We start from the raw sequence: 267500 nt of genomic DNA, 5'->3' as shown, positions 1-267500 counted from the left end.
AGCTGATGGGTACATCTAATGTGCCAACAATTGCACCCCGATATACACACACACACATATATACTGTACATACACATATACACAACCAGTTCCACATATACAAATAAGGGCCTATTGATTACTCTGTGTAAAATGAAATTCCCCATAAAACAATGTAAAGAGCAATGTATTATTTTACTCCATGTGATGGCAGATTTGCCACCAGATTATTTTAAGACAATATTTCAAAAGAGAGATGTGAGTACCTCCAACAATAATAAGTCAATCAGTTAAAAAAATTTAAAAATTTATTAGGACATCAGAGACAAGACCTAACGCATTTTGTGCCTGCTGGGGCACTTACTGATTGGCTGATACCAGATTATTTTACACTGATTCAGACCTTTGCAAGTAAGTAAATTCCGGTGGAAGTTGCTCAATAAAATGCACATAAAGAGATTTATGTAATTTAATGCCTGGCAATATGTGGCAAATTATTCCGCCATTTTTTTACACCACATAATAAATCTGCCCCATAGCAGCACAAACACACAAATACATATACACAAGTGCACACACTCCTCCAACATGAATCAAGTGCATCAGTTACAGTGTTTATGTCCTTTTCAAAGTATTTATAATGTGTCCAGGGACACGGGGTGTTTTACTCATTACTTATCTGCTGAAAGATCCCAGAGTGAACCCCAGATTTGTGGAAAGTCACAAAGGCCCAGGCCTGGGGCGGCAGAGTTTTAGGGGTGACATACCGACGAGATAAGTCTTGTGAATATGGGCGCACACATATAAATGGGGAAAGCTGAAGGGGAAATGGGGCAACAAGAGGTCCCGGCCTAGAGGTTCCCTATGTATAAATTCAGCTATGGTTACCCCTGCCCAGCTGTACCCAGTATCGGACTGGGATGCCAGGGGACCACCAGAAAACCTTAGACCATGGGCCCACTTTCCAAACTACTATACCTCCTCTCCTCACTCAACCTCTTTATTCTCCTGGTATCTCTACATACTATACTCTATTCTTCCATTATTAATCCTCTTTTTCCCATAAATAGGGAATGACCATGAAATAGACAAAATTGTTAGAGGCAAGAGGCCCACTGACACCTGGGCCCACCGGGAGTTTTCCTGGTATCCCGGTGGGCCAGTCCGACATTGGCTGTACCCCTGAAAACCCAGTAAATGTACTGCTGGTTCTGCCAGTGAGATTCCACAGAATCTTGTCTCATTTACTGTCAGTTGGATGCAGATGGATTTAGGAAATAAGGCTAATTAATGTCACTCTAGGCTCATTTATAAACACTGGGCAAATTTGCCCCGGGCAGTAACCCTTAGCCACCAATCAGTGATTAGCTTTTTTCAGCCGGCTGCAGGTTGAACACTGAAATCCATCATCTGATGGAGCGAATTTCTCCCATTTCGCTTCACCGTAAAATTCACAAATTTCCTGTGAAATTCGTAAACGGAAAAAAATTGCGAAAAAAATCATGAAACTCGAAAATTTTGACACAAGTGACTTTTCCGACACGTGTCCAAAATTTTTTGATGCCGGCAAGATTCGAGAATTTATTTGCCATTGCCGAAAATTCGCGCAAGGCGATTTAATTCGCCCATCAATAGTTGCCAAGGGTTATTGCACAGGTGCAAATTTGCCCGATGTTTATAAATAACCCCCTGTGTGTGCATGTGAGTGGAGCAGGTAACAATGGGATACCCAGGTCATTGGACTTTGGGCATTTTCAAATGTGGAACCTTTTGGCCCCACCGCCCCGGTCCCTATGAGCTGCAGGCAGGAAAGTAACAGGTGTACTAGTGGGATCCATTACATGGGACAGGTAGATATAGGCCCCGCCTCCCTTCTGATCTCCGTTACACTCACTGACACAGGGATTTTACATTCAAATCACCTTGAAAAATTAGCGTAGAGCCCATTGGCCAAACAATTCACACTGGGCTATGGGGGTAAGAAGAGTAAGATTTCAGGATTTCACTTTAGGAAGATAATTCCCACCCTGGATTTATTGGCTTGTGGGGGGAGTAGGAATCTGATCTCACTCGGATCAACTCAATGGAAAACATTTACTGGGCCACTGACAAGTTCCAATAACAGGACTGGCATCAGGATTCCCCCTCTGGGAACAACTACTACATGGTCATATTTGGGCTCCCCTCTGCCAATCTGAACTGAACCACATAAAATATAGAATCAGTATCAATGACAAGGTCCCTACCAATATTATAGGGCCCCTATATCTTTATTTTTTCTATGAATATTAAAAATATATTTATTTTTCATTTGCCTTGTTTCTCCCAGACTTCCCTGATTCCCATAACAGGAGACTTCTGTGTTTTTAGCTTTGCCCAAGCAGCCATTGTCTCAGGGACAGACCACAATGGGGTCCCTTTAGTATTTCCAGGTGGGTGTGAGGTTACTGGGGGAGTGGCCAGTCATTCTGGGGAAATAAAATGACTCTTTTTATTTATTCATAACAGACTCAACGTCCTGGATTATCTCGTGAGCAATAATGTGATACAGCAGTGACGTAACCAAATATTATCTAGATATTACTGGGCCCCACAGCAAATTATTTTTCAGGCCCCCAAAATATTTAGTGGATGACTTGTTTTTCCAACATTTATTAAAACTGTATATAAATTAGGGCCTCATGGGGCTCCTACACCTCCTGGTACCCCTGCAGCCACAGGGTCTGCTTCCTCTGTAGTTACTAGGGATGCACCAAATCCTCTATTTTGGATAGGCCGAACCCCCGAATCCTTTGCGAAAGATTCGGCCAAATACTGAACCAAATCCTAATTTGCATATGTAAATTAGGGGTGGGAAAGGGAAAACATTTTTTACTTCCTTGTTTTGTGACAAAAGGTCACGAGCTTTCCCTCCCACCCCCTAATTTGCATATGCAAATGAGGATTCGTATTCGGTTTGGCGAGGCAGAAAGATTTGGCTGAATACAAATCCTGCTGAAAAAGGCTGAATCCTGTTCGAATCCCGATCTGAATCCTGGATTCGGTGCATCCCTAATAGTTACACCCCTGTGATACAGAATATATATTGTAGTTGCAGAGGATTCCCCCCGTACAGTGTTTACTGGCCCACCAGGATACCTGGAAAACTCTCAGTGGGCCCTCCTGCTTCTAATTATTTGGCACATTTCATGGTCAGCTCCTGTTTCTACATGGGGAAAAAAAAAGAGGCGAAATTGATGGAAGAATAGCTGGTAGAATGGAAGTAAAAATTGGAGAAACACATCGGAGTCATTGGGCGTCAAAATTCCATGACACTTGTTATACATGCGACTATTTTGGCCAAGTGTATTAAAATCAATGGCATCCGGATAATTTTGATGCGCGATGTAAATGCACTAGACTATTATGACGTGTGCTGAAAATTTTCCAACACGTCGGATTTTTTTCGCTGCAGTTTAACTCATTTATTCGGAGCCAGCGAATCATGGAAATTCGCTGTGAAATCGTGCCTGCCTAATTTATTTGCCCATCCCTAATAAAGAGGTTATAGGGCATGTAAAGTCTAAAATAGAATAAGGCTAGAAATGCTGTATTTTGTAAACTAAACATAAACATGAACTTACTGCACCACAAGCCTAATCAAACAAATGATTTATGCTTTCAAAGTTGGCCACAGGGGGTCACCATCTTGTAACTTTGTTATACATCTTTGCAAGACCAAGACTGTGCACATGCTCAGTGTGGTCTGGGCTGCTTAGGGATCGTCATAAATTATCAAAACAGGGAAACAAACAAAGCTGCTTGAGTTCTGCATGGCTGGGAAGTAAGGCGGGGGCTCCCCCTGCTGTTCATAAGTATGATTGTTTCCCTGCAGAGCAGTTAGGGACCGTCTGACAATTCCTATCCACAGCAGTAAATAAAGGGAGAATTTCACTGCATACAGTCAGGTTTCTTATAAAAATCTTACACATTTTTTTAATTAAAGTATATTGGAGATAGGTTTCTTTTTCATTAAAGAAAGTAAAAATGTGGTTTTGTTATTTATTTTTTTTTTGCCATTACATGCCCTTTAAGTGAGGAGAGAAATTAAAACCCTGGCCTGGGTCACACTGATTCCTCTGGGATTTAGAGGAACCGGGTCACAAACATCAGCCCCATTTTATTCTTGATACAGTCAGCAGCATCAAGGGCAAATAAGGTCTTGAGCTGTATTAAAAGGGGCATAGAGTCACGGGAGGAGGGGGTCATTCTTCCACTGTATAGAGCACTGGTAAGGCCCCATCTAGAATATGCCGTACAGTTTTGGTCTCCATCACTCAAACAGGACATTATTGTATTAGAGAGGGTACAGAGAAGGGCAACTAAGCTGGTAAAGGGAAAATCTTAGCTATGAGGAAAGACTGGCCAAATTGGGGATGTTCACGCTGGAGAAGAGGCGCTTAAGGGGTGATATGATAACTATGTATAAATATATAAGGGGATCATATAATAATCTCTCTAATGCTTTATTTACCAGTAGGTCTTTCCAGCTGACACAAGGTCACCCATTCCGATTAGAAGAAAAGAGGTTCCGCCTAAATATTCGGAAGGGGTTTTTTACAGTGAGAGCTGTGAAGATGTGGAATTGTCTCCCTGAATCAGTGGTACAGGCTGATACATTAGATAGGTATAAGAAGGGGTTGGATGGTGTTTAGCAAGTGAGGGAATACAGGGATATGGGAGATAGCTCATAGTACAAGTTGATCCAGGGACTGGTCCCATTGCTGATGATGAATGAGGGGGGACATGTGGGGAGTTCTCATTCACTATTACAGGGCACAAAACTGCACTCGTCTGCTCCGGGGCAAGAGGTGAATAATAAAGTGTGAGTTATAATTGTGCCTGGGCCCCATGATACATGTGCAGCGCTTCTTCTCACTGTATTTCCATCAGACAAGGAAAAGACAGGAGGGTTACTTTCCCCTAAATAATAATAAAGGAAATTGCTATGAGACTATAAGGCTTCTCTTCTCTCAGATCCAATACCTCCCTCCCGACCCCCTTGTGCGACCCCAACCCACAGTGTCGGACTGGCCCAGCGCCGGGATACCAGGAAAACTCCCAGTGGGCCCAGGTGTCAGTGAGCCCTCCAGCTTCTAAACATTTGGCCTATTTCATGGCTATTCCCTATTTCCATGAGAATAAAGAGGCTAAATAGATGGAATAATAGGTTATAGTATGTAAAGAAAAGAGACTTTTTTTTTTTGGGTGGGTCCCTGTTGTCCCAGTCCGACACTGCCGACCCAGAGCCCCCCTGACTGTCAGACATTCAGCCTGAGATGTAGGGCCTGTGATTCACATCAGATACTCCCCCCCACACACAGACATCACTCAATCAGCGCTGCCACCTTGTACCTGATTCTCCGACCCCAGTCAGTGAGACTCCCCGACCCCGACACCTTGAGCTCACGGACACCCCCTGACTTCACATTGTATTTTATACACAGGGACAACAATTGCATATTGGAATAAGGTCAGTGGTAAAGGATTCAGTGAGTGTCATTTAGTGATTAATATCTATTTCTTTATTTCTATTTATTTCTATTGATTTGTACTGTGTGTGATTCTGAGAACATTAGTGAATATAAATATAAGTATTTATTATATAAATGGGGAATGTGTGTGATTAATAATTAAATTAATAAATCTCATATATAAGTGAGAACAAGAGTGAGTGGGATTTGTTCTTCTTCCATCTCTCCCCCCCCCCCACTGGAATTAACCCACGCGTGTCCGAGGTGCCCTTAGTTGGCTGCTGCCTCCTCTCCCCGACACGTGACTCAGTCCACTCCCATTGGCTGCGGTGCGGGGAGTCGAGGCTTCTCTCTGGGTCGTGCCTGGGAGTGGGGAGAAGCCTCGGAGCGCTGGGAGGGGTCGCACGGGAGATTCGTCCCACAGACTGAATGGCTGAGCTGTGGGGAGGGAGGTGTCGGCTCTTATCTCTGGCCTTTTACTGGGGCTCCTCTCAGCTCTGATCCGATACTCCCCGACCCCCTTGTGCAACCCCGGCCTGAGGCCACTCCTGACTGTCACATATTCAGCCCGACATTTAGGGGCCCCGGTTCAGGTACTTTCCCCCCACACGTCACGGAATCGGCTCTTCCACCTTCTACCTGAAGCTCCGGCGTGAGGATGCGCCGACCCTCTGAGAGCGGAGATTTGATCTGATAGAGAATCCAGTTGTCATGGGAGAAGGGTCCCGCGGGGAGTTTGTCAGGGAATGTTTATAAAGCGCGACCCCCAGTCCTGATGATGATGATGAAGATGATGGTGGGACGCAGCGTGTGAGAGAGAAGGAGGAGTAGGGGGTTATTATTATTACTATAATTATTATTATTATGCCCGTTCCACTGCCGAACTCCCCCGATCACCGACATGAAGGAGAAATCCAAGAACGCAGCGAAAACGCGCAGAGAGAAGGAGAATGGGGAGTTCTATGAACTGGCGAAACTCTTGCCTCTCCCCTCGGCCATCACCTCCCAACTGGACAAAGCCTCCATCATCCGCCTCACCAGCAGTTACCTGAAGATGAGAGCCGTCTTCCCCAACGGTCAGTCTCTTGTCCCCGACCCGCAACTCCCTGCTCCCCACCTGCGCCAACTCCCTGTCCCTTCAATCACCCTCTAACCCATTGCCTAGATATATATATATATATACTGTGTGTCTATGGACATTCTCACTATCCAGGGCAACATATTCAGGATCTAGTAGAACTAAGGCAAAGGCAGCTGGACAATTTCTTAAAAAATTATATTGCCTACTACATACCTCACTACTGCAACCTTGTTTCCTACATTATATCACTAGTGAAACCTTGTTTCCTACATTATATCACTAGTAAAACCTTATTTCCTACATTATATCACTAGTGAAACCTTGTTTCCTACATTATATCACTAGTGAAACCTTGTTTCCTACATTATATCACTAGTGAAACCTTGTTTCCTACATTATATCACTAGTGAAACCTTGTTTCCTACATTATATCACTAGTAAAACCTTGTTTCCTACATTATATCACTAGTGAAACCTTGTTTCCTACATTATATCACTAGTGAAACCTTGTTTCCTACATTATATCACTAGTGAAACCTTGTTTCCTACATTATATCACTAGTGAAACCTTGTTTCCTACATTATATCACTAGTGAAACCTTGTTTCCTACATTATATCACTAGTAAAACCTTGTTTCCTACATTATATCACTAGTGAAACCTTGTTTCCTACATTATATCACTAGTGAAACCTTGTTTCCTACATTATATCACTAGTGAAACCTTGTTTCCTACATTATATAACTAGTAACACCTTATTTCCTACATTAAGTCAATACTGAAACCTTATTTCCTAGATTGTCACTAGTGAAACCTTATTTCCTACATTTTGTCCCTAGTGAAACCTTATTTCTTAGATAATCAAAAGTGAAATCTTATTTCCTACATTTTGTCACTAGTGAAACCTTATTTCTTAGATAATCAATAGTGAAACCTTATTTCCTACATTTTGTCAATATTGAAACCTTATTTCCTAGATTATCAATAGTGAAAACTTATTTCCTATATTTTGTCTCTAGTGAAACCTTATTTCTTAGATTATAAATAGTGAAACCTTATTTCCTACATTTTGTCAATAATGAAACCATATTTCCTCAATTGTCACTAGTGAAACCTCATTTCCTACATTTTGTCCCTAGTGAAACCTTACTTCGTAAATGATCAATAGTAAAACCTTATTTCCTACATTTTGTCAGTAATAAAACCTTATTACCTAAATTTTGTCACTAGTGAAACCTTATTTCCTACATTTTGTAACTTTATTTGCTTTATTTCCAACCTTAATCGAATAGATACTGTTTAGGCGCAAATTTAGCGCCTAGATAGTGAAACCTCACTGCATACCTAGAGTCTTTTAATGCAATTTGAATACTGTTTCTGCTTAGATAATTCCATTATTCCCTAGAAAATGCTCTAGTCTAGTGCAATCTTGGACTTCGTGATTCTAGTGTGGCCTTGCTACTAAGGACAGGGTTAATGTTACAGTGAAATATATATATATATATATACATATATATATATATATATATACATATATATATATATATAATGAGAAATTATTCCTACCTCCCTGTAACCTACTGTCCTAGTGTTATTTTCTTCATTAAATATAATTTATCTTTATGTACAAACTGCCCTCTGACACTAACTTCTTACCTATATTTAATCCTTGTTATTTATTTATTTATTTTTTGTTTGTTTAATGTGTATTGTATCAGGAAAAATTAGTTCGTGTTATCTTGTGTCATTAACAAATATAATAGCAAAAATAACATAAAATAATTTTCGTATGTTCTTTAAGAAATGTCATTTAAATTATATATATATATTTATATTTATGGGTCTGCGGATAGAGATATAGATTTACACGCGCATAAACAGGCAATGTTCTTACCGAAATGCTGTTTAATACGAATAATGCAAATTACATTTTTATTATGAGGATTATTTTTTTTATTATTATTTCTATTAATCCAATAAATGAATTGTTAATAATAAATGTAATATGAGAACAGCTGATATAAGAGAAATGTTGTAATGTGCCCCGAGTAGCAAAAACTGTTTCAAATCACAAATCACACGCAACAAAAAAAAAACTATTTCTTTAGCGCGAAATCAGATGATTATTCGGTTTATTACAATGTGACTCGCGGGTTATTATTATCCAGAGGACAAATCGGGCGATATAATTGGACGGTAATTTAAAGGCTAATGATTTAAAGTGATCTATGGTTTCGGCGGCACAAGGCCTAATGGCTAAAGTGACTGATGAGTCGGTGCCTTTAATGGCCCATTTCATTCGCAAATGATTTTCTTCCTTCCTATAAACACCCTGCAGTAATAACTCTCCCTCCCAGAGACAAGTTCTGTAGAGAAAAACACTGGAGAAAAACAATTTGCTGAAACTCCCTGGTTATGCCACAAACTGCCGCAGGATTTAACGTTCTCCTATAATAATTGCAAGCTCTGCGGATCACTGTTTCGTTTGTTTTCCTTTGTTGGAAGCGCTTAGTGATTCTAGTATAAAAAATAATTTGTACCTACATTAGATATATTTTTGTACTACAAACAATTGCATATATTACTAACGAATATATATAATTATATAAATCAGACAATTGTATATATATCTATATATATCTATATCTATATATATATATTATTTTAGTTAAAAATATATATATATATATATATTATGTATATTATATACTATGAATATACATTATGTATATAAATGATAATTTTATATATATATATATATATATATATATATATATATATATATATATATATATATAAATCATACATCTATATATATGTATTTTAAATATATATATAGATATAGATATATATATATATATATATATAGATAGATATAGATATAGATATATATAGTATTTACATATACATATATTTATATTTATCTTTATATCTAGATGTATTAATTGTTAGTTGAACCTTTAATCGAATCTAACGTGTGTGGTCGCTTTGTATTTTTAGATTAGACATAATTGCAGTGAGTTTAATACAGAGCTAAATAATCATTAAACACTCGGTACAGTCGGTAATTAAGGCCAAAAAGTGAAATTCTTCCAACGATGTCGCATCATCTGTGGAATGATTTAGGGATTTATCGATCAGGAGATTTCAGGCAGAAGATAATGGGACAAGATTAGAGAAACACCAGCGATTTGTACCCAGAGGGGGAAGAAAGTGTTTGGGACCCACGGAATTAAAGTCTGGTTAATGTTCCGCTACTGTTTAAATAAACCCAAATCCTTTCCTTTGTCCGATCTGCTTTCAAGAGATTTTACTGGGATTAGAATATAAATTATTTCTCCCTCCATTCCAGGAAAAACATGGATTTCTTCACAGGCCACTAATGGGTTACATGAAACAATATTAATATTAATAGTGCCAAGTGTCTCTTGGGAAACTGTTACAATCAAATGGCATTCCTATAGATATATATATGTATTTATTTAATCATTCTGGATTATTTTGTGGAAAGCTGAGAGAGAGAAAAGAAAACAAATCATACCACTGATTCATAGAAATTGACAGTATTTCTATTTTGCAGCATTTATGGTTATAAAAAAAACAACAACAACCTAAATTCATGGTATAAAATGAGATTATTATTGGTGACATTTCAGTAGGTTGTTGGCAACATTAATCGCCCGATGAGCGAAAACTCTTCTTTTTGTCAGTGCCAGACAGACAGACCGTAGAAAGACAAACTGATGAAGAAAAGCGATAAATACACAGATAACTGTACAAATAGATGATAGACAGATAGATTAGATAGATAGATAGATAGATAGATGATAGATAGATAGATAGATAGATAGATAGATAGATAGATAGATAGATAGATAGATAGATAGATAGATAGATAGATAGATAGATTAATATATAGATGATAGGTTAATTGATAGATAAATGAATAAACAGATAGCTATAGACATACAAATAGATAGATAAATAGATGATAGATTAATAGCTAGATAGATTAATAGATAGATAAATAGATAGATGATAGATAGATAGATAGATTGATAGATAGATAGATAGATAGATAGATAGATAGATAGATGATAGATAGATAGATAGATAGATAGATGATAGATAGATAGATAGATAGATAGATGATAGATAGATAGATAGATAGATAGATGATAGATAGATAGATAGATAGATAGATAGATAGATAGATAGATAGATAGATGATAGATAGATAGATAGATAGATAGATAGATAGATAGATAGATAGATGATAGATAGATAGATAGATAGATAGATAGATGATAGATAGATAGATAGATAGATAGATAGATAGATAGATAGATAGATAGATGATAGATAGATAGATAGATAGATAGATAGATAGATAGATTAATATATAGATGATAGGTTAATTGATAGATAAATGAATAAACAGATAGCTATAGACATACAAATAGATAGATAAATAGATGATAGATTAATAGCTAGATAGATTAATAGATAGATAAATAGATAGATGATAGATAGATAGATAGATAGATAGATAGATAGATGATAGATAGATAGATGATAGATAGATAGATAGATAGATAGATAGATAGATAGATAGATAGATAGATAGATGATAGATAGATAGATTGATAGATGATAGATAGATAGATGATAGATAGATAGATAGATAGATAGATAGATAGATAGATAGATAGATAGATAGATGATAGATAGATAGATAGATAGATGATAGATAGATAGATAGATAGATAGATAGATAGATAGATAGATGATAGATAGATAGATAGATAGATTAATATATAGATGATAGGTTAATTGATAGATAAATGAATAAACAGATAGCTATAGACATACAAATAGATAGATAAATAGATGATAGATTAATAGCTAGATAGATTAATAGATAGATAAATAGATAGATGATAGATAGATAGATAGATAGATAGATAGATAGATAGATTAATATATAGATGATATATTAATAGACAGATAGATATAGACATACAGATAAATAGACAGACGGACAGACAGACAGATAGATTAATATATAGATGATAGGTTAATTGATAGATAAATTAATAGACAGATAGCTATAGACATACAAATAGATAGATAAAGAGATAATAGATTAATAGATAGATAGATAGATAGATAGATAGATAGATAGATAGATAGATAGATTAATGTATAGATGATAGATTAATATACAGATAGCTATAGACATACAAATAGATAGATGATAGATAGATAGATAATCATACAAATAGATATAGACAGACAGTGTGAATATTTATCAGTGTAGGGGAAGTGAAACGTTGGCAGGAGGGAATACACAGTATATATATATATATATTGGGAGCAGAGGGGAGAGGGGGATATATTTTTATTTATAGGGTCGGAAAGAATGTGTGAGGGAGATGCAAGTGACAAATATTCAGAATTTCTGATACTTGAGTATAATAATTCTCATCCTGCTCTTATTTAACCCTGTGTGTGCCAGGAGTCTGCTTGGAATCTGTACAGGGCAGCAGAACACAGAGACCCCACCATGGCTTGTTTATACAGATCTATAATTGGGCTACAAGCCCTGGTATCATTTATGAGCTGAATGCACAACTCTGCTCTTACACACTCACACTTACACGTGGTGGCTCCGCGGGTTACAATGTTCCAGTGAGGATCGCTCAGTACGAGTCTTATAATAAGTGTCAATGACACTGTCACTGCATTTTCTATCACCACATCCACTTGTCTCTTGTTTCCCATATCTCGGGAATGTGGATTTAGCGGCGGGTCCTGACAGAACTCTCTGAAAGGCAGTGCAGGCTGCAGTTCGACTGACACAGACACAAATATAAGCGGAGGATTCTGAGGTTCCCGGGTGTAGAGGGAAAGGCAATAAATTCATGTGTTTGATGTTATTTGCCCCTTTATCCGCACTGACATTAAATTGGGGCAGAGTCAGACACTGACAGTGGGAACCATTTAATTTCTCACTAATTATTTGATTATAATGAGGGTTTCCCATTCCCATCTCACACACACACCCAATGTCCAACCACTGGGGAGGGGACAAGTATCGCGAAAAGACGCAAAAGACGCAAAAGGCTCGGGCAGTTGTGTCGCACAGTGTGAGGCTCCTCCGTGAGGTTTCTCCGTATTTATAAACACTGGCAAACAGCAAACAAGTATAGATATTGGCAAACACACACAATCAACTGTTTTATTTCTTATTTCATCATGAGATTCGTTTTGTGTCCTTTATACCTTTATACGGAGCGCTCTGTTCTACACAAGTCTCTGCACGTGCTGCCCATGACCATATATATATATAATACACAAAAGCCATGAGTATCTTGTAAATTATATCCTTATAAATGGTGAGTTCTGATGTCATCAGTTATAAACGGTGAGTTCTGATGTCATTTCTGTCACATGACTCACTGAAACTTGTGTATTATAATAAATAAAATACCCCCCAGTTGCAAAATAAGAGGATATTAGAAGTTACCTCGGAGTTCCATGACCTGTATAAGCCTTCGTCGGCCTTGTGTTTTTATACAGTCATGAAACTCCTCGGTAACTTCTAATATCCTTATATTTTACAAGAGGGGGTACTTTATTCACTAGCATGTATTATATATATATATAATAAACACAACTATCAGCACAGTATAGGGTATAATAAGAACATCTATACATAAGGTTATATATATATATATATATATATATATATATATAGAGTGAATAAAGTATATATATATATATATATCTTCATAAAGGTCTACATGTGTGACTGAAACGTTGATTTTGCACGATAAAAAGGATTTTTTTCATTTTTTAAAGGACCAGTAACATCATTTTTTTTTATATTTGAAAAAATTGGTTTCTTTTTACCGAAAAAATAACACCAAGACAGTTTTCACTTTTAATTCGCAAAGCTTTTATTAAGAAATTACTTACCGATTCTCCGCTTGCGCTCCTCTTCAAAAACGGCGACAATCCATCGTGCGGCTCTCGAATTCTCCTCCCTGGCTATCTCCTATAGAAGGCAGGGAGGAGAAATCGAGCGCCACACCCTGTCGCGTTTTTGAAGAGGAGCGCAAGCGGAGAATTGCTAGATCATTTCTTAATAAAAGCTTTGTGAATTAAAAGTGAAAACTGTCTTGGTGGGGTTTTTTTTGTTAAAAAGAAATGATACATTTATGTTACCAGTCTTTTAAGCAAGTCCTGTGAGTGGTGAGTCATTTATGTGGATATAGTGAATAAAGTACCCCCTATTGTAAAATATAAGGATATTATAAGTTACCGAGGAGTTTCATGACCATATAAAAACATGAGGCCGAAGGCTGAGTGTTTTTATACAGGTCATGGAACTCCAAGGTAACTTCTAATATCCTCATATTTTGCAACTGGGGGTACTTTATTTATTATAATACACATGTTTCAGTGAGTCATGTGACAGAAATGACATCAGAACTCACCGTTTATAACTGATGACATCAGAACTCACCGTTTATATGGAAATAAATTACAAGATATTCATGGCTTTTATATATATATATATATATATATATATATATATATAATATATTTAGGATGTGTAAGTTATGAGACACAGGGTTAGTGCAACTGTACAACAGCTACTGGATCAACAAACATCTATACATAATGTACAGCAAATCTATACAGAAGATACAGGGTATATAGGAAGCATGTATTATATATATATATAATAAACACAACTATCAGCACAGTATAGGGTATAATAAGAACATCTATACATAAGGTTATAGTAAGTACATCTATACTAAAAACATAACATCTAAGGAGACCTGTTATGCAGAATACGCAGGACATGGGGTTTTCTGGATAAGGGATCTTTTTGTCATTTGGAAAATCATTTAAATATTAAAGGGGTAGTTCACCTTTAAGTTAACTTTTATACAATGGGAATGTTGTAAAATGGCCAATTTTAAGCAACTTTTCAATTGGTTTTCATTATTATTATTTTGTATAGTTTTTGAATTATTCTTTCCAGCTTTCAAATGGGGTCACTGACCTCATCTAAAAAACAAATGCTCTGTAAGGCTACAATTATATGTTTATTGCTACTTTTTATTACTCATCTTTCTATTCAGGCCTCTTCATATTCCAGTGTCTTTTCAGCCAATGCATGGTTGCTAGGGGAATTTGGATCCTAGCAACCAGGTGGCTGAAACTGAAAACTGGAGAGCTGCTGAATAAAAAGCTCAAACACCACAAACAATAAAGAAAAAAAACCCATTATATCTTAGTTATGATCAATTACAAGCTACTGTTTTATTATTACACAGAAAAAGGAAATCGTTTTACATATTTGAATTATTTAATTAAAATGGAGTCTATGGGAGACGGCCTTCCCGTAATTTGGCGCCTTCTGGATAATGGGTTTCCGGATAACGGATCTTATGCCTGTAATAAATACATTGATGCACAATGGCCTGGATATTATACATTTTTATACAATGTACAGATAAAATACCTTTGTGCACAATGAACAGCAACAAAACATGGGATGCAAAAGTGAGTATCTTTATGGTCAGCAAACAGTATGTAGCAAGTACCTCTATATACAATATACAGGCTATAGCAACTGTACAATGGTGAGTATACAAGTAGCTTTATATAAGCACAAATAATACATAAATCCATCACCTTTATACAAAGAATGTACTGTACGAGAATATAACAGGCACCTCTATAAATAACATCTCTATGCACATCTGATAATATCTCTATGCACAGTGTATATAACAGACAGTAGGATATAATAGGTACATCTACAGTTGTATATACAGTGTATATTGCAAATGATATACAGTAACAGGTGCACCTATACAACGTGTATATTACATACCATATATTGTTTTAAATAGAAACTTACTTATACAGTACTTTGGACAATTTATATATTATTTTTCTAGAGCACCCAGGTCATATAACTAACTTTAAGGTGTGCAACCTGTGTCTAGCTTTTGTTGTATATATATATATGACATCTCTAACCGTACCTCCCAACATTTTGGAAGTAAAAAGAAGAACTACAAATTTTTTTCTGCACGTAGCGCAGCAATTTTTTTGACCACACCTCTTTCTGTGGCCACACCCCCTAATTACCATGTTCGTTTTACAGAATTTGGCAGTTTGAAAATATTTCTCCTTATCTAAACTGTGTTTTTGTGTCTCAAAATTGTTACAAAGTATCTTATTTGCACCTGTTAGCTGTTCTGGGCTCTCTGCTAAAAGCCAATTAAGTTAGAAACTTTGTTTCTTTTTCTGGCTGTTCAGTGCAGAGAAAAAAGGGACTTTCCAGTACAAATGAGGGACTGCGGGTTGAGCTGTCAAAAGAGGGACTGTCCCTCCGAAAAAGGGACAGTTGGGAGGTATGCTCTAACATCTCTGTTTGGTGTTATTCTATATTCTATTCTATACACAATACTGTAGGTGTTGAGTTGGTATTTCCATTCTCTGTGCAGAGTGGGGTCAGTAATTGGGATTTTATTCCCCTGGGGGAATTCACAGCCTATCCAATGACTTCCCCATATCGGCCGCCTGCTGTGCCGCAATTTAATCCCAATTTTGTATTTTGTGAACTAGAATTCATCCCACGCACATCGGACATTTTCTTTCATCGATCCCAATGAAGTTGCCAGTGGTAATGTCTTAAAGGACCAGTAACATCAATTTAAAAAAAAAAAACAGAAACTCCACTTGCGCTCCTCTTCAAAAAAGGCGACATGGCGACGATCCATCATGCGGCACTCGATTTGTCCTCCCTTGCTATCTCCTATAAGGAAGGCAGGGAGGAGAAATCGAGCGCCGCGCGATGGATCGCCGGATCGCCTTTTTCATTTTGCCCGGCACTAGTGATATTCCCAGGGACACAGTGACCAGCTTATGTATCACATTAGTCATTTTTATGTGGCACTATGGCCAGTGTTTGTTGTGCATTTCAGAAGACACACAGTATGTGCCACTCCATTGTGACTACCCTTGTTGTAGACTAGTGATCTCATGTGATGAGCAGAGATATTTATTTCATTGTGCACTGAAACCACTAGCACTGGTAATACCATAGGGGTTGTTTACTTACTCCTGCAAGTCATTCTGTTAGGCCAATCCACATAGGGGCTACCAACTAGCCAATCACAGCACTTATTTGTCACCCCCAGGAACATGTTTCATTCTTGTGTTGTTCCCCAACTCTGTTGGTACCCCAGTGCTAAAGGTTTGTACATTCATCCTCAGTCCAGACCACAAACAAGAAATGTGTCCTCCAAACAACTCTCTGAATCCTTGATTAGTCAATATGTGGAAGACTATTCCATTTAATTAGTTTACTATTCTAGGGAGCACCAACCAACCAAGCTTCTAGCAAGATGCCATAGACAGTCACTAGTTATTGGGCCTATGGGCAGTAGAGTAACTGGGCCCCACAGCAAATTAATTTTAGGGCCCCCAATATAACCAGAGGTTGTCCTTTTATTACCAATATATGTTGAAATTGCTCATTATTTAGGCCTCATGGGCCTCCTTTATTTCCTTGGCCCCCAGCAGCCGCAGGGTCTTCTTCCTCTGTAGTCGCCTACAATTTGACTTACAGTCATCCCCTATGGCCTGTTACAGCACAATATAGCGAAATTACAGTCTCCTGGCAATTGAAAGGGGCAATTGCTCTGGGATAAGCACTGCAGATGTCTATGGTCCTTAATCTCTTATTGAGATCAGTGAGATAACTGGGCCCAATTGCAAATTGTTTTTAAAGCCCCCAAAATGTCTAGGGATTGACTTGTTTTACCAATATTAATTGAAATTGTTTATGAATAAGGGCCTCATGGGCCCCCCTGCAGCCACGGGGTCTGCTTCCTCTGTAGTTACGCCCCTGATTGAGATTGTTCAGCTGTCAGTGGGTGCTGGGAATTCTATTTCAATAGGAAATAAAGGAGGGGAGGGGAGGGTAAAAATCTTGTCAGACAATCTGCATTGCGTCTACCTGTCACCATCTTGCCCTGCTGTTTCCATTTTGCCCCATAATACCTGCTGCCCTCAACAACTGCTGCTCATAATGGCCAGACCATTAGCAAGGCCACAGGCAATGGATCTCACCTTAGGAAATATCTACATTCCTCATGCTACAGACATAGCACATTAAAACCAAAAAGAAGAGACTTTAACAACAGCCCTAGTGCCAGTTTCACTCTTAATCTCGTCTCCCTCACAGCTCTAGTCACCAGATATCTTATTTATAAACCAATATTACCTGTTATTAAGATGTTCAAACTCATTTTCATTGATAGAAATCTCCCATCTCATTGAAAGTGCACGAGATGAAAAATATAATAGAAACACACTGATATTAGACACGTGTCCATTTAAGAATCCAAACAATTCCACTCTTTTATAGAAACTGACCTTTAGATACACGATAAGTAACCAAAAAAATGGCCATTATCACAAGACACTTGTATTTACATTAGCCTCGTCTTTAGCCACTAGTGAGACATAATCATCCATTCAGTTGGTCATTATTTTGTGCCTTTAGAATTATTTTGTGGGTCTTGTCTGCTTTTTTTCCAATTTGGAAGCCTTGAACTTGCATTTACGGGCTTTTTGTAATTTGATATAACAAAGGACAGATCAACAGCCCTATTTGACCTAAGTTTAATCAGGGAGTCTTCTGTTAAAATAGTCCATAAATGAAAAAAAAAAAAATATATATATATATATATATATTTATTTATACAACTTTGGAGATGGCACAGTGGTAGGCAAGTTGTGCAGAAGAGGTCCTTCAAGTCCCAGAAGCCTTTACTTTGTAATGGTGAAGTAGAAGATGGTGGGCATGGGACAATAACTGGGGACTAAGCAGATCAGAGAAGTAGTGGGTAGAGAGGGGTAAAACAAATAGTCAGAGTTCATCATCAGTTAGTGCCAACAAGTCTATCGATGAGTATCACTACACTGAGCAAACCTTTCAGACGTGGATTCATGATTCTCGACAGTTCATATGAGCTGCACCTCTAGTGTTCTGGGACAGACCCCCATGATTTGTGGCTGATGGAAGAGTTGAGTCCAAGATCTAGGACAGGCCCCCTTGACTTACACCTGATGGAGAATTTGAGTCCAAGATCAAGGACCAGACCCCAATGACTTGCAGCTGATGGAAGAGTCGAGTCCAAGATCTAGGACAGACCCCCATGATTTGCAGTTAATGTAAGAGTCAAGTCCAAGTTCTGGGACAGACTCTGATGACTTGTAGTTGATGGAAGAGTCGAGTCCAAGATCTAGAACAGACCCCAATGACTTGCAGCTGATGGAAGAATCGAGTCCAAGCTCTAGAACAGACCCCCATGATTTGTAGCTGATGGAAGAGTCGAGTCCAAGATCTAGGACAGATCCCCTTGACTTACAGCTGATGGAGGATTTGAGTCCAAGTTCAGGGACAGACCCCCATGACTTGCAGCCTATGGGCCATATCATATCATTTAGGTGATCTTTATGCACTGTTTCCAGTCTCTGTCTTTGACCATATAAGTTACTTAATGGCATCACTTTGTGTAGCCTGCAGAGCAAAACACAGCTCATTTCTAGAGACCCCATGGAGTGTGTCCATCCCCTTCAATCTTTTGTTCACCATATTGTAGCTTGTATCATGGACCAAGCAATATGATAGACTCACCTAGGGTTGCAGACAGGAGCAAAAATGACCAATATAAATTTTTCTATTTCAATGCCATATTCTGGTGCATTAGAGTTTTGAAAGAAATAGCTGCTGCCACTGCCATGTATGTTGCGAAATGTGTCCGCTTGAGCCTCCCCTGAATTACAAGTGAGCCGACCCTCACAGTGTGGGAAGCAGAGGTCTGGTCTGTGCAGCAGTCACTTGTAGGGGGGAAACAGAGGTATATTAAAGATATATATGAGCAAATCTAAGCCATTAAATCTGCTTTGCATTAAGTATTTTTCAATGGAACATCTGTGGCAGAGGCAGCAGATAAACACGTGCGTCTCTGTAACACGGCGTCGGCAGATTGGAATTGATTTTTATATTTATTTCTCCTTCCCACCGGATCAGTCATCTCCTTGGTGCTTTTTAGGCAGAAATCATTTTATGGAGAAGGATAATGTGAGGTTAAAGGGAAACGATCCTCAAAATGAAAAGGGGGTTTGAGTTTTCCCCTGAAAACAGTGTGATGTATATACATTCATTATACAGGTTTTATAGTTATTTGCTATTGAGATCTGTTAGAATTGGGTGACTCCTAATAAAATGTAGCAGAAGCCAGAACTGATTGAAGGGGTGGGCCTCCTTTAAATTAACTTTTACAATGGTGTAGACTAAGGGGCATATTCACTAAGCTCGGGTGAATGAATAGAGGGGAAAAAACTCGAATTTCGAGTTGTTTTTTTGTGCTCCTCGACTATCGAATTGGCGTAAATTCGCCTGAGTAGAATGATTCGAATAGATCGAGCGAAAAAACGCTGCGACTATTCGCCCATTCGATAGTCGAAGTACTGTCTCTTTTAAAAATCATTCGACTGCCTACTTCGCCAGATTAAACCTACTGAATTGCTTTAAAAGCCTATGGGAAAGTCCCATAGGCTTCTTTTCTAAGTTTTTGATCGAATAAAAAGGCATTCGATCAAATGAAAATCCTTTGATCGAATATTCGATCGTGCGTCTATTTGCCGGGCGAATATTCGACTATTCGCCAGCCCGTAAATTCGCCTCAATTCCCTATTCAATTCTATTCCCCAGTTGAATTTCGAGGGATTTAACCCCTCGATATTCGATCCTTGATACATCTGCCCCTAAGACTATTTGCAACTGGTTTTCATTTTTAATTTTTTTTATGGATTTTTCACATTTATTTAGATAGTTTGGAATTTCAGCAGCAGTCCGGTTGCTAGGGGTCAGTTTTCCCTAGCAACCAGGCAGTGGTTTGAATGAGAAACTGGAAGAGAAATAGGAGAGGGACTGAATAGAAAGGGAAGTAACCATAACAAGAAAATGATAGCCTTACAGAGTAATAGTCTTTTGGCTTCAATCTGAAACCTGCAATGACGCAAAATAAAAAGATCAAAACCTAGTTCAAAACTATAACAAATAAAAATCGAAGACCAATTGCAATGTTGCTAAAAATAGGCCATTCTATAACATACCAAAATTTAACTTAAAGGTGAACAACCCCAAAAATACTGAGTCCCGTGGTGACCTTGCCTGTGAGCGACATCACTTCCGGCAACTTGTTCCTTTCCCACCCCCACTTCTGATGTCACTTCTGGTTTACAGACTATTTAATTAGGGAACGGCTACGGGAAGCACCTCGTTCAGATGGGTTAGGGTGGGAATAACCTATAGGTGCAATGCGGGTGCTCAGGTCCTGGTTGACTGACGGATGCGCATGTCTGGGTCTGCTAAAACAGACTTGCCCAGGACTCTAACACATGGGCTGTTTTGTCATCCACATTAAAACACAGAGATACAATGCCCTTGGCAGCAGTTTAATTTTGAAAAAGCCAAGGTGGGTGTCATTGCCTTTGCCATTGAAGATCATATGTAAAAGAGAAACCTTTCAGATACATCATTTTCATGAAAACAATCAGTTGTATATAAAGCATTCAGTAGCAATTTATTAAACACGGAGCTGTGGAATCCAGGTGAATATTTCACCCACTTTTCCTGAAATGTTCTTCCCAGTCAATCAACGAATCGACCCATTTATCAAAACATCAGCTTCTCAGAAAGTGTTGGAATTCCATTCTGTACCGAAGGAATTTAGCACTGAGCTCTAACACCCCACAGAATCATTAAGCCCTGGAACTGCATTCAAGGGTTTTAAATTAACTTTTAGTATGATTTGGAGAGTGTGATATTCTGAAACAATTGGCAATTGGTTTTCATTTTTTTTTTGGAGTTATTTCACTTATTATTCAGCAACTCTCTATTTTGCAATTTCAGGTCTAAATCACCCCAGCAACATGTGTTGGTTTGAATAAGAGACTGGAATATGAATAGGAGATGCCATGAATGTTAGTGATAAAAATTTGCAATAAAAATACATTTACAGCATTACAGAGCATTTGTTTTCTAGATGGGTGATTTGAAAAGCTGGAAAGAGCCAGGAAAGAAAAGGCAAACAATTAAAAATCTATAAGAGACACCCGTGGAGATTCAGGGAGATTTAGTCGCCCGCCACCTCTTCTTCTCCCCAAACTGCGTTCTGCAGGCTACAATCTAAATCACCGGCTGCTCGGAGCGCTTCGTTTTTTGAAGTCATCCAAAGTTGCGGGCGAATTTGGAAACGTAAGGCTCCGAGTGCCATCCCGCCGGTGATTTTCATTCTAGCCAGAAGGAAGATTAGCCATCCGGTGATTTCAATTCTAGCCGGAGGGAAGGCAGTTCGGGGAGAGATGATTTGTTGCCGGGTGACTAAATCTCCCTGAATCTCCACGTGTGTCTCTGCCTTAAAGGTGAACCACCCCAACGGAGGCTGAACAATTTAATAAAATCACCTTCCACCTTAATATAAAATGTTGGTAATGTATAAAAGGATGACTCCAGCCTGCTTGTTATCTATAGTTACTGTTTTGCCGCTCATAGAAAGAAATAATGTGCAAAGTAAGTCTGACCCTAAGGGTAGGGACACACTGGGCGATTTGGGGAGTTTTAGTCGCCTGGCGACTAATCGCCGCGACTTTTCTCCCCGAATGCCTCCCCTCGCTCTGCGCCTGGCTAAAATGAAAAATCGCCTGCGCTAATCACACGCGGCGATTCGTTTTCCGAAGTCGCCCGAAGTTTCCTCGTGAGGCAACTTCGGGCGATTTCGGAAAACGAACAGACAGACTCCCATCCCCATAGAATGAAATATATTCCATATATAGTCATTATGTTGATGCAATAATCTCCCTAATGAATATATAAAGATTGTACGAATGTTACGTGGATTGCTCCCTTTTTAGTCCCATCGTGCTTATTTATCTGATCTGATTTTAACGTGGCATTAGATACAGGAATTTACCAATGTACCTAATGATATTTGTATTAGTCTTGTATGATACCACTAATGCCACATGGATACACCTAGTTAACTATTAAACTGCTGCACGCTTCTCTTATACTAATGTGCGGTTTATTGGTGATTTGTGTCCTGGGAAAAGGGGTAATAGCCCACTAATTCTGGCCCATTTTTGACAACCAGATTCCCCTAAGGGCAGAGACACAAGCTCAGATTCGGGGAGATTTAGTCCGGCGATTAATAGCCTCTTCTTCGGTCGACTAATCTTCCAGAACTGCCTTCTCGCCGGCTAGAATGTAAATCACCGACGGGATGGCACACATATCGCCCGGAGAAGAGGAGATTTATCGCTGGGCGTCTAATCTCCCCGAATCTGAGCGTGTGTCTCTGCCCTTAGAGACAATATAGGTTTACAATACAAATAAGCCAGCATTGGGCTAATTCTGCAGGAACAGCCTGTTATATTTGTTAGTAGTCTTAGAGAGAGAGACTGTAAGAGTGAGAGAGCAAGCTTACCTATTCCTCTGCACAAGTCTGCGATATTTTGGGATTTAGAACAGCTCAACGCAGAATAATCCAACAGATAAATGGTATGGGGGAAGCAGCCTACGGGAGACCCAAATAATGTGCAAGGGGTTGTTTACCTTTAAATTAACTGTTAGTATGATGTAGAGAGTGATATTATGAGACAATTTGCAATTGGTTTCATTTTTTTTTTCTGGTTTTTGAGTTATTTAATTTTTTTTATTCGGCAGCTCTTCAGTTTGAAATTTCAGGAGTCTGGTTGCTAGGGTCCAAATTCCCCTAGCAACCATGCATTGATTTGAATAAGAGACTGGAAAATGAATAGGAGAGGTCTGAATAGAAAGATGAGTTATAAAATGTAGCATTAATAATTAGTGTTTAGCCTTACAGACCATTTGTTTATTTTAATGAACTCCATTTGAAAGTTGGAAAGAGTCAGAAGAAAAAGGCAAATAATGCAAAAACTATAAAAAAAAAAGAAAAATTGAAGACCGATTGAAAGGTTACTTAGAATTAGCAATTCTGTGACATACTAAGGGGACGATTTATTTAGCGATGAGCCAATCTGACCCGCTTCATTGCGCCGAAAATTCGCGAGACATCGAAAAATTTGCCAAAATGCATTGAAGTCTATGGGCGACAAAATGCTTTGACTCGCAACAATTTTCATTTGAAGTTGGAGTCTACGGCATCATTTTCACAAAATTTTTGCTCATCACTATTTATTAAACCTCAGCTTTTTCAGGTTGGGAATTTTAATGCAAAAATGTAAAAAATATGTCACGGGAAAAAAGTGCAACTTTTCTGGGATTTATTTTGCGACAAAAACTGCAACAATTATAAATCCAAGACATTAATGGCAGATGTCCCTTTTACAAATGGAAGATATTTCTTGAATTCGTTGTTTTAGAGGTTTTTGGTTATTGGTTTTTGGGTACACAAATATGAGATCCGTGATCCGAAATCCTGTTATCCAGAAAGCTTCGAATTATGGAAAGACAGTCTCCCATAGACTCCATTTTATCCAAATAATCCGAATTTTTAAAAATGATTTCCTTTTTCTGTGTAATAATAAAACAGTCGCTTGTACTTGATCCCAACTAAATTATAATTAATCCTTATTGGAGGCAAAACCAGCCTATTGGGTTTAGGTCGTTATTTATCAAAGTCTGATTTTATCTCAACATTTCTGCTACAAATTCTGATCAAATCTGCTCGGGGTTTTTATGTTTATTTATAATTACATTTTCCCGAAAATTCTGTTTGCGGGGAAAAAATCTGATTTTCACGATTTTTTGGATTTTTCACCCGAAAACTCAGTTTTCTTGTGCTTTTTTGCTCGAAAACTCAGAAAACTTCGGGGTATTGCACAGAACACAAAAGATTTTCTAATTTGGACTTTTCCATCGTCGGGGTTTAATAAATTCCAAAAAAATTGTGATTTTTAAAGAGTCCGATTTTATAAAATCACAAATTTTTGGCGATTTTTGCATTCGGAGTTTATTAAATAACCCCCTTAATGTTTAGATGATTTTCTAGTAGACTTAAGGTATAAAGATCCAAATTGCATAAAGATCCCTTATCCGGAAAACCCCAGGTCCCGAGCATTCTGTATGATAGGTCCCATACCTGTATCCCAATAGGAAGAAGCTGCAGTTTTCACAACTTTTCTGCGACTTTTCTGCAACTTTTCCTGGCTGGAGCATTTTAAAAAAATTTTAAATAAATTTCATGACGTCTGGGGTTTTAGGGAAAATGAGTTTTAAACCACTAAGAGACTGTTGACAAATAGGCCTCCAGAAGTTAATATAAAGGTGAATAACCCTTTTAAGGGACTTCTCTGGTGTCACAAAGGGCAAATGCGCCAAGTGTTTCATGTATTTCATTATTAATAATAATAATAATAATAATAATAATAATTTCATGTATTTCTGGTCAGTGCTGATACACAGCAGCATCAATGGAGAAATGTCTTGATTTACTCGTCGCAATACAGAAGCTCAACCTCAGATGCATCAGTGTAATTACTGGGAAACAAATAAAGGGTAACGGAATCACTCAGCAGTCGCATCATTTCATCCCCTCCTTCCATTAACCCTTTACTCGCACGCAGCAACAAAGTGTATCCCGTGTTTGTACAAATCAGGGCCGTGAATCCACTGCTCACTATTATATATATATATATATATATATATATATATATATATATATATATATATATATATATATATTAATTAAAACAAAAAGTCTAACTTTCTACTATCAAATGCTTTACACGTTCATATAACTTTGTTATGGAATTAACTACATTCATTATATATACAGAATTTATATAAATACAATCTTAACACATAGCACGTCCATAACAAATAAAACATGTCCAAATTGTAATGTAAATATATATATACAGAAATAGTTTTTATAATATCAAAATAACTGTATATATTTTTATTATTGCAATCAAGAATAATGCCATAATATACTGTATGTATTACTTATCATATATGAAATAAATATCATAATGATGATGATGATGATCATAATAATAATGGGACCTGGGGTTTTCTGGATGTAATTTAAGTCTATTAAAAAAATAAATAATTTATACATGAATTACATCTTAGTTGGGATCAAGTTAATTAATACAGAATCATTAATACAGAGAAAAATCAAATCATTTTTAAAATGTTGAATTATTTGATTGTAATGTAGTCTATGGGAGACAGCCTTCCTGTAATTTGGAGATTTCTGGATAATGGGTTTCCGGATAACAAATACCTATACCTGTAATAATAATAATAATAATTTGAATTAGTTACGTTTTATGTTTAGAAATATGATTATTGGTTATGCTTCAAATTTATATTCATACATACATATATATATATATATATATATATATATATATATATATATATATATATATATATATATATATAAATACATAAAAAACACAAACAGCTATAAATAATAGATATTATAATAAATGTGATATATATATACAACTTGCAAAAACAAATAATACAATCATATTTCTAAATATAATAGAGTCAGAAACATTTTATGTTAAAAAGGCAAAAATATATTATCACATTCTATTATTATTATTATTACTTTGTGAATTAGTAATAATATTTGGAAAGCTGTACTGTAAATTGTACACTATTTGTACCTTAATATTATTATAATGAAGTTCTGAAAACACTATTACACATTTGTAGATATAATTAATCCTTATTGGAAGCAAAACCAGCCTTTGGGGTTTACATGATTTTCTAGTAGACAAGGTATGAAGATCCAAATTACAGAAAGATCTTTTATCAGTAAAACCCCAGGTCCCTATTATTCTGTATAACAGGTCCCATACCTGTATGTATATGTGTATATATATATATATATATATATATATATATATATATATATATATATGTATATATACATATAAAATGTAAACAATAGACAATATACACGTCATTTATACAGACTAACCAACTTTTTTCATTTTAGATCATAGGGAATAATCACAATGATTATAAACAAAACATAATTCCAGCCATTCTGATGGTAAATATAAATTGCCAGTATGAGACAGAGCAAGGTATGACAGTTGCCCAGTATAAATTTTATCTACGGGTTCTACTTATCCCCTTGCCCTTTGGAGCAGCAGAAGTGGATATGTGCTGCTGAGACTTATTATCTGTCTGCAATTGCACTTACAGGAGCGCGTTCCCCTGCTGAGCTCAAGCCTCGGCTCCCCCACTCCATGTTTATATTGTATAGTGACAATTTATAAGGCTGGTTTTAAAGGATTGACTTCCCTGATCTGCACTGACAACCCAGAGCTTTCTAACAATCCGAAATGAAGTCACGTTTCCTCGCTTATACTTAACACATCGCCTTGATTTATTCATGTCATGGTAAATACTGCAAGACATTAATTACACTTTGCATTTACTACTGTACAACTCTGAGTTCAGCCACGTTTTTTGTTAGCAGTTGAAAAAAAAGCTCCTCTTTTTACATTTCTTTTTAGATTTCTTCAAATCTAAACAGAGGTGTAAATTATTAGAAAAAAAATTGTAGAAAAATGGAAAAAATTTTTTTTTAAACAGGCACGATAACCTACATGTAGAAAATAGTACAGGTAAACCCGTTGTCCAGAAATCTCTGAATTATGGAAAGGCCGTATCCCATAGACTCCATTTTATCTAAATAATCAAAATGTTTAAAAATTATTTCCTTTTTCTCTGTAATAATAAAACAGTAGCTTGTACTTTCTGGATAACGGGTCTCTAGATAATGGATCCCATAGCAATATATATATATATATATATATATATATATATATATATATATATGTAGACAGATACAAGAGTCCTCTGCACTCAACCCATTATCAATATATTTAAGACAGATATATATATATTGATAATGGGTTGAGTGCAGAGGAATCTTGTAGTTGACTATATGTATTTTATGGTCACACCCTCATTGCACCCCCGCCTAATGGTTTTAAAAAATAGTGGTGAGCACAACTTTCCCTTGTTTGTTATAAATATATATATATGTGTGAAATAGTGTTTTCAGAACTTCATTATTATAATATAATGGTACAATTACTTTCTGTAATTTGGAGTTTTATTTCTGGATAACGGATCCCATTCTGTAATTAGAATTTATAAAATTAATTTCCTTTTTCTCTGTAATAATAAAACAGTAGCTTGTACTTGATCCCAACTAAGATATAATTAATCCTTCTTGGCAAAACTACCCTATTGGGTTTATTTAGGGGGTTATTCATCAAGCTCCAACTATCCGAAATTAGAATAATTTGTAGTTTTAGGACTAAAAAAAAATGTCTCATGGTCTTAAAAGTCCGACTCCGAACATCCGGCATCTCAAAGCTCTTAAGGTCCTGTATTAGTCAATGGGGAAGGTCCCAGTGTCTGCGCAGCTGTCCGTACCGATATCCGATGATTTTGGACTGAAAATTTCGTAGTATTTGCGGAAAAGTCCAAAAAACTCCAAAAGCTCCGAAAATATTCGATTTTTGCCCGAATCTCTTTTTCCCGCTCTTGTAATGATAATAAGGTCCATTCGGAATTGCTCGGATTTCTAACATAGAAATACTTCTAAAAATTCGGACCTTGATAAATAACCCCCTTAATGTTTAAATTATTTTTTAGTAGACTTAAGGTATGAAGATCCAAATGACAGAAAGATCCCTTATCCAGAAAACCCCAGGTCCCGAGTCCCATACCTGTATATGAATACATTAAAAATGACTTAGAGGTGCAGGGAATACAATTTAAAAATATTTGATGCTTAATTGGACTCAGATGTCTGGATTTAAGAGAATATTATCTTTGTTTTAGGTTTTCTGTTGTACATAAGGCCACAGTCTAAGGATTAATTCAGGTGGGATTTATTAAGCTTGGTATGATCTCAGGGGAGCACCTACGTAGACGCTAGGGTTGCCATGTAAAAATGATGGTTGATCCCAATGTTATTAATAGGGGAAAAAAGATAAATATATAGGAAGGCCGGTATTTTTTCCCAGAAAAGGTGAGAACCCTAGTAGAAGCTGATATAGAAATGTAAGAGGCAAGTCAGCAGCCCCATTATGTGCACAGTAAGCCCAGCCGCTGACACTCTGTTATTGTTATTCACACAAATATCTGCCCATGAAATCGCTGGAAAAGGTGGAGATCACAATCTGCTCACCCCCCCCCAGGAGCGGATCGCGTTTTTCCCCCCCCCCCCTATTCCTCTTGCGACGGTTTCTTTTTTTCCTTTCATTGTTCTGGATTTTATTACACCGAGGTGTTTTTTTTTTAAGGAATAGAAATTCGCTGACATGAAAAGAAGTATTAAAACGGCTTAATCTGAGATGGCGAGCGCAAAACACGCACTGGATCTTTAGAAGCAGCAGGGGCGAGGAAATGTAGAACGCCGAGACCCCGGACAATTAACCTCATGAGAACTGGATGGGAAGGCTGGAAGATTAACTCTATCTGTGCCGGGGAGAAAGGGAAATATAAAATTCAGCCTAGAGATGATTAAACCAGAAATTCTACTGTTTTAACAATAAAACGTCCCTTTTTCTCATGAGCTCAGGTTGGGAACGGATATTACAAATGCTGGAGATGTTTCTATATTATCAGTTTGCAGGAAAGTAAATAGAACATTTCCATTGAGTTCTGAGATCTTGAGTTCCTGGAACACAAAAAAGAACAAAAAGAACGAGCGTTTCTTATAGGGGGGATTCACCTGGGCGGATCATCAGACAATTCGTGGTCCCATATTCTGACCCAGCGTGAATGGAAGGTACCGACTAATTGTCATTTGCCCTTTAACAGAGTTAATTATCTGGACATTGCTGCAGAGCGGTGTACATGGAGGCCCATTTATTATTCATTAACTATCTTGACCCGAGCAACGATTCAGAAAGCCCCCACTACAGCTATTTTTAGTATTTGAGGTTTGACACCAGTGCATTTTGTAAGTCATTACTGAAGTGCAAGGTAAGTATTTCCTATAACTGCCTGGACTGACCTCTGCCTGAACACTTACCTCCAGCAAACCCTGCGGCTACAGGGGGGCCATGAGATATAGGGGCTCCATGAGGCCTTAAAGGGCATGTAAAGGCAAAAAAATAAAATCCAATTTTTACTTTCTTTAAAGAAAAAGAAACCGATCTCCAATATACTTTAACTAAAAAATGTGTACCGTTTTTATAAGAAACCTGACTGTATGCAGTGAAATTGTCCCTTCATTTACTGCTGTGGATAGGAATTGTCAGATGGTCCCTAACTGCTCTGCAGGAAAACAATCATACTTATGTACAGCAGGGGGAGCCCCCGCCTTACTTCCCAGCCATGCAGAACTCAAGCAGCTTTGTTTGGTTCCCTGTAGAGCAGTCGACGACTGTGTAGAGATTTGTATTGGATTCTATTTTGGCTTTACATCCCCTTTACTGTTTCCAACTCCAGCTGCAGGGACAAAGATCATGGAGCCAGATTTATACAGATAAACTGGGATTCTATTTGAAGGATTATTTTGCTGCAGCCACTGGTTCTGCAGAGTTGGAGAAAGTTTGTATTAAACAATACAAAAACTATAAAATCCACATTAGATTACATGACAACACAGGACCCAGTGCAGTCTGTATATTCTGATTATTAATCAGTCTTGCTGTATTGGCTTCTGGCAGATATTATTTGACTTGTGCTGTTTTGATAATTTATGAAGATCCCTAAGCAGCCCAGACCACACTGAGCATGAGCACAGTCTTGGTCTTGCAACAAAGTTACAAGATGGTGACCCCCCTGTGGCCAACTTTGAAAGCAGAAATCATTTGTTTAGACTTAACTTCCCCTTCATATACAATTTCAATAAATATTGGTAAAATAGGCCAAGCTCAATAATAAATAGACCAGAAAAAAGACCAGAGGTCCCCAAATGTTTTTACTCATTAGCCACATTTCAGTGTAAAAAATGTTGGGGAGCAACACCAGCATGAAAAATATTCCTGGCTGTGATTGGCTGTTTGGTAGCCCCTATATGGACCCGTAGCTTACAGGAGGCTCTGTTAGGTAGTACATCTGGTTTTTATACAACCAAAACTTGCCTCCAAGTCTGGAATTCAAAAATAATCACCTGCTTTGCGGCCACTGGGAGCAACATCCAAGAATCTGGTGGGCAACATGTTACTTATGAGCTGTTGGTTGGGGATCACTGCCCCAGACATTTTGGAGGCCTAAAAAATAATTTAAAAATAGTTGGGTCCAGTAATATCTAATTACACCTCTTCTTATATCTAATGCCTTCCAAGCCCAACCAAAAGCTGGACCAATGACCCAACCCACTACTGCTATTCATTCTCTCCTTAGAGCAGAAAAGACCAAGATCCCCCAAAGCAGCTCTGGGACGGCACCGCAGATCTAAATCCAGCCCAGAGACCCCTGTCTGGTTCCAGTATGAGTATTGATGACATAAATAATCCTGCAAAGAGACCATTGTGTATTGTTCTCATTTGTGATGAGGTAACAAGAAATGAGCAAAAATGAAAAATTGGGTGTACTAAAGCCGCGAGCGCTACAAAATCGAGTTCATGTAAAATGCAGCTGAGACTCCTGAGCATTAACCACATGCATCCTCGCACGGAGAGGAAATGTAAGATACAAAAAAGAATGGTACACTCTGTGTTGTTGGCTGGATATCAAAGCTTCTCCATGACCACCTGCAGCAACTACAACTTGATATAGAGGAAAGTGTCAGCGGATCTCGAAAACACCCCACAGCTTCAGCGTTGGGAAAGAGAGATGAGCTTTAATGGTGATGGGGCCAATGCAAAATGGAATTTATGGGGCCCCACAGGACTGTACGATCCATGGGCCTTCAGGGATTGAGGAACGACAGCCTGAATTTGCTTTGGGAATAATGTAGTCTTAGAGGTAGGGTTGGAAACCAGACTCTGAGATACAGGGGGTACACCATGGACAGGGTCAGACTGGTGCATCTGGAGAAGTTCTAATGTCAGGGCCCTCCATGCAAACTGAAGGGCCTTCATCCCAGCACCCAACCTTGCACCACTCCCAGTCCCCCATCTGCAGCGGCACATACTTTCCTCCTCCCCTGTGATTGGGTCGGGGGAGAGGAGAGGGAGTGGTTCTGAGAGGGGAACGGGTTCCCGGTCGGCATGGCCCATTGGGTTGTTTCCTGGAGTTCCACCGACCCAGTCTGACCCTGCCAATGTCCTACTCTACCTTGTAAGGATTTTCTATGTGGGCACCTTCACTGCCATTCTCTGCCCGTGCCTTTGTTCTCAAAGAATATAGAGCCAGGGAAGGTCACCTTTAAATTAATAACTCCAGCTAACAGACACATTTATGTTCCACAGGGGGTCGAGAAGACCCTTCCCAGTGCTCCCCTAGTCATCATTTCCAATATATCTACACCCCATAGGAAAAGAGCAGTATATCTCTTACAAGAGAACAAGTTCTTGTACCAAACTGCGTTCTTTTGCTTATTGCTTCCAGGCTTGAAGGAAACCCAAGTTCTTTGGCAGCTCAGGGGAGACATTGCTAGCAGCCGGGGGGGGGGATGTAGAGTCAGGGTTAGACTTTGTAGCTGTTAGCAGATAAACATGACACATATCAGATGCTACTCTATAAACCGTAATCCCTACTTGTGTCCATAGCAAACATCTACTGTACAGTTCCTCCCCAGCAGATATAATTTATGTTCACTTTGGGGCTTCCCTAGAAAGTCTGCCATCTGCTACAGAGCTCTGTGTAATCGCTGGTTTTTCTCTCTCTAATCTTCTTCTTGTTAAGGAATTGTTATTCCCAGAATTATCTTTATTATTGTTATTTATCTCAGTTTGAAAATCCCTACTCAGCGACTGGGATAGGTGCTATATATTCCAACCCACAGAGTTCCAGTACAAGACTAACCATTAGGAAAGATTTTAAATCAGACTATGGGGCCGATTCACTAACTTCGAGTGAAGGATTCGAAGGTAAAAAACATCTAAAAGCTACCAAAGTCAATGTTAGCGTATGGGGAAGGTCCCCGTAGGCTTGGCTAACTTTTTTCGTTCGATTCGGATTTTATCGTTCGATCGAAGGAATTATCCTTCGATCGAACTATCTGCGCTAAATCCTTCGACTTCGATATTCGAAGTCGAAGGATTTTAATTCCTAGTCGAATATCGAGGGTTAATTAACCCTCGATATTCGACCCTTAGTGAATCGGCCCCTAAGTGTTTACCCCTTAAAGGAGACATTTCATCCCCTATGCTATGGTCCCCAAAGGTTTTTACAGATGGGCAACATTCAAATGTAAAAAGAGTTGGGGAGCAATACAAGCATGTTCCTGGATGGTGCCAAATAAGGGCTGTGATTGGCTATTTGGTAGCCCCTATATGTACGGACAGCCTATAAGAGACTCCATTTGGCAGTACATCTGGTTTTTATACAACCAAAACTTGCCTCCAAGCCTGGGATTGAAAAATAAGCACCTGCTTTGAGATCACCGGGAACGACACCCAAGGGGTTGGAGAGTAACATGTTGTTTGGGGATCACTGTCTTACCAGAAGTGTCCTGGGGAATCCCTAAATATCAAGGGGTTGTTATCAACAGGTCTGGAATATTTCTTGAGTCCAGGTGTTGGTGGATCTAGTCATAGCCAGAGGGTGATCTTTTATATTTAGGGAGGCTGGGCATTTTTTATACATGTTCCTTCATCGTATCAGTTCCATGTATACATAGCAGGATACACACAGTGCCAACTACACTTATAATAACCCAGAATACAAGTCTGTATAAATGCAGTGCCAGTTCAATGCATAAAACTTCCATCGTGTGTGTTGTTGGAAGGTCAATGGTGTTGGTTTGGGGAGGCTTAGCCTTTATTAAAACCCATGGATCTCTTACAAGTTCACTCATGATTGCTTGGTTGGATAGAGAGGCATTTGGGTTGTCTTGTTCTTTGTTTAAATCTTTAAAAGAACAGCTCTTGATGGCAATGTGGTGCAGCAAATAGTAGCGCTAGGGCCATAGATACAATTCTAGCCAGGACACTATAGACAAAGAGTTTGTATGTTCTCCCTGTATCTACATGAGTTTCTTCTCACACTCCAAACACATACAGGCAGGTTCCTCGGTCCCTGTTAAAGTTGGTCCTAGTGTGTGTGACTGTGATAAGGACTTAGAATGTCAGCTCCATGGGGTACCAGGGACTGGCATATAACCTACATTGTACATTAGGATGGCACTACTTAAAGTATAATAATTAGGGATGCAGCGAATCCACTATCTTGGATTCGGCCGAACCCCCGAATCCTTCACTAAAGATTTGTCCAAATACCGAATCCAATCCGAATTGTAATTTGCATATGCAAATAAGGGGTGGGAAGGGGAAACATTTTTAACTTCCTTGTTTTGTGATAAAAAGTCACGCGATTTCCCTCCCCATCCCTAATTTGCATATGCAAATTAGGAATCGGATTCAGTTCGTCCAAATATGAATCCTGCTGGAAAAGGCCAAATCTTGGCTGAATTCCGAACCAAAACCTGGATTCGGTGCATCCCTAATACTAATATGCCATTGATTCTGAGTAATATGTAAAAATGTAACATTATTAGAAAGTGGTGGCATTGCATGTGCCCCAAACAGTGGGAGTCAATAGATATAGGCTACCCCCACATTTAGTTGTCTTTTTCCGTCGTTTCCCTTCCTGGAAGTCTAGGGAAGTGTTATTGTTACCTGAAATGCAGAAAACCCATTTCCCAGTGAGTAATTGATGGAGTATGATGGGTGCAACTGGTGCTAAGGGAAGAGAATGGGACCTGTTATCCAGAATGCTTGGGACCTGGGGGTTTTCGGATAACAGATCTTTCCGTAATTTGGATCTTCATACCTTAAGGGGCAGATTCACTAAGGGTCGAATTTCGAAGTAAAAAATACTTTGAAATTCGACCCTCGAATTGAAATCCTTCGACTTCGAATATCGAAGTCGAAGGATTTAGCGCTAAACGTTCGTTCGATCGATCGATTTTTCATTCGATCGAACGATTAAATCCTTCGAATCGAACGATTCGAAGGATTTTAATCCAACGATCGAAGGAAAATCCTTCGATCAAAAAAAGGTTAGCAAACCTATGGGGACCTTCCCCATAGGCTAACATTGACTTCGGTAGGTTTTACCTGCCGAAGTAGGGGGTCGAAGTTTTTTTTAAAGGGAAAGTACTTCAACTATCGAATGGTCGAATAGTCGAACGATTTTTCGTTCGATTCGTTCGATTTCGTTCGTATTCGAACGAATTTAACCAATTCGATGGTCGAAGTACCAAAAAAATACTTCGAAATTCGAATTTTTTTCATTCGAATCCTTCACTCGAGCTTAGTGAATCGGCCCCTAAGTCTACTAGAAAATCACATAAACATTAAATAAACCCAATAGGCTGGCTTTGCTTCCAATAAGGATGAATTATATCTTAGTTGGGATCAAGTACAAGGTCCTGTTTTATTATTACAGAGAAAAAGGAAATCATGTATAAAAAACTTGGATTATTTCATTATAATGGAGTCTATGGGAGATGACCATTCCGTAATTTGGAGCTTTATAGATTATGGGTTTCCGGATAACAGATCCCATTCCTGTACTATGTATTAATGTCTGGCTCGGGCCGTCGCACTTCTGCAGCTGTGAGATCTGAAACGCAGATGAATTTCCCTTTTTGCAGTGGTAAATGTTATTGTTCGGCAGCGGGTGTTGGGGGTTAAATCTGAGTTGGGCCTTAGATGAACATCTGTGCGACGGCCAATAAACTACGCAAAACAAACTGGTTGCGCTGCCCCGCTGGCTTTTTAGTGCAAATACTTACAACTCCGGTTTTATAGAGAAACACTGAGGATAAGGGATTATTTTACAACCCACATCCTTTGTGTGATGCCTGGAGGAGACGTGAACAAGCTGCACTACAAATCCCAGAATTCCCCGAAAGACTGGAGCTAAAAGGCTTGACATCGCTGCTCTAGGGAAAAGCCGTTTTCTTATCATTTTTATGATTCCCACATATGGGGGATATGATCCTGACTAGGGGCAACTTTAATTCCCTATAATTTCATGGCCTCCTTATGTGCCATATTCTTCTCCAATTGGTGACGTCACAATTGCACTTGTGTGTTCCCACTGGGCCTCATTATGACTGAAGAAGAGCCACTTGGGTGCCTAGGGGTCAACTGGAAATGGGGTGTTGCTCATGGACCTGGGAGCCCTGTGCAATAACTTGTTGTTTCTCTCCGTGTGATCCTTGTTGCCGCCATCATTAGTGATTTCCATATAAATCCTTCTCCTGGAGCTACTGCTGGCCCAAATCCACATTCCATATACTTTAGCAGCTCGCTGGTCCCTATGGCAACGCACCAGCTGGAGTTTGAGCATCTTTTTAATTTGAATTTAATAAAAATCCATGTTTGCGGGGAATTCATTGGCCAACAGTTGGAACTCTTTTTCTAAAAAAGCTGTGTTTTTTTAAATATATTTTAAGACCTTCCGTAATATTTCTAGATTTCTGTGACACAAGGCAATATTTTTATTGGATTTAAAGAAAAAAGTCCCAATGTCAAGCCAAAGAGTTTATTATCTCATCAGTAGTATGTGGGGTGCTCATGCCCCAGACCCACAGCTCGAGGTGCAACTAAAGGAAAAAATGGCAGCCACTCACCGATCCCACAAACAGGCTTGTAATAAACTAAAAACTTTATTTTAGGGCAAAAATACATAACTTTACGCATTTTGTGCCATCCGGCACTTAATCATTTATTTATTTACTAATGTCCATGGGGTAAATTTATCAAAGAGTGAAGTTCCGCCACTAGAGTGAAATCCCGCAGCTCTCAATTCATTTCTATGGGATTTTGAAAGGCGGTATTTATCAATGGGTGAAAGTGAAAGTTCACCCTTTGATAAATACGCCTATAAAAAAATTCCATAGAAATGAATGGGGAGTGGCGGAATTTCACTCTAGTGGCGGAACTTCACTATTAACTTCACTCTTTGATAAATACACCCCATGTGCGGCCCATAGTCAACAAATCTGTCACATGGGAGAGTGGAAAGGGCCCTTTCTGGGGGAACTCTGGGTTTGGTGACAATAGAATCAGGGCCGGATTCGGATCGGTCCTATTGCCCATGCGAGCGCAGCAACGGGGAGATGTGATGGGCGAATTTGTCCTGTTTCTCCTCGTCATAAAATTTGTGAAACGGGCGAAAAATTCGCAAAATGTGACTTTTGATGCCGGCGACAATTTCAACGCCATCGACATTTGACGCACAAAGTCAATGGCCGTCCATTTAATTGTCGCCGGCACCAGAACTGTCACCGGTGCCAAAAAAAAATGTAACAGTGGCAAATTTTTGCTGAAAAATGCGGAAATTGACCACAAATTTGTGCCTACGGAATAAATTCACTACTGGGGGGTTGCACATCCCCAGTCCTCCTCAGCAAGTGGCCGGGCAGCATTGCGCCCCAAATAATTTGCCACCCTAGGCCCGGACCTTTGTGGCCTCACCACAAATCCGGGCCTGAATAGAAGGGAAAACAAGGCAGGAGAGATAAGGGAAAGTACAAGTTTTTTGTATGCAAGAGCTTTTTTTGGAATATAAATATTTGCGAGCGTGACTGAGCAACGTTCAACCCTCCACCTGACCCGGATACATATTTGTTATGCCCGCTGCATGTGTACAGACCAGTGTCCATTAAAGCAAGTCCATAATAATACCTATAGCTCACACTTGGGATCCATGTTCCAGTGTCATAACTAGATGCTACTGGGCCCCAAAGAAAATCAATTTTAGGGCACAAAATTGGGTTGCCAACTTTTCTGGAAAAAAAATACCTGGGGTTTTCTGGATAAGGGATTTTTCTGTAATCTGGATCTTCATACCTTAAGTTTACTAGAAAATCATGTAAATATTAAATAAACCCATTTGATTTTCTGGCGAATCTTTGGGGAGATTAGTCGCTTGGAAGAAGACGAGATTTGTCTCCGGGCGACTAATCTCCCCGAATCTGCCTGTGTACCCTGACCCTAAAGGGGAAATTAATAATGTAAAAATACCAATGAATCCTACTCAAGAGACGACATCCCCTCGATTATTTGCGTCTGTTAGAAAGAAACGCAGATTGTTTTATGTAATTCAGTCCTGCCATAGAAAGGCAAAATACTATACATATAGGTTTAGCTACTACCGGCACAAATTGCATATTTACAGGATTTGTTTTTCACCCTAATCCCTCTTATCTGAGAGAGTAAATAAGGGGCTACAAAAGGCGCGGCCCCCGCCCTGAGCAAAGGTTCCATTGCAAGAAGTGAAAAGAGGGGATTTAGGAGCTTAATCCCGTCATTAGGGTGAGACGGAGGTAGAAAAGGTGTTTGTTCGGGGCCTCAAATCCCTTTATTGCACCTGTCCTCACTTTTATCTGGAATGTGTCGTTCACCCCAGAGGAATGTTCCATAAAGATGGAGAAATCTGCGCCTGGGATCAAGGGCCGGCGACTGGATACATAGGGTCAATAGTAGAGTCAATGGAGGGGCCACCTGTTTCTCCTATAGAGATAATGGGATTAAAGGGATTGCCGCTCCCAGAGAGAATCTTTTCCAGTGCAACACTGCTGCTCATTTACTAACAAAGGAGCTAAATTGCACCAGGATAGTCCTATAGGCAATTGCACTGGTACAACTGGTGTTGACTAACTTGGTTTTGCAGTCCTTACACCAGGGTCCATGGAGGTCTTCACGCACAACATTTGGCCAGACTCCGCCTCTTAGATAAATAATAATAACAATTAATAAATAATAATAATAGATAAATAATAATAATAATAGATAAATAATAATAATTAAATAATAATAATAATAATTAAATAATAATAATAATGAATACATAATAATAATAATAGATAAATAATAATAATAAATAATAATAGATAAATGCTTGTAGTAGTGGACACTCTCCTGTAGCTCAAGGAGTATACAAGACAGTATATATGTGTCCACCCTCAGATTGTATCCTAATTGGCCTTTACGTTGTGCCCCCACTTCCAATGGTTTGGGGTCACCCTCTCAGGTTGGAAACAATTGACTTAAAGGCGCGGTTCACCTTTAAGTTAACATTTAGTATGTTATAGAATGGACATTTCTAAGCAACTTTTCAATTGGTCTTTATTATTTATGTCTTGTAGTTTTTTTTTTCTGCTGTCTCTTTCCAGCTTTCAAATGGGGGTCACTGACCCCATCTAAAAACAAATATTCTGTAAGGCTACACATTTATTGTTATTTCCGGTGGTGTAACTAGACATTACTGGGCCCCACAACAACTAATTTTTATCTGGCCCCCAAATTGTCTAGAAGTTGACCTGTTTTACTAATATTTATTGTAATTGTAGATAAGGGCCTCATGGGGTCCTTATACCTCCTGGGCCCAACTGCAGCTGCAGGGTCTGCTTCCTCTGTAGTTACGCCCCTGGTTATTGCTACTTTTTATTACTCCTTTTTCTATTCAGGCCTTTACTATTCATATTCCAGTCTCTTATTAAAATCAGTGCATGGTTGCTAGGGTAATTTGGACCCTAGCAACCAGATTGCTGAAACTGCAAACTGCAGAGCTGCTGAATAAAAATCTAAATAACTTAAAAACCACAAGTAATAAAAAATGAAAACCAATTGCAAATTGTCTCGGAATATCGTTCTCTACAGGTGGAAAATGGGTGGAAAAAAGTAAGGGTGGAGAAAGTGGCCAAGCCAAGGGGAAAGTGTTAGAAGGAATCTTTAAGTTGGTGGGTAAAACTCGTGATATGAAGAATAACAAAAGTGATACTTAGTGATGGGCGAATTTGTCCCAAAAATATTAGAGAAATAAATTATTTAGAAATTATTTTGATGCGAGTCAATTTAGGCCTGCGACAATTGTTATATGCGCGCCTATTTTGGCCAAATGTATTAAAGTCAATGGGCGTCCAGATAATTTTGACGTGCAACAATATTTATGCGCGAGACTATTCTAAAATTTGCCCAAATTTTTTAAATACTGCGGATTTTTTACCAGTGAATTTTCCCTGCAGTTTCGCGAATGTGGCGAAACGCGGAAACTCGATGTGAATTCGCGCCTGGCGAATTTATTCACCCATCACTAGTGATACCTCTCTAACTTGGTGGCCGTTCCTCCGCCTGGTGATTCCAAGCCTTTGTGTACAGAGTCATAGCAATCACCGATCTCAAGTCAGGGTGGGCAGAACGTGAACTTAATGACACTGTATAAATATTTTACAGGCTTTTCTGATTATGTTTAATGGCAGAACAGTTGCTGATGTATTACCGTGGCCTGTACGTAGTCTAGCCTGGCATTATTTTGGCCGCCCAGAAAAATTGTGCCATATGTCCTGGATAAGACCCAACAAAAGACGTCGTCGTTACCTTGGCTTTAGACTTCAGGCGGCGCTGGTATTACAGTAATCTGCCTTCACGCACACGGCCGCTTAGAAACATGAAAAATGGTCGTTCAGGCGAAAGGTGACGGAACATGTTTCAGATGTGCCCACATTTATCATGGGGAATTCTCTTTGATATACTGGCTCCCCAGCTCTGCACAAAGCCCCTCTAATGTGCAGTGTATGGTTACAGGGAGACAGGGTTACTAATGGGATCAGAAGCAGGGATCAAGGAAACGCTCAGAGCCTGGAACAGGGGTGTTATTATAGAGGGAGCAGACCCTGCGGCTGCTGCGGGGCCTAGTAGGTATAGGAGAACCCAATTGATTTTTTAAAAATGTCTTGTGCCCTACAGTTTAAATAATTTTACTCTGAGGCCCTCTAACCTATGTGATTGGCCTGGACTACTTAATATTGCCATTGGAAAACAGCAGATACACTTTTTTTGGAAGTGCAATTATCCCCCAGACCATTATTTAGGGTTGCCATCTGGCCAGTATTTTCCCGGCCTGACCGGCAAAAACGATGCTTGACCCCAATGTTATTGATAATGAAAAAATCTCAATATTTATATTTTTTCCTAAAAAGGTGGCAACCCTATCTAGGGATGGGCGAATTTGACCCGTTTCGTCAAAAAATTTGCCGCCGGCGAAATGTCGCTAACGCCCATTATAGTCTATGGGCGTCAACTTTTTTTTTTTGACGCACAACGCCATACAAGTCTATGGGCATCACTTCCACGGCGAAACAAGGCGAAAAAATTCGCCCATCCCCACAGCTCACCTGACAGCACAGCGGCATCTGATAGGGACATGATGTGTGGCTCAAGTGCAAAGACTTTTTTGGTTCAAACCCTACTTTGATCCCGGGGGCAGGCCCAATCCCTGCACTAAGCTTCCTGCCGTGACCTCCATTTTTAGGGCAGGTTGCGGCAAATTCAAAGCGAATACATGCGCACACGCAGAGTATATTAGTATATAGTATATATGAGCATCTGCCATTTCCATCCATTGACTCTATTAATTGTGTGTAATGAGCCAGTGGATATTTTGTAACCTCTTCTCTTTCCATTTTTGCAATCCAGGATTAGGCGATGCCTGGGGTCATCCAAGCCGAATTGGACCATTGGACAACGTGGCCAAGGAACTGGGATCTCATCTTCTACAGGTATCTAATAAATCTGCAATTATTTTGGCTATATTATTTCATATTCTATTAATGAGCTACAAGTACCAGCAGCCTGTTCTGTTTCCCTATTTAAAGGCACACAGTGTATCACTCATGTATTATAAGGGATAATGTGCCCCTACTGTAAATGATAAGGATATTAGACGTCACTGAGGAGTTGTTCTGTGACCATATAAAGGCACAAGGCTGCAGGCTGAGTTATACAGGGAACTCTGAGTATCACTCATGTATTATAAGGGATAATGTACCCCCTACTGTAAATGATAAGGATATTAGAAGTCACTGAGGGGTTCTGTGACCATATAAAGGCACAAGGCTGCAGGCTGAGTTATACAGGGAACTCTGAGTATCACTCATGTATTATAAGGGATAATGTGCCCCCTACTGTAAATGATAAGGATATTAGAAGTCACTGAGGGGTTCTGTGACCATATAAAGACACAAGGCTGCAGACTGAGTTATACAGGGAACTCTGAGTATCACTCATGTATTATAAGGGATAATGTACCCCCTACTGTAAATGATAAGAATATTAGAAGTCACTGAGGGGTTATTCTGTGACCATATAAAGGCACAAGGCTGCAGGCTGAGTTATACAGGGAACTCTGAGTATCACTCATGTATTATAAGGGATAATGTGCCCCCTACTGTAAATGATAAGGATATTAGAAGTCACTGAGGGGTTCTGTGACCATATAAAGACACAAGGCTGCAGACTGAGTTATACAGGGAACTCTGAGTATCACTCATGTATTATAAGGGATAATGTGCCCCCTACTGTAAATGATAAGGATATTAGAAGTCACTGAGGGGTTATTCTGTGACCATATAAAGGCACAAGGCTGCAGGCTGAGTTATACAGGGAACTCTGAGTATCACTCATGTATTATAAGGGATTAAATATTAAAGCTACTAATACTCAGGCTGAATGAACACATTTATATTTCCTCCTGGATAGCACATTGAGATTAACATGTTATTCAGTAGGGGAATCCTTAGAAGTCATAATGAATGGGCTGAGGGGGATTAAAAAGCCATACATTATGCTGGAAGTGTTAAGTTGTCAGTGAGTTATTAAACTGATTGATGGCTTATGTGCAGGGCCTGGGACAGAAGTAAATATATTATCAACTGAACCACCTGGATGTTCCCTAATGAGGATTTTCTAGGGGGAAAAAGCTGCATTTTCTTTCAGATCAGACACAATCTTATATTTTCATTAGAAATTGTATAATTTGTTTAGATTCAGAAGTCTGATTGAGCCGAGCAGTTCATGGCAGCACAGTGGGGCTTTTATCTCGGTGGCACTGGGGCGTTTGATTCGAGCCCTGGATAAATATTTATGGGTCCCCCCTTTTTAATAGAATTTATCCACGCGGGGCGTCTGCTTGTAGATGGATTTAATCCAGCGCAATTTATCACTGAGGGCCCAAAGACCTGTACGTTTGCACTGAATGTGCCCATTATTGGAGGAAAAGACACAGCAGGGCTGCAATAATCTCCCCCTCCGACCTGTAAAGTCTCACTGCACCCAATGTGTTTCCATAAAGAGCCCCCCAGACGCCATGTTGCCTTGGGCTGAACTATATTTACAGCTTCACAAAGGCAAAAAGCTTTGCATGAAATAAAAACAGTAAAATGCAAAAAGGGGATGAAAGAAAATGTCATTGTAATCAACTCCAATCCAATCCAATATATATGTGCATTCATTACACAGTTGTAAAGTGTTTAACCTTATCTGTAAATCTAAATGAGATTAAAAGCAGCGTCTCTTTGTTTCTATTTAGCGCACTGCTGGTTCTGTCTCCTGAAACGATGTAGCAGAAGTCAGTTTATTGAGTTACCAAGAGGAGAACTGAATTCTGCTAAATGGTTTGAAGAGCCAGAACCAAAGAACAGAGAAAAGGCCCCCAGGCCGATAAAAGCTGCAGACAGACCGATTGGCAGCTTATTGGCCTGTGTGTGGGGCCATCCGACGGGCTTCCCCGATTGATATCTGTCTGAATGTCGGCCAAATTTGGATCGGGCAGGTTGAAAAATCCTTTCGGACCGCGGTTCCATCCGTGTGTGTATCCGACTGCCCATATCAGATGCATCATGATCCGATCGTTGGGCTCTAGGGCCCAGGAACGGATCAGCCCGATATGGGCATGTCAGGGAAACCAAACGAGTGGATCTCTACGTCTATGGCCACCTAAAGAGAGAGAGCCAAACACTGGTTCCAATAGCAAGTACGTTGCCACCTGTTCGGATTTCACTCAGATAGCCCGGTTTTTGGAAGGGCTGTCTGGGTGAAAAGTTCCTTTATGGATTTCCAAATTAGGAAAGTCGATGATCGCCACGTCCTCAGTCCCACCCCTGACATCACTGGCCTGGCCCCCATCTAGGGTTGCCAAATTTCCGTACGGCTGATACCGGGCAGGGGGGGCGGGCCGTGACAACAGTGGACGGGACCATGATGTAGATGAAAATGGTTTGATTTCATTGGCCGATCGCCGTGTCAATCAAGGGAATCCTGTCTGGTTTTCCTTATTTGGAAAACCTGCCAGGGAGAGTCAGAAAAAGAAGACAAAAAAAGAAAAAATTAAGACCAATTGAAAAGTTGCTAAGAACTGGCCATTCTATAAAATGCTAAAAGTTAACTTAAAGGTGAACCAAGGTTTGGGGTGTTTAGTCCTCCTTTAAATATTTACTTGAACACAGCCCTATGGGTGGAGCCAGTACCTTTCCAAAAACAACCAGATAGTGTTTTCAGTTGCAGGTTGGATATAGACAGAATAGGAAGGTTAATTAATAAAAATCATTAATAAAAAGCAATGAAAACCAATTAAAATAGGATCCAGAATAGGTCCATCTTTAACCTGCTAATACGTAATATAAAAATGAATTTCCCCTTTAGAATTCCATCAGCAAACAATGAAGTAATCTTTCAGTTCAATTTCTGACTAATGGTGATCTAATAAATTCTGCCTCAACCTAACTACGTTGCCTTGGCACAACCAACTGCTCCTGCTGCCTGTCTGAGACTCACCATAGGAGTGAATAGTTTGCAGCAGGAAAAAAAATGGTTGGTTAATATTTTGCATGAATTATTTTAAAAGGGAAATTAACAACATTAATGTTTTCTGTGTTATAGACGTCCCTTTCCTGTTCTTTTTATGTCCCTTTTCAGCTGCTCCTCAATGTTTATAGGGATTCATCCTTTTTAAAAATGCCCTTTTTCCCCTCCCCTACAGACTCTCGATGGATTTGTTTTCGTCGTAGCGTCTGACGGCAAAATCATGTACATTTCAGAAACTGCCTCCGTCCATCTGGGACTGTCCCAGGTAAGCTGGTGGGACTGATGGGGATGAAGCTTGGAGCATCCCACTATGTTAAAATGATAAAAGTTTATGATAATATAATATTACAGGGGGAAAACTGGAAATTTCGCTAAAATTTCATTTCAATCCAATAATTAAATACAGGTATGCGATCTGTTATCCGGAAACCCATTATCCAGAAAGATCCAAATTACAGAAAAGTCTCCGTTATAATCAAATAATCCAAATGATTAAAAATGATTACCTTTTTCTGTGTAATAATAAAACAGTCGCTTGTACTTGATCCCAACTAAGATATAATTAATCCTTATTGGAAGCAAAACCAGCCTTTTGGGTTTATTTCATGTTTACATAATTTTGTAATAGACTTAGGGGCACATTTACTAAGCTCGAGTCAAGGATTAGAATAAAAAATACTTCGAATTTCGAAGTTTTTTTTGGCTACTTCGACCATCGAATTGGCTACTTCGACTACGACTTTGATTCGAACTAAAAATCGTTTGACTAAGCGACCATTCGATAGTCGAAGAACTGTCTCTTTAAAAAATACTTCGACTTCATACTTCGGCACTTTAAACCTACCGAGGTACAATGTTAGCCTATGGGGACCTTCCCCAGCACTTTTCTAAGGTTTTTTTTTTATCGAAGAAAAATCCTTCGATCCATCGCTTAAAATGGTTCAAATTGTTCGATTCGGAGGATTTAATCGTTCGATCGAACGATTTTTCCTTCAATCGTTCGGTCGAACGAATTGCGGTAAATCCTTCGACTTCGATATTCGAAGTCAAAGGATTTAACTTCGATGGTCGAATATCGAGGGTTAATTAACCCTCGATATTCGACCCATAGTAAATGTGCCCCCACAGGTATGAAGATCCAAATTATGAAAAGATCCATTATCCGGCAAACCCGAGGTCCCGAGCATTCTGGATAACAGGTCCGATAACTGTATATAATTTTATATTCACCGATGTCTAATAAATTCAACATTTTTGTTTGATGGTGAACTTGCCCTTGAATAATTCTGTCCCTTAATAATAAATGTGACTTCTGTTGGCAGGTGGAACTGACAGGCAATAGTATATATGAATACATTCATCCGTCGGACCATGATGAGATGACTGCAGTACTCACTGCGCATCAGCCGCTGCACCCGCATTTACTGCAAGGTACATTTATTACATGGGGAAGGCCATTTAGTTGCTGTTATGTAAAAATGTGTGTGTGCGAAAAGGGATTTGCAGCTTGGAGACCTGTCCAATAGCTGGAGGATTGGTGTAAAAAACCACAATACAATAAAGGGGGTGTGGCTTGCCAGAAAGCAGGCTGAACTATGGGTGGGTCTTTTAGCAGTCGTTACAGTATGGCTAATTCTAAGTCGCTTTTCAATTGCCCTTCATTTTTTATAGTTTTTGAATTATTTGCCTTTTTCTTCTGACTCTTTCCAGCTTTCAAATGGGGGTCACTGACCCCGTCTAAACAACAAATGCTCTGTAAATCTACAGATATATTGTTATATTATTTTATTACTCCTCTTTCTATTCAGGCCTCTCCTATTTATATTCCAGTCTCTTATTTAAATCAATGCATGGTTGCTAGGGGAATTTGGATCCTAGCAATCAGATTGCTGAAATTGCTAAGTGGAGAGCTGCTGAATGAAAAACGAAATAACTAAAAAAAAACACAATTAATAAAAAATGAAAAACAATTGCAAATTGTCTCAGAATATCAATCTCTACATTTCACATTTAAGTACATTTTTAGTATGTAATAGAATGACCAATTCTAAGCAACATTTCAATTGGTCTTCGTTATGTAGTTTTTATAGTTTTTTCATTATTCACTCTCTCATCATATCGCGTCTAGACTACTGTAACTCTCTTTAAATTGGCCTCCCCCTCCAGAGACTGTCACCTATCCAGTCCATAATGAACACTGCTGCGAGGCTCATACACCTCAGCAACCGCTCCTCCTCTGCCTCGCCATTCTGTCAATTCCTGCACTGGCTTCCACTACCTCTCAGAATCAAATTCAAATTAATGACCCTGACATTCAAAGCACTTCCTAACTCTGCCCCACCCTACATCTCTGAACTCATCTCTATATACTCATCCACTCGCTTACTACGCTCCTCTACTGACCTGCTACTCAACTCTTCTCTCATTACCTCCTCACATGCTCGCATTCAAGACTTTGCAAGGGCTGCACCCCTCCTCTGGAACGCTCTCCCACGGTCTGTCCGACTTTCTCCCAACCTTTCTGCTTTCAAGAAATCTCTTAAAACGCACTTCTTTCAAGAAGCCTACCCTCACTCTGCTTAACTACCAAACGCAACACCCCATACAGTACCACATTTCTCACCCACTCAATTCGATCTTATCCTCTCCCACACCTTGTGTATTATTCCCTTTCCTTTAGATTGTAAGCTCCTTTGCACAGGGCCTTCCTCACTTTTTGTACCGGTATTGATTGTGATGTATGTAACTCCATATGTTCTATGTATGTAATTAATGGGATTTAGTTGTATAATCACATTTACTTTTCAGTGCAACGAAATATGTTGGCGCTATATAAATACATGTTAATAATAATAATAATAATTATTTGCCAGCTTTCAAGTGGGGGTCACTGACTCCATCTAAAAATAAATGTTCTGTAAAGCTACAATTTTTTTGTAATTGCTACATCTTATTACTCATCTTTCTATTCCAGTCTCTTATTCAAATCAGTGCATGGTTGCTAGGGGAATTTGGACCCTAGCAACCAGATTGCTGAAACTGCAAACTGGAGAGCTGCTGAATAAAAAGCTAAATAACTCAAAAACCACAAATAATAAAAAATTAGGGTTCAGCAAAATCCCAAAAATAAGGATTTATTAATTTATTAATTAAAATTAATTTATTGGGCTTTGATTCCCAGCAATACAGATTGAACTTTACTGGGTTCCTAGGATAAAGAAATAGTAATAATTATGTTACAGTTTGTTGATCGTGTCCAGTGTTATAGCAGTGTATGTACTGTAAAAGGATTGTATAAAATATAACCAGAGTATAAACACAGTATAGGTACAATATTAGTACAATTTAACCACAGTATAAGTACAAAATAAATCAATTACAGTGGAACCTCAATTTTACATCCCCTGATTTGAAGTTTCCCCTCATTTTACAATTTAGTTTTGTGGTCCCACCTATATATTATACATAAATACATTTCCCTGATTTTACATTTTCCTGGATTTTACACCATTTTTTTCTGGTCCCCTGAAAAACGGTTCTACTGTATATGCCCAGTTTAAGGGGCAAATGTATCAAGGGTCGAATAACGAGGGTTAATTAACCCTCGTTATTCGACTGGGGAATTAAAATCCTTCGACTTCGAATATCGAAGTCGAGAGATTTTGCGCAATTCGTTCGATCGAACGATTAAATCCTTCGGATCGAACGATTCGAAGGAGTTTAATCCATCGATCGAAGGATTATCCTTCAACCAAAAAAAGTTAGCCAAGCCTATGGGGACCTTCCCCTTAGGCTAACATTGAGTTCGGTAGCTTTTAGGTGGCGAACGAGGGGGTCGAAGTTTTTTCTTAAAGAGACAGTACTTCGACTATCGAATGGTCTAATAGTCGAACGATTTTTAGTTCGAATCGTTCGATTCAAAGTTGTAGTCGAAGGTCGAAGTAGCCCATTCGATGGTCGAAGTAGCCAAAAAAACACTTCGAAATTCAAAGTATTTTTTCTTCTAATCCTTCACTCGAACTTAGTGAATGGGCCCCTAAGTTTAAGTACAGCATGAACACATATAAGTACAGTATCAGTACAGTTTATGTGCATTTTAAGTAAAGTTTAAGCACAGAATATCAAATATAAGGACAGTAAGAACAACTATAAGTACAGTATAAGTACAATATGCTTACAGTATAGGTATAAAGACACTATATGTACAGTATGAGTATATTATCAAGGTTATTATCAGGTTATTTATCAATGTCTGAATTGATCTCAATATTTTTTGAAAAATAAAAAAAATTTTAGGGAAAAAACGGGAAAAATACGAATTTTACGCATTTTTCTTTGTCTTATTTATAAATACACTTTCCCAAAAATGTTGTTTTTTTAGGAATAAAATCGTGAAAAATACGAATTTTACACATTTTTCAGAAATTTCCACCCAAAAAACTCCAGATTATTGCACGAAACCCAGCTCAGATCAAAAAATCTTTGGGATTTCTCCCATTCACTTATATGTAACCTCGACAGGTCTGAGATGCCGGATTTTCAGATTCAGACTTTTTCCATCCACGGGGTATAATAAATTCCAAAAAATTTGTGATTTCTTTTCCCACAAAATATTCCGATTTTATACTAAAAAATTTTTTTGGGGTTTTTGGCATTCGAAGTTTAGTAAATAAGCCCCTATAAGTACAGTATGAGTGTGATATATTTCCAGTATAAGCGCAGTATAATCAGAATACAAGCAGATTTGGCCTTTGCTTCAGAGAGTCTGCCCTGAGCTTAATAAAGGTGCCGGCAGACAGAGAGCAGTTGCCAGTCAGTAACAGTTACATCATCCCTAAGGCGACACCATGTGTCCAGGGAAGGAGCGAGCGCATGGTGTTCCCCGTACGTGTGTCAGGGGTCGTAGTCTCTAAAGCTGCCTGGGTGGCCCTCAGTGGCACTTCTGTCTAATTAACCCCTTACATGCACAACAGTCATCACACTCTAGTGATACCCCTGAAGCCAGAAGAGGGGAAACATGTAAAGTGCACTGTTTCATTTTCTGGGCAAAGTCTTATTGAATAAAGAAAGTTGTAAGTAAAGACACATGTATGACACATATACCATCTTGCCTTACTTTACAAAAAACTCTTTTCCTGACAACATCTTCTATAACTATAGTCACTATACCACAGGTGACACCAAGTTGCCTTACTATACACACTATCCAACTGACTATACACACTATCCAACTGACTATACACACTATCCAACTTACTATACACACTATCCAACTTATTATACACACTATCCAACTTACTATACACACTATCCAACTGACTATACACACTATCCAACTTACTATACACACAATCCAACTGACTATACACACTATCCAACTGACTATACACACTATCCAACTGACTATACACACTATCCAACTGACTATACACACTATCCAACTTACTATACACACTATCCAACTTACTATACACACTATCCAACTGACTATACACTCTATCCAACTGACTATACACACAATCCAACTGACTATACACACTATCCAACTTACTATACACACTATCCAACTTACTATACACACTATCCAACTGACTATACACACTATCCAACTTACTATACACACTATCCAACTTACTATACACACTATCCAACTTACTATACACACAATCCAACTGACTATACACACAATCCAACTGACTATACACACTATCCAACTGACTATACACACAATCCAACTGACTATACACACTATCCAACTGACTATACACACTATCCAACTGACTATACACACTATCCAACTTACTATACACACTATCCAACTTACTATACACACTATCCAACTTACTATACACACTATCCAACTGACTATACACACTATCCAACTGACTATACACACTATCCAACTTACTATACACACTTCCCAACAAATGCGCTCCCTTCTCAGAGAATTGATGGTTTCATGGTTGGCCACTGCTCTCCCACTTGCACCTCCCTTAAGTTCTGCATGTTGTTCTCAGACACAATATATTAAACGGCTGGCTTCAATTGTTCAATATCCCCCATCCCTTAGAGGGCAGAGCCTTGGGAAGCTGAGCTAAGCGGCGGAATGCAGATTCCATACGTCTCCGGAACAGCTGTGCACTACAGTGCGGCCAAAAGGAATGATGTGTTTAAATGGTTATCTAAATGGTTATCTCACTATCTCTGAGCACATGATTCAACAGGAGGGACACAGCCAATACCTGCCCTCACCCATTAATTCTCACAACACAAATACATCCCTTTGCCAGTAACTGACACTTTTATTAAAGTCCAAAAGCCAAAAACTCAAAAAAATTTAGTTTTCTTTAGAATTTTTAGAGGAAAATAAAAACTCACATTTTTCTAGATTTATTATACCCCGAGGATGGAAAAGTCTGAATCCATAAATCCAACATCTCAGACCTCACCTGCCCCCTGCACAGAGTTGGACAAACAAAAGGTGGCAACCATTTACCCTATCCTTTTATACTGCTAGGGAAAGACCTTGACATACTTGGGCCAATTAGAATCTTAGCTACAAGGCATGCCTACACTTAAATAGCAAACTCCTCCCCCACCCATACCTCTCTTTCATTATTTAACTTGGTTATATCAGTTTGTTCTCTTACTTTCCAATCTCTGTCCCTTCCCATTCATTTTGTGTTTCCCATTTTTTGTATTTTCATATCCTGTGGCTTTTTCCATCTCACTTCCTGTTTCTACTTCTGGTTTAGCCCATCCCCCTTTTTACTTCCTTATCCTGTCTTGTGTATCTGTAGGGAGGAGCTATACTGGGTAAAAATGTAAATATTTAAAGGGGCCCTAAACTTTTTCAAAACAATAAGGCTAACACCTAATATGCACTGATTTTTGCAATTTCTAATAAAATACAACATATTATTTATTGTCCCTTTAATTTTCAATCAGTATAAAAAATACAGCGCACCCTTTAATGGAAACTAGAGTTTTATGTTGTGTTTTCTGATCTATTCAGCAGATCATACGTTAATAGGTTATTATTCTTCACAAGTTAATTTAAGATCACCCCTAGATTCCAGTGGAAGAATCTTTAGCTTTACAGGATTTAATAATGAATTCTAATTCTAATGTTCTTTTAATTGGGAAACCTCTGCTCCAGACTGACAGAAGGAATAAAAATCTGCCTATTTGCACAAGTCACAGTCTCTCGGCCCCTCATTCTATGTTCCCTCTCATGTTATCCACACTTGGCAGGGCTACATCATTTAAGGCCATGATATTCCACACCACGCTCATCTTAAGCTCCAGCCGGCAGCTCCAATCAGCTCTTACTGGGAATATTAATGATGACAATTTTGAACTTCTTAACACTGACCGGCGGCGTCACAGATCCAGGCTGGAGGGAAGCAAGGATTAATCCCCCAGCACTGGGAAACAGCAGCCCAGTTGGAAATTGATAGATATCAAGGCATTACAGATGAGCAAGACTTTAATCCCGTAATCCTATTAGAGTCTGATTCATTAAACAGTAGCCAGTAATTTGCTGCACAGTAACCTAATAGCTAACCTACACGGGATGGGGTTATTAGCACAGGCTTTCCTATATGCTTCTAGAGCAGGACAGTGAACTACAACTCCCAGCATGCCACACCCTGAGAATTTCACTTCCACTGATTGCAGGTGTAGGGAATCAGGAATGGACATAATTACAATGTGACACAAATTGCTCATAATGCGCGAGCGAGTGACACAACATGGCTGCTTGCTCCAGGAGCTCCCTCCCGGGGCGGGTAGCATAGCGCTGCCGCTGGTGGGGTCATTTTTTTTAAAAAAAAGACTACTGATATCCCCAAACGGAATGCGGGCTCTATTAGCCCACATTTTAACCCAACAGGTGCCCTTTAAGTACATCACATTGTATTATTTTGTCTTACAGCTTCGGTTAAAGGATCCCTTTAAAGGGGTTGTTTACCTTTAAATTAACTTTTAGTATAATGTAGAGAGTGATATTCTGATATTGACAAGTTTTACCCACCAACTTAAAGATTCCTTCTAACACTTTCCCCATTGCTTGGACACTTGCTCCACCCTTACTTTTTCCCACCCATTTTCCACCCTCTCCCTATAAACTATTGTGAATAAAGTAGCACCTTAAAGGGATTCTTCACCTTGGAGTTAACTTTTAGTATGACTTTGAGAGTGATATTCTGAGACAATTTGCAATTGGTTTTCCTTTTTTATTATTTGACTTATTTAGCTTTTTATTCAGCAGCTCCACAGTTTACAATTTCCGCAATCTGGTTGCTAGGGTCAAAGTTACCCTAGCAACCATGCGCTGCTATGAATAAGAGACTGGAATATGAATAGGAGAGGCTTGAATTTAAAGATGAGTAATAAAAAGTAGCAATAACTATAAATGTGTAGCCTTACAGAGCATTTGAGTTTAGATGGGGTCAGTGACCCCCATTTGAAAGATGGAAAGTGTCAGAAGAAGAAGGTAAATAATTAAAAAACTATTAAAAAAAGAAAAAATGAAGGCCAATTGAAAGGTTGCTTAGAATTGGCTGTTCTTAAAGTTAGAACACCGCTTTAATATCCCGCAATAAGAGATGTGGTTGTATATGGTCAGACGCTGGTCGTTACTGCAAAAATTAAAGTGCTTTTATTCTGAACACGACATGTTTCGAGCAGAGCTCTTTCTCAAGTGTTACACCTGCGTCTCACCATTTATTACCACATCTCTTATTGCTGATTACTGGCTTCAATGGACGGAAGCAGTCGTTAATAGGTCGAATTTACTGAATCCACTTCCTCATTTTGACCCTTTAATATTCCATAAGAATCTTGTATCCCTGAAGCCCAGCCCTCTGACTGAGTCTGTGACACAGTCTCTAATATGTCTGCCATCTTGTCCTTCCAGAGTATGAAATAGAGCGGTCGTTCTTCCTACGGATGAAGTGTGTCCTTGCCAAAAGGAATGCGGGACTGACATGTAGTGGATACAAGGTGAGGGATCGTTTCTTGCTTTACAACGTGATTTTATTTTAATAAATCCAGTTTATAAGCACTATTAATCTTACATTATTTTCTTTACATTGGACCCAATAGCAGGATCGCATGACTTATTATCAGCACACTGATTCCTCACAATCCAATGATCTGCCATATTGCTTGTCATGAATTTATTTTATTAATATTTCAGTGAACTGGGATTCTTTTTTAAACTGCTGCTTGTCTAAATGGCAGATATATGAATGGTGAGAGGGTTGAATTCAGGGATGCCTGAAACTTTTGCAGCAATGCCATTGTCCATGGCTATTAGAAGAAGATTTTTCTATGCTATAAGTTTTCACTGCAGGCTCCACCTAGTGGATTAAAGAGACATTTACTTAATACTTACTAATAAATACAAATGATGTGAATAATATGTAATAGCATAGAGATGAAAATAATATACCATACCTCCCAACTGTCCCTTTTTCGCAGGGACAGTCCCTCTTTTGACAGCTCAACCCGCAGTCCCTCATTTGTACTGGAAAGTCCCTCTTTTCTATGCACTGAACAGCCAGAAAAAGAAACAAAGTTTCTCACTTAATTGGCTTTTAGCAGAGAGCCCGGAACAGCTAACAGGTGCAAATAAGATACTTTGTAACAATTTTGAGACACAAAAACACAGTTTAGATATGGAGAAATATTTTCAAACTTTCATAACCTGCCAAATTTTGTAAAACAAACATGGTAATTAGGGGGTGTGGCCACAGAAAGGGGTGTGGCCAAAAAAATTGCTGCGCTACGTGCGGGATAAAAATTTTTGGCCCTCTTTTTACTTCCAAAATGTTGGGAGGTATGATATACAACAAAAAGTAAATAATAATTGAATTATATTACAAATAAACTATAACCTGGAGAATTCCATGTGACGTTATATAACACAGGACTGCCCAGCTTGAGTCTATGGGCCTTATGTGGCCCTTCAAGGTATTTTCATTTATAGCATCATCGTTTTAATTTATTTTGGACCCTCAAACATGTAGTTTGTCAGCTAACTGGCTCAATCTATGGGAGAAGCTGGACAGTGCTGGGTGAGCATAGGGCTCAGAGATCCAAGCACCCCCTTATTTTTAGGGAGTTTTTTGGATTTATACACTGGGTGTAGATGCAGTAGGGGTAGTGGTCGAGGTGTGACAGCCATCCATTGTCTCTGGATAATAATCCCCAAGGGTAGATAGGTTGTGTGTAGAGTTTGCTTGTAGTGATATGTGGGTAGACAAAAGTTTGATCCACACTCAACCCTAACCTGCCTACTTCCAACCCACACCCGACCCTAACCTGCCCATTTCCAACCACACCCAACCCTAACCTGCCCACTTCCAACCCTCACCTGACCCTAACCTGCCCACTTCCAACCCTCACCTGACCCTAACCTGCCCACTTCCAACCTGCACCCGACCCTAACCTGCCCACTTCCAACCCTCACCCGGCACCTCCATTTATAGACCCACGCCCAACCCAGCCTTCTGTTTAATGTATTTTCTATTTTTGTGACAGGTGATTCACTGCAGCGGCTATCTGAAAATAAGGCAGTACATGCTGGACATTTCTCTGTACGACTCCTGCTACCAGATTGTGGGCCTTGTGGCCGTGGGTCAGTCGTTGCCCCCCAGTGCCATCACAGAGATCAAGCTACACAGTAACATGTTCATGTTCAGAGCAAGCCTGGACCTCAAACTCATTTTCTTGGATTCCAGGTAAATAGAGTAATAAAGTCACTAGGTTCCAAGTATCAGAGTATTTAGCTGTTTTCTGTTTGTGGTACCCTGTTAAATAACATATAATACTCACTGCTCGGCTTTTTCATTGCAGAGTGGCTGAATTAACTGGATATGAACCTCAAGACCTTATTGAGAAAACTCTCTACCATCATGTACATGGCTGTGATGCATTCCACCTCCGATTATCTCACCATCTCTGTAAGTGATTCAGTTAAATATTATATCTTTATTCAACATACAGTATACAGGAACCATAACCTTCAAGTTTTCTACCATGGGTTGTCCACTGCAAGTTAGGTTCAATTGTCCCCCCAATTGTCCCGTTTTGGGATGGCCGGGCTCCAGGCTTATGGGAAAATGGGTTGCCTTTTGGGTGGATTGAGGGTATTCTCTGGGTGAAATTAAACATGGTTAGGCCAAACGATGGCAAGGCATAAACTTACCAGATATAGTATAGTCAACTGTTGGGTAGTATGCATATTCCTTTTCATTAAATAAACCTGGGAACACAGATAGAGGATTGGCAGACACCCTACAGCTAGGATCCTAGTGCTTACAGCAATGGATCTAGGGCAAATCCCATAGAGAGCAGCAGAAATGGTCCAATGGTAGTTATATAAATGTTGGGTATGATACCAATATTCTTCATTCATTTGGCTTTCTGTGTTCTTCTTTGGCAGTGCTGGTGAAAGGCCAGGTCACTACCAAATATTACAGGCTGCTCTCCAAGAACGGAGGTTGGGTCTGGGTTCAGAGCTATGCAACCATTGTCCATAACAGCCGTTCCTCAAGACCCCACTGTATAGTGAGTGTGAACTACGTCCTCACGTAAGTACTGAGATCCTTGCAGTGGTTTTATTCAATTTTGTGAAACTCTCTGCCAGGGATTCCCAAACTGTGGCTCTGTAGTCGTATACCTGCATGAGCTAAGGGATCTACAGAGGCTTGTTTTGAACATTCTAATTATCCAGGGGGTCGGCAAAGAAACCATTCAAGCAGTGAGCTAAAGCAGAGAACTAGCATCCTCCTTCGGGATGAACTGGGAGTCTTTTATTTAGGTGGTGGAATAAAATAGAACTCTCATGGCAGCTTACTGAGGGGTAGGGAAGGTAAAATCAAGAAGTGAATCAATGGAAATGGTCCTTTAAGGCTGGGCAGCAACTTTTAACTGACATTCAAACTCCATTGAAAGCCACTGGACGCCCTGTAGAGTTCTTCTAGGATGAGAGTGTGTGACTTGAGACATTCCTCAAATTAGACTTGTGTCTAGGGTAGCACTGAGTTCCCAGTCTCTATTGTTGGCTGAAGGACATCTGTAGAGATTGGTCAAACTCTTGAGAAGTGTTGTCAGATGGATTATTGCAGTTAACCCAGACAGGCAGTCAACTATTATTTCTTGAGGTTTTACTGCTCAATACCCTGACATTTTATAAGCCTCTGCATCCAAAGCTGTACAGAAGCATCCAAGGACTACAAAGCTCAACATTTATTTTAATTTGGCCAAAATGCATCATCATTTTGCAACTTTTAGTGGATTTATATGTTTGTCTTTGGATTCCCTGACAGTGATGTGGAGTACAAAGAGCTACAGCTTTCTTTGGAGCAAGTTACAATATCAAAGGTTCCGTTTTCATGTCGGACCCCAATGACTACCTCCCAGGAAGCCCGCAAGCCCATAAAGGTGAAAAGTGGCAAGGTGAAGTCCAAACCAAGGGCAAATCCATATCCACAGGTAATTGTGCTTATTTAGTGGCATATAGTTTTGCACAGAGGTTAACATTACTGCCTTAGGAACTGGGGTCCCCACCTGGATTCCAACCAGGCTAATGTCTGTGTGGAGTTTGTTCTCCCTGTGTTATTCTGGGTTTTCTCTATATGCTCCAGTTTTCCTGCCCACTGATTTCTATGACAGCATTACTAATTGAATTTATAATTTAAGACTATGCTGCTATAGTCTCTCAGGCTGGCTGCCCAGATTTGCCACCCAGGTTTGCTTGGTAAACCACATCTTCAATTTAGAGAAAAGGATGAAATGACTAACCAATCAGCATTTTTATTATGAATTTATCCTATAATTTGGGAATTTCAGAATCATTTCAGTAGTAGTTACACAAGAGACGCCAATAAGAGTTATCATGTACTGAAAAAAAAGCTCATGAAAAATCGAGGTGAAACTATTCTGATAGTTTATATTCTATGTTGCTTGTTTGTCCTGTTGTCTGGAAGGTTTCCATGCTCTACATTAAAGGAAAAGTAGACCACAAACTGTTTTACACAGCAAATACTATTACAAATGGAATGAATTTAGGCATTTATGTATAAATATACGTTTGGTTAGGTCTCCATTCCAAAATGGTTTAGTTGATACCCATTTCTCCCCTTTTTTCCAGCCATATACATCATTCATTGGTGACAAACTGGATTGTTCCCAATATGGAAGTTGGAAAGGAAGCCCCCCAATACACACTGCCACTAACCAAGAACAGAGCAACCATTCGGAAAACAGTGAACTGTTATACACCCCAACGTACAGTTTGCCATTCCCTTACCACTATGGACACTTCCCTATGGACTCCCATGTACGTAGCAGCGGCAAAAAACAGGTGATGCCCTCTCGATACGGACAGCCGCAGAGCTCCTCCCCTTGTGAAATGGCAAGATTTTTCTTCAGCACCCTACAGACCGGCGGGGAGTGCCACTGGCATTATGCCAATTCAGTTGTTCCAAGCTCTCCTCCCAAAAATATTCATGAACAATCAGTAACTCAAGTCCGGCACAACTTGGCACATAATTATGAAGGTAGGTTGTGTTTATCAGTATTTCCTTGAAGAAATTATAGTCTTTTACTATCACACTAGGTGACTTCCAATGGAAATAAATCACCAAACAAGGGACCGGCTTTGGATAAGGGAGAAAAATGACTGGTTATCTTAGTAGCCTCACCAGTCATTTTGAAAGGGACTGAGACAGCCATTGGCGTCTCAGTCCCTTTCAAAATGACTGGTGAGGCTATTAAGATAACCAGCACACAAAGACTTTCCTTGGTATTGATCCTCCAATGGAAAAAGACTTCAAGTAAGATGTTACTTGGCAGAAACAAAAGCTCTTGTTGACTCCAAGTTCTGTTTGATTCATATTCCTGTGCAACCCCTCAGTGTGGACTAAAAAGGGAGCTTTTGACCCCAAGGGCCACTTTCTTTATCCTGGGGGGAAAGAGGGAATGTTTCCTTCCAATTAATGCAGAAGTACATTAGGTCAGTCTGATTATTGCCTGAGATGTGATCCATGGCATTTTCTGAGCTTCATCACTGTGATGTCCATGACAGACCATAGAGATTCCCTTTGTAATTAAATACTGAAGCAAACCTACATGCAGTAGGAATATCAGGGCTGGGAGACCTAGTAAGTAAGGCTGACTAGGGCACCATAGATTGAGGAGGTCACAGGGGTACAGCAATTATCAAATATCTGCCCTATTTAGATCTTTCCGTGTCCTGCAGTCTAATATTTCCAAGGGTTGTCAAAAATTTTAAGAATTCTGATTGGGCCACGTGACTAGAAGTCATGTGGTCTGCTGAACACTAACAAATAACAGTTCTATGAAAACATTATATAGACATGCAGCCCCAAGACATATAACAAAATAATGTTCCCATTTGGCATACCTCTCAACTCTCCTGTTTTTCGTGGGGCAGTCCTGATTTTGACAGCTCAGTCCACAGTCCCGGGTTTCTCACTGAAAATGTCCAGATTTTTTCTTTGATCTCCTGTACTGAAAAAATTATATGCTAATGTGTTTTCTGTTTAAAGCAGGTCTCCCAACTTTCTCTAATAAAATTTTTGTTTCTATTTCATGGCTTGGATGTTAACAGCAACCAAAAAATTCAGTGCATTAGACAGTCCGCCTGATGGATTTACAGACTGTTCCATGCCAAGATACAGTGCCAGGTATAAAGATGAACTCTACCACTCGTCTCCAATGAAAACAAATAAATCTGAGAACCGGGCAGCACCACCATACCATGGCGTGAAAGAAGAAAATAAGCTGTCTTTCAGCAGGTACCAGCAGGAGAAAACATTTGCCAACGAAAAGCACTTTTCCAACTCTCTCAGTAACTCAGTCCTGCAGAAATCCGAATGTCTCCATGCAAAGACTATTGGGCAGTTCAGCCATATCCTTCCAAGGCCTGTGGTATATGAGCAGACGAGACGGCTTTGCATGAAAGAACCTAGGCATGGCTATCCTAATTTTCATCACTCAGGTTATAACGAACTAGAAAACGATAGAACAAACTCAAGATTTGCCCATCACAATTCAGAACATGAGCACTTCAAGCCTGGTGGGCAAGTTCCATATGTCCCTCTTAATTATCATCATGTCTTATCCAAACATGGAACTTACCCAACATCACCATGTACAGGAACTGAACATGGCACAGAACATTATGGGTATGGTTCTGAAGAGGTAAATGCTTTTGTTTACAAAAACCAGAGTCCGTCATCGATCTCTTCTCCAGAAACCCACCGGGAAACATCAGTTCCACATTATATTGGGACTTCAGTAATTATAACCAACGGAAGGTGATATTAGGACTTTGTATAATCTTATTTGTTAATAAAATGAAGTCTGCAATCATTTACGCCAAAGGATGAGGAAAAATGGTGACCAGTTCTTACAGAGTCTAGCAGAAAGGTCTTGATAGGAGAGACATGCACTAGTTCTTGGCAAACCATGTGTAACAGACAACTATAAGGTCTAGCTAGCTTGCCAATAAGTCATCGATGTAGACCATGTAAGAAGTCATATCCCACATTAATTATACAGAGGAAACCTATTTAGAGCCACCTACTTTCTGAAATCCTCTATAATGTTGATCAAATTATGGAACAAGACTTCTGATGGTATTAGCAAGCTCTTGATAACCATGCTGCAAGTCCCGTTCACATTTCTACAGCAGCATCATCATCAAACAGAGAGGCCATAATGAAATGTATTCTGGCATCTAGATAAGAATGGTTCCAAATAGGTGTTAGAGTGAGAAATAAATCTAAAGTAATGGAAGTTTCAATGTTTATCATTTGGTGAGGAGGGCGGACAATTAGGGCCATCATTTAAGAGAAGGCATGCCACCTTAACTGAGAAATAAATCCAGAAAGCTCTCTTGCTATTGCTGAACTCTCTGAAAGGCTTTAGGGTACCTAAAGTTAAGGTGAACCAACAATGGAAATATTTCATAAATATCAATGGTTCAAGCCCATCACTAATATAATTACCCCAGAATCATAAGAGAACTTTAATTAAGTCTTGAGACCCCCCAAAACCAACTCCTATGAATTCTTCTACGAGAAACTGTACAGAAGTGTTATACATGGAATGTGCATGGGCCAAATCCAATTCTTGGTTTATCACGTGAAAACTCATGGATGAGATTTAATTCCAGGAGAAAACAAACTGTTCTAATTCATTTCCAATTTTTCCCCCTCAACCTCAATAGAGTTTTCACGTGATAAAAAATATGTTTTTCTGGATTGAATTGTATCTCAAATTGAATCTTGTCCATTACTTTTCACATTATAAACCCTTTGCTCAATGAATAGAATCTGGCCCTATGTGTTCTAGGGTTATTATATATTAAATTGGCGCTTCATTTATCTTGCCAAGTCTTTTGGGCTTTGGAGCTGTATTTATACTACCATGTGTTGTGTAGTATAGATGACATTATGCTACAAGTACTGAGGATATTATTCATTATATTGACCTCCTTTATCCTGCCGTGAGTTCTGGGGCATTACACATGTAATTTGCCCTCGAAAACTATAAAAAAAAAATGTATAACTAGAAAGTATGTATAGTTTCATCCCCAAACATAAAAATGACCCGCCACCTATGCATAGAATTATATTTCCATATTAGAATTGGCAATCGTAGCAGTGATCACGGGTCTCATTTATTAAAAGGATTATTGGGATGGTGGCATAATAAAATGGCATTTACTTGTACCTGAAAACAATCTGTAATATGTAAAGTAGAGCTGGTTTGGAACAACAGTTGACTTCTAAAAAATCTTGCTGTTGCTGTTTGTATTTGAATAGGCAAATGTATTTCCTTCCTTTCTGTCCAAAACGGAGCTTGACCACAAGCTCAAGCCCTGGTTTTCTTCTCAGGTCAGCAAGTCTGGGAATTGTAAAATCAGGATTTCAGTTGGCAACTTTGAGTTAAACTATGCACAGTTAGTGGGTGATCAACACAACAATGACCTAATGCTTACAGAGACGTACGAAAAATAGACTTCGATCCCACAAACGTTGGCATTATGCAGCTGCTACGGTGGTCAAGTCCTCAATAAAACATGACTTTTTGCATATATGAATAAATCCAACTGAGGGCACCAGCCTGGATCTCTTATATACATGTGTCCTCTGTGTTTTCTTATACAATGCTCATACATATTCTCTCTCTCCAATCACTGAATATACTTGCAATTTCTCAAATAAATACACGTCCCTCCTACTGCTAATGAAGAAAGGAGGTTCAGGCTAAGTATTGGGAAGGGGGTTGTTACAGTGAGAGCTGTGAAGATGTGGAATTGTCTCCCTGAATCAGTGGTACAGGCTGATACATTAGATAGGTATAAGAAGGGGTTGGATGGTGTTTAGCAAGTGAGGGAATACAGGGATATGGGAGATAGCTCATAGTCCAAGTTGATCCAGGGACTGGTCCGATTGCCATTTTGGAGTCAGGAAGGAATTTTTCCCCCTCTGAGGCAAATTGGAGAAGCTTCAAATGGGTTTTTTTTGCCTTCCTCTGGATCAACTGGCACTTAGGTTATAGACATAAAAGCTTGAACTTTATGGGCGTGAGTCTTTTTTAACCTTACTTACTATGGTACTATGTTTCTATGAACCATACAGTAATTAACATTGGAAATTACTAGTTATAATCACACACATAGATGTATATATTCTATATATATATATATATATATATATATATATATATATATATATATATATATCTATATATATACCCTTAGTTAGTAAATGATAAAATCTCTTTACAGGAAATACAAAACGAAAACAGCCAACTGAAGTAAAATATAGTCCAGATCGAACTATTTCTAACTTGTAATACTAAGGTACTGACCGAGGGCAGCCCTCAAGAGAAAATAACTACAACGGACTATCCACAGTCAGATCCACTCATTTGTTTATCATAAGAGAGGATTTTTGCTTAAATTGGGCATCCAAGTAAAGGGCCAATAAAGGATGATCATGTGTTTTGGCCACCAACCCAAGCAAACCAAGTGTGGTTCTTGCTCGACGGGTTTTCCAGTCTTTCTGATCAATATTTCTACATAAGCCATGACCATGTACTCTTTAGGGTTGTTAGCACTTTGGCCTCATACACTGGCAATAAAAATGACACCATACATTAAACGCCTCCCCCCAGTAAATAAGCTGTTCAATATCTGAGAAATTGATTCTTTAAGTCAAATATAGACAAGCCAATTTGTGTCAAAATGATTGTATCCACTAAAGCAGAATTCAGCCCTACAAAGTAGCAAGGTGGTGTTATATCCCACTGGTTACATGGACTTTAGTCCACGCGGGCCAAATGGAATCATATAGGGATTCAGATTAGGGAATCTTCATTAAAGAAACAAAAACATTCCTTTAGCCCTTGGGGAAAGGAGTGTCTGGACCGGGTTACTCTTAATAAAGTGAAACAATGCATTCAGTAAATACATTTTTATCATGAAAGACAGGACCTTGGATCCAGCCCAGGAGTAAGCGTGCAGAAGAATGACGGCGCATTCTGTGGTCAGGAAAGAATTACGGACACATCCCATGATTACTGACAGGTTTCTGGAGCTAAAATCATAATTCCAGCTGGAGCTTTACATTTCCTTTGCTTTGAACGTGTTCAGGTAGCAAATATTCGTCATAAACTAAACAGTAATGCCAAATTTACCTTTAAGAAAAAATAATATTGTATTTTCTAGATGCCTCTGTAATTGGGAAATGTAGGGCTGATGCTCTTTGGAGGACTATGGCAAAGTCACCTGCTTATATATAGTTAAATAGAGGCACAACGCTCAGGAAGAGGCTCCAACAAATCCCAAATTTAGATAATGAGAACAACATTTTTTTTACAACACTTTGAGAAGGTTCTCGTAAGATTCCCAGCTTTGTGGAAACTGATCCAACAATTATTTGGTAAGTCAGTTTAATCAATCCAATAAATATTGGTTAATATTGATATTTATTATGGTCCGAGTCTTCAGAATTGTTATATTCAGATTCATATAAAAGGACTAAACTGGCCTTTCAAATACCACAGCAAATGGCCAATGTTAATTTTTTTTTGGATAAGTTTCTTCCAGTTAATGAAATACCATAAATATGACAATATTTGATATTTGTTAAATGAACGGCTTCTGGTCACTATTAGACTGATTTGAACCAATTCATTCTGAATTGGTTACAATCAATTCTAAATCTAGCGCAACTGGATTCGGTGTTTAGGGTGATAAATCTCAAAATTGTTATGGATCAATTGATTTAAGTGGATTCAGTTTTAATAGATGATAGCTAAGTGACAGAACAAGCACATTTTAAGGTGAGAGCTGCAAGAAAATAAACCTGCTACCATATTTACCCGATTCTTACTGAAACAAAAGGGGGCTATTTGTGGCATTTTGAAGTAAGCAGAGATTTTTTGTAAATCACTACTTGAGCCATGGTTAAAAGATATCTGGTTTTCATATATTTCTATTTTGTGTTGGTATCAGACAATATTTGTTTGATCTCCAAGTTAAAATCAAGTCAGTTGTGTTTTTGGGCTGCTTAAAAAATATGGTGCTTAAAGGGCCAAAAATCTTCTGTTTTGCCCTTGAAGTGTTACAAAAAGCAGCTGTCACAAACATTTTAGCAAAAAATTTTTTAAAAAAATCAGGACGAGCCCAAAAGTGCATTTGGAAATTTGACGGCAAACAATTAGTTGCACTGCAGTAAATGTGAAGAATTCAGACACATCTTAGGATCTAAAAGTCGCCTGACATGTCCGCGCTTCGTTTATTTTGATTTAGGAAAGGGAAATTCATTGATGATGTTTCTTCCTTTTTAGTTCCAAAACAGCAACATTTAAAGGGCTGGTTCTCTCTCTCTCTCTATATATATATATATATAGTTCAAGAGGACCCGCACTCCTTGGTTAGTGAACCAAAAATATTTTTATTTTTCAAACTTGTGCATCCAACGTTTCAACCCACATTAGGGCCTTTATCAAGGATAAAGGCCCTAATGTGGGTCGAAACGTTATCAAGGATAAAGGCCCTAATGAGATCAAGCAAAGGGAAGTTTTATTTGTCAACGTTTCGGTCCAGTCTGGACCTTTCTCAAGAGTCTTGAGAAAGGTCCAGACTGGACCGAAACGTTGACAAATAAAACTTCCCTTTGCTTGTTCTCATTAGGAAGTCCTGGAGTGCGTCATTCCTTGGAATACGACTATATATATATATATGTATATATATATATATATATATGTATATATATATATGTATATATATATATATATATGTATATATATATATATATATGTATATATATATATGTATATATATATATATATATATATATATATATATATATATATATATATATATATATAAGGTAACTCTGCCATACAGCTTGACATTGTAAAATCAGAACAATCTGTTTTCGATCTATAGAAAAGCAAATATAACATTGACTGGAAAGCAACACGGCAGCTCCAACTCATTTATATGAATCTAAACATTCCGAGAAGGACTATTCTGCGTGCATAGTAAACCTAGACCTTTATATTTTATTTCCTTCAATTATAAACTCCAGATTTATATTACGCAATATCAAGGAAATGTATTACAGTCGTATCTTTAAAGGCAGACGTTATAGCTTTTGGCTTTTAAAGGGTATATTAGCATCCTGCAGTCATTCCTCGTATAAGCAAGGAACAAATGATTTTGATTGTCTGGGAGGACTGGTTTACTGCACACGGCCAGCATCACGGCTACACCAGTCATTGTTTTCCCTGCTTGCATACGGTATTTACTGTGCATCGGCGCGCCTATAAAATCTGTGCATCCATAAAACATCTCTGATTTATACATTCCAAAATCTGAAACAAATGAAGTTTTTTTTTTTATCTTTCATATACAATGAAATTAGTAAATATCTAAGCAGATTGAAATGTGCATGGTTTACATAACTTTCCCCCGGGGCTTATGAAGCCTATTGCTATTCATAACCGATCCTGCAGGGACATTTTAATGGGAGATGTGGAGCAATCATTTTAAGGATCTTGCACAATAGGATATTATATATATATATTTTTTTTTTTTCTTGTGTTTTCTTTTTTATTCTGCTCAGGTTATTTGTGTTAAATAAATAAGGCAAAATGGCCAGTTCTAGCGTAATGAATGTTTCGGCTGAGGCCAAGAAACACAGCTGCTCAGAAGCAGGGAAATAATATGTCTGCCACGACTACAGATACTCTCCCAACAATTTTTCTCTTTTATTCACATTCTCTCATCTATACTTCTCTTTATTCTCCTTTTTGTTCTTATAAAGAAATGGCCATGGTATAAGCATGCAAGGCCAAATGTTTGGTTGAGAAGGCGAGCCCACCGGGTCTTATTCTGGTAGACCGGTAAGCCAGTCCAACTCTTTTTTTAATTTTTTGCATGTTTATGACTTAAAGGGGTTGTTTGCCTTTCAATGAACTTTCAGTATGATGTAGAAAGTGATATTCTGTGAGTATTTGCAATTGGTTTTCATTTTGAAAAGCTGAAAAAAGTCAGAAGAGCAAAGCAAATAATGAAAAAAAAAACCCTATTTAAAATAAATAATGAAAACCAATTGAAATTTTGCTTAGAATTGGCCATTCTTTAACAACATACTTAGGTGGTTATTCATCAAAGGTCACATTTTAGAGTTTTTTTTAGACCTCGGATGAACTCAAATGGTCTCAAATTTAAAGGAACCGTAACATCAAAAAATTAAAGTGTTTTAAAGTAATGCAAATATAACGGAGGGTTGCCCTGCACTGGTAAAACTTTGGTGTTTGCTTAGAAATTATACTATAGTTTATATAAATAAGCTGCTGTGTAGCAATGGGGGCAGCCATTCAAAGATAAGCTCTGTTGATAAACATAATGGTTTTATCTGTTATCCACTATTTAACCTGTGCCATATAGTCTATTTTCTATATTGCACCCATATGTATGGCATTAGCCTTAGGGTATCCATAACTGCCTTGGATTCTTCACTGTCCATGGACACTCAAGGAGATTATTTATCAAAATCCGATTTTTACAGACTTTTTAAAATAAAAAAGGTCAGACCAAACTAGAATCCACAATGTGACCTTATTTATTATTAAAAAAAAAATATCAATTCAATTGGATCGCGTAAGAACTTACTAAAATCGAGCGAAATCCTGAATTATCCGAGTTTTTTCCCAAATCATACAATTAGTTCAAGCTTTTACCAAAAAGCCTGAATTTTTTGGATTTTTGTTGGAGACCACAGAATCTTCCAAATAGGATAGGGACCTCTCCCATTGACTTATATACAACTTCGGCAGGTCTGAGATGCTGGATTTTCGGATTCTGACTTTTTGTTGCAGGATCTTTTATAAATCCCGAAAAAAATGTAGTTTTTTTTATTCCACTAAAAATTTGTATTTTTTTAGTAAAAAAAACTTTTTCGAGTGTTCTCCATTCAGACTTTAACCCCCTCAGCATTGACATATCATTGTAAATATTATATCTCCTCTCACAATAAAACCAGAAGTAAAAGACCAAACACAAAAAGGATACAGAATATTAGCAAATGTTTTACTTTTTGTTTCACTTGTAGATCTTTGTGGCATTAGAATCATAAACACTGATAGGTAGATGCAGTAAATCTTTTCAGGTCTCAAAGTGAAAAACACACCGGTTCAATGAAGGGGTCCAGGTGCACTGCCCTAAACCTTCAGCTGAGGGAGCGGATAACCATTTACAGAAATCGAGCAGGCACTTCTAGGAACCAATCTTCCAAGTAGACTTTTCAGTTAAAAAAGTGTTTATTTATTGAGGAGCACTAGGACACAGCCTAACGCGTTTCATATCAACAGGATACTTAATCATATGATTAAGTATCCTGTTGATACGAAACGCGTTAGGCTGTGTCCTAGTGCTCCTCAATAAATAAATACTTTTTAACTGAAAAGTCTGCTTGGAAGATTGGTTCCTAGAAGTGCCTGCTCAATTTCTATATACGGATTTTGTAGCATAGCAACAGTATTTTGAATGTAGAGATCTGCTATAAATCTGCTGAGTAATCTCTGCCTCTTCCAAAGTGACTAATTTCTCCATACACAAAGGGCAAAGTAATTGTAAAGGTGCCAATACTCTAGAACCATGGTTCTGAATCTACGTCCTACCCCCCCAAAGGTGAGAGGGAAAGGGATAGAGACAAAAACAACAGAAAATAAAAGAACAGAACAGAAAACAGCCTAAAGGAAGAGCAGAAGGAAGGAGAGAGGGGGGGAAAAATATATAATCAAAGTCAAAGAAAGGACATCATGTTAAAAGTGGGAGAGAACTGGAAGGTCCAATTCAATAATAGAGACACAAAATCAAGGTGATTGTTTATTAACATTGTTCATCATTTGCTAGTGATAGTTCAAGGCAAACTAAATTTTTGGAGATTGAATTAGCTGCCTAGATCCCCAACACCCAGTCATCTGTTTGAATGAGAATTTCGAAAATGCCTGAATGGATATGCTATTTCATCTATTATTTTGCTTTCTGGTATGGACAGAATCAGAAAAAAGGCAAATAATTCAATCACCAAAAAAAAAGTGAACACCAGTTTCAGAGTCACTGAAATGACTTCCCCTTTAAAGAAGCAGTAGCACTAAAAATTAAAGTGAATTTAAGGTGTAAGCCGTGGTTATATTGATTTGTGGTTGTCTCTTGCATAAACTTCCTGTCCATTCAGCCTCAGGTCCCATTTTAGTGTTTTCTATACAAAAACAAGTGCAAGTATATGTGTATTTAACTAAAAAATATCATGCTTTCTACAAAAAGATACACAATTGTTAAATTAAAAAAACATAGGCTTTTTTTTTTTTGATTACAACTAAGTCAGTCACTATTGACAACAATGGCAGCTTACTGGCACCAATATGGGCCCATAATGACAGCCATCACGGCCAGTATCTGTCCTTAGACAGATATTGATCAGGAAGGATGAAAAATCCTGATGGACGAGGACTGCAATAAGCTTTTGATGGGATCCTCACCTGATGAGTCCACAACGGGGTCCTTATGTGTTCTGATTGTTGGCCCAAGGGGTCAAAAATTAAATGGACAATTTGGCCCATTACTTAGGTAGGCAGATTTTGCAAAGATCCATGTTCTACAACCTCCCAAAATCAGTGTTTAAGAATATAAGATGTACACATCCATTTGGGGCATTTTCTGGTGTTACTGGTTCTTTAAATATAAAAAGATTTTGGTTAATTTTCAGGAAATTAAGTGAATAGTGGAAATTAAACACAAGACTGTCTCCAAGATGAAGAAATTAGGGATGTCCAACCTGTGCCTATCAAATGTTGTTGAAGTGCAAAACCCAGCATCCCCTTAGCACAGTTTATAGCTGCATGGAGAGTCAATAACCTGCGCATTGCCTTCTGTATTGCTTGATTCAGATCTAGATTATGCATAAGGTAGTCTAAGCTCCTGCCTAGGACCCCACTGGTTCAAGGAACACAGAAGTGGCCAGAAGACCCAGTCACAGAAGCATAAGGTCAGTGCTGTCTATAGTGGTGGCATAACTCAGATGAGAGACTCAGGTTGGGCAACACTGATGTAAAGTATTATTATTATTATTACTACCATATTACTCAATCTATATACTATAACTCCATCTTTACTAAAACACCATATTAATACTCAATCTTGCCCTACTGTTGCCGTTTTGTCCTAACAATCTTATCTTACCTCACTGTAGGTCATTGTACTACTGTAGGCCATCTAACCCTACTGTAAACAATCTTTCTGCCTCTCACTCTCATGAACCATATTTGCTACTCTGTAGGCTCCTCTGTGTGTAGGATCCAGAAAGGGAGAGGTGACAAGTTGCAGAATTTTTCTTCAAAGTTCATACACAGTCATCAGGCTTTCAGACACTTCCTTCAATGATGTATATATGCAGTCAAATTTCAGAAAACACATTCGTCTAGAACTGATATGCTGGAACACATCTTGTGGATTCCGATCCCTTTGTTGATTCTTCAAGGCAAAATGTTTGCGATAGAAACATGCAGAAGGCTCATCTCTGCAGCAGAGAGTTAGACTTCAAATAATGAAGGCATCTCTTCTAGCATTACTACTAACTCAATATCTTCTTATAATAACAGTGCTGGAAGCTGTATCAAACTACACAGCAGGATCAGTGCTTCGGAAAGCTTCTTCTGTGACTTGACCACCCATGGTCATCCTGAAAAATTGTTCTCCAATTGATGTGTCTGTGCCAAAATATATTTCAAATTCAGATATATTCTTTACTTTTATTTATAAAAAAAAAAAAAAGAAGTTATAGTTATGAATGTCTTTTAAAAATAAAATGTTCTATCTGAAATGCTATGGGTACTTCTCTAGTATTATAGGCACCATTTAGGGTCCATCATTTCTTTGGTATAATGAGGTTTCTGAGCATGTCAAAAGAGTTGCCATCAGGATGCACTGAGACAATTTCCTTCCCTTCTTGTAGAACCTGAAGGAACCCGGAGTCATCTACTCCAATTATCCAAGATAACGGACCGTCGTCCCCACCCAGTCGGACCTTAGCACCACTGCAAGACAAAAGAAATTCATAAGTCACTATTATACTTTAATTCAGGATATACATGGTTGTACAGGTAATGTTATCATAAAGATAAAGCTAACACATTTGCTTTTTTAGCATTGTCCTAGAAATGATGGTTTATTTTTAGGGGAACCCTGAGGTCCCATCGCCCATCACGGGGTTACAGCTAGTGTTGGATATTGACAAGATGGATTCACAAGACGGATGCTACAAGAACTAAACTTGGGATTGTTGAATTCTTCCAAACTGGAGAGCTGCTGAAAATGATGAGAAACCTCAGCCCATCTGTCATAATTTTATGATGTAGTTTTTTATTTCTAAATTTCACTGTTTACACTGCAAACAATTCACTCTACAATATAAAATGTAATTCCTGAACCAGCAAGTGTATTTAGTTGTAACATTGGCGTGTAGGTGCATCTCAGGTCATTTTGCCTGGTCATGTGCTTTCAGAAAGAGCCAGCACTTAAGGATGGAGCTGCTTTCTGGCAGGCTGTTTTTTCTCCTACTCAATGTAACTGAATGTGTCTCAGTGGGACTTGGATTTTACTATTGAGTGTTGTTCTTAGATCTACCAGGCAGCTGTTATCTTGTGTTAGGGAGCTGCTATCTGTTTGTTTACCTTCCCATCGCTCTGTTGCTAGGCTGCTGGGGGGGGTGGCAGGGGGTGATAACACTCCAACTTGCAGTAAAGCATTAAAGAGGGACTGAAGTTTATCAGAGCACAAGTCACATGACTGGGGGCAGCTGGGAAACTGACAATACGTCTAGCCCCATGTCAGGTTTCAAAATTAAATATAACAAAATTTGTTTGCTCTTTTGAGAAATGGATTTCAGTGCAGAATTCTGCTGGAGCAGCACTATTAAATGATGTGTTTTGAAAAAAAAAACTTTTTCCCATGACAGTATCCCTTTAAACGCCACGCTGCAGTAGCGTGTTAAAGAAAATGCCTTTATATGCCTATCAGCAGCTCACAATATTCTTATCTAGGTGATAAGCATTGGCAACAGATATAGGCGGCAGTATAAGTCTAACATAGCTGTTCTGAAGGGGGCCATCAGGTGTACAATACCTTATCTCTGTGTTACTCTCAGGTATGTGAACCAGTTGAACTCCTGCCCTCAGTTCTGAGTAAATGAAAGATGAACAAACACTGAGCCACTCACCTGTGCAGCCAATATTTATAATAAGCAGGTAGGACTCCATCTGGTCCTTTGCTCTGAAATGTCTTTATGAGCCCTTCTAATGCCGTCACAGATCTGGCAATCAACGTGTCCACCCTCAGTGGTTCAATATTTGTTCTATAGCTCTTGTTATGCTGCGCAATGAGATCGTTGATACAAACAGTTGGGTTACTGTTGCTGACGTTGAACCCGCAGCCTATAAAAAAGGAAAACACTATTATAGTCCCATTTTAGTCAAGCAAGCCAACTGATGGTTGCCATTGGGAACAAGTGCAGAAAATAAAGAAACCTGTGCTATATTGAATGAATAAATCTCATTGGGTAAATTAAAATGGCTAAGCCAATCAACTGCCTGAAGAGAAGCAAGCAGTCCTAATGCCCAGTGGCATAACCCAGTCTTGTTCCTGTTGAAGTTTGGGACAGTCCACAAGATGGGTTGGGAGGCAGATGCTCCTTATTTCCATCAGGAAATGTGTTAGTGTTAAAGGAACCCAAATTAGAACCCAAAGGACGATTGTGGCATTTTTATTTCCCTTTGCACACTGCATGGTGCCTGGTAAACTAACCCTAGTGTGTTTCTGCTGCTTTGTTGATGTTTTCATGTATAGAAGCCCTATTCCCCAGTGACATTAGACTTCAACGTCTTGGTAAGAAGGCCACAGCCGTTGCTGGGTTCTAGTTAGGGAAGGCCCTTATAAGACTTGGGCAATGCTGAAAGTAGCACCTAAAAGCAGAAGTCAGGGGAACCAATTCAGCAGAACTATAATAATAACTTAATCTCTTTTAGAAACGGATACAAAAAACTCAATGAAACATAGTTTAATGACCACTGGCAACTGACAATTTTGCCATTCTAGAGCCTTGTTACTCCATGGAAGACTGAGGAAAAAGAAGATGAGGTAAATGAAACTGCCTACCAATTAGAATGTGGAAAGTATTTCCCATGAGCGTAGAATTCACCAGAACCCCACCAATCTTCATCATATCACCATAGTAAATGTCATTAGGCCATTTTACTCTCAGGTCAATATCCTGCAATGGGAATAACACATAAAAAAACCATTAGCATTATGTTTAAGATAAATCCTGTTGAGAACGCCAAAGTGTCTTAAAGGGAAATTATACATTATATATATATATATATATATATATATATATATATATATATATATATATATATATATATATATATATATATATATATATATGAATGCTGTGTTTTGAGTGTTACTCAATGAATGTAATTAAAGGTGGCCGTAGATGCATAGATAATATTATACGAAACAAATTTTCGTACGATATTCGGTGTATGTATAGTGTGAAACTAGCTGGCCGATATCGGCAGAAGATTTGGATACAGTCGGCTCGTCGATCGTTCTGGACTGAAAATTTTGATAGGGAGCCTCTGAAGGCACCCAAACAGGCACCCAAACATCACCCATTATTAGTGCTGAATCATCAGATACAGGTAGAATTCTATTGTTTCTACCTGTATATCTGACGATTCATCTCTACACGTGTGTATTGAAACAATGATCTTTCTTGGAAAGATCTTTTCCAAGAAAGATCATAATTGTTACGTCTATGGCCACCTTAAGACCTGATAAAAGGCTTACATAGCTTGGCTGTAGGTAATTTTTATGGCCAAGAGTCAGGAAAGATTTTCCTAAGCAATACTCACTAGCAGTTCAAGAAAAGTCTATGAACAATGTAAACCCATGGCCATGTTGGTGTTGGCCTCAAATTAAAGTGTATGAATCAGTATCACATCTTGATAAGCAGTGGGTGACATTATTGTATTTGTTTCCCTGCAAATTCCAAATTCTACCCTGAAATATTGTATTTGTAGGCAATCATATAAATGAACTACAGTAATAACAAATCTGTTGGCTAAATAATTATCTATTTGTTTCCCATCAGACAAATGGCTTAAGTGACTGTAACTGCAAAGGCAGCATTAAAATCAGAGCATATGTGTAAAAGCTTCCAAACTTCTCCCCATCAGCACTGAGAAGGTATTAAATAAAAGGCAAAACACTGTATTTTCTTTGCCGGTGAAATAACTGTATAAATTGTGGCATTTTTCAAAGCCCATACATCTGCTCGCATTTAGTGCCTGTGCTGCTAGCGTTTCATTGAGAGCTCCCCACGGGCAGTACTTAAGTTTGTGCCCCATATGGCTGAGAGAGATTTAAGGGGAAAATGCTTGAGGTTTGGGAACACCAGCAGGAGGTAGCACTTGACGTGAAAGATTACAGGGCTGCACGTTAAGGTAATGGATTGAGAACTGACTGATGTTGGAGAAATCGCCCATGACTTGCTGGCCACGCCAGCTTTCTAAGCTAAGGAACCCTTAAGGGGCTGATGGATGGAAGCTAGGCATGGTCATTCGAGGTAGAAACATAGGAGCTCCCAGTCCAGCCTGCAGTATATAAAGTCATAGTGTAAATGTGCGGAAGTCATTGGCTTTATGGAATATTGGAAACATATGGCTTGGTTAAGCACTCCTGTAGAATAGCAAAGGTTTATGGTTAGCAAATATCTGAACATGGTAACTGTTCTATAAAGAAGTATGAGGTGCCGGGGAAGACTGGATTTCATCAGGACAGACAGGTTCTTATTCTTCCAGATGACCTCTTGCACATAATATACACAAAAGACGTGTAAACCAGACAGGGCAAACTGGATGGAACGAGGAATCCCATCTGCTAAAACATTTTACAGATCCTGGGGTGTATATTAATATGCTGATCAAAGTTAAAGCATGTAAGTAATTAACACAATGGATCTTATATAAAATATATTCTCAGATCCCGACATAGGTCTAAAGAAAGAGCCATAGATAAGGGGAGGCAGAGCAGTCTTTAGGTGATCCAGTAATACTTGGTATATGTTGATCCCAACCAGGGTGCCATCATGGGGGCACAGGGGGTACAACTGTACCGGGCCTGGGCCTCAAGGGGGGCCCGGCTGTGCTGCACTTTTCAAATTAGCCGGACACCCCTTACCAGCAGAGAAGTGATGCACCTCCAAACAAATGTCCCGAATTGCCGAAGTCCCTAACGTAGCCAAAGCTGCAAAAACAACCGAAGCCAAGAAAAGACCCTGAAAAAAGACCCGGAGTTGAAGCCTTGAAGCTGAAAAAAGACCCAAAGCCATGAAAGTAGCAGAACCTGAAGACCCAAAGCTGCGAAAAAACCCGAAGCCACAAAAGGAGCCAAAGAAGCCGAAGAAGAACATAAAGGTAAGTTTCACTGAACACCAATGTGTTTTTTTTTTAATTTTATTAAACCCCTGGCCATCAATATTTTTTTTTTTTACTTGTAGGGGGGCCCTGACCACCAATGTTTTTTTATAAAAACTTTTATGGGGGCCCTGGCTGCCAAAAAAGGGGCCCTGATCACCAATGGTTTACTTCTGAGTGGGGAGGTTACGATTTTTAGAGCTGATGTCTGTGTGGACTTTTTACTGTGGTGTCGTCTAGGGGCGGGATCTGAGGTGGGACTTGGGGGCCGGGCAGGGGGCCCAGAAAATGTTGCTGTACAGGGCCCAGTCATTTCTGATGGCGACCCTGATCCCTACACCCAGGGAGCTGTATAGTCAAGGACCAGAGATTGGACAATACTATTCCATATTAATAATGGTCTCCATAGTTTGCATGGGGACCTTTCACTAATAAAACCTAGGGGTACAAATACTGGTTACAACAACGGGCACCACATGTTTCTGGATCAGAAATTAAAACAATAAATGTACTTGGAACTTAAAGTTAAAAGCTCACTGCCCCATGGAAGTTACCTCATATCCAGGTATGGACCTCACAGATTCCACCACTGCCAGGGACATCAGGTGTTGTACAAAAGCGATCCTCTGGCCCAGCACCGATAACAATGGGATTGAGACGTGTAACGTCATTAAGGCACATCCTTTAGGGCTGAGCCAAGCATTACCTCCTCGCCCTTTGGAAAGAGCAAAACAACATACAATTACTATACAGTCAGAACTTTCATGTCAGACCAAATCTTTAGTTGCAAAGCTGACTCCTAAGGTAGATCCAAGTTATTGCTGGAGTTAATTGGGATAGATGATAACAAATGGCAATGAACTAAAGTCTGATTGTTTCATTGTTTAGTCAAGTGACCCCTTATATAGCCTTGTACTGGTGTAACAATTGGAAATTCTGGGTCATAAAGAACGGTATAAGCTTTTGGCTTTAGGCTTTTGTGACTAATGCATTATCCTGAAGAATTTGTTGATATTGGGTTGAATTCATCTGACCCTCGACTTTAACCTGGGCCCCAGTCCCTGAATTAGCCACACAGCCCCGCAGCATGACAGGACCTCCACCAAATTTGACAGTAGATAGCAGGTGTTTTTCTTGGAATGCCGTGTTCTTCTTCTGCCATGCAAAGCGCTTTTTGTTATGACCAAATAACTAGATTTTTGTCTCATCAGTTCAAAGCACTTTGTTCCAAAATGACTGTGTCTTGTCTAAATGAGCTTTTACATACAACAAGCGACTCTGTTTGTGTTTGCGTGAGTGCAGAAAGGTCTTCTTTCTCATCCCCCTGCCATACACATGTTCTTTGTGCAAATTGTGCTGAATTGTAGAACGATGTACAGATACACCATCTGCAGCAAAATGTTCTTGCAGGTCTTTAGGTGATCTTTGGGTTGTCTGTAACCATATTCACAATCCTCCGCATATGCTGCTCCTGTATTTTTCTTGGCCTGCCAGACCTGAGTTTTACAGCAACTGTGCCTGTGGCCTTCCATTTCCAGATTATATTTCTTCCAGTTGAAACGGACAGTTAAAAGCTTTTTGTAGCCTTCCCCTAAACCATGATATGAACAATCTTTGTTTTCAGATCTTTTGAGAGTTGCTTTGAGGATCCCATGCTGTCACTCTTCAGAGGAAAGTCAAACAGAAGCACAACTTGCAATTGGTCACCTTAAATACCTTTTCTCATGATTGGACACACCTGCCTATAAAGTTCAAGTCTTAACGAGCTAATCCAACCAATTTGGTGTTGCCAGTAATCAGTATTGGGCAGTTACATGCATTCAAATAAGCAAAATTACAAGGGAACTCACATTTTTGCACAGCCAGTTTTTCACATTTGATTAAATCTCATACAACTGAATACTGCTTCACTAAAAATCTTTGATTGGTAGGTTCTTTTGACATGGCTGCACAATGGCACATAAAGCCAACAGGCACTTACAGCCTCATCAGTGTCAACTGTACTAAAGTAGAATCCTGTAATCACATGCATTTATTCCGCACATTAAATTACCCAACGATAACTTTCTAGGAAGACCCAACGGCAGAGAAACTTCATAGTGTGACCATAAAAAACAAACAAAACATCCCCATAAAAACCTACATTGGCTATGAAATTCAAAGCTTACACAAATACAGCACAGGAAAGCAGCCCTGACTCTCGATTCCCAAACAAACAGCACATTAAAGGATAACTTACAGGGCAGTTTTATTTTTTAATTGAAAGAACTCGACTGACCTTTGCCTTGAGTCTGATGAGCTGTGATGGCGATTAACCCCATTTCCTTGGGTTCGTGAAACATCAGCCTGCGAAGGATGGGAACACGGCCGGTCGGTTAGTACAGGAAGCCACAACAAATAAAAAGCTAATTAAGTGTGAAATGGGCAATCAGCATTACTTTGCAAGGATAATATTGTACGGGGAGGAGAGTCCTGCAGAGGCAGCCAACAGTGCATACAGAAAGATGTCGTATTAAAGTTCTCTTTATAATTGGGTCCAAGCAGTGACTCTCCAGGATTTGTTGAACTACAAAGTTATGTCATAGCAACAAAAAGTGATCCAATCCATCATTATTTAGGGAAGCACTACATCCGAGGCATATGTCTGTGGTCATTCTCAACCTGTACCTGCCCATTACTTTGTTGTATAATGAGTCGGATATACCTGACTTTAGAATGTATGCTTGTAAAAGTAATCGGCCCATGCCAACTTTGCAAACCTTAAAGGTTAAAACGCATCAGTTAATATTGCTGCTCCAGCAGAATTTTGCACTGAAATCTATTTCTCAAGAGAGCAAACTATTTTTTTATATTTAATTTTAAAATCTGACATGGGGCTAGAAATATTGTCAGTTTCCCAGCTGCCCCCAGTCATGTGATTGTGCTCTGATAAACTACAGTCACTCTTTACTGCTGTACTGCAAGTTGGAGCGATATCACACCCCCAGCAGCCTAACAACAGAACAATGGGAAGGTAACCAGATAACAGCTCCCTAACACAAGATAACAGCTGCCTGGTAGATCTAAGAACAACACTCAATAGTAAAATCCAGGTCCCACTGAGACACATTCAGTTACATTGAGTAGGAGAAACAACAGCCTGCCAGAAAGCAGTTCCATCCTAAAGTGCTGGCTCTTTCTGAAATCACATGACCAGGCAAAATGACCTGAGATGCACCTGCACACCAATATTATAACTAAAAAATACACTTGCTGGTTCAGGAATGACATTTTATATTGTAGAGTGAATTATTTGCAGTGTAATTTAGAAATAAAAACGACATCACAAAAATAATGTCACAATCCCTATAATGCTGTCAGGTGGTGATGGATTGGGAATAGCCTCTTGCAGGAGAAACCTCAACCTGAAGTCCCAGCAACTGCCTGAGGCATCCAACGCAACTTGGGGAAAGTGGCGTTTTTAAAAATGCGTGGTTGGGCATAAATACACCAATGAAACCCAACACACGCATGATAATATGCTTTTTTCAGCCTGTAGTTTTCTTTTCCTAACATGCATTTCTGTTTTCTATTTTTCGTCCTCCACAATTCCACTCGGAAGAAGTTTAGTAAACTTCTGTGAAAAAAAGCCAAGTGGAAAAACCAATTTACATGCAAAATGTAGCCAAACTGATTTTGTGAATGTGAAAACGAATTACAGCACCAGCATATAACGCTGCAAATATGTATACGCGCAATCCATCTCAAATCCATCGCAAATTGTATTTCCAAACCTGAGGATACCATAGAGCTGAATAATATGGCGTCTCCTTGGCGTATTGCGTTTCTGCTGAAAAACACAAATACTGGTGTTGTGTGGCGGATGTTGGCTCGTAAGCGGCCCGTGAGAATTGCTATAGTGCGTATTCCATTATTTTCAATAGGGTTTCATTTTGTGTGTATTTACGCTCAGCTGCACGCTTTTAAAAAAGTAACGTAAAAACTCCATGTGTTTTTTGGCTCCTGATGAGCCAATACTGATGCAAATTAGCAAATTTTGGAGCAGGGATTGTGTCACTGCCGGAATGATGTCAAAAATGGTGCTAGAGCCCAATTCACTCACTGCTCCATAAACAAGTGGAAGTATGGAATTAGGAGGCCCAGTCAGCCTAAAAAAGTATTTTAATCTAAATGCAAAACCCAATTTTTATTCAAAATTCTGTAACTACAGATTGAGGTGGTAATAGTAATACAGGTATAGAATTCGTTATTCAGAAATCCATTACCCGGAAAGCTGGGAATTAGGGAAAGGGCATCTCCCATAGACTGTATTTTAATAATATAATGCAAATTTTTAAAAATGATTTCCCTTTTCTCTGTAGTAATAAAACAATACTGGCATGGGACTTGTTATGCAGAATGCTCTGGACCTTAGGTTGTCCAGATAACGGATATTTGGATCTCCATATCTAATGTCTACTAAAAAATCACATAAACAGTACATGAACCCAATAGCATAGCTCCCAACTGTCCCCGTTTTGAGCAGGACAGTCCCGCTTTTGACAACTCAACCCGCAGTACCGCGTTAGTACTTGAAAGTCCCGATTTCTCTGCACTGAAGGGGAAAGTCCCTACTGACTGACAATGTTTCTAACTTAATTGGCTCTTGGCAGAGAGCCCAGAATAGATACTTTTGTAACAGTTTTGTCCCTTGGTAGAAGTTAGAGAATTAAAGCTTAAAGGGCAATTCACCTTAATTTCTAAAACTGTAATAAAACATAAAAACTACAGAAATGTGTTCAAACTTTCAAAACCTGGAAAATTTTATAAAATCGGCATGGTAATTAGGGAGTGTGGCCACAAAAAAGGGACGTGGACAAAATTTTTGTTTCCAAAATGTTGGGAGGTATGCAATAGGCCGGTTTTGCTTCCAATAAGGATTAATTATATCTTAGTTGGGATCAAGTACAAGCGACTGTTTTATTATTACAGAAAAAAAGGAAATCATTTTTAAAAACTTTGGATTATTTGGATAAAATGGAATCAACGAGATACGGCCTTTCCATAATTCGGAACTTTCTGGATAACTCACATTGTATGTGATCCCAAGTAAGATTTAATTAATTCTTAATGGAGGCAAAATAATTCTATTGGGTTCATTTTTAAATAATTTTTTTAGTAGACATGGTATGGAAATCCAAATTAGGTCCCAAGCATTCTGGATAACAGGTCCCATACCTGTAATGGTATATTTTTAGTAATTAGAGAATTAATCAATTGTAATTTGACGAAAGGTATAAGGTACTTGTTATGTCTCTCTGCCCTGTCCGACTCCGTCCCTCGAGAGGAAGGCCAGAAGTTGGGCACACAGGGAGCAGGGCAGTCTACCAATGAAACAAATAAGGGCCTACTATGCAATTCACCAAAATAAAAAAAAATTAAAGTTTTAACTAGCAGCCAGAACCTGGTTTCAAAGTCAGTGTTTCCCCTGGAGATCTAATTAGAGTTTTACAACATTAACATTAGATTACCTAATGAATAGACTACACACTGCCAGCCGGGTGGTGGGGGAATTTTACACGACAAAGGGCCACAGGGGTATAACGAGAAACATTTACTGGGGAAATCAAGGGCGTGGAATCCGTCATAAATCTCGGCAACGTTTGCGACAGACCATGGAAAGGAGGTAGAAGAAATGCTGGAATAATATTACATGAAAATGAATGTTGAAGGACTTTATAACAAGACACTGACCCCCATATTGTTATGCAATGGAAATAACTATTACAGGATATAAATAGGTATCCTTGGTGTTTCGGAAGAGCAAGAATGGAATCATCATCAATCCACCGCCTTTCTGTTCTTATAGTAATTTGGCTCTATGATAGGAACATACAACAGCTGAAGATGGGCCTACATTGGTTGACCTGTACTATACTCTGATCATCCTGGAGGCCAACTGACAGTTACCCTACAAGAAGCCATACTTGTGGCATATGGCCATCTTTATATTGTCCAATGTATTTGGGCCAACCAGTAAGAAGAGTTACAGCTTCTCCTCATTTCCTTTAGCAGAGAAGCCAACCTGGATCCCCTCCTATCTAGGTTTGCTTTGGTTACACTCATGCCACCCATGTTATGCTTCCCTCCCTTTTGGTCCATGCCCATGTTCTTCCCAGGCCACACACTTGTAATAGTGCATCCCGCTCTGACTGCTTCTGCAAATTCGAGTGACTTTGTTAGCATTTTTAAAGCAAGAGTAAGTGGGTGCAAATTATGGTTATGGCCAGAGTCAGACTGGAGCATTGGGGGCCCACCGGGGCTGCAACACCAAGGACCCTCCTAGCAGTTCTTAGGGGCCCCCTTCCAACTTCCAAGCTTCTGCGCCCCCTTTAGGGAGTGCAGAATCCCGCAGGTTTTTTCACGGTATCCCGCCGGCCCAGTTGACCCTGGTTATGGCAGGTGACTGGGTGAAGGGGTTAAAGGAGACATAGGTGGCCCATTTACTTAGTTCGAGTGAAGGAATAGAGGAAAAAAAGTCGAATATGGCTACTTCGACCTTCGACTACGACCTTCGAATCAAACGATTCAAACTAAAAAACGCTCGACTATTCGACCATTCAATAGTCAAAGTACTGTCTCTTTAAAAAATTCTTCGACCCCCTAGTTCGCCACCTAAAACCTACCAAGGCCAATGTTAGCCTATGGGGAAGGTCCCCATAGGCTTCCTAACTATTCCCTCGATATTCGACCCTAGGTAAATGTGCCCCATATTGTATGAAAACAAGAATGTCAGTGCATTAAACTCTTTTAAACATAAAAGCACTGAAAATGAGTGTTTCAGATTGATTTATTGAAAAAGTCAGTTAAAACCCTACCAGTCCAGCCAATCAGTTCCACTTCCTGCTGCCTCCTTTACCAGGCTGTGCAGGGAAGATGGTGCCACTCAGAACACTGCACTGTAAGATAGGAACCAATCAGAAGCTAGGCTGACCTGATAGAGAACTGAAGCCTCCCTTGCTCGTGTGTCTGCAGGGCTGTGATTGGCTGTCCCCCTTCTACTGTGCTTCTGGACACGCCCAACCCTCGTTTGAAACACGAACAAGGGACCGTAGCAGATCTATAGGAAGCTCCAATAAAGGGGCCATTTTTGAAGATAAAATACATTTTAGCTCACAATAAAACCACTTCCATATATTATTCATTACTGAGGCTAAGTGTGTGCAACACGAAACGTGTAAGGCTATGCTGATCTGACATAATAAATACTTTACCTATTTTACTGCCTGGTGGAAGATTGTCTTTTTTGAATGCCTGCTCTATAAATTTCTGGTCTGGACTGCTCCCCTTGCTGAAGGCTCAGGGCGGTGAACCTGGGACTCTTCCATAACTTGAGGTGAGTTATCATAACTTGGTTGGACTACTATTCTTGGTCTATTTTATTATTCATTATTGTCTACAATATTAGGGGTCTTTCACTTATTCTATATGTCTCCTTTAAATCAGAGTGACTCCCGAAAAACTGCTGTAGGCAAAGTGCTAAAAAGTTGGAAGGGAATCCAGTACTTTACACATATTGCTGATCAGATAGGGTTCCCCTTGCAGTTTTGTTTTCTTCCAAAAGGGTTAAAACAGTGTAAAAGTCCTAGCATTTATAAATACGCCGCTCGGCATAAAAGAGTCTTTCTAGGGACTTCTTTGATGCATCAGACATTTGGCAAGAGTCACAGAACCATATTAATGAGCTGAGTAGATATTCCTTTAGGCCAAGAGGAAACCCGGTAAGGAACACAGGGGAAGGAGGCTAATGCCGCAACTGGGAGAAATGGAGTCAGACAGATTTATTCCTGCTATCTGAGATAACTCTGGGGCTTTACAGCATTGGTTCAAGGCTACAATAAAGTTCTTGTTTATTTCAGGACTTTTTAAACACAAGATACAAGACACGGTAACTCAGTGAAGAGAACACTTGTATGTAATGAGGAGAAAGGTGCAAATTCTCTATGGCAGAAGTTGGTGGTGGCAGACGGAGGGGCCCACAGAAGAATGCCATGAGTGTATCAAGGAGTCATAAGCAGATTTTTTTCCTACTCTTATTAATGGGAAGAGGTGATGAGGGGCAAACATTTTCAGTGCTTTCAAAGTCATATTAAAAATCCTCATGTGCCGTAGCATTTAAATATGATAGATTATATAGATATATACTGTAGGATATCATAGGCTCATTTACTCCATATTGCATCCCAAAATCAGCATGACAGTCCCAAATACAGAACATCCCTCACATTAGGAGAGCAGAAGATTTCTCGAATGTCAAGGTTCCTTCTTTTCACCCACCTGATTGACCCAGTAAATATCAAGTAACTTAGCCAACTGGCTTTGAAACGGCAAAACTGTGAAGAAGAGAGGTCATGCATGTTGACTCTTTGGCTTTCCAACTCCAAGCACGCTTAAAGGGATACTGTCATGGGGAAAAAAAAAATTTCCAAAATGAATCAGTCAATAGTGCTGCTCCAGCAGATTTCTGTACTGAAATCCATTTCTCAAAAGAGCAAACAGATTTTTTTATATTCAATTTTGAAATCTGACATGGGGCTAGACATATTGTCAATTTCCCAGCTGCCCCAAGTCATGTGACTTGTGCTTCAATCACTCTTTACTGCTGTACTGCAAGTTGAAGTTATATCACCCCCTCCCTTTCCCCCCCAGCAGCCAAACAAAAGAACAATGGGAAGGTAACCAGATAACCGCTCCCTAAAACAAGATAACAGCTGCCTGGTAGATCTAAGAACAACACTCAATAGTAAAAACCCATGTCTCACTGAGACACATTCAGTTACATTGAGAAGGAAAAACAGCAGCCTGCCAGAAAGCATTTCTCTCCTAAAGTGCAGGCACAAGTCACATGACCAGGGGCAGCTGGGAAATTGACAAAATGTCTAGCCCCATGTCAGATTTCAAAATTGAATATAAAAAAATCTGTTTGCTCTTTTGAGAAATGGATTTCAGTGCAGAATTCTGCTGGAGCAGCACTATTAACTGATGTGTTTTGAAAAAAAAAACATTTTTTCGGATGACAGGATCCCTTTAAAAAGAGAACGGCTGCTGGTGGGATGATGCACAATGATGAACAAATCAACAAGGTCACATGTTGCCCCTCATTAGGGTTTAGAAGAAGCAAAAAGTCTCTAAAAAGTCTCTCCAAAAACTTCTGCACTCCCTGTAGAAATCATTCCCCTGCAAGCACATTTACTCCAGTAGGAAAGGGATACAGTCGATATTTGGGATTTTTCTTAAATAACTGAACATTGGCTCTTTACAGTCAGAAAAAAAAGAACATATCATGTATCAGGTTCCTGGATGAGTTACAGTGCGGTTTATATATTTGGTTTTTTAAGTTTGTGAATTTAATGCCCGCTGAAGGCGCTAACAGACATGGAATGTGAAGTTCAGCAAAAGAACGCAAGCCCGGCCAACATTTCTACCACATCAGGCTCTCCATAGCCATCATTCATGAGCGTGTTCAGGAAAGGGCGATTCAGCAGACTATATTCATAGGGAAGAAAAGGTCTGAGCAGATCGTGAAAAGAAGCTATTTATTATATGAAGACATTGTGTATTAGATGTGTATCTATACACAAGTATCCAGACACATGCACATAGCCACATAACACACATAAGATCTTTGATGACAGTGTAATGACAGCTTCAGCTCTCTTCATTAATGTAGCATCTTCCTCAATTATTTATGTACAGATGCCCCCTACTGCCTCTGTGGTTACCGTCTTGACAGGGAACATCTCTACTTATTTATTCTATATTGGGCATCATACATCTGTTTTTACTATATGTATCTTATCATAGCTGGTCTTCAGCATTGAGGCAGAAAGTCATCCTACTTGACCTTTAGACTGGGCACACGTTGTTTTAACTTCATTTGACGCTACATTTGTTTCAATGGAAAAGCGTATGATGATCTACTTAAATGAGATGTCATAGTGAGACTATCGGAGCTGAATGTCTACATAATGTTTGCTTTATCTGGACATTTGGGCCATCTGGTTTTGGTTATTGCAAAAGGGATTAAAGGACTTGATACATATAATATTTGCTAAGAAATGACAAATCCACTGAGAAGTAGAAGAACAGGGGCCTCATTACAATTCTGCATGTGTTAAAACACAATACATAAAGTGCATCAGCAAAGGTTGTCTTGCATCCCATTGAAGTTATTAATGTGAACTAGTAATGATCAAGTCACAAAAGTTTCAACAAGAACGAACCCTACTTTCCAACCTGCACCCAACTCTGCCGGAAGTCTTTATCTACTTTATGATTCAAATCAAACCCAGGTACTCTCTGATGACTAATTTACAGAATAGGTGGTATAAGCCACCATAGGGAAGAGGGTAATTTCACTGGCACACAAGAGTTGCTATTGCAGTGCAAAATTTTGAGGACATGGCCCTTTTGTAATGCTTGACAAAGGGGCGTGTCCCCGAAACATTGCACTACTGCATTAATAAAATTGTAAGGGATCGCCCTGCTATCGCAACTCTTGTGTGCCAGTGAAATTCTTCTTACCCTTGACATGAGGTGGTCGATTCCTCTATCGCTGGGCACCAGGATACGTATTTTTGGGTTTGTGTGGAGTGCGGCTTCTCCAAATTTTGCTTGGAACCATAGGGAAGAGGTCAGAACTTTTACATCACCCTGCTTAAGGTTTGGCCCAACTCATCTCCCACCTGGAACCGGCACCCAGGGCTTATCATCATGACCAAAACCCATCCAACTTGAGGGTTTTGGGTCAACTCCCTAATCAATAATGTGAACAATCCACTAGGTGAAGTGTGCAAAGGTTGCCCTGTACTTTACTCCTGACATTGAAAAAGTGTAACACACAAGACTTGCATGCAATTTTATTGCACCCCCTAAGTTGTGTGCTATTGACGATGCAGACATATACACTTATTGGCCGACCAATCAATTCCCAGAATGTCAATAGTGCAACTTGAGCGCCCTTTACAAACAGGTACATGTGTAAAACTTCGCCCTGCGGGGAAACAAATAAGCAATGCAGAAATGCTCTCTGTACCCTACTTTGCCCCATTAGCTAATGAGGCCCAAGATGACCAGTCCCTCTTCTTTTCAGAAAAACATGTGCCAACCATTAATATAAAATATTATCATCAGAGGCAGCCAATATTCCTGGCCATTCAAAGGTTACAGCCCTAGCCATTTGCACCTTCACATTCAGAAGACAGACTGATTACCTTCCAAGTCTCTGAACATTTTCCTCTATTGAATTTCATTGTGAAAACAAGAGAAACTCACCGTTGGACCAGCACTGCCACTCTTTAAATCTTCCAATTTCGAACCCGAGCTATAAAGAAAATCACTTTCGGATGTATTACTTTATTGCCTCCTTGATTAATGATGCTGGTATTTTCCTTTTTAAAAACCAAGGCTTCCTGTGGTAAGAGATTTCACTTCTCTGTTAAAACAACACTATAAAAAGTTACAGCTCAAGTCCAAAAATATGCTTAAAATGTATCCAGTATTATAAATCTTGTATCTGTCCAGCCCGCAGACTGTTGACGCAGGCACGACAATATTTACTAGTCAAATGCCAGTTTCCGAATGGCGAAAATAACCATTGGGGGTCTTAATCAAGAGTGTCACTATTGCTTTTCTGACAATTATGAATGCGACTATTTGTAGTAGGTCCAAACATACAGAGCAGGCAATGCTGATTTGAGGCTGTCTGGAACCAGAACTCGTAGCACATATTTGGAATGGATTCCTTAGCTGTTGACCCAAGGTAAGTGTTTATCATGGCAAGGCTTCCGTGTCTACATCTTGAAATATTATAAGCTGAACTCTATTCAGAAGGAATCATGGCATCCGTGGGCCAAGCAAATGCACAAACGAACTTGGATTTGACTTGCCGGCATCTTGTCAACAACAATATGAAGCCTTGTTTTCGAACTAAAGGAACGTCTTAAAAAACATTAATTGAATTTACTTTTAAATTAACATTATGGCAAATATTAGGCTTAGCGTGGAAAAGCTAAACTGGGCCATTAGGCTGGTATTCAAACTAATTTTAGCGCAGTGAAGGTGTTACTCTAACTATTTAAGGGATGAAGACTCACACATGAACTACGGCTATTAGGCTAGGCACACATAAGGGCTCATGTACCAATGGCATGTTCAACTGTTAAGTCCTGTACTTAAAGGAGAAGGAAAGGTTAAAATAAAGTAAGCTTTATCAGAAAAGTCTATATAAACACACCAGTCAACCCTAAAAGTAATACTGCTAGAGTCCTCTGTCAAAAGAAACACAACATTTCTTTCCTTCTATTGAGTACACATGGGCTTCTGTATATTAACCTGTTTTCAGCTTAAACCTCCAGGGCTAGGGCTTGAGCATGCCCAGTTTGCTTCTCTCCCCTCCCTCCTCTTTTCCCTGCTGTAATCTGAGCCCAGAGCTATGAGTGAGCAGGGAGAGACTCAGGCAGGAAGTGATGTCACACCAAGCTAATATGGCAGCTGCTAGCCTAAACAAACAGAGAGAGCTTCTAGAGCTGTTTACTCAGGTATGGTAAAGCATTCTGCAGAATAAATATAGTGTTATAGCTTGCAATATTGTAACTTATATATTGGCAATAAAATGCTTCGGTCGCTTTCCTTCTCCTTTGAGTTCTTCCAAAGCGAAGTCTTCAAAGTCTTCTTCAAGGGCTTCAAAGCAACTTGTGTTCCCTGGTGCAAATTATGAATAACGCACTGAGAAAAAGGGGTGCAAGGGAAGTCCCACATCCCTTCTCCATTCCTGTATGTATTGCTGCCAGTCATAAGCAGTACGTGTACCGAGATAGGTGTTTGTCAACAGGAACTGCAACTTTTTGGGGGTGGGATGTAAGAGCATGATGCTATGGTATTCTCCTCTTTGCATCTTGGCATCCCCGTGATAAACTAATAAGCAGTGAAATTTAGCAAATTTCTGCCAAATTTCAAGACCATCACAGTGCATATCGGATGAACTTGAAGAGAACTAAAGCCTAACTAAAGAAGTAGTCTATAGTACATTATGTGTTGGGCTTATATACTAGCCCAAGGCAACCACAGCCCTTTAGCAGGTAAGATCAGTGCCACCAAAGATGCCCCAGTATTTCCCCATATTATTTTCTCCGGATTCACTGCACATGCTCTGTGCTGCTGTCACTTACTGAGCTTAGGGACCCACTCTATAATATACAGTACACATAGAATAGAAATGTCACAATATAAGGCTGATTAGTAATTAATACAGATAATTACTACATGGCAGCACAGAAACCAGTGCAATTAGCATCAGAATTTAATAATCAGAAAACCTGTAGCACCCTGGACAGCACCCCCACACTCTGGAGACAAGTTAACATCATGGAAACACCTGCCTACTGACATTCTTCACTTGCTCCTCCACCATCTGCACCCAAAACACATGCCTCTTCTGCATCTCACTAGTTCTGGCCCTGCAGCTAAGCACATAGGCCTCCAAGTCCTGCAGAATATACTAAAATTTGTGAGGAATCGAAGTCGTGGGACTCTGCAAATTAGAGATGTGCTACAAAGTAGTTAAATGACTTTGCTGCTTTATAAATAGAGCCCCAAATGTCATCAATCACATAGGAACACAACACATACTTAGAGTTTTCTTAGCCGTTTAATAAGTGTTCTGCTGAAGGGAGGACAGGATTTTCCACGGCCCATGAGTATATTCCCAAAGGAGGGTGAATAAGAAAATAATCATGACAGCACTTGAACCAGAAGGGTTGTGCACTGTTAAACTAGGCTGAGATTTGCTATGTTTTGCTAACAGCTTAGCAGAAATTCTTTAATAAACACGTTTTAGTGCTTTGGTGTTTCGGAAAAAAAACAAAAAAACTCCAGGTAAGTGAGCAGGCAGCCTCGTCAAGCAGGGGCGATAATTACTAAATATCTTCACACCTATGTTGTGTTTATTTTAGGCAATGCAAAGCTAAGCCCCTCTTAATGAGTTCTTTTAAATGCACTGACACAGAAGTTCTCTGCAGCCGGGCCTGAACACACTCCATGCTTAATGTCACCAACACAGAGGTCTGGGGTTAGTGGAGCCGACAGATGAACACGGGGTGGGAAGGAAAAGAGTCTGTACAATTGGTGGGAGTTAATAAAACACCTTGCTGCTATTGTAAACCCAACTCATTTGCCCGGCACGTGGTGACAGAGCTGGTACACATCTGCTCCTTGCGGCACCATGTGGAATCTGGGTGGGGCATGGACTGAGATATATTAAAACTATAGTGCTTAACCAAAAAGCTGCAGTGATCCGGTCTCAAGAGTTAGATCTTTCCATGAGCAGAAAGCTGCATGAGACAATAATGTTGGGGGGGGGACTTAAAGGGACCACACAAAAGATCAACACATGGGGTAGTTTGAAACTTGATTAGTCAGCTTCTCAAAACTTGATTCTCACACCTTGTATTGAGCAGCTCCTACCATATCATTTGTGCAGGAAAACATAGAAAGCCCAATCAGAAATAAAGGAGACCACAACTGGAGTTCACTTTTTATATAAATACAGCAGAGAAGTAGTATTGAACACGTCAACGTTTGTAATGGGGCTAGTGACATGAAATTTACACCAGATGTCGGTAACAACCCAAGTAATCCACACATACAAAGAAACCAAAACAAATAAGTCCATTAATTAAGTTATGTGCAATAAAGTGGAATGACACAGGGGATAAGTATTGAACACATGAAGAAAAGGAGGTGCAAAAAGGCATGGAAAGCCAAGAAACCCTCTGAAATGTGTCAGTATTTAGAAAACAATCCTGCCTCCTATACAGTAAGTGCAAATTAACATCAACTGGTTTAGTCCTAATTGATGGTCTATAAAAAGGTTCCACGTTATCAAGGTATCACCCAAGAAGCATCTCATGATGGGTAAAAACAAAGAGCTCTCTCAAGATTTCACAACCTTATTGTTGCAAAAGCTACTGATGGGTTTGGTTACAGTTGTATTTCTAAGCTTCTGAATGTTACAGTGACCACCATTGGGGCCATAATCCGGAAGTAGAAAGAACATCATTTCACCCTAAAAATTCCACTACCAGGTGCTCCTCACAAGATTCCTGGCAGATGAGTCAAAAGATTAATCAGAAGAGTTGTCCAAGAGCCAAGGATCCCTCATGGAGAGCTTCAGAAAGACCTTGAATTTAGCAGGTAGTGTTGTTTCAAAGAAAACAATAAGTTTTGCACTCAAATGACATGGCCTCTATGCACGCTCACTGCACAAGACTCCACTCTGAAGAAAAAGCACGTTGAAGATCGTCTAAAGTTTGCTGCAGAATATTTGGACAATTGAAATATTGGGAGAATACAGTCTGGTCAGATAAGACCAAAATGTAACTCTTTGGATGTCATTGCACACACTATATTTGCAGGAGAAATGGCACTGTGCATCACCCCAAAAAAACCATACCAACGGTGAAGTTTGGAGGTGGGAACATCAAGGTGTGGGGTTGTTTTTCAGCATATGGTACTGTATAATTGAAGGAAGGATGAATGGAGAAATGTACCGGGACATTCTTGATAAGAATCTGTTGCCATCTACCAGGATGCTAAAGATGAAACGAAGGTGGACATTTCAGCAAGACAATGATCCCAAACAGACAGCCAAGGAAACTCACAATTGGCTTCAGGGAAACAAGATAAAGCTACTTGAACGGTCCAGTCAATCACCCGACTTAATCCAATGGAAAATCTATGGAAATAACTGAAGATCCAAGTTCATAGAAGAGGCCTCAGGAACCTTCAAGATTTGAAGAATGGGCCAATATCCCACCTGTGTCATTCCACTTTATTACACATAACTGATGTTATGGATTTATTTGTTTTGAATTCTTTGTATGTGTGGATTACTCGGGATGTTACGGACATGGATTTCATGTCAATAGCCCCATTAGAAATATATTTACTGAGAAAACCGTTGACGTGTGTCATAAGTACATGGGATTGCTTCTAACAATCTTTGGTCCACATACTGTAAACACTATGGCAAAGAAGGCATTTTGATGATGGCTGTTAAAATGTTATAGGCGCAAAAAAAAAAGCCCATATTAACCTTTGATATGAAAGTGTCATTCTGTCTACCTGCTATCTGATCTGGGATCTTACTGGCTATGCACCTTACAGGCTATGCATCAGTACCATGTTTTTTCTTTTGACTGGCACCTTTATTAAACACAAACAGATACTTATACTTCATGTATAAGGGACTATATAGTCGTGATATCAGGGACTATATAGTCAAAGGTCCCCTTTAATATATTGTAATTCCTTTGCATTTTATTGAAAACCCTTAAATGTACAGTTCAGTGTAAAAATAAAAACTGGGTAAATAGATAGTCTGTACAAAATAAAAAAAATTTCTGATATAGTTAGTTAGCCAAAAATGTAATGTATAAAGGCTGGAGTGACTGGATGTCTAACATAATAGCCAGAACACTACTTCCTGCTTTGCAGCTCCACTGATTGGTTACCAGGCAGTAACTAATCAGAGACTTAACAGGGGGCCACATGGGTCATAACTGTTTGCTATTGAATCTCAACCCTAGAAACCAGATTGATGAATTGCAAGCTGGAGAACTGCTGAATAAAAAGCTAAATAACTCAAAAACTACAAATAATAAAACATTGAAATGAATTTTATATCACCCTCTACATCATACTATAAGTTCATTTAAAGGTGAACAACCCCTTTAAAACATATATTTTATAGGTGTTTTTTTTTTTTTCATTTTATGAGCCAGAAGAAATGCCATTATAAAGACATCTTACAGTCTCTCTCCTTTTGCAAGTTCTAACTGAAATCTGTCAGCACAACAAAAAGACACACCAGGCAAACACACAAGTGCCCGGCTTATCTCAGTGGAATCCTAGACTTCACATAGGGAAGGGAAAAGACAAACATTCTTTTTCAAAACCCTTTGATAAACAGATACGCTGAGGTCCCTGTCATCTGCCCCCAAACAATGTGGAGAATGGGATGAGCCTGTATGTACCAAGGGATTACGGCACAAACAGGCCACTTACATCTCATTTCACAAAGAATTCCAGTGAATCTTGGAAATGGCTGCAGTGTCCGGAGATTAGGCAAGAAAAGTGTTTTTACTGGACAGATCAGCGCTGCCCATAGGTATTGATCAGAAATATACAGAAAAGGTATGATTTCTGGCTGCATCTCTTTGTTTATATGCCTAAATTATATGGGAGGACAACTCAAAAAGCATGAGGCAAGAGCGAAACAATTTATTACCTGTATTGCATCTCTTCTAAAATTCTGTAATGCTGAAATTTGTTTTTGGTCTTTACAGTGTCTGTTAAACCCCATTACTAGAACTTTTCCTTGACAGTGTTGTATTCATTAGGGGTAGGAGGGGAGTGGCAGAACATAGGAGTACCCCTTTTCCCAGCATTGGACTGGAGGGTACAAGGTCCCCTATCCCAGCTGTAACCCCCCTTCTGGGCCCCCCTGCCCCAGTCTCAACCCTCCTCCAACACCTTCTCCACGAGCACTTACTTGTTCTCTTGCTGCGGCTGGTGATAGGGCCAGTTTAGTGTCTCAGGTGGAAGTGGGCCTGGATCGATGGGGCCCATGAGGGCCGTGGCCTGTCAGGTTTTTTCCTGGTGTCCCACCAGCCCAATCTGACCCTGCCCTTCCCCCTAAGTCGCAAGTCATTTAAATGCACCAGTTTAGAAGTGGTGGACACAGGCCTATGCTGCACCCTGCACTTACAGACAAGGACAGAGATGGGTTGCTAATGCCGACCCTGTGATAGGCACCTTGTGCCGGATTTTTTATCTAGTGAGAGGTACAGAGGTACATTCCCCCCAGACAGAAATTAACATGCTCTTGCACCCTTCTCTGCCGAGGGGCATAGTTATGCCACCAAATGTATCGTAGTTCTGGGCTTCTTTGTTAAGCTATGGTCTATTTTAAAACATGGCACTCAAATCACCTGAAAACCTCTTTATCCTTCAGGGTGGGCAGCAGACCACAGTCTGGGAACCTATGCCTTAAAGAAAAACTACATCCCCCAAGCAATGTAGGTCTCTATAAAAAGATATTATAGTATATAGTATTATAGTATATATATATATATATATATATATATATATATATATATATATATATATATATATATATATATATATATATATATATATATATATATACACTTTTTTAGTAGTATGTGCCATGGGGTAATCATAAATAGAAAACTGCCATTTTAAAATATAAGGGCCGCCCCCTAGGATCATATGATTCACGGTGAACACAAACATACCAACAAACCATACATGTTAACCAATTAACAGACAGAGTTCTGTCTTTTGCTCCATCACTTCTTCCTGTTACAGTTAGAGCTGCAGTATTTCTGGTCAGGTGATCTCTGAGGCAGCACACAGACTATCATAAAATGGTGGTTCAAGACAAGAGATGTAAAAGGGTAGTTTTTACTTTAATGTATATTCCAGTTTCAGTAAGATTCTTTCATATGCCACTTAATTTGATATAAACTATCTGTTGCTTAAGTATTCATATTGGGGGTATAGTTTTCCTTTAAAGGAGAATTCAACCCACCCACTAATAAAAACCCCTATCCCCTACCCTACACAGTCCCCCCTCCCTGCTCAGGTGATAACACCTGTAAATGCATCAAAACCTTTAAATACCTCTTGTTGCAGAGTCGGCGCAGCAGAGCTCACGGACACCATTTTCAGGCAGGGAGGGGGGACTATGTAGGGTAGGGGTTTTTATTAGTGGGGGTTGAATTCTCCTTTAAGCCCATACAGGGGGTGAAATCCGCTGACTGATTCCAGCCCTGTGGTCAGTAGCCTCCTCTCTTTTCTTTTTCAAAATGCAGAGACTCACAGTTCACCAAAATCCAGCGAGTCTATTCGCGCCAAAGCCAATTCAAATCTACTAAATGCGGAGGAGGCTACTGCCTGTGAATTTCGAACCTCGTGTGGCCCTAGTCTTATTGTGTTCATTAGCATAATTTTTATGAAAAAGGGTAAACAGCACAGGAAACAACAATCATCCCGGTTTCCTTCCCAGCAGTACTTACAAGTGCAATATATTTTGGAATGACAGTATGGCCTTTACAGCCCGACAAAGTATGACCAGTTCCCTTTACATGGCTTTAAAATATTTATTTCCGTTTAAGAATACAGTAATGTAAACTAATATAATATTATGTTCCAAATAGAACAAATGGAATCTGAGTTTACAACATGAAGACTCTGTACTCTATATTTCTGCTGCTGGACTTTGGAAGCAGTGCTCATTTTGGCTGGCGGGGGGGGGGGGTTTCGAGTTCATGGTTAGAAAATTCCATTTGCTGCAGAATTGGGGTGAACTGCTCGGTGCGGCAGCAAGTTAACCGCCCTGATTGAACATTGGCGCTAATTAAGGGCTCTTGTTTATCAGCAGGTGCAGCAGATTGACTTGTGCACTTGTTCATGATCGCAGCACTGCTTGAAGGAATTACTTCCTGATCGACTCAGACAGGGGGACCCAGATGGTCTCTCCGCTCGTCCTCCTCTGGAATAAATGAGAATTAATGGAGACGCAGGCAGATACCAGGTAAGGCAGGGCTAGCCGTGACCTCTCTGTTACAGGCCCAGTATAGTGTTCTATTGACTTAATTCCTTTTCTCTCTTGCAGAGGTGCCGAGAGCTGCACGCTGGCTGCCAAGAGAGCCTGAAACAAAGGAGAAGCTTTTTGCCTTTGCCTTATTAGCAACAGAACCTTAACGACTGCTTTAATTAACACGCAACGCCGGAGAGCTCATCAGCACCTTATCCCTCTGGTAATGGACCAGAGCCTACACACAAAAGCACAGTATAAACGGAATGGTATAAATTATATACCATTTATTCGGAAGAGGATTGACCTATAAAAGCAGAATTCATGGGCGCGGCTTATTTAAGGGAAAGGGAGTCGTAGATGTTTATTTATCAAACACTATTAAAAACAGTGTAAAATAAAATAAACGGCATTTATAAAACGGTGTATTTTTTGTTATGCTTCCTGATCGCTGTATTTAACACACTGCTGCCCCATCACTTTGTGCCCCTTCCTTTGGAATGGGCATAGCTCAAAGCATGCAGGCTCATTAAAGGAAAACTATACCCCCAAAATGAATACTTAAAGGGGAACTCCGGCTTTAGGGATGCCATCTGTCCGGTTTTGACCCGAACAGCCCAGTATTTTGAGGGGCTGCGCGGGTCTATACTTCCTGCCTGGTTTTCCAAATAAGGAAAACCGGGCAGGATTCCCTTGATTGACACAGCGATCGGCCAATCGCTGATCACCGTGTCATAGCCCCGCCCACTGATACCACGGGTCCGTCCACTGACGTCATCACCCCGCCCATTGACATCACGGGTCCGCCCACTGATGTCGCAGACACGCCCACTGAGATCACAGACACGCCCCCGTCCGGTCTCAGCCAGACATAAAGGTGGCAATCCTATCCGGCTTCCAAACCAAATTTTGACAAAGAGTCCCACATAACACAGAAACCCCTAATATACCCATCACAGTTACCTGTTTCTTCAAAAAGTATGAATAAATACCAATTTTTATGCTGAAATCCAGCTGTTTAATAGTTCTTCTCTTTCTGCATCATTTAAAATCCTGGCAGGGAAGGAGGGACTAAACACTGATGTTACAAATTGTAACAACTGCTCCACAGCTTACAGACAGGAACTACATAACCCAAAATGTATTGTACTGTGATGTTTCGTTCCTTATTGAAATCACATGTGCAGGGAATTGTGGGGTTTGGAGGATGCAGGCTGAGGACAGATGGCTGTTGATACAAAGTTACAGTAGTCAGTCAGCTCAGCAAAGTAGTCCGACGGATCAGCAGAAGAACAGGGGGCTAGGCTTAGGGAACTGTTCCAAACCTTTAAAAATCATGAAAAGTTTGTATATTTTTTAATTGATGTATATTGCAAAGTTGCTTAAAATTATGTTTACTTTTCAAAAAGCTTACGTTATGTTTTTCTGGAGTTCCCCTTTGAGCAACAGATCGTTTATATCAAATTAAGTGGCGTATGAAAGAATATTACTAGACTGGAATATATATATTAAAGTAAATCTTGCCCTTTTACATCTCTTACCTTGAACCACCATTATGTGATGGTCTGTGTGCTGTCTCAGAGATCACCTGACCAGAAATACTACAGCTCTAACTGTAACAGGAAGAAGTGTTGAAGCAAAAGACAGAACTCTGTCTGTTAATTGGCTCATGTGACCTAACATGTATGGTTTGTTGCTATGTTTGTGTGCACCGTGAATCCTAGGATCCCAGGGGGCGGCCCTTATGTTTTAAAATGGCAATTTTCTATTTCTGATTACCCAATGACACATAATACAAAAAAGCATATTATTATGAAAATGGTTTATTTACATGAAACAGGGTTTTACACATGAGCTGTTGTATGCAATATCTTTTTATAGAGACCTACATTGTTTGGGGGGTATAGTTTTCCTTTAAACAGGTTGTTCACTGTTAAATTAACTTTTAGTATGATGTAGAGAGTGATATTCTGAGACAATTTGCTATTAGGTTTAATTTTTTATTATTTGTGGTTTATGAGTTATTTAGCTTTTTATTCAGCAGTTCTCCAGTTTGCAATTTCAGCAGTCTGGTTGCTTAGGGTACAAATGACCCCTTTATTTGAATAAGAACCTGGCACGTAGTAAATAGCAGAGGGGCTGAATAGAAAGATGAGTAATAAAAAGTAGCAGTAACAATACATTTGTAGCCTTACAGAGCATTTGTTTTCAGATGGGGTCAGCGATCCCCTTGTGAAAGCTGGAAAGACTCAGAAGAAAAAAAACTCTAAAAAATAATGAAGACCAACTGAAAAGTTGCTTAGAATTGTCTATTCTATAAATAGGAGTGGCACCTATTTCAATTTGAAGTTTTTGTGGTCTGTGCTGGGTTTAGCCAGAAAATCCAACTTTTTCGGGGGGTTTCGGGCAAAAACTCTAAAAGTACGAGCAATTTTGGAAAAAAGCCAAAAAAATTAGGGATGAACTGAATCCACTATTTGGGATTCAGCCGAATCCTTTGTGAAAGATTTGGTCAACTACCAAACCGAATCCTAATTTACATATGATTTCCCTTCCCACACCTAATTTACACATGCAAATTAGGATTTGGATTCGGTACCTTGAAACGGAATCCTGGATTTGGTGCATCCCTAAAAAAAAAATCAGATCAATTCGCAAAAAAGTCTGAAAAATCTGCTCGATTTTATCGAGTTTTTCTGCAATCCAATTAAATCTAATTTTTTCATTAATAAATAAGATAAAAATAGGCATGGGAGTTTGGTTGTGGTTTTTTTAAAATAAAATATGAGATAAATTCGGATTTTAGTAAATAACCCCACAAATAAACCCAATAGGATTGTTTTGCCCCCAATAAGGATTCATGCAGCATAATTAACACCAAGTAACTTTAATACAGAGAAACGGAAAATTCGTTTTTCAAAATTAGAATTATTTGCTTAAAATTGAGTTTATAGGAGATGGCCTTCCCATTGTTTGGTGCTTTCTGGATAACGGGTTTCAGGATAATGGATTTATAGCACTCCCATATGTCATAGAGAGTGTTCTGGCTGGAAATATAATGCTTGAGTTCTGTACTTATGTTCTGTTTAAGAATATATAAACCGTACTTTAGGACAATTTTTGGGGATATGGCACTGGAGATTCTACAAAATTTAAAACTTCCATTGATGAAACAAGTAGCATTTTATTTAATTTCCCTATTCAAATGAAAAAATTATAGCAATAAAAAAAAAATATATTTACTCTATGATGTTTTAGGGCATCTTTGTGGCATCTTGTTTTCCCTGCATAATAATATGAAGATATTCCCGTATTTTCTTGCTGATTTGTATTTTATCATTCAAATCACATACAAAATAATTGATTTTCAGCCTACAGTTAAATGAAGCACTAAAGATTTTATAAGAAGCATAACCATAAGCATTTTTTTAAAAAAAAAATACATTAACCTCTTAATTTCTAAATAAATTCTACATTTCTAATTTTTTAAAAATTCAAATAAAGTGCTTTTATTTTATTTTTTTATTATTGATGAAGGTTTATTTATTTTGTTTCAACCAGCCTCAGGTTCATGCAGATGTTATAAAGGGCATAATAAATATGGCCTGAAAAGCTTTGATGTCATTTTTCTAGAAACAAATAATTCTAAATGACTATGAATATTTTTTACATAAAAGTGGTACACAAAAAAACAGAAAAAAAGCCTGAGAGACTGTCATATATTTTTTTCTACAAATAAATTGATCGGCAATAGAAACATTGAAATTACTATAATTCGTTTCCAAAAAGTGGAACTGACATTTTGAAAAATTTAGTTTTTATCTATTCCTAAGGCATTATGATTTTGTTTGAAATAGGAGTAAAAATTCATGTAATTTCCTACTGTATTTGGTGTTAATAAAAGAAGGTGGCATCTAATTTATCATTTGAATGGGACTAATCTCTGAGCGTGCATCCCTTTCATTTGAAGACTGTTATTGGGCAGTTGAACAAATTGAGCTGAGCTTCAATACCAACAACAATGTCCCTGTTTGATGTGTCTTTAGGACGGCCGAGCCTCTTACAGGGGGGGATAAGTGTCACAATGAAAAGACACCCACCATGCAAGTGTCTGGGAACTGAAATGAGCTGGTTAAGTGGCTTTTTATCCATTTTCTGAGCATGCCATTGCTTTGACCTCCCCCAAAAAAATCAATTGTGGCTGGATTACCATGTAAAGCAGTATGGGATTTATTTCAAAAGGTAACAGCTTTGGATCGTCCTAAACCCCCCCCCCCCAAAAAAAACCAAGGTTCTATAAAACGTATTAAGAAAGGAAAATGGAAGAAATCTTGGGTGCCGCTCTGCTTAGAAGTAAGGGCAGAGACACGCGTGGAGATTCCTTTTCTTCTGGCGACTAATCTCCCCGAACTGCCTTCCCGTCGGCTACAGTCTAAATTGCCGGCGGGATGGCACTCGGATCCTTTTCAGAAGTTGCCCCACGTGTGTCTTTGCCCTTACACAGGTAGTTGGGTTGCCACCCAGCCGGTAAAACACCTGCCAAGGCCGGGGTCGGTATTACAAATTTACCGGCAATGTAGTTGCTGGTAATTTGTAATATTCTTAAGAAAAGCCATTGGCCTCCGGTGGAACTTAACTTTTCTTCGTCTTCTTGGCATTGTGCAGCGTGGGCCCACCCCTTTTGCAGCACGCTCCTCCCATTTCCCCATCACAGTCCGCCCCTTTTTGCATCAAGGCCCGACCCTTTAGTTCCTGCCCCCACCACTGGCTGGTTAAAATTTTTTGAAAAGGTGGCAACCCTAGCAGGTAGTGTCCATGCAACCTCACCATTACAGGCATGGGATATGTTATTCAGAATGCTTGGGACCTGGTGTATTCTGGATAAGGGATGTTTCTGTAATTTGAATCTCCAGTTAAGAGGCCTATTTATCAACTGTCTCATTTTCATGATTTTAGTAGTTTTTAAAACCACAACTCTAAGGGGGTTATCAGTGTCAGACTGGGATACCAGGGGCCCACCAAGTTTTCAAGGGTATTTTTTAGTCAAAACTATATTTTCTAGTAAAAAAACTAAAATTTTAATTAAAATCAATGAATTATACCTGGAAGCTGGAAATAGTTTGAATCCCCATAATACACTAGCTAAAACATGTCGAGGTCACATAGAAGTCAATGGCAGAGGTCCCTTGAACCATTTGAAGATGTTTGTAGCCTTCATGATGTTCAAGTCTTTTGGTGGGTTTTGCTCGAAAACTTGAGTGATTTGAGTTATTTTCTGCCAAAAACTCTTATCAATTTGAGTTTTTTCATAAATTAGAAACCATTCCAGTTGTGTGTTCATTCGAGGTTTAAAAAAAGCTCACAAAACTCTGAAACTCGACCTTTGATAAATAACCCCCAATAGCTACAAATCAGTGGCGGAATTACCGGGGGAGCAGGGGGTGCGAGGGCCCGCACCCCCTCAGGGTCCCCCGGCAGTCCGCGCGCCGCACATTCCCGGACAGTTTCCAGGTGTACCGAGGGGGGCGGGGGCCCGGCTGCGCGTCCTGCGCCAGGGCCCGCCCCCCTCTAGTTACGCTTCTGCTACAAATGTCATGAGTTTTGTATTAGAGGTTTTCGTGGTTTTTACACTTCACAAATCTCAAATTTTTAGAGCTTTTTTAAAAAAAATTAGAAGGCCACAAATTTTTAGAGATTTGTGGAAAAAAATTAAAATTCGATTGTTAGTCTACTAAAAAATCATTTACGGTAAGTGGGATGGCACTCGGAGCAATTCGTTTTCTGAAGTCGCCCGAAGTTGCCTCACGCGGAAACTTCGGGTGACTTCGGAAAACGAAGTGCTCCGAGTGCCATCCCACCGACGATTTACTGCAGATTCTAGCTGGCAGGAAGGCATTGCAGGGAGATTAGTCGCCCGAAGAGGCGATTTGTCGCCGGAAAACTAATCTCCCCGAATCTCCACATGTGTCTCTGCCCTTAAGGTATGGAGATAAAAATTACGGAAAGATTCCATATCCAGAAAACCCCAGGTCCTCAGCATTCTGGATATTGATTTAGGGTGGTGGGTTTTTGTCTTAAAAAAGTGTTGACAAGTAAATTATAATTGCAAAATGCCATTTTTTAGTTCTAAATGATGCAAAAATATATTTTTTTGCTATATAATAATAATAAGTATGGTATCCAAGTAAAAATTTGCTGGTATCCATCCGGAGAATACACAGCTGTCCTTATTTACCAAATACACTTTGGGGTATTCAGATATCTCAGAAAAAAATGTCTTATGTGTCCTGTCAGCACTTTTCTGAGATTTGTCCTTAATCAAACCTACGGGACAATTCACACAAACTTAAACTTTTACAGAGTCAATAATTATTGGATTAAGACGATAATGTGCTTAAATCACGGTATAAATTCCACTCAGAGAAAGGGTCACTTCACCCGAGGGTCAAAGGGGAAATCCTGTTACTGAAGCTAAATGCTGTTATGTGGACAGAGGTTTCGGGACAGTGGCCAGACATTAGAAAGTTTATTGAAGACACTTTTTCATCTGAAATTGCTCCTTGTTTTATAATTTCATTACTGCACATCTGGAAAGGGCCTCATTAGAATTTAAATGTGGCTGGATAGATACAAACGTATAAACCTATATGGTACAGTGATATACTATACCAATCGTACGCAGCCTTTGTTATTTAAGCTGTTAGAGAACTACAACTCTTAGGGGGGTTATTTATCAAAGGTCGAATTTTAGAGTTTTTCTTAGACCTTGAATGAACTCAAATGAACTCACAAATTTTCAGGCGAAAAAAAACCTCAAACATCATGAAGGCTATTTACATCTTCAAATGGTTTAAGGGACCTCTGCCATTGACTCCCACATGACCTTGACAGGTTTTAGATGGTGTTTTTTTTGGATTCAAGCTATTTCTAGGGTTGGGGCATAATAAATCTCGAACATTTTGAGTTTTTTTTAACCAGAAAAATACATTTTTGACTCAAAATTTTTTTTGTGGAAAACACAACTCGGACCTTAATAAATCTGCCCCCTAGTATCTCTAATTAGAGAAATAGATCTCTGTCTCTAATTGGATCTAGTTTCATACCCTCAGAAAATAATAATTATTCTTTAATTTTTTTAATTTCATCTGAGAAATCATTTTTTTTCTAATTAAACTCCCAGAATCTCCCACAAGCTTTGCTAGAGGCAACAAAGCTGCTTATCACCGGTTTAGAATTGAAAAGTAAAAGCAGGAAAGTTGTGTGTTGATAGCAGCGCTATCATTTATCACCAGTAAAGATGATGACAGTAAGAAGGGGACTTATTAATGATGACATAGTGAGGAGGGCAGCTACTGAAGATGACAGTGAGGAGGGCACCTACTGAAGATGACGTTGAAAAAGGGCCCTTGCTGAAGATAATGTTGAGAAGGGCCCTTACTGAAGATGATGTTGAGAAGGGCCTTTACTGAAGATGACAGTGAGAAGGGAAAGTACTGAGGATGACAGTGAGAATGGCACATACTAAGGATGACAGCGAGAAGGGCATGTACCATAATGAGAATGGAGCTTACTGATGATGACAGTAAGCAGGGCATCTAAAGAAGATGACAGTGAGAAGGGTACATACTCTGGATGACAATTCCAAGGGCGCTTATTGATGATGATAGTAAGAAGGACACTTACTGATGATGACAGTGAGTGAAAAGGGCACTTACTGATGACATAGTAATAACGGTGCTTACTGATGATGACATAGCGAGAAGGGCACTTACAGAAGATGACAGTGAGAAGGGTACATACTGTGGATGACAATTAGAAGGGTGCTTTCTGATGATGACATAGTAATAAGGGTGCTAACTGATGATGACATAGCGAGAGAGGCACTTACTGATGACATAGTAATAAAGGTGCTAACTGATGATGACATAGGGAGAAGGGCACTTACAGAAGATGACAGTGAGAAGGGTACTTACTGTGGGTGACAATGAGAAGGGCACTTGCTGATAACATAGTAAAAAAGGACGTTTACTGATAATGACAGCAAGAAGGGCACTTACAGAAGATGACAGTGAGAAGGGTACTTACTGATGAGGAGTGTGAAGCGTGCTTACTAATGATGCAACAAGGGGTCTGCCAAATCCCTCCCCTTTTCACTTCCTTTCCCATTGCATGAATATCCACCATATGCAAGAAGGGGACTGGCAAAAGTTACTAAGCACATACTCGCCCAAACCAAATGGAAGATGCCAGAAAAATTGGAAAAAGATGGCGGGTCAGAAGGTAATCTATTAGAATCAGCAAGGGTGAAAACTTGCCACAGTGATTTTACCTTTACTTTTGTTTGAAGTCATGGCTCTCAACATTACAGGCATGGAAAACATCGGGTCCCAAGAATTCTGTATAACAGGTCCCTTACCTGTATATTTATTCTGCAGATGTAAAGAGATCCCTGGCCATAGACATAGAGATCCACTCGTTCCCCGATATGCCCACATTGAAGTGGGAGATATCGGGCTGATCCGATCGTGGGCCCTTAGGCCTCAACAATCGGATAGTAATGGATCCAATATGGGCGAGCAGATCACAGGACAGCATAAACGAACAAATGCGGCCACGATCCGACAGGATTTTTTAACCTGCCCAATCGAGATCTGGCAGACTTACAGGCAAATATCGATCGTGGAAGCACATCGGATGGCCCCACACACAGGCCAATAAACTGCCGAGTCGGCAGCATTTATTGGCCCATGTATGGGGGCCTTAAAGGTTGACATGGGGAGATCCGCACACCCAAACAAATCTTTGCCTGATATGACCATCCAGATAGCCCCCTAAACTGGGCTCATCCTATCATAGGGCCTACAATCAGATCACATGGTGGGCCGGTGCAGACCCATCCCAATAGGATTTGGCAGGCTTCACATTCAACATCTGACTCCTGATCTGAGCATTGTGTTGTATCCATAAAAGGTTCCTGACTGGGTCAAGAGTTGGTATCAATATCAGTCCATTTAAGGTAGCACTTATTCACTACTTGCCCTTAAATGGCCTTTATAATATAATGTCTAGTGTATATTTAGGGCATATGGGTAATGCATCTGCTTTGGGTGCCAAAGCTCCCTAGCAGAGCTCTGCCATTCAGGACTGCACTGGCTTTAATACTCTCTTAGGGCACGCAGTAGTCACAGAGTCAGTGCCCCCTCTATTTTGACTTGGCGCCAGGAGGTGAACCCTAACTTGATTGAATTGCAAAACTCTTCAATCACTTCCATTCCTTTGACGCCATGTCAGCCATTTTCGAGAGCCGTAAAGCTTTGGCTGCCATTGCCGACAGTCCAAGCTGCAGTTAAGGGCATGGCGCTGGCACTGAACGCTATTAATACGTGGAAAGGGATTAACAATTAAAGAGTGGGAAGTACATTATCATTGATCTACTGCTGGAAGTGCGCTGATCAATAAACAAAGCAATCTGTAAATGTGCCTCATTCTGTAAATCCTGTTAGGCAAAAAAACTGCTAAAGTGTTATTAGCGGATATCACTGGCTGCAGATTATGGATCTGATTTGTGCCTCGGCTGCACAGAAAATCATTGGGAAACAGATTAGCAAGGATCTGAAAATTGGCACAGCTCAATACTGTTTTAATGATGCATTCAGCTGAAGAACTCACATACACATGGCCTATGCTGCAGCTATCTGTATCTGTATAACAGAGCATTCTGTCCCAGTGGCTGCACAGATCCTATCTGATACCCATTGTAAGCAGCAGTCCTGTCGTGCTTTATGGCTGAGAGTCTAGCTATCTGTATAACAGAACATTCTGTCCCAGTGGTCAAGGATGCCAGCCAAAACATCTTTTAACAGTGCATGATTTAGACCTCTAAACAGGATTTATTAGCAGTAGTCAGAGAGATTAAGATAAAAAAGCTTAGGTCAGGTATAGGGAAACTACTCCATAGTTGTGTGTGTATGTATATATATTAGGGATGCACCGAATCCAGGATTCGGTTCGGGATTCGGCCAGGATTCAGCTTTTTTCAGCAGGATTCGGATTCGGCCGAATCCTTCTGCCTGGCTGAACCGAATCCGAATCCTAATTTGCATATGCAAATTAGGAACGGGAGGGAAATCACATGACTTTTTGTCAGAAAACAAGGAAGTAAAAAATGTTTTCCCTTCCCAACCCTAATTTGCATATGCAAATTAGGGTTCGGATTCTGTTCGGTATTCGGCCGAATCTTTCACAAAGGATTCGGGGATTCGGCCGAATCCAAAAAAGTGGATTCGGTGCATCCCTAATATATATATATATATATATATATTCTTAATGAATCAGATAAAATTGAGCATAGGACTGGCCAGATATGGGATGACTTTGACGTAGTTGGCCAGCTTAAATATATTGCAATATATGGACAAACAATCCCTGTGTTGTTTAAAGGGTAAGGCATTTTTTTTAGTAGCAGTATGCACAAAATGTCTCTGTCTTAAATCTATTGATAATGGGTTGAGTGCAGAGGACCTCTTGTATTTATATATATATATATATATATATATATATATATATATATATATATATATATATATATATATATATATATAATTTCATATATATGTAATATAATGCATACTAGACATTATTAAGTGACAGAACTGGCCAGCACTAAGAAGTCATGCATAAAAAACAAAATTAATGTGATTAAAAAGGGGAAATTATGAGCTGATCGTGTCCCTTTAATAACGCACACAAAGGAATACTATAAAGGTCAGTGCATATTGCTCCAGATGCGAGTGGTGGAAATTCAGAAACACCATTAGGGCTTATTTCCATGGGACGCACAATTCCAGTGCAAGTCGGCACGTCAGCTGCAATGATGGGGATTCTGCTGAGTGAAATAATGAGTGTTGGTGCGACCTGCAAAACTCATGAGAGCGAATGCTGAAGCCGTGAAACTTAATATACCCAATCAGGCTCTTAATACAGCAAACTCAAGGCTCCCAGCTAATCCCCTGCTCAGCATTTTTTGGTAGCAAACAAATATAAAACAGGAACAAAATGCTCGCCTGTTTCCTGAAATTAGCTATGGGGGGCCATAACAATGTCGCTACAATAGCTGTTTACACCCATTGTGGACATGACATAAAGCAGAATATATATTAGTCACCATCTGTCGGGAAGCCGTAACCCCTTCAGGAGAAAGGGAAGAAGCCGAGAGAAATGGAGAATTCACCTGTGTCACAGAGGGGGGTCTACCCCACACCCAGGAACACCCCATATGGGCGGGCGGGTACCATGTTGTAGGCCTCCTCTGTCAGGGCCATCAGTTTGAAAAATGAACTGTACAGAGTATATTGGCTGGATACTGATTTACAAGGTGTATGGAGAAGCTCCATTGCTCCCAGCAGTCTTGCACACTTCATAGCACTACAGTTGGTGGTTCGTCGGAAGGTCATAAGAGAATTATTTCTTCTTTACAGATGATATGTTCTTCCCAGAGGAATTTTGTGAGGGTATGGATGGAGAGCAAAGGTTTGGCGGCTGATTGTAACACTCACAGTAGCTTAAACAAGATGGATGGACCCCTGGGTTCCAACAGTGATTAGAGAACTTCCTATGGTGGGATGATCCAGTCAAGCTTCCAGTAATTGGAAGCACTCTAGTGTTCCAAAAAGTCTCTTTCTATATTACACAATATTGCTCCAAAAATTCTCTATGAGAGCAACGGCAACTTGGCATTGTTATTGAAGAAACAATCAAAACGCCGATAGTCAACCCAAATCACTTTTGGTTGGAAAGGAAGAATGGAAGATCAACAATGCTCCATGCCCCGTAAAGGGATATTAAAATGTGCTGGGAAAGCAAGGACAATATTGGTTAAAATGGGGTGGGGTTTCGATTTCCTACAAGTCAGGTGGGATGATCAGTGACCTCCAAGTTTCTCACTGAGCAATGTCTGAAAGACAGCAGGTGCTGCACATTGTGGAGGGCATATTTAAAGGATTAGGAAAGGCTAGAATTAAGTAAACTTTATCAGAAAGATCTGTATAAATGAACCAGTAAAACCTCAAAGTAATGCTGCTCTGAGTCCTCTGTCAAAAGAGACACAGCATTTCTTCCCTTCAATTGTGTACTCATGGGCTTCTGTATCAGACTTCCTGTTTTCAGCATACACCTCCAGGGCTAGGGCTTGAGCATGCTCAGTTTGCTTCTCTCTCCCTCCCTGCTGTAAGCTGAGCCCAGAGCTATGAGTGGGCAGCAAGAGACTCAGGCAGGAAGTGAAGTGATTTCACACCAAGCTAATATGGCAGCTTCTATCCTAAACAAACAGAGAGCTTCTAGAGTTGTTTATGGTAAAGCATTCTACAGAATAAACATAGTCTCATAACTAGCACTATTGTGGCTAATTTATTAATAATAAACTGCTTTGGTAGCTTTCCATCTCCTTTAAAACTGCATCCAACTAACTAATATTTAGCAACACAGCACTGACTGCAGCATGGCAGTATCTGGATGCCTAGAGATACCAACCAGATCTAAAGGGATCCATCTGCATCTTGGCCTCTGAACTTGCTTTTCCACCCTCCACCCTAGCCCTGCCATTATTCCACGCAGCCCCACCCCACCATGCTCCCTGTTCCTCTGCTTCAGATGAATATCTGAGGACTGTGGGTGATATTCCTATGCATTTAAATGGAGTGGTTAAATTATACTTCTTGTGGACTGGGCGAGGGATGCTTGAATCAGGTGGACTCCCAAAAAATGTGGGTGAGTTGACATGTCTGTGTATCTCTCTCTTGCCGTAACAGCTGGAAGTATTTCCAAGGCTCTTTGCAACCAGTAGCCAGCCAAGAAACCTCTCTGCATGTACCCCCTATGGTCTACCACCTTATTCACAAAAAATGTGACATATTTTGACAAACCGCTGAATAGGCTGATATAAAACTTGGTTCTGGGAATTGGATAGATGAAAAAAAAAAACCGACCTGCCCACAGTTCGTTAATAATCCGCACAAAATGAGCAGTCCTCTATCATGTTAACGTACAATAATACTTCTGTGTAATGAAAGCTGAAGCGTAATGAATGAATGGAGAAACATGCAATACTCAGAAGTGAATTACAAGCTTTTAATTAAATAAACGTGCGCTTTTGGTTTTACTTTCAGCACATTTACAAAGCTCTGCTAATATCACTGCAAATTGAAACCAGTGTTTGCAATGGATAATGCTCCGCAGCTGTAATTCTACCCAATAAATATTCATAATTCCTGGATGAAAACGGACCACATATTACATAGTATTTATTTGTGTTTATAAAGACACTATATGCTTCAAATTATGGCTGTAAAGTGCCTATAGGAAATTCCAAACATTATTGCACATTGCTTGGAGCAGCTGCAGTGGGGCTCAGGCTGAAGGTCAGTTTTAGTGAGAATTGGGGGAAATGGCCATTTGCTCTCCTAGATGCACCACATCCCAGACTGAAGGTCAGTTAGGGTAAGAATGGGGTAAATATATATTTATTTGCTGCTGGATATGGGTGATACATTGATACACATATATTGTTCTATAGCTGTACTAGTTTCATGAGTTTATCGGGGCCTTTACCAAAGGTTGGACCTTCAAAGGGGACTCAGACCAAAAGGCTGGACCTTCAAAAGGGGACCTGACCAAAGGTTGGACCTTCAAAGGGGGGCCTGACTAAAGGTTGGACCTTCAAAGGGGGCCCTGACCAAAGGCTGGACCTTCGAAAGGGACCCGACCACCTTTATACCCCAACCCTTATCCACAAAAACACACCCTGGGACTTCCCAACCCACACACCTTTTCTTCCATGTTGGGAAATAGAACTGTAGGAAAATATACTGTTAAGCATTCCTTATAAAGTTGGAGGCTAGATTGCCTGTTATCTTCTGCTGAACTTAGTAGACCCCAAAACAACCTTTTTAAGGCTCATGTCTTCAACTTTTGGGAGACATATTAAGTTTCACGTGGATAAGAATCTCCACCAGTACCCTGTACACCCCTGGGCACCCAAAAAGCTTCACCTCTGCACAATGGGACCTGAAGTCCACTTGCCTGACATTTCTATATGAAGTCGCCAGTAGAGAATATAATGGGCAAAGGTGGTAGTAGACCATAAATGATTCTGGTTGAAGCACACGGGGTCGTTCCAGAAAAATAAATATACAACTTATTCTTAACCCAAGAACAATTAAGCCATTTGTTTGTGCACTTAGAAGCTGAAATCAACTACCTCAAAGTCAAAATGTGGAGGCTTAGCTCGACCCTCTCCATTGCCAGATTAGACACAATTGAAATATATAGACTGGGTAATATGATAACAAATGTTCTTCATACGGCAGAGAAACACATGTAGCGGGTGGGGGCTGGAGAGAATCCTGAGCATTCCCCCTCTCTGGTGGCCATGAGCTACCAGCCAGCCGAACAGATGTGGAGGTTCCACCGAGTGAGACTTTCCAGCATCTGCTTACAATTTGAAGGCAATTGTAAATGTATCACATAAGGTTAATTGGACCAATTAAGGTCTATGTGTAAATCTACCTCTGTAGCGTTTTAACCCCATCCATATATTTTTTTTAACAGACACGATATTTTTACAGGAAACAGGCTCTAATAGGGGACTTGTGTCGATTTTCATTGTACGTTTCTACAATAATAAACAAGGATCACACTATTCTCTCCCTATGTGTGTGACAGGCTTATTTAGTGTGCTCACTTGCACTAACAGGGCACTTATGAGAGCTTGGGAGGCGATGCGCTAACATGAAGTGGGGAAAAATACACAAGGAGTTATTTCATCCACGACTGAAACCACACATGTGGTATATGGAGTCAAGCACATTACAAACACATTACATTAATCAGCTTTAAGGGGAAAGTAACCTTTGTATTAAAGGGGCAGCAACATCTACATGCCCATAAGAAAAGCTGGGCTAATGAATCAGCATAGGTGCTAAACTGCTCCATTGCAGTGACCTATAGCAACCAATCAGATCTTTGCTTTAATTTCATAAGTTGTTATACACTGATCACAAAGTGCTCTCTGGTTTGCCACTGGTAACTAGTAAAGGGCAGTCATTTTACAAATTACCTGAATAATTGTAGGTATAGTAGGGAGAGATTGTGCCTATAGCAACAGTGATATAGTTACATAGTTACATAGTTAAATTGGGTTGAAAAAAGACAAAGTCCATCAAGTTCAACCCCTCCAAATAAAAACCCATCATCCATACACACACCCCTCCCTACTTTTAATTAAAATTCTATATACCCATACCTATACTAACTATAGAGTTTAGTATCACAATAGCCTTGGATATTATGTCTGTCCAAAAAATCATCCAAGCCATTCTTAAAGGCATTAACTGAATCAGCCATCACAACATCACCCGGCAGTGCATTCCACAACCTCACTGTCCTGACTGTGAAGAACCCTCTACGTTGCTTCAAATGAAAGTTCTTTTCTTCTAGTCTAAAGGGGTGGCCTCTGGTACGGTGATCCACTTTATGGGTAAAAAGGTCCCCTGCCATTTGTCTATAATGTCCTCTAATGTACTTGTAAAGTGTAATCATGTCCCCTCGCAAGCGCCTTTTTTCCAGAGAAAACAACCCCAACCTTGACAGTCTACCCTCATAATTTAAGTCTTCCGTCCCTCTAACCAATTTAGTTGCACTTAGTCTCTGCACTCTCTCCAGCTCATTTATATCCCTCTTAAGGACTGGAGTCCAAAACTGAACTGCATACTCCAGATGAGGCCTCACCAAGGACCTATAAAGAGGCATAATTATGTTTTCATCCCTTGAGTTAATGCCCTTTTTTATGCAAGACAGAACTTTATTTGCTTTAGTAGTCACAGAATGACACTGCCCAGAATTAGACATATATATAATAGTCTCTGGGAAGGGAGTGTGGCTGTGGGATAGCAGGTATAGTAGGGAGAGATGGTGCCTATAGTAACAGTGGGATAATAGCCTCTGGGAAGGGACCAAAGGTTGGACCTTCAAAGGGGACCCAGACCAAAGGCTGGACCTTCAAAAGGGGACCTGACCAAAGGTTGGACCTTCAAAGGGGGGCCTGACTAAAGGTTGGACCTTCAAAGGGGGCCCAACCAAAGGTTGGACCTTCAAAGGGGGCCCAACAAAAGGTTGGGCCTTCAAAGGGGACCCAGACCAAAGGCTGGACCTTCAAAAGGGGACCTGACCAAAGGTTGGACCTTCAAAGGGGGGCCTGGCTAAAGGTTGGACCTTCAAAGGGGGCCCAACCAAAGGTTGGACCTTCAAAAGGGGGCCCAACAAAAGGTTGGACCTTCAAAGGGGACCCAGACCAAAGGCTGGACCTTCAAAAGGGGACCTGACCAAAGGTTGGACCTTCAAAGGGGGGCCTGACTAAAGGTTGGACCTTCAAAGGGGGCCCAACCAAAGGTTGGACCTTCAAAGGGGGCCATGACCAAAGTCTCTGGGAAGGGAGTGTGACTGTGGGATATCAGGTATAGTAGGGAGAGATGGTGCCTATAGTAACAGTGGATAATAGTCTCTGGGAAGGGAGTGTGACTGTGGGATAGCAGGTGTAGTAGGGAGAGATGGTGTCTATAGTAACAGTAGGATAATAGTCTCTGGGAAGGGAGTGTGACTGTGGGATAACAGATATAGTAGGGAGAGATGGTGTCTATAGTAACATTGGAATAATAGTCTCTGGGAAAGGAGTGTGACTGTGGGATAGCAGGTATAATAGGGAGAGATGGTGCCAATAGTAACAGTGGAATAATAGTCTCTAGGAAGGGAGTGTGACTGTGGTATAACAGGTATAGTAGGGAGAGATGGTGCCTATAGTAACAGTGGATAATAGTCTCTGGGAAGGGAGTGTGACTGTGGGATAGCAGGTATAGTAGGGAGAGATGGTGCCTATAGTAACAGTGGGATAATAGTTTCTGGGAAGGGAGTGTGACTGTGGGATAGCAGGTATAGTAGGGAGAGATGGTGCCTATAGTAACAGTGGATAATAGTCTCTGGGAAGGGAGTGTGACTGTGTGATAGCAGGTATAGTAGGGAGAGATGGTGCCTATAGTAACAGTGGATAATAGTCTCTGGGAAGGGAGTGTGACTGTGGGATAGCAGGTATAGTAGGGAGAGATGGTGCCTATATTAGCAGTGGGCATAATAGCTTTTGGGGAGAGACTGTGGTGGAGAAATGAGGTAAAACAAACATGGTTACTCCAATATTTTTACATTAAAACCTGGTATACAAAAATTTTAAATTGTAGTTGAGAGGTTTATTTATTTGGCGATGTATGATTTTTCTGGCTTATCTCAATTCAACTCAAATTTAGGACTCTCTCTATCCCTATATCTAATAAAAGGAATCATCAGATTTTAAAACATTTCTTGCCCTCCCGACTCGATGCTTCACTGATAAGTCAGGAATTCTGTTATACACCGATTGAGTAAAGTGTTTGCAGAGTTATTGATTAACAGCAAATAAACGATTAACTAGTACCGGTAATAGAAACAGAGCTTTCCTTTGCTCCTGAAGGGATTACAGATTTTATACGAGCCACTGCAGACTGTTCTCGTCATCGTTTCCAAATCACAAGTTATGGGTATAAAGCAGGAGCTATGCTGAAATGTTATCCTGGGAATGGCCAACTCAGAATGTTCTACAGTGTGACCCTCACCAGATTTCTTCTATTTGAAGCCGAACAGAACAGACAATAAAGCTAAATTTAGTCCTGCTTGGGTTGCTGGTTTAGACCCAAATTAAATGCACATGTATATATGTATGAAGGTTTCATGAACTTCCATGCCCAGCTGTTGTTTCTGAAGAAATAAGTAGGTCCTGAGATGCCTTTTGAGGGTCACAACTGACAAATATTTCCCTTTCTCCTTAAACAACGAGGTACTATGGGGTCCTCCACTTACTCTATGATTACAACTGAATCCTATGCATTATTTTTTTTTGCTAGGGACGCACTGAATCGGGTCTAAAGTCAAGTGATTTTAGGGCTTGGCTAGTGTTCCACTTGGTGCTTGGATTAGGCCAAATGCGAATCTGCCAAGGCCTGGATTTGGCCAAATCCCAAACCAAATCCAAGATTTGGTGCATTCCTAATTTATGTACCGGTATGGGACCTGTTATCCAGAATGCTCGGGACCTGGGGTTTTCCGGATAACGGATCTTTCAGTAATTTGGATCTTCATACCTTAAGTCTACTAGAAAATCATTTAAACATTAAGGGGGCTTTTTATCAAGGTCCGAATTTATCTCAATATTGGCTCCTTCATGATTTTTTCATGATTTTTCCCCGAAATCTCAGAATTTTTCTGAGTTTCCACCCGAAAGCTCTGAAAACATTGTGAAATTGCCGAAACCCCCAACACAACCAAAAATCAATGGGACTGTTCCAATTGACTTTTATGCAACCTCGACAGGTTTGAGATGCCGTGTTTTTATATTCTGATTTTTTTTAAAAGTCCGATTTTATAAAAGAAAATCACAATTTTTTTCGGATTTGGGGGAATTTAGGGTATTCGGGGGTTAGTAAATAACCACCTAAATAAACCCAATAGGCTGGTTTTGCCTCAAATAAGGATTAATTATATCTTAGTTGGGATCGTGTACAAGCTGTTTTATTGTTACAGAGAAAAAGCTAATCATTTTAAAAAATATGGACTATTTGATTATAATAGAGTCTGTAGGAGATAGCCTTTCCATAATCCAGAGCATTCTGGATAATGGGTTTTCCTGATAACATACCCCATACTTGTACTTCATATTGCTCCAACCATATAATTACAGTAGGTGAGAGCACCATAGCTACCCAGGCTTTTATCCCATAGTTACTCTGTTGTTTTTTACTTGGTTTCATAGCCAATAAACAACTTATAAATACATTTGATTTATAACACCGTTTGCATTTTATAGGTATAAAATTATGATATTTGGACCAATAGGAGCACCTTCTCAGAGCAAGACCACCTAGGCCCCTTGTATACTCTGCTGAGTCTATCTATTGATCAATTCTATAATCTTATTTATAGGGATGCATGGAATCCTAGAATTGGCCAAATCGGAGCCCTTTGGCCACATCCAAGTGCCTTCATGAACCGAATCCTTAAAAAAATTTGATTTTTGATCACATGAACAAGGGGATGGTGAAAAGTTTTCCGTGGCCCTTCCTTGCACTGATTTGCATTTGCAAAATAGGGTTTAGATTAGGATCGGGATTTGCCTGAATCTCCCATGAAAGGATTCGCCGGAATTCCAAAATAGTTGATCTGGTGCATCTTAACTTCTATTGATACATTATGAAAAAAATTAAATATATAGATTTAAAAAGTCTCTGGCTCTAAATGAATTAACCATAATATACTGTATTTTATTCATGGTGTAACTAAGTAAAACAAAATATTTTTTTTTTTATCAATTAACCATATCATTCACTATATTTCTATATAATGCTCTCAAACAGGCTGTGAGTTGACAGTGCAGGGACCCACACCCTTACCATAAATATCTAGTCGTACACTCACGGCTCCCTCTCTGGATGGAAATAATTCTGACTCTGATTAGGCAAAAACAGTTGTGATGAGGTATTGCCAAGTTTATGTTTCATTGTTTAGATTCAATATTGCTTGCACGCTTGGAATGTGGAGGAAATTTCTTGCCAACGGACGGATAATGAAAGTTGAAGTACAAATATGGGATAGTAAAAGTTTAAAGTTTACACCCTGTCCCATGGTAAAATAGGTTGGTAGCCTGGCTCATGGTCTTATTGGTCAAACATGTTATACAGTATGTGATTCCTTCAAGGTGGCAGTAGCACCAGGGTTCCCCAGCCTCAATAGGAAAATTTGGGCACAATTTGCAGCCGGAGGTGGGATAGATGCAACAGCGCAAAGCACAATTATGCAAGAAGCAGCTTTGGACACAAATACCTTAAATTAATGGCCTCAATTCTCACGGCTGCATCCATTTTTGGTCAACTGCAAATGTAGGTCATCAATGAGCCCTACAGACTTATGAGCCAACACAGAATGATGTGATATTATAGTACAAGAAGAACAAGCTTTAGAAGAACTAAAGCTTAATAAAAAGGCTTTACAAAGGTGATAACAGCCCTTTAGCAGTTTAGATCGGTGTCTCCAAAGATGCCCCAGTTGTTCCCCATCTTCTTTTCCGCTGATTCCCACGTGCTCTGGGCTGCTGTCCCACACCTGAGCTTAGGGACCCACTCACAATATACTGAATATATAGAATAGAAAAGTCATGATAAAAGGCTGGCATATGTACTCATATTTCTTTTTAGGGTTTAGTACACCTTTAACATGGTAGAATTGGTGCCTCGTAGGACAAGGGACTTGTGTTAAAGGGATACTGTCATGGGAAAACATGTTTTTTTTCAAAACACATCAGTTAATAGTGCTGCTGCAGCAGTATTCTGCACTGAAATCCAAATCTCAAAAGAGCAAACAGATTTTTTTTTACATTCAATTTTGAAATCTGACATGGGGCTAGACATATTGTCAGTGTCCCAGCTGCCCCAGTCATGTGACTTGTGCCTGCACTTAAGGATGGAACTGCTTTCTGGCAGGCTATTTCTCCTACTTAATTTAACTGTATCAGTCTCAGTGGGACTTGGCTTTTACTACTGAGTGTTGTTTTTAGATCTACCAGGGAGCTGTTATCTTGTGTTAGGGAGCTGTTATCTGGTTACCTTCCCATTGTTCTGTTTTTAGGCTGCTGGGGAGGGGAAGGGAGGGAGTGATATCACTCCAACTTGCAGTACAGCAGTAAAGAGTGACTGAAGTTGGCGTTACTGCGCCAAGCGAAGCACAGTTGCGCTAGAGTTGGCTAATTTGCATACGGCGGGAAGTTAAAGTTCAATGGATGTATATGTTGCAGCAAATACATTACACTACACAAGCCCAGGAAACTTTAATAAAATAAAATATATGTTATATTGCCCTACACATGAGCCCAGTGTATAGTTTATATGTTAGGAAATGTTAGGGGGGAGCCCGGGTCCCCAAAAACATTTTTACGGACTTTTGCAGCCTATCACCCAGAAAAAGTAAAAAGACGCCAAAGTTTTTTGGGACTTTTTTTTGAAGAAGCCCTATACATTCCATTGCACTTTGCCTGGTCTGAGCTGGTGAAGGTAAAGTTCAGGAAAAGGCGCATCTTAGTGAATTTGAAAAATAAAGCTCTTTTGCCTGAGCGAAACTTCGCTTGGCATAAGAGTGCAAACTAGCGCTAGAGTCTATCTACTTCGCTAGCGAAGTTACACCTGCGGCCGTTAGTAAATCAGTGAAGTCCCGAAATGACGTCACGCTGGCGAATTTTCGCTAACATTAGTCACTGAATTTCCTCCATAGCATTTTGTCCCAAGCAGATAGATATATAACAGCAGAGCATTTTTGAGCCTTTCATTCACAAATTATTTTGCTCCCCATGGGTTTTAAAACTTGCCAAAACAGATTGCTCTTCTTCAGTTCCACCCGCTACTGTGAGCAGATAGTGAACATCAATCATCATCTTGCTCTCATTTTTGCCTTAGTGAATTCTGGAACATGCTCGTTTTTATACAAGCGCGGCGTGGATTTGATCACTCCTGCTGCATAAATGTTTAATTCATATGCATCTGGAAAATATCTGCCTGTGCCTCTGAAAATAAAACGCAGTTGATTACATCCCACTGCATTTGCAATATCCGCATCAATAATCACTTGGTTAGGAAAAGCAGCAGCCAGGGATCAGATTGCTACACCTCCCGTAACGAGGTGGGTAGAAGCCAGCACATGAGATGGTTAGGTGCTTAATGTACTGTGAAACCAGAAAACCAGAACGTTTATTTACTGGGGCATATAAAAACAAAAACTAACCGCTGGACAACTCGGCCGCTAGCAAAAGCATGAATTTTTAACTTTTACAAAACTCTTCCTCTACCAGGGTGCAGAATTTATTCCTAGCATAACACGCACGGTTAAAAAAAAAATAAAAAAAAAACATTTAAAGAAGGAGCGATGATTTGTAAAGTTTTATTATTCTGTTTATCTTCCTCCGACGTCTTTGCACAGCGTGAAGAGTGAAACTTTGGATTTAAGCGAAGCCTGAGAAAGAAGCAAGGAACCAGATTAAATCAGAGAAATGCTTCATTTGAGAAATCCTGCAAAATCTATCCAGGATTACTGCGTTTTACAAGCCGTGTCCAATGTGTGCGTGGTACATCTGGTTTGAGGGAGACAATGTACGGGAGAGGGAGAGAGAGAGCTTGATAAATGCTCCCCTGTGTTAAAATAAACACCTCAGCACCTAATGCTTTAGTGTGTCGGTTTGTCCGCAGCAGGAGTGATTAACATACGCAGCCATCCCGCGGCTTTCAAATTAGCACTCTATCAAACGCTATTAGCAATGACACACACACAAAAATTGCTCTCTGTGCTCTGTTTTTTTTTAATTTTATTTTTAAACTCTGCTTCTTGATGCGATTTGCTTTTTGAAAACATAAATAGGAATAAAAAATATTTATCAACCTTCCTGTAAAACAGAAGCATACGATTTTGTGTCTGTATAATGGAAAGGAACGTTTAATTCACTTATCTCGTATTTATATTTATAGAAAGACATCTATATGCCGGTATGAGATTTTTTTTTATCTGGAATGCTTGGGATCCAGGAATTCCCCATAATTTGAGCACCACGACATAGAAATATTTTTCAAAAATGATAAAGATTTAGAATTATTATGAAAAAAAATGAAAACAATTACATTTCCTGTAAAATAAAAATATTACTTTTTTTTTTTTTCAAACTATCACTTCCCGTCTCTGAATGAGCTTCTATTACAAACAGATTTATATTATATATATATATATATATATATATATATATATATATATATACATATATATATATATATATATATATATACATATATATATATATATATATATACACACAGGTATGGGACCTGTTATGCAGAATGCTCGGGACCTGGGGTTTTCCGGATAATGGATCTTTGCATAATTTGGGTCTTCATGCCTTAAGTCTACTAGAAATTCATTTAAACATTAAATAAACCCAATAGGCTGGTTTTGCTTCCAATAAGGATTAATTATATCTTAGTCGGGATCAAGTACAAGGTACTGTTTTATTATTACAGAGAAAAAGGAAATCATTTTTAAAAATATGGATTATTTGGATAAAATGGAGTCTATGGCAGACAGCCATTCCGTAATTCGGAGCTTTCTGGATATCGGGTTTCCGGATAAGGGATCCTATACCTCTCTCTCTCTCTCTATATATATATATATATATATATAAATATAAAATATAAATCTGTATATCTATATAAATATACGCACAGTTATGAGATCTATTATCCAGAATACTTGTAATCTGAGATTTTCGGGGATGTTTTCTCTTGCCAATTTTAAAAAATACTTTAAATCAATTTTACAAATTTTTTTCAAATAAAAAAAATCAATTTAGAAAATAGAAAAATGTATGTGAAATGGCCTCTTGATGAAGATGAAGCTCTGGGGGCCAAATACTGATGCTCATGTAATATACAGGTGGGATCTGTTATCCAGAAAGCTCCGAAATATTGAAAGGCTATTTTCTATAGACTCCGTTTAATAAAAGAATACACATTTTTAAAAATGATTTCCTTTTTCTCTGTACTAGTAAATCAGTACCGTGTAGGGATGCACTGAAGCCACTATTTTGGATTCGGCCGAACCTCGAATCCTTCGTGAAAGATTTGGCCGAATACCGAACCGAATCCTTATTTGCATATGCAAATTTAGGGTGGGAAGGGGAAAACATTTTTTACTTCCTTGTTTTGTGACAAAAAGTCACTCGATATCTCTCCTCGCCCCTACATATGCAAATTCGGATTCGGTTCAGCCAGGCAGAAGGATTCGGCCGAATCCTGCTGAAAAAGGCCGAATCCCGAACCAAATCCTGAATTCAGTGAATCCCTTGTACCTTGTACTTCATCCCAACTAAGATATATATTTATATACTACTTTTTGGAGGCAAAACAATTCCATTGGGTTTATTTAATGTTTAAATGATTTTTTTAGTAGACATTTAGGGGCACATTTATTAAACTAAAATTTATCTGGTCGAGGTTTTTAAGGGGAAAACTGGAATTTTTTGTGAAAAAAAAAAAAACTTGCATATTTAGAGATTTACTATACCCCAAAGCTGCTAAAATATTCCATCTCAAACCTGTCAAAGTCATGTTGAAGTCAATGGCAGGTGTCCCTGAAGTTGTTTCTTGACATTGTGATCTGCACTGGATAGTGCGATAAAGTCTGGGTTTTCGTCCGATAAACTGAAAAAGTCAAGTTTTTGCAGCGAAAGTCTGATAAAGTTGAGTTTTCTGATATGAATTGACTGTCTATTTTGTCACAACATTTTGTCGCCCTGACTTTTTCAGAGAAAAATTATTGATAAATGAGTTCAATTCAAGGAAGGAACTTAGTTCGACTTTGTTTTCATAAAAAATTTTAATTTGAGTTTTAGTAAATAACCCCCCTATGGAGATCCAAATTACGGACAGATCCCTTATCTGGAAAACACTCCAGGTTTCAAGCATTCTGGATAACAGGTCCCATACTTATTTACAAATGATTTATTGGGAACACTATGAACAAAGCTTCCTGTGAAACTGGTCTGTAGTTATTTTGCTTGTTTGAAATAGTTTGCATTTCTGTTGCACCACTAAGCCTTTCTGTTCTGACAGCAGAGCCGCTGAATCGGATGCATTAAAAAAATAAGAGACCTAGAAATATTGCGCCTACAAGACTGGAACATAGGTATCTGTACAAAAGCACATTTGATTTTATGATCTAGAAATTTTAAGGGTCAAAGGGATTTCTGGATGCAACTGTCAGTGACTCTAGCAACTAGGTATCACTGGTTTAAGTTTCTAACATCAGGAGCCACATAACAATGGTGGGGAGCAACAATATACAACATTTTAAAAATTAAATTAAAAGAAAATCTTAAAAAATATTATTTTCTAAAGGGGTTACATGAGTACCAGAATTTATCAATACAAATGCAATAGGGATGCAACAAACTAATATTTGTACTATTTTGTCAAATATGGAGTCTCAACAAAAGACATAATAAAATAGCAAACCTAACACTAATTCTAATTAGCATTTTTCGGTCTGCATAAAACCTCCCAAAATTACCCTGCCTAAGAAAATGTTCAGTTCTGTATCCCGCAAGATAATACTGGAATCAGTGCATTCCTAAAATGCACCAGAGACATTGCAAGGCTGCTATAAGAAGGGATGTATTTAGGTCTGGGGCGGCCTGAACATACGGAGTCACAGATTTAGGTCACTTCCGGAATCTCGAAAAATGGGCCTTATATATATGTGTAAAATAGAGGCACTTGGGGGCTGCCCCCCCCCCAAAAGCCACTGGAGTCTCTCTCTCTCTATATATATATATATCCCTGGCTATAAGCAGGGCTGTATAGCCCCCTCATCTCAGCAATCCAAAGGGCAGGTGTAGATGCTTAGGGGACTATTTAATAAACTTCGAGATTCACGAAGTGTAAAAACCACAAACACCTCTAATAAAAAACTTTGCCAGGTAAAAGTTGTTGAGATCCTACAGAAGTCAATGGGAGCTCTGCTGATCCTATTGGACCGCTCTAAATCAATTCGGACTTTTAGAGGGTTTTTTTTTCCGCTAGGAATTAGTTCTGTTTGAACTTTTTTTTATTGGATATTTTAATAAATCTCTTGACGTTCGTAGTTCTAGAGAAAGTTTAAAAAACCACAAAAATGAGGCTGTTGATAAATAGGCCCCCTAAAGTCTATGTCATCAAATAAATGCACCACCAGGTATAGTCCTGCAGCGGGTCGGGTACCTGCAAAAACCTGCGGTACCCTGCAGGTTGCAGGTAGAAGTTTCAGGAGCCGGTATAGACGTGGGTCGGTGGTTCTCCGGGTTTGCAAGTCGGGTCGCGGGTCTTCTCAATAGCGAGTTTTACTCCTTTTTTTTCGAATCACACCTGCTTCTAATGATGTAACTTCCGGTTTACAATGACAGCACTTCCTGTTTCTTGATGGTCAGCGGGTCGCGGATCGGGTTACGGATAAGGTACTTGCAGGTCGGTTAGCGGGTCCAAGCAGGTAAGTATGTGGGTTGCGGGTCCGGGTCGCGGGTTAAACAGATTGGTTCAGCACAGGACTCTACCACCAGGTATCCATCAATGAAGATGAACAAGACCAATAAAAGAGAGACTTGAAGGAAACAAGAAGAGACGCTAAGGGAACTTTTGTTTACTGAATAGAGATGTTTATTATGTGAACAAGGTTAAACAGTATTATAGGACCTTCATTATGATCCCTGTTGAGTGGAGGCACTGTTTTTCCCAAACACAAGGTTATTTTTCCCTCTTTCTCTTAATTTTTCTTTTGACAAATGTCCAGCACAGGGACCAAAAGCAACATACTATTTTTTTCCACCTCGCCGAGGTCCCTTGTGTGTCTTTTCCTTTACATGCTGTGTAAATAATTTGAAAAACACCCAGGTATATGACCGCAGCATAACCATTAGTACCGGCATTGTTCGTGCATAAATACAGTTCGTCCTGTTTCACAGACATAGTGAGACAAGTTTAAATTTTACACTAATAAACTGCAGTGAATCGACCAGGTGTGTAGGTAATTCTGTATTTTTATTAGTAGACTGCGGCGCAACTGCTTATTTTATGGTGCAGGCAGAGAAAGTCAAAGCTACATAAATATTGGTCCAACGTCACCGCTATTAATTGATTTATTTTAGTAATGAAGCTTATGTTGCAGTTTGAACACCTATTTTAATACTGCATGCATTTTATGAACATGGTTTATTTTCCTACAGTATGTTATTGTAGACCCAATTTATGCTACCTACAGGCTACCATCATGGTAAAACATAGTTTACCCTTTCTGAAAGACTATTAAAAGAATATATAGGACTATAAAGGACTGCAAGATGCCAACAGGTCACTGGTGAGCCTTCCCTATCCATTATCATTGTACCTTTGTGAAGGACAATCTCTAAGGACTGCATTCGTCTTGTGTAACTGTCCACTGGTTGCCCCTCCTGATTCAGTCTACCATTTTCTTCCGCTGACTTCACTTCTTGCTGAATGAGTCTAAAATAATCCTTGATTTCAAAATATTTACATATAGAAGCGATTCTGTTGACTCTGTACTGTAGACCATGGTGTTTAATGCTCTTGAGCTAAATGATCGTTGGTTCAACACTGTGCCCCATCCAGAGCCAAAACACTGATTAACCTCTAAATGTTCCAAAGCTGACTGGCCAAATAGAAAAAGTATGCTGGCAACACAGTTATGTGTGTATTAAAAGGGTTGTTCTCCATTGAAATAACCTTTAGTATGATGTTCTGAGGCAATTGGTTTTATTTTTTTAATTTGTGTTTTTTTTTAGTTATTTAGCTTTTTATTCTGCAGCTTTCCAGCTTGCAAATTTCAGCAATGTGGTGGACAGGGTCCAAATTCCCCTAGCAACCATGCGTTGATTTGAAAAAGAGAATATGAATAGGAGAGGGCCTGAATAGAAAGAACAATAATCAAAAGCAGTAATGTTAATAAACGTGTGGCATTACAGAGCTTTTGTTTTTTAGATGGGGTCCGTGATCCCCATTTAAAAGGGGAAAGAGTCGGAAGAAGAAGGCAAATAATTCTAAAACTCTAAAAAAAAAAACAGTTGCTACGAATAAGTCATTCTATAACATACTAAAAGTTAACCCACCCCTTTATATCATCAACCAATCCAAGAAATGATTGGCCTAGGCTTCCCCACATTTCCATTAAGTTATGCAGCCGATACAAAATGACCATCCAGTTGTGTGTCCAACATATCTGGCCAATACCCTTGTGACCTGCTCAGTCGGATAACTCTGTACTCGGCCTGAATCAAGTCAACTCAACTGCAACTCCTTGACCTTTTCATATAGCAGAGTTGCTGCAACATTTTGCAAACCCCAACCTAAACATGATGAGATGTTTCCCATGAAATTTTACTAAACAGGGACAAAACAGAGCAACAAAGCCCGCCACATAGTAATCCAGCTGTGATCAATAAATGACCCTAACTGTTACTAAAGGAATTTCTAATTAGGAGCACTGACTTTTTTTAAAACGTACTTATATACAGGTATTTATAGGGATTCTTTCATGGGAAAACATGTTTTTAAAAAAAAAAACAGTTATTAGTAATGATAAACAAATTTTTTTGGCAGCTATAGATTCGCTACGAAATTCAGCATTTTGCCATTTGCTAATTTTTTCGCTAAACTGCAGCATAAATTTGCTGCAACAAAAAAGTCGCAGAGACAAAAACACCAATTGACTAATGATTTTGATCAAAAAGAGTCGCCATAAGAAAAAACACCCATTGACTTTAATGCATTTTGATCAAAAAGAGTCGCCATAAGAAAAAACAACCATTAACTTTAATGCATTTTGGACAAAAAGAGTCGCCATAAGAAAAAACACCCATTAACTTTAATGCATTTTGGACAAAAATAGTAGCCAGAAGAAAAAACACCCATTGACTTCAATGCATTTTGGACAAAAAAGTCGCAGAGACAAAATAAGTTGCCAAAAGAAAAAACTCCCATTGACTTTAAATGTATTTAGAGCGAGAAAAATTGTTACTAGTAAAAAAATAAAAAAAGATGATTTTTTTTGCAGTTTGCAAGTTTCTTGGGGAAGTGAAACAGGATAGATTCACTAATTACTAGTTAATAGAACTCCTCAAGAAGAATTCTGCACTGAAATCCATTTTTCAAAAGAGTAAACAGATTATTTTATACTGAATCTTGCAATCTGACATGGGGCTAGACATGTTGTTAGTTTCCCAGGTGCCCTCAGCCATGCGACTTGTGCTCTGATAAACTTTCTTTACTGCTACACTGCAGGTTTTAATGGTAACCCAGCTCCCTCCCCCCAACAGCCTATTGACAAAACAATGGGAATGTAACAAGATAACAGCTCCCTGACACAAGATAACTGTTCCTTGGTACAAGATAACTGTTCTGTGGTTCATATGAGAATAGCACTCAGTGAAAATCCAAGTCCCACTGTGACTCAGTTAAATTCAGTAGGAGAAACAATAGCTTATCTAAAAGCAGATCCATCATGAAGTGCTGACTTTCTGAAAGTTCAGGATCAGGCACAATGGATGCACTGAGATGGCTGCCTACACACCAAAATTACAACTAAACAAAATTACATTTATTGGTTCAAGAATAATTAACTGAGAATTCTACATGGTAGAGTGAATTATTTACAGCGTAAAAAGTGTAATTGAGGAATAAAAAAACCATGACATAATTTAATTTCATGGCAAATCTTTCTATACCCAACATTTCATTTTTAGAGTACCAACCTCCTGTTGAAATATGAACGGGCTAAAGCTTTGTTGATCTTATTTTTCAACTTGCAGGTAGACCCGAGATTTTACCTATGTACAATATGCCACGGCTCACTCACACATACAGGTTAAATAGTGAACATTTATATTATTTATAGTAGAAGGAAGCTTTGCTTTTCCATGTACATTTGCAATTAAATGTATTAATGCAACTTATTAATTAATGGATCTATCTACAATAAAGAGGTGAGCCTGTACTGGTAATTATGGTAAATGGCTCCACCAAATCAAATAATATGGCAGCACCCTATTAATGCTAATATGTATGATGGGATATTCTGTGGAAACGTTAAGCTGTATCCACAACTGCCATGTTTAAGGGAAAAGAAATTGGAGCACAGACATTCTTATAGATATTGTGTATATTTTCCCTTTTAGAAACAATTTAGGGCTGTATCTGCCACAACAGATGGAGAGAAAATAACTCAGAATTCTACACATTCCGTTTGCATTGATCCTCGCTAACCTGATACGGTCTGTGTCGTTAAAATTATTCCTGATCACATGCATTCGATATGACATCAGCTACCACACAGGATTTTTAATACACACAAAGCAGGTGGTCACCAGCAGAACGTCTAAGAGAACTCACATCTGGTCCTGCGATTTACATGAGGTGCTGAGTCTAGTTTTATTATTGCTTTTTTTCCCCCTCTAATATAAAACATGGTTTTGGTCTAGTAAAAAGACAAAAGAAAAGGCCGAGCCCCCATCAACCTGCCTGATTGGGTTTCAAATCTCCAAAGATGTGATGAAAATGAAAAAATAAGTGAGGCAAATAATATTAGATTGTGTTTCATATCTCCGTTTAACGATGACCCATGGGTTTCTTTAGAAGTGTATTGGTTACTATCAAAGCAGATGGATCTTGTTTTATATTTAAAGAGTCCTCAACTATTTGTAAAATATATATTAGATAGTGCCAGGCCAAGCTGGCCGAGGACCCTAGGCAACCTGGCTGGCCACCTCACCCCCTAAACATGCTGTTGACCTTGGGCAACAAAGGCCCAGACTAGAGATACACAACAGAAGAGGTATGTGCCTAGCACCGCTCTACCCCTTGTGTCTACCTCTAGTTATGTGGATGCCTTATTAACCCCAGCTTAAAGGGGAAGGAAACCTAGTCGGCGCAAACCCCCCACCCCCCCTCCCGTTTGTTGCCCACCCTCCCTCCTCCCCCCTGGCCTACCCGTCCCGCTGGGCAAATGCCCCTAACTTGTTACTTACCCTTCTGCGCAGGTCCAGTCCAGGGAGTTCACCGACGACATCTTCTTCCACGCGATCTTCTTCCTGCTTTGAACGGCGCATGCGCAGTAGGATCATTTCGCCGGTACGATCTACTGCGCATGCGTGTGACTTTTGGCGCATGCGCAGTAGATCCGTACCGGTGAAATGATCCTACTGCGCATGCGCCAAAACGCCATTCACAGCAGGAAGAAGATCGCGTGGAAGAAGATGTCGTCGGTGAACTCCCTGGACTGGTCCTGCGCAGAAGGGTAAGTAACAAGTAAGGGGCATTTGCCCAGCGGGACGGGTAGGCCAGGGGGGGGAGGAGGGAGGGTGGGCAACAAACGGGTGGGGGGGAGGCTGGTTTGCGCCGACTAGGTTTCCTTCCCCTTTAAGGGCAAGGCCAGACATGGCGTTTTTAAAAAAGCTCTGCCTGTCTCACAGGGCGTTGCAAGTTGAAATTCGCCGCGGGACGTCAGTATTGGCGTTTTTTAGCAGAAATGCCAATACTTCAAGAAACTACCAAATCAATAGACTCTATGGGATCTGCAAGTTTGAAACCACACTTTACGTAAATACGCAGCGTATTTTAAATATGGCGTCCACATTCTCGCAAGATAAATGACGCATATACGTTTTTAAGGCTGGTGATGTAATTACGTTGCATATTGATGATCATTCATGCTCCATTTTGTATGTAAATAGTTTTTTCTATTTCTAAATAGCTTTTCTATTTCCAGCCAGAGGAATTATGAGGAACGAGAACAATGACAAAGTGCATGTTGGGAAAAGAAACCTACGTGCTGAAAAACGCATGCTGGCGGCCGCGTGTGGTATATGCGAGATAAATGACGCATATACGTTTTTAAGGCTGGTGATGTAATTACGTTGCATATTGATGATCATTCCGGCTCCATTTTGCATGTAAATAGTTTTTCTATTTCTAAATAGCTTTTCTATTTTCTATTTCCAGCCAGCGGAATTATGGGGAATGAGAACAATGAGAAGTACATGTTGGGAAAAGAAACCTACATGTTGAAGAAACGCATGAAAAACGCATGTTGTCTGTCGCGTGTGGTTTCAGTGGAGCATTTACGCTCGACTGAGCTTTTTTACAAAACACAACGTAAAAACACCATGTCTAGCCGTGCCCTAAATCTGTTTTTATCATAACATAGCCATTAATACTCCTTGAGAGATGGGCAAGGTCCTATATGGTTTCTTGCATATGTAACGTATATACCCATTTATCATACAGTTCTGCAGAATATGCAGCCATTTTATAAATGTAACCTCTTGTATCGGTTATTTGCTGTTTTTTTGTATGTTTTTTGTATGTTTAACGTTTCTACCCACTTATTCTCTGAAGAATATGTTGGTATTTTATCAATACATATTTTTAATAATACTTTCCTAAAATATGCCGGCACTCACAAAAAAAATGTTCACTTGCCTGGGTGCAAGGCCACACCGATGCTATACATAAAGAAAAAAAGGTTCCCACTCACAGATCTTAAAATAATAATCTTTCAAAGTTTTTTTAGTTCATTATAAGGAGACTAACGTTTTGGCTAGCAATCTGATTGCTAGCCGAAATGTTAGTCGCCCAGTAATTAACTAAAAAAACTGTAAAAAAAAACTCTTGTCCTGTGAATGCGGACATTTTTCCTATATTATTAATAATAATAATAAATTCCCAGTTTATAGCTCCAGCTCACTCTATGTAATATAGTGAATAAAGTACCCCCTTTTGTAAAATATAAGGATATTATAAGTTACCGAGGAGTTTCATGACCATATTAAAACACGAGGACGAAGGCCGAGTGTTTTTATACAGGTCATGAAACTCCGAGGTAACTTCTAATATCCTCATATTTTGCAACTGGGGGTAGTTTATTTATTATAATACACAAGTTTCGGTGAGTCATGTGACAGAAATGACATCAGAACTCACCGTTTATAACTGATGACATCAGAACTCACCGTTTATAAGGATATCATTTACAGGATATTCATGGCTTTTGTGTATTATATAGTAATACAACCAGGCAACCTATCAAACATATTAATGTACATAAATGGTACATTCATAATGCCTCCCACCTTCTAGATTCTGCATCACCCTTATTGGACGAAAGGAGCATTATTAAATCTGAATTTCCCTCCCAGTACACCGGTGTAAGGAACTCTTCCATATTTAAAAAGCAAAGCAGGTAGCATGGGGAACATTAACATATTAAATAAAGGACAATACCACAATAAATTGGAACTACTGCCACAAATCTACAAACCTCCCTAAAATGCTTCTCCACCGGCAATAATTGAAATCACCAGTGGTAAAACCTACATGACGAAAAAGTTGCCCGGAGTTGCCTTGCGAGATTTTGGTAAAACAAAGCACCGTGTAGGTTTTACCACCAGTGATTTCAATAATTGCCGGTGAAGAAGCATTTTAGGGAGATTTGGTCGCCCGCAGTAGCTCCAATAATCACTCTGTCGGACAGTGCCCTAACAATATATCCAGGTTAGTATCACTGTCACGTACATATTGAAGGATGACTCTTGAAACCCAAGCCGATTCCTTCATTAGCTACTCGCTATTTATTTTTTCCTTTTTTACAACTTTACTTTATAGATGAATAGTAAATGCAGTGAATAGAAAATGTAATCCACTAATAAGTATTATAAATCAGTGCCAATTTGGTTACCAATGAATGGGTAATGGAACTAGTAGTCCTTTGGCATCTTTATTGAGAACAAGGCTTTTCCAGCTGCCCTCCAAGTGATCTTTATAACCCCCAGTCATAGGGCTCATCATTATAATATAATCTGGTCTTTATACGTCGTTTATGTTGGATAATTGGGAAACCATATGCAAACATCACTAAAGTCATCATTATTAAATTACACAAGGTTGCAAGGCAATGATACAGCTGGATCATGAGCAAGGCTTCTCTTTGCCAACACTAACACTGGTATCATATCTATAATGGTGGTTTAAAGGAAAACTATACCCCCCAAACAATGTAGGTCTCTATAAAAAGATATTGCATAAAACAGCTCATATGTAAAATCCTGCTTCATGTAAATAAACCATTTTCATAATAATATACTTTTCTAGTAGTATGTGCCATTGGGTAATCATAAATAGAACATTGCCATTTTAAAAAATAAGGGCCACCCCCTGGGATCGTAGGATTCACTGTACTCACAAACATACCAACAAACCATACATGTTAGGTCACATGAGCCAATTAACAGACAGTGTTGTGTCTTTTGCTTCCACACTTCTTCCTGTTACAGTTAGAGCTGCAGTATTTCTGGTCAGCTGATCTCTGAGGCAGCACAGAGACCATCACGAAATGGTGGTCAAGGCAAGAGATGTAAAAGGGCAATATTTACTTAAATATATATTCCAGTTTGGTAAGATTCTTTAATATGCCACTTAATATGATATGAACTATCTGTTGCTTAAGTGTTGATTTTGGGGGTATAGTTTTCCTTTAAAGGAGAAGGAAAGGTCCAATCCATGGGGGGTGCCAAATGTTAGGGCACCTACCTAGATTTGTAATAATTTACCCCAGGCTGGTGGTCCTGTTAGTAGAAAACTGCACCAGCCCAGAGTACTTAGGAGTAAGAGATCCTCTTCTTTCCTTCTTCTTTCTTCAAGAAGAAAGAAGAGAGAAAAAGGCAACATTTTTGTTAAAGTCTGTCATTTAACGCTACTGCGCATGTGCACCCACATGAAGAAAGAAGGGAGGAAGAGAATCGCTCATTCGCATTTACCCCGGGCTGTTGCGGTTTTCTGCTAACTGGAGCACCGGACCAGGTAAGTAATTACGATCCTTGGGGGGTGTCCTAACATTTGTCACCTCCCACCGATATGACCTTTCCTTCTCTTTTAAAATACAATTTGGGGGATTTCTGAGCCAAGTAGTATTGCCTTGGGTGCCAACACTACTTGGCCTGGCTCTGCAGAAATGTTATTATGGCATATTACTGCATTAAAATATAGTACTAAACCCTTGAGGAACCCTAAGCAGTAGATGTCCTCATTATGGGCCTGATTCAAAAGCTTATATAACTCTAGAGAGTCAGAGATGAGAAAACCCAGAATGAGAAAAACCCATCTCACTGTTTAACGTGTGAAAACTCTATTGAAGTCCATGGGAAAAAACTGGAACTGAATTAGGAGAAAAATTAGAATTTTTGAATTGAGTCACGTAGTATGGCCAACTGTAGGAACTATTATATTAATGAATAAATGGGCAATGGTATCCGCTCATAAATGAGTTCTATTTTGCCTGCAAATATAAAAGCACTGCATACCAAATATGCAACACAATAGCATGTGGAAATCAATGAAAGGTAGAAATGTGGTATATTTTCATTTTATACTTTGTATAAATCTCAATATATTTAAAAAAAAAACCTTTAAATCCCTAAAGAGGCTAGAGGCCAAATGCTAACCTTGCGAGTCTTGGCTGCCTGCACTACATGGCATTACAGCAGTTGATTAGTGGCTCATTATTCTGTTTAAATTAAACTCCTTCTCCAATCCTGACATATCATATTCAATGTACTCAGCTTGTAAAGGTATCTATTGTAATGCACCAGCATAAACAATAAAGAAAAAAAGGAAATTACTGTGGTTTAACCCTGAGGTAGTCATCGCCTGCAACACCCCTCTCTGTGCATCAGAAATTGGCAGAGTATCCTGTGCAAGAAAAATGGGTTGTTTAACATGATAAATTAAATGAGTAATTGTGACATCAACTGCATCAGTCACAGCTCGTTGCCGCAAGCTGCGACTTTCAATAAGCATTTTAGTGGAGGATATAAAGCAGCAGATGAATTTGTATGATCACTTCAGAAGGCATGTGTGTTGCCAATAACAATTGGAAACCAGCATTTTTGTGCACAATAACCCTATAAAATACAGGATTTTAACTAGCAGCAACTTGATGAGACAACAATGCCACCTGCCCGTCAGACAGAAGCATTGCCCACAATTAGGGGAGGAGTTGATATATCTGCGAGGTCACCAAAGTAGCAAATTTGTCTTGGATTTGGTCACCCATGTGTTGGGTCCAAAATTTGCTGATCATACAAAGGGGCCTACGGAGCCCTGTCCAACAGGGACCACATCAGTATGTTGATGTGCTCCTCATCCAATAGGAATTTCAAACCTGCTCAATTAATGATGTCACTGGGCCATGCCGAAAGACAGGATGTAAGGCGTCCTGGCTGTCCTCCGCGCATCCAAGATGGCGGCACCCAGAAGAGGCCATGCGGCCGTCGGATGCCAGTGTTATTAACGCTGGCACATCCTTTTGACGCTGGCGTCCAAAACGTGCAGGCGCCGGCGCGCATTCTGGCGCACCTCCTATGACGTCATCTGGCACGTTTTGCCGCGAAATCCTGCCTATTTAAAGATGCCAGAAGGTTCTCTCAGCGCCCAAGTATAGGTTCTTCTATCTAGAGTTCCTGAGTGTTTTCTACTATTGATTCTTGATTCTCGACCTTTGTCTGAAACCTCGACCTCGATATCTCGCTGTCTGGACCGACATTTATCTGAAACCTCGACCACGATATCTTGCTGCCTGGACCAACCTTTGCCTGAACTGACGATTCTTCTGCCTAATCCTTTGTACCACGAACTGTGTTTGCCTAGTTGCTTCCTCCTTGGTCCGCACTCCAAACTGTGCCTTCGGGCCCTGACACAGGATAAGCTCAGGAGCACATGATATCTCTAGCACAATGCTGAATGGCATGAAATTAAAGTCCACTGTCGCCAATGGTGCTTCTGCTTCCTCAGCAGCCTGATCTTCTGGTTTTGACTATTGGTCTTTACTGTCCATTCCCTGCCCTGACTTGGGCTATGTACCTGTTTAACCCTGTTGTGCCTTGTTATGGTCTTTTGCCTGCCTCTTTACCTTGAGTAGTTACCTGCCTGTTCGAGTTATAAAGTATGTATCCTGTTTTCAACTACCTGTCCTCCCCACGCCACAACTCGGGCCTCCTCTTTTACTCCCACTTCCGACTTTGGGGCACAGAAAGAAGATATAATTAACTATGTATCGCAGTATGTGCCATTATAAAAGTGATGGCGCAAAACTATAGGTTGAGACAATGTTGGTGGAGCCAAAAAATTTGTGGGTCCCAGTGAACTCTAAGGGGCAGAGTTACTAAAGGGGGAAGTTGCCTTCGCTAGCGAAAATTCGCAAAAACGGGAACATTTTTGCTCAAGTGCTACTCCGTGAATTCATGTGCGAACTTTCCAATACGTTACCCTTTTCGACCGAGTCTGTTTTGCCAGGTTATACCTGGCGAATTGATAAGATGAAGCTACATCCTCAACAATCTTTTGTCAGTGACATCATATCCTGTATGCCAAAAAAGTCATTAAAAAAAAAAGACAAAAGCTGGTGTTTTATCCTATTTTAATGTGGGATTATGTTTAAAAGTTATAGCTGTTAAATATATACTAACGTTTCGGCCTCTCAGAGGCCTTTCTCAGAAAGGTCTCTGAGAGGCCGAAACGTTAGTCTTTTTTTAATAAACCATATTTGATTTTTAAGACCTGAGAGTGCGGACCTTCTTTGTTGAATTGTAATTCTAAATATTTTGGACACTGCACCAAGGCACCTTTACACCATGTTACGTGAGTGCTGACTTCTCCACGGATCGTTATTATATATATATTTTTTTTTTTTAACCATTTGAAGCTCATGCCACATTTGTTTTAGGGTGCGCTCATGTCTAGGGCATTTATTTGCTTTTATTTTGTCTTTATTTTGCTTCCTTGGACATTTTAATAAGTGGCCACTTCCAGCCATTTCATCATCACTAATAAAGACATATATATGACCTATATGTACCCGCCTTATTTAAATTGAAGTAAGTGTAAGTGTGTTAAAGTTTCGCTAGGAAGAAAGTAATGCTAGCGAAAATTCACTTAGAAATGACGTGCAAAAAAATTTACCAGCATTCGTCAGCCGAGACGAAACTTGACTGGGGGCAGCTAGAAACTGACAATATGTCTAGCCCCATGTCAGATTTCAAAATTGAATATAACAAAATCTGTTTGCTCTTTTGAAAAATGGATTTCAGTGCAGAATTCTGCTGGAGCAGCACTATTAACTGATGCGTTTTGAAAAAAACATGTTTTCCCATGACAGTATCCCTTTAAATTCACAGAGTGAGGCCATTTTAAATAGTACTGATTCACTGGATGTCATGTTTGCAGAGACAAAGAACAGTATGAAAACTTCTACCTGTAGAAATAAAATGCATACCGATAAACAAGGGTCTCTTTTCCAAAATAACCAACACCAAAAAGTTTTGCTGCACCTTATAGAAAAACAAAATGCCCCCCAACTAAATGTCTCTTCCCAAATGTAAAGAAAACAACTTTTGTTAATTTTCCACTTAAAATAACATAAAAACAAGACTTTCGAATATTTCTACAGAGAGAGGTGGGGAGAGGAGAATGCTGTTTTATAGCAATCCCGCAGGCTCCCAAACCGAGCGCGGAAATATAGTGTTCCTTTTACAATTAAAAGGACACTTGAGCCCGAACGATACGAGGTGTTATGACTGAAAACTTCTTGTGAATACAAAATAAGATTGTTAAAATATTTGCACTCCTGGCATAATTGGAGGAAAATTAGGCCACAGTGAGTTGGAAAAACAAAAGTAAAAGATTCCTATATTTCCAATGCGTTTACAAGGGGTCAGTGTCACCGAATTCTGTTCAGGGAGCTGCATTTGAACACAATCATTTGATTATCTGCAAACAAAATTAACCTGTGGCCTTTGACTCCTGGCAGATGAAAAGTCGAATCCAAATTAACCTGTTTCAGATGAAATGATTTACTCAGTACTCCCGAACCGGTGACCTTGACTACTTAAATCAAGGCATTTTCCAGATTTTCCGAGCACAAAATAGGTCTTAAAGCAAGTCTGCACTGTTTTAGGAACTGGCTATTAGAATAATATTTATAGATGGGCTGGGATCTTCCACCGCTCTCTCAGAAAAACGAGAATATATATATTTATTTAGGAAATGTTTAACTAGGGATAGATTGCAATTATTCTTGTTTTAAAGTACACCTTGGGTATACACTCAACGTAGGGTATAAAATGCTTGAAGTACATTGTGGAAAATAATGTACCCCCTATTGTTACATTTATCCAGTGTTCCCGTTAATATTTTTAGATTTTAAAGCAGAGAGTACATTATTGCTAGTAATATACAGGTGTTAATGGCTCAAGTGATATCTCGAAGCACCAATTATAACTGATGACATCACTAATCACAATTTATATATAGGGAATAATGTAGCCTATGCTGTAACTTATTATAATATTATAAGTCACAGAGGAGTTTAAGAACACGTACAGATCATGGAACTCCAAGGTTACTACCAATATCCTCCTGTTTTGCTATGTATGCTATTCTTTATGATACACAAGTTTCAAAGAGTCATGTGACACAAATTACATCACTAAACACCAATTATATCTGATGACATCACTACGCACCGTTTATAAGGATATAATTTAAAGGATATTCATGGCTCGAGTATTAATGTGCATAGTCTTTGTAATTAAACTATGATGGCTTCTGGCCCCCATCCCCTAGAGCAGTGATCCTCAAACAGTAGCTCGTGAGCAACATGTTTCTCACTAACCCCTTGGATATTGCTCCCAGTGGCCTCAAAGCAGGAGCTTATTTTTTAATTTCAGGCTTGGAGGCAAGTTTTGGTTGTATAAAAACCAGGTGTACTGCCAAACAGAACCTCATTTTAGGTTGACAATCCACATAGGGGCTACCAAATGGCCAATCACAGCACTTATTTGGCACCTCAAGAACATTTTTCATGCTTGTGTTGCTCCCCAAGTCGTTTTACTTCTGAATGTTGCTCACCAGTTCAAAAGGTTGGGGACCCTAACATAGAGTATATATGGGTCATCTGCAGAATTTTTTGCCATCAGTTGGCACCTTGTTCAAAAAACAATAAATATTATAAACTGTGCTAGAAAGTTCTACTTCTCTCTGTCACTACACATTTTCAGGGAATTGAGAAGTTTGGTTATTCAGGGACTGAAAATAGCAAATTAAGATTCCACAAAACAAACAGGGCACTGGATTATTGGTGGAAAGATTGGGGAACAAGAGGGCAAGATGCAAGAGGCTGGTGACAGGAGACCAAAATGGAGACAGTTAGACAGAAGGGTAAGATAGAGACAGTAATTGTTCAGATGTTGTGGAAGGACAAGTTCACTAACAGGTTATGGCTCATGGGAACTGTAGTATCCACAACTGATGGACCATTTTATTTTTACAAGGAATTGTCCTTCAGCTTTCTCCAGGCCCTGTCACATGTAAAGCCCTGGGTTCATGGAACAGACAGGGCCATTCAGAGAACCTGCTAAAACCATGAGAGAATGTACAGAACTTTCTAAAGTAATCGTTTTGGAGGAGCATAAGCCCCATCCCCATAGATGATTCTTTCTGGTATCTGGTATGGGCAATAAGGCTTTGCACAAGAAGTGTTACCGTAGCTACAGATGGGCTGATATTTAGGGTATTCTCACTAGCGAAGCCCCGTTTTCTCCTGTTAGGGTTAGTGTTGTAAGCAATGCATTGGACTGCGATGCCACCTGAGGGCGACTGTTTGAAAACACTGTAGCCAGGGTTCGACACTGTACAGTACTTGGGGTAAAACATCATTGTAGTTGAGATGTCAACCTCCTGGAAGCCATTTCTAGGAGTTTGGGCCATGACCACATTACGCTCCGCCAAGGTCCTGACCTTGCCCAGTGATGTCCTGACCTTGAGCCCGCTCCATCCTGTCTAGGAGGGTTGACAGAGGACACTGTATTCTATGTATTTTCAAACTTCTGCCATAAAGCAGGACAGGATTGCTGGTTTTGATGCCAGAAAGGAAACATTGACAGTCACAAATGACTCAGGAAATACTTTTATCCCAAGCAAGCACAAATTATGAATTTAACTTTTTTGGGAAGAAATGCCTCGCAACTCTACTTGGTACAGTACTGGTCATTGTTTTCAAGCACGAAGAGGCGATACTGACCCTAAAAAACTACTTTTTGAAATATGAATGAACATTAAAAGTTACCTATAGGTCATGTTGGTTGTTTTTTGCTGAGAGGTTTGTTTTTGTAAGCAAGTTCTCAAAGCTGACTGTTTTGCCAACCTGACTGTCCCATCTCAGCCTGTCAGTTAGAGATTCTAATGCTAACGGACTCCTGCTGCACAAATATGGCAGCCCCCTCATACAGGAACATGGGGCATCAGACAGGTAATCATCATCATCATCATCATTTATGTATATAGCGCTGTCAAGATACGCAGTGCTATGCAGGTAATGTAAAAGCATTGTGCAAATACTTTATGGCAAAGTTATAAGTTGCTTTCAAAGGCAATATTATGATAGATGACAGAATGCTGATAACAGAATCCCTTTACGTGCTTGTATTTATACATATATATATATATATATATATATATATATATATATATATATATATATATATATATATATATATATATATATATATACACACACACAGTACTATATGCTCTCTGTACTTATTGCAATCCTACAGCTTTTAGGCAGATCATTTATAAAAACAGAAAATAGCAGGGGTCCAGGCATAAAGCATTGAGGAACACCACGTGTTGGATGTAGTAGGAGGCTAGAACAGCTGGACACTGATATAGAGACATATTGAGACCAATCTGGCAAGTCGAAATGGAACCAGCTTATTGCTTTGGGTCAGATTCCACCGTTTTTCAGCTGAATCAGCAGGGAGTGCTACGATCAAATGTATCAAATGCCTTTGCATAGTCAAGAGAAATTGCTCCTGTAAATAGTGCGTGTTCCATACTGCGCTGAAAGTATTTATACACTCGCAACCTTTAATCATAATACTTACAGATTTTGTTGTGAGAATATTTTCCGAAGCCTTTTCATATTGGGCAAAATGTTACGGATTTTTCTTTTTTTAAATTTTGTAGGAATTCCCCCTTTTTAATTTAATTTTCCCTTACGTTTACAGCCTTGTTTCTGAATTGTTGACCAACTTCAATTCCAAATATCAGAATGGAAATTTCTAGTGATGGGTGAATCTGGCCCGTTTTGCTTCGCCGCAAATTTGCAAAACTGAAAATTCGACCAAAATGCATTGAAGACTATGGGCGAAAAAATTGTCACTAAGACTAAGGGGCGATTCACTAACTTCAAGTGAAGGATTCGAAGGTAAAAAACTTCGAATTTCAAAGTTTTTTTTGGGCTACTTCGACCATCGAATGGGCTACTTCAACCTTCGACTACGACTTCGAATCGAACTATTCGAAGTAAAAATCGTTCGACTATTCGACCATTCGATAGTCGAAGTACTGTCTCTTTAAAAAAAACTTCGACCCCCTAGTTCACCATCTAAAAGCTACCGAAGTCGATGTTAGCCTATGGGGAAGGTCCCCATAGGCTTGGCTAACTTTTTTTGATTGAAGGATATTCCTTCGATCGTTGGATTAAAATCCTTCGAATCGTTCGATTCGAAGGATTTTATCGTTCGATCGAAGGAATTATCCTTCGATCGAACTATCTGCGCTAAATCCTTCGATTTCGATAGTCAAAGGATTTTAATTCCTAGTCGAATATCGAGGGTTAATTAACCCTCGATATTCGACCCTTAGTGAATCGCGCCCCATAGTGCTACAAATTGCACAGTTTTTGATGCGCAACAAATTATTTCACCCATTAGAGTCTATGGGTGTAATTTTTGCTGCAAAATCTGGCGAGAAATTTCACTCATTACTAGAAATTTCCCCAAAATAGAAAATGTTACCAAACCCTCACTATGATTCTAAAAATTCCATATGAATAGAAAGTGGGTGAGTTTTTATGTGGCGACCTCTAATCTCACATTTTGATAAATCTGCCCCTAGGTGTAATTGTTACATGTCAATATGGAAGATAAAGAGAGAGCAAGAATATAAATATGTAATAGACATAGAAGGAAAATAGAATCCTGCCATCACAACAAATATATTTTCTATTTGCTATGGATACAGTACGCGGCAGCTTGCATTTAGCAGTTCAAATTTCACACCAGAGAAGCAGAAATCACAACCAAATGCTCGAGGCTCACCTTCTGGCTTGATCTGTTTATTTTAGGGGGGCACCAAATCCAGGATTCAACCTTTTTCAGCAGGATTCAGCCAAATCCTCATGCCTGGCCGATCCGAATCCTAATTTGCATATGCAAAGTAGGGGCAGGAAGGGAAACCACATAACTTTTTGACCAAAAACAAAGCAGTAAAAAATGTTTTTTCCACTTTTTCCCTTCCTGTCCCTAATTTGCATATGCAAATTAGGAATCAGATTCAGTTTGGTATATGGCCGAATCTTTGACCGAATCCCAAATAGTGGATTCGGTGCATCCCTAGTTTAAAACCCCCACCTCCAGGTACAATCAAGCATGTTCAAAATCATAATCTGTCAATGCACCATGTTGGCCAGTGCATGAAGAATTGGTAAATGAGATGAGCTACATCACTTCCTGCTGTTCCATATATTCGGAATGTCAGCCCAAATAAACAGAACAAGAGAAATGTGGCTATAACGTGAATGGTCTCTTATATGGTATCTGTGATTTTGGACAACAGGCTAATCAGTATTATTATACCGCACCAGACTGGCCTGACAAGGGGAATGAAGTTAAAATACAGAAATGCCTGGAATTTTGTCTGAAAAGTTGAAAACCCAGTGGCTGGCAGTGGGTGTTAGTGTAGCGTAATCCAAGATGGCCGCACCTTGAGGTCGCTCCTCACCAGAGCATTCTAAACTGTCTTAATTATCACTACTCAGCGACCTTAAGGGTAAGGCCAGACGAGGAGATTCGGGGAGATTTTGTCGCCTGGCGACTTATCGCCACGTCTTTTGCGCCACTATCTCCCCGAACTGCCTCAGCGTTTTTTCCCCATAGGCTAGAATGAAAAGTCGCCTGGGCTAATGCACACGCGGCGATGCGTTTTCAATAGTCGCCCAAAGTTGCCTCACTGAGGCAACTTTGGGCGACTATTGAAAACGCATCGCCGCGTGTGCATTAGCGCAGGCGTTTTTGCTCTGTAGCCTATGGGGAAAAGACGCTGAGGCAGTTCGGGGAGGTAGTCGCGCAAAAGACGTGGCGATAAGTCGCCAGGCGACAAAATCTCCCCGAATCTCCTCGTCTGGCCTTACCCTTAGGGGGTTTCAATTGTCGTCTGACCTTCTTAAACCACGGCAACCCTCTTTTAGGCACGTCGGAGGTGTAAGAGTGAACAGAAAGGACCTGATCTGCCACCCTGATCTGACCAGAAAGTAGTGTCGCAGCTTTATTAACTAGACTTCAAGGCCCAGACACCGAACCAAAAGCTTCTCAAGATGACTCATGGCTTGTGCCTAGCTCCAAACCCAATTCCACTCACTCTCTGCCTCAGTAAGAAGGAGATGTTGCCCTGATTGAAAATTGAAAAGTTGACAAATCTATTTAGATGCTTGAAAGAAGTCATTGATATGAGGTGCTGCACATTCCATACATAAAGTCAAGTGTAGGGGTGTAATGCCTAAGGAGGCACACAATATTTCAAATTGCAAAATATAAATAACTAGATATTTTTATGTAAAACCAAAATCTTATGTTTATACCATCCCCAATGTGTCTGCCCTGACTGCATGGCGGTGCTAGCATTTACACTTCTATGGAACGTGCTCGTGTTAATTTCATTCCCTTATACCACAAGATAAAATTTTATGGCAACTAAAACTGGTATTATGTTAAACTCAGTCATCGATTCATCATCACTGAACGGAATGAGGAGGGGGTTCATTCCAAGTACCCCTAAAGTCACAGGCCACAGGCAGTGCTGGAAGTGTAGGAACCGCTCCAAACAAAGCCTAGGCCCGTGCTGACTGTCAGGAATATATAGATGGAAATCAGCGCGGGGCAAGGGGGAGAAGTAGGATGGAACTAATTTAATGGCTGAGTGACCTCACAGTGGAGGAACAGCCGGAGCCTAATAAGGCTTTCTGTGTATACGCATCCACCCTCCCTGGTAACGTTGCCAGTCAAGGCTCAGGCTCAAACAACAGGTGGAAGCTATTAGGCCTGTCATAAAGTTTGAAAAATTGATTCTCGGCGCAGGCTGACTAGATTGAATTTGACAGTGTTGTCCTAAAGATTCAGGGAGGGGGGTGGAAATCTACGGTTTAATTTGGAATCCCTTGATTATTCATTAGATCTCCAGATGGCCTGTGTTGATGTTTTACATATTAATATATATATGTTGTATTATTGTTGGCGTGCAGAGCCTTGTTCTGTGGTTAGCATGTGCATGGGTAGTTCTGCATCGGTATTATCACTGCTGGCTCAACACATGGAAAGGAAAATGAGAGACAAAATGTACAGCGTTCCTTATTTCAGAAAAATGATGGGTGCTTCAGTTGTGCATTTATATACACATGATCTCCAACCTGTAGCTCTCTAGCTATTGCTTAACTGCCACCCTGCACCCAAGTGGCAACCAACTAACTCCCACAAAGTCTCAAAGTAACATCATTTTTTCTACAATGTCTACAATAATAATATATTTCTTTGGAGCCACAGGTCTTCACTGCTAAAGGGTTTTGGTTCAATGAAGTGCGGGCAGGGACCCACAGGTCAGGCAGGTTCGGACGGACATTCACACAAGATTACTGGGTCACAGGTGGATTAAGACTGAGCTCTTCATTTCGCCCTCCCTGCCCGCAACCTTACTCTGCCCAATTTCCACCTCCGTCAGATTTTATTTATAGGCGTGTGCATGCCCCACCCTGCCCCATTCATTATGTCAAAGATGGGTTGGATGCGGGCAGGTTAGGGTTGGGTGTGGGTCAATTTTTTGCGGGCCCCCCCATCCCTGCTGTGGTTGCCCAGGGTTAGTAAAGAAGAATAAAACATAATAGGTCACTTAAAGGGATTCTGTCATGATTTTTATGGTGTAGTTTTTATTTTTAAATGACACTGTTTACACTGCAAATAATTCACTCTACAATCTAAAATTTCATTCCTGAACCAGCAAATGTATTTTTTTAGTTGTAATATTGGTGTGTAGGTGCATCTCAGGTCATTTTGCCTGGTCATGTGCTTTCAGAAAGAGTCAGTACTTTAGGATGGAACTGCTTTCTGACAGGCTGTTGTTTCTCCTACTCAATGTAACTGAATGTGTTGCAGTGAGACTTGAATTTTTACTATTGATCTTAGATCTACCAGGCAGCTGTTATCTTGTGTTAGGGAGCTGTTATCTGGTTACCTTCCCGTTGTTCGGCTGCTGGAGGGGGGGGGGGAGTGCAGGGGTGATATCACTCCAACTTGCAGTACTGCAGTAAAAAGTGACTGAAGTTTATCAGAGCACAAGTCACATGACTGGGGGATCCTGGGAAACGAACAAAATGTCTAGCCCCATGTCAGATTTCAAAATTAAATATAAAAAAATCTGTTTGCCCTTTTGAGAAACGGATTCAGTGCAGAATTCTGCTGGAGCAGCACTATTAACTGATGCTTTTGAAAAAAACATATTTACCCGTGACAGTATCCCTTTAAGACCTTGAGAGGGGGTGCAAGAGTGCGCCCCTTAGTTCTAATTTACACAGCATTTGTGTCCACATACTTGCTGCTTATTGCATGGAACACTGGATCAAAAATCTGGCGCTTCCTTCCAAGAGTCGAGTCACTCTCCAGGAGGCACACTCTAGTCTTGTCCTTACTGCCTGCTTTAGTCCATACGAACAGATTCGGGGAGATTTAGTCGCCTGGCGACTAATCGCCTCTTCTTCTGGGCGACAATCTCCCTGAACTGCCTTCACGTGTCTTCCCGTCCGTTATGATGAAAAGTCACCAGCGCTAAAACACACGCAGCAATTCATTTTCCGAATTCGCCTGAGGTTTCCTCGTGAGGCACGCAAAGGCAGTTTGGGGAGATTGTCGCCCAGAAGAAGAGGCGATTAGTCTCCCCGAATCTGCTCGTGTGGACTGACCCTTAGAGCACCTCCAACAATGTCTCTTGAATTGAGCACTGCATAGCACAGGCAGCACTTAGTTCAGGGCACAATCCGCAGGTCTCTACGTTTCGAAATGACTTGCAGCTAGTGATGGGCGAATCTGTGCTTCGCCAAAAAACGGATTTTTCGTTGCGAATTTTCGCCACAGTTTTGCAAATTAGTGTCTGCCGAATTAATTTGTCCATCACTACTTGCAGCTATTTTCACAATACCCCACGCAATGGCCAAAGTGCAAAACATGTCCAACTATAGCCTTTTCTTGCACTTTGCCTTTTTTTTGGCATTGTAAATGACCCCCAATTTGTAGCATTTCTATCTATGCTTCAGTTCTCCTTTACAAGAAATCATCTGTTTAAGACACAGTCACCAAAAAGCCTGAAATACAGAGAGCAATCATTGCAATGTTGTATACAAAATCAGTACCATGGAGTTAGAAGCTTCTTTGCCAAAAATAAAAGAGGGTCCTGATTTTATTCCCAGCTGCGCTCAAAGAAAAGTGCAAGGAATGTGGCGTTTGTTTTAAAATAATATTCATAGGATTAAACAAGCACGAATCCCACAAAAGCTCCCCAATTAGAGGACTAAAGGTTTCCTCACACGAATGCAAAACAAAAATAGCCAAGTAGACAGAGCATATTGCCCTGGAATAAGTCAGTAGGCTTTATAAAAGGAGGCATTGGTATTATAAGAGCTGGTATGCAGGGCATGCATTTTAGGTTCCATGGACCTCATCCACATGACACACTCTCATCCAATTGGTGCCACTATACTTGCTTAGACTTTATACTGGCTGTATTGACTGACAAAAGATGGCCAAAAGATATAGAACTTATGCTGTATGAGTAGCCACACGTGGTTTGGCTACCTTACTACTTTTTCATCCATTTGGGTCAACAATGGGATCACCAGAAAGTAATAAGAAGAAACATGGCTCCTCTTCACTTCCTCTTTGCCAATAAGCCACTGGACAACATGGTGCATCAGCAGATAGAATTTTCAGACCTGTCCAATCAACCAACCAACTGATATCCATAATACAGAGAGAATGGTCCAAATAGTCAGGTCAGCATACAAATATCAACTGTCATGTGAAACTATTTGCTGAATATGTTTACAGCTTTAGCAGTAAAGGCCCAACCAAAGACCAATGCATTTCCATGGAGCATGCAGGATATTGAGGTGGTTGTGCGATGCCCTTGTTGCACACTATGAGCAGATGCAGCTACACAGATCTGTGTAGCTGCATCTGAGGAAAGGAGGTTTCTTTATTATTTATTTTTATCTAGCCTATGCTGAGGTTGGTTAAGGCTACAACAATCAAATGGGCACTTACCCTTCCAGGAGATTGAACGTTGTGGTTGTAACTTCAGCAAAGAGCACAATTTTGCCAAGCTTTTCTGTGCAGAGGCTTTCATTGTACCTCTCTACACTGAATTCTTCACACAAAAAGCTTTTTGGGTCGGTAAAAAGAGGTGCCAAGGATGGGCTTACATCTATGTCAGGCTGGAGTGATGGGTAGACTTTCAGAGACATCTTGGCAGACTTTATCAACCCATTGCTGTCTGTGCACGTTTTGAGCCACTGGAGAACATCAGCATGAAGACTCTATATTGGAAAAGAATAAGAAATGTAACTGGACATAGCACATAGTAACTTTATATTCTTGACTTCTATATATCTCAGTGAACACACATGAATGGCCCAGTAGCTGATCTAAGTGCCACCCATACTATTCTTGATTGGTTGATGATAGACATTAGTATGTGCTTGTGACTGATATTCCATTACAGGGGTTGATAAAAGCTCAACTCAGGCTTTCCAGACCAATTTGTCAAATTGCTGGCCCTTAAATGGGGCCAGCTTGGCTGATTGATATTTGTCCAAAAATCAGTGAAATACAAGTATGGGCCAGTTTTAAAAACCTTGTAGAACACACATCAATGCACTGTATGGCCCTTGTGTGATATGTCTCTATAGGCTACTATATGATCTGATTGTTGTTTGGGTGCTCAAATCAGGCAAAGATCTGCTTGCTTGGTGACCTAGAATTCCGATCTGGACAAACTATACTTCCTGGAAGCTGAAAATATGACTTAAATTGGAGCTCTCTAGATATGATTAGGTTTCATGTTTCTTTAATCTGCCATTAAACTCAATGATTGTTTTAGGGGTTTCAAAGATATTGCCGTTTTGAACTCTATTTAGCATTGCTCGATAATTTGGTAAGCTATCGAGTTCAATAAAGCACTTAGAGGGAAACTAATTGAAACCATTACACAATCAGTAGTTACAAAAGGCATAAAATCTCCAAAAAGGAAATAATTTCCATGATGAGGTCCAATTGCAAGAAAACATGGTAATTACATGCTCTGTCCACTCTAGACGAGGAATAATTACATATCACTGTAGGGAATTGTAGGGAAAAACCTCAGCACAACACCAAGGAGGTTATTTATTAAAGTCAGAATGCAAAAAACTTTTAACTTTTTTACTATAAAATCTGAATTGTAAGTGGAAAAAATTCCTCAAATTTTTCAGGATTTATTATACTCGAGGATGGAAAAAGTCATAATCTGAAAATCCGGCATCTCAGACCTGCCGGGGTTGTATGGGAGAAGTCCCGAAGAAATCCTGATCTGCGCTGGGGTTCGTTCAATAATCTGAAGAATTAGTGGGTTTTCAGGCAAAAATCTGGAAATTTTGTACGTTTTGAATTTTTGTACGATTTTCATGATTATTTTGTGTTTCCCGCACTGGAATTTTTTCGGGAAAAGTGATTGATAAATAAGGGGAAATAACCCGAGCAGATTTGGTCAGTTTTGATAAATAACTTCCTAAGTATTCAAATTCAAGTCTGCAAATTTATTTTTAAAATGACCATTGTCAAAAGCATGACCCTAAAGGTGCCCATAGACGTAACAATTACCATTTTCCAAGAAAGATTGTTAGTTTCAATACACACTCGTAGAACTGAATTGTCAGATATACAGGAAGAATCAATAGAACTCTACCTGTATCTCACGATTCAGCATTCAGAACAATGGCCGATGTTCGGGTGCATTCAAAGGCGCCCAATCAAAATATTCCAACCAGCCCGTTCGAGGAGCCGACTGATATCCAAGTCTTCTGCCGATATTGGTTGGTTTGTCTCCCACCATACACGCACTGAATATCGTACGAAAATTTATTTCGTACAATATTATCGATGTGTCTATGGCCGCATTAAGTCCCGTGGCACGTGGTGTGGAAATAATTACAAATCGGCCCTGTTCCATGTGGACTTTTCAAATGTCTAAGGGGAAATGGTTGATACATTATTCATGGCACTCCAGCACTTGTAACCATAGTAAAGGAGCCCTTCCATCTTGTAAATAAATAATGGTGTCACCAACTGTACACACGAGAATTCATGTTGACAAACATGTTTTTATATGAAGCTTTCCCTTTAAGGCCCAGAAGAAAATGTGCTATTTGATTTGAGTGTATTTTAGGAAAGTTGAATGTGTAGAAATGTAATCACCTCTGCAGTTGTACCAAACCCTTGCTTGACAAATAACCTAAACATCTCATTAAAATCTTAACCTTTCAGGGGAGTAAAATAGCCATAATTATATTTGTATAAATATGCCCTCAAATTGGGGAGGCTGTAGATGTGTTAGCAATAAAGGGATGTTAACGGTAGGTAAAGAATTATGCTCGGTCCCATGGGTGGATACATTATTTTCTGGGCAAATTAGAGAGCCATGCTCCAGACGCTCTTCAGGCCCGACATTATTTAAAATTCCATTTTTTTTTTTTGCTCTTATTTTGGATTTCCAGACTTGTACAGATTAGAGTGTAATACTGAAAATAAAACAGGGCTTTGGCTAACACTGATTTTTAATGCATGCCTTGGTGTAGGGTTTCATTCGGAGGAGAGGGCAGAATGTTGGCCAGGTCTACATGCGAGGGGTTATACTAGACCGACAATGCAGTAGCAAGTAAAATTTGGTACTAATTTGTGCAGATAATATTTCAAATATATTTTGGGCGAAAATTATGGACTTTAAGGTTGAAAAGTTTAACGTTATAGCCAAAAAACGTATTATCGTTACAAGGAAAATATACAGAATTTGGGTTTACTTTATTTTTCATCAAATGGTCATAGGTTATTCTATACACATAGACGGGCATAAGTATTTGTAACGGGAAGATGCAAGTCAAATGGTGAAGAGTAGGAAAGGGGTGTCTGCTGCCAACAGGTAAAAGGTGGTACTACAAGTCACCCAGTAATCTCCAAGAAATGTCAGGCCCACTTTTTTAACTAAAATTGCATGCGATATTGTTGTAAAAATATTTCCAAATTACAATTGGATTTTAGGGGTCATTCACTGTACCTAAAAAAAATGTATCTGCAAAAATGCCATCAGTCTGAAGAACAAACCTTAAGGGGCACTACTGATACAGGGATGGGATATTAGTTGAAGTTACTGCATGCATTCACACACACACACCTTTTTCACAAACTTGTAAGGAACCAAGACATTAGGACTTGTTTCTCAAGCGTATTTTACAAGATCTCACTTGCTTCTGGTCTGTACTAACATTGACCTAACACTGACCCAAACAAACGGTTGTTAGAAGAAAAAGTGAACTACTCTGGTCTGTACTAACATCGACCCAAACAACGATTTGTAAGAAGAACAAGTGAAATACTCTAGTCTGCACCAAGATTGACCTTACTGTACATTGACCCAAACAAAGGTTTGTAAGAAGGACAAGTGAAATACTCGGGCTGTACCAACATTGATTTTACACTGACCCAAACGAAAGGTTTTAAGAAGAACGTGATATACTCTGGTCTATACCAACATTGATCTCACACTGACCCAAACGAAAGGTTTGTAAGAAGAACAAGTGAAATACTCTGGTCTATACCAACATTGATCTCACATTGACCCAAATGAAGGGCTGTAAGAAGAAAAAGTGGAATTTGATGTCTCATCTTAGAAAGGTTCTTCTGAAATCCCATTCCGCATAGAAGAAGAGAGACCTCAATGAGGGGCAGAAGCCATTGGTGTGTGCTTGGAATAAGAAGTCCTCTCCTGCCTCACCAGATCTGTAAGCACAAATGCCTCTCCCCTCAGGGTTTGAAAAGCACTGTTTTATGCCAACCTGATCCATCAACAGTAACAGCAATTTACTCTGGTCCATGATGACCAGGATTGACTGGGTTCTTAACCATTGACACAGTAGGTGATTTAAAAAAAGAGATATAACAAGTGGTGGCCCTATTTAGTAGCCAGGGGAATAACTACAGAGGAAGCAGACAATGCACTGCAGGGGGCCCAGGAGGTACAGGGGGCCCATGAAGACCTAGTTAATGAGCAATTTCAAGATATATATTGGTAAAACAGGTCAACCTCTGGATATGTTGAGGGCCCTAAAATGTATTTGTTGTGGGGCCCAGAAACTTCTAGTTACACTAGAAGTATGGAAGCACATCTCAACATTTGGCGTTCAGGCCAACAGCTAAATGTGGTGCTTATCTGAATTTCCACAATACCTAATGTGTTCTTAAAACCATCTCCCCCAAACTCTACCCAAACTTGCCCCATTCAGACACTGATCAGGAAGTATATGGCGTTGGTTCCATAAACAGGCCAGCTGAATGACACTAGAAAAAACAGAATATTCCCAATGAAGCATGAAGTATGGCAGATCCTAACTCTACCACTAAACTAGTCATCTTCTTACCCTACCCTTACCAACTTATTATTATGCTCTTTTCACAAGCAAGATTACAGATTGTGACATCCAGGGCCACCATCAGGCGAAGTCCTAAATAGCCAAAGCCAAAGTCCCGAAGCTGTGAAAAGACCCGAAGTCACGAAAGGAGGCGAAGTTGAAGTCTTGAAGCCACAAGTTCAATTCCTCTGGACACCAATTTGTGTTTTTTTTTTTTTTTTTTTTAATCCCCTGGCCACTAATGTATTATTTTAATACTCTATAGGCCTCTGCCACCAATGATTTTTCTTAAATATATTCTTTGGGGCCCCAATTTTTTTTAACTTGTAAGGGGGCCCTGGCGCCAATGTTTTTTTTAAAAAAAACTTTTATGGGGGGCCCTGGCACCATTTTTTTTTAAAAAAATTTATAGGGGGCCCTGGTCCCTAATAGCTTTTTATAACTTGTGTATGTGGGGGGGGGGGTTACCTTTTTTAGCACTGATGTCTGTGTGGTCTTTTAACTGTGATGTGGAATGGGCGAGATCCGGGGCGGGGCCTGGTGGCCAGGGCCCAGGGGGACCCGAAAATGTTCTTGTACGGGGCCCTCTGATTTCTAACTGCGGCCCTGGTGACATCAGTATTAAACAGAACAATGATCTTTGTTGTAGAACCATAAAGCTACATAAGCTCCTTCACATTGCACTTTTTATTCTACCAATTTATAGGGTGGCCCAACAAATGATCTATCATTAGCCTTTTATAGAACTGCTCCCATGCAAACGCTACTCCACTCTTCTGGGCCAAGTCTTCTTCTGTAATGAATGTAAGGCAAGAACAAATTCCTCTCTCCCCTGTCTCCTCTTAAATCTTAATTCTCCCAGCGCCTCACTCTGTGTGTATCTTTCCAGCAAGACCAATTTGTAAGCCATTTCATTTTATACCTTTCTAAATAAAGATGCTGAGCCAGAATAAACTTTAGATTTAGATTTTTATAGTTACTGCTACGGTTAGAGGCCAAAACTACTCGAGATGCCGAGCGAGAAAAAAAAAGAAATTAGATTCTGCGACAGTACATAAGCGGGTATAGACTTCCTCTAGGCAATTGCACTAGAGTAAATACAAAATGTAAAGCACAACATTAAATATAGCAATGGTTTTTATTGTAGCTTAGGGGTTTTCCGCAATTTGGATCGTCATACCTTAAGGCTACTTAAAACAAATAAGCATTAAATGAACCCAACAGGATTGTTTTGCCACCAATAAGGATTTATGCAGCTTAGTTACCATCAAGTACAAGGTACTGTTTTATTATTACAGAGAAGCCACAAATAATAAGAAATATTTTCTTTAAATGGGCTCTATGTGAATAGCCTCCCATGTAATTGGGAGTTTTCTGAATATCAGATTTCAGGATCTTGTCCTTCCTCTCTAAAAGTATTGGAGTTCTCTTTAGCTCTATGTTGCTCTTTATACTAAAGGGTCTGAGTAATTTGCACTGTAAAATATATATACAGTATATACTCTGTTTATATAATATGTCTACATACATATATAGTAGGGATGCACCAAATTCACTTTTTTGGGATTCAGCCCCTGAATCTTTCATGAAAGATTTGGCAGAATACCGAACCAAATCCAAATTAATATATGCAAATTACGGACAGGAAGGGAAAAAACCCTTCCCGCCCCTAATTTGCATATGGAATTTGGTTCGGCCAAGCATGAGGATTCGGCGAATCCTGGCCGAATCCCGAACCAAATCCTGGATTCACACATCCCTAATATATAGACAATGACAGATATAAATGACTGTGGTTATAAGGGCTGAAGTTGAGTTGGTAGGTGATATCAATATTGAACCCAGTTGGGAATATCCTATTTGTTGCCGTATAAAAATCTGGAATACTGAACTGATGAAGCCGCAGTGGGTGTATTATTAATATCAGGGGACTCGTTGGGCAAAGTGGAAACAATTGAAGATGATATTGCTCTCTGAAGTTAAAGGGGTGGTTCACCTTTAAGTTAACTTTTAGTATGTTATAGAATGGCCAATTCTAAGCAACATTTTAAATGAGTCATCAGTTTTTCTTTTTCAAAGTTTTTTTAATTATTTGCCTTCTTCTGACTCTTTCCAACTTTCAAATGGGGGTCACTGACCCCATCTAAAAAACAAATGTTGTATAAGGTTACAAATGTATTGTTCTTGCTACTTTTTATTACTTATCTTTCTATTCACTCCCTCTCCTGTTCATATTCCAGTCTCTTATTCATATCAGTGCAGGGTGGCTAGGGGAATTTGGAAATTTGAAATTTTTAAACTGGAGAGCTGCTGAATAAAAAGCTAAATAACTCAAAAACCACAAATAAAAAAAAAAATTAAAAACCAATTGAAAATTGTCTCAGAATATCACTCTCTACATCATACTAAAAGTTAACTTAAAATCGGGATGCACCAAATCCACTATTTTGGATTTGGCCGAAACCCCGAATACCAAACCCGAATCCTATTTTGAATATGCAAATTCCGTGGAAAGGGGAAAACATTTTTTACTTCCTTGTTTTGTTATAAAAAGTCACCAGATTTCCCTCCCCGCCCCTAATTTCATAGGATTCGGTTCGGCCAGGAAGAAGGATTCGGCCGAATCCTGCTGAAAAAGGTCAAATCCTGCCCGAATCCCAAACCGAATCCTGTATTCGTTGCATCCCTAATTTAAAAGTAAACAACCCATTGAAATATCTGTATCACTCCTTACTACAGGCTCAGGTTCATGAGGGCTCCTACTTTGCCTATTCTGTAGCAAGACAGGGTCATTTCTTGTTGACATGAGAAACAGAAGACCCCCATCCCCTTTAAATTCTCTTACAGCTCTGCATGACATAAGTTATAGAACACAATTCTCTTTTCTGTTATATTGATAAGAGGTGACTAAACCCCCTGAAGTCATGTAATGCTGGCTGCTTAATTCTTCTCTTGATAAATACTTTCCAACAAACCTGCTCTTCATTTCAGGGCCTTGTTAATGATGTACTTGGTCAGTATGCGCGGGGTTTATAATCACCATTCCTGTGGTTAAATATTAAACAACTGGTTTAGAGGCTACCAAAATAACGGATATAGTGTTAGTTAACTCAATATTCTCCTTTGGAGTGACCCCTCTTACATTTTGGTAGTCTATAAATTTCAATGTGTCCTTACTGCTTTAGGAATGTAACAAGCTCCGGTTATTTGGGTTCCTTTCCTAGAGTTCGCAGCATCAAAAGTAGGGATGTACCGAATCCAGGATTCGGTTCGGGATTCTGCCTTTTTCAGCAGGATTCGTTTTCGGACAAATCCTTCTGCACGGCCGAACCAAATCCAAATTTGCATATGCAAATTATGGACGGGGAGGAAAATCACTTGACTTTTTGTCAGGAAACAAAAAATGTTTTCCCCTTCCCACCCCTAATTTGGAGTCAGATTCGATTCGGTATTTGGCCGAATGTTTCAAGAAGGATTCGGGGGTTCGCCTGAATTCAAAATAGTGGATTCAGTGCATCGCTAATCAAAAGTCAGCACCTTAAAACCTCTGTATTAGGGTAGAACTACACGGACGACTTAGGTGCGATGCGCAAAAACGCAGGCGTCAAGTCGCATGCAACAGAAATAAGGTAAGAGATGGAAATGTCGGATGAAGTCGCAGCGTTCATCCAACACGACTGTCTGATGCAGACGTAGCGTGCAGCGTCTACATCCGACAGTCGTGGTGCGTCCAAAGAATGACGCGACACACATCGCTTACCTTATTTCCATCGTATCCGACTTGACGCCTGCGTTTTGCGCATCGCCCATGCAAAAAAAAGCTGTGCAATAAAAGTCTTTTTCAAATTAAAGATAAAACCTTAATTCCTTTTGCTAGTAAAGCATCCATACCTGTTAAAAACACATTTAAAGGTCATAGCTGTCAATCATATATTGCCCGCCCCTTCTCTATCTACGTCATAGAGGTGGGGCTAATTACATTCACTTTCCATTCTGCACTTTTTAGATGTCAATGCCCTCCTCACATTCCCATCTTTTCTCACCATCTAATTGTGCAGCCAGTGCATGGGCATTAGGGGCAGCATTCTGGAGCATAAACCAGAGTTGGGCATTATGCGATGCTTGCCATAAATGACCAGTAACATCACATTTTTAAAAAATAAAAAAAAACACACACAAAGACAAATGAAACTTTGAAATCGCTAAGTCTTTATTAAGAAATAACTTACTGAAACTCCGCTTGTGCTCCACTTCAGAAAAGGTGATCCGGCGATCCATCGTGAGGTGCTCGCTATAGGAGACAGCCAGGGAGGAAAAATCGCGTGCCGCACAATGGATAGTCGCCTTTTCCGAAGAGGAGCGCAAGCAAAGTTTCGGTAATTTATTTTTTAATAAAGACTTAGCGATTTCAAAGTTTAATTTGTCTTTGTGTTTTTTTTCGTTGTATATGAACGAATTTAAAAAAAAATAAAAAATTGATGTTACTGGTCCTTTAATAACAGTGTCCACAACATGGCACCTGCCTGCTTGCTGTGATTGTGAATTCCAAGACTAAAAGAAACCAGATTTAAATGATTTAGGTAGTGAAAGTGAACTTTATTTTCTTTGACTGACATCATAAAATAGGGTTTTGGAATTATTTTTTAGGGTGACAGGTCCCCTTCAAAGGGGTGGTTCACCAATTTAACTTTTAATATGTTATAGAATGGTCAATTTTTCAATTGGTCTTCTTTATTTTTTTTTTAATGGTTTTTAAATTATTTGCTGCCTTCTTCTGACTTTTTCCAGCTTTCAAATGAGGGTCACTGACCCCATCTAAAAATACAAATGCTCTGTAAGGCTACAGATTTATCGTTACTGCTTCTTTATATTACTCATCTTTCTATTCAGACCCTCTCCTACTCCTATTCCAGTCTCTTGTCCAAATCAGTGTATGGTTGCTAGGATAATTTGGACCCTAGCAACCAGATAGCTGAAATTGCAAACTGGAGAGCTGCTGAATAAAAAAGCTAAATAACTCAAAAACCACAAATAATAAAAAAAGAAAACCAATTGCAAGTTGTCTCAGAATATCACTCTCTACATTATACTAAAGTTAATTTAAAGGTAAACAACCCCTTTACGAAACTTTGGTACTTAAAGGAAAGGCCAATACACAGGGATACCCCATCTTAAACAAAGGCTGGACTATTAAAATAGTGCAAACTACACCCTCTCAGTAATTTTACTATTCATTTTAATATCTAAGAATATATTTCCCTTAAATATGAATATAACAAATGATTTCCCGTGGTGACATTACAGCAACAGAAGTCAGCAGGCAGTTTAATAACCAAGTGTGTCTTCGTGTGTTGGAAGCGACAACTCCATCTTGTCTCCGCACTTTATAAATATAATATGTTTGTGCTTGAATTGGTTCCACTGTGTGTCCGATTTGCCTCCAGCAGCAGTAGCGCGGGCTCCGCTCTCCAACGAGGATACATAACGATTTCTCTACAGTTATTGAATTACACAAAATGTTCTCATCCAGCCGGTGTAAAACGAGTTGATGGACGAGGACAATAATGAAGGATAACGTCCCCCGACACGAGATGCGGCGCGGAGTGATGTAAGACAACTGAGAATGATGCAGTTGTACGTGCCGAATCCCCGGGCAGGCTTCATAAGCATGACTAGTAAATGGATGGGCTGGTAACCAGCATGTGAGCTCTGCATGAGGTCTATTGCTTCATGGCTACTACAGGCCAGGTATCCCACTGGCAGCAAGCTGGGGATCTGGATCCTATCACATTAGGCCCTGTCAGGGAGCTATCAAGCGGGGCTTTATCAAATCCAAAATCCTGCGGCACTGAATCCAAGCTATAATTCCACTTGGTTACGCTGAATCACTCCGTAAACTGAACGTCTCCTTTAAAATATATCATAATAATAATCTTTGTTTTGCTCTGCCTCAACTTTAATTCTCCACTAAAGGAGAAGGAAAGGCTGAGTAAACTTGGGGGTGCCAAAAGTTAGGCACCTCCATTTGATTGTATTTACTTACTTGAAACCCCAGGCAGGCGCTCCTATCAGCAGAAAACTACACCAGCCCGGGCAGGGCCGCCATCATGGTGGGACAGGGGGGACAAGTGACAGGCATGAAGGGGGGCCCAACAGTGCTGCACCCTTGAAAGAGCCGGGCCCCACTTGAGAGCGCTGAAGCTTTGCAGCCATTTTTGAAGTCTCGAACAGCCGAAATGCAGAAGTGCCGAAAAGCCGAAGTCCCGAAGCGGCGAAAAGACCCGAAGCCACGAAACGAGGCGAAATTGAAGTCCTGAAGCCATGAGTTCAATTCTACTGAACGCCAATTTGTTTTTTAATCCCCTGGCCACCAATGTATTATTTTAATATTCTATAGGCCCCTGCCGACAATGTTTTTTTAAAAAAAATATTCTTGGGGCCCCAATTTTTTTTAACTTGTAAGAGGGGCCCTGGCACCAATGCTTTTTTTAAAAAAAAACTTTTATGGGGGGCCCTGGCACCAAAGTTTTTTTTTTTAACTTATAAGGGGCCCTAACCATCAATATCTTTTATAACTTGTGTGTGTGTGTGGGAGGTTACTTTTTTAGAGCTGATGTCTGTGTGGTCTTTTAACAGTGATATGGAGTGGGCGGGATCTGGGGTGGGGCTTGGGTGTGTGGGCCCAGGATTCTTCCAGCGAGCACCTCTGAGCGATCGTTTTTTTCTTTCTTCAAAGAAAATAGCTCAAATCTGAAAAAACACCATCTAAAACCTGTCAAGGTCATGTTGGAGTCAATGGCAGAGGTCCCTGGAACCGTTCGCCGAATCCAAAATGTGGATTCGGTGCATCCCTAGTTTTCCCCTTCCCACCACTAATGTGCAAATTAGGATTCGGATTTGGCTCGGTATTTGGCCGAATCTTTCGCAAAGGGTTTGGATTTGGCCGAATCTTTTCGGGGGTTCGGCCTAATCCAAAATAGTGAATTCGGTGCATTCCTAATTAGAAACAACACTGACCCACAGACTTGAATGTCCATGCAGGTTAATTGTCCAACTTTGCAATTAATGTAAGACTGGGTCTCATCTAAAGGGGTGGTTCACCTTTCAGTTAACTTTTAGCATGTTATAGAATGGCTAATGCTAAGCAACTTTTCAATTGGTCTTCATTATTTTTTTTATATAGTTTTTGAATTGTTTCTTCTTCTGACTCTTTCCTGCTTTCAAATCAGGGTCACTGACCCCGACTAAAAACGAATGCTCTGTAAGGCTACAAATGTATTGTTATTGCTACTTTTTATTACTCGTCTTTCTATTCAGGCCTCTCTTATTCATATACCTGTGTCTCACTTAAATCAATGCCTGGTTGCTAAGGCCATTTGAACCCTAGCAACCAGATTGCTGACATTGCAAAATGGAGAGCTGCTGAATATAAAATTAAATAACACAAAAACCACGAATAATAAAGAATGAAAACCAATTGCAAATTGTCTCAGAATACCACTCTCTATATCATACTAAGGGGCAAATTTATTAAGGTTTAAGTTGTGTTTTATCCACAAAAAGAATTGTGTTTTTGAGGTTATTTTGAAATCAAAAATCCATTTTTTGGGTTAAAAAAAGCTAAAATTTTTCGAGTTTTTTTTAAACACATTTTTCGAGATTTATTGTACCCAGTTCCCTGGAAATAGATTGATTCCATTCCTTCAAGGTCATGTAGGAGTCAATGGCAGAGGCTTTGAACCATTTGAAGAGGGTTTTGCCTGAAAATTCAATCAATTTGAGCAATTCAACTTTTTGTCAGCGAAAACTCAATCAATTAGAAATTTTTCGAGTTGTTAACCCTGAACTCACTGTTCCGAGTTTTTTCTTAAATAAGAAACCATTCGAGTTGTGAGTTCATTTGAGGCTTAAAAAAACTCACATAGCCTTTGATAAATAAGCCCCTAAAAGTTAGTTTAAAGGTGAACAACTCCTTTAAAGACGTATCTATTTCCAGTGGAAATAAGAACAAGTAAATCCTTATAAAAATTTGATGTCGCCATATCTTGTTTTTAGCTATTATATAGACCACAAAAATTTCAGGTGACTTCTCTGCTCTGAAGAAGAGCAAAATGAAAGTCGTTCCTTTTCTCACAAAATACATTTTCCATCAACTGTAGCCAAAGATCTGAGAGCAACAGCAGTTTAAAAACTGTTGAAAAACATAAAAAATGATAAACTTAATTGCAAAAATGGGATGTGACCAATTTTACATGAAGTCCTTTCAGGCATATAGCGCAGAGAGCAGTTTAGGGAATTTTACATAAAGTATTGGGTTAAAATGTGCAATATTTTCTGAAATTAGACAAAAGGATAGAACTACATGAAAATGTTGGCATCTGTATACAATTGTTGCAGTCTGCAGATCTGCCCATTCTTATTCCCTCTTTTTAGCATTATAAAAACATGGTGGGCAAGACGTTTAAATTTCTGCACGTGTCGCAGCCTTAATAATATTTGTTATTGGTTAACAAACACAATCAGTGGATTTCAAATGCATCCAGAATGTTTTTGTTTCGCACAACTCTTCTCATCCACAAACACATCCCACAGTGCCCTCTAGTGTATGATTTCTGTATTTTCTCTGAATTATAAGGTTGGCTGTTCCCTTAAATAACAAGCTGTGTATTCGTTTAAAAAACCAAAAGATGTAAATATTTATTATGAAATGGATCAAAATTCCAAAAAATAGTTTGGAAACATATACGCAAATATTGAGACTTTCATTATGGAAATCCGATCATGAAGATTATATATTTAGATAACAAGTTGCTTTTTAAATTCGTTGCCCATTTCTGAAAGGGTTTCAGGCAGCCGACTTTAGTTGGCCTTTAAATTTCATTTAGAACACATTTTAAATATTTTATAATGCATGGTGATATTTTATACGTTTGACTATGAAAAACGGCATTGGTGGCATCGAAAGGACAGCGAAAGAAAGTACAAGTACAAAAAGTGTAAATGTTAATGATGTGTTCAAATTTAGTGGCTTATGTATCAAAGGTCAAATTTTAGAGTTTTTTTTATACCACGAATGAACTCAAAACTCGAATGGTTTCTAATTTAAGAAAAAACTTGAATGAAAAAACTCAATTCAGCAAGTTCAGGGTTAACAACCCAAAAAAATCGAAGGGGGTTATTTATGAAAGTCCTTATCTCAATATATTCTGCTACAAACTCCAATCACATCCGCCCCGGTTCTTTATGCTTATTTATTATTACATTTTCCCAACAATTTGCTTTGCAGCAAAAAATCCAATTTTCAGGATTTTTTCATCTGATTTTCACAATTTTTTCAGAATTTTCACCTGAAAATCTGCCCCTGTTTGTTATATGGATTAAGCAAATGCTCAATCACAGAATTAAGAGGAAACCCTCCAATCAACTACACTTGAATTTTATGCTGCAAGTGTCCAGTAGAAAGCTGCTTGGATCTTAAAGGGATCCTGTCATCGGAAAACATGTTTTTTTCAAAACGCATCAGTTAATAGTGCTACTCCAGCAGAATTCTGCACTGAAATCCATTTCTCAAAAGAGCAAACAGATTTTTTTATATTCAATTTTGAAATCTGACATGGGGCTAGACATTCTGTCAGTTTCCCAGCTGCCCCCAGTCATGTGACTTGTGCCTGCACTGTAGGAGAGAAATGCTTTCTGGCTGGCTGCTGTTTTTCCTTCTCAATGTAACTGAATGTGTCTCAGTGGGACATGGGTTTTTACTATTGAGTGTTATTCTTAGATCTACCAGGCAGCTGTTATCTTGTGTTAGGGAGCTGCTATCATTGTTCTTTTGTTTGGCTGCTGGGGGGGGGGAGGGGGTGATATCACTCCAACTTGCAGTGATTGAAGTTTATCAGAGCACAAGTCACATGACCAGGGGCCATGGGCGTCCACAGAGGGGGGCAAGAGGGGGCAGTGCCCCCCCCCCGGGACTGTCCACACAAATCTCTCTGCACGCAGCGCTTAATTTTACCCACAGCCAGGCCCAAATTCTTCCCAACTGCCTCCCCCAGTCTCGGGGCCGGGCTGACTCTGATTAACATACAAATACAAGAACAAATTGCTGGCTTCTAATCTCTAATGGACCAACTTGACAATAAATTTGTGTGCTTGCTACTCCTAATCACTTTAACCAATTTAAACAAATCGAGTATAACACTCTTCGATAACGATTAAAGTAGCAAGCAACCAAACGGTAATCCTCACCGCATGGGACAGGATGGCCTGGGTGTCCAAACCCCAGGCCCTTCACTTGAAACGAAAGCGATTCTACTTCAAATATACAGCTTAGCTTGGCACTCACCACGTCTGCCTGATGGCCCGGGTGCCGTGCCCCGAACCCGTAGCTTAGGCGAAACCAATCCTCAGAAATGAATATGCACGCACTCCTGCAGCCGTGACAATTGAGGTAAAAAAGTGTAGCTTTATTTCTTCATGTTAAAAGCAGCGTCCTAACGCGTTTCGTATCAAAAGATACGTAATCATAGGCACACCTGTGCCTATGATTACGTATCTTTTGATACGAAACGCAGCTGAGGCTGCTGAGCTGACTGAGCACTGAAAAAGAAATAGGTGAGGACCTGCCCTTTTCTCTCCAGCCCACTGTGCCCAGGAGTTTCTCTCCAGCTCTGCTGCTCTGCCTTCACTGACAGATATTCAGATTTTCAAGCTGATGTATTATAGATGAAAAGGGAAAGCCAATCCTTGTCTAAATACACTTGAGCTTCGTTGTTATTGGAGGGAGTCACAGAAAGTACTTTTAGGCATCTAGAGATGATCCTAGGGTGTTTTGTTGTGTCAGACTGTATTTCTAGCATTGGCAGTGGCATAACATGAATGGGCTCAGGCCCCCGCAATGGTACCCTCAGGCAGTCCTTCCTCAACCACCCACTTGACCGCCCTACACTTTGCTTGTTGGAGGTGAGCAACAAAGTTAAATCTGCAGAAAGGGTTGGGGAGGGGGACTATCATACCCACAGTCCATGCCAGTCTGTCCCTAGGGTTGCTGTCTTTTCTGGAAAATATTACTGTATATGTTGTTTGTCTTCCCTATTACTAACATTGGCATCAAATATAATTTTTACTGGTACTACACCACTGCCCGTTGGTGCCTTGATAACTATAGAGGAAGCACATATCCTCCTGCAACAGCTTACTCAGCTCTATTTTTACAGCAGCACGGATAGCTAAAGGGGGCCTGCACAGTGGGGCAGAATCACTAAAGGGTGAAGTGGTTGTGGCTAGCGACAATTCGCCAGAAATCTCATCCACAGGGACATTGCCAATTCACTAACAGTCGTAGAGGACAAAACGGTAGCAAACAAGACTAGTGGTCATTCTATATATATATATATATATATATATATATATATATATATATATATATAAATGTCCATATATAGTTAATAGCGCACACTGGAACGTTTAAAAGATTAGTTTATTTAACAAAGTTAAAAATAAGTGTATCGACGTTTCGGTCCGAATCTGGGACCGTTTTCCCAGATTCGGACCGAAACGTCGATACACTTATTTTTAACTTTGTTAAATAAACTAATCTTTTAAACGTTCCAGTGTGCGCTATTAACTATATATGGACATTTAAATAATTGACATGATAGCAGCACCTGGTCATTTGTTTCTTCCAAAGGTGTGCGACTGACCATGCTCGTACTGGTATATATATATATATATATATATTTGTCTGTTGGGGGATGCTACCCTAAACTAAATTACTTGCCCCCCCCTGGAAAATTTTCTGCGGACGCCCATGCCATGGGCAGCTGGGAAATTGACAAAATGTCTAGCCCCATGTCAGATTTCAAAATTAAATATAAAAAAAATCTGTTTGCTCTTTTAAGAAATGGATTTCAGTGCAGAATTCTGCTGGAGCAGCACTTTTGATTCATTTTGAAAAAAAAGTTTTTCCCATGACAGTATCCCTTTAAGTGCTGCCCCCCTAAAACTGGCACTCCAAAAACTGGCACCCTAGGTACAAGTCTTCGAGTCCCCATATTAGGGTTGCACCGAATCCAGGCTTTTGGTATTCGGCCAAATCCCAAATCATTTGTGACAGATTCAGCTGAATACCGAACCAAATCCTAAAATATATATGCCAAGCTCTTTTCTGCATGGTGATAATTAATGCCAATAGGCAAACATACTTTTTTTAAACTGTTAACCAACTAATAAATTGGCTTCATTTTAACACTGTGATCATTACATTTTTGGGGATTTATCTGGTGGTTTGAAAATGTTGATGACATTTTGATATAACCAGTACTTAATATCATTGCGGTCCCATTGGCATGTAAAAGGGGTGCTAAGAGGGTGCCGTCTCTTTAAGCGACATTTTTACCTGCATGAGAAGGATCTGGAAGTAATTGGCATGCAGCGAGCCTCATCATCAGACTGTTTATTGTAGGAAAGCTGCTGGGTCAAGAGCTAAGCCCTATGTGAGAGCAAATAGACCTACGTATAGATACACCCACTGCATAAGATAACAGGAGATTAATAGAAGAAAAATCATATTCCTACCCATAGGGCGAAAAAATGTATATTTAAATTCATGTATATGTATAGTTTTCTCACTGTGAATGAGCATGCTTCGTAATATGTTTATCCAAGTGGCAATTTGTGCAAAGCCTGGTGTCAGGAGGAACGAGCCCCTCAGCACTAACAATCCCTGCCACTCATCAACATGACTCTTACAGGCTTCTTATAGAGCACAAAATAAAATAATTGCCAATACATTATCTTATGCTTATGGGTGCTATGAGAAGGTGCTGAGATGAGGCGAGTTCCTTGGGCATAAGATCTGACAAACAGTGAGTTGTATTTCAGCAACTGAAAACATCAGTCATTTAAAGGAGAACTAGAAAGTTGTACATTAGGTTTTGTGCTTCTGTACCAGCCCAAGGCAACCACAGCCCTTTAGCAGTAAAGATCTGTGTCTCCAAAGATGCCCCAGTAGCTCCCCATCTTCTTTTCTGCTGATTCACTGCACATGCTCTGTGCTGCTGTCACTTACTGAGCTTAGGGACCCACTCACAATATACAGTACACATAGAATAGAAATGTCACAATATAAGGCTGATTAGTGATTAATACACATAATTACTACATGGCAGCACAGAAACCAGTGCAGTTAGCATCAGAATTGAATAATCAGCAAACCTGTAGCATCAGCTTATATTACAGCCAGGGAAGCTCATTTTCTGCTGGATAATTAGTGACGAGCCCTAAGCTTAGCTTCTCAACAGCCAATCAGAGCCCACTGAGCATGTGAGTGTCACAGACACTTTCCAAGATGGTGACCCCCTGTGACAAGTTTGAAGTCCTGGATCATTGCTGCTATTGACAAGCTGAAACTTTAGCCTCGTGCAATAAGTTCACTATATAAAATATGTAATTTTTAGCCATATTCATTTTTAAGGTTTAGGTTCCTTTATGTCTGTAATCTACAGATTTAAGAGATTGGATTGCAGTAAATTATACAGTCTGCTTATGACGATCAGATTGTATGTAGTAGCTAGGGTTGCCACTTTATTACAAACACACCCCAACTTGTCATAACCCCACCCCTTACATAGCCAATCTGTCCCTGATGTCAATGTTCCACCCCCAATGTCATTGATCCACCCCCATGTCAATGGCCCAAGCCTAGATCCTATCAGATCGACTCCCTTTTCAGTTCTTGCCAAGATATATCTCACTCAATGCCCATTGGATAGTATGTAGTACCCCCCCAAAGTGCATTATATCGCCTGCTATGCCATTCAGGTAGTATGTAGTACTCCCGAGGGTACATTATACAGCCTGCAATCAGCTCTGTGGAGTCAGTGCATAAATCCTTCGACTCTACCGTTTATGGTACCTCCTACTCCAACGTCGACTCTGTTTTTAAAGGAACAGTAACACCAAAAACTGAAAGTGTATCAAAGTAATTAAAATATTATCAACTGTTGCTCTGCACTGGTATAACTGCCCCCAGGGCTACATAGCAGCTTAATAAATAGTATTCTTTCTGAAGCAAACACACTGCTTTTACCAGTGCATGCTAACAGTAATAAATAATAAATACATAGTAATGCATTTTTGGTGTTACTGATCCTTTAATATACTTTCTATGTTGTATTGAAAGAAGTACACAACATGCAAGGCGTTTTTATCACTGCCAAAGCTCAAAAATATATACCACATATTTTGGCAATTCTAAAACAAAATCAAAGTTAAAACTACATAAACCAAAAACAATTGGAAAACCTAAAACAACTTATATATTTATTGAACCTGGCATATAGCTGTAGAATAGCTGCTAAATACAATACCAAAATTAACTCAAGTATTGTTCTTAGAAACAGAATAGCTTCTGCCAGATCTTCATAGAAACTCTTAAATCTGATTATTTTCAGTTCTAGTATTTAAAGTTATTAGGAGTCAGTACATTTTTGGCGACTCCATCTCCGACTCCAGGTACCCAAAATTGCTTCAGACTCCACAGCTCTGCCCTCAATGCCCATTGGATAATATGTAGTATCCTCCAAATAGCATTGAATAGCCCGCAATGCCCAAAGGATAGTATGTAGTACCCCCAATACATTATATAGCCTGCAATGCCCATCAGAGTGTATGTAGTACCTCACTTATGAACAATATATAGCCTGCAATGCCCATTGGATAGTGTGTAGTATCCTCCAAAGTGCATGGCATAGCTCGCAATGCACATCAGACTGGTTTAAATCACATGCTCTGGGCTACTGTCAGTAACTTGAGCTTAGTAACTGAATCACAATATACAGTATATAGACACACAATATAAAATTCATAAAACTGGGCTGATTAATAATACATTTAAAGTGGACCTGTCATCCAGAAACAAACATCTGTATAATAAAAGTCCTTTTCAAATTAAACATGAAATCCAATTTCTATTTTTTATTAAAGCATTCATAGCTGTTGTAAGCTCAATTAAAAATCGCAGCAATCAAATATTGTCTGCCCCTCCTCTATGCCAGTGGCATAGAGGTGGGGCAGACAATTACTTTCACTTTCCATTCAGCACTTCCTAGATGTCATTGCTCTACACACATTCCCCCGTTCTCTTTACCGTTTAATTGTGTAGCCAGGGCATGGGGATGGACATCAGGTCCCCCATTCTGGTGCACAAACAAGATTCTGAGATGATGCAAGGCTTGTCTTAATAACAGTGTCCACAAAATGGCTGCTTCCTGTTTGCTATAATTATAGATTCCCAGACTTAAGGAAACAAGATTCAAATAATTTATATAGTGTAATTAAAATTAATTTTGCTTGACTAATGTGATAAAATCAGATTTGGAAAGTTTTTTTTGGGTGACGGGTCCCCTTTAAATACATTTTGCATAGAATCCATTGCATTCTGCATCAGGATTGATTAATAATCAGCCCTGTAGCTTCAGCTTCTATAACAGATGTAACCTCACAACAACCCCTAGGCTTAGCTTTCCGACAGAATCCCAGATCATACTGAGCATGTGCAGTGTCATGGACACTCAGAAGATGTCTAATAAGATCCAAGCTGCTGGGGATAATTGTGACGGCCTAGATCATTACGGTTATAGGGCTGCTGAAGCTCTGGATTGGTACAGTAAGTTCAGTATTTCAGCATTTCTAGCCACATTCTGTTTAGGGTTTAGTTCTGTTTTAAAATAATCAGGTGGCTCATCTGTCCGTTACCCAGAAATCTATACTTGTTTGGCAAATGGATTCAAAGACTTTTACAGACTTGTCTGTTCCAATGCATCAATCTGAAGTAGATTTAGCCCTCGCGCAGTGCCAGAATGTGAGGGAGTATCATTGGCATTTCTTTCATTTTTTTTTCCCATGTTCTTATTACATTTATAAAAACAGACATCTGTATCAACAAAATAAAAATGTGTTAATGAGAAATGTGAGTTTTTCTGACACCAGCCACAAAAGCCTCTGGTGATTCTCCCATTGCATGTACAAAGCTCAGCTATTCACAGTCTGGCACCCCTAATTGGGAAAGAGGGGGGGTAATGGCTACATCAGTTTAGAATATTTAAACCTGTGTCCTCTCTTCATCAAATATCCAGTATTATATATTGCTCCCACAGTAGGAATGAAAAGGATTCTAACACATTCCTATTGCATATGGATATTGTCTCAATGCCCTTACACCTTCAAATTCAGCCTCCTACCTCCAAAGTCAAGGTTTACCCCATCAACTCTCAGTTACATGTCTATTCAGTCCTCAAACCAAGCCAGTGCAAGGGTCCAGTAGGCTGGAGTAGATGTAAGAACTATTTCCAGTTGTCAGAACATTGTCCAGAGCTCTGTGCGGAGATTGGACACACAGTGTGGCTTGGGAAGTAGAAGGAGCACAGGCAAGATGGCAAATGGGGCTGAATTTGAGATAGATAGCAGCAATGTGTGGGTTGACCCAAAATCAGTGGTGGCCCACAGGTTGACCAATGGTTGGGCGGGTTTGGGTTGAAATTTGGCCAACCATTGCAGGCTAGAGTTGGGTGTGGGTCAGATTGGGGAAATATGCTTCTCCGCTGCTCCCAAAGATTCCCTGTGTTGGAACCAGAAGTGCGCACAGAATAGCTTACAGAGCGAGAAAATGGGGGTACAGGTCAGTGTGAGTCCTACAATGGAAACATTTTGCTCTTTAGTATATGGTGCAGGTTAAGGTTTTGGGAGTTAGGGTGGGGTGTGGGCAGGCCGGACTGGCAATCTGAGAGTTCTGGCAAATGCCAGAGGGGCTGCTGTATGGTTCCATAGAAAGTTTCCATATAGTGGGCTGGTAGGGGGCTGTTTGGGCCTCTGTGGACTTGGAATGGCAGGGCCTATTTTGACTCCCAGTCCAGGCCTGCATGTGGGTTAAGGTTTTGCAGGTTCGGGTTGCGTACGGGTTAAGATGTTGTGGGTTAGTGTCGGATGCAGATTAAGGTTTTGCGTGATAGGGTGAGTTGCGGGTTAAGGTTTTGCAGGTTGGGGTTGAGTACGGGTTAAGATTGTGTGGGTTAGGGTCGGGTGCAAGTTAAGGTTTTGGTATGGGTTAAAGTTTTGCGGTTTGGGATTGGGTGCGGGTTATGGTTTTGTGGGTTAGGGGCTGGCTGAGTTTTTCCTGACCCGCACATCACTAATAGGCAGTATTATCCTCTGGTTTGAGGGATAGACTGCCAACTCCAGAGACGTCAACCACCAATCTCTGAAATCCAGAAGGTTTTTGGCCACCTCCAAGAAATAGTCATGCCCAGTTATATTTTGAATTTTGCACATGCTCAGTGGGCTCTGAGCAGCAGTTGAGAAGCTAAGCTTAGGGCTCGTCACTAATTATCCAGCAGAAAATGAGCTTCCCTGTAATATAAGCTGATGCTAAAGGTTTGCTGATTATAAAATTAGGGTTTGTCGTGAATTATCAAGCAAAAAATAAGGTGATACAGGGATGGTTATTAAATTCTGATACTAATTAAGATGCCATGTTCCAACACTATTCAGCCTTATATTGGCTATAGGTATTTGGCATCTTTGGAGACACAGATCTTTATTGCTAAAGGGCTGTGGTTGCCTTGGGCTGGTACAGAAGCACAAAACATAATGTACAACATTTCTAGCTACTTCTTTAGTTACGCTTTACTTCTCCTTTAAGGAATATACTCACAATTACAGAGACATCTATAAGAGGGTTTTGGGCAACATCCATGCCACCATCACCCCCCTGTTATATAATTGGCACACCCCTTGCTCCACCCCAAACCAGGTATATAAAAATATGGCGATTTAGAAATAAGGGTTTTGTTTACCAAGTAATTGCTCAGATGCACCCTAGTCCAGAAAAACCCAGAACAACCAACCAGCGTTTAGCTTTGGCTGGTCATGTACAGTTAGAAAAATGAAAACCAGCTTCTGATTGGTTGGCTGTAGATTTATTAGGGTAAAGGCTACTAGACTTACTACATATACCCATGTGAACTTCTAAAGCCAAGCAAGCAAACAAGGGGTTACAAGTTCCCTTTCGCCTTGTTTTTTTTCCCAAGCAAAGTGTTCTAACTGTCTAGCCATCTGTTCACAGGTTTAAGAGGAATTTCTTAGCCAATTCCTTTCCTTGCTAAGAACCTTTCACTTGTGGTATTAAGTTTAGTCTTTCCCCATCCTGTTATACAGGTTCACTTTTCATGGAGAGCAGTTATAGGTCTCCTTAGGCCTTAACTCGCTTAACAATTATTTTATTTTACAACATTTTTGGTAGCCAGGAAAGGTACCGTTACAAGGAGACTGGGAATAGCCAAAGTGGAAGAAAAACTTTCTCAGATGATTTGCTACACAATAAATTTCCTTAGTAGACTTTAAACTAGACAAACGTTAATCAAGGCTTTAATGGTCTCTCGGAAACCCTAATGGGGCAACGCTTTCCTGCATGTGCAGTTTAAAAAGGTAACAAATCACATGGCGTGGAAAAATAGCGCGGCACAGGTTTCTGTAAGGAATTGTGTCATTTTCGACGAACATAAATCACCCAAATATAAACATACTTAAGAAATAAATTCTGCAATATCTGTTAACTTATTTTAAGGATTTGCTTTTCTACAAAAAAAACACGATACGAATTAAATAGAATTTAAGACAACATTTTAAAAAGTTTTATAAAAAAAAAATACATAATGGGAGTTAGTACTTCTAATTCAAGATGGAATGATGTACAATCTAATAAGTACAGGTATGGGATCTGTTATCCAGAATGCTTGGGGCCTGGGGGTTTTCCAGAAAAGTTTTTTTTTGCATATATTGACACCATTAATTAAAGGTGCTAGCTTGCAAAGACACTATTTGCACTTAATATATTTCCAGACTGGAAAGGTGTGGGACAAATACTAAATAATTCAAAAACCACAAATATTAAAACTGCAAATTATCTTAGAATATAGATGGCAACATCATATTAAAAGTTAAATGAACAATGGGCTATCCCCTTAAATGGCCCACACACACTGACATTGTTTTAGTTTACTATTGTATTGTATTTAATGTGCCAGACAAGATCATTTCCACACTACAGACATCAGACTTGCAGGTCTACAGTTACAAAGCTGAGACAATACACTGACAGTGAATCTGCTTTCAGTCCACTGGCACCTTACTAAATAGTGTGGCCATTACTAAATGTAGCCAATAAAGGATGAGTTTACTCCACTGGGGCTGGGCCCTTGTGGATTGGGGTTCCGGTAATCACTTCATCATACTGTACTTCTGATGGCTTCATTTGCTGTGTTAGCTTTATACCAAAGGGTTACATAGGCGGTGACTTAACCTGACACCTTAGTTTCCCATAGGAACGAGCAAGAACCCCAATCATTTAGGGGCAGCTTTATCAAAATGTGACTTTAAAGCTTCATAAATAAAAACTCACTTGCGTTCTAATCAATCCTATGGAGTTTTTTGAATTGTATTTATTAATAGGTTTAAGTTAAAACTCACCATTTGATAAATACAGTTCTAAAAATCCCACAGGAATGAATAGAACGTGGGTGAATTTTTATTTATTAAGTTCTAAACTCACATTTTGATAATCTGCCCCTTAATGTTGATTCAAAGACACCCAGTTTTGTTATGTGTATTTATGTGAGTGGATGTGCAGGGGTGATGCTTTCCTAACATGTCTGTTTCACCAGTGTAGATTTGTTCAGTTATCAGAAAAGGCTGAGTAATGGCTACTAGTACCACTTTTTGAAATGCTGTTAACAAATGGAGTGCTGGGAGCTTTAGTTCAGCAGCAGCAAGAGGGAGATTTATCCTGTTTGTATTTGGAGGTGCCAATAGAGTAACCTTTTTTTCAGCTTTTAATATGAGTAGCAATGCCCCTGATAAAATACTTCTTCCTCCTCTGAATACAAGTTAGCCCTTAAGCTCCAAGCTACCACAGAAATAAACCCAATTTTTCTGAATGCACAGGATAGCAATAAGCATCAAACACCATTGCGTAACCATTTCTCCTTCCCCATGAACATCGATCACTAAGGGTCCCATAGAGTAACCATCTCTTCTTCCCCATGATCAGAGGCGGGCCAGGCCAGCCTGGCACCCTAGGCAACCCAGCCGGCCAGCTCGTCCCCAGCTAGTGCAAGCCGAATGGCAAGTGAGACCCCCCCAATCATTGCCCCCTAGGAAGCTGCTTCTTCTGCCTACCCCTACTTGAGGCCCTGTCCATGATCATTGATCGCAATAAGTCCCATAGAGTAACAATTTCTCCTTCTCCATAATGGGACCCATAGAGTAACCATTTATCCTTCCCCATGATCATCGATCGTATGGGTCACATAGAGTAACAATTTCCTCCTACTTCTGCATGATGGGACCCATAGAGTAACCATTTATCCTTCCCCATGATCATCGATTGTAAGGGTCACGTAGAGTAACAATTTCTTCCTACTTCTGCATAATAGGACCCATAGAGGAACCATTTATCCTTCCCCATGATCATCGATCGTAAGGGTCACGTAGAGTAACAATTTCTTCCTACTTTTGCATGATGGGACCCATAGAGTAACCATTTATCCTTCCCCATGATCATCGATCGTAAGGGTCACGTAGAGTAACAATTTCTTCCTACTTCTGCATGATGGGGCCCATAGATTAACCATTTATCCTTCCCCATGATCATCGATCGTAAGGGTCACGTAGAGTACCAATTTCTTCCTACTTCTGCATGATGGGACCCATACAGTAACCATTTATCCTTCCCCATGATCATCGATCGTAAGGGTCACGTAGAGTAACAATTTCTTCCTACTTCTGCATGATGGGACCCATAGATTAACCATTTATCCTTCCCCATGATCATCGATCGTAAGGGTCACGTAGAGTACCAATTTCTTCCTACTTCTGCATCATGGGACCCATACAGTAACCATTTATCCTTCCCCATGATCATCGATCGTAAGGGTCACGTAGAGTAACAATTTCTTCCTACTTCTGCATGATGGGGCCCAAAGAGTAACCATTTATCCTTCCCCATGATCATCGATCGTAAGGGTCACGTAGAGTAACAATTTCTTCCTTCTTCTACATGATGGGACCCATAGAGTTCCCGCATTATTTCTTTGTTTTTTTGTTATTTGTGCCCCTGAGGAAGACCAATATGGTTGAAACGCGTTGGGCTCATTTTTGTAATTTTTGTAATGAATATATGATTTAATTTTTCTAAATTGAGTGTGCAATCCTTTCCAGATTTTCTATATGTGAGACTTGGAGACCCACATGGGGAGTCTCCCTTTGGATTAGCACCTCGCATTTTATATTTTTAAGGGTGTGCACCCTCTTTTCTAATTTTTAGGGACCCATAGAATAACCATTTCTACTTTCTCATGAGCATCAATCTAATGGAGCCATAGAGTAACCATCTCTCCTTCCCCATGGACCTCGATCGCTAAGGGACCCATAGAGTAACTATTTATCCTTCCCCATGATCATCGATCGCAAGGGTCGCATAGAGTAACAATTTCTTCCTTCTTCTCCATGATGGGACCCATAGAGTAACCATTTCTACTTCCTTGTGATCCTCGATTGCCAAAGGACCCATAGAGTAACTATTTATCCTTCCCCATTAGCATCAATCACTAAGAGACCCACAGAGTAAGCATTTATCCTTCTCTATGATCATCGATCAGTACTGTACTATAGACTATGTTGGTGCTTTATACAATATGTCTGCGTTCTTTAAATACATGTTATTATTATTAATAATAATAACAAAAACATGTTAATAATTGTCAGGGGAAGTTGTAGTGATTTACTAAATTAAAGCACCTGTGGAGCCTGACAAAAATAAACCAGTAGATGGCAGTTTTTGCAAATTGTTGGCTAGGAGTAATTCACATCTCAGGGCAGCTCATACCTAGTGAGGAGAGCAAAACAGAAACTAAGGGTAATGGCACATGGGCGATTTGTAGTGTTTTGTTCCCTCAGTGATTTATCGCTCCAAAGGAGAGGGACAAAATACTACATAAATAGCCCCAATTCAATGCCGATTGGAACTGCATTTTGACAGAATATACAGTATAGAAATAGCAAAAAAAAATTGCGGGCAACACAATGAATTAATTGGAATTTTGTCCAATGCCAAAAAATTTGTGTAACTTTAACAGTGAGATATATATATCATATGGCTTGGGCACACACTTATATAACCATATACCTGGGTGCAAATCTGACAAAAATACACAAGATAGGTGTATAGCCTTCTATAACATATATGATCATAGCACTACACACTTTATTTTGCAGGTTATTCCTTAATGTGACTGTTTCATGGCTACTGATCCTGTGGTCACATGTGGGTTAATACGCTCAATTGAAATATGGGTGTGGCTTGGTGATGGTTTCCTGGTGGGTGAGTCTATAAAGCACTTAAGTTATATTATATGTTATATTTTGATAAAGGTCCCCAGTGAGGACTGAAACATCGATTTTAGAAAAATATTTTTTTAAAGAAAGTTCTATATATATATATATGAATGGGATCTGTTATCCAAAATGATCAGAACCTGGGAGTTTTTGCATACCTCCCAACTGTCCCTTTTTCGGAGGGACAGTCCCTCTTTTGACAGCTCAACCCGCAGTCCCTCATTAGTACTGGAAAGTCCCTCTTTTCTATGCACTGAACAGCCAGAAAAAGAAACAAAGTTTCTCACTTAATTGGCTTTTAGCAGAGAGCCCAGAACAGCCACAGGTGCAAATAAGATACTTTGTAACAATTTTGAGACACAAAAACACAGTTTAGATATGGAGAAATATTTTCAAACTTTCATAACCTGCCAAATTTTGTAAAACAAACATGGTAATTAGGGGGTGTGGCCACAGAAAGGGGTGTGGACAAAAAAATTGCTGCGCTACGTGCGGGATAACATTTTTTGTCCCTCTTTTTACTTCCAAAATGTTGGGAGGTATGGTTTTTGGGTAAGGGGTATTTCTGTAATTTGGATCTTCATGGCTTAATTCAATTTAAAAAAAATCATGTAAACATGGAATAAACCCAATAGGCTGGCTTTGCTTCCAATAAGTATTAATTATATCTTAGTTGGGATCAAGTACAAGCGACTGTTTTATTATTACAGAGAAAAAGAAAATCATTGCAAATGTTTTTTATATATATACACACACACACACACACACATATATATATATATCTGACACTAGATGTCACTGCACCAAAATAAAAAGACCACCTGAAGTTACTGCATTAGAAAGGAGTAGCTGCTAAATGCTACACGTGACCAACAGGGGGCCCTATAAAATTGAATGAACTGAAATCAGAAAAATTCACGAAAAAAACAGATGAAACACGTTTCCATTTATAATCCAATAAAACAGCCACATACAGAATGAAAAGTACAAACACTTGCTGAGAAGTACTGCTCATATCTCCATAGTGAGTGTCCATCTATAACAAACCTTTATCCAGGAACCTGTTACCCAGAAAGCTCCAAATTAGATCAAGGTCATTTCCCATAGAGTCCATTTTAAAATGGACCTGTCACCCAGACATAAAAAGCTGTATAATAAAAGTTATTTTCAAATTAAACATGAAAGCCAAATTATTTTTTTTAACAAAGCATTCATTTAAAAATCTCAACTGTCAATCAAATATTGTCTGCCCCTCCTCTATGCCTTAGGCAGAGAGGCGGGGCAAGCAATTACTTTCACTTTCCATTCAGCACTTCCTAGATGTCACTGCTCTCCCCACATTCCCCCTCTCTTTTTACCATTTAATTGTGTAGCCAGGACATGGGGATGGACATCAGGTCCCCCCATTCTGGTGCACAAACAAGATTCTGAGATGATACAAGACTTGTCTTAATAACACTGTCCACAAAATGGCTCCTCCCTGCTTGTTATAATTATGAATTCCCAGACTGAAGGAAATACGATTCAAATAATTTATACAGTGTACAATTAAAGTTCATTTAGCTTGACTAACTTGATAAAATAGGATTTGGAATATTTTTTTGGGTGACGGTTCCCCTTTAAGCACACAATTCTATTTTTTTATTTCTCTGTAATAATAAAACAGTACCTTGCAGGGGCATAACTACAGAGGAAACAGAGGGGCCCAGGAGGTATAGGGGCCCCATGAGGCCCTAATTCATATATAATTTCAATAAATATTGGTAAAACATATCAATCTCTAGACATTTTGGGGGCCTGAAAAATAATTTGATGTGGGGCCCAGTGATAACTGGTTCCACTACTAGTACCTTGTACTTGATGGTAACTAAGACACATTAATGCATATTGGTTGCAAAACAATTCTACTGGGCTTATTTTATGTTTAAATGTTTTTTTTTAGCAAACCTAAGGTATGGAGATCCATAATATGGAAAGATGCCTTATGGCAATGAGCCCTCAAATTGAGAAGCCCTTAGCAGAGGTGCAGCCTTACCTCCTCAGCAGTGAGTAAGTAAACAGGAGTCAGCGCAGGAGGCGAGGCCAATTCACAATCCAGACTGAGGCTGATGAGGATCTGGGTCAGGACTTCGTATCTCTGGGGGTTGCTTTTCTTGAGAGATTCAAAGGTCCCCGTGTCATCCTCACTAACAGACTCTGGAGAGGCTTCAAGTTTTACCTGCGACAAATAAGGAGACAGGCGGAGTTATACATGGAACTCACTCATGCTTTATAAGGGATACTGTACCCCCACCTGTAAATGATAAGGATATTAGAAGTCACTGAGGGGTTCTGTGACCATATAAAGTCACAAGGCTGCAGGCTGAGTTATACAGGGAACTCTGAGTACCACTCATGTATTATAAGGGATAATGTACCCCTACTGTAAATGATAAGGATATTAGAAGTCACTGAGGGGTCTGTGACCATATAAAGGCACAAGGCTGCAGGCTGAGTTATACAGGGAACTCTGAGTATCACTCATGTATTATAAGGAATAATGTACCCCCTACTGTAAATGATAAGGATATTAGAAGTCACCGAGGGGTTGTTCTGTGACCATATAAAGGCACAAGGCTGCAGGCTGAGTTATACAGGGAACTCTGAGTATCACTCATGTATTATAAGGGATAATGTACCCCCTACTGTAAATGATAAGGATATTAGAAGTCACTGAGGGGTTGTTATGTGACCATATAAAGGCACAAGGCTGCAGGCTGAGTTATACAGGGAACTCTGAGTATTACTAATGTATTATAAGGGATAATGTACCCCCTGCTGTATATGATAAGGATATTAGAAGTCACTGAGGGGTTCTGTGACCATATAAAGGCTGCAAGCCTTATACAGGGAACTCTGAGTATCAACATTCTCTCCAAATCAAACCCTATCTTTAAGCTACAGTATCATTATATTCTGCTGGATTAATTCTCTCTAGGTTCTGTTAAAGTGGTGGTTCACATTTAAGTTAACTTTTAGTTATAGAAGGGCTAATTCTAAGAAACTTTTCCATTGCTCTTCATTATTTATTTATTATAGTTTTTTAATTATTTGCCTTTTTCTTCTGACTCTTTCCAGCTTTCAATTGGGGGGGGGTCACTGACCCCATCTAAAAACAAATGCCCTGTAAGGCTATTGCTACTTTTTATAATTCATGTTTCTAGTCAAGCCCTCTCCTATTCATATCCCAATCTCTTGTTCCAATAAATGCATGGTTGCTAGAGTAATTTGAACAATAGCAACCAAATTGATACTGGTTAAAAAGCTAAATAAAGTAAAAACCAAAAATAACAAAATTGCAAATTGTCTCAGAATATCACTCCCCACATCATACTAAAAGTTAACTCAAAGGTGAATAACCCCTGCAGTGTAATGATCCCCTAATATGAATCCTGCCATCAATGGAGGGGTGGCTGATAATCCAAATACAAAAAAAACTCTTAAACTGCTCCGTATCATGTCTATTATATAGAATTTATTCCCTGCATTAAGTTGTACAAGCAAATAATTTTTTTATTCAAAAGAAAGTAATGTAAAATCATTCAGTGTGTTCTTCTGATTAGTTTTGCAATGTACATTGCAAGATAGTTACACTGCTAATATAAAGTTGATATCCAATATACAATAGTTCAAAAGACTGCGATATGAATGTTGTGGTGCTCTATCCGGAAACCTTGATGCATAAATAGGTTTCAATATTCCATGCAGAAAATAAAAAGTCAGATGGCACACACTGGTTTATTTTAGATCTCTGCACGACGTTTCGGAGAAAGGAGGTTGGACCTCCGAAACGTCGTGCAGAGATCTAAAATAAACCACTGAATTTGTAGCACAATTGCTAAAGGTTGTGCCATCTGACTTTTTATTTTCTGCATATAATAAAGTTGAAACTAGGGATGCACCGAATCGGCCTTTTTCAGCAGGATTCAGATTTGGCCGAATCCTTGTGCCTGGCCAAACAGAATCCAAATCCTAATTTGCATATGTAAATTAGGGGCGGGTAGGGAAATCACGCTTATTTTCTTCCTTTCCTGCCCCTAATTTGCATATGCAAATTAGGATTCGGTTCTGCCGAATCTAGGAGGGGTTATTTATCGAAATCCGAAATGCTCTCATTATTTTCTGAAATATACCGCAACCAAATCTGCATGGGTTATTTATCAATACATTTTCCCGAAAAATTCCAGTGCGGGTAAAAACCACATGCCACCTGCTGTTATTTAAGTTTTTGAGAAAGGGAAAATCCTGCGATATTGTTCTGCTCTAGGGGGGGGGTTATTTATCAAAATCCAAAATTATTTCATTATTTTCTGAAATATACTCCGACCAAATCTGCATGGGTTATTTATCAATGCATTTACCCTACAAATTCCAGTGCGGGTAAAAACCCTGAAAAACGTATGAAAATGCGAATCGTACAATTTTTTCGGATTTTTGCCCGAAAACCACAAAATCTCCGGATTTTTGCATGAAACAAAGTGCAGATCAGGATAGCTTCGGGACTTCTCCCATTGACTTATTTACTGTACAAGCTCGGCAGGTCTGAGATGCTGGATTTTTGGATTTTGACTTTTTCCATCCTTGGGGTATAATAAATTACTAAAAATTTGGATTTTATAGTTAAAAAAAAAACTAGAATTTTTTTAATTTTTGGCATTCGGACTTTGATATATAACCCCCAGATGTTTTCTAACAAATGTAATTTTCAGCCCATGGTAGCCAATCAACCAAACTGAACATCAAGTGGCCCCAGGGGTTTACATTTCCTTAAAACAGCACACAAATAGTAAATAGAAGCGATAGAAAGCCAGTACCTGGCAAAGAACAGCTTCCCCTCCATTTTCGCCAAAGGTCTGGTGAACCAGAATCAAGTCTTTGTTGTCATTGTTTAAATACCCCCATCCAGTCACCTGGGTAGAGTCTTCACTAGAAAGTTCCTCGAAGACATTGCCGCTGGCCACCGCATGCAAACTGACAAGGTCACAGTTGGGTCTCCCAAAAACCAGAGGCTGGATAGACCCTTCCAGTTCACATTTGCTGGTTACTGATACACTGCCAAAAGTAAAGGAGGAAGAAAGTCCCAAAATCTTTCCACCTTTGGACAAATAACTTAGGAACTGCTCAATAATTTGATTGGAAACTGGATGGTCAGAGGCCACCACCAATAACAAGCAGTTATCTGTCCATGGAGCTTTGAGAACCTGATCTTCCGGAAGAGGATAAATGACGTACCTAGAAGAATCGAAACACTGTAGGAGAACAGACTTGATTTCTTGGAATCGACCCCCGGTTTCCGGGCCACAGTATATAAGGACATTGGGTGGTTTCCCGGTCACATTAAGTTTGCCATGGTTCTTTTCTTCACCCTGCTCTAAACTGTCATCTATGCTGCTGAAATCATCTGGGAGGTCAGGAATGTTCTCTTCGGAGGCACACCGGACTGACTCTATGGTGCGGTTCTCCAGTTCCAAGCACTCGTGGCAACTAGACAGATGAAGATGACGGTGGACTTCCACCTCCTCGACTTTATCAGAGGCCGCACTGCTCTCAGCCGTACCCATAGTTTCTTGTTCAACAGATTGAGTCAAATCTGGGTCAGTTCGGCTCTCTGGGGTGTTGAGATTGGTCTCCTTTGTGTCTTGTGCCTTCAGAGACGACTCCTTTAGATAAACAGCTACGGATATAAAACAAAGACAGTCTCATGAAGAGTGTACCCACCATATTGAATTATTAGTAATGGCACACAGGCCGCGCACCTCTGCAATGACTTATTTTCACAGTTCAATGTGAAAATAAATACTGGGTAAATAGATAGCTTGCGTAAAAAAAGATGTTTCTGATATAGTTAGTTAAGCAAAACAACAGTTATCACCCACAGCTGATAACAGATAAGCTCTGTAGAACATAATGGTGTTGTTATCTGTTATCCACTATTTAACCTGTGCCATATAGACTTTTCAATTTCCACCATTGCTACACAGCAGCTTGTTTATATAAACTATAGTAGTACTTATCTGTTATCTACTGTGTATCCTGTGCTTGAATGGCTGCTCCCATGGCTACACAGCAACTTGTTTATATAAACTATAGTAGTACTTATCTGTTATCTACTGTGTATCCTGTGCTTGAATGGCTGCTCCCATTGCTACAGAGCAGCTTTTTTATATGAACAATAGCAGTGTTTTTGAACAGATCAGTTTTACCAGTGCAGGGCAACATTACATGATATTTTCATTACTTTAAAACACTTTCATTTGTTGGTGTTACTGTTCCTTTAACAAACCAAGATGGAGGTTGACTATATTGAGGCATGGATCATTACTGTTATAGGGCTGTTGGACCTCTGGGCTGGTACATTTCTACCTATACCTACCTATATTATATTTTAGACTTTAGTTCTCCTTTAATCACATTACAGATAACATCTGCCTCACATCTGCCTAATTGTGAAGTTTTAATTTCTGCTAAACCATTAGAAATGGCTGTTTCCGTTGTTTTACAGCTGAGCCCCTTTTTCCATTGTTTTACTGGCATGCTAATCCTTTAGACTCCGTTAGCTGTGCTGGCACCCGGGTCCGGGTTTTACGTTTCAGAACCCCTAAGCCGCTGGGTCCTAGTGCTGCAGCACTGGGTATTACAGAGACCCCAGTGCTCCTTAGGTTATGGCTGGGCAGCATGCCGTCCCTAAAAACTTGTGTCCTAGGCTTGGGCCTTAGTGGCCTCACCACAAATCCGGGCTTGCTGTCACCTATCGTCAGGTTTCTGTAATCCTCGCTGCAGTAGACTGCGTACATGCACAACAGAGCAACAAATTCAGTAATAAGCCCTCATTCAGGTTGTATAGTGAATAAAGTACCCTCTATTCTAAAATATAAGGATATTATAAGTCACCGAGGAGTTCCATGACCATATAAAAGCAAGAAGGCCGAGTGCTTTTATACAGGTCATGGAACTCCGAGGTTACTTCTAATATCCTCATATTTTCCAACAAGGGGTACTTTATCTATTATAATACGCAAGTTTTAGTGAGTCATGTGACAAAAATGACATCACTACTCACTGTTTATAAGGATATAATTTACAAGATATTCCTGGCTCTTGCGTATGTTGTTATCTACCAGTGAATCTGAACACTGATAGTTCAGCCAGTAAAGAGAATCAACAGTCTGGACCCTAAAGGTCACATGCTTGCAGGCAAAGGGTAACTTATTAGTCACTGTGGTGTTTGGGAGGAGTGAAAAGTGTGAATAATAAGCATCTTACATGTGATTTTATGAAGTGGTGACCCATTGTCCATTAGCAGTCTGTTTTCCATAAACGCTATGCCGAGCTCGCTGAAGTTATCTACACTGGCTTCCGCAAGCAGCTTGGAGTGATCCTCTTGATACCGGGCCAGAAGCAAACAGTATTCGGACAGTTTGTGAACCTAATGCAAAGATTAAATGTAATAAGGAATTAGACAAATCTATTTAATGGGGAACTAGCATGAAAATTAAAAATTCATACAATAATGAAATAAGAAGCTTTCTAAATATAATCAATTAAAAATTCTGTACCGTTTCTGAAATAATTAATAATCTTTTAAAGTCCCCAGACACCATGTCTCTCTACATGCAGAATTTGTGCAAAAAGGCAGTTTTGTTAGATTTTGTTTGTACTAGAATCAGATATTTGAGTAAGCTATAACACATCTGCTAGGAAAGGGAGCCCCCTATAAGACAAATTGGATCTAACTGTCAATGACTATCTGACTCTCAACTGTTGCATGAAGACAGAATGAAGAGAAGCAGATGCTGAGAGAGGAATAGTGAACATAAACTTGATTATTTCAGAAACAATGCAGAATATTTAATTGATTGTATTTAGAACATTTCTTATTTCAGTGTGATAAAGCTTGTATTATTTCATTTTCATGATAGTTCCCCTTTAAGGGGTCCAAATGGGGCAACCACCATATGTTAAATATGTCATTTATAATTTGAATACAGAAAACTGTGTTTTACTGGTATAATCAGGAATTACATGCTTGGCCTTCCTGGCTGTGACTCCTGAAACAACATAGCAGAAGGTAGCTGTCTAAAGACCTAGAGAAAAACCGAATACAGCTACACTGATTCAAGAGTCTGAACCAAAGGACAGAAAGGGATAATTAAATACTGCAATTACATTTACAAATTACTTTAATACTACTAAACATTTTTAATGCATGCATATTGGAAAATTGCTTAGAATTTTTGCAAAAAAAACCCTGCTTTTTGGGGGGACCCTGGAAGTTGCATGAAGGGGTGTGGCTTTCTGGTAAGGGGTAGGGTGTGATGGGTAGGGTTTTGGGATAATGGACATGGCCATGTTGGATTGAGGCACTGTCGCAAATGTTCTAAATTTCTGATCCTTAAACAAGAAGGAAAGGCTTGCAGCACTTGGTAGTGCCAAATGTTAGGCACCCCCATGTGATTGTAGTTACTTACCTAATACCCCAGGCCGGTGCTCCTATCAGCAGAAAACTGCACCGGCCCGGGGTTATACCAGTGAGCACCACAGAGCGATCCACTTTCGTCTACTTAAATTTCCCGGAGCAAACGCATGCACAGTTGAACGAAATAGCCGACTTTTTAGTTAAAGTTCGGCTTTGCGTTCTACTGCGCATGTGCAGCCGCGCGAAGAAGGAGGAAACAGGAAGAAGATCGCTCCGTGGTGCTCACTGGTATAACCCCGGGCCGGTGCAGTTTTCTGCTGATAGGAGCACGGGCCTGGGGTATTAGGTAAGTAACTACAGTGGAGTAACTACCGGGGGAGCAGGGGGTGCAATTGGGCCTGGGCCCGCCCCCCTCGGGGCCCCCCTGGCAGCTCGCATGCCGCTCGTAAATGGTAAATGCGGCCATTTGCGGCCGAACGGAGGGGGCGGGCCCGGCTGCACGTCCCGCACCAGGGCCTGCCCCCCTCTAGTATACGTCTCTGAGTAACTACAATCACATGGGGGTGCCTAACATTTGGAACCCCCAAGTGCTGCAAGACTTTCCTTCTCCTTTAATGCTGGCAGATGATCACAAGCAACTTTAAATTCATGTCTTATTTCAATTGTATGTAGACCAACATGTTAAAGTAACCACTAAGCATGTTTTTACCATTAGGCCGGGTAAAAACTTCTCCCGAGCAGTTACTTGTGCTTCTCCAGAACACACATAACACTACTGCTGTGTAGAGTGAGATGCAACCTCTATGATCTGCCCCCCATAATAATCATGCCGGAAGAAATTACTGTGCCCAGGTCTGCGTATAATTAGTAGCTCTGTATACGAGTCTCTAATAATAATTATCTTTCCATCACAGGTGGCTTCTTGTTCTCTGCAGCTCCCAATGTTTGGTAAGACCCACAGGGACCTCTTTGTCTTGTAAGCAAACCCCTTCCACAGTTAAGGTGGCCATAAAAAGGCATACTTTTATCATTCTGCGATGAACGATCGTATCGTTAAACGATCGTCTGACGATTATTTTACCATACGATACGCCATCCACGTAGATCGATTATATGAACAGATATAACCATATTGTTTGCTTCGTGTACGGACGAACGCTGTTCAATAATGAGGAGTGGTGCTAGCATTGTGTCACTGTCTGTAGTATATAGTCAGTTTCTCCTTCCCTGCTCCATGCAGACATATGGATTTATGTCTTGCTATGGCATAATAAACTTCTTTCACATATGAGGTGATAGGGTGATATTCCTGCAGTCAGCACTAATTTATTTCTTTACATAGTTCGCATATACTTGAGTATAAGCCGTCCCGAGTATAAGCCGAGGTTCCTAATTTTACCTCCAAAAACTGGGAAAGCTTATTGACTCGAGTATAAGCCTAGGGTGAGAAATGCAGCAGCTTCTGGTAAGTTTCAATCAAAAAATTGAGGGTTTCTGCTCCCATTGGAGGTGCCGGCATCTAATTTTTGGATGCCGGCGACCATTCTTGGAAGCCGGCGAATATTCTTGGAGACTATTCTTGGACGCCGGCAACTATTCTTAGGCGCCGGCGACTATTCTTAGACGCCGGAGACCGTTTTTGCCTTGACCCGAGTATAAGCCGAGGTAGAGTTTTTCAGCATATTTTGGGGGCTGAAAAACTCGGCTAATACTCGAGTATATACGGTAGTTACAAATGAAGCTGTCAGCAAAGAACGTTCGGGTCCTTCTGTATATGTTCGCTGTTCCGTATATGTACGTTGGCTTGTGCTACAATCCTGACATTCGCAAAGAGGGATTTTATCCCTGAACGACTACAATTTTTAAACTCATCCAATCAATTTTGCGAATGATAATATCGAGACGATCGTTTGTCCGACGATCGTTCGTACACCATCAACCATCCGATAGGTTATCAATATTATCGGAACGTACTGGAATCAGTCGTTTGGAAGTGAAAAATTTGCCTGTGTACGGCCACCTTTAGACCTGATTGATCTATGGTATGTATATAATTAATACAATAACCAGTTGCATATAGGCTAATACACAGTGCTTAGTGATGTCATCATCATCGATTATAATCATCATTTTGATGTCACTCATGTCACATGACTCGAAAGCTGAAGAGAATTAGAAGAAGAAGGCAAATACTGAAATTAAATAAGCTTTATCAGAAAGGTCTATATAAATACACCAGTAAAACCTCAAAGAAATGCTGCTTTGAGTCCTCTGTCAAAAGAAACACAACATTTCTTTCCTTCTATTGTGTACTCATGGACTTCTGTATCAGACTTCCTGTTTTCAGCTTAAACCTCCAGGGCTAGGGCTTGAGCATGCTAAGTTTGCTCATTTTGCTCCTCTCCCCCTTCTTTTTCCACCCTCCTCCCCTCCCTGCTGTAATCTGAGCCCAGAGCTATGAGTGAGCAGGGAGAAACTCAGGCAGGAAGTGATGTCACACCAAGCTAATATGGCAGCTTCTATCCTAAACAAACAGAGAGCTTCTAGAGCTTCCTGTTTACTCAGGTATGGTAAAGCATTCTGCAGAATAAATATAGATGTGTTATAGATTGCACTATTGTAGCTAATCTATTAGCAATAAACTACTTTGGTAGCTTTCCTTCTCCTTTAAAGGTGAACCACCCCTTTAAGCATTATATAATGGACAGGGGGGATCTGTTTCCCTAAAATGGTCTCTTTGTACCTTTAACCCAGAGATTCATTGATTGCCACTCTGGCATACAGTGATTTAGACACTTCAGACAGGTTCCACGACGTCCCGGCCATTAAGGCCTCTGTCATTCAAATAATGTTCCCCGGATCATGTTGCCCGAGTGGGACAGCCTTTTTGCTGCTAAGTGCATCCTCCGTGGCCATTAATGTCAGAACATGAACCTCTATACAAGCACAACAAGGCAGGGTAATGTGATCAAAGCTGCGGCATGTAGCACTAAAGGCCCAGTACAAGACCCATTCACTCAAGATAAAGGTAAACAGGGACATATTCAAAGTTTTCCTGTGACTAAATGGGAAAAATGAGCAGGTAGCCGATGCTTGAGGATCAAAGCAAGGGAAGTCAGGCCTCGCCCCAAACAAGAGGATTTCCCACAACGGGCAGCAGGCAAAACCCATTGTTTCCTGGGAACATAAGCTTTTGGTCAGACAGATGAGCACAGACAGTGGCTGCTTTGTCCCACAAGAGAATATAGACACACACAGCAGGTAACCTCAGGGCAGGGCAAGTAAAACATCTATATACAACAGCCACGCTGAGCCTCATATAGTCGTTGGGATCATTAAAGGGAAACTATCGTGAAAATTTAATATAGGCTTCCTCATACTGAAGTAAGAAACTTTCTAAATACAATCAATTAAAAATTCTGCATTATTTCTGAAATAATCAAGTTTATATTCACTATTCCTCTCTCAGCATCTGTTTCTCTTCATTCTGTCTTCATGCAGCAGTTGGGTGTCATATATTAATTGACCGTTAGATCCAATATATCTTATAGGTGTGGCTTCCTTTCCTAGCAGATGACTTAGAGTTCACTCAAATAACTGATTCCAGTACAAACAAAATCTAACAAAATAACTGCCTTTTGCACAAATCCTGCATGTAGAGAGACATGATGTCTGGTGATTTTAATAGAGTGAGCTCTGATACATCTTCTAGGCAAAAGGAGCCCCCTATAAGATATATTGGATCATTCATCTGACACCCAACTCCTGAATGAAGACAGAATGTAGAGAAACGGATGCTGAGAGTAGTAGGGCCTGCAATATAAAGAGCAATACAGAGAATAACGAAAAAAGTATTACCTATTATTACTACCATCCTGCTTTCTTTATTCCCTGTAAAATTGTTATGTCATCAACGTACTCCTGTAAATGCCCAAATTTAATTGAACAGTACAATGAACAAAATGTAAAAAATATTCTAATATTCTAATGTCTCTGGACATGCTGCTAAATGTTTTCCTTGTATGGTATAAAAGAAAATATGCCCCCTCTTAAATGTATAAGCTTATCATAAAGTAACTTAAAATTGCAAGCCTCATGACTTCTAATACAGGTATATATATAATTTACAGTAGGGGGCATGTTATCCTTCAAAATACACAAGTGATACTCAGAGTTCCCTGTATAACTCAGCCTGCAGCCTTGTGTCTTTATATGGTCACAGAACAACCCCTCAGTGACTTCTAATATCCTTATCATTTACAGTAGGGGGTACATTATCCCTAATAATACATGAGAGATACTCAGAGTTCCCTGTATAACTCAGCCTGCAGCCTTGTGCCTTTATATGGTCACAGAACAACCCCTCAGTGACTTCTAATATCCTTATCATTTACAGTAGGGGGTACATTATCCCTTATAATACACAAGTGATACTCAGAGTTCCCTGTATAACTCAGCCTGCAGCCTTGTGTCTTTATATGGTCACAGAACAACCCCTCAGTGACTTCTAATATCCTTATCATTTACAGTAGGGGGTACATTATCCCTTATAATACATAAGTGATACTCAGAGTTCCCTGTATAACTCAGCCTGCAGCCTTGTGCCTTTATATGGTCACAGAACCCCTCAGTGACTTCTAATATCCTTATCATTTACAGTAGGGGGTACATTATCCCTTATAATATATGAGTGATACTCAAGAGTTCCCTGTATAACTCAGCCTGCAGCCTTGTGCCTTTATATGGTCACAGAACGACCCCTCAGTGACTTCTAATATCCTTATCATTTACAGTAGGGGGTACATTATCCCTTATAATACATGAGTGATACTCAGAGTTCCCTGTATAACTCAGCCTGCAGCCTTGTGCCTTTATATGGTCACAGAACGACCCCTCAGTGACTTCTAATATCCTTATCATTTACAGTAGGGGGTACATTATCCCTTATAATATATGAGTGATACTCAGAGTTCCCTGTATAACTCAGCCTGCAGCCTTGTGCCTTTATATGGTCACAGAACCCCTCAGGGACTTCTAATATCCTTATCATTTACAGTAGGGGGTATCCCTCATAATACATAAGTGACCTGTATAACTCACCATGCAGCCTGGTGCATTTATATAGTCACAGGTGTATGTAACTAATTATGTCTTGATCATACTGCATACAAGGCAAACATTTAGGAAACCAGTGTTGGGGAGGAGCCACCTGATGTTTGATTGCACTAAACGAAGATCAATCTGGGGAAATATTTAGGCAATACAAATTGTTATAAAGATCTAAGTTGGCCTTTGCAGGAAAGGGCAGCGTTCCTTTCCTGTGTTTGTATTGCAAACCTCCAGTTTGATGCATTGCGCTTCTTTTGCAGTTGCGGTGGTTTACACAACAGCCCAGGTAGGAGACGTACAGAGCTCACCTTTTTGGAAGAGTTTGATGAGGGTGATAAGGTTTCACTTGGTAAAGAGACACTCTCAGTGATAAAAGTAATCTGTCCTTTTCTCAGATCACTATCTCCGGGGGATTCAAGGAGAAGATTCCATTTGTTCAGATCTTCAAAGAGCTAAAATAAAGTGTGACATTGGGTGAGGGATGGGGTAGACTCCAGCAATTAACAGTCTGTAGGTCTGTCAGTACATACAGCCTTTAATATAAATGCACTGTATATTATAACAACAATATGCTCGTTCGTGCAGTGACATGCAATGCAGCCATTCCATTAGTCTTTAATATAATATATAATACACAAGAGCCATGAATATCTTGTAAATTATATCCTTATAAACGGTGACTAGTGATGTTATCAGTTTATTGGTCACATGACTCACTAAAACTTGTGTATTATAATAAATAAAGTACCCCTTGTTGGAAAATATGAGGATATTAGAAGTCACCTCCGAGTTCCATGACCTCGTGTTTTTATATGGTCATGAAACTCCTCGGTGACTTATAATATCCTTATATTTTACAATAGGGGGTATTTTATTGACTATATATGTCTATATTCATATTGTACTGCAAGCACTGCGCATAGACTGCAGTCAAGGCATGCTGTTGGTTAGCTGCAGGCAACCCTAACATAAAGAAACATTGGTTTTGCCTAATATTTACTTTTCCAGCATCACTTGCATCTCCACACTGTTGGTTGCCAAACCCTTATCTCATCTCTAGAATGGGGGAAGAGACCACAGTGCAGCATAATCTTCTCAAGTGAAAGAGCTAGTTCATATGAATACCTACGGTAACACCCCTACCATTAATGGAAGCCCCCAGGACACTCTCCAGCTAATTTTACATGTAATTCAGAGAGTTAATTAGCAATTGCTAATTGCAGCTTGCTAAGCTTAAAGGAGAGCTAAACCCTAAAAATGAATAGGGCTAAAAATGCCATGTTTTATATACTGAAATTATTGCACGAGGCTAAAGTTTGAGCTTGTCAATAGCCGCAATGATCCAGGACTTCAAACTTGTCACAGGGGGTCACCATCTTGGAAAGTGTCTGTGACACTCACATGCTCAGTGGGCTCTGATTGGCTGTTGAGAAGCTAAGCTTAGGGCTCGTCACTAATTATCCAGCAGAAAATGAGCTTCCCCTGTAATATAAGATGATGCTAAAGGTTTGCTAATTATTAAATTCTGATGCTAATTGCACTGGTTTCTGTGCTGCCATGTAGTAATTATGTGTATTAATTACTAATCAGCCTTATATTGTGGCATTTCTATTCTATGTGTACTGTATATTGTGAGTGGGTCCCTAAGCTCAGTAAGTGACAGCAGCACAGAGCATGTGCAGTGAATCAGCAGAAAAGAAGATGGGGAGCTACTGGGGCATCTTTGGAGACACAGATCTTTACTGCTAAAGGACTGTGGTTGCCTTGGGCTGGTACAGAAGCTTTAAACATAATGTACAACATTTCTAGCTACTTCTTTAGTTATACTTTAGTTCTCCTTTAAGGTGGCCATAGAAGTTACAATTACAGTCGTTTCTGTAAAGATCTATCCAGGAAAGATGGTTTGTTTCAATACACACATGTAGAGCTGAATTGTCAGATATACAGGTAGAAACAATGACAATTCAGCACTAACAATGGCCGATGTTCAGGTGCCTTTAAAGGCGCCCAATGAAAATTTTCCAGCCAGCCTGATTGACGAGAAGAGATCCAAGTCTTCAGTTGATATTGATCATCTCGTCTCCCACCATACGCGCACCGAATATCTTACAAAAATTAATTTTGTACGATATTATCGGTGTGTCTATGGCCACCTTTAGGTCTCATTGTTTTCTTTTGGGGCAAGGACACAACTTCTAGCCGGCCGTACATGAACAGCTTTAGTTGGGCAGTTTGTTCAATTTTGACTATACCGCCCAGTCACCTGAGCATATCTGGCTGGTAGTCAGGTTTAAAGGTAATCCTGCAATCCTGGCAGATTAGAATGGAACATTCCGACTGATCACTTTCTGCTTTTCTAATTAATCAGGAATTTGGTTCAGACAAATATAATATACACATATACCATGTCCTTCCGTGGGTCCCACAAACTGCCTGTGCAACATAAGCCTAGTCTAGTAAAAACATTTGGGCTTTCAGGTGTTACACATCAATGTGAGCCAAAGACATACATTCGGACACTTCTCAGTTGCTGGGCTGAAAAAATGTGTCAAATATGTTATAGCCCCAAATGAAACTTGGCCCTGATGAGTGAGAGAAAGGCAACTAAAGCACAGGGCAACCATATATCAATGTTACTGACTGATGAGGGAAAATGGAAAATGGCCGCCGGGTGAAAGCTGCTATTTGTTTTAGGAAAATGTGATGGCGCCAGCAAATGGAGGGTGTATATGCAGTACAAATGATGGGGCTTGGGTGGGAAAGATATGCCCAAGTTATATACATGGTAGGAAAATGTAGGCTTTACATGTCCTTTAACCTCAGTATTCTGACCTATAACCAATCTGTGTGATTTTACACAAGGCAAAAAGAACCAAGCCAAAAAGTAACCTTATCTAGCCTGGTTTCTGAAGTACATTGTTCAAGTAATATCCTAATGCTATAAAAGAATCCATTCAGACATGTATATCTATACAGACTAGGGATGCACCGAATCTACTATTTTGGATTCGGCTGAACCCCCGAATCCTTCGCAAAAGATTTGGCCAATTAGGGGTGGGAAGAGGGAAACATTTTTTACTTCCTTGTTTTGTGACAAAAAGTCATGTGATTTCCCTCCCTGTCCCTAATTTGCATATTTGAATCCTGCTGAAAAAGGCAGAATCCTGGCCGAATCTCGAGGCCAGGTAGAATATATTTTATACAAAGGACTGAGCAAGCCCATAGGCGCTACAGTCCCATCATAGTAAAGACTCATGCCCCTGAAGCTGTCCCCCATGTCCACATCATGGTTGTCCTCGTTCTGGCACTGAGCATGCTCACAGAGCTACAGAGGGACATGGTTTAGTGCTGAGGGTTACACTCTTTCCTCATAAGCTGATGCCACTAGTCTACAATCACTGAGGCCTAGGGTTTCTAGAGAAATAGTTCCCTCTCCAAGAGTTCCTACATCTATAGTTTGGTGGAGCATTGTCATAGATTAAATATGCTGTATATTATTTGTACCCGAAGGGGCAGTTTTATTGAGGGTGAAACTGAAAATTCAAATACGAAATTCGAATTTTCACATTTTTTTATGGCCAAAATTTGAAGTTGTTTGTAGCGTTCCTGAGTTTTTTTTTTCGTAGAAAAAACTCAAATCGAGTTTTTTTCAAATAAGATTCGAGTTTACAGGTCGATCCTATTCACCTGAGTTTAACAAATTAATCTGTTTTTTTTTTAATAAATTTCGATCAGTCAAATTTCAAAATTCGACCTTTGATAAATGTGCCCCTAAATCTTCATTTGATTAGATGCCCTTGCTTTTTTTTTTTCCCTATGGGTTTTCCTTCTGGGTAGCTGGCCATAGAGAGGCCAGAGAAGGTCTAGCAGTTCAGAGTGTAGCATGAGTGCATGGCCAATTGTACATGGTGGTAAATGGCACGTCTAAGGGCTTGTCATTGCCTGTCCTGAGAGACCACATAAATCTGTGCCACTGTGGATATAGCCAGGTAATATCAATAAAAATTATAGCATTATTTTTGGGCGAACATTTTATGTTGTCCCAGAATATCTTTGTAAATATGAGTATCCTCAGTATTCTCTATTCCTGTTGGGACTCTAATTTAGAAATGTATCTGCAACAGATATCTGCTTAAAGGGGTGGTTCGCCGTTAAAGTAACTTTTATTATGTTATAGAACGGCCAATCCTAAGCAACTTTTCAAATGGTTTTCATTATTTATTTTTTTATAGTTTAATAGTTATTTGCCTTTTTCTTCTGACTCCTGTCAGGCTACAAATGTATTGTTACTTTTTATTACTGATCCTTCTATTGAGGCCTCTCCTATTCATATTCCAGTCTCTTATTCAAATCAATGCATGGTTGCTAGGGGAATTTGGACCGTAGTTACCCGATTGATTAAGATGCAAATTGAAGAGCTGCTGAATAAAAAGCTAAACAACTGAAAAACCTTCAGTAATAAAATATGAAAACCAATTGTCTCAGAATATCGATCTCTACATCATACTAAAAGTTTTCTCAAAGGCGAACAACCCCTTTAAAAGAATTGTTCAGTAAAAAAAGTGGGTAAATAGATAGGCAGTGCAAAATAAAATATGTTTCTAATATTAGTTAGTTAGCCAGAAATGTAATATATAAAGGCTGGAGTGACTGATGTCTAACATAATAGCCAGAACACTACTTTGCAGCTCTCTTGCTTTCCACTGATTAGTTATAGGCAGTAACCAATCAGAGACTTAAAGGGGACCACATGGGTCATAACTGTTGCTTTTGAATCTGAGCTGAATGCTGAGGATCAATTACAAACTCACTGAACAGTTACAGTGGTGTGAAAAACAATTTGCCCCCTTCCTGATTTCTTATTCTTTTGCATGTTTGTCACACAAAATGTTTCTGATCATCAAACACATTTAACTATTAGTCAAAGATAACACAAGTAAACACAAAATGCAGTTTTTAAATGAGGGTTTTTATTATTTAGGGAGAAAAGAAATCCAAACCTGTGTGAAAAAGTAATTGCCCCCTGAACCTAATAACTGGTTGGGCCACCCTTAGCAGCAATAACTGCAATCAAGCGTTTGCGATAACTTGCAACGAGTCTTTTACAGCGCTCTGGAGGAATTTTGGCCCACTCATCTTTGCAGAATTGTTGTAATTCAGCTTTATTTGAGGGTTTTCTAGCATGAACCGCCTTTTTAAGGTCATGCCACAACATCTCAATAGGATTCAGGTCAGGACTTTGACTAGGCCACTCCAAAGTCTTCATTTTGTTTTTCTTCAGCCATTCAGAGGTGGATTTGCTGGTGTGTTTTGGGTCATTGTCCTGCTGCAGCACCCAAGATCGCTTCAGCTTGAGTTGACGAACAGATGGCCGGACATTCTCCTTCAGGATTTTTTGGTAGACAGTAGAATTCATGGTTCCATCTATCACAGCAAGTCTTCCAGGTCCTGAAGCAGCAAAACAACCCCAGACCATCACACTACCACCACCATATTTTACTGTTGGTATGATGTTCTTTTTCTGAAATGCTGTGTTACTTTTACACCAGATGTAACGGGACGCGCACCTTCCAAAAAGTTCAACTTTTGTCTCGTCGGTCCACAAGGTATTTTCCCAAAAGTCTTGGCAATCATTGAGATGTTTTTTAGCAAAATTGAGACGAGCCTTAATGTTCTTTTTGCTTAAAAGTGGTTTGCGCCTTGGAAATGTGCCATGCAGGCCGTTTTTGCCCAGTCTCTTTCTTATGGTGGAGTCGTGAACACTGACCTTAATTGAGGCAAGTGAGGCCTGCAGTTCTTTAGATGTTGTCCTGGGGTCTTTTGTGGCCTCTCGGATGAGTTGTCTCTGCGCTCTTGGGGTCATTTTGGTCGGCCGGCCACTCCTGGGAAGGTTCACCACTGTTCCATGTTTTTGCCATTTGTGAATAATGGCTCTCACTGTGGTTCGCTGGAGTCCCAAAGCTTTAGAAATGGCTTTATAACCTTTGAAATTGAACTCAGGTGTGATAAACCACAGTTAAGTTATTTTTTAACAAGGGGGCAATCACTTTTTCACACAGGCCCATGTATTTTGTGTTCAATTATGTTATCTTTGACTAATAGTTAACGGTTTTTGATGAGCAGAAACATTTAAGTGTGACAAACATGCAAAAGAATAAGAAATCAGGAAGGGGGCAAATAGTTTTTCACACCACTGTATGTCCCATGTAGCCCCCCTTATAGTCACTGACTAACTCAGAGTTAGAGACCTGAAAAGCAGGAAGTAGTGTTCTGGCTATTATGTTACACATCCAGTCACTCCAGCCTTTATACATTACATTTTTGCCTAACTAACTATAAGAGAAACATGTTTTATCTTGCACAGACTGTCTATTTACCTAGTTTTTATTTTTACACTGAACTGTTCCTTTAAGGGTAAGGGCACACGGGCAGATTTGGGGAGATTAGTCGCCCCATCGTCAAATCTCCTCTTCTTCGCGGCGACTAATCTCCCCGAACTGCCTTCCCCTACCTTCCCATCGGCTCTAATAAAAAATCGCCAGCGGGATAGCACTTGCGTTGCTTCGTTTTACAAAGTCGTCCGAAGTTGCCACACAAGGAAACTTCGGGCGACTTCGGAAAAAAAAGTGCTGCGAGTCCCATGCCGCTGGCGATTTTTCATTACAGCCAGTGGAAAGGTAGGCTAAGGCAGGTCGGGGAGAATGTCGCCCCGAAGAAGAGGAGATTTGTCGCTGGGGCGACTAATCTCCCCCCGAATCTGCCCGTGTGCCCTTACCCTAAAGCTGCTGCATGTGGCCCTGCTGCAGTCTCACAGGGATCATGTGGAATAAGGATATGTACATCAAATATCAATACCTGGGAACCCTCAATGAGGAAGAGCTTTCTGCCCACTTTCAGGTAGAACTTATCTTCCTTTGTCTCTTGGATTCCTCTAGAGCTCTGAGTGGGTTGAGTAGAAAAGGTGAAAGAACTGGTCCTGTGCAGCCGACGCACACAGCTGCGGATCAGCAAAGCGTATGAAGATCTGAAACGCAGCCACATATAAACGTAGCAGAGAGTAATGAGCATGACGTTTGCTGGGGTGGGAAGGTGGTTGGGCGCCCCAATGGCCTCTGTTCAGAAATCCGTCATGGGCAAATGACAAATCACAGGCCCCCGTGCTTAGAAATCTTAGCTAATCCTCAGCGCTGAGTCGATAACCTGCTCTAGGAGACAAACAAGCATAACACAACTGTGATGGGTGAAATGGCACGTGAATAGCAAAGGCCTCAAAGAGTTACTATAAGGGTGGGTCAGAAACCAACCCTCTGTAATTCAAATGGTACAGGTATGGGATCCGTTATCCAGAAAGCTCTGAATTACAGGATGGCCGTCTCCCATTAACTCCATTTGATGCAAATAATCCATATTAAAGGGATCCTATCAACGGAAAACATGTTTTTTTTTCAATACACATCAGTTAATAGTGCTACTCCAGCAGAATTCTGCACTGAAATCCCATTTCACAAAAGAGCAAACAGATTTTTTTATATTCATTTTTGAAATCTGACATGGGGCTAGACATATTGTCAATTTCCCAGCTGCCCCTGGTCATGTGACTTGTGCCTGCACTTTAGGAGAGAAATGCTTTCTGGCAGGCTGCTGTTTTTCCTTCTCAATGTAACTGAATGTGTCTCAGTGAGACATGGGTTTTTACTATTGAGTGTTGTTCTTAGATCTACCAGGCAGCTGTTATCTTGTGTTAGGGAGCTGCTATCTGGTTACCTTCCCATTGTTCTTTTGTTTGGCTGCTGGGGGGGGGGAAGGAAGGGGGTGATCTCACTCCAACTTGCAGTACAGCAGTAAAGAGTGACTGAAGTTTATCAGAGCACAAGTCACATGACTTGGGACAGCTGGGAAATTGACAAAATGTCTAGCCCCATGTCAGATTTCAAAATTGAATATAAAAAAATCTGTTTGCTCTTTTGAGAAATGGATTTCAGTGCAGAATTCTGCTGGAGCAGCACTATTAACTGATTCATTTTGAAAAAAAAATTTTTCCCATGACAGTATCCCTTTAAAATAAATGATAAATGATTTCCTTTTTCCTCTGTAATAATAAAATCGTACCTTGTACTTGAGCCAAACTAATATACAGGTATGGGACCTGTTATCCAGAAAGCTTGGGAACTGGGTTTTTCCGGATAAATGAACTTTCCGCAATTTGGATCTTCATACTTTGAGTCTACCAGAAAATCATGAAATCGTTAAAAAAAAAACAATAGGCTGGTTTTGCTTCCAATAAGGATTAATTATATCTTAGTTGGGATCAAGTACAAGTGACTGTTTTATTATTAGAGAGAAAAAGGAAATCATTTTTCAAAATTTGGACAAAATGAAGTCTATGGGAGACGGCCTTTTTCCGTAATTTTAAACTTTCTGGATAACGGGTTTCCGGATAACCAATCCCATACCTGTATAATTAATCCTCGTTGGCAGCAAAATCAGCCTATTGGGTTTATTTAATGTTTAAATAATTTTCTGGTAGACTCAAAGTTACGGTAGACTTAGTAGACTTAAGGTATAAAGATCCAAATTACAGAAAGATCCATTATCTGGAAAAACCCAGCTCCCAAGCATTCTGGATAACAGGTCCTGTACTATCAGAATTCCTGCACCAAACCAATATTGTTCTCTATCCTTAATATAAATAAAGGTAATTAGAGATTAGGTTAGACATTTAAAAAAAACAGACATTTTTACTTTCATACCCTGGGTAAAACTCCTACTCCCTTATAATTAGATGTTAGTTGCATTTCCAATCAGTGGGGTTAAAAACACTGCTCTCAGACTCAATCTCCCCTTTAACAGCAAAGCGACTGATTAAGACATTTACCCCCACATGTAATACAAGGCACTACATTTGCCCAGGAGCAGTAACCAGTAGCAACCAATAAGATGTTTGCTTTTAAACATGTGACCAGGAAATTCTACCTGCTGATTGGTTGCTATAGGTTACTGCCCCAGGACAGTATATCCTGTGCTTGAATGGCTGCCCCATGGCTACACATCAGCTTGTTTATATAAACTATAGTAGTACTTATCTGTAAACTACTGTGTATCCTGTGCTTGAATGGCTGCCCCCATGGCTACACAGCAGCTTGTTTACATAAACTATAGTAGTACTTATCTGTTATCTACTGTGTATCCTGTGCTTGAATGGCTGCCCCCATGGCTACACAGCAGCTTGTTTATATAAACTATAGTAGTACTTATCTGTTATCTACTGTGTATCCTGTGCTTGAATGGCTGCCCCCATGGCTACACAGCAGATTGTTTATATAAACTACAGTAGTACTTATCTGTTATCTACTGTGTATCCTGTGCTTGAATGGCTGCCCCCCATGGCTACACAGCAGCTTGTTTATATAAACTATAGTAGTACTTATCTGTTATCTACTGTGTATCCTGTGCTTGAATGGCTGCCCCCATGGCTACACAGCAGATTGTTTATATAAACTACAGTAGTACTTATCTGTTATCTACTGTGTATCCTGTGCTTGAATGGCTGCCCCCATGGCTACACAGCAGCTTGTTTATATAAACTATAGTAGTACTTATCTGTTATCTACTGTGTATCCTGTGCTTGAATGGCTGCCCCCATGGCTACACAGCAGCTTGTTTATATAAACTATAGTTGTGTTTCTGAAGCAAACAGGTACGTTTTATCACAGCAGCACAAAAGTACATCATATTTTCACTACCTTAAAACACTTTAGTTTTTTGGTGTTACCTTTAACAGCAAATTAAAAAATGAATTATTAATTATCTATTTATTCTGCACAGGTGTATGTGTAGGCCCATTCTACCTCTTTAATAAATGTATAGTGGAAAGCTGCACAGTATTACATTTTCTTTCACTTTCTGGGTGGAGTTCCCATTTAACCAAAAGAAATCCACAAAACTGCAACTTGTGTGAGATTACGAATGATTGCGTAAAATGCTAAATGATATCTGTGAGATTCATTTCCCCTTTAAACACTGCTTAGGGCGGGGCAGAATCTCACACTGACAGGAAAGTTGTGGCCCTGAAGGTGAGTTATTTGCAGGGTCACAGTTATAGACCAGGGGACCAGGGACAGGCCACCCTCCTGCTCTTGGTGTTGCTACAGGGAGTTCTATCATTGGGCCCAGGTAAAGCCACTGAGAAGCACTAAGCAATGTCCTTGTTGCCCTTTCTATTGGCAATTAGCTGTGACTGCTCTTCACTATAGGAATATCTATAAGAGCCTCAATGCAGGTGGTCAGAGAGCCTATCAGAGGATGCTGGGAGTTGTAGTCAAGTAACAAGGTGGGGAGGAGGGTCTGATAATCCCACAATGCATTTAGGGGCGATACTCTGCACAGGAACAACTGTAGATCACTCACACGCTCTCCTGGTTGCCGGTGGGTACGAGGCTCCCAGGCTGGAAAGCAAAACCAAAGCAAGAAGTTCTTCTGACAGACTTCATCCGGCACATTACCCCGAGGCTGTCACATGGCGACGTTCAACCAATCCCTGGAGCTGTATGTAAGAAGTTTGAAATACAGAGGAAGCGTGTGACGTGACGTCTGATTGGTCCTTTTCGGGAAAGCTCAGGGAACTCGTTGTCTATTGGCTGAGCCGTCCCTGCCCACTTCTGTAGGGATCTCTGTGCAGTGTCTGTTATAGAGGAGAAGGGAGAGGATGTTGAGCTGTGGAAGTGCCGCACAAGGCTTGCTGCTCTTGTTTTTGCGACAGTTCGAATCGACACACGACAAGAGAACTGGTCGCACTGCAGCGTTTTAAATAAATATAGTCTGAGGGGGAATTCCAGTGACATAATGAAATAATATCATTCTAAGCAACTTTCCACTGGTTTTGATGTTGTTTATAAATGTAATGGCTCTTGAAAGCAGAGTCTGCCCCTTTCTGGTTCTGAAACAATGTAGTAGAAATCAGTTTTCTTCCAAGGCTTTTTATTCCCTTCAGCTGGAACTGAAAGCGCTGGGAGGGAAGCCGTAAACACTGGGGGCTCCCCATTTGTAAGAGCTGACTGGCACCCCATTTTCTTTGTCCATATATTGCAATATATTTAAGCTGGCCAACTTGTTTAAAGGCTAAGCAGGGGCGCTCCGCCAATGAGGCACGTTGAGCAACTCACCTTAGGCGGCAGCGCCAGGGGAGCGGCCAAAAGCCCTTTAAGAGCCGAATTTCCGTTTTAAAAACCGGAAATTCGGCTTTACTAGTGCGAGAGATCGATATTGCGATCTCCGCACTAGCGTTGCTGCCTCCACCCCGGAAAGATGGGCGGGGGGGGGGGCAGCAGTATGTGGACACTGTGATGTGTGTAAACTAAAAAGACACTTGTTTCACTAAGGGAAGTGCTGGCCCAGGAATGCTTTATTCCAAACTTTGATTATATGATTAAGAATTGGCCGTGCACCCCTGAGATTGCTTGATTGGAGTGCGGATACCAAAGATAAAAACATTCCTTCCTGACTCCAAAATGGCAATGGGACTACTCCCTGGATCAACTTGTACTATGAGCTATCTCCCATATCCCTGTATTCCCTCACTTGCTAAACACCATCCAACCCCTTCTTATACCTATCTAATGTATCAGCCTGTACCACTGATTCAGGGAGACAATTCCACATCTTCACAGCTCTCACTGTAAGGGGAGAGACAGACGAGAAGATTCGGGGAGATTAGTTGGCTGGCGATAAATCGCCTCTTCTTCGGGCGACTAATCTCCCCAAACTGCCTCCCCGCCGACTAGAATCGAAATCACCAGTGGGCGGGCCCCCGGAGAGCTTCATTTTCCAAAGTCACCTGAAGTTGACTCACGAGGAAACTACAGAAGACTTTGGAAAACGAAGCGCTCCGAGTGCAATCCAGAAGCAATGGGAAGGGGAAAACATTTTTACTTCCTTGTTTTGTGACAAAAAGTCATGCAAGTTCCCTCCCCATCTCTAATTTGCATATGCAAATTAGGATTCGGCCTGGCAGAAGCATTTAGCAGAACCCAAATCCTGCTGAAAATGGCCGAATCCCGAACCGAATCCTGGATTCGGTGCATCCCTACTTTTTACCCCAGACTGCTGTTGAAAAAACAAAAAGACAGGCCTGAGGTACTATCTAAGTAAGTAACGCTCCACCATATTTACGCAATATGGAAGCATTGTTTCCGCTCATCACGCTCGCAGCGTATTCTCTGCAATGTAAAATCGTCTGGCCCTAGCCTAAGCTGCAGTCTCAGTTCTCCCAAGAGATTTGCTTATCTTAAATAGTTACAATTGTATCTTTGCTTATCTTAAATAGTTACAATTGTATCTTTGCTTATCTTAAATAGTTGAAACTGCATCTAAGTGCAGGATCAGAGCATTCTGGGCTCTCTGCCTCTTATTTATTTACATTTTAGAATATTTGTATCTGTTTCGGTAAATAATGCAGGAGATCAAAGAGAAATGCGTGACATTTCAGTACAAGTCGGAGACTGAACTGTCAAAATTGGTAATATCCTGTGAAAAACGGGACAGTTGGGAGGTATGTAGAACTGATCAATGAAGTGTTAGGCCAGCTTATGTATAGCATAGAACGATTTTTGCTATGGTATGGGATCCATTATCCAGAAACTCGTTGTCCAGAAAGCTCTGAATTAAGGGAAGGCCATCTTCCATAGACTCCATTTAATCCAAATAATTCTGATTTTTAAAAAATATTTCCTTTTAATCTGTAAAAAAGAAACAGTACCTTGTACTTGATCCAAACTCAGGTATACAATAATCAATGCTTACTGAAGGCAAAACAATCCTATTAGGTTTAATTAATTTTTAAATAATTTTTGAGTAGCCTTAAGATGTTTACAGAAAGATCCTTTATCTGGAAATCCACAGGCATTCTGGATAACAGATCCCATAACTGTATTATGTTTCGCAAGAAAATAAGTGTCAATAAACTATAGGGAATGATTGGCTTTGTTGTAAGCAGGGGACGTAGAATGGCTTTCCTTGTTTTTTTATGAAGCCCCATGAGAAAAGATCAATTATTATTATTAATATTATTATTAATAACGTGTTTTTAGAGCGCCAACATTTAATGGAGATACTGGGATCAGAAGGCAGGAGCCACATTAATGCCACAAAATCCAGTGACCTCTGGAAGCACAAACTCCCTGTAACTACAAGGTATGTACATTCATTTTCCTTTACCCCATTCCAAAGTCCTGGGCTACAGAATTCAGAGATTATGGGAGGGGCAGAAAGATAGACTCCATATTGTCTGCTGGTTGCTGAAGACACATTTCTACACGTATATAATGTACAGAGCCATAATGAGCTTACTCTTCATCCAGGCAATGACAGAACTGAATCTCATCAGCACTGTCTGTTTATCAACCTTTTCACGAGTTATTCTAGAGACCCCAGGCCTCAGTCCCACTTGTCAGAATCCTTATCTCCTCATAGAGAATTCTGTCTAGATAATGAGCTCAATCCTCACCCGCCCCCCCCAGCACTGATACTATTGCTTAATCAGTCTGTCAGTATTGCCCCCAGTCTCCTAGCCCACAAGCAGATATGAAACATTATGCCAGTTTATGTGGCCAGAAATAAAATACAGAAATGCGAAGAATCTGGAATAATTTAGAAATAGACACAGTAAAATTTCATACAAAATTCCCCTTTCCAGTTTATGTTTTTCTTAAGATATCTTTATCATTTACAGTAGGGGGTACATTATCCCTTATAATACATGAGTGATACTCAGAGTTCCCTGTATAACTCAGCCTGCATATAATACATGAGTGATACTCAGAGTTCCCTGTATAACTCAGCCTAACTCAGCCTGCAGCCTTGTGCCTTTATATAGTCACAGAACAACCCCTCAGTGACTTCTAATATCCTTATCATTTACAGTAGGGGGTACATTATCCCTTATAATACATGAGTGATACTCAGAGTTCCCTGTATAACTCAGCCTGCAGCATTGTGCCTTTATATGGTCACAGAACCCGTCAGTGACTTCTAATATCCTTATCATTTACAGTAGGGGGTACATCATCCCTTATAATACATGAGTGATACTCAGAGTTCCCTGTATAACTCGGCCAGCAGCCTTGTGCCTTTATATGGTCACAGAACCCCTTAGTGACTTCTAATATCCTTATCATTTACAGTAGGGGGTACATTATCCCTTATAATACATGAGTGATACTCTAGAGTTCCCTGTATAACTCAGCCTGCAGCCTTGTGCCTTTATATGGTCACAGAACAACCCCTCAGTGACTTCTAATATCCTTATCATTTACAGTAGGGGGTACATTATCCCTTATAATACACGAGTGATACTCAGAGTTCTCTGTATAACTGTATATATGGTCACAGAACCCATCAGTGACTAAGCCCAAAAGCTAGAAAGAAATAATAAGGAACAATGGTTACTGGCCCCTTATTGCTTTCGTTGCAGGCACTCATAAACCTTGTTGACTCAACACAAATGCCTTTGGCTAATGTTTGACTTCTCCTTGTTCCTAATCATATCAGCAGCATTGCAATCTGTTGTTGCCTTTTTTGTATCCCTTCCATCCTTAAGGGCTAGTCCACACGAGGAGATTCGGGGAGATTAGTCGCCTGGCGACTAATCACCTCGTCTTATGCGCGACTATCTCCCCGAACTGCCTCTGCGTTTTTCCCCATAGGCTGCAACGCAAAGTCGCCTGCGCTAATGCACACGCGGCGATGCGTTTTCAATAGTCGCCCAAAGTTGCCTCAGTGAGGCAACTTCGGCCAATTATAGAAAACGCATCGCCGCCGCGATTTACTTTTTTAAAAGTAAATCGCGATTTACTTTTTTAAAACGTTGGCGACAAATCGTCCAGTGTGTCCCTACCCTTAAAGCTGATACACACATACAATCATAGAGGTTCATTGATGATATTTTCCGGCAGGGAAAGTGCAAAGTTGCCAGTCGGAACAAGCCCAAGCGTGCAGTAGGAATCCACACTAATCCATAAGCACCAGTAGTAGTGGGATATAAAAGCACAGTTGTGTGTCAGTGTTAGAATGCACCTTATGGCTTTTTTTCCCCTCAAATATCCGGAGTCTGTGCAATTTAAAGGAGATTATTTAGGGACAAACAGAAGGGGTTGCAGTTTCTCCGGAGCAGTGTCCTTTCCCAGATAAGTGTGTGATGCAGATAACAGGATACGCAGGATACTACACAACAGCAGGAGAGGAAACGGACATTACCCCCCAACCCCTTATTAGTGTTTATGGCAAAACAGCACATCCAGCCTTGATGTTTTGGGATCTTGGGAAAGTTCTGTGGGTGGCAGGAAGCCCTTCAGGCCTGCAGGTTATTAAAGCATTATGGGTGCGGCTGTCCCCAGGGATAATTGCTTTGATATAATTAATATTTAGGGCATTGGCACATACAAGCAATACTTATTAAAGGGCAAGCCAACCCCAAAATAAAAGTGTGACTAATACAAGCAAACATGATTCTAAACAACTTTCCAATATACTTTAATTAAAATTTTCAGTGCTATTAAAGTTATTTGTAAAAACAATTGATATTGAAAGCAGAATTTGCTTACTTAAAACTTTCTTCCGGTCAGCCGCAGGGGAGCGCAGGAGTAGACGCACTCAATTATTATGGAGGGGGCTGTACTCGCACAGACGCATGCAAGCGCCAAACGCCGGTGGGACGCAGCATGTTGCATTTCACCTGCGTTCGGCGCATACATGCGTCTGTGTGAGTATAGCCCTCTTTACAATAATTGAGTGCATTTACTCCTGCGCTCCCCTGCGGCTGAACAGGGGAGAGCAGGAAAAAACGCCAGTGTGTAAGAGCCCTAAACAATGTTGCAAAAGTCTTAGTTCCCCAGCAGTAAAGACAGGTCTGTTTATCAGCTGCCTTGTCTTACATTGTATCAGCAGTCTCAACCACCAGTGCAGAGAATACACCAGGAAAATGTTGCAATGACGCTGGAATTGTGGAAATAAACACTGAATTGTGGTCAAGAGAACATGACAAATTGTGCCAGAAATTGCACTTTGCACACTGCGCTAAATGAGCCATCCTTTTATTCATGTTAATTAGTTAAAATAGGTCACATTTGTTGCACTTTTTTAACAATCAATTTTAGCGAGGGTTTTATGGCTCTTACACATGCTTGACAATAATTGAGTGCGTCTACTCTTGCGCTCCCCCTGCGGCTGAGAGGAAGAAAGCGCAACATAAGGGAGCGAAGAATGGACATGGTATTATATACACTGGGCCACAGGACTGCTCTTAGATAACAAAAGAGAAAAGATTCAAGGGGTAAAAGGGAAAATATAAATAAAGTAAAAAACATTTGCAAACACATATTTAGATAACATTGTCCATGCGTATAAGTTTTAAGTAATCATCATTAAATATTATATTAAAGGGATGGTTCACATTGAAGTTAACTTTTAGTATGTTATAGGACGTCCAATTTTCAACAACTTTTGAATTGGTCTTCATTATTTACTTTTTACATTTTTTTAATTGTTTCCCTACTTCTTTTGACCCTTCCATCTAAAAAACAAATAGCTCTTTAAAACTACACATTTAAGGGCCGATTCACTAACTTCGAGTGAAGGATTCAAAGTTAAAAAACTTTGAATTTCGAAGGTTTTTTTGGGCTACTTCGACCTTCGACTACGACTTCGAATCGAAGGATTCGAACAAAAAATCGTTTGACTATTCGACCATTCGATAGTCGAAGTACTGTCTCTTTAAAAAATACTTCAACCCCCTAGTTGGCCATCTAAAAGCTACCGAACTCAATGTTAGCCTATGGGGAAGGTCCCCATAGGCTTGGCTAACTTTTTTTGATCGAAGGATATTCCTTCGATCGTTGGATTAAAATCCTTCGAATCGTTCGATTCGAAGGATTTTATCGTTGGATTCGAAGAATTTTATCGTTCGATCGAAGGAATTATCCTTCAATCGTTCGATCGAAGGAATTATCCTTCGATCGTTCGATCGAACTATCTGCGCTAAATCCTTCGACTTCGATATTCGAAGTCGAAGGATTTCAATTCCTAGTCGAATATCGAGGGTTAATTAACCCTCGATATTCGACCCTTAGTGAATCGGCCCCCTATTGTTATTACTACTTTTCTTTTTATTCAGCTCCTCTTCTATTCAAATTCCAGTCTCTTATTCATATCAGTGAATGGTTGCTAGGCTAATTTGGACTCTAGCAACCAGATTGCTGAAATTACAAACTAGAGAGCCGCTGAATAAAAAGCTAAATAACTCAAAAACCACAAATAATAAAAAATGAAAAATGATTCCAAATAGTCTTAGAATATCCCTCTCTACATCATACTAAAAGTTAACTCAATGGTGAACAACCTTTTAATAATATTAATAATTAAGAGTTGGCTGAACGCCAATTACAGCCTGTTTTTCTTTTTGTACACTCTGGTTGGCTTGGCAAATAAATCTATTATATTTGCATAGGCACTAATGAAACTGCCAGTTGTACATCCTATTAAACGGGATATCTCTGCTTTTGTTGTACTGTGACATTCATGCAGGTACAGCTGCACTCCAAGCTCCCATATATAACTAAGAACCAATTCACATTATGAAAAATGCACCATAAATAATGTTTGTTTGGTTGTCCCAATCTAATGTCCTTTATATACATTGTTCCCCTTAACAATTAGGCTCAGAAAAGCAGGTTCTTCTTCAATAATGTCATCTGGAAAGAACACACAGCGCTACAGCTGTCATCCAATGGGAGATTGAAGCTGTTCAGGAAAGTTATTGTGTGTTAATATTGGCTTTGTAGCTCAGTCTGGAACAATGGGGACTGTATTTGTAATGTTTTCTGCCCGTTTTCTTAGGGCAGAGACACATGCGAAGTTTCGGGGAGATTTTGTTGCCCGGCAACAAATCGCATCTTCTTCGGGCAACTAATCTCCCTGAAATGACTTCCCGAAGTCACCCGGAGTTTCCTTGCGAGGCAACTTCGGACATCTTCGGAAAATGAAGTGCTCCGAGTGCCAACCCGCCGGAGATTTAGATTCTAGCTGGCGGGAAGGCGGTTTGGGGAGATTAGTCGACCGAAGAAGAGGCGATTTGTCGCTGGGCGACTAAATCTCCTAGAATCTTTGCGTGTGTCTCTGCCCTTACACTTAGCTGCAGCTAATTTTTTTTTATCTGTAACCTTGTTATGAGCTAAGGGGGCCCAGCCTGAAGGCTAGTTAGGGGGAGATTTTGGGTGAGTGTTTATTTGTACCCTGGGTACCCCTGGAACTATAGCAGGGTGACTGTTACCCCAATGTTTCTATATATCTGTAACCTTGTTATGAGCTAAGGGGGCCCTGCCTGAAGGCTAGTTAGGGGGAGATTTTGGGTGAGTGTTTATTTGTACCCTGGGTACCCCTGGAACTATAGCAGGGTGACTGTTACCCCAATGTTTCTATATATCTGTAACCTTGTTATGAGCTAAGGGGGCCCAGCCTGAAGGCCAGTTAGGGGGAGATTTTGGGTGAGTGCTAATTTGTGCCCTGGGTACCCCTGGAACTATAGCAGGGTGACTGTTACCCCAATGTTTCTATATATCTGTAACCTTGTTATGAACTAAGGGGGCCCAGTCTGAAGGCCAGTTAGGGGGAGATTGGGGGTAAGTGCTTATTTGTGCCCTGGGTACCCATGGAACTATAGCAGGGTGACTGTTACCCCAATGTTTCTATATATCTGTAACCTTGTTATGAGCTAAGGGGACCCAGTCTGAAGGTCAGTTAGGGGGAGATTGGGGGTAAGTGCTTATTTGTGCCCTGGGTACCCCTGGAACTATAGCAGGGTGACTGTTACCCCAATGTTTCTATATATCTGTAACCTTGTTATGAGCTAAGGGGATCCAGCCTGAAGGCCAGTTAGGGTGAGATTTGGGGTGAGTGCTTATTTGTGCCCTGGGTGCCCCTGGAACTATAGCAGGGTGACACCCCATTGTTTCTATATATCTGTTGTGAGCTAAGGGAGCCTTTCTGACTCAAAAGTCCAAAACCTCTGTTTGTGCGCAACAAAGCAAAATGTATGTAAATTCATTTTATATAAGTTATTAGGCACATGGATTTTATGTGGCAGCACATGCATATCAAAATATACTGGAAGCAGTTCAGAGAATTTGTTATTTAATAGATGAATGACGTTATCCTCATTTATCTGAAAAAAACTGAGGGTGTATCACTCAGAAAGCAATATCATATTGCACCTGAGTGTGCTGTGCCAAACTGTCAGCCTTCTGCCTGGTCTGGACTGTAACTCCCAGAAGCCTCAGGCAGCCAATGAAATAAAAGATGTATAATAACACAATAAATGGAAGAGAGTGGCAGGTGTGTGTCCTGGCATGAGAGAGTCACAGACAGAAGGACAATGAGGAGAAGCAGAGGGGTAGATATAGTTCCTAGTGGCAGCTCAGGGGCTGACAGTTTGCTACATGAATGGGTTGCACTTGCAGAGGCCACAGCACAAGCCTTATTGAGTGATTTTACTCAATAAGAATAAGAACTTTGACTAAAAAAAAAACTTCAACATTTTAGCACCCAATGGATGGATAGAGAAGGCAGGATTAGGGTTGCCACCTGGCCGGTATTTTACCAGCCTGGCCAGTAAAAATGATGGTTGATCCCAATGCTATTAATAGGAAAAAAAGATAATCGGGGTGCAACAATGAGGTAGCAGTCAGGCCTTATTTTGCACCGGTGCCCATAGATTGTGTATGGATAATTAATTCTTATTGTTACATTTTTTTTTTTCGAATTAACTCGAATGAACTTGCAACTCGAATGGTTTTTGTATTTAAGAAAACACTCGAATGGAAAAAAACTTGATTCAGTTGTCAAGTTCTAACACCCGAAAACTAGATTTAATCAAGTTTTCGGCTAAAAAGTAATTTGAATCGCTCAAATTAAGATTTTTTGAAATTAAGAATTGATTGAGTTTTGGGCAAAACTCTCGAACATCTTACAAGTAGTTCAAGGGACCACTGCCTTTGACTCCTACATGATCCCTATAGGTTTTAGATGGTCTATTTATGGATTTGAGTTATTTCCAGGGTCGGATATAATAAATCTCGAAAAAAAAAAATTCAAACTCGATCCTTAGGGCAGAGTCACACACTCAGATTCGGGGAGATTAGTCGCCCAACGACAAATCTCCTCTTCTTCAGGACGACTAATCTCCCCGAACTGCCTCCTGCCAGCTAGAATGTAAATCGCCAGTGGGATGGCAATCGGTGCGCTTCGTTTTCCGAAGAGTCACCCGAAGTTGTCTCACAAGGAAACTTTGGACGACTTCGCAAAACGAAGCGATCCGAGTGCAATCCCACCGGCTATTTAGATTCGAGCCGGCGGAGGGTAGTTTGGGGAGATCAGTCGCCCCGAAGATGCAATTTATCGCCGGGCTACTAAATCTCCCCGAATCTGCACGTGTGTCTCTGCCCTTAACAAATCTGCCCCTGATGACTTATCTTTCTATTTAGGCCTCTCTTATTCCTCCTCCAGTCTCTCATTCAACCCGCTGCCCATACAAGCAGACTCTGTGGAGCCTCGGCTGGATGAAGAGCTACATTGGTTCCAGAGTCAGGCAAGAGCAGTGCAAAGAATACAAAGGGACAGATGCGTCAATTACACCTACAAATGACAGGGACATCTCTATTGAATGTATAAGGTAAAGGTTACTTTTAATTGTATTTCATTGCAAAATGTCATTGTTTGGGTGAGTTTCCCCTTTAATATTGAGATATGACAACTACCTGTTATGTGACTATATTTAGGGATCAGAGATGTTGGTTTCCATGTTACAGACGTGTGTATGTTCAGGAGAGAATGATACACTTCCCTGCTCTCCAGTATAAGGGGCCTGACATGGATAGGGTTCCCTACCCCTCCCCCAGGAGGCCTCTTAGGCTTTAGAGGCGTGGCCTTTTCATCTGACCCCTCCCTTTACCTGGAGCCTTGTTTGCACATTGCAGAGAGTCCCTGAGATAAAGGTGCCGACTCCTAAATGAACTGGCAGTAGCTACTCAGCAGCCGCAGCTTCAGGGTCTGTCTGTCCCAAACTCACCGCACAATGGACTCGTCCCAGTATATGCTAAAGGCAACACTAACCCAAATGTGTCTCTGCTCCAGAGGAGGCGGAAATGTTAATTCAGAGCATCCTGAGCAGCAGGACAGGTAAGTCTATTGTTTACAAGTAATTTAGCAGTAGGGCAATGCAATCAAAAGAGAACTGAAAGCTGACCTATTACTGGACTGCAACTCCCATCATCCTCTGTTAGACAGTCTCCCGCTGGTGATTCAAGTTATAGAGTCAGGACTATGGTTGTGTCTGTCTCTGTGCAGATAAAATGCAGGAGGAACTTTAAAGATGACAGCTGGATGTTGCCTTTAATCCAATGACCCTACAACTGAAGAATAAATGCATGGAAGTGACTAGTACAGAACCTTGTTCACAAGAGCTTGCAGTTCAGAGGGTGCAGCTATGATTCGCTCTATCATACAGTGTATTAATAAATACAGAAGAACCCGTATTTTAAGTTTTTTAGTGGACCAGAATAAAATGGTGTAACATCCAGGAAAATGTAAAATCAGGGAAATGTATTTATGGTTTTTTTTATTTGTATTGCGCTCCTTGAGGGCAAAACACTGTGCAGCAGAACTATAAATTAGTAGAACAAACAGGGGGTCATTGCAATAATAAATATAAATAAGTACCAAAATCCAATACAAATACATATAAAGTATAGTTACAATACAGATTAAGTGCTCAGTGTCAAGGAGATAAAAGGATGAAGGTGCCTGGACTTATGTCTATTGTACAGCGCTGTGGAATAGGTTAGTGCTTTATAAATACATTTTAATATTAGTTCAGGTACTGTGTGCCCAGCAGATACTGTAATTCTCTGTAGCACAATGACATCATAATGATGTAAGACATTGCATCATCATGCTAAGGGGTCTCCAGTGTGATGAATAGAAGATGGAGGTTTAATTTTCCACAAGGGACAAGATTGTGCCCCCTTATACTTTTGGGGGGGAAGAATTTGTGTGCAGCTTAGTTTCTGCCCCTATCCCTGTTGCCTTCTGTATATTGGAGCACAAATGAACTACAACCGGTTCTGGGAGTTACAGTGCAAAAAAAAGTGCAAACATTGGACATTTTTGTGTTAATTCTGGGGGCCGAATGCAAAGAAAAGATCATCCCTGAGCTTTACCCCTTTGTAATCCAGTTGCAATCTCCCCATGTGACAATAAGTACAGTGATTTAGGCTCAGGATTAAGCGAATCCCACTCGTTTGTGCACAAGCGTCGGGGTGTGACGGGGAAAGGGCACAACTCAGAATTCACTTATAGAAACAACAGTTAATATTTAACTTCTTTACAAGCCGCGCAGAACTGCGTTTCAGGGAAATATTGACTTACTGGGACGTGTGCATGTAATGAATCCCATGTTCTTATGGGTTAAACTGAGGCTGGGGGACATTGTGTTTCAAGGGTTGTGTCGGGTTTTTGTTGATACACTGATTTTCCCTTTGAAGACACAGAGCAGTTATTCTAACCTGTGGGTTGGGCCCCCTTCCATTAAGCTCTCCATGATGCCTTTAAAGGGATACTGTCATGGGAAAACATGTTTTTTTTCAACACACATCAGTTAATAGTGCTGCTCCAGCAGAATTCTGCACTGAAATCCAATTCTCAAAAGAGCAAACAGATTTTTTTATATTCCATTTTGAAATCTGACATGGGGCTAGACATATTGTCAGTTTCCCAGCTGCCCCAGTCATGTGACTTGTGCCCGCACTTTAGGATGGAACTACTTTCTGGCAGGCTGTTATTTCTCCTACTTAATGTAACTGTATCAGTCTCAGTGGGACCTGGATTTTACTATTGAGTGTTGCTTTTAGATCTACCAGGGAGCTGTTATCTTGTGTTAGGGAGCTGTTATCTGGGTACCTTCCCATTGTTCTGTTGTTAGGCTGCTGGTGGGGGGAAAGGGAGGGGGTGATATCACTCCAACTTGCAATACAGCAGTAAAGAGAGACTGAAGTTTATCAGAATCTAAGTCACATGACTGGGGGCAGCTGGGAAACTGACAATATGTCTAGCCCCATGTCGGATTTCAAAATTGAATATAAAAATGTGTTTGCTCTTTTGAAAGATGGATTTCAGTGCAGAATTCTGCTGGAACAGCCCTATTAACTGATGCATTTTGAAAAAAACATGTTTTCCCATGACAGTATCCCTTTAAGGGTCAGGGCACATGCTCAGATTCGGGGAGATTAATCGCCAGGTGACAAATCTTCTCTTCTTCAGGGCGACTAATCTCCCCAAACTGACTCCCACCGGCTAGACTGTGAATCACTGGCGGGATGACACTCGGAGCACTTCATGCCTCACGAGGAAACTTTGGGGTGACTACGGATTTGTTGCCGGGCGATTAATCTCCCAGAATCTGAGCGTGTTCCCTGGCCCTAAAACAGCGAAATTTCCTTCTGCAATAGATAATGTTAATTAAAAGGGTTGTTCACCTTCCAAACACTTTTTCAGTTAAGTTGTTTTCAGATTGTTCTACAGAAATAAAGACTTTTTTCAGTTGATTTCCATCTTTTATTTTTTTTTTACTGTTTTTCCAACTGTAAAGTTGAATGTCCGTGTCTCTGGTGTTTGAGTCTGGCAGCTCAGTAATTCAGGTGCAGATTCTGAACTGTTACAATTTTATAACATTTAGTTGATCCATTTCTCAGCAGCATCTCTTGGAGTATCAGCAACTATTGTATCAATTCTAACAGCTGCCTGTAATGAAACCCAGAGATTCTGCTCAGCAGGGACAAAGATAAGAAATGGATCAACTAAATGTATTAATTCAGAACAGTTTACAGGGTTGGCGACTCCCTCCCCTCCTAGAATTAGATTTACACTTCAATACTAGAAAAACAGTGACACGTAGAAAATAGAAAGTAATTGGAAAAAGTCTTTATTTCTGGGGAACTGAACTGAAAAAAGTGTTGGAAGGTGAACAACCCCTTTAAAAGGAGATAAATCATTTTACATTGGATCTTGGGTCCAGACATGTCCCATTTAAAGAAGGTTAAAAAATTGTAATTTACTGCGTTCAGCTCCAGGTGCAAGGTGCAACAACTGAGTGCAAAACTGTATGTAATAAAATACTATTCACAAAGATACTTGTGTCAATTCACACTACTCTATACTTTTAGCAATTAAAAACTGCAATTAACCCCTGCCTTAAAGGGTGGTTCACTTAACTTTTAGTATGTTATAGAATGGCCAGTTCTAAGAAACTTTTCAATTGGTCTTCATTATTTATATTTTATAGTATTTGCCTTTTTCTTCTACCTTCTGACTTTGATTTAACTTTTAGTTTGATGTAGAGAGTGATGTTTTGAGACAATTTGCAATTGGTTTTCATTATTTATTATTTGTATTATTTGTGTTATTTAGCTTTTTATTCAGCAGCTCTCCGGTTTGCATTTTCAGCAATCGGTTGGTCCAAATTCCCCTAGCAACCGTGCACTGATTTGAATAAGAGACTGGAATATGAATAGGAGAGGAAGAAGAATAGAAAGATGAGGAATATCAAGAAACAATAGCAATACATTTGTAGACTTACAGAGCATTTGTTTTAGATGGGGTCAGTGACCCCCAATGTAAAGCTAGAAAGAGTCAGAAGAAGAAGGCAAATGTTTAAAAATCCATCAATCATAAATGATGAAGACCAATTGAATTGTTTCTTAGAATTGGCCATTATATAACATACTACAAGTGAACCACTCCTTTAAGATGTGACACTCAGGAGAGATGGAAACAATGAGGCAAATTGTTGATAAAAGGGTAAGAATAAAACTGCAGTATTAATATTTCCCTATATAACTAGACTGGTGGTGCCATAAGAGAACATTCCCAGTAAGCAATGGGCTGCCTTATACTGTAGTTATAACGTGTGTAATTCTATCCAGAGGGGGGCAAATGATCAGTCTCTGATGTGTGTCATCCCATGGCTGGAGCTGTTGAGAGGCTGATGAGACAGATACAGACAGATAAAGACTGAAAGTGATGATACATAGAATGATACATAGGAGACACAGCCGTGCCCTTACTCACTCTCTACACCTTCATCTTTTCAGCAGCCTCGCTTTATGGAGACCTTGGCTGCTCAGAGCTGAAGACAGGGAGCTGGATGTGCAGCAGAGGAGGGTAAGTTCCACATGGGTGCTGACAGCCAAATAGACACCTGTCTGAAGGGCTATTTATGCACCAGAAGCAGCAACTTACAGTGATTATAGATTACAATAGGGTTTATATATAGGCCATCAGGGGGGGACAGGGGGAGAGTTGTAGGGGCCCCCGAGGGTAAGGGGGCCCGACCACGCCACACTTACTTGATTAGCTGGGCCCCCCATCTTTCTAAGAGCTACTGACTTCGGGAAGGCACGGAAGTTTAAGGGGCCCTGGCCACCAATTTTCTTATAATGGGGGGGTCCTGGCCACCAATTTTGGCCACCAATTTTTTTTTCTCATGTGGGGTCCTAGCCACCAATATTTTTTTAATGGGGGGCCCTGGACACATATGTTTTTTTATGGGGGGCCCTGACCACCAATATCTTTTTATTTTTTATTAACATGTGGGAACCCTAGCCACCAATATTTTTTTTGGTTTTTTACTGTGTGGTGGGGAGGGCAGACCTGTAGGTGGGGCTTGTGGTGGGCGCAGCCCAGGGGGCCCAGGAAATTTTGTTGTATGGGGCCCTGTGATTTCTGATGGCAGTCCTATATATACAGTATATATATATATATATATATATATATAGTGAATTAAGTACCACTTGTTGTAAAATATGAGGATATTAGAAGTAACCTTGGAGTTCCATGACCATATAAAAACACGAGGCCAAAGGCTGAGTATTTTTATACAGGTCATGGAACTCCGAGATAACTTCTAATATCCTTATATTTTACAGCAAGGGATACTTTATTTATTATAATACACAAGTTTCAGTGAGTCATGTGAGTCAGAAATGACATCACTAAGCTCCGATTATAACGAATGACATCACTAAGCACCGTTTATAAGGATATCATCTACAGGATATTCATGGCTCTTGTGTATTATATATATATATATATATATATATATATATATATATATATATATATATATATATATATATATATATATATATATATATATAAAATTCAATACTTTGGAATTCTGATGTATGGTGCATCTTCAGGAAGGCAAAGGGTGCACTGTGCAGTGTCTGATGTTGGCTGGAGCAATCATGTAGTCATTTTAAAGGGTTGTTGGTTCAACTCTAATTTAACTTGTAGTGTCTTAAAAGATGGCTATTTCTAATGAACTTTTCAATTGGTCTTCATTTTTTTATAATTTTATAATTATTTGACTTTTTCTTCTGACTCTTTCCAGCTTTCAAATGGGGGTCATTGACCCCATCTTAAAAAACAAATGCTCTGTAAGGCTACACATGTGCTGATATTGCGACTTTTTATTACTCATCTTTCTATTCAGGCCTCTCTTGTTCATATTCCAGTCTCTTATTCATGTCAGTGCATGGTTTCTAGGATCATTTGGACCCTAGCAACCAGACTGCTGAAATTGCAAACTGGAGAGCAGCTGAATAAAAAGCTAAAATAACCCAAAAACATGAGGCAAGGTGGGCAAAAAGCCACCTCTTGTAACTTTAAGAGCCAAACTGCCAGGTTTTAACCAGGAATTTGGCTGCGCTAGTGCAGAGAACGTCATTGTGCTCAATGCACTAGCAATCTGCCCCCCTTTGACCTGCTCCATCGCTGATTTTTAAGTGCGGAGAAGCCCCAGAATCGGCGCTGCCCATGGGTGTCCATAGAAGCGGGCAAGAGGGGGCACCCTGACTTCTACAGCTAGTTCCAAGAAATTGTTTGTGAATTTAATTCCCAACAATACAAAATGTTTTTTAAAACCACCGCAAGGCAAGCCTTAGTTATTTTGTTACATTGTCACAAATAGGTTCATCATCAGTGGGATGCTACCCTGATATTACAGGTACAGGACCTGTTATCCAGAATGCTTGGGGTTTTCCAGATAACGAATCTTTTCATAATTTGGCTCTTCATACCCTAAGCCTACTAGCAAATCATATAAACATTAAATAAACCCAATAGGCTGGTTTTGCTTCCAATAAGGATTAATTATATCTTAGTTGGGATCAAGTACAAGCTCCTATTTTATTATTACACAGAAAAAGGATCTTTTTTTTAAAAAAAAAAAAGTCTATGGGAGATTGCCTTCCCGTAATTTAGAGCTTTCTGGATAACAGGTTTCCCAATAACAGATCCCATACCTGTATCTTACTTGTTTCCCTTTGGAAAATTTTCTGCGGACACCCATGGCGCTGCCCAAAAACTATGAAAACCAATTGCAATTGCACCATACTAACAGTTAACTCAAAGGTGATCAACTCCTTTAAATAGAAGACCATCATAATATCATTATTTTGTGGTTATTGTAGATTAAAGACACACATCCAGTTCAGCCGTTCTGCGTTTTTTTGTCTCTAAACAGGGTCACTGTATTTTCAGAAGGGGTTTCAGTCTCTAGGCACTTTCTCCTCTTGCTAAAAATCACACTTGACCCTTTCTTAAAGTTATCTAATGTATCTACAGGGAGAGAATTCACTGGAAAAGATCATTTCTGGCACTTAAAGGGATACTGTCATGGAAAAACTAAATTTTCAAAATGAATCAGTTAATAGTGCTGCTCCAGCAGAATTCTGCACTGAAATCCATTTCTCAAAAGAGCAAACAGATTTTTTTATATTTAATTTTGAAATCTGACATGGGGCTAGACATATTGTCAATTTACCAGCTGCCCCAAGTCATGTGACTTGTGCTCTGATAAACTTCAGTCACTCTTTACTGCTGTACTGCAAGTTGGAGTGATACCACCCCCCTCCTTTTCCCCCCCAGCAGCCAAACAAAAGAACAATGGGAAGGTAACCAGATAACAGCTTCCTAACACAAGATAACAGCTGCCTGGTAGATCTAAGAACAACACTCAATAGTAAAAACCCATGTCTCACCGAGACACATTCAGTTACATTGAGAAGGAAAAACAGCAGCCTGCCAGAAAGCATTTCTCTCCTAAAGTGCAGGCACAAGTCACATGACCAGGGGCAGCTGGGAAATTGACAATATGTCTAGCCCCATGTCAGATTTCAAAATTGAATATAAAAAAATTTGTTCTTTTGTGAAATGGATTTCAGTGCAGAATTCTGCTGGAGCAGCACTATTAACTGATGTGTTTTGAAAAAAACATGTTTTCTGATGACAGGATCCCTTTAAATATGAAACCTACTCTCTTCTAATGTCAATAGGTGCCTTCAAGTGCTCCGTTGTTTTCTGTTTTTATGCCCCTGCCATCTTAAAGAAGTACTGCATCTTAAAAATATCTTTCAGGGATATTTGAATTCATCTCAGCAGCCTTGCAGCTGGTCCTTATTTGTTTTTTACATTTGTTTTGGCCACTGTTGGATTGTTTCAGTGATTTTATTTAGGCGGAGAAAACAGTCTGGCTGTTGCCGTTCATACGTGAACCTCTGTGCCCACGGATTTGCCTTCGCCCCTTGATACTGAAATAATATTCTTTTTAATTTGCTTGTTGCTGATTGATCTGAACGTATTTTGTTTTTCAGTCGGGGGAAGACAATGGGGATCCCAGAAACACTGGTCCCAAGGGAGCGCTGGGATTTCAGCACCCCGTACGGTAAGTGGAATTAATTACCAACCGTCATAGAGATGAACTTTCATTTAAAGCTCATTAAAGGGGTGGTTTACCTTGTAGCAGGTATGGGATCTGTTATCCGGAAATCCATTATCCAGAAAGCTCTGAATACCAGAAAGGCCATCTCCCATAGACTCAATTTTGTCCAAATCAAAAAAATTTAAAAATGATTTCCTTTTTTTTCTGTGTAATAATAAAACAGTCGCTTGTACTTGATCCCAACCAAGAAATAATTAATCCTTATTGGAAGCAAAACCAGCCTATTGGGTTTATTTAATGTTTATATGATTTTCTAGTAGACTTAAGGTATGAAGACCCAAATTATGGAAAGATCCGTTATCTGGAAAACCCCAGGTCCCGAGCATTCTGGATAACAGGTCCCATGCCTGTAATAATAAAACAGTCGCTTGTACTTGATCCCAACTAAGATATAATTAATCCTTATTGGAAGCAAAACCAGCCTATTGGGTTTATTTCATGTTTATGTGATTTTCTAGTAGACTTAAGGTACGAAGATCCAAATTATTGGAAGATCCATTATCTGGAAAGCCCCAGGTCCCGAGCATTCTGGATAACAGGTCCCCATACCTGTATCTCTAATACCTCTAACACAGGTATGGGATTCGTTATCCAGAAACCCGCTATCCAAAAAGCTCAGAATTAGGAAAAGTCCATCTCCTATAGACTCCATTTATCCAAATAATCCAGTTTTTTAAAAAAAGTATTTCCTTTTTCTGTGTAATAATAAAACAGTAGCTTGTACTTGATCCCAACTAAGTTATAATTAATCCTTATTGGAGGCAAAACCAGCCTATTGGGTTTATTTAATGTAGACTTAAGGTATGAAGATCCAAATTACAGAAAGATCTGTTATCCAGAAAATCCCAGGCATTCTGGATAACAGGTTCCATACCTATATGTTATAAAATGGCTTAATCTAAGCATCTTTTTAATTGGTCTTCATTATTTATTGTTTTATAGTTTTTTTTTATTTATTTGCCTTATTCTTCTGACACTTTTCCAGCTTTCACTGACCCCGTCTAAAAAACAAATGCTCTGTAAGGCTACAAATGTATTGTTATTGCTACTTATCTTTCTATTCAGGCCTCTCCTATTCATATTCCAATCTCTTTTTCAAATCAATGCATGGTTGCTAGGGGGATTTGTACACTAGCAACCAGACTGCTGAAACTGCAAACTGGAGAGCTGCTGAATAAAAAGCTAAATAACTCAAAAAGCACAATTAATAAAAAATGCAAATTATCTCAGAATATCACTCTCTACATCATACTAAAAGATTATTTAAAGGTGAACAGCCCTGTGGCTTTAAAGTTATTTGTTCATGTAATTGCTACGGGCAGCAGTATCTATCTGGATGTTAATATTTTTTCCACTGCTGGTTCTGACTCCTAAAACAATGTAGCAGCCAGCCAGACCTGGAGGAGAACTGACTTCTCTTTCAAGAGTCTTATGTCCGGACCTGCAGCCTTCATATCTACAATATATATTGTTACAGTAATGACTTTGGAATATATTCAGCTTGTATTTTAGATTAATGGAGCTTTCATTCATTGGGCTGACAGTGTTTCTAATACACTTCTATTGTATCGTGCAGGTTGTACATGCCCAAGTCTAAAACCAGCGAATATCTACAACACATGGGCAGGAAAGTCTTAGCCAGTTTCCCAGTCCAAGCCACCATTCATTTCTACAACGATGACTCGGACTCTGAAGAGGAAGACGAGGAGATGGAATTCTATAACTACTACCAGAACTGTGCGGCCAATGGTGTGAATAGTTCAAGGGGAAGTAACGACGATTATTCCATTCAAGGTGGTCCCAAGAGGAATATCAGCAGCCACACGGGAAGCGCTTAGCATGACTTTCCATTGACTTTGACTTTCCATTTCCAGACAGTTTTGCCTTTGTCTATGGCCCTTTGGCTGAAAACAGCAGATAACACACTGTAGATAAAAACTGTTTTGTTGTTACTTGCCCTTTAAGTTAAAGGGACAATAATGCAAGGGTGTGTGTTAATATCCATCTATCATAGACTGTTGTATATACAGAACGGCTTCACCCAATTTCTTTGCCCCAAACAATCACGCCCCCCCCTCGGAACTCCAGCATTGGCCTTGGGCTGAACCCCATCAAAGCTACTCATTCATATGGAATACGTACATTTAGGATCTTATCAAAATCCGACTTTTTCTGATAATTTTATTTAAAAAAGTCTGAGCAAACGAATTGACCTTATGTATTACAAAAGCACGATTTAATCGGATCGTGGGAAAACAATGAAATCGAGTGAAAATACGAATCGTACGTTTTTTTCAGATTTTTCCCCAAAAGTCTGAATTTTTCGGATTTTTGCCCAAAAAGTCAGAAATAGTTGGATTTTTGGAATAATTCCAGCTCAGACCACAGAAACCTCCAAATAGAATAGGGAGCTCTCCCATTGACTTATATACGACCTCGGCAGGTCTGAGATGCTGGATTTTCGGATTCAGACTTTTTCCATACTCGGGGTACAATAAATCTCGAAAAAATTAGAGTTTTTGACATTCAGACTTTAATAAATAATCTCCTTAAACTTGCACATCTGTAATATGTTGTAAATATATTGTAAATATGTTTTGTATAATATCTCTGAATGTAAATGATTTATACTGTCAGGCAATAAAATTATTGCACAAGATCAACAAGTACCTTCTGCTTTATGTAAGTCCTTAAAAGAACAAGACTTGCCACAGACATGCACTCTATTGGATATTATAAAGGTGCCGACTTCCCAGCTGATCATCCGCTCTAAACAAAAGAATCATTTTCCCAATCAATATCTCCACCACCTTCAGTGACATAAAGTGTTTGAACTTGGCCAAAATTATTTTTCAAGTGGTGGTGGTTCACCTTAAAATTAACTTTTAGTATGTTATAGAATGGCTGATTCTAAGCAACTTTTTGATTGGTCTATTGGTATAGAGGAGTGACGTATATAGGAGTGACATATACGGGAGTGATGTATAGGGGAGTGACATTTAGGGGAGTGACAAATAGGGAAGTGACTTATAAGGGAGTGACGTATAGGGGAGTGACATAGAGGAGTGATGTACAGAGGAGTGACGTATAGGGGAGTGACACATAGGGGATAGACGTATAGAGGAGTGACGTATAGAGGAGTGACGTATAGAGGAGGAGTGACGTATAGAGGAGTGACGTGTGCAGGAGGAGTGACGTATAGGGGAGTGCCGTATAAGGGAGTGACGTATAGAGCAGTGACGTACAGAGGAGTGACATATAGGGGAGAGACGTATAGGGGAGAGACGTATAGAGGAGTGACATATAGAGGAGTGACGTGTGGAGGAGGAGTGACGTATAGAGGAGGAGTGACATATAGAGGAGTGACGTATAGAAGAGTGACATATAAAGGAGGAGTGATGTATAGAGTAGTGATGTATAGAGAAGGAGTGACGTATAGAGGAGTGACGTATAAAGGAGGAGTGACGTATAGAGGAGGAGTGACATATAGAGGAGTGACGTATAAAGGAGGAGTGATGTATAGAGTAGTGATGTATAGAGGAGGATCGAAGTATAGAGGAGTGACGTATAAAGGAGGAGTGACGTATAGAGGAGGAGTGATGTATAGAGTAGTGATGTATAGAGGAGGATCGAAGTATAGAGGAGTGACGTATAAAGGAGGAGTGACGTATAGAGGAGGAGTGATGTATAGAGGAGGAGTGACATCTAGAGGAGTGACGTATAAAGGAGGAGTGATGTATAGAGTAGTGATGTATAGAGGAGGAGTGACATATAGAGGAGTGATGTATAGAGGAGGAGTGATGTATAGAGGAGGAGTGATGTATAGAGGAGGAGTGACGTATAGAGGAGGAGTGACATATAGAGGAGTGACATATAGAGGAGTGACGTATAAAGGAGGAGTGATGTATAGAGGAGTGACGTATAAAGGAGGAGTGACGTATAGAGGAGTGACATATAGAGGAGTGACGTATAAAGGAGGAGTGATGTATAGAGGAGTGACGTATAAAGGAGGAGTGACGTATAGAGGAGGAGTGATGTATAGAGGAGTGACGTATAAAGGAGGAGTGACGTATAGAGGAGGAGTGATGTATAGAGGAGGAGTGATGTATAGAGGAGGAGTGACATATAGAGGAGTGACGTATAAAGGAGGAGTGACGTATAGAGGAGGAGTGACGTATAAAAGAGGAGTGACGTATAAGGGAGGAGTGACGTATAGAGGAGGAGTGACGTATGGAGGAGTGACATATAGAGGAGTGAAATATTATATTTCCCTGTCGGAAGGGCAATCAATCATGTTTGGTGTAATATCAGTTGTCTGTCACACTCCTCTCTAGTGATGGGGGGAGAGTGTAAGGGGGTTATTAATCAAAGGTCGAATCTTAAAGTTTTTTTTATACCTGTAATGAACTTGAATGGTTTCTTATTTAAGAAAAAACTCGAATGGAAAAAACTTAATTCATTGAGTTCGAGTTGCGAAACCCAAAAACTGAGTTTTCGGCAAAAAAAAAATTCAAATCGCTCAAATTGATCAAGTTTTTGGGAAAAACCCTCTGAAAACAACTGGAACGTCTTTGAGACCATGAACATGAACATCTTTAAATGGTTTCAGGGACCTCTGCCATTGACTCCTACATGACCTCGACAGGTTTCAGAAGGTGTATTTTTGGATTTGAGCTATTTCCAGGGTCAGGGTATTATAAATCTTGAAAAAAAAATTTAACCTGAAAATTTGATTTTTGACCAAAAAATAACCTTGAAAACTCGAATTTTCATGAAAAACACAACTTGGAGCTTAAAGGGCAAGTCAACCCCAAAATAAAAATGTGCTTAGTAAAATAAAACGTTACTCTAAGCAACTATGCAATATACATTCATTACAAATTTTCTTTGGTTTTTAAGTTATTTGTATATATATATGTATTGCTATTGAAAGCAGTGTCTGTCCCTGTCTATTCTCTGCACTGATGGTTCAGACTGTTGATACAATGTAAGACAAGGCAGCTGATTAACAGACCTGTCTTTGCTGGGGAACCAATTAGAAAGTTGTGTAGAATTATGTTTTCTTTTACTAAGCACATTTTTATTTTGGGGCTGACTTGCCCTTCCCCGGGGGAGGGGTAGTTTTGGCCGCTCACTGTAGGTTCTCTCTCTGACCCCTGATCACTATGATGGATGGCTCTGAGGTTACTCCCAGTCATTGGGTTACAAAGCTGACAGTTCACACGGATCTAACACGACAGGGCAGAATGGGACAAAAACAAACACAAGGAAACACTCACATTCATGTTAAATTACTTCTGTATCTCACTACAACATCAGAACTATGTTAAAGGGAAACTATGCCAAAAAAATGAATACTTAAGCAGCAGATACTTTATATCAAATTAAGTGGCATATTAAAGAATCTTACCAAACTGGTATATGTGATGGTCTGTGTGCTGCCTCAGAGATCACCTGACTTGAAATATTACAATTCTAAGGGGCAGATTTATCAAGAGACGAATTTCAAATTTAAAAAACTTCGAAATTCGACCAACCGAAATTAATAAATAAAAAAAAAAATCAAAGTTTTTTTGTGGGTGAATAGTCCATATTCGTTAGAATTCGTCCGAATTCGAATCACACGAATCGAAGTAATAGCACATCCAAATCGTACGAATCAAAATTTATCCCCAAAAAAACCTTAGATTTTTCAAAATCCACCAATTGACTCCAAATAGGTTCTAGGAGGTCCCCCCATAGGCTAAAACAGCAATTCGGCAGGTTTTAGATGGCGAATGGTCAAAGTTGAAAGAGACAGTACATGATAAATCTCGATATTCAAATTTTTGATTTTTTTTTCAAATTCGAATCGAATTTGGACTATTCCCTAGTCGAAATACACAACAATTACCGTAGTCAAAATTTGAATTTTTTTTAATTAAAATTTTCACTTTGATCTTTGATAAATCTGCCACTAACTGTAACAGGAGGAAGCAAAAGACACAAGTCTGTCTGTTAATTGGCTCATGTGATCTAACAAGTATGGTTTGTTGGTATGTTTGTTTGCACTGTGAATCATACGGTCCCAGGGGGGCGGCCCTTATTTTTTAAAATGGCAATTTTCTATTTATGATTACCCAATGGCACATACTACTAGAAAAGTATATTATTATGAAAATGGTTTATTTACATGAAGCGGGGTTTTACATATGAGCTGTTTTATGCAATGTCTTTTTATAGAGACCTACATTGTTCGGGGGATATAGTTTTCCTCACAAGTATTAGTAATTATTTTGATCCCCCAACAATGTACATGTCACCAAGTAACATCAGAGAACCAAAAAATGAAGCCCCCTGCTATACACTAAAGGGCAGATTTATCAAGGGTTGAGTTTCGAGTTTCTGAGAGTTTCTAAAAACTCCCATCAACTCCCATAAACTCAAAATTCGAAAAAAACCCCCCAACAATCGAAAATTATTTAAAAAAATCTAATTTTTTAAAAATGGGTGAATAGGATCGAGTTGCAAATCAGTGACTTGAGGGGGGGCACATGGAACATAACTGTTGCTTTTGAATCTGAGCTGAATGCTGAGGATCAGTTGCAAACTCACTGAACAGTTATGTCCCATGTGGCCCCCCTTATAGTCACTGACTAACTCAGAGTTAGAGAGCTGAAAAGCAGGAAGTAGTGTTCTGGCTATTATGTTACACATCCAGTCACTCCAGCCTTTATACATTTTTGGCTAACTAACTATATTAGATACATATTTTATTTTGCACAGCATATGTATTTACCCAGTTTTCCTTTAATAGGCCCTTGACTGGTCAAAACTTGACCCATTTTCCTCCCTGAATGGTTTATACACACAGCTCCTAATGAAAGTGCTTCTGTAAGAGCAAACAAAGGAGAAGACAAAGTAAAAGCACTTGAGGTGTTACTGAAAGGAACTCGGGGGATACTGGTGAAATGTCAGGATGGGCGGTGGCTACTTAGTGTTTAGGAGTCGGAGGAACAGGAGGGCTGGTGTGGATTTCACTCACGCAGGTTATGAAATTCTTATTACTCGCTCAGTCCAGAATGGAATGTATTCCCAGGAAGTAAAATGAGCAGGCACGTTTCAGGGGCTGCTGCCGCCTGAGGCAGCAGCCCCAATGCCGCCCCTCCTCCTGCTCCGCTCTTCTAACTACCAGCGTCGGAGCGGGTGGAGGAGGGGCCGCATTGCGCTCGCTGCGCTAGAAGAGCCGAATTTCCGTTTTAAAAACGGAAATTCGGCTCTTAAAGTTACCAGAGGCGGCTTTTTGCCGCCCCTGGTAACTGGCCACTCCGTGCCGCCTGAGGCAAGATTCTCACCTTGAATCATGGCCGAGCGGCCCTGAAAATGATGCCTCCCCCATACATTGGCTCCAGATCGTAGGACTTTACATGGCCCATCGCAAGGTCATGGCTCTGCCAGTGAAAACAATGTAGGGCCCTCAGCAAAAATGGCTTCCTTTTAACAAAGATGGCAGCTTGGACAAAAGAAATGTCATCTACAGATTGGTAGATATTTAGAGAGCCGGTATAATGTGGCACTGCAAGGGGGGGGGGAAGAAAGTTCTTTGGATAAATAGAGACAAGTAGATTATTATCACCTTATGGGGTGCCTATATGGGTACAAGAATTCACCGGCACACAGGTAATGGAAGCAGGTTATACCTTGCTAAGTATTTATTGCAGCATGCAACGTTTCGGGGTTACCCCCTTTATTGATGCTTGATAAAGGGTTAACCCCGAAACGTTGCATGCTGCAATAAATACTTAGCAAGGTATAACCTGCTTGCATTACCTGTGTGCCGGGGAATTCTTGTCGCCATTGGATAGTGAGGTTGCCGTTTCCTCCATTTTGCTGTGCACCAGGGGTCTCTACCTTTCGGGAAGGCCAGGGCGTGCGAGTGCTTCCTGGATTGTTCTACTATTGGTGCATATATGGGTGGCAGAAGGGCACCTATGGGACAGACAATTTTTCTTTATTTACTGTAATTAGGGCAGGGGTGTCCAAACTTTTTGCAACGAGGGCCAGATTTCGTGAGGTAAAAAAGTGTGGGGGCCGATCATTCAGCCTGATATTCTTTGAACCATTAACTCATTTAAACAAGGAAACGCGTAGAAGTACCGCTCTCGCATACTTATTTAGTTTACTGTACCGGCACGTCAGTACGTCTTTTGACACCTTCAGCTCTAAAGAAGTATGTGAGAGCGATGCGTCACCAGTATGTGTCTATTACTAACACCTTCAGCACACAGGCAGCAGTATAGACCAAGTCGCAGATCATTTCACTAATGTGCCCAAATATTACGTCTACACGAATCCTGATCGCACTATGATGGGGGGCCGCATTATTATTTATTTCATGATGGAGACTGAGGGCCGGTGTAAATTTGAAAACGGGCCGCACTTTGGACATGCCTGAATTATGGGATCATGGAGAAGCACCCCGAACATATAGGTGAAGGATTCCTGGATCCACGGGATAATAGCTGCAAGCTAAAACAGATCTCTCCGTAATTGGGATCTTCATACCTTAAGTCTACTAAAAAAACATTATGTAGATATTAAATAAACCCAATAGGCTGTTTTTGCCTCCAATAAGGATTAATTATATCTTAGTTGGGATCAAGTACAAGTTACTGTTTTATTATTACAGAGAAAAGGGAAATCATTTTTAAAAAGTTGAATTGTTTGGGTAAAATGAAGACTATGGGAGACAGGCTTTCCATAATTCTGAGCTTTCTGGATAATGGGTTTCTGGATTATGGATAATTGTACCCTGTATTTAGCAAAACAGCATTCCTTCTTTATACATGTGTTTGAACCATCTTTTGTACATTTTCCCCGGCAAGCAGGAGTACATATGAATGGACAACATTTTTTTTTCTCCCTTAACTTATAACAGACACACTACAAATAAAGGGGGGGGAAGGGGGGTTAGGACATGAAGGTTACTCAGTTGAGGGCACAGACACACAGGCAGATTCGGGAGATTAGTCGCCCGGCGACAAATCTCCTCTTCTTCGGGGCGACTAATCTCCCCGAACTGCCTTACCTGAAGAAGAGGAGATTTGTTGCCGGGCGACTAATCTCCCCAAATCTGCCCTTGTTTGTCTGCCCTTACTCAAAAGTTCCTGTTTTAGGTGCCATTTTATCTGTTTTTATCTGTCTTGTGCTGTAGCTAGGGATGCACCGAATCCACTGTTTTGGATTTGGCCAAACCCCCGAAAGCTTTGCAAAAGATTCGGCCAAATACCGAACTGAATCCAAATCCTAATTTGCATATGCGAATTAAGGGTGGGAAGGGGAAAACATTTTTACTTCCTTGTTTTGTGACAAAAAAGTCATGCGATTTCCCTCCCTTCCCTAATTTGCCTATGCAAATTAGGATTTGGTTCGGCCGAGCAGAAGGATTCAGCCAAATCCGAATCCTGCTGAAAAAGGCAGAATCCTGGCCGAATCCCGAACTGAATCCTGGATTTGGTGCATCTCTATCTGTAGCTGAGTCCAGTGTATCTGCCCATGGGCCGCACACTTTGTCAAAATTGTCTGGGCAGCTGCGGTTCAAGTAAGTCAGTTTATAGAGTGGCAAAGCCTCATTTATCAAGTATTTCCATCTTTTCAGGATGGGTGGTTTTGGCAAAAGAATAATCGCTTTCCTAGCATAGAAATATAAAAGCCGGGAGCGTCAATGCTTGTCGGGCACTATATTTTGCACCAGTCCCAGGAGACATGCTTCTTGTGATCGCACATTAGGCAAGTCCAGTCCAGCATTTGTTTTACGAACGTGTTAATGTTGCCCAAAATTGATCAATTAGTGGACCGGACCATAAAGTGCGCATGAACGTGCCTGGGCTGGCTCATTATTTGCCATTAGGCCCATGGAATGCAGCCTCACTGGAGGTAGAGTATCGTTGCTACTAATAACAGCGGGTAAGTAGGAGTGGGTAACGTCCTTCCAGACTTCTAGGTTTAACTGCGGCATATCCGATGCCCATTTAGTATAATTTTGTGCAAATGGATTACCCCTCTGCTTATTGAGGATAGACTAGATCCGGGAGGTTAACCCTTTCCGGACAAGAGCCCTGAGCCCTTCCTCTAGGATTGAGAAGGAGACCCCGGGAGGAGTAGGAAACTGACTATTTGCTGCGTGTCTGAGTTGGAGGTATCTGAACCACATGGTTCTAGGGAGGTTATATTCTGTTGCTAGAGTTTCATAGGACTTAAAATAATTTTGTTTTTTATATAGTTGTCCCAAATATTTGATTTTATACTTTGCCCACAGTGCTGGGTCTGGAACGGTCATGAAGTGTCTCATGTGAGGGCTGCACCATATAGATGTGAAGGGGGAAATAATGTTTTGTGCCTCTTTGTTGTATTAGAGGGCTTTTGCCCATATCCTGGGTAACATGCTTTGGGTAGATGGGGGGCATCCTCTGTGAGCAGTCCTCCGTAAGGGAATGTTAGCAAGCAATTCAATAGAAACAGCTGCCTCTGCTGAAAGGAAAGGTTGCATTGTTGGCTGGGGAGGAAAACCACCATGCTACATAGACTAACTGTGTGGCTTAGTAATACAGATAATAGTGCGGCAATGATTGCCCACCTTTGCTTTTGGGGGGCATTAAGGTCTTAAGGCTTATGTGTGGTTGCTTATTGGCCCATATAAAGGACAAGTAAGGGAATCTAGCTTGGCAAACATATTGGCAGGGAGAGGGGTAGGGGAATTAAGGAATAAATATCGTAGTTTGGGGAGTACTACCATCTTTATAAGATTAATACAACCCAATATATTAAGTGGGAGGCCTGCCCAGTGTGTGAAGTTTGTGCTTAATTGTCGTATTGTTGGGTCTATATTCAACTCTCTGAATTTTAAGTGGATCTTGACTGATCCATACTCCCAAAAATCTAAACACCTCTACCTGTTGTAGGGGTATATTGGGTACAGTTGGGTATTGTTGAAGGAACCTTTTTACCTGCATATTTGTGTTTGCTGATTTAATAAGCACAGTTGGCAAATACACATATGCTCATTTGTAGCGCCACTCAGTGGCTATAATGGCAAAAAGCTTCATCGCTTCACCAAACAATAACTTCTGAATTTCCTAGGCACTGCAGTTCCTTAATTTGATGCCAGAAGTAAAACAATCATTTCTGCAGCCCATTTATTCTTTCCTCTTGTAGTGCAATCATTTCATACCGGTGGGAAGATATGCCCTGTGTCCCCTGTGGCTATCATCATTCTCTGCAGAGGCTTCACTTGCCCTTTAGTGCTAATCTCGATGGAGTCAAGAGGCCAGTGATAAGGGGAGGTCAGGAGGTGAAGACAAGGGCAAGTTTGGGAGTGGGAATAGTGAGGCTGGTCTCTATGGGAGAGTGGATATTGGATCTGACTTCATTTACAGCAAGGTCCCAAATAAATCATTACACGGCTGTGTCTCAGCAGCAGGAGAGTTTATATCAGCTCCAGTGTTTGATGGAAGAGGGGGGTGTGTGTGAGTTTCTTATTTATATATAAAGCCCCTGATAGTGACGAGAGATGGATGTGCCCCAATCAGTGGGCATGGGGGGAATTTCAGCAGCTTTCAGGGATGAATAGAAGTAATGAAAGGAAGGCTGATAAGAGGACGAGGGAAATGCTGGGGTGCAAGAAAAAGATCACAAGTGGGTTATGGGCATTTTATCCACAAAATTTCTTTCTTGTTTGAAATACAGAATCAAAACACCCAGTGTTGCCCCCTACAGAAGGTGCACTCGGGAGAGTGTATATAGAGTAGCAATTCTGCTGGCAAAAAATTAGGGTTGCACCGAATCCACTATTTTGGTTCCGCCGAACCCCTGAATCCTTATGCATATGCTATGGTTGGGTAGAGAAAAACATTTAACATTTAAAAAACCCTACCCCCTACCATACATAGACCCCCTCCCTACTCCCCAGCCTAGCCTAGCCCAGGTAAGTGCCCCTAACTTTTCACTTACCCCTCGGTGCAGATTCAGGGCATCGGAGTTCATGACAGCCATCTTCTTCTTCGGTAATCTTTGGGTCTTCTTCTGGCGCTTTGGAAATTTTCATGACTTGTGGCGCATGCAGTTGTTCGGGACTTGGAGATTGCTCCATCTGCACATGCGCCAATAGGCACTTACTTCCAGAAGAAGACCGAAGAGAAGAAGATGGCTGCCGTGAACTACGATGCCCTGAATCTGCACTGAGGGGTAAGTAAAAAGTTAGGGGCATTTCCCCGGGGTAACAGTTAGGCTGGGGAGGAGGGAGGGGGTCTATGAAGGGTAGGGGGGTAGGGTTTTTTTAAAATAAGGGGGTGAATTCTCCTTTAAGGAGTACAGCACTGCCAAGCAGAACCAACTCCTTAATAATGGAGGCAAGTGTGGGTCTCTGTGTTCCAAAATTGAATACACAATTCTCCTTTAAGGGCAGATAAGGAGAGGATCACAGGTGTCCTCGTATCATTCAGACGTACAACTAGAGCACAAAAAGGCCCAGTTATGACCTGCCCGATGGCTGAAGTGCACAGGAGGGGTGTGGGCCCACTGAGGTTGCCACATGAGGGGACTGCAACCCCCAAGTGCCCCCCACCCTGGGGCATAACCCCCTCTGTTCCCCTCTTACCATTCTTCCTGCACCAATTCGCTCTGTGGTCATGGAAGGGGGGAGGCCAGGAAGGAAGCAGCTCTGTCGGCCGCACCCGTTTATAATTCAAAACACATAAAAAAGACCAGTTGCTTAGAATATGACCATCTGTAATGTACTAGAGCTCTTTTTAAAGGCAAACTTCTCCCTAAGACCTAATCACCACTACAAATTGTTAGAATAGAGCAGCAGAAGAATGATTTCTCCTATGGAGACTTCTGACTTCAAAGTTTTGTATTGGTTTGGGTTGCGATATGTCTAAAGGGGAAACCATAATGGCTGATTCATCACTGATAGGATCTGACTGTGACTTACAGATCTTTCATCTAAAGACCTTCCAAGGGTCTTTGTGTGTTTTTCCCAGAGGTGTCATCCTTGCAAACTTCTAAGGAACTGGTGAAATATTAACCAGGTAAAAATATATATATATATTTAAGTATGTATGGGGCACTTCACAGTGGAGCAAGCAGATGTACAATAGGCCACTCAGAGGACGGGATGGACTTGATGAGGAAAGTGCATTTATGTTAAAGGAGAACTAAAGCCTAACTAATGTTGTACATTATGTTTTGGGTTTCTGTACCAGCCCAAGGCAACCACAGCCCTTTAGCAGTAAAGATCTGTCTCCAAAGATGCCCCAGTAGCTCCCCATCTTCTTTTCTGCTGATTCACTGCACATGCTCTGTGCTGCTGTCACTTACTGAGCTTAGGGAGCCACTCACAATATACAGTACACATAGAATAGAAATGTCACAATATAAGGCTGATTAGTAATTAATACAGATAATTACTACATGGCAGCACAGAAACCAGTGCAATTAGCATCAGAATTTAATAATCAGCAAACCTGTAGCATCAGCTTCTATTACAGCCAGGGAAGCTCAGTTTCTGCTGGATAATTAGTGACGAGCCCTAAGCTTAGCTTCTCAACAGCCAATCAGAGCCCACTGAGCATGTGAGTGTCACAGACACTTTCCAAGATGGTGACCCCCTGTGACAAGTTTGAAGTCCTGGATCATTGTTGCTATTGACAAGCTGAAACTTTAGGCTGGTGTGATAAGTTCAGTATATAAAATATGGCATTTTTAGCCACATTAATTTTTAGGGTTTTCCTTTAAAGGAGAATTCAATCTCTTCATATAATAAAACCCACTACCCCCTTCCCTACATAGTCCCTGCTCCCGCCCACACAGGTGATAACTCCAGTAATTGTCCCATATACTGTAATTGCCCCTCATTGCAGAGTAAGCACATCGGAGCTCACGGGCGCCATCTTCTTCTCTTTGGTAATCTTCGGGAAAGTAAACGCCGTGTTGGCGCATGCGCAGTTGAAGCTGCCTTTAAAGGGGAGCTTCTAAACCAAAATTTGATAAAAAGGCCCACATAACACAGAAACCCCTAATATACCCATCAGTTACACGTTTCTATAAAAAGTATCAATAAATGCCATTTTCTATGTTCAAATCCAGCTGTGTAACAGTTCTTCTCTTTCTGCATCATTTGAAATCCTGGGAGGGAAGGAGAGACTAAACACTGATGTTACAAATTGTAACAACTTCTCCACAGCTTACAGACAGCATGCAGGAACTACATAACCCACAATGCACTGCACTGTGATGTGCCTTTCCTTATTGAAATCACGTGTGCAGGGAATTGTGGGGTTTGGAGAATGCAGGCTGAGGACAGATGGCTGTTGATACAAAGTAACAGTAGTCAGTCAGCTCAGCAAAGTAGTCAGACAGATCAGCAGGAGAGCAGGGGGCTAGGCTTAGGGAATAGTGATGTGCGGGTCTGGTTTTTCCCGATCCTAACCCGCCCTTCCTTAGACTGCACCAGCATCTGACTTCCAGGTTCCTTTTATAGACCTGAACCACCCCGCCGATGACATCACAAGAGGGGCGGAGCGAGCAGGTGCGCGGCTATAAAGTTGGAAGCCGGCATTTGAAGGTGGCGGGCGGGGAGAGCAGGTCAAAAGCTCAACCCACACTGGCCCGCGAGGGCATCGGCCCGGCCTGCACATGACTATTAGGGAACTGTTCCAAACCATTAAAAATCATAAAAAGTCTGCATATTTTTTAATTGATGTATATCGCAAAGTTTACTTTTAAAAAAGCTTAAGTTATGTTTTTGTGGAGTTCTCCTTTAATGAAACCCAGAGATTCTGCTCAGCAGGGACAAAGATAAGAAATGTATCAACTAAATATATCAATTTAGAACAGTTTACACTTTACAGGGTGACTCCCACTCCCAGAGCTGCTTTAAAGGGGTTATTAACTTTACAAACACTTTCAGTTCAGTTGTTTTCAGATTGTTCCCCAGAAATAGACTTTTTTCAATTGCTTTCCATTATTTATTTTTTTACCTTTTTTTCCAAAATCTAAGTGTAAAGTTGAATGTTCGTGTCTCTGGTGTTTGAGTCTGGCAGCTCAGTAATTCAGGTGCAGACTCTGAACTGTTACAATTTTACAACAATTAGTTGATCCATTCCTCAGCAGCATCTGTGGAGTATTAGCAACTATTGTATCAATTCTAACAGCTGCCTGTAATGAAACTCAGAGATTCTGCTGAGCAGGGACAAAGATAAGAAATGTATCAACTAAATGTATTAATTTAGAACAGTTTACAGGGTCGGCGACCCCCCCTCCCAGAGCTGCTTCAGAAGGTGAAAAATGACAATTTACACGTCAATATTAGAAAACCAGTCACACATAGAAAGTAATTGGGAAAAGTCTTTATTTCTGGTGAATTATCTGAAACCAACTAAACTGAAAAAAAGTGTTGGAACGTGAACAAACCCTTTTAACAAACTGTAATGGATTTTGAATAAAACCAGCTACACGGATGATCATAGAGTACAGGGTTCTGTGGGTCGAGGAGCTCTTCCTGCATCATCGCTCAGTGAGGAAGAACATCTTATTGACCTCGCTGATGGAAATGTCCTTTAGAGCTGGGATGGCATCTTCTTGGTTCTCCTTCTCTTGCTGATTCTTGGCATAAGAATCTGTAAAACATAGGAAATAAGTTGAGAGAACAGGTGCCATTACTGCTGATCATCTATTGGCTCAGTGGAGCAAAGGAAATTTTTAATTCTAGACGTTGCAAATAACTTCAATAGACTTAAAGTCTATACTGTCTTCATGCAGCAGTTGGGTGTCAGATATTCATTGACGGTTAGATCCAATATATCTCATAGGGGGGCTCCTTTTGCCTAGAAGATGAATTAGTGTTCACTCAAATAACTGATTCCAGTACAAACAAAATAATGGCCTTTTGCACAAATCCTGCATATAGAGAGACATGATGTCCGGTGATTTTAATAGAGTGACTTCTGATACATCTTCTAGGAGCATCAAAAGGAGCCCCCCTATAAGATATATTGGATCATTCATCAGACACCCAACTCCTGAATGAAGAGAGAATGAAGAGAAACAGATGCTGAGAGAGGAATAGTGAACATAAACTTGATTATTTCAGAAACAGTGCAGAATATTTAATTGATTGTATTTAGAAAACTTCTTATTTCAGTATGAGGAAGCTTATATTACATTTTCATTTTTGCGATAGTTCCCCTTTAACTAAATGCTAGATCTGATGACCTGCACCAAAGAGTAGTGATGGGCGAATTTATTTAGCAGGCGCGAATTTTGCGACGAATTTCCATGTTTCAGCGCCGGTGAATAAATTAGTGAATTTGCAGCAAAAATTTACAATTCCGACGCCAGCGTCAATTCAACACCGGTGACAAATAAATGCACGCCCATTGACTTTAAAACGTGTCAAATTGTCGCAGGTGTCGGAATTGTTGCCAGCGTCGATTTTGACGCCCATGAATTGACGCTGGGATCAAAATTTACGTTTTGCTAATTTTCCGCCGTTCCGTGACTTTTGCGGGAAATCCACAAATTTTTCGGCAAAGTGAAATGGGACAAATTCGCCCATCACTACTAAAGAGGGCACAAGTCGTTGAGCTGCACATCCAAGATTATACGAGAGTAATAATAAATGTTTATGTTTTACAGGTATGGGAACCGTTATCCGGAAACCTGTTATCCAGAAAGTTCAGAATTACAGAAATGCCGTCTCCCATAGACTCTATTGTAGGCGAGTAATTACAATTTTAAAAAATAATTTCCCTTTTCTCTGTAATAATAAAACAGCAGCTTGTACTTGATCCCAACTAAGATATAATTAATCCTTATTGGAAGCAAAACCAGCCTATTGGCTTTATGGGGAGGCAAATTTATCAAGGGTCAAATTTATGTGAATTTTTTTTAAACTCCCTTAAATTCGAATGAATTCAAAATTCGACTTGCCGAAATTTATTAATAAAATCTAATTATTATAACTCGAACTAATTTAAACGACCCAAAAACTCAAATAGAATTTGAGTCGAGTTTTTTCTCAGATGTCAGGAAGGCTTGAAACATCTCCAGATTGACCCCTGGACGTCTCCCACTGATTAAACAGCAACAGTAATTCGGCAGGTTTAAGGCGGCAAATAGTGTAATTTGAATTCTTAAAGGGCCAGAGTATGATTAATCTCGAAAATCGAATTCTTTAAAAAACTCAAATCGAGTTTGGATAACTCCCTAGTCGAATTTGACAGTTTTAACCATAACAAAAGTTAGAAAATTTGAATTTTCAATCCCACCCTTAATAAATCTGCCCCTTAATGTTGACATGATTTTCTAATAAACCTAAGGTATGAAGATTGAAATCATGCAAATCTGTTATCCAGAAGACCCCAGGTCCCGAGGATTCTGGATGACAGGTCCCATACCTGTATATAAAAATATATATTTTATAGTATTTTTTTATATTTTATATACTTTTTTATTAGTGATTTTTTGTTTTATTGGTGAAAAATGACATGTATACACTATATCCCTGTATACGGATACTAGATGGAGTTCCACTTACCTGTTACCGTGTGTATGGAGTCTAGAGGAGCAGTGCTCATCATGTTTATACCAAACAGAAAGATATAGGCGATGCCCAACACAACGAGGAGGTAGACGGGCAATGCCACTGCCCAATACCTAGAAACACAATTTACAAAAAAATTAATAGAATAATATCAGCCTTGTTTACTCTATTTATTTCCCTTATACCAGGGCATAATGTATCACAACATACTGTGACTTGTTTACAGTCACTGGGCAAATCTACTTCTACTCGTTTATGTAACCAATCACAAATTTGCTTTCATTCTTCTATTTGCCTTTGATCAAGGCAAATGGTCGATTGTATGGGTGCACCGGGGGTTAATATATGGCCAGTGTTAGTGAATGATCTCCCTCTGGACTATAAAGACTCAAATAAACCTGCATATACAGTATATATCATATAAACCGTATATACAGTACTGTCCTGTGTATAGGAATTATTCTATTATGAGCACTTACTTTTGGGGCCAGTATGTCAGTCCCAACGAGTGTAACCAAGACTCTGGGATGTAGGCCCACGTCAGATATAGAACTGAAAGTACAAAACAAGCTCAGTGGTTAGACATGGAATAGTAGAAAGAGCAATGAAATAAGTGCAGTGGGGGTGCACACTAAGGATCCTCGCTTGCCTGAGAGGAACTTGGTCAAGACCAGTGTTTGTGGCACAACTGAGGGGTAGATATTAGGTGATGATACTATGAGAACAAAATGTAGCAGACAGCACCATCCAACCATTCAATTAAAAAGCCTTTATTTGTTACTTTTTGGCTTCATAATCTGGACAGATACAACGTTTCAAGCCAAACAATGGCCCTTTATCAAGCTAAATTGAGACTATGAGGCCAAAAGTAAGAAGGAACCTTCTCTAGGAGGTAGAAGATAGTAGAAAAAAACTCAACCCACACTGCTCCTCCACCCGCACCTGACCCTAACCTGCTCCTCCTCCACCCATCCCAACTCTAAGCCGCTGCTCCTCCACCCACACCCGATCCTAACCTGCTGCTCCTCCACCCACACCTGACCCTAACCCGCTGCTCCTCCACCCGCACCTGACCCTAACCCGCTGCTCCTCCACCCGCACCAGACCCTAACCTGCTGCTCCTCCACCCGCACCCAACCCTAACCCACTGCTCCTCCACCCAACCCTAACCCACTGCTCCTGCACCCGACCCTAACCCACTGCTTCTCCACCCGCACCTGACCCTAACCTGCTCCTCCTCCACCCACCCCAACCCTAAGCCACTGCTCCTCCACCCACACCCGATCCTAACCCGCTGCTCCTCCACCCGCACCTGACCCTAACCCGCTGCTCCTCCACCCGCACCTGACCCTAACCCGCTGCTCCTCCACCCGCACCAGACCCTAACCTGCTGCTCCTCCACCCGCACCTGACCCTAATCCACTGCTCCTCCACCTGCACCCAACCCTAACCCACTGCTCCTGCACCCGACCCTAACCCACTGCTCCTGCACCCAACCCTAACCCATTGCTCCTCCACCCAACCCTAACCCACTGCTTCCCAACCCCACCTCAGACTTGAAGGGGGCGGGGCCAAACACGTGCGAGTCTATAAAAGACATGTGCTGGAGGTAGAAGCCGGCAGAGGAAGGTCACAGGTGGGAAAAGTGGAAGGAAAAGCTCCACCCGAACACGACAATGGTGTGCGGAAGTCGGCCCAAATCCGAGTGTAGGTTCGGGTTCAGCTCTTCCTTCAGCTCTCCCCACCCACGACCAAACAATGGTGTGTGTAAATTGGGCCGAACTGATCAACTCACAGGTCCTGCGGGTGTAGGACCAGCCTGTAGATCACTAGTAGAACATGTCAGGTTCTCTGGTGGCCCTAGGAGGCTCAGTCCAAAACTAAATAGGGGAGCAGAAGGTTTTTTAGAGAGCACAAATAGGGAATGACAGGACTATACAGACATATTTCTTTGTGGAAACACAAAGCTCCGCAGAAAATAACTCCTTTTTTTTTTTTGACAATGACTTCTCTACAGACAATTTGGGTGCACAATAAGATGAGTGGAGCTTGTTCGGCCTGCGCGTCTCACTAGCACAGACTCATGCGCCCCACTGCATGCCGATACTGCAAATGCGAATACTCACTGAAGCCAAACTGGGAGCCCAAATACAGAACAAAGCCATAAATTGCCCGTTCAGGAAGAGGAGATGGGGAATTCTCCACCATTATGGCATCTGGGGAAAAAAAGAAAGTGATGAACAATTGTAAATGAGAACTCACCTGCCTTCACCTAATAACAGCATGGCAAGTGGCAATATCAGGTATGGGACCTGTCAGGCACGTTTCAGGGGCTGCTGCCGCCTGAGGCAGCAGCCCCAATGCCACCCCTCCTCCTGCTCCGCTCTTCTAACTACCAGCGTCGGAGCGGGTGGAGGAGGGGCCGCATCGCTAGTGCAGTGAGCGCTATTGCGCTCGCTGCGCTAGAAGAGCCGAATTTCCTTTTTAAAAAACGGAAATTAGGCTCTTAAAGTTACCAGAGGCGGCTTTTTGCCGCCCCTGGTAACTGGCCACTCTGTGCCGCCTGAGGCAAGATTCTCACCTTGCCTCATGGCCGGAGCGGCCCTGGGACCTGTGTTTCCAGAATGCTCGAGACCTGGGGTTTTCCTGATGACAGATCTTTCTGTAATTTGGATCATCATACTTTAAGTCTACTAGAAAATCATATAAACATTAAATAAACCCAATAGGCTGGTTTTGCTTCCAATAAGGATTAATTAATTATATCTTAGTTTGGATTGAGTACAAGCTACTGTTTTATTATTACAGAGGAAAAACAAAATTTTAAAAAAACTGGATTATTTGGCTAAAATGGAGTCTATGGGAGACGGTCAATCCATAACTCGGAGCTTTATGGATAATGGGTTGACGGATACAACTAACTCTATGCCCTCTGGCATTCCTCCACAACAGAAAGGATAAGATCCACTGGTAAAATGAAATGTCACTAATGAAATGAAAACACTTGAATATAATTTGTTGTGGTGCAATGTAACTGTATCAACAATGAGATTCCATGTGAGGTGCGACTGCTGATAGCTGCGAGTCAGAGAAAGTTCATTGTGGTTAATCAGTAACTCGGCCGAGGCCCCAGGAGCAGGACAGTGGTCACTGTAAGGTCATTGGCTGGCCAGATGGCAGTTAGGGTCATTCACTAACACTAAAGGGGGGGGGGTTCCACCCAAAAACTATTTTTGTGTAATGGAAGACAATAGAATTAAAAATAGAATTATAAAAAATAAATAATGACAAATTGAAAAGTTGCTAAGAACTGGTCATTCTATAACATACTAAAAGTTAACCTTCCCTTTAACTTAAAGGTGACCCACCACTTTAATCAGGTGGATTCTACATTGTCACATTAGTAATGTGCGGGCCGGCCCGATACAAGCGGTTTTAGCCACTGGTCAGGCTCACCTTGCACTCTCTCGCAGGTGGCAGTTGCCCGTCGAATGCCGGCTTTGTCTTTTATAGACGCTGCACCTGCTTGCCCCGCCCCTTTTGTGACATCATCGGCGGGTCGGTGCAGGTCTATAAAAGCAACGCGGAAGTCGGATGTGGGCGGGCGTGGGTTATGGCCGGGGAAATCCCGACCCACACATTACTAATTCACATACCATCAGGCTACCCAAGTAGTGAGCCAAAATTGGATAGTCTAGCCCTTGGGCCCACAAGCTAGCCATATAGCTGACCTAATGGCTATGGATGGTCCATCTCTTATCAGATTTACCACCTTGTCCAATTTAAATCACAACTCCTCACGGGAAGGGGAAAATTTCAGGGCAATATAACAGGCTGGAACTTGGTCAAGAGTGGCCAATGCCTGCAGGTAGGGTTGCCAACTTTTCTGAAAAATTTTACCGGCCGGTGGGGGGGCGCGCCAACAAAAGGGGCGTACCGTGATGCAATGGGGGTGGAGCCACATATTGTGATACAAGGGGATGGAGCAACATCGCACGATGGCCAGAAGGCTGGAAAAAAACAGTAGTTGTTGCGCGAATTGGGGGCGGGCCAATGGCTTTTTTTTTTTTTTTTTACGGAGTTTTACATATTTACCGGCAACTACATTGCCAGTAAATTTGTAATCCGGACCCCGGCAGGCGTTTTACCGGCTAGGCCGGTAAAATACTGGCCCGGTGGCAACCCTGCAGGGAACGACCAGTTTGTGCCCCCCATCACATGGCAGTGTAACTGGTATCATTCCCACAGGGGGCCAGACACACACACAATACAGGTCTCCCCTTTGGGCAGGTCACTTATATGAATTAAACTGCACCCAGAATCTATAAACCTGCCCCAAACTGCCAGACGCATGTATAACTGCCGACTCACCTGACCAGCCTTCATAATGTACAATTTATGCTAAAGCACCTGAACTGCAGCCAACCTTTACTGAGCACACAGCTCTCCTGTACTGAAACCTGATCTGGATAAGATTTGACAAGGGGGGTGCCTGGGGCGATGGGCAACTGAAGTGTTTGTTGCTGTTTAGTATGTTGAAGATTTGCAACTCAGCACCTCATGTAGGTGACATACCAAACAGGGCTGCTCTCCTCTACTCACCTCACCCTGAACTGCTCACCCTTCAGTCCAACTACTGACAGACACAATACACCAGAAATGTGCTGGGGATCATATAATAATAATCTCTCGAATGCTTTATTTACCAGCTGACACGAGGTCAGCCATTCGCCTAAATATTGGGAAGGGGTTTGTTACAGTGAGAGCTGTGAAGATATGGAATTGTCTCCCTGAATCAGTGGTACAGGCTGATACATTAGATAGCTTTAAAGGGGAACTATTACAAAAATTTTATATAAGCTTCACCATATTGAAACAACAAACTTTCTAAATACAATCAATTAAATATTCTGCATTGTTTTCTGAAATAATCAAGTTCATCTTCACTATTCGTCTCTCAGCATCTGTTTCTCTTCATTCTGTCTTCATGCAGCAGTTGGGTGTCAGATGAATGATCCAATATATCTTATAGGGGGCTCATTTTGCCTTGAAGATGTATTAGAGCTCACTCTATTAAAATCACCAGACATTATGTCTCTCTACATGTACTGGAATTAGTTATTTGAGTGAGCTCTAATACATCTACTAGGAAAGGAAGCCCCCCCCTATAAAATATATTGGATTATTCAACTGCTGCATGGAGAATGAAGAGAAACAGACGCTGAGGGAGGAATAGTAAATATAAACTTGATTATTTCAGAAATGACGCAGAATATTTAATTGATTGTATTTAGAGAGTTTGATGAAGAGTCAGTATGATGAAGTAGAGGCCTGTGCAGAACCAATTTGCTAAACCCGACCCGCACCCCACATTCTTACCCGTTCGGAACCGCAAGTACCTTATCTGCAACCCGATCCGCTACCCACTGACCATCAAGAAACAGGAAGTTCTGTCATTGTAAACCGGAAGTGACATCATTAGACGTAGGCATGATCAGACAAAAAAAAGAAGTAAAACTCGATATTGAGAAGACCAGCGACCCACAAACCTGGGAACTGCCAAACCGCGTCTATACCCGAACCCGAAACTTCTACCTGCAAACCGCAGGTTTTTGCTGGTAACCCATGGGTACCCGACCCGCTGCAGGACTCTATGATGAAGCTTATATTAAATTTTCATTTTCACGATAGTTCCCCTTAAAGAAGGGGTTGGATGGCTTTGCAGCGAGTGAGGGAATACAGGGTTATGGAAGATAGCTGGGGTTGCCATCTGTTCTTTTTTTCTTAGGCCTGTTTGGGTCTCAAGTTTCTGTTCGGTTTTGAGCCTTGTGAAAACCCAACACTGATCTGACCGATAAATTCTCAAGTAATGTTAATTTCTTATTACAAAAACAACAATGGCAATGGTGTGGCTAGTAAGTGCAATGCAATGGTGTGGCTAGTAGTTAGTGCAATGCACTGGTGTGGCTAGTAGTTAGTGCAATGCACTGGTGTGACTAGTAGTTAGTGCAATGCACTGGTGTGGCTAGTAGTTAGTGCAATGCACTGGTGTGGCTAGTAGTTAGTGCAATGCACTGGCGTGGCTAGTAAGTGCAATGCACTGGCGTGGCTAGTAAGTGCAATGCACTGGCGCGGCTAGTAAGTGCAATGCACTGGCGCGGCTAGTAAGTGCAATGCATTGGCGCGGCTAGTAAGTGCAATGCAATGGCGCGGCTAGTAAGTGCAATGCAATGGCGCGGCTAGTAAGTGCAATGCAATGGCGCGGCTAGTAAGTGCAATGCAATGGCACGGCTAGTAAGTGCAATGCAATGGCGTGGCTAGTAAGTGCAATGCAATGGTGTGGCTAGTAAGTGCAATGCAATGGTGTGGCTAGTAAGTGCAATGCAATGGTGTGGCTAGTAAGTGCAATGCAATGGTGTGGCTAGTAAGTGCAATGCAATGGTGTGGCTAGTAGTAAGTACAATGCAATGGTTTAATTAGTAAATGCAAAGTTGACTGTGTCTAATAACTCGGTAAATAAATCAGCTTATTCAAGAGTTGGAACTCTTCATAATCATATAATATGCAGTTTTGTAGGGTTCCGGCATGTGCATGTTCTACGGATATCAGTAATTTCATTGAATTAAATCGAGTGTACGGACTGAAGCTCCACTTCTGTGTAAGTTGCATCAGCAGACAGTGAAGCCCCAGCTAGTTATTAACCCTTTCGCTGCCAGCCAATTTGGCCAAGTTGGAACTTCTATTGCCAGACCGTTTTTGAACATTTTTTGCTCTTTCACTTTAGGGGACTTTCCTGGGGGGGTCTTTTAGTTTACCCATGAAAACAAGATATTGTTTTTTTCAGGACAACCTAAGCTTTCAAAATATGCTAGAATTTAGTTGTCATTCCAGTCCTGTAAAAAGATATGGGCTTCTAAGTGTATAAAAAAACCAAAAAAAAACAGTTTCACATGATACAAACGCATATATCAGAAGCATAATTTATTTTATGCATGAGAACATGGCAGATTTGGAAAGTTCTGTGTCTCCCGAACAAACCAATACCAAATATATATAATTTTATGGAGATTTCTCACTTCGATAGTTGAAAACTCTGAAGCAGTAAACTACCAAATTTCCAAAGCACCGCTCCACAAAACAGCATACATCTGATTTCAAGGCCAAACATTCCACTTACAGTAGGTTTACCCTAAAAAACTACCCCTCATTGGAAAGAACAGATTCCAACGAGTTCAAAATGGGTAAATATATATTTGTACTCCAAACTACCAAGTTGCAATTCTTTCCTAAAGTTAGCAGTTTTTATAAAAATGTGTTACATTTTTGAAAAATTACCTCAAAGTGTCCAGTCTACAGCATTGTATCTCCCACATATCATTATATACCAAGATACAACACCCCAAATATGAAAGCCCAGGGTCCGCTGAACAGTTTGATGCCCAATATGCATAGGTGCACCTAAATATGTGGAGTATAGGGGCCCCAGAACGAAGACACCCCATATGAGTTATCAGTTCTGGAATTCCAGATACTGCAAAATCCGCACATTTACATCATTTTTCAAGGGGCAAAAGTACAAAAATGTATGTTCACCCCAGAAAACCATATGTTTTTGGAAAGTACACATTCTGACGAATCTAATATGGGTATGCACGTCTTTCTACTCCAAAGTACCAAGCCGCAAAGCTTTCCTACATTTGGCAATTTTTACGACATTACAGAAAATCACCTCAATATTGCAACTCTGAAGCATCGTATCTCCCACATATCATTACATACCAAGATAAAACACCCTAAATATGAAAGCCCAGGGTCCGCTGAACAGTTTGATGCCCAATATGCATAGGTGCACCTAAGTATGTGGAGTATAGGGGCCCCAGAACGAAGACACCCCATACGAGTTATCAGTTCTGGAATTCCAGATACTGCAAAATAAGCACATTTACAGCATTTTTCAAGGGGCAAAAGTACAAAAATGTATGTTCACCCCAGAAAACCATATGTTTTTGGAAAGTACACATTCTGACGAATCTAATATGGGTATGCACGTCTTTCTACTCCAAAGTACCAAGCCGCAAAGCTTTCCTACATTTGGCAATTTTTATGACATTACAGAAATCACCTCAATATTGCAACTCTGAAGCATCGTATCTCCCACATATCATTACATACCAAGATAAAACTCCCTAAACATGAAAGCCCAGGGTCCGCTGAACAGTTTGATGCCCAATATGCATAGGTGCACCTAAGTATGTGGAGTATAAGGGCCCCAGAACGAAGACACCCCATACGAGTTATCAGTTCTGGAATTCCAGATACTGCAAAATAAGCACATTTACAGCATTTTTCAAGGGGCAAAAGTACAAAAATGTATGTTCACCCCAGAAAACCATATGTTTTTGGAAAGTACACATTCTGACGAATCTAATATGGGTATGCACGTCTTTCTACTCCAAAGTACCAAGCCGCAAAGCTTTCCTACATTTGGCAATTTTTATGACATTACCGAAAATCACCTCAATATTGCAACTCTGAAGCATCGTATCTCCCACATATCATTACATACCAAGATAAAACTCCCTAAACATGAAAGCCCAGGGTCCGCTGAACAGTTTGATGCCCAATATGCATAGGTGCACCTAAGTATGTGGAGTATAAGGGCCCCAGAACGAAGACACCCCATACGAGTTATCAGTTCTGGAATTCCAGATACTGCAAAATAAGCACATTTACAGCATTTTTCAAGGGGCAAAAGTACAAAAATGTATGTTCACCCCAGAAAACCATATGTTTTTGGAAAGTACACATTCTGACGAATCTAATATGGGTATGCACGTCTTTCTACTCCAAAGTACCAAGCCGCAAAGCTTTCCTACATTTGGCAATTTTTATGACATTACCGAAAATCACCTCAATATTGCAACTCTGAAGCATCGTATCTCCCACATATCATTACATACCAAGATAAAACTCCCTAAACATGAAAGCCCAGGGTCCGCTGAACAGTTTGATGCCCAATATGCATAGGTGCACCTAAGTATGTGGAGTATAGGGGCCCCAGAACGAAGACACCCCATACGAGTTATCAGTTCTGGAATTCCAGATACTGCAAAATAAGCACATTTACAGCATTTTTCAAGGGGCAAAAGTACAAAAATGTATGTTCACCCCAGAAAACCATATGTTTTTGGAAAGTACACATTCTGACGAATCTAATATGGGTATGCACGTCTTTCTACTCCAAAGTACCAAGCCGCAAAGCTTTCCTACATTTGGCAATTTTTACGACATTACAGAAAATCACCTCAATATTGCAACTCTGAAGCATCGTATCTCCCACATATCATTACATACCAAGATAAAACACCCTAAATATGAAAGCCCAGGGTCCGCTGAACAGTTTGATGCCCAATATGCATAGGTGCACCTAAGAATGTGGCGTATAGGGGCCCCAGAACGAAGACACCCCATACGAGTTATCAGTTCTGGAATTCCAAATACTGCAAAATCACCACATTTACAGCATTTTTCAAGGGGCAAAAGTACAAAAATGTATGTTCACCCCAGAAAACCATATGTTTTTGGAAAGTACACATTCTGACGAATCTAATATGGGTATGCACGTCTTTCTACTCCAAAGTACCAATCCACAAAGCTTTCCTACATTTCGAAATTTTTATGACATTGCCGAAAATCACATCAATATTGCAACTCTGAAGCATCGTATCTCCCACATATCATTATATACCAAGATAAAACTCCCTAAACATGAAAGCCCAGGGTCCGCTGAACAGTTTGATGCCCAATATGCATAGGTGCACCTAAGTATGTGGAGTATAGGGGCCCCAGAACGAAGACACCCCATACGAGTTATCAGTTCTGGAATTCCAGATACTGCAAAATAAGCACATTTACAGCATTTTTCAAGGGGCAAAAGTACAAAAATGTATGTTCACCCCAGAAAACCATATGTTTTTGGAAAGTACACATTCCGACGAATCTAATATGGGTATGCACATCTTTCTACTCCAAAGTACCAAGCCGTAAAGCTTTCCTACATTTGGCAATTTTTATGACATTACAGAAAATCACCTCAATATTGCAACCCTGAAGCATCGTATCTCCCACATATCATTATATACCAAGAAAAAGCACCCTAAATATGAAAGCCAAGGGTCTGCTGAACAATTTGATGCCCAATATGCATAGGTACACATAAGTATATGGCATATAGGGGCCATAGAACGAAGACAGTTCTGTAATTCCAAATACTGCAAAATCAGCACATTTACAGCATTTTTCAAGGGGCAAAAGTACAAAAATTTATGTTCACCCCAGAAAACCATATGTTTTTGGAAAGTACACATTCTGACAAATCTAAAATGGGTAGGCACGATTTTCTACTCCAAAGTACCAAGCCGCAAAGCTTTCCTACATTTCGCAATTTTTATGACATATACAAAAATCTCCTCAATACTCCAACTCTAAAGCATTGTATCTCCTACATATCAATATATAGCAATATAAAACTCCCTAAACATGAAAGTCTGGGGTACGCTGAACAGTTTGATACCCAATATGCATAGGTACCCCTAAGTATGTGGCGTATAGGGGCCCCAGAAAGAAGACACCCCATACGAGTTCTGTAATTCCAGATACTGCATAACCAGCACATATACAGCATTTTGCAACAGGCAAAGGTACAAAAAACTAGGTTCACCCCAGAAAACCATATATTTTTGGAAAGTACACCTTCTGCCGAATAAAAATTTGCTAAAACTGTCTTTCTACTCCAAACGTACATACTGCAAAGCAACGCTAAAGGCAGTGGTTTTTATGATATTTCTGAAAATCTCCTAGAAATATTGCAGTTGGTCGCATTTATCTCACCCAATTTCTTATATACAATTAGAAAACACCATAAATATTGACGCTAAGGGTCTACTGAACAGTTTGATGCCCAATATGCATAAATATACCAAAGCAGGTGGGCACGTGCGGACCCCAAATGAAAATCGTGCTTAAGAATTTCCTCGCTGTCAATTCGCCTTCTGTGAAGATAGCACTCTGACTCCATATAATGTGCCGTAAGACCCCCTAACAGTACAAAGACCCCCCAAAACCATATATTTTTGGAAAGTACACCTTGTGCCGAATAAAAATTTGCTAAAACTATCTTTCTGCTCCAAATGTACATACTGCAAAGCAACGCTAAAGGCAGTGGTTTATATGATATTTCTGAAAATCACCAAAAAATATTGCAGTTGGTCGCATTTACCTCACCCAATTTCTTAGATACAATTAGAAAACACCCTAAATATTGACACCAAGGGTCTACTGAACAGTTTGATGCCCAATATGCATAGATATACCAAAGCAGGTGGGCACGTGCGGACCCCAAATGAAAATAGTGCTTAAGAATTTTCTCGGCTGTCAATTCGCCTTCTGTGAAGATAGCACTCTGACTCCATGTAATGTGCCGTAAGACCCCCTAACAGTACGAAGACCCCCCAAAACCATATATTTTTGGAAAGTACACATTCTGCTAAATAAAAATTTGCTATAATTGTCTTTCTACTCCAAACTTACATACTGCAATACTATGCTAAAGGCAGCGGTTTTTATGACATTTCTGAAAATCGCCTAAAAATATTGCAGTTGGTCGCATTTATCTCACCCAATTTCTTACATACAATTAGAAAACACCATAAATATTGACACCAAGGGTCTACTGAACAGTTTGATGCCCAATATGCATAGATATACCAAAGCAGGTGGGCACGTGCGGACCCCAAATGAAAATAGTGCTTAAGAATTTTCTCGGCTGTCAATTCGCCTTCTGTGAAGATAGCACTCTGACTCCATGTAATGTGCCGTAAGACCCCCTAACAGTACGAAGACCCCCCAAAACCATATATTTTTGGAAAGTACACATTCTGCTAAATAAAAATTTGCTATAATTGTCTTTCTACTCCAAACTTACATACTGCAATACTATGCTAAAGGCAGCGGTTTTTATGACATTTCTGAAAATCGCCTAAAAATATTGCAGTTGGTCGCATTTATCTCACCCAATTTCTTACATACAATTAGAAAACACCATAAATATTGACACTAAGGGTCTACTGAACAGTTTGATGCCCAATATGCATAGATAAACCAAAGCAGGTGGGCACGTGCGGACCCCAAATAAAAACAGTGCATAAGAATTTCTCAGCCGTCAATTCGCCTCCTGTGAACATAGCACTCTGACTGAATATAATGTGCCGTAAGACCCCCTAACAGTACAAAGACCCCCCAAAACCATATATTTTTGGAAAGTACACATTCTGACGAACACAGAGTTGCTAAAAATATGTTTCTATCCCAAATTATCAAAGTGTAAATGAGGCTAAAACATTACATAAGGAAAAACAATGCAAGCATAAAACTGCAATAAAAATCACAAAAAAGCAAATACAATTAGGAAAATCAACGAAATAACAAAATAACTGATCCGACAGCGTGGTTAGAGGTCAGAATGCTTGATCCAGTAGTCATGCTGTGAAATCTAAAGTTTTTAGGGAAATAACATAAGGGAAACTTAGAAAATGAACTAAAAAAACAAAAAAAAAACCCCTATAAGTGTGTGTTTGTGTATGCATGGATGTACAGCTCTAAAAAGTGTATAAATATTTGCATATATGTATTTGAGTATGTAATATATGTGCAAAAGTTTGAAAAATCAAAAAAATCAGAAAATCAAAAAAAAAAAAAAAACTACTTTTACTAGTATGTGTACTGTGTATATGTAAATGCCTGTAAATGTCTGTAAATACCTGTAAATACCTGTAAATAAGTAAAATAAGGGGCACTTACCAAATCTAGATGAAGAGGAGTCCTTTTCAGTGCTTTTCAGTTGAAACACGCTGAGTCACAGCACCAGGAAGTGCGTGGGCGGAGCAGGAACATGTGCTGTGCTGATGCTTGGGACATGGAAGCTGCTGAATCGGTTGCTGCTGTTGCTGCGTCTCTCTGCGACTCTGGAGTGGAGGATCGCCGATCTTTTTCAGGTAAGCTCGTTGCCTAGGGGGTTCTGCTGCTAGCTGCTCCTCTCTGCACGCTGATTTTGCAGTGTGTGCAGAGAGAGAGCTGTTTTAGTAAAGAACGTAGCTCCTACGTTCTTGGCACTTAAAGCCTTTTTTCAAAGAACGTAGGAGCTACGTTCTTGGCAGTTAAAGGGTTAAAGGAAGGGGCGGTTCATCTTTAAGATAACTTTTAGTAAGTTACAGAGCTGCCAATCCTAAGCAACTTTTCATTTCGTCTTCGTTGTTTATTTTCTATTGTTTTTTTTAATTATTTGCCATCTTTGACTATTTTTAGGTTTCAAATGCTCTGTAAGGCTACACATTTATTGTTATTGCTATTTTGTATTACTCATCTTTCTATTCAGGCCTCTCGTATTCATATTCCGGTCTCTTATTCAAATCAATGCATGGTTGCTAGGGCAATTTGGACCCTAGCAACCAGATGGCGGAAACTGCAAACTAGCGAGCTGCTGGATAAAAAGCTAAACAACTCAAAAACCACAAAAATGAAACCCAATTGCAAATTATCTCAGAATATCACAAGTTGATTTAAAGGTGAACAACCCATTTAATGCACATATGTGTTTGATTATGTATAGGGTATATATATATATTAATTGCTGTTTATTAACGAAGTATCACTGATTTCTCTGAAGATATATAAACTGTAGGACTCTACCACCTGATTAGAAAAACGGGGGGTCTCTTATATGAGCTTGAGACTTCTCCAGAGAGAGGGGTCAGGACAGAGGGCAGCACATCTGATTCCATCTCATTTTCCTCCATATTTCACAGTGACACTTGCTGTAGAGGGTGAATATTATCCGACTTTTAATCACAGCTCCACTCTTTTAGCCTGATAAGACTCACCTCCTCTATTTACAGAAGCTGCAGATAACATCACCTGAGCGAGGAGATACCTGACAGTTGCCTCTCTTACCCTAAGGGTAAGGCCACACTAAGCGATAGCGCGGCGATTTGACTCGCGGCGACTTTTCGCCGCGACTTTTAAACGGCAATCGCTGGCGAAACTTTGGCGCTGGCGTCTATGGGGAATCGCTGCGTAAAAACACACGCGGCGATCTTTTTTCTATTGTCGCTCGAAATCGCCTCGCTAGGCGATTTCAAGCGACAATAGAAAAAAGATCGCCGCGTGTGTTTTTACGCTGGCGATTTTGCGCGATTCCCCATAGACGCCAGCGCCAAAGTTTCACCAGCGATTGCGGATTAAAAGTCGCCGCGAGTCAAATCGCCGCGCTATCGCTAAGTGTGGCCTTACCCTTAAGGGCAATTCACCTTCATTAGCAAAACTGTAATAACTAAAAAAAAACAAAAAAAAAACACAGAAATATGTTCAAACTTTCATAACCTGCCAAATTTTGTAAAATGAACATGGTAATTAGGACACAAAAATGGGCATAGTCAAACCCTGTTCAAGCTACGCGGGCCCTTTTGCATTTTCTAAATGTTAAAACATATGTCCTATAAGTCTCCTTAAGGTATGAAGATCCAAATTATGGAAAGATCAGTTATACAGAAAGCCCCAGGCATTTGGGATAACAGGTCCCATTCCTCGCCTCTCATATTCCAGTCTCTTATTCAAATCAATGCATGGTTGCTAGGGGAATTTAGACCCTAGCAACCAGATGGCTGAAACTGCAAACTGGAGAGCTGCTGAATAAAAAGCTAAATAACTCAAAAAACACAAATAATAAAAAATGAAAACCGATTGCAAATTGTCTCAGAATATCCCTCTTTACATCATACTAAAAGTTAACGCAAAGGTGAGGAGCCCCTTTAAATGATTTAATGAAATATAAGGGAACGTTACCAACAATGATATTCTCTTTTCTCAAGCAAATAATTATCACCTTTGCAAATACTATTAGGGTTAGTGGGGAAGAGTGGGTGGAAATGAAAACACATTTCTGGTCAGAATATTATAAAAATACGACTTGTCAGCTTTAAAATTCACAAGAAGTCCCTGGACAACGAGTTCAAACTCAGGACCCTGTACTTGAATCTCACCAGCACTCCCCAAACACTTACCTAGTCAGCGGGGATCGACTTCCGCCTCGATTTTATGTCCCTCCCAGTGAGAGGTGAAAAAAACAGCGCCATTCCGTGATACGCAAACATTGCGTTTCAGGACTCGTTCCGGTTTTAAATCAAGCCGCTATAGGTTGGCGGTAGAGACTACATTCCTGTTGTAACACGTCACTTATTTCCGAGCGCATTCAGTCCAATAGGCAAGCGATGGAGGCGGGGCATGGCGCGGCGTGCTTACGTGGGACGCAATCGAATAACGCTGGAGGCGAGGGGCGTGCTGTTTAGTTTTGTATTTTATTTTTAAGGTTCTGGTGCCTGGACCGCGTGAGCCCGTGAGGAGCGGAGGGTTCGGTTCTGCGAGCCACAAGGTGAAACGAGGGTGCCAATATGTAAATAAAGGCAGGAATGGGGTGGGGCTTATCTGTAAATGGGACTCCGCAGGAATGGGTGAATAACATGATCTCTTATCCGCGTGGGGTCACTGAGTTGTTGTTTTTATGTTCTCTGTATTGGGGAGTGTAATGTGCTGCGGCTCCTATGGGATAGATCGTCCTGGAGACGGGACGTTCATTAATAATGAGGAACCTTTGCTACTTCCTCCTTAATCAGGACCGGAAATGGGCCCTCAGCATCACAGGGGCCCCTGGATTGTGGGTGGAGGTGACAAAGGTACAAATGATTTAAAATGAGTAACAAGTGTTAAATTTTTACATCTCTCCAGCTCTTGCTCAACTGCAAGTCCCAGAATCCCACCAACTCTTTATAAGGGCTTTAAATTAACTTTTAGTGTGATGTAGAGAGTGATATTCTGACATAATGTGCCATTGGTTTTCATTTTCTATGGTTTTTCAGTTGTTTCGCTTTTTATTCAGCAGCTCTCCAGTTTGTAGTTTCAGCAGTCTGGTTGCTAGGGTCTACATTATCCTAGAAACAATGCATTTGATTCTAATAAAGCCCCATATACAGGGGCCGATAAAAGCTGCCAACAGCCCTTGTCGGCAGTTTATTGGCCCTTGTGTGGGCCATCCGTCGGGCCTCCACCGGTCGATATCTGGCCATCTCGATTGGCAGGTTAATAAATCCCGTCAGATTGTGGTCGCACCCGTGCGTTTATGCGGTCCGACCGCCTGTATCGGATGCTTTATGATCAGATCATTGGGCTCTAGGGCCCACAATCAGATCAGCCCGATATCACCCACTTCAATGTGGGCATATCGGGTAAAGATTTACTTGTTTGGGCACATCCCCAAACGAGCGGATCTCTACGTCTATGGCCACCTTAAGAGTAGTCAATATTGGGAGTGCTTCATCCACTCATACCTACCAACATTTTGAGGGACAAACATTTTTTCGCACATAGCGCAGTGATTTTTTGACCACGCCCTTTTATGTGGCCACACCCCCTAATTACCATGTTCATTTGGCAGGTTATGAAAGTTTGAAAATAATTCTTATCTAAACTGTTTTTTTGTATCTCAAAATTTTTACAAAGTATCTTATTTGGACCTGTTGGCTGTTCTGCTAAAAGCCAATTAAGTGAGAAACTTTTTCTTTTTCTGGATGTTCAGTGGAGAGATAATAGGGACTGTCCAGTACAAATGAGGGACTTTGGGTTGAGCTGTCAAAAGAGGGACTGTCCCTCCAAAAAAGGGACAGTTGGGAGGTATGTTATTTATCCTTGTTGGATAAGTTGGGTGCAAAGCAGTGAAGAAGGAAGCCCTTGTCAGGGGTTTACATAGACATACTAGAAAAAAATTACTGCTGCAGCACCTCTTTGTTGCAAAAAGTGAAAAATTTAATTTATTAGGTCAGACAACCAGGCCTGGTTGTCTGACCTAATGAATTAAGTTTTTCACTTTTTGAAACAAAGAGGTGCTGCAGCAGTAATTCTTTCTTTGATTTGAATAGGAGACGGCCTAAATTACAAGACAAGTAGTAAAAAAATAGGATCAAACATGAAAAAATAGTATAAAGTTTGAGTCTGTGAAATAAAGCTGAACTTTTAACCGCTGCCTGGAGTACGGAGAAGTGCGTGCCTTGTGCTGTGTTCATTGAAGTAGTAAAAATTAGCAATAACAATACATTTTTTGCCTTAAGGTGGCCATACACGGAGAGATACGTTCGTTTGGCGATGTCGCCAAACGAGCGGATCTCTCCACGATATGCCCACCTTGAAGTGGGCAATATCTGGCTGATCCGATTGTGGGCCCTAGGGCCCAACGATCGGATCCTAACGGTGGCTTTATGCGCGGTTGGATCGCAGGACCGCATCAACGAACAGATGCGGCCACGATCCGATGGGATTTTTAGTCCCATCCGATCAAGATCTGGTCGACTTACCCATACTTGCCCATACACGGGCCAATAAGCTGCCGACTAGGTCTGTCGGCAGCTTTTATCGGCCCGTGCATGGCCACCTTAAGAGAGCATTTATTTTTTAGATGAGGTCAGTGACCCCCCCACTTGAAAGCTGGATAGATTCAGAAGAAAATAGGCAAATTTTTAAAACGAAATAATTAAGACAATTGAAATATTGCTTTGAATTAGCCTTTTAATAGCATATTAATAGAAGGCCCTCCGTTTTGACCAATAAATACCCCTGTATTGTGCCACCTATGGGTGCCAGGCACTGAGTATTGGTCTGTGGGCAAACGTCTAAAGGGATGGGGGAGACCTGTGACATTGACTTTGTATGAGATGCTTTTCAGTATGTAGACAGGCTGCTCATTCAGCAGTATTGTGATACACAGGGAATGATGAGCAAGCAGGCAGAGCAAGTTTTAGGAACATTTGGAATTAGTCATTGAATTCTGTGGTTTTTGTCATTGGCAGAACACGCCTAAACAAGTAATCTTATTAGTGAGGACTTGATACATATAGTGTGATACATTGTTTCACATATTGTCTATTTGGGTTTAATGCCGAAAGGCAACAAGGATTCTTTAAATAAAGATACATGTCGGTACAAAAGGCAAGATTATAACAAGCACATATTGTTTTGTTGCCTCGCTGGTTACACCGGAACTGCACTTGCCGGCCAGTTTCACATTGGGCAGAATGGGTCAGTTTGGGTTCCCTAGATTGTTTCTTGGTTTGTGGCATTCTAATGCTGTGAATGGCTGCTTTTTGAACCTTCCCCTGCCCTGATGTTGTTTGGTTCTAGCCATTCTGTCATCATGCATAATTACACATTAGTACGACCTTAGACTGCCGGCTTCCTGTTTTATAGGCTTGCGCCTGCCCCGCCCCTTTTGTGATGTCATCAGCGCAGGTCTATAAATGGTGGGACTTGGTTCTGTTTTTTCTCAACCCACACATCACTATTACACATGGACAAAAAAGGGATTACAATAGGTATTTACTCCCGAGGGAAAGCACCATCAAGCAGGGCAGCTTTAAATGGGGTTTCTCCTTTAAATTAACTTTTAGATTTATGTAGAGAGTGATATTCTGAGACAATTTGCAATTGGTTTTCATTTGTGGTTTTTGCGTTATATAGCTTTTTATTCAGCAGCTCTTCAGTTTTAATTCCAGTCCAAATTACCCTAGCAATCATGCACTGATTTGAATAAGAGACTGGAATGTGAACGGAAGAGTGTGTAAATAGAAAGATGAGTAATAAAAAGTAACAATAAATGTGTAGCCTTACAGAGCATTTGCTTTTAGGTGGGGTCACTCCCATTTGAAATCTGGAGTCCGAAGAAGAAGGTAAATAATTAAAAAACTATAAAAAAAATAAATGAAACCCAGAAGTCACCAGCGCTTGGTCTAACTCATGCTGTGGTGTTGACCAGCTGCCGTAGACTCTATTGTGCCAGCTCTCGGTCTAACCCATATTCTGCAGTTGACCAGCTGCTATAAATGATAAAAAGCCAATATTTGTAGAGACAGAAAGTTTGCCAGCGCACAGTTTGCCTTTAAGAAGGGGCCTTGATATGGCACGTGAGCTTACATATTTTGGCCAAAGTGTGGTACTAACACCTCATTTTTTGTAATAATTATTTTTAAAAGCAAACTGTGCACTGGCAAACTTTCTTTCCTGTCCTTCACATGGCAGTGGGCACTAACGGGTTAACCCCCCTCGTCATGTGACGGACAGGAAATACCTCATCAATAAAAGCCTCCCTAGCCCCTGATACGTCCTCTTAATTTTTTCCTGTCCCTCGTCATTTGTGGCTCACCCTCGAATCCGGTGGATCCTGGCTCCATCCACTGATGCTGCGGGACAATGCATCATGCCTTTAGTGAGTCCCTGCAGGGCCTCTTCCTCCGGGGCCGTGGCCGTTGTTGCCAGCCGGCGCCATAAGCCGCAATGCTCCGCTTGGGGCGCATGCGCAGTAAGACGCCGGATCATCTGGAGCGCAGCCAGACGGATGACGTCATTTCCGGCGGAATTCAAGCACGGATAAAAACTGGCGTGCTCCGCGGGTCTCCCCGCATAAATTATATAACAACCTCAAGGAAACCAAGGTGAGATTTGGATCATCAACCAAGGACAACTTTCTAAGCCTCCAACTGGGATTAAGACACTGCAGTAAGTGCATCCACAGGGAACATTGGCAGTAAGGTTTTCTTTTTTCTACCTACTTGCTTATGGATAATTGTTACCTTTTCCCTAATACAGCTATGAGCTCTGGGAGGCGATCGCACTCAAGTTCAAGGGGGTGAGTGGACAGTGATTGAGCCGAAGAAAGCATTATTTTATATGTTATTAATATTATGGGCACTGTTTTTCACAGGCATTCCCCTGACAGAAGAAGATATGATCAGGGCAGAGAAAGAAGCGAAGGGAGAAGTAAATCCTCAAGGAAAGAGTGTCTCTCTTGTGAAAATCCAGCACTTTTAAACAAAAAGCTGTGTCAAGAATGCCTGAATCAATTAGCAAGCCCATCTACCTCACAAGAGGTCTCATCATTCATGGATTGGATGAAAGGGAAAGTAGATCAAACCATGAACGATATGGTTAACAAAGTTACCGAAAACGTTTTATCAAAAGTTTCCTCTCACGCTTTGGAAAGAAGATCTTTGACCATAACAAGTTTGGATGGCAGACAGAATGTGTCCTTATCGGATTCCCCCATTTCAAGTGACACAGAGTTATCTCAGAATGAAGCCGAAGACCGGGAAGAATTTTCTTTCAACATTGAGCTTGTGGAACCTCTAATCACAGCCATGAGGGAAACATTAAAACTAGATACATCCGCTAAAACAACGGAAGACAAAGACCTAATGTTTCATACAGCCTCAAAAAAATCAGCTGTTTTTCCAGTTCATAAGGTAATTAATGATATGATAAATAAAGAATGGAACACTCCAGATAAAAAATTTTACACTAACAAAAGAATAAAGAAAATGTACCTTTTCAAAGATGAGGAGATTAAAGAGTGGAACACAGCTCCCAAGGTCGATGCTGCTATTACTAGGGTCGCTAGGAAAACCACTTTACCAGTAGATGAAGGTGTATCTCTACGTGATGCTATGGAAAGAAGGCAGGATTACACGTTAAAAAAAGCTTACCTGGTGGCAGGCGCCTCCTGTAAACCGGCTATAGCCATTACATCCTTGGCAAGAGCAAACAACATTTGGATCCGAGAGATTGAAGAAGCTTTAAATGAAAAAATCAGCAGGGATGAAATCTTAAAAATGTTGGAAAAAGTAAAAGCAGTAAACGACTTTGTTTCCGAGGCTTCCTTAGATGGAGTTATGCTGGCTGCAAAAGGCATGAGCCTTGCAGTTGCAGCTAGAAGATCATTGTGGTTAAGACATTGGATGGCGGATACACCATCAAAACACAACCTTTGCTCCCTCCCTTTTGAAGGAAATCTCTTATTCGGTCAAAAGCTGGATAGCATAATTTCAAAAGCTTCGGCAGGGAAATCCTCTTTCCTGCCCCAGGATAGAAGAGGACAGGGAGACAAAAGGCAACCTCCAAGACCATCAAGGGGAGCTTTCAGACAAGCTAGATCTTATAGACCGGGCAGAAATTTCTCCGGGCAAAATTACTGGAAAGGCAAAAGCCAGTTTTTTCAACGTAAAGAAGACAAGAAGCAGGGGAATCCAAAAAACTTATGATGGTTTGCGAGCCCTACAGCATCAGGTTGGCGGAAGACTCCTCGACTTTCATTCTGTTTGGGCTCACACAATTTCGGACGAATGGGTAACACAAATCGTTTCCAATGGTTATTGCCTAGAATTCAAAAATTTCCCTCCTCCAAAATTCAAAAGTTCAAGAGAACCAAAAACCGAAGAAGCGAATACAGCCCTAAAGATGGGCATTTTACGACTACTAGAAGAAAAAGTTATTCTTCCAGTTCCAATACAAGAAAGGGGAAAAGGCAATTATTCATCAATCTTCCTAAGAAGAAAGACATCAGGAGACTTCAGAATCATTCTGAACTTAAAAGAATTGAACAAATATCTGACAATAAAGAAATTTCGTATGGAGACAACTTCCTCAATATCTCAAATGCTGAAACCAGGAGATTGGATGGTGAGAATAGATCTAAAGGATGCTTATTTACACATACCTGTGTTTCCAGCTCATCAGAAATTTCTAAGGTTTTGCATTCGAGGAAAACATTTCCAATATGCGGCTCTCCCGTTCGGCCTAGCCACCGCGCCAAGGACTTTTACGAAGGTTCTTGCTCCACTACTAGCACACATCAGAACTTTGGGAATAGAGATATTTGCCTATTTAGACGACATTATGATCAAGGCCTCTTGTCCTTTGATTCTAAATCATCACACTCGAACCGTAACAAAGATCCTTCAAGATCATGGATGGATACTAAATACCGAAAAATCTTGTCTAATACCAACTCAAAACTTAAAATATCTAGGGTTTTACCTAGACACAGTGAACTTCAAGATTTTTCTTCCGACAGAGAAAGCAGAAGAGATTCATCATCTCATAACCAAATTCACAAAGTTCCCAGTCCCTACAGCCTTAATATGCCAACAACTCCTAGGAAAGTTAGTGGCTACAAGAGATGCTGTAAAATGGGCTCTATCCCATATCAGACCCCTTCAATCAGAATTCTTGAAGCAATGGAACAAAACTCAAGATTCTCAAGTCATTCAAATCAGCCGGGCAGTCAGAATCAGCCTAACCTGGTGGAAAATTCAGCAGAATTTGTTAAAGGGGAAATCTCTCTTATCTCCTCAGTGGCTACACCTGACCACAGATGCGAGCAAACACGGATGGGGAGCTCACATAGAACACAAGTCGGTTTGGGGAAGATGGAAATCTTATCAAATAAAGTATTCATCGAACTGGAAAGAGCTTATGGCAGTCCGACTAGCTCTCCTGAAGTTCAAAAAAGACATCAAAGGAAAGGCGATTATGGTGAACTCCGACAACATGACCACAGTGAGATACCTGATGAAACAAGGAGGCACAAGGAGCCGATCCTTACTTCAAATTGCTCAACTTATCTTCCAGTGGGCGGAAGCTCATATATCAGATCTTGCTGCCCTCCACATACCAGGGAAAATGAATGTATGGGCAGATTGGCTCAGTCGGAACCCTCACCCAGGAGAATGGGAACTAGATCAAAATATTTTTATCCAGATAACGGAGATTTTGGGTCTACCAGAAATCGATCTGATGGCCACATCAATGAACAGGAAGGTTCCCCTGTTTTATTCCAGGTTCAAAGACAATCAAGCCCGGTACCAAGACTGCTTCAGAATTCCATGGAACTTCAAACTTGCTTATGTGTTCCCACCAATCCCCTTGATTCCCAAGCTTCTCAGGAAAATCAAGGAGGACAAAGCAGAGGTAATAGCAATTTTACCTTGGTGGCCCAGAAGGATCTGGTTCCCCCAATTATTCAATATGGCACAAGCTCCCCCACTCAAAATCCCAGTACATCAGAATTTATTGAGACAGGGGCCTCTTCTGCATCCAAACCCGAGAAGTTGGAAATTGACGGCATGGCGACTGAAAGGTTAAACATGGAAAACCTAGGTCTATCTCATAGGACTATAAACACACTCCTAGCAGCCAGAAAGCCATCTACTTCCCAAAAATATTACAAAATATGGGAAGTTTACATAAACTGGTGTGTCAGCAACAATAAATCCAGTGAAGCAGCATCTCAGGAGCAGGTTGTGGAATTCTTGCAATCCGGCTTAGACAAAGATCTGAGTGTTTCCTCATTAAAAGGGCAAATTTCAGCTTTATCAGCCTTACATGGAGAGTCTTGGGCATCAAAACCTCTAGTATCCCGTTTCTTTCAAGCTTTAAGAAGAATAAAGCCCAAAATTAAAGAAAGAGTTCCGCCTTGGGATTTGTCTCTGGTGCTACAAGCTCTAACACAAGAACCTTTTGAACCTTTTGACACAGTTCAGCTAAAATTCACAACTTGGAAGATGGCTTTTCTTCTAGCAATAACATCAGCTAGAAGAGTAGGTGAAATTCAGGCTCTCATAGCCTTGGACAGTCACCTCAGATTCATGGATGATTGTGTTATCATGAAAACTCCACAAAATTTCATCTCAAAAGTAGTATCAGAGTTCCACATGAATCAGGACATTGTACTACCTACTTTCTTTCCTTCACCCCAAACAGAGGAAGAAGCTCGATGGCATAACCTTGACATAGTGAGATGCCTAAAGATTTACCTTAATAGATTAAAAGACATCCGAAAGGACGATAATATCCTTCTCATCCCTTCAGGCTCGAAGGCCGGCTGCAAAGCTTCAAAGCCTACAATAGCCAGATGGATAAAGTCTTGTATCTCAGAGGCTTACAAAGCTAGTGCAGTGCAAGTCCCATTAAACATTAAGGCTCATTCCACCAGAGCGGTTGCGACATCCTGGGCTTTCCATGCCCAAGTTTCGACAGAGGATTTATGCAGAGCGGCAGTTTGGTCCAGTGTCAACACTTTTATAAAGTTCTACAAATTAGACGTCTGGGCAGAAAATCGTTCAAAATTTGGAAGATCCATTCTTCAAGCAGCTACCTTAAATGAATAAATATATTTGCATTAGCCCGCCCAAGTGTTATCCTTTACTGCTTAGTAAGGTCCCGTTAGTGCCCACTGCCATGTGAAGGACAGGAAAGAGGAAAATCTTATCATACTTACCGTGATTTTCTTTTCCTGGACTGTAACATGGCAGTGGGCAACACTTCCCAGCCCTTAAGGGGAGATCATCGGTACAGAGAAAAAATTGGAGGACGTATCAGGGGCTAGGGAGGCTTTTATTGATGAGGTATTTCCTGTCCGTCACATGACGAGGGGGGTTAACCCGTTAGTGCCCACTGCCATGTTACAGTCCAGGAAAAGAAAATCACGGTAAGTATGATAAGATTTTCCTCTTTCTCTTTGTGTATAAAAAATAAATAATGGAGACCAATTGAAAAGTTGCTTAGAATTGGCCATTCTATAACATGCTAAAATTTAACTTAAAGGGGAACTCCACAAAAACATAACTTAAGCTTTTTGAAAAGTAGACATCATTTCAAGCAATTTAGCAAAATACATCAGTTCAAAAATATGCAGCCTTTCATAATTTTTAATGATTTCTGAAAGTTCCCTAAGCCTAGCCCCCTGCTCTCCTGCTGATCTGTCTGACTACTTTGCTGAGCTGACTGACTGTTACTTTGTATCAACAGCCATCTGTCCTCAGCCTGCATCCTCCAAACCCCACAATTCCCTGCACATGTGATTTCAATAAGGAAAGGAACATCACAGTGCAATGCATTGTGGGTTATGTAGTTCCTGCATGCTGTCTGTAAGCTGTGGAGCAATTGTTACAATTTGTAACATCAGTGTTTAGTCCCTCCTTCCCTGCCAGGATTTCAAATGATGCAGAAAGAGAAGAACTGTTACACAGCTGGATTTCAGCATTTATTCATACTTTTTGAAGAAATAGATAACGGTGATGGGTATATTAGGGGTTTCTGTGTTGTGTTAGTTTGGAAACCGGAGTTCCCCAATAAAGGTGAACCACTCCTTTAAGACACTTTTGGGTCCAGAATAAAGATATCAGTTGATCCCAGAAATGAGGAATCTATAAATGACTTTGGGTGGAATATCACCTTCGCAAAAGCTATTGGGGTCAGTGGGAAAGGTGACACTGAGAGAGTAAAAACTGATTTCTGTCCCTAATATAACATATAACAGCTCAGGCTAGTTGTTTTTTTACCAGATTCCAACATACTGGAAACACAAATACTAATACTTTATTTGTTGGTTTACTGTTCTGTGATTGAATTAATGGGAGCAGAATTGTACTGATTAGAGGGAATGCTTGATTTAAATTTTAATGGTGTAATTTTCCTGTTTAAGGAACCCTTCAGCAATGGATGGCACTGGGTACCCAGATATTGACAATGGGAGCTCACATGTTATTGCCACTTGTTTCCGAGTAAGTACTATTAAGGCTGACTTTTTATTTTGACTTGGATGTTGCCTATCCTTATGCATTGCTTGCACAAATGGGATCTGTAGATTAAGTAAATATCGATCATTTTTGTGCACACATCCCACAAGAAATGAGTGAATGATAGTTTTAGTTCTTTTTTAAAAGGTCAGCATTTTATTTGGGCTTTACTTACCTTGTTACAGATATATATATATATATATATATATATATATATATATAGGAACATTGGGGTGACAGTCACCCTGCTATAGTTCCAGGGGTACCAAGGGTACAAATAAACACTCACCCCTATTCTCCTCCTAACTGGCGTTCAGGCTGGCCCCCCTTAGCTCATAACAAGGTTACAGATATATAGAAACATTGGGGTAACAGTCACCCTGCTATAGTTCCAGGGGTACCCAGGGTACAAATAAACACTCACCCCAAATCTCCCCCTAAATGGCCTTCAGGCTGGGCCCCCTTAGCTGATAACAAGGTTACAGATATATAGAAACATTGTAGTAACAGTCACCCTGCTATAGTTCCAGGGGTACCCAGGGTACAAATAACCACTCACCTCAAATCTTCCCCTAACTGACCTTCAGGCTGGATCCCCTTAGCTCATAACAAGGTAACAGATATATATAGAAACATTGGGGTAACAGTCACCCTGCTATATTTCTAGGGGTACCCAGGGTGCAAATAAGCACTCACCCCAAATCTTCTCCTAACTGGCCTTCAGGCTGGGCCCCCCTAGCTCATAACAAGGTTACAGATATATAGAAACATTTGGGTAACAGTCACAGTGCTATACTTTCAGTAGATCCTAGAGCTCAAATAATCCCCAAATCTCACCCTAACATCTTCTCTGTCTGTGCTCTTCAGCCTGTTGCATTGCTCTCTATTGCAGGGACTCCAACCTAAGAATTTTTGACCATTATTTCAGGCTGAGTGGCCTTTCACAGGTGCTATTATTATTTTGTGCTTGTTGAATATCTGTTATAAAACATACTTTTCTTTTTTTTTGTGCCAGGGTCATGAATATCCTCTGCAAAGACCACCTACACCTGTTGGGGAGAAAGGTAATACTACTTCAAGGAGAGAAAATTAAAAATATTTTTCTATGCTCTGATTGCTTTTTTTGATGCTGATATTTGGCTACTGGATGCTATGGCATAGTTTTGATTTTTGGCAACATTTAAATAAATAGTCTTCTATAAAGGTATTTGTACACTGGGTATCCGTGGCATAACTATAGAGGAAGCCGACCCTGCAATTTACAGGGGACCTGCAAGGTCTAGAGTTTCTTATGATAAAGAAAATATTAATACTTTCCAGAGGGGGGCTTGGCATCATGCTGAATGAGGACAAAACATAGAATTATTTTACTAGCAAGGCCTGTATTAGCTCACGTAATGTACTTTCATTCTTAACTGCAAAGTGGTATTAAAAGAATAAAATAGACTTAATTCTTATTTTTTTCCTTGTTTGTTTCTTCTGCTAAACAGTGGATCCTGTTACATTCTGGCTCTCTCATCCATTAGAAGTTATACATGAACACTGTGATTTGATTAAAATTTATATTTTGTGGCCAGTCCTTAAAGCAGATACACCTACAGTGCATAATGGACCAGCATGGTGAGTAAGCATCGTGTGTGTGTGTATTCACCTTCCCAGTCATTCGCTTGTCCTTTATAAAACCATACTGCTTATAATGTCATTCTGCAGAAACTTATCACGATTGTGATATTTTATCCATTCCAATGTCTTTTCCCAATACAGATGTGAAACTTGCAGGTCCATGAATTCCAGGTTGAGATTTGAATCCGATTTTTAAATATTTGCAAAATAACCCTGCTTTCCTCCAGTCCATTTGTTCCACTTGAAAGGGAGTCGGAAACAAGTGTCCATGCTAAAATTGAACTTAACTCTTTGTACTCAATGGTGTATGTCCACCTTAAATGGATACTGTCATGGGAAAACATATTTTTTCCAAAACACATCAGTTAATAGTGCTGCTCCAGCAGAATTCTGCACTGAAATCTGTTTTTCAAAAGAGCAAACAGATTTTTATGTTTAATTTTGAAATCTGTCAGTTTTAGAGGGCCTCAGTCATGTTACTTGTGCTTTGAAACTTCAGTCACTCTTTACTGCTGTACTGCAAGTTGGAGTGATATCACCCCCCCCCAGCAGCCTAACAAAAGAACAATGGGAAGGTAACCAGATAACAGCTCCCTAACACAAGATAACAGCTCCATGGTAGATCTAAGAACAACACTCAATAGTAAAAATCCAGGTCCCACTGCGACACATTCAGTTACATTGAGTAGGAGAAACAACAGCCTGCCAGAAAGCAGTTCCATCCTAAAGTGCTGACTCTTGCTGAAAGCACATGACCAGGCCAAATGACCTGAGATGCACCTACACACCAATGTTACAACTAAAAAAATACACTTGCTGGTTCAGGAATAAAATGTGATATTGTAGAGTGAATTATTTGCGGTGTAAATAGTGTAATTTAGAGCTAAAAACGACACCATAAAAATCATGAAAAAAATCTCTAACTTTGCTAAAACATTGACGTGTCCTATCTTGTGTAAGCCAACAGACAAATCAACTCTTGGAACTGAGCCATCAGGAGTAGATACTGCTACTCTTCAATGGTATATATTGAGGAAAGGAAATTAACAAAATAACAAAAATATTTCCATTATTTAAAGGAGCCACTCTCAACCTACACCTTTTTTTGCTGAGATACTTAAATGGATAATGTCATGGAAAAAGATGTTTTTTCAAAATGCATCAGTTAATAGTGGTGCTCCAGCAGAATACTGCACTGCAATCCGTTTTTCAAAATAACAAACAGATTTTTTTATATTCAATTTTGAAATCTGACATGGGGCTAGACATATTGTCAATTTCCCAGCTGCCCCAAGTCATGTGACTTGTGCTCTGATAAACTTCAGTCATTCTTATTGCTGTACTGCAAGTTGGAGTGATATCACCCCCTCCTCCTCCCCCCCCCCCCCCCCCCCCCAGCAGCCTAACAAAAGAACAATGGGAAGGTAACCAGATAACAGCTCCCTAACACAAGATAACAGCTGCCTGGTAGATCTAAGAACAGCACTCAATAGTAAAAACCCATGTCTCACTGATTCAGTTACATTAAGTAGGAGAAACAACAGCCTGCCAGAAAGTAGTTCCATCCTAATTGCAGGCACTAGTCACATGACTGGGGGCAGCTGGGAAACTCACATTATGTATAGCCCCATGTCAGATTTCAAAATTGAATATAAAAAAAACTGTTTGCTCTTTTGAGAATTAGATTTCAGTGCAGAAGTCTGCTGCTGCAGCACTATTAACTGATGTGTTTTGAAAAAAACAAGTTTTTCCATGACAGGATCCCATTAAACCATTTTTTGGTTTAGTCTTTGCAAGGGAAGCAATCAGTTACTCATTTTCTATTTTTACGTTTTTGATATCTGCTTTTAAATACTTGCAGTTCGTAGATATACTAAATACGAGTCTGTCCCTCTGAGTTAAGTTTTTTGAATGCTGCCGTTCTCCTCCTTCTTACATGAGTAAAGCCACATCGGATGGTTTTGAAAGTGCTAAAGTTTGCTCTTTTTTTCTGAACTTGAGTCTTTGTTGCACCAGTGCATGTTTACATTTTGCAACATACATCAAATACGATATTTAAGTCACTGTTACCACTTGCATATTTGTAGAGTTTTTCTGGGTTGTTTTTTTAAAAACAATATCCCCCTCCCCTCTACAATATCCTTAAAGGGATACTGTCATGGGAAAAAAAATTTTTTTCAAAATGAATCAGTTAATACTGCTGCTCCAGCAGAATTCTGCACTGAAATCCATTTATCAAAAGAGCAAACAGATTTTTTTATATTCAATTTTGAAATCTGACATGGGGCTAGACATATTGTCAATTTCCCAGCTGCCCCAAGTCATGTGACTTGTGCTCTGATAAACTTCAGTCACTCTTTACTGCTGTACTGCAAGTTGGAGTGATATCACCCCCCTCCCTTTTCCCCCCAGCAGCCAAACAAAAGAACAATGGGAAGGTAACCAGATAACAGCTCCCTAACACAAGATAACAGCTGCCTTTTAGATCTAAGAACAGCACTCAATAGTAAAAACCCATGTCCCACTGAGACACATTCAGTTACATTGAGAAGAAAAAAACAGCAGCCTGCCAAAAAGCATTTCTCTCCTAAAGTGCAGGCACAAGTCACATGACCAGGGGCAGCTGGGAAATTGACAAAATGTCTAGCCCCATGTCAGATTTCAAAATTGAATATAAAAAAAATCTGTTTGCTCTTTTGAGAAATGGATTTCAGTGCAGAATTCTGCTGGAGCAGCACTATTAACTGATTCATTTTGAAAAATTTTTTTTTTTCCATAACAGTATCCCTTTAAGGTTCTTGACTTCTGCAACATATTATTGGCTGATTTCAGTAGGAAAGCTAGAAAGATTGGGGATATTGATTTATAATGCATTTCTGCACAAGACTGCACAATGTTATGCAATTGGCTAGCAGCAGCACCCCAAATCCAGATCAGAATTGTGATTCTGTGATCTGCCCTATTGCAATTTGCCTACAGCAGAACTATTGACTTAACCCTGCAAGTGCCAGTAAGCCTACAAGAGTGTTCGATAAGGGGATTACTCATGTCTTACAGCAGAACTCTCTAAATTTTAGGGCAGAGAGATTCGGTGAGATTGTTGCCTGGTGACAAATCGCCTCTTCTTCAGCGAGTAATCTCCCCAAACTGCCTTCCTGCTGCCTAGAATCTAAATTGCTGGCAGGATGGCACTCGGAGCGATTAGTTTTCCGAAGTTTCCTCATGAGGCAAGAGGCCTGGTGATTTGTCTCTGCCTAAAGTGTGTGGGCCCATAACCTCAATGAAGCTATGCCACATTATGAGATGCGGTTAAAGAGAAATACAGTTTGCCAGTCCGGACCTGCTGGTACTTCTATGTGCTGCTGCCATTTATTTTACAGTTCCTGGCACTTAAGATGTGAAGAACTGGAATGTCCTTGCAGTAATGGAAATGTTTACAATGCAGTGTGGTTGCATGTCAGTAGATGTAATGAGAGGCTTTTGTTTTTAAAGTAGTCGAAACCACAACATATTTAAGTACTAAACATTTGATATATCTTCTTAAGGGTTGATCCGGATTCTACCGGCTTGTGTCTTAATAAACTAAACTTTGTCGAGATGTTAGAAGAACTCCTGGATGTAGTAAAGAAAGTGGCGGTAAGGAAACGGCTGTTTAACCTGTTCCTCTCCTAATTTCCACTGTTTGATATTATTTGTAGTGCATAGATGCAAGCCATTTCACAATAGTACGGATGGTTAATCCACATATAGGCTTTGTGCATAATAGTGTTATAGTATCATTTCTATTTTATGCATCTGTTATGCACCATTGCTCACACTTTTGCAGCATTAATTAGAATTCTGTTTATTGAACAGAATCATTAAAGGAGAACTAAAGCCTAACTAAAGAAGTAGCTAGAAATATTGTACATTATGTTTTGGGCTTCTGTACCAGCCCAAGGCAACCACAGCCCTTTAGCAGTAAAGATCTGTGTCTCCAAAGATGCCCCAGTAGCTCCCCATCTTCTTTTCTGCTAATTCACTGCACATGCTCTGTGCTGCTGTCACTTACTGAGCTTAGGGACCCACTCACAATATACAGTACACATAGAATAGAAATGTCACGATCATATTCACATTCATTTATAGGGGTTAGTTCCTCTTTAAGCAAGTTTATTTGGGGGGGGGTAATTTATCTTTAAAATGAGCCTTTAGCATTATGTAGACAGCCTAAAACAATTTGCCAGGCTTGGATTTGTAACTCTTATCTGGTTGTTTGGATTTACCTTAAACTGAACAGGATTTAGAAATCAGAATGTAAGATAATCAAGCCAAACAGATTGAGGTTGCAGACCAGTGGCAGAATAGAAAATTGACTAAAACATAAGGACACTTTTAAAGGAGAACCAAACACTTGCGAATATAAACCCCTACCCCCCTACCCTACATAGACCCCCTCCCTGCCTCCCCCCGCCTTGGTGGTACCTTTGGTAAATGCCCCTAGCTCTTTACTTTCCCCTTGGTGCAGATTCAGGGCATCGGAGTTTACGGGCGCTGGTTTCCTCTCTTCGGTAATCTTTGGGAATAGAGCGATGTAATGGAGCATGCCCAGTTGGAGCAGTCTTACGTTTCGCGACAACTGCGCATGCGCCGAAAGTCACGGAAATTGCCGAAGTGTCAGAAGAAGATTACCGAAGAGAAGAAGATGGCGCCTGTGAACTCATGACCTGAATCTGCACCGATGGGTAAGAAAAGTTAGGAACATTTACCAAAGGTACCACCTAGGCTGGGGGGGGGTCTATGTAGGGTAGGGGTTTTTATTGGCAAGGATTTGGTTCTCCTTTAAAAGTTGTGAGAATGGGTCCATCACTTCACCGTTAATCTTTGTTTGCATTTTATTTTTTTGAACATTAATGGTTTGTTGATCTCTTTGAGTTAATATCATTTCAGAAATGCTTGTGTATAACGTGTTTCTATTTTTTGTTTCAGCATGAGCGACGGTTTATAGAGGGCCTATTAAAGATCGCAAAGTCAATGGAAATGGTGGGTTAAGTTTTTACTAGGAATTTGTTTTTGAATAAATCATCTGATTTAGTTCATTCCAGTGACATGACAATTGGGTTGATGGCATAAAGAGTGTATTCACTGTCGGCATTATGTGAAGCACCTTTAATCACCCATGGCATCTATCAGCGGGCTCCTCCGCACAGGAGGTTTTTATGCAGAGAACTCTCAAATGTGCATTTTTAGCTGTCTCAACTAAAGATAATGGCATTTGACACTGGGGTGGGTGTCCTAGTTGTAAGGGGTTGATAGTAACGACTGCTCCAGATAAAATAATTCTAAGGCCTTTTCGAAGAGATTGAGCTAAAAAGTCACAGATTCTTCTGTTTGACCCAATAACTGACAAATGCATGTTGGGCCATTAGAAGTTGCTTACCCAACCATGAAGAATCCCAGAACAAACTGCATTTATTGTTAGTTACTTGCAAGTGTTGCAGCTGTAAACAATGTCACGTATCCATATATGCCGTGGCTAAGACTACAGTTCCCACAATACCTTGGACACGTCTGTGATTCATCTCGGATCTGTTAATGTGAGCCATTGTGGGAACTGGACTCTTGGCTAGACGAGAGCTGGACTGCCAGTAGAGTTTAAGTGGTACTAGTAGTTAGGACAAGCAGTGGAGGTAATAGTAAGAGACCAATACAGCTTTCAATACTAAATATATTTGCTAATTCATTAAAATTTTAATGGTTATTAGAATATTGCTTAGAATTACAATTTGTTGTTCACCTTTACATGAACTGTTAGGGGCCCATTCATTAAGTTCGAGTGAAGGAATAGAAGAAAAAAAAACTTCGAATTTCGAAGTGTTTATTTGGCTACTTTGACCATTGAATGGGCTACTTTGACCTTCGACTACGACTTCGAATCGAACGATTCAAACTAAAAATCTTCGACTATTCGACCATTCAATAGTCAAAGTACTGTCTCTTTAAGAAAAAACTTTGACCCCCTAGTTCGCCACCTAAAAGCTACCGAACTCAATGTTAGCCTATCGGGAAGGTCCCCATAGGCTTGGCTAATTTTTTTTGGTCGAAGGATAATCCTTCGATCGTTGGATTAAAATTCTTCGATCGTTCGATCTAAGTATTTGCGCAAAATCGTTCGACTTCGATATTCGAAGTCGAAGGATTTTCATTCCCCAGTCGAATATCGAGGGTTAATTAACCCTCGATATTCGACCCTTGATGCATTTGCCCCTTAGTATGATGTAAAGACAATTTGCAATTGGTTTTCATTTTTTATTGTTTGTGGTTTTTGAGTCATTTAGGTTATTATTCAACAGCTCTCCAGACAGTGCCTGAATAGAAAGAGGAGTAATAAAAAGTAGCAAAAAAATTAATTTGTAGCCTTACAAAGTATTTATTTAGATTGGGTCAGTGACCCCCATTTAAAAGCTGGAAAGAGTCAGAAAGTAGGCAAATAATTAGAAAACTACCGAAAAGGAAGGCCAATTGCAAAGTTGCTTAGAATTAGCCATTCTATAACATACTAAAAATTAACTTAAAGGTGAACCACCCCTTTAAAAAGAGTGTGCACTCCATATTGTGTGCAGTCTGCCAGTTCGAAATGGTGATGCAAGTTGTTCATTACCGTATATACTCGAGTATAAGCCGGGTTTTTCAGCACCCAAAATGTGCTCGGCTTATACTCGAGTCAATGACGCGAATGGCTGCACTACAGCAGAACACAAGCTCCTGCGTGCGCATACCATTCACTTCCTACCCGGCCCGCATCTCCTGCTCACAGTGCCTTCATCACATGACGTCATCAGAGGCAGCGTGCAGCATGGCGACGGGCGTAGTTCCTCCTACTGCAGCCTCCCAACCTCTGCAGTCCTGCGGGGACTCGTGCTAGAGATAAGCTGTGGCCAAGTAAGTGCGCAGGCTAGTGTTCTGGGCCAGGGATAGGGGGCAGGCTTCCGGAGATCCAGATGCTCCAATGCAGAAGCAGGTTTATCCCTCCGCTCACATGTGGAGTGGGCTGAGCCTGTGGGGGAGTGAGCTTGTGAGTGTCTCATTGCCTTACCTGGCTGTGTATGGTGCAGCACTGGCCCAACCCTTGCTGTATGTTTGTATTTATGTGTATGTAATGTATGTGTATGTAATGTAAGTGTATGTAATGTATGTGTATCTAATGTATGTATATGTAATGTATGTATATATGTATGTAATGTATGTATACCTTTACAACAGCAAGTATGGGCAGCACAGAGCTGTTGCTGCAGCCTCTTTGGATCAGTAAGTAAGAGGGGAGTTCTTCCCTAGCCGAGCGCACGCAGGAGCATTTCTTCAAGTGAAGCTCTGGTGTATATGCACCACTTAGTCAGTAGCCAATTAGACCATTGCTGTATTTATATTGCAAACTATGCTGTGCCTTTCATTGCAAGGAAACTCTCTTGACCAGTTTGTATTTCACGGCTTGAGAAATGTATATGTATTTTTTCTTTTAAGGTTCATTTAAATTATCAGCATGTGTCAGAAGCAATGAGCTGGCTTAAATCAACGGGGGAACTACAGGTTTGCAAGAAACTGGAAGAACAAGAGAATTTCAGATGCTTCCCCCTGCAGATATTATTTATTGACTGTAAGTGGTAATCCAATTTTGGCATACAAAAAAAATAAAAATCATGTGCACCCTGTTGTGTAAGTGATATCGTCAACTATAAAATGATAGAATGTAGGCACCTGTCAAACCACGTTCACTAAGGATTTGAGGGAGTCATGGTACAGTTTGGGTAGAGTAATGTAATAAAGGGCACCATGTTTGCCCATGTCCGGTCACATGTAGCAGCCAATCAGATTCTTGTTTTTTAACAGCTGATCAGCAAACGCTGCCTGATGATTGGTATTATATATATATCTATCTAAGTAAATATTGCCCTTCTACATATTTTACCTCAAGCCCCCATTTCGTGACGGTCTCTGTGCTGCCTCAGAGATCACCTGACCAGAAATGCTACAACTGTAACAGGAAGAAATGTGAAGCAAAAGACAGAACTCTGTCTGTTAATTGGCTCATGTGACCTAACAAGTATAGTTTGTCTCACAGAGACAGAGAGGCCCCCCCATACCCGCCGCTCTCTTACCTGTGGTCGGAAGCAGAGTGCGTCAGCATGGGGTGTGGAGTGGGTGAAGTCTGGGTGGGTAGTGGGCGTGAGGATGGGGATCAGAGTGCGCTGGGCCCTTCTGAAGATTTTTTTGCAGGGGTGCCCTGTAGTTAATGCTACTGATATGATTCCAAGCTTCCTTAGCTGGACATACTGGGAAAGCTGTTGGGCCACTTCATATTTTGCCACTTTCAGCTGGGGTCACTGTCTGTTCTGTTGTTCAGTTTGCAGTGCATTCTTCGATAGCCTATTTTTATTTCTCCTTTGCAGATGCACATTACATAAACAGTATGGCTGAACAGAAATACAATTTCTTTATGTGGAGAAAACATTTTTGCGACCGATGTGCTGTGGTAAGATTGTTTTTTGTGTCCTTGTGTTATTGGGTCAGTTTCTTCAATGGATCTCCTATGATCCATTGTGTACACACACACACACACTATATTTTAATAAAAATACAGCAAGGTTTGAATCAAACAAAGTGACAGTCAGCTCTGTCTATTTTGTTTGTGGTGGGTAAATTTAGGGGCAAGAAAATACATTTTGTCTATACCTGCAGATATCTGCTCACCATTAAGGGGGTTATTTATCAAAGGTCGAATTTTAGAGTATTTTTATATACCTCGAATAAACTCACAACTCGAATGGTTTCTAATTTAAAAAAACTCAAATGGAAAAACTACGAATCATTGAGTTCCGGGGGAAAAACTCAAATTGATCGAGTTTTCAGCATGAAAAAACTCCCGCATTGTTCAAGTTTTAGGGCAAAACCCTCTGGAAAAAAACTTGAACATAATGAAGACATGTTCAATTGGTTCCAGGGACCTCTGCCATTGACTCCTACATGACCTTGACAGGTTTTAGTTGTTGTATTTTTGGATAAAAGCTATTTCCAGGGTCGGGGTTTATTAAATCTCGAAAGTTCAAATTTTTTTTTAACCCGAAAATCTAAAAAAATAAACTCAAACTTAAATTTTCATGAAAAACATAACTCAAGAAACTTATAAACAAGGCGTGCAGTGTCGAGTGCAGTAGATGATGGGGTTAACTTACCCAGGAAGAAAGGGGGTACAGGTGCTCAAGCCCCAGACCTTCAGCTCAGGGAGGCAAATAATGCAAATAGATAATAAAGGGCTGGCACATACCAGACCACACACCGTAAATTGATGTAGTAGAAAAGTATTTATTTAAGCAAAAAAACATCACAGCAAAGCCTAACGAGTTTCGTGCCATAGGGGCACTTAGTCATAGCCTTTATTATCTATAAACACAACTCAAACCTTAATAAATAACCCCCTAACTGTCCAGTCATATTACAGTCAGGTGTCTCTAGACAGAAAATCTGTGCGTATTGATAGGTCATAATCATTAGGGGACCCACATCCTTACCTTTTCCTGGAATTGACACATAGGGCAAATTGTTATTTAATTTTGTAAATCTATTTTTCTTCTTCGCTGCAGGAGTCGGAATGTATTAAGCGACACGGTAATGAAGAGTTCTCAAAATCAAATTTTATTTTGGCTGCTGAGCTTTATTCGAAAGCCATAGAATATAGGTAAGATGTCACAAGCTTACACTTGACCACTGTTCATTTCTGCTGCACATGATTAGGACTTGTAGTCATTGCAGGAGGTTGAGCCTTTAGGGGCTTATTTATAAAGCAGTGTAGAAATCTACCAAATATCTCCATAGTGCTCAGTGTAAAATCCCACATGTTATCACACTGTTGTAATGATTTTATGCATTGCTTTAGCCACAGCACTGCAGATTTTTACACAGACTCATACTGTGGTGATTCAGCAAGTGTACGGCCACCTTATCTTTGTCTGCTGTTATGCGCCAAATACTCCTGGTCATTTAGACGTACGGAGGCAAGGCATTTGCTTTTCAGCAGTGCCATACGCCGAGGATTTAAGCAAAGCTTTATTTAATAATTGTATTGCATGCTCCACCTAGTGGCAGAAGTTAACACATAGCAAAGGGGTGGTTCACCTTTAAAGGGATACTGTCATGGGAAAACGTGTTTTTTTTCAAAAACACATCAGTTAATAGTGCTGCTCCAGCAGATTTCTGCACTGAAATCCATTTTTCAAAAGAACAAACAGATTTTTTTTTATATTTAATTTTGAAATCTGACATGGGGCTAGACATATTGTCAGTTTGCCAGCTGCCCCAGTCATGTGACTTGTGCCTCCACTTTAGGATGGAACTACTTTCTTGCAGGCTGTTATTTCTCCTACTTAATGTAACTGAGTCTCAGTGGGACTTGGCTTTTACTATTGAGTGTTGTTCTTAGATCTACCAGGCAGCTGTTATCTTGTGTTAGGGAGCTGTTATCTGGTTACCTTCCCATTGTTCTGTTGTTTGGCTGCTGGGGGAGGGAGGGGTGATATCACTCCAACTTGCAGTACAGCAGTAAAGAGTGACTGAAGTTTATCAGAGCACAAGTCACATGACTGGGGCAGCTGTCTAGCCCCATGTCAGATTTCAGAATTGAATAAAACAAAATCTGTTCTTTTGAAAAATAGATTTCAGTGCAGAATTCTGGTGGAGCAGCACTATTAACTGATACTGTCATGGGGGATACCCATGACAGTATCCCTTTAGGTTAACTTTTAGTTAACTTTTTAGTTAACTATAGAATGGCCAGTCTAATTGGTCTTCATCAATTTATAAACACATACACACACACTTTTCTTTCTAATTTTGGTTCTGTACAGTACCACAATGAAACAACTCAGATGCTAACTAAAGCCTTTTATTAACACAATCACTTCATTTCAGGGGCTCAAAGTATTTGACAAATTAAAAAACTGAATATAAAATGTTCGTTTCAATACTTGGTTGAAACCCCTTTGCTGACAATGACAGCCTGAAGTCTTGAACTCATGGACATCACCAGATTCTGTGTTTCCTCCTTTTTAAAGGAAAACTATACCCCCAAACAATGTAGGTCTCTACAAAAAGATATTGCATAAAACAGC

At 40.1% G+C, this 267500-nt stretch overlaps 5 protein-coding genes across 13 annotated transcripts in view; 3 read left to right on the top strand and 2 right to left on the bottom strand.

Moving 5' to 3' along the window:
• The first annotated feature begins 5716 nt into the window (after nucleotides 1-5716).
• sim2.L (SIM bHLH transcription factor 2 L homeolog) lies at nucleotides 5717-61605 on the top strand. The gene is made up of 11 exons (XM_018245910.2): nucleotides 5717-6568; nucleotides 41263-41345; nucleotides 44603-44692; nucleotides 45750-45858; nucleotides 53348-53433; nucleotides 54976-55175; nucleotides 55291-55397; nucleotides 55880-56027; nucleotides 56766-56931; nucleotides 57590-57998; nucleotides 59072-61605. Exons 1-11 carry the CDS (start codon nucleotides 6394-6396, stop codon nucleotides 59782-59784), a joined length of 2286 nt encoding a protein of 761 aa, XP_018101399.1. The 5' UTR covers nucleotides 5717-6393; the 3' UTR covers nucleotides 59785-61605.
• A 6258-nt stretch (nucleotides 61606-67863) lies between these two features.
• On the bottom strand, nucleotides 67864-193300 carry hlcs.L (holocarboxylase synthetase (biotin-(proprionyl-CoA-carboxylase (ATP-hydrolysing)) ligase) L homeolog). Of its 2 annotated transcripts, none has more exons than XM_018245902.2 (12): nucleotides 193176-193300; nucleotides 189624-189973; nucleotides 183077-183220; nucleotides 176507-176669; nucleotides 174058-174917; nucleotides 171240-171422; nucleotides 142365-142636; nucleotides 76808-76875; nucleotides 75084-75244; nucleotides 72203-72317; nucleotides 71268-71481; nucleotides 67864-70086 (listed from the first exon to the last, which is right to left on the bottom strand). In XM_018245902.2, exons 2-12 carry the CDS (start codon nucleotides 189834-189836, stop codon nucleotides 69918-69920), a joined length of 2562 nt encoding a protein of 853 aa, XP_018101391.1. In that variant the 5' UTR covers nucleotides 189837-189973; nucleotides 193176-193300; the 3' UTR covers nucleotides 67864-69917. The 2 variants fall into 2 exon arrangements, with proteins under 2 accessions (XP_018101391.1, XP_041437482.1); XM_041581548.1 differs by having other exon boundaries at nucleotides 189624-189968; nucleotides 193178-193277.
• ripply3.L (ripply transcriptional repressor 3 L homeolog) lies at nucleotides 193194-214313 on the top strand. Of its 3 annotated transcripts, XM_041581550.1 has the most exons (6): nucleotides 193194-193317; nucleotides 195854-195956; nucleotides 203319-203484; nucleotides 207962-208028; nucleotides 211523-211593; nucleotides 213227-214313. In XM_041581550.1, the coding sequence occupies exons 3-6, from the start codon at nucleotides 203372-203374 to the stop codon at nucleotides 213486-213488; spliced, it is 513 nt and encodes a 170-aa protein (XP_041437484.1). In that variant the 5' UTR covers nucleotides 193194-193317; nucleotides 195854-195956; nucleotides 203319-203371; the 3' UTR covers nucleotides 213489-214313. The 3 variants fall into 3 exon arrangements, with proteins under 3 accessions (XP_041437484.1, XP_018101397.1, XP_018101398.1); XM_018245908.2 differs by lacking the exons at nucleotides 193194-193317; nucleotides 195854-195956 and adding an exon at nucleotides 203789-203990 and having other exon boundaries at nucleotides 203366-203484; nucleotides 207959-208028; XM_018245909.2 differs by lacking the exons at nucleotides 193194-193317; nucleotides 195854-195956; nucleotides 203319-203484 and adding an exon at nucleotides 203770-203990.
• A 12708-nt stretch (nucleotides 214314-227021) lies between these two features.
• On the bottom strand, nucleotides 227022-244506 carry pigp.L (phosphatidylinositol glycan anchor biosynthesis class P L homeolog). Of its 6 annotated transcripts, none has more exons than XM_018245900.2 (5): nucleotides 244348-244506; nucleotides 231358-231447; nucleotides 229711-229783; nucleotides 229226-229344; nucleotides 227022-227306 (listed from the first exon to the last, which is right to left on the bottom strand). In XM_018245900.2, exons 2-5 carry the CDS (start codon nucleotides 231437-231439, stop codon nucleotides 227194-227196), a joined length of 387 nt encoding a protein of 128 aa, XP_018101389.1. In that variant the 5' UTR covers nucleotides 231440-231447; nucleotides 244348-244506; the 3' UTR covers nucleotides 227022-227193. The 6 variants fall into 6 exon arrangements, with proteins under 6 accessions (XP_018101389.1, XP_018101390.1, XP_018101387.1 ...); XM_018245901.2 differs by lacking the exon at nucleotides 244348-244506 and adding an exon at nucleotides 244327-244344; XM_018245898.2 differs by lacking the exon at nucleotides 244348-244506 and adding an exon at nucleotides 244170-244288.
• A 48-nt stretch (nucleotides 244507-244554) lies between these two features.
• The window catches only part of LOC108707415 (E3 ubiquitin-protein ligase TTC3), a 102840-nt gene continuing 79894 nt past the window's right edge, over nucleotides 244555-267500 (top strand). The window contains exons 1-11 of the mRNA XM_041581166.1: nucleotides 244555-244612; nucleotides 244685-244715; nucleotides 248014-248055; nucleotides 254643-254721; nucleotides 255752-255800; nucleotides 256227-256356; nucleotides 259905-259995; nucleotides 261328-261381; nucleotides 263860-263992; nucleotides 264786-264868; nucleotides 265977-266071. Of these exons, the coding sequence (XP_041437100.1) occupies nucleotides 244555-244612; nucleotides 244685-244715; nucleotides 248014-248055; nucleotides 254643-254721; nucleotides 255752-255800; nucleotides 256227-256356; nucleotides 259905-259995; nucleotides 261328-261381; nucleotides 263860-263992; nucleotides 264786-264868; nucleotides 265977-266071 (845 nt within the window). The remainder of the gene's footprint in view (nucleotides 244613-244684; nucleotides 244716-248013; nucleotides 248056-254642; nucleotides 254722-255751; nucleotides 255801-256226; nucleotides 256357-259904; nucleotides 259996-261327; nucleotides 261382-263859; nucleotides 263993-264785; nucleotides 264869-265976; nucleotides 266072-267500) is intronic.

The sequence above is a fragment of the Xenopus laevis genome, chromosome 2L (genome assembly GCF_017654675.1).
Source record: "Xenopus laevis strain J_2021 chromosome 2L, Xenopus_laevis_v10.1, whole genome shotgun sequence".
Lineage (NCBI taxonomy): Eukaryota > Metazoa > Chordata > Amphibia > Anura > Pipidae > Xenopus > Xenopus laevis.
Note: the sequence above shows the minus strand (reverse complement) of the source record. Positions and strands in the feature narration are given on the sequence as shown.

Excerpts from the sequence above, each read along its gene's own strand:
- hlcs.L (XM_018245902.2), bottom strand. The coding sequence starts at position 189,836 with ATGCTCATTACTCTCTGCTACGTTTATATGTGGCTGCGTTTCAGATCT. Across the intron at positions 183,221-189,623 it reads TCCTCATTGAGGGTTCCCAG|CTCTTTGAAGATCTGAACAA; the intron begins GTATTGATATTT and ends ACTTTATTTTAG. Across the intron at positions 174,918-176,506 it reads ACCACTTCATAAAATCACAT|CTGTTTATCTAAAGGAGTCG; the intron begins GTAAGATGCTTA and ends TTATATCCGTAG.
- sim2.L (XM_018245910.2), top strand. The coding sequence starts at position 6,394 with ATGAAGGAGAAATCCAAGAACGCAGCGAAAACGCGCAGAGAGAAGGAG. Across the intron at positions 55,398-55,879 it reads CCGATTATCTCACCATCTCT|TGCTGGTGAAAGGCCAGGTC; the intron begins GTAAGTGATTCA and ends CTTCTTTGGCAG. Across the intron at positions 56,028-56,765 it reads AGTGTGAACTACGTCCTCAC|TGATGTGGAGTACAAAGAGC; the intron begins GTAAGTACTGAG and ends ATTCCCTGACAG.
- ripply3.L (XM_041581550.1), top strand. The coding sequence starts at position 203,372 with ATGAAGAGCTACATTGGTTCCAGAGTCAGGCAAGAGCAGTGCAAAGAA. Across the intron at positions 203,485-207,961 it reads ATCTCTATTGAATGTATAAG|CCTCGCTTTATGGAGACCTT; the intron begins GTAAAGGTTACT and ends TCTTTTCAGCAG. Across the intron at positions 208,029-211,522 it reads TGGATGTGCAGCAGAGGAGG|TCGGGGGAAGACAATGGGGA; the intron begins GTAAGTTCCACA and ends TTTGTTTTTCAG.
- pigp.L (XM_018245898.2), bottom strand. The coding sequence starts at position 244,224 with ATGTGTTTTCATTTCCACCCACTCTTCCCCACTAACCCTAATAGTATT. Across the intron at positions 229,345-229,710 it reads CTGACATACTGGCCCCAAAA|GTATTGGGCAGTGGCATTGC; the intron begins GTAAGTGCTCAT and ends TTGTGTTTCTAG. Across the intron at positions 227,307-229,225 it reads CTCCATACACACGGTAACAG|ATTCTTATGCCAAGAATCAG; the intron begins GTAAGTGGAACT and ends TATGTTTTACAG.